The sequence below is a fragment of the Lycorma delicatula genome, chromosome 6, assembly GCF_047948215.1.
Source record: "Lycorma delicatula isolate Av1 chromosome 6, ASM4794821v1, whole genome shotgun sequence".
NCBI lineage: Eukaryota > Metazoa > Arthropoda > Insecta > Hemiptera > Fulgoridae > Lycorma > Lycorma delicatula.
In genome coordinates this window covers 103,836,385-104,124,742 of record NC_134460.1, presented here as the reverse complement: position 1 = coordinate 104,124,742, position 288,358 = coordinate 103,836,385, and the positions used below count along the sequence as shown (strand labels likewise).

Below are 288,358 nucleotides of genomic sequence, written 5' to 3'. Positions count from 1 at the left end.
TAATACTTTAAAATAAATATTAAACTCATTGCATTATAAAATGTGCAGGAAAATTTAAAACCCTGATGAAAAATTTATGGACACAAAAGTTGCCAACCCAAGCATAAAGTGAATAATGTGATTTGCGTTTTTTAAATTTATTTTAAAATAAATGTTAATTCTGATGTACAGGTGAATAAATTACATAAAATAGTTGGAAAAAATTAGTTTTTGGCAAACAGATTGAAAAATTTGTTTTTATTACTATAAAATTAGTTAAAAATTAATTTTTTAAATTTATTTATAACTGAACGTAAATGAAACTGTGATTTTACGATCAGGAAGTGAAAAGACCACCAAATTCTTCAGAAGGACGATATCGAAATGGCAGCTAACCAAGAGGTGAATGAGTATTTACTGCGTCATATTGAGTAAGTCGTGTATTTATTTGTGTTGTGATTTGATTCATTCGAATAAAGCAATCTCATATCCCATTTTGCAGATTACAAAGGTAAGCTGAATTTTTAAACATGCATTTCTATTTAAGTTATTTTAAATTTAATCGCAGCGTGCTTTGAACTGTACTATTGAACAAGCTACATTATTTAGCAAGGTTATGCGAATGAATTAGAAAATGAGCAAGGTCATCATCCTATATTTGAATTTCTATTTATTAAATATTCTTCATATTAATTTTTTTTGTAATCATTTATTTATAGTTTTAATCTTTGTTTTATTTGAAGTGGGTTGTGGCTTTGTTTGGGTTCCCGCTCATTGTTAGTATTCCAACAATACATATTACACATAGCAATTGGTTCTGTATTTTTATTAATTTACCCAGTTTATATTTTTGCGTCTTCTGTTTTACAGATCTGGAAAATCTGCATCCTTTACTTTCTTTTATATTTGCTGAATTGGGGAAAGGAGGAAGTTTGTTATTTGTGAAGCCTTGAATTAAATGGAGTTTTATGATGTCTGAAAAACAGAGTTTAACATTGCCAGCCAGTCTTGAGAGACTGGAGATTGACCCAGAAAGGTTAAGTATAGTTTTTTGTATAAATATTAAATTTTACATTCTCTGTGAGATAACAAACCGATTGTATGCACCATACATATTCATATAATATTCACTAGTGACAGTAGTACAATCAAATGAACTGTTTGCTATCCTTGCCAACAGTTTTTTTTAGACTAGTTCGGGCATTATGTACATTAAGATTAAAAAAAAAATATACTTGAATGAGTACATACATATTTAATGAGATTATTGTGTAATGTTCTGTGATTTTCAGTCATAGAATAATAGTTTCATAGATGAGATTCTCCTAAAGTTTACTTGTTTTTTTTTAAACATAAAAGGATAACATACTAAATGATGTTAAAGAAATGAAGGAAATTTGTATTTTCCTCAGTAAATTAGGGTGATAATTTAACTTACCTTGAATATTAGTATAAAACTAAGGTTTGTGAAGGGTAATGTATACTTTTTGTTTGACAGCTGTTTTTATATAATCAACTAATACTCAGTTCCCATATTTGATGCTGTTTGATAAGCTTTTTAAATGTAAAATTCATAAGTTCAAATACTGGGATACATGTTGATCTGGTGCATAAGTTGCTTTTCATTTTGGAAGTATGTAGTTGGTTTTATAAGAGATCCACTGTAGAACTCTTGTTAAATTTGCTGGTATGGCAAAATTTTAAATATCTCAAATTCTGTCACATTTAATATATGAAGAGTTAATATGAGCATTGAATGCTCATTTGAATTAAAATGCAATAGAATTAAAAAAGTTAACTATATTACTATTAGGAACAGATTTAATTTACCCTGAAAGCATCTTAGATGAAAAAGTCATTCTCTGACAAATTTTTTAATCTAACGATTGTCTTAAAGATTTGGGTAGGAATTCCATGAGAAAACAATTTTTTGTAGCATACAACCTGGTTTTTTGAAAAATAAATAAATTAAACTTTGTTTATGCACATTAATTAGAAAAATTTGTAACATTCTATTGGAGGAAAATTGTAGATACCAAGGTTATTGATGGATTACCTCGGTGCTTCCATTGTTTGATGTGAAAGTGGAGTAAATGAATGACTATTGAGGGGACTAGTTAGATCATTAAATTCATATTAAAAATATAGTATATCTATGCATAAGATTTTATATAAGAAGAAGAAATTGGTATAATTGTTGAAGGAAGTGACATTCACCTGTACTTTTTTCTTTACAATTATGACAAAAACATAACTTGAATTATTTGTGAATTTATATTAATAAATATTATATTCATAACAATTAAGTTGAACAAAAATTTCATTGATTATTCATGTTTTTTAAACTCTTTAAATAACTTAACTTCTTAACATGGAAATATTTTAATTTAACTACTTCTCAGTGTAAAAATTGATCCTGTGTTTGCAGTACTCTTGAAGCTCTACTCATACACCAGCTTTTGCAGTACTTTTTTCTTTACAAACATTATTGACCACATATACAAGGCCAGTTTTAAATCTTCCACAGACATACGTGTTGTGGTACCTACTACAGATAGCGGTTTTGTAGTTCAGTAGTTAAAATTATCAACTGTTACCAAAATAGTTCTGTTATTTTGTTGTTTATATTCATTCATTTAAAGTAAGTGCTACAATTCATGTTCCTGCCAAGTGAGAAGTATGAGGATTAATCCAATTTTTTATGGCAAAAACATTTTGCGTCTGAAATTCATAGGTAAATTTTTTGACATTTATGGGTCGAATATTACAAGTGATTCTTAAAGTAAGACAGCGGTGCTGTTGATGTTGAGCAGGGTGAAGGAGCATTCATAATGAAGAATCCAGGTAGTCAACCAACCTATTGGTGCTGAAGGATGATTTGATTGAAAAAGGTTGACAAAAAGATTTGGGAAAATTGCCAATTCCCTGTGTCAGAATTGTCTGATGTTTGATTTATGAAATTTTGACTGAAAAATTGGGCTGTAAAAATTATGAGCAAGATGTTAGTCAGCAGACACAAGGAGAAAAATGTTAATAGCACGTGGATTTTTGCAGCATTATGAAAATGAAGGTGATGAATAGTTTGATAACATTGTTACCGGAGATAAAACCTGGATTTATTTTTCGAATGTTGATACAAAGGAACGGTCAAGCAATAGCGGCATTCATCTCCTCCTAGACCAACAAGTTCAAACAAGAACGTTTGGTAAAGCTTATGGATTCTGATTTTTGGCACCAAATTTAGTGATTATGAAACTACTGTGAATGCCGATATGTATTGCGAAACTTTAAAAACCTTACAAGAACTATAAAAAACATGACATTGGATACTATCCCACGAGATTTTGTTTTTACTTGATAGTGCTCAGCCACACACGGGAAATCACAACAAGGCAATTAGAAAAATTTTGTTTGAAAATTTTTAATCATCCCCTACCTATAGGTCCTATCTTATTTCCCAGCAATTTTCTTTTTTTTTTCATCTTAACAGTGGCTTGGTATGACAATGACAACTGATTGAAAAATTGCATTACCGTGTGCTTGATTTAAGTTACTGGTAGCAGAATTTCTTAGAAGGAATGAAGAAGCTAGTGAAATGCTATGAAACTTGAAATTGAAGGCTTGTTTAAATCCTTGGCTTGTTTAAATTTAGGCATTGTAACAGTTTGTAGCATTTTTTAAATTTCATGAGAAGTTTGAAAGAAAAAAATGAACTGAAATCTAAGTTAGTGCCTTGAACTTTGTAGACCCATTTGAAAAAAATTTATAAACAGTTTTTGAAGTTCTCTAACTGTTATCTCTATCTAATAAGTAATCCAGTAATGATTATTAAAGTAATTCTATAAAACATTAAAAATAAAATTACTATTACAAGGGTCAAGATGAAATTGAAGTTAAAAGCATAAATAAGATAATTAACTGATTGGATAATAAAGAGCTGTTACTTTTACCTTTAAAGTATATAAAAAAAGTTTAAAAAAATAAGCCAATATTAAAATAAAAATGAATTCTTTAAAAAAAATGTAGGCTACTCATTGAAATCTTAGTTTGGGAAGTTTTACAAGCATTAATGTATCAAAATTGTATTAGGTTACTGATATTGGTTAAGTTATCATTGGATTACTGACAACCTATCATTAATTATGACCTATCATTAATAATTTAGAAAAAACTATTTTAAAAATATTGAGAACTTCAAATTCAACAACGTAAAGGCTAATTATAAAAAATGTAAAGTGCAAAGAAAACAAGAAAAAACCCTCTTGGAGCACTTACTTAGCAAGTCAAAGTGGTATCGCTTTTCACAGATTTTTCATGATTTTTGAGAGGTTATAACTTTTTTATTAGTACAATACACAATAAACTTTTTTGTTTCTACAAAAACACTAAGTTGAGCAAATTTGAGATTTTTTATCACCACAGCCTCATCAGAGTTATTTGAAGCTAAAAATTGAATTTTGAAAAAGTTTCAAAAATTCATAAAAATTTAGAAGTATGTCACCATTAATATTATTTGTGGTAAAATACTAACATATAGCTAAATATAAAAAAATAAATCAAACCCTGCCTCTTGAAAAATATTACCAAAAGTGAAAGTTCACAGTTTTTCATGTTCAACTTTATGATAACTTTCTCACAAAAGGAAGGGAAAGAGGTAAATAAACCATTGGACCAATCTTTTACCTTGAGAAAATATGATTAAATTGCTTTTTGTTTCATCCTTCCAGGACAAATAGGTTTTTAGTTATGATTTTTTCTGTAAACCCTTACAGTTACAAAAATAGGTGTGCGCACCATAACAAAAATGGCCTCCACAGGTAAACTGCTTAAATAAAGAATTAAAAAAAAATAGTTTTAAGGTCCTGAAACATGTAGGAAACAAGTGGGTAAGTTTCAATTTTTTTTTGAATTGGTCAAGCAACCAGTTTGTTATTTTGGAACATTTCAAATGGATTGATCTTTCAGATAGATAGAAGTTTGATCAAGGTCAGGTAGAATGCACTACTATAAGCAGAGTAATATTTTAGTGTTTTTTTTAATTTTTTCTATTAATTTTTTTGCAGACCTTTAACATATTATTTTCTGCTCAGGTTGGATAATGGCTCTCTAATTATGGAGAAGGTTAAGAGAAAAAAACAGGATGATGAGATTGATCCAGAAGCTGTACTAGAATCTCTTTCATTATCTGGTGAAAAATGTCCATCAGGAACTTGTCATTGCAACAAGAGACGTAATCAAGAAGGTAATATCTTGCATAGAACTACATTTAAAAGGCCAATACTGCAGCGTAGTCGATTAGGCTGTTTTTCACGTAAAGTATTAAGAGATCCTGTTTTAAGGCTAAAAGAAAATAAGCCTGTTGATGATAATAATTCTAGTGGTGTAAAAATAAACTGTCTCCAAAATGATATTACAAATAATTTGCCGACTGATCTAGGTAACAGCACAGGAAAAATATTAGGTGGTGATGCTGTTAATAAGCATACAGATTTTAAATGTCTTGTTAGTTGTCATTCATCTAATATAGGAAACTGTATTACCGATGTATATTCTGGTCCTTCGTATATTGAGCTCAGGACGAAGAAGGAAAGAAATATTACAGTTCCAGTGAAGAGGAGGGGTGCCAAAATGTGTGTTTCGTGTAGTAATGTAGGACTTACCTCTGATATAAAATTGCCTCCAAAAACACAATCATCATCATCGTGTTCACTTCAAGCTCGTTTAACATCTCAGCCTCTTCAGTGTGATGATACAACGATTGATGAGCTTGCTAGTTATTTTGATCTGTTTGTCCATATTCCAAAGAAGATGTCTCATATGGCTGAAATGATGTACATTTAATATATTTGTATATAGATTGTACCAAAAATGTTATAAATTTCCTTAAGAATACAATAGTAAATTATTTTTAATTATTGTTCTTAGAAACATCAATGTGAGACTGCAGAATTTCTACTTAGTAGTTTAAATATGTTAAATTGGAATGAATAAAAATACTCCACTGAAAGTGAAAATGATATTCTGTACCTTTGATTGCTAACTAACAATACCATATTATTTATTTTTCTTACCTTCTATTTAAATTCTGTAATTCAGATTTTTTTAACTTATTTTGCTGAGAATTGCTATAGAACATTATGAATAAGTATTCATAGCAGATGTATTAAGAAAACCTTATAAAATTTAATATTCTAACAGATGTACAAAAACATAAATTTCAAATAACTAGAATAGTATTGAATGATTTAAGTATCATTCTTTGATATTGAGGTTTGTTATTACTTAGTCGATATTGGTAAGGTTTTTTTTATAACTAATATAAAGGAAACAGATTTCTGCAGAGCCATCAAACAGATCTCAGAATTTTTTTTTCTTTAATCTTTTACCAGTAATTATTATTATTATTATTATTATTATTATTATTATTATTATTACAGTATTTAAAATCTGATTGTAGGTTTGTTTATTGCATACACCCACATAGCCAGCCAGCATTCCTTAAATAGTAATTTAATTTTGATGTGTCTATAATATAATATTGTTTTATTTATACATACATACTCTTCATGTAAATGATACATAATTTCATATCGTATAGATCTCACTTCAATGTATTAAATATGCATTTATCAACAGCATTTGATGTTGTAATTGATTTTTGGATAGAAATTTTCTGTTTACTTGAGAAAAAATTGACTGCTGTTGGTATTGGTTGTTTTATTATCTGTTCAGATTTAGTTTATAATTATGAGATTGATTCTTTAAATCATATTCTTTTATGAAGTGTACTGTAATTTAAATGATTTGTGTTAATATAATGTAAAAGAAGGATTGAAAAGATACTTTGTTAGATGAAAGAAATTGATATGCATATAATGTTGCCAAAAATATAGTGATAATTTTTTTCTTTTATTTATAAACTCAATTTTTAGGAAAAGTTTTTGTAAGTTAGTTTGAGGTAGTTATATTCGTTGTTCTTCCTTGCCCTAAACAGATGTAGAAAGTAGTTGTCTTTTATACATTAAGCCCTAATTAGTTAACACTACTTAACTATCTGAATTTTTGAAATATTTTATAATTCCTTTATTTTTCATATGCTAACATTCAGCAGTTATTTCTTTATTTATTATTTAATCATTCTTATTGGGTTCTTTTCTGTTATCTTCCTCCTACTAACTTTTTCTCGAATTGAACTTAGTTCTTGAAAATAAATTTTACAGCTGAATTTTCACAGCATTATAAATTTAAAGCTTATTTTGTTGGCTAACAGGCTGCAGTTGTGGGTTTCATACAATTCTTTTATGAGATACCATAAACTCACACTAGTAATTATTTATTAAACATTTTGCTGTGACACAGTTAAACATTTAATTTTACTTATGGAGCTTGAGTGTGAGACCCTACAGTGAACTTGTTGGGTAAAGTTAACAAAAAACACACAGCTAGTATTTGCCAAAAGAAATTGGACTTTATTGAAAGAGTACCGAATGAATTTATGTTATAATTATAATCTTAAAACATAACAGGAAATTATGAAATTAGCATGACTTAATACTACTTAATATATCAGCTGAATTAATAAATGAATAATGCTGTTAAATACAAAAATACATGAATAAACCTTTATAAATACACAGTGTAACAGAGTCGGAAAATAAGAGAGTTGTTTACAATAATTTCAGTATAGAAGGCGTTAAATCACAATATAAACACATTAAAATAAATAATAATATAAATAGAATTTATTCTAATAGTAAGTTTTCTTGAAAGTATTAAGTTACAAAGAAGCACAAAAACATAACTTCATATCCGGAGTAATTTTCTTTAGATTAATTTAAGAGAATGTGAATTCAGTGCATGAATAGATAAGAATTAATCTCGGCAATTAACAAGTTAAATTAGATTAAATGATAGAGTTGAATGCAATAAACCTTTCAAGTAAAGGTAATTTGCTCTGAGTAACTGACGTTTGAACACGAAATTTTGATGAACAACACGAAATATAATAATAGTTATCAATAATAATATATGAAATATGTCGCACATAAGTTTTATAATTCTGAAGTAGTGTTTAAATTAAAAGTAGATTTGATGAGAACGATAGTTTGCATTTAATAACCCATAAAATGGGCTACACATGAACAAGGATAACATAAACGTTTAATATGAATAATAATGAATAATTTGCACTTGCCTGTATCACACACAAATATTAGCAAGAGATGAACTCGTAAAAGCAAGTACAGATGAATACATATGTAATCCTGGGCGTAGTCCGCACTGGTGTATCAGGAATACAAAGGTGTGATGTGGTTTGGTGGTAGAATGATGCGTAGAATCTCAGATGTGTAGTGATGAGTTTTGAGATTCTGCTTGAATGAGAATGTTACCACAAAGTTTGCGGGAGAGTATGGCCATAGGCGACTGCACTGGTGAGATGTTGGATCTACTCTGCCGAAAAGATGGCGAAAGAAAAAGGGGGTAAACAGATCCAGGTAGTGGACAGGAGAGAGTGTGTGTAAAAGACAAGAGATGTGTGCATGTATTAGTAAGGGGACGAAAGAATAACGGGTGTATGAAAAGGGTAGTCAAAAAATAATTCGATAGAAGAATGGACGCGGTCACTAAGGATGACGGAGGGAGGGTCGAACACAAGAACAAATAATAAAAACAGGTAGTTTTGACAGACACAAAAATTCGAAACAAAGCGAAATTTAACATTCTAGTAATAAGACAACGGGACCCACCCTAGCTTGGAATTCGTAGAAAATAACGGAAAACTTTACGCTAGAATGGCGTAAACAGAACTTGTGAAATGTTTTGAATAATTACAAAATTCTGTTATGTACATCCCATTGATCGGATAAGATGATTAATCCTGGTGAAGTATAACCAAAGTTTTAGGCTATTAAGTGTTTCAGAAGCAAATATAAAACTAATATGTTACTCAGCAGTCCCTTCAAAAAAGTGTGAAGTTACTCTGCTGGAGCTTATGGCTAAAAAAGCAGTTTCAAATCAGGCCCTAGTTTCCAGTGACATGAGTTGAGTAATAGTTTTTTCACTTTGCCATGATATTATAATTATTTCCTTACTTCAGTTCACAGAATCTAACTGATGTTAGTTCAAACTCCATAAATAAATAATAATATTCTATCAAAATTCTGTTTACTACCTTGCAGGCATCATATTTGCACATCTACTTGACATTCTTATTATTTTTTTTTATTATATTCTCATTCTTTGTAATTTTCAAAAACATTTTGTGATCATTATATAATATATATATATATATATATATATTTTTTTTTTTTCAAATTATTGATTGGATATCTGGGAAAAACAACTTAAACAATTTTATCTTGTCTTAAATTCATTCACTTAAAATATACATTCTAGAAGCTTCATGATTGACTAAAATCTGATGACATTTCTTAATCATTAACTTGCATATATCTTTTGTTTAATTGTTTATTAACTTATTTTTTTAATAAGTGTATTTTGTAACTGTATTATTTGAATACTTGTATCAGTTTTGATATGTTGTAGTAAAGTTTACTGCTTTAGGTTTGTAGACAGTTGCAGAAGAGAACCCAATGTTGTTTATACACATGCATTTTTTATGATTAAATAAATTATAACTAATTTCTATAATTTTGTTAATTTTTATAAACTTATACACCAAGAATAAGTTGCAGACTTAATTGTGATTCTGACTAAATTTGTTTTCCACATTGTCAGCCTTAAAAGAAATTATGAGTTAGAAACTGCATTTTTGTTGTATAATGTAAAATTATTTTTTATAAACCACTTCACGATCTGTAAAAGTAAACTGAAATTAAGAGTGGAGCTGTTAATGTAAAGCAGTTAAATCGCTGATGTGCAAGATTAGTATTAGTCTGATAACTGGGAAGTGAAGTTTGTTATCTAAACTCTCTGGTGTAACTGTAAAATTAATAATAATCAGATGGTTAATCTCAATTTCAATGAAGGTAACATAGTGTTGGAATGCATACTTAAGAATGATATAAAGTTTACTGTAAAGTTGTATATTCACGGATGCATATACATCAACATATGTAAAAAATTTAGTCTAATTTTTGATGTCATATAAAGTGCCACACTTGTGATCGTTAGTTGCTATTATTTACATTTAATTTAAATTTACAACCTTTCAGTAATTGCAGATTATTTGGTTTTAGTTATTTCATTAATTTTAGGGTATTGTTTTTTTCAACCAAATATTGCATAGTTCTAAAAACTTATTACATCTTTAAGGTATAAAGATATATACCTCTGACATGTCAAGATTTCAGACCTTTCTATTGAATGGCAGCATTAGCATTTTTCTTGTAAGTAGTGTAAACTTGGTATAGGCTAGAATGACATCATTGTTGCATATTGCCAGCAACAAGATTGGCCCATTGGCTGTGACTCCGTGGCAGCAGATTGTCAGAGCAATAACGATTCAGTTGATTGATTACCATATTATTTCTTTCCAATTTTTAACTTTATTTAATAATCAACATACACTATACAAAAATAAACATGTGAATGAGAACAATGAATGAAGGATTCAACTTGCATGAATGATTTCTGAGGAATGGAATATTGTAAATAAAAATTAATTACAGCTTAGTGGTGGCAGTAATGATGCCATCTCATCCATATTGAGGGTTGTTTACACTATTTCCAACAAAATGGAAATTCTGCCATTTAACAGAAAAGATCCGAGAAATTTCCCTATCTTTTTTATGTAAATTTTGTTCATTTTCTCAGCTGAGATTACAATTTTAATAAAATTTTCATCACAGTTTATACCACTTAAACATAAATAAAATCAAAACAATATTTTTAATTTTTGGGGGAAAATTCGTTTTTAGTTTTTTATAATTTATCTTTGATGTATTCAATAAAATCAAACATTTTATATTTTTGGGGAAATAATTAGTTTTCTGCATTTTTTTATAATAATTTATAAAGTACAGTGAAAAAATAACAGAAGTTGAGAAAGAGCAGAATTTTTTTTAAATAGCAAATAAAAATGCATCTTTATTGTTATTGTTGCCACAGAATTAAATAATGCACCTAAACTAATGCTTTCAGGAAAACTACAGCTCCAGTACACATCAAATATTAAGGTAATTATTTTAAAACTGAGTGAATAATAAACGTTTAAAATTTGTAACAACAATGATACATACAAAAATGTAAAATAAATAGCTTAATTTTTAAAATAAAAAAGTAGTCAAAAATACTTTAGTAAAATGTAGTTTCAATAAAACTATGTATGTTGCGATCTAGTGTATATGATTTATACTAAATTGGAGCTGTAGTTTTCATGAAGGCATTAATTTAAGTACATGATTTAATTTAATGGTGATTGATAACAGAGAAGTTCAAAAAGAAGTATTTTGCGTATTTTATTATCATTGCATTTTCTTTTACTTGTAAAATGTATTTTGTCCAGATTAAATAACTGGATATTTACTCATACTGGATAAATAACTCATTTTATTTTTTTTAGATACATTTTTTTTTTTGTATTATAATAAAAAATAAACATGAGCCTTGTATAATGAGTACTTAACAATATTTGTATGTTATCTAATAAATATATATATATATCCACATTTCTGATTTTTACAAATCAATCTATTTTCTTTATCAGTTGTATAATTGTATTCTATATTATTTTTTATTCTCCAAAAAAGTTATCACCAACACGCTTCTAATTTTTGAGTATATTTTAATGCAGCAACAAATGAATTTGGATTATTACATATTCTAATAGTTATTTTCAATTAATTATAGATAGCAAATTATAATGGACATGCCTGATATATTGAATGCATTATTATTGAGAAAAACATTACCGTTCTTTAGTCTTTAGTCATTTCAGTGCATGGTTTTGAATCTAATTAATCCCTAATTTGAAATATTTATTTATTCGCTAAAAGTCTCCCATGAATATAGAAAATGTTCATATCTATTTGGATTACTTATTGCACTGGGTAAAAAAATGTAAGGGAATCTGAAAAAAACATTTTTTCCTCCATTAGATTGGTAACATGTAAATTATTTATACATGTCTTATTATCTAATATTCTTAAAGCAAAACAGTTTTATTTAAAATGAAATTGTGAAAATAATAAAAGGATATAATTATGTTGTTTCAGTCATGGTTGTACATGTGAACATCATTTTATATTTTTCTTTTGTAATTGGATTAAAATATAAAATATGTATTTTAGAATGGATTAAACAATCTTCTCATTTCTTTCATTAATTTAAGATTTTACTTAGCTCACATGCAGTGTTTTGATAGCTTCCAATTCTTGTCAGTCTATTATTAATCCAAAAGGAGGATTGTAAATAGAGGTTCGCAATATATTCGTAAAACACTAACAATTTCATCAAAAAATTATTTTTTATACTTTTTAAAAAAAATGTTATTAGCCTGGATTCTGTTGGAATAATTGAAATCCTCTCTATTAATTCTTAAACAGTGAACCTCTGTTCACCTGTTTATTTCTTTAATATTAATTCTACATGCACTAATGCATTCTTACACCAATCACTGTGATGTAAGTGACACACAGTCATGGAGGGGTCTAAATTGCAGTTTTGAACTGGTCTGATATAAGTTTTCAGCTGGATCACCTGATTGTATTGATGTTAACAAATTCCGTAAAGAATTTGAGATCATTGATTACATTTAAGAGTATCATTGTCTTATTAAGTGGGAGCACTGTCTATGAAGAAATGTTCTGGTTTCTGAGTCAAAGGCAAGCCCTACAGGTTGCTTCCAGTGCCCCCAGATCCTTAATATCTCAATGCCCCCAGATCCTTAATATCTCAAACAGGGTCATGCATCTGCTGAGTTATGATGTTTACCCCCAAAACTATGAACATGACTGTAGTCATGAAGACAAAGGTTGGGCAGTAGCTGAAAGATCTGAACTATTGTTAGAACATCAGTTAGACTTGGTCCCAGTCTTTTTCAGTGCTATAGGTAAGACATTCATTCTTGTTTTTTAATGTTACCATAGTTGAAGCCATTTGTTGTACTTTGATAGCCAATATGTTATGTTTCTGAATGTTATTTTCAGACATGTGTTGTACATGTTTTGTGTAATTTGGTTTAATGAATTAGCTAAATTCATAGTAGACTAGAAGCAGAAGTCTATAAATATTTTTTCTTTTTCATTAAAATTAATAGCATCTGGATTTTAAGTCTTAAAAATTTTGGTTAATGTTTTTGAAATGAATCAAATGATATATTCCTTAATATTCACTTTTCTGATGATAGTTGATATTTGTTTTATAATATCATCTTCACTATCTTTTTAATGATAGTTCACAAATTACTATTGCCTGGTTACTTGCAGTAGCAAAGTTGATATTGCTTGTATTCCTTCATCAGTGACAGATGGAAGCTCAACAGCTTGGTAGAACAGCAGGATACAAGTCCTGTTTGAATTATAGAATTCAAACATCAGATCAGTTCAAACTATCAGATTCACTTAGCCTTCTTTCTTGTATCTCACACACACACACACACATATATAATTTTAAATTTTCATGTTTATAATAGTAGCAGGGGAGCAGGCAATAGTGGCCTTCTTACTGATATTATTTTCAATGTAATATGCTTTATGTATACTAAGTATTTAAAAAAAATATATATATAGTTTAGTATCTAGATCAGACTATATTATTAAAAGTTTCATTTAAAAATTTGGGTCTACCCATGACAAAATTTTGACAATTCTTTAAATTTATTATTTTCATAACAGATTTTTTATTTGAATACTGATTGCCATTTGTTAAATATTAACACAATGTTTCACACCAAACAAAAGGTGTCTCATCAGTAAACAGTTTGTAACAATAATTTTTCCAAAAGCCTGTTCCATTCTAATATTAACCCATAGTAAGCCTGAGGCTCAGTTAGCCCTTTCCCACTTGACAAAATTACCTACTCCCCTTAATTTTATTTTAGAGATGAGTTTGCTCCCTAACCAATCTTGCACATGACCAAAGCAATTCAGGTTTTGCATTGGCTCCATGAGGCTTCTATATTGTAGAATCATTTGTGAATTGCAATCACAAAGATTGTACCACTTCTTCCATACCACTTAATTCCATTCCACTGAAGCATTCTCATATTAAATAAAATAATATGAGGATAACGTAATAAATAATATATACTAAAAAATTACAATTACCAAAAACACTGTTTGCACATTCTTTGTTCCAATGTTCAACTGTTTTCTTAGTGTTTGATACAGCTCTGACAAAACCAACAGTTTTAACTAGTGCTGCTGCGAGACACAGCTTTATTGATATTGTTTACATGCGATATTTTTAATCAACCTAAAATATATAATTCATCAAATAATAACAAATAGTTATAAAAAAATTAAATTATATTGAAATAGAAACTAGAGTTCATGCTAATCAGAAAAACTGAAAAAAATTATTATTTTCACAAGCTAAAGTTGTTTTTTTACTTCCTAAGGACACGCATGACTTTCATCACATACACTGAACAGCATTGAAATGTGCGCCAATATTGTACCATTAAGGTTTAAAATGAGGGATTACTGTGACCCATTTTTGATGCAGATTATTCTATGACTATTTATTATTCTATGATTATTTTTAGAGATTATTCTATGACCCAATTTTGGGTCATACAGCAGTCAACATGTTAACTGTAAATTTAGATCTGACATTAACGGAGAGCTCAAAGTGACATATTTACAAACTACTAAGATGTTACACTTCATGATTGCTGCCCAGTAATAGAAATGCAGGAGGAATACCTAGGATACATTATGTAACCACTGCCCCTTTGAGAGACAGATGAGTATTAAGCTAGTCTTAGTTTCAAAATGATAACAAGGATTTTTTGTTATTAAATATAGTCAGTGCTATTTGCAAATAAATAAATATCTAGTTTTTAATACTAAAAACAAGACCAGTTGACTGGAAGAGCATTCCCAGATGTAAACACAAACTGTTTTTTCCCAGCAAAATATGAATCAAACCTAAAAAATTATAAGATTTTTTTTCTTGTCTGTGTACTTAAGTCATGGTCTTCATGAAAAATGTAATTTTTTTATAAAAAATAAAAAAATGTGTACTCAGTTACTATATTACGGTAAAACTGTTAGTTCATTACTGAATGAAATAATAAATGAGTTTAATATAAAATATTTTTGTTGCAGTTAAATGTTAAAAAAAATCTCAGCTGTAGATTAAAATTAATAAAATCTAATACATCGTGATAATTATATTCATCCAACTTCAACTAAAAAATAAAGCCACTTTTTTTAAAGATTTTATGTTTTTTTTAGTTTACTTTTTTGTAACTTCAAAAAGACATTACTTATTAAATTAAATCAAGTTAATTATCTTGCAATATTTCCAAAAAAAAATTCATTCCTACATTTCCACGATGTCAACAAATTCTATAAGTAACTAGCCATTATTTTCATTAACGTAGATATTCATGATATTGTCGAACAATATAGTTTAGATTATTGACCTTGGGTCAAGTGTATCTTATAAAAGGTAGAATAATTTCAGACATTTTCATCTGTGCCCAGTAATGAGTGGGGAAACTTCTTTCTAGACCTGAAGCAGATGTCATTTTCAGCAATTTAGTGTTTAATTATTGAAAGTATTATTTTTTCTCTGCTTTATAGATCTTTATATCAATCAATTCACTGAAATAATTGTATAGTATTTATGTTGTAAATTTTTGTCACTTTGTGATGTTTATATTTGTATCTAAAAAATATACCGTTATAATTGTATTTGTTTTGTTTATAGAATAATTGAATTTCTCTCTAGTTCTTTTTTTAAATTCTATAATCAGATATTCACTAAATGGCAGTTTAGTCTTAAGATACATAATTTGTTGAATTTTTGTAAGCTTAGCTAATTTACGTAAATACTGTGCTATATACCTTTTTTATCATATTTATACAAATTATAAATATGATTTATTTATTTTGATTTAATCAACATAATAAACCTCTTCAAGTGGTTATAAACTGACAAAAAGTGCATTACATTTACCTCAGTTCAGTATTTAGCAGTTTTATATGTATGGTAAATTCATCTGTTTTCAAGATTTTGAAATTTAAATCCCTTTTGACATTGTCTTAATTATGACCAGTTGATTAAATATCATTTTGCACACATTTACAAAGATATGTTTGTACTATTCATTATTTATTTTATATTAAGTCCACATTCTACTCCAGAAAATTTGGAATGATGTAGTTATAAATAAACTGGTTAAAAAAAGCTGCTAGTTATAGTATCTGAATCAGACTGTGAAACCTAGTCTGTAATAAACTTTTTTTTTGTGGGTGGTTGGTTGATTGTAATAGCCAGGTTTTAGAACTAACTGTTCAGATATTTGAACACAACTCATTTCATTGATTTTACAAAAAAATAAAACTTAATTTTTGTATGCCTGTATTTCAAATTGCATGAAATACATCAGCAAGTTTAGGGTTCAATGTAATTGCCACAGGTTTCATTGAAGTTATTAATTCATAATTCAGGTTTTATTTAGGATTTTCAGTATTTTTGGTGATGTTACAGATTTTTTTTCTTGTTTAAAAAATTAAACATTATCATCTGTATTCTTGTTACACAACCAGTTTTGCTTTGCATTAAGATTACATAACAGAAATTATTAAACTGTGACTGCCTTTAATACTGTAACATACACCACAGTATAATATTGTTTGTATAATATCATTTAAAAATAAATTATCAGTTAAGTTTATTTTTACAGTGAGGATTTAAAATACTTACTTTTCTTAAGGAATTCAGTTATTTTCATGCTCTACTGATATTTATAATCTATTTTAAGCTTTTCAGTGCCAGGCATTTTGTCACACGTGTAGCAAGAAATGCCAGAGATTTTTCACTCTGCACTCTAATGAAATGCCAGGCTTATTTTTTTTCAATTTGTAACAGTTTATTATAATAACTGTAAAATAAAATAACAAAAATTATATTTTTGTTATTTATTCACCATATTACGTAATTGTTTTACCACTATTCAGAATTAACTACTCTACAACATGCATTAATTCTTATAACCATACATCAAAAACACTATCAGTTAGAAAAGGTTACTTACATAATAGTATTTTATTTAAAAATTCTTGAATTTGCAGGGAAAGATCACATGCCAACAAAATAGCCAGTAGGATACAAGTCATACCATGTTGAAGTCCATAAAATTTTGTTTACTTATAATGAAAAATAAACTTTATGGTACTTTTCCAATTAGTCTGTAATGCTGTTTTTCCCCTTTCCACATTATAAGACTAAATAAAAACTGTACAAATTTCTAAAAGTAAGTTACTTACTAACAAAAGTAAATATGCACACTTGGATGAAAAAAAAAATTAGTTGACAGGTAAGGATAAGGATACCCAAATTACATTGTGTGGCTTTTGCTAGCTTGGATGTGAAAAAAGGTTGTTTTTTTATACCCGTGCAGTATCAATACTGCAATAAATGCTTGTATTTCCATAAATATTGACTGGTTACCATTGCTTTGCATGGCTAATCTGTCCCGATTTTTATTGATAAATCGTTCAGCAAAATAACTCCTTCAGCATAAATATATTAATTTATCATAACAATAACGAGGGAAAGAACCACTAATCCAAAAAAAAAAAAATAAATCTACTTGTTAGTAAATTTTACAAACTTTTCAAGCACTGCTGTTGTAAAAACACAACCAAAAGTAGACAGTTGGTGTAAAGTTTTGTGGGGGACAGTGCTTGATGCCAGGTAACTCCATCAAGATTAAAATTGTGTACATGACCACTATTCTGGTCTTCTTGAACAGCATTCCAATCCATCCTGTCTTCACTTTCTGAATTAGCAGGGGTTTGTAAAGGTAGACAGATCAACCCGTAGGCCTAGGTATAGGACTGATTAGGCCTGGTAGGTCCTGTTCTCATTGATATCTGATGACGAAATATTTGTATCGTCCTCGAATGTATTAAAGAAGTTGCACTACTTTCTACATCATCGCTTAACGAAATTTGTCGCTCAAATATTCCAATTCTAGTTCCCTTCTCACTGCATTACCACTCAGAAGAGACTATGCAAGCTTTATTTTATAATAAAAAACATAAATATAAACAGAATGTATAGACTTTGCACTCGCTGCTTGTTGCTCACATGAATGACTGATTCTTGCAAATTTTATCCATTAAAAATCATATGGGAAAATGTTATATTTACAAACTTATGATTAATTGGAAGTTGGCATTTCTTGCACAATTTACCAACATCTGATTTTTCAGATGCTGGCATTTCTTGAAAATATGTGGACATCTGAAAAATCGGATGTTGGCACTGAAAGGGTTAAAAAGAGAAACTTCTTTAATAAAATATGTACTAATGTATTTTTATCAGTTAAAGCTGAGCATTCCAGTCTGATAAATGCTTGTAATGGTTTGGAAGGGGTTTATATTGTTGATGAGTTACTTAACCTTCTGAAATTTAAAAATACATGTTTCTCCAGTTGTAATTGTGATTGAATTAATTATTACTGATTTTTTTTTTCTTTATATAGACAAATATTTTATAATTATGTTCTTGAAATTGTTGTGTATTTATTATATTAAAATGTTATTGTGTATCTTATTTAGACTGGTTATCTCATATAGACTGGTTTTTTATTGCATAGGTAATAGTTATTTGTATTTGATTTTTGTTGTTGCAGCTTGTAATAAATAGTATTGATTATTTGGTCATAATTATTTATTTTATTTCAGTTTTGTTTTGGATCAAATGTTGAAATATATATTGTTAAAACTTCTAACTGGATTTTCATTGTTTGTCCTTTTTAATTTTATTATTCGTAATTTACTTGCATTGTGCCATTCTTGAAGCTTAAAGTTAACAGAATTAACCATGATAGTGGTAATTCACTGACTATGTTATCTTGCTGATCTCCGTGGTGCTTGTGGTAGCATCTTAGCCTTTCATCTGGAGATCCCAGTTAGGCATGCCTTTCACATGCTACAATTGTCATTTCATCTCATTCTCTGAAGCTAAAAAACAACCACATTCTCTTGTCTTTTAGACATCCCATTTTAGAGAAGCAAGTTGGGTGCATGAATGCAACAGACAGAATGAGTAACTTTTTAAATTCATTTACCACAGAGATACTCTCAATGAAAGCTTTGCTCTCACTTTCTACAAGAAAAACAGTTTTTATTCCTTAAAAATGCAAGTGTCAAACTGCATTTATATAAATTTAGAAAATTTGTGTAATAGTACACAAATAGTCATGTATCCACTACTGAAGTAGAAATTTACATAAACACAGTGTTTGGTTAGTTCAGGCTAAGCATGTTGGACACGCTTTTATTTTGTAAAGCGAAATTATTTAAACATTCATTCAAATCAAGAATCCAGCTTGTTAATAAACAAATTGGCTGATTGTTCCATTCTCAAGACAAAGATCTCTGACAATGACTCTGTCAGCTACCTTATTAAAATTTTGTGTAAAGCACTGAAATATGTAATAAAATTAAAGCATAGGAAGAAATATTTAAAATTTATTTATAAACTGTAAAGAAATATTCAGTATATATTTCAACTTAATGTATCTTGTATTCTATAAGGAGTAGCATTTAATAAAAAATTAGAATGAATTTTATATAACTTGCTTGTTACTATAGAAACATAGCAGACATGGGTGCTCATTTCTTCCAAGGCATTAAAGTAGGTTAAAATGATATTAAAATATAACAACCAAAAATTCAGTAATATTTGTTCAATAAATAACTTTTAGCATGAAAAGGACATATATATTAGTATTTCAAATTCTTTTTGGACTGTCAACTCATGAGCAAATAATTTTTGATGATACAGGTCTAGGATTATTGAGTTTACATCAAGCAGAAACTGCTTATGACATAGATAACCTGGTTAATCAATTAAATCTTCAACTTTGCTCCATTGTTGAAGTGGGTGAAGGTATTTGTAGTGTAAGTATGTGGTTATCTACATATTATTTAAATGCTAAGGCTTTGTTAAAGACCTTACTTATAGTACATTTGGCAGCTCTAATGGGTTGTAGTAAAGACTATTGAATTTGCTTTGTAATAACTACTGAATTTCAGTAGAAGGTAAGGTTTATTATTACCTGGAAAACCATTATTCAATCTGGTATTAAAACTAAGTAAAGTTTTGTTCATTAACTGGTTATAGAAGAGTTGATGTGTTATTTTTTCTTTGTGATAGTTTATCACGAGAAGATACAGTGAAGAATTAGCAAAGTAGAAAATTTTAAAATTTATCAATCTCAATTTACCAAATTTTTATAATAATTGTTATCTTTATGTACAATAAAGTTAAATTCTAAATATATTGGTTGGTAATTTGGTTTTTGAGAGACTATAAACCAAGTGAATGAATTTTTTCAATCCTCTTTCACTTACTAACTTCTGTTTATTTCAAACTGGTTAATGATGAATCTAAATCCAGTTGAATTATACAATATTTAATGGATTATACCATTTTTTTATATACATATTTTTTTTAATAAGAAACATATATAAAGTACAAGTTATACAGATACCTAAACAAAAGACATGACAACCAATAGGGCCAGACAATTCCTAAGTAGATTAGAATTAATAGTTCACTGGAATTCTTCAGTGTGAAGTCCATCGAAGTACCGAAGAATGTAGGTAAATTTAAAAATTGTGATGTAAGCAATTTTTATTGAGTACAGATTGCATTGTATAAAAATTATTTTCAGGCATTACAATATGGTGCAAATAATGAGAATTTATTATAAGTACATAAGCCTTAAGATCAGAAACCGGAATAGAGGGAGTGTTAATGGAATTGAGGAAGCAAAAATACAAAGGGCTGATGCTAAAACAGGAATTGTGTAAATAAATTGAAGTCCATATTCACCATCTAAGTGAAGACATAAAACTAAAGTCACATGATAAAGATTGTATTCAGGTATTGGAAAATACATACATCTCATGAAAAGTTTAAGTCACTCTGTCACTGACCTGAATAATAAACAGACTAAACTGTGAGACGCATGTGAAAATAAATTTGGCAAGACAATTATTTCTGTCCTATCCCTGAGATTTGGAATTTTAATAGATGAATAGCTGACTAAATAATACTTCCAAGACTTTTTTTGAGGCCTATTAAAAGGATGTTTAAAGGATTCCATACTTAAATAAGAAATTGAAAATTATCATTTTTTGGTAGTAGTAACACTGAACCTTAGAAACACTATAAAACATATATGAAACCAGCAAGCAGTTCATATCACCAAGCATTGATTAGCTGGGTCATGTGACACCACTATGTATTGAAAAAAGACAAAGCAGCAAATGTAAATAGCTCATAAGGAATAAACTATTGCAGCATGTAAATTAATGGAAACACATATGTTATTTAAAAAAAAATAACTTAAGAAAAAAAATCATACTTGTAAAATATGTGAATATCTTGTAATTAATATTTTATCTTTTATTCTTAATCATTTCTCATGCATGATTTGGCTTAGATTCAACAATTTTATTGAAAATATTTTTATGTTAACCACATTGATAACAGTTAACAGTTTTTTGATTATTGCTGAAGGATTATCAGTTTGGATTAAAAGTCTGGTAGTTGCCTGCCCACAGCAGCACACTGTTTCATTCTTCAAAAAAATGTTCCACTTTTTTGGCAGAGGTATGGCACCAAATCTTGTTTGTACACTCTGTTGTCTGTGGGAATTTGTTTTGAAGTTGTCTCTCAACCTTTTCCTTCAGAAAAATAACACTTTGTCTTCTTTGGTCCAGTTAGCATGTGCTTTTCCCCACACACATTGATGAAATGTTGCAAAAGCACCATTTTTACACATTGATGTGTTAAAAGCTGCTTTTCAGTCTGTGTCTTAACAATTGTCATGTATAAATCTGTTCTATTGGCTGCTAATTATCAATTTAAGTCCACAACAGATCAAGTTAACTTTTTCTCTCTAATAACCAATACTGTGTTATTATGCTGAATATTTTTTTTTACAGCAACATTTGCCTCTCCTTTGAGGTAAAAAGGAACCAGTTTTTTAAATTGTTTTAAAATAGCATTCAATGTCCCTAGTACACCACACTCAGAAGCTATTTATTGTTGTTGTCATACTGATTTAGAAAAAGAAACAATTTTTGAACGCTTTTTTGTAGTTACGTCCATTATTATATACTGAAGACTCGCAGAACAAAAATACAAAAAAAATTTGTAATAAAAATGAAATATAAATTAATAAAAACTAAAGATCAATATTTTCATATTACACGGACAACTAAAAAAATTGATTGTGGTCAATCACTGTAGCCACAGCATAGAAATAAACTACTGTATAGACTTAAATAAAAAAAAAATCTTTCTGCTGATAAGGAATTGTACTTTTATTAAGAGATAATAAATTGTTAACCGATTGAGGTTTACATTTTGAACATTAAAAATAAAGTGTTAAAAATATGCACTTTCAAGACAGTGTTTGGGAGGTCCATTCATTCATTTCTCTATGTAATTTGTGATCATTTTTCTTCTTATAGTTAACACATGTAAAGTAGCTGAAGTAGCTAGAGAATAATAATAATCACAAAACTATTAGTTCCTTAGGTGTACATTGAAAATTTCAGTTATAACCTAAATACTGCTTTTTAATGGGTTTGGCAATATGTAAAAATATTTTACACATTTTTTGTGTGGGAAATCACAGCTTGCTTTATGTAGTAAGCTTGAGATGGGGTTACTGGTTATGACTGATATCCAGCAGACATAAAATGAATGCTGATTATGAATGTAAGTGTGTATCAATAACAAATTACTATTCATTTTAGGTCTAAGAAAATTAGTAAACTCGTTTTTCTAATCTATTAAATGTTCTGGGTAGATATATAATTGTTTTATCTTGAAGGCATTATTTTTGTGCCTTCAGTTAGACTTTTTGTCTAACTTTTCAGTTAGGCATTTTTTTTTTATTCAAATGAGGAGCTCGGCTAACTATGAAATTTTAGCTATAACTTTGATCTTGACGATTACAGAAACTTGCTTGACTTATGAATATACAATTATGAAATATGCAGCCATATGTTAAGATATGAATAAAAGAAAATTAAACAATGACATTGTCTGGTTTGAGAATAAGGAACAAATATTCATGAAGTTTTGTCAAAAAAAAACTTTGAATTCAAAAGGAATCTGCTGTAAAGAAAGTCTACTTTAAAAAAAAACATCAATTTCGGTATGAAACTAAAATTATTTAGAAGGGCTATTCAGAATAATGCTCAAGATACTGTCCAGCAGGATTGTATTCACAAATTATAATCTAACGCTTCTGGCCCTGAAAAGGTTCTGGGTACAAATCCAAGACAAGTTTGGTATTTTTCATATGTTAAAATGTTTCACATCATATTCCCATGTACAATCCTTGAGGTTACGTAGTAAATTAATCAAACTAAAATCTTTTGATACCCTCCCAATTGTCCTTACCTCACATGACCTTTTTTTACTTCCTTGTATGAAGTACAAGGAATGTATCTCGCATGATTCAAAAACGATTAGCTGTAGAATGTTGAAATTTTGGATTTAGGACTGTTGTAACTTCTAGTTGTATACTACTTCCCTTTTTGATTGCAATCGACTGAACCAAAAGTGACAAAAAAGCCCAAAATAAAAAAAAAATGGGATTTTGGACTTTTTCTTAACTGCAGTAATAAGCCCTCATTGAGAGCTTTTCAATGATATATCAAAAGTGGTACTTATTTTCATTGATTCCAGAATTATAGCCATATAAAATTTTAATTAATGAAATATTTGAATCTTACAAGGAGAAGGTACATGGGTTCAAATCAGACTTAATTTCCTTTTTTTTTAAATTTAAATATATTGATTTATTAATTATCAACCCCTGAAGTTGTACAATCACAATAAAAAGTTATTAGAGAAATAAAATTTTACTCGTACGTACTTTTAATACGTGTATACGTGTGTATTTTATGTGTGTATATGTAATTTAATAGGCATATAAGGCATGTGGTATCCACATCAGATTTTTATTGTTTGATTTTAGTCGCTTACATCACAAGATGTTTGAAAATGAACTAAAAAAACTGCATTAAAGGATACTTTAAATTACTGACAAGAATTTTCACAAGACAATAAATAATCTGGTGAAACAGTACATTGAAATGATTACTGATCTAAATATAATGTACATATATTGATTCTTTTTTTCAAATAAATTCAATGATTTGTTTTTTAATTTTAAGTCATACATCATATTTTTTTAAAAATACTCCTTCGATGATAAGTTTAAAATAACTACTATAAAAATAATTTAAAACATAAAATTAAGAACTCTCTATTTAGATGTTTGTAGAGTTCCGTACAGACTTCAAATCAAGTGCAGTTAAATCAGAAGATGTAGCCGAAGTATTCCTTGGATTGTGTCCTTGTTCAACATTAAAAAATTGGCATTATTGTACTAATCATTTATATAGAGAGAGACCAGATGACTGTCAATTTATAGAAAATACAGCAAGTACAAGTGCTCGTGTTCATCGACGATTATGTGATATTACATCTATGCCACACTGGAATGCTCCATGCAACTGCAGCCAAGAATTTGCTGGGCAATATCTTTATCCTGTTAATGGTAAATATTTTTCAAAAATATATCTAACAACTTGACTCAGAGTGAGTGTGTGTGTGTACGCAAGTATATTTTTATAAAAAATAAAATAGTAGATATTGTTTAGGCTGTTCAAAAATGAAAATATCCAGCATAATGGTTTTATAATTAACATTCAGAAATAATTGTGCAAAATGTTCTCCTCCCTATTCATACCATAATAATGTTCTTAAAATTTGTGGGCAAATAATTTTATGGGTCTGCAATCATGAAATCCCTCAAATGCATACTTTCAAGTACTGAAGTTTTGTTTGATGATTATCACAATACCCTGTAGTTTTCTAGACAACTCATTCACAATTAATCAAGAGTTCTCCCAAATGTGAACACTAACATTTACCACCTTTGGCCAAAAATTTTATTTTCATCAAGGACTATTCCATGCAACCTTGCCTGAAACACACTTTTTCTTATATAATTTAGTTGCTTTGAATACAAACACTGCATCGAAGGGAAAAATCAGTAGACTCCACCCGAGTAACTCCTAAGTCATCTTTGTGCGAACAATCCTGACCAACATCTTCAACATCATGTGCCACGTCCATCTGATTTGCAACATAATACCCATGATATTATCTGCGGGTGTAAGCATGCCAAAATCTTTGAGGCATGCTTAATGTGCTGCAGAACCAATTGTACTCAAACTTTGTGTTTTATGATGTCCTCCCTTCTGCAATAGTCACACTTCCCAGAGGGTCTCAATGCTTATGTGAACAGGTAAGCATGCTTTAAAGCAACCACAACCAGTCCCTGGACTTACTGTCCAGCCACCTCTGGAGGTCCAAGATCAGTGTACATCCATCTAACCTTTATTGAGTGATCCCATGCTTCAATCATTTTGTTCAGTACTAACAACTGTATAGTGACAAAATGGAATTGGGGGTGAAGGTCCTTCATCTTCTCACCTATCCAAACGTCTCACACTTTCACTAGATCAGAATTTCTGTTGAACTTCAAAAAAAAAATTATAATTCATTCCCTCACCACATGTATAAAAGTACTCATATATTATGAAGATACTGAGATAACTTCAGAAAGACAATATAAAAATATTGGGACACTAATTAGGAGGAAATATTAACTTTTACCTGAAAAATAAAAAATTGGTACAGTAGAGTTTCTAAGAAAATCAAACTTAAACCGAAGTTGATAAGGCACATTTTTAGGCTTCTAGTAAATTTACTGACAAATAAATTAAACTTCATAAAAAATTTGAAGTAAATGGATGTAACAAAAAATCAAGTGAAAGTTAGAGTTTAATACATTCAACTTGTATTTAAAACAAAATTGGAAAAAAATATAATTTCACACAGAAGTCTTTGGTTATAACAAAAACAAAAAAAAAATACTATTTTTCAATTACAGATAAACTACCCAAATGTCCTCCATAACTGTATATTAAATGTCAACTCCCCAGTCAGTATAAAATTCCACTCTGTATTATATAAAGTATGTTCTGTGTAAATACAGTGGTGTAAATTCTCATCAGTAACTCTTCTTGCATTAACTTTTTGTTCATACATTAATGTTCTAATGTAACCCCACAAGTTAAGTAGCATTTAGATTTAATTAGATTAATAGGTTTCAGATTCCCAGCTTATTTAAATATATTAATTAACATTGGTTATATTCAACTAAAATTATATAAGGAGGTGACATAGTTATTACATTGTCAGATCGCATCCAAGTATTTTGTCATCCATGCTATCTACTTTAATCTTTATCTCTTTCTGTAATGCGTTTCCCAGTGGTATGTTTAAAATCTTTTTCATCTTACTTCTTAAATTATAACCCACAAACGTTTTTCAGATTTCCTGTAATTCCATATCCTTTGTTTAGTTTATGCTGAAATAATCCATTACACCTAACTAAAAATATCTCGATAAGCATTAATAATGCTTAAATAATATTAAATGGTTCACCATAAATAAAATTAGTTAATTTTGTTATTAGAAAGTAATTTTTTTCATAGTACAATAAGACATTAAATTCATCAATACTAATTATAATAGATATGAAAATATAATGTCATTACAGGGTTTGGTACCTGTTATAGAGCACCACTTCCTAATTCAATCTGTTCACCTCGTAGTGTTTGCGGTATTGCTTCATGTTACACAAAAACCTTAAATGGTGTACATATGGTGAAATGTGATGAAAAATGCCATGGGAGTCAGCCGGTAAATATATATTTTCAAATAATATAGCATTAATATTCAACACTGTATTAGTATTTAAAGTAATTTTGATAAATTTAAATAGCAAAACTGGCATAAGAAGTTAATTCAGTGACATTTTGAAAATTTGTTCTAATTTATATACAACTAGCCGTGGCCCGCGACTTCGTCCGCGTGGGATTTATTCACTCGTTACAAATAGTACTTCATTGTGAAAATTGATTCGCAAAAATTAACGACTACATAGCTGAAACCCGCGACTTCGTCCGCGTCGGAATCACTTAATTTATTGAATATAGCTGCCCGGCCCGGCTTCGCACGGTTGGTGACCCATTTAAAAAAATAAGATATTTGTTGCAGTCGTTCAGGGTTTTGGGCCACTTGTTCAGCCGTTTCTGCGGTAAAATACACCTTTTGGCCGTTTTCTAAGTGGACGACTAACTGCAAGACTGTAGGATGTCGCTCGTGAATGGGAAATTATAAAATTCGCCAAACAGCTTCGGATGTACTTATGTACCGGCCATTTACATAGTTTTCCACTTCATCGTTTGGGTTTTTGACGCTAAAAGTAGCTTGGTCAGATCCTTTATTGATATATTTACAAATGTATTTGATGGCTTGAACTGAGGGGCAGTACTCGATATTTATGTGTGCGTTAAACATCCTACATAATAATGGAGAATAAGAGACAATCCACCTATTATCTATATAGAAAGTACTTCCTCTGATATTTAGCGTAGCGCTCTGGCCTCCATTTTCGGCGTCACGACGACGATAAACTGGATATCCGTCCTCTCCGGTTTGGGTATCGCTGACGAAACGTCGAGGGTACTTTTTTGTGCAGATACCGTTTTTCATACATGGTGCTGTTAAGTTATGCTCTCCGCATGGACCGTGCACCATATTTTTAGTCATGATATCGTACAATATTAGGTCGTTTTGTTGGTTGGGCAGTTCCGCAACTATGGCACTATCAATTTCGTCAAAACAACAAATGACAGTGAGGTAAACCCCGCTTCTGCCACTCCACACTTGCCATGTAACATTTCACTTTGCCGAATATTTCATCTTTTGTGAATAATTTTATGAATTTTTTCATCTTTAAATGAAATACCCCTGAAATTATTTTTAATGCCTTAGCCTGTAAACTATTTCTAGAAAGTTGAGATCTTAATCTTTTGGGCATTTTGAAATGATAAAAAACTAAATACTACATCAACTAATACTAAATTATTTGCTTACATGTTGAACAGGAATTATATATGAAGTGGTGATAAAAAATTATAAAAAATTCAAAATATTTTCAATGATAAATATTCGATATCGCACACAACCGCTGCGTAGGAAGCCGACCGCGCGCGGCTCATGCGCGCGGTCGGCTTCCTACGCAGCGTTTATTTTGTGACATTGACGCCCCTCCCGCACCGCAGTGACGCTTAGGTCACATGCTGCTGCCTAGCTAGCCGAGCGAGGTGTGGGCGTGGCGAGGGAGCAGAGGCAGGCGGTGGTGGGCACGCGAGCGTCAAGAGAGACACGACGACGACGGACAGTTGCTAGTTACTGAATTAAAAAGATAAAAAAATAAAAATTTGTTGCTTAAATAACGCGGTAAAAAGTAGCCTATGTTCATCAGGGATAATGTCGGCTTCTAATGGAAAAAGAATTTTTCAAATCGGTCCAGTAGTTTCGGAGCCTATTCAATACAAACAAACAAAAAAATCTTTCCTCTATAATATTAGTGTAGATTCCAGCATACATGGATACGTTATTTGATTCTACAGTATCAAAAAATACTGATCTGAAATATTTTTTTAACAGAAAAAATGCTTACTTAATTTTATACAGTACAAAATTCTTAACCAGTAACCTAAATCCGTAAGAAAAAAATAAAAATATATAATACATAAAAGAAAAATGCACTGGACAATAATGTTCTTGAATAATACTGTTGACTAATATACTTGACTGTAATGGGTGCATTACATCTTATCCAATGAGTTTCCAAGCCCAATATTCACTGCTTCATATTATGAACACAACTTTAAAAATGTAGAAAATGAAGCACCATTAACTTGTTAAAACAAACATTGATCAAATCTGGTATGCTTCGAACTACAATATGAGTCATCCCAACTCAAGAAACCAACAGAAATAATTACAGTTGAATTTTCCCAACACTATAATACACAATTATATTATTAATTAGTCTGTTTATTATCATTCGTTCCATTTTATCTTGTTTAGGTGCCAGGAAAAGTATACAAACTGTCAAATCTGGCATCAACTGTGATATCATACTAGCACTGTTTAGCAGCTCTTGGGGTGACACTACTTTATGGTTTTTTGAGAATTCTGTTTCTGTCCAGAGGTAGTATGAAAAGCCAGAATTCATATTTCTTCTGAAGTGTTTAAGTTTGCTTGAAGATGATCAGTATATTTCAAATGGTTCATAAAGTACAATATTGGTTGCTTACTTGCTTGATTGACTGACCAATTAAAAAAAAAATTAATACAATTAATCTTACACAATGAAGGTTTCAGATGACTAATTTTTAATTTGATTGCGTTTGTTTTTATTTAGTGGATATGTTTATTTTGTAGACTGAAGCAAATTTTGCAAATTCAAAGATACACAAAAACACAAATTACTTAATTTTATTTGCCCTCTCAAGATGGAGTTGAGAAATTTAAGATAGTAAAAATGCAAAAAATTCACATTTTACTATAAGCTGAGATATAGTAAGGAACGCAGTAATGTAATTGTGCATCTCTGTATTTATAAATTTTGAATCAAATTTAATGATTTTTAAGCATGGTTTTGGATTCTAGATATGATAAATTTGCCAAATATTAAAATTTCAAACCTATAAATGTAAATTTTATAAGTTGAATTTAATTCATAATACCAATTTCTATAAAGAATATACTACCCAATTTCTTTCCAGTTAGTTTCTTTAGAATGTTTAATCTGTTTTCCACTTTTGTGGTTATATGCTGCAATATCACAACACCATAGCATTTCTTTTTACAAGTATGGAATGTAGGAAAAACTTCTTTTTTTGCCTAATATTTGAACCTGAAGCTTTTAAAAGATATTTTCTAATCTTTTAGTACTTGCACAAATAACAACCTTGCAAATAATTTTGATCTTAGATTAAAGGAACTTAGACATGTTACTTAAATTACACAAGAAGGTATATGATTTTCTAAATTATTTTATCTATTATACATTTTACTTACAGTTTTGTGAAGAAAATAAACATATAACCACTAAATTTCGAACTATTAATTCTGTCTGGACACCATGGAGCAAAAATACTTGTAATAATGTAACAAAACGTTTAGAATCAGAATCAATATGTTTGGATTCTAAGACGTATGTATTTATTACTACTATAGCTGATTTATTACTATTATTATTATTATTATTTATTTATTTATTTATTTATTATTGCTTACATGAATATATGCAGAACATTAATCTCGGAAAGGTTCTAGGTTTAAATCAGTCAGACTTGGCATTCTTCAAATGATACAAAGTTAATCTTTTATCAAAAAACATATTTAACTGTACTTTGGTATCTGCCTGTGGTTTAATTTTGAATAAATAAACAATAATTATTTATTTAAAATTACTATAAGTTAATAATACTGACACACAAACAATGACTGATTAATCATCATTTGGGTAAGTAAATGCTTTGCTTCAGATAAATTAAACGAACCTGGATTTAATAAGAATTAAAATTAAATATGTTTACTAAAACTCTGTGCTGCATGTAGTGATATTTATAAAATAAATCCTGATGACAACTCCAGTTAACGTTTGATAAGCTTTCAGCAGGCAAATCAAACAATACATTAGGAAAGAAAAAATCTTCCTCCACATTAAAGTCAATGATTTCATTTTTTAGATTTTGGTGGCTTGTAAAGTCCTAAGTATTTTTTAAATTGGAAATATATTTTTCAAGAACTACAAATATGTATGAATTAATATTATTAAGAACACTATTTCATTAATAAATATATTTAGTCATACTGCTATAGCGTTTGGGTCATTAGTGCACCAGAAACATATTTGAGGTGGTAGCGATTAGAAAACATAAAGCAATAAGTTTATTATTTATTTTACATAACATAAAACTTGCTCGGTACTAGAAGTAAAATTCTTCTCAAAGGGCATGGCAACAGTTATCAGACCTACAATACTGGTTATGTCACTGCTGAAAAAAAATTCTTTGTGCCTACTCAATAAGAAATAATTAACAAACAATATATTTCAAGATAATAGATTTTTTATTTGATTTTTAATCGATTGTATTTTTACAATGGAGTGAATTTAAATTGAGATATTGAGAAAAAACTGTCTTTAAGGTATAATTTTCCCATTAGGTTTGTTTGTTTCCAAACAAACTTGTCTTTTTAAATTCCCAAGACAAATTTCATTTCTGAATGAACTTATTGAAATTCAAACACATGTTTATTGTTTATTAGAAAAATTCATCATACTTCACTTGAGTAATGAGTTTAGGTAAGTGAACCACAAAACTGCTACTTTTTCCAGTTGAAAATATGTATAGAATAGTTTTAAAACTTGCATGGTTAGAAAATTAAATCTGTTAATACAAGTGAAATTATTTGCAGGAATTCACCAGCATTTGACTGCTTAGGCCCAGGAGTTTACTGGTGAGTACTTGTAATTAATTGCATGTAAATACTAGCTTGTAGAAAGGTGTAGGATAACTTTTCATTCCATTTAATTTGATTCAAATCAAATATAAAGACCCGTAATCATCAAATTGAAACTATCATATACAATATAAATTATTATATATATATATATTTTTTTTTTTAAAAGCAATTCTTTTAATAACCATACTCCTCTGTACAATACAAATTAATATAAATTATTTATTTAATATATCAACCCTAAATACAGAACAATTGAAATAGGATTACATATTTCATTAAGTAGCAGAAGCCTTTTGCGAATTTGATTCACATCATCAGCTGCATACATTATATATATATATATATATATATATATATATATATATATACAAAAACTTACGATCCATGACAACATTCACTTATAATTTTATGTTAAAAAATATTTTTAAACTAATTAAATGTTTAAATTAAATTTATTGTACTTTAAAACCATACAGAAATTTAAAATCTTTTATTTAAATTTAAAATTATAATCCCAACAGGAGGTAAAAACATAAAATATAAAAAATGGTTTAAAATTACAAAGATCAATTAATTAAAATTAAGTCAAAATTAAAATATTCTTATGTTTATATATATATATAATACCTTTCTAAAATGTCAAACCCCTTATTATTCCTATCCATATTGCATTTTTTAAGTTTGTCTAAATATCTGATATTGTGTATTTATTTTTAATCAAATGATCTGATACATTAAAAAAAACCAGTTTTATAGTTATTAAAGAATCTAGTTATTTTACCAGTATAAATACGGTCACAATGATTACATATGATTTTATAAAAACCACTCATTGTATACATCAGAAGTATATTATTACTTATATTACTCATTATGAGTTTTATTATTTGGTTATTCATCTGCTATGCAGGTTTGAACTTATTATTACCATAAACTTTTGTAATGTGTTCGATTATTTTGTCAGTATATACATATTTTAAATATACATTGTCAATTTTTTGTGTATTATTTATTGGTATTAAATTTGTGTTACTTTTAAATTTATTTTTTATCATTTGTTTATGTTATTTTCCATATAATTAATTGCTCTATTTACCATATTTGTGTAAGTACTAATTTTATGTGATCATGGGTGATTTGAAGTTCTATGTATAGAGGTTTTGTTACATGTTGGTTTCCTCCTATACACTGATTATTATACATTGATTATTTTTACTAAACTCAATACCAACATCTAAATAATTTATTTTTCTATTATTAATTTCAAATGTAAATTTCAAATCGCTACAGTATGAGATCAATTTATTCAAAATTATTAAATATTCATCATTTATCACCGGATTATAGGCCACAAAAACATCATCAACGTATCTAGTCCACATTAAAATATCATGTTGTGCTATCCCATATATATCTTTAATATATACTTTATCTTCAAACTCCTGTAAATAAATCTCAGACAATATGGATGACAACGGAAAACCCATCAGTAGCATACTTTCATGGGTGTAATATTTTTTATCAAAACTAAAATAATTTTGTTTGTATATATGTTCCTTATAATAACAATTATGTTTTCAACAAATAAGGGATCTTCATGATTTTGTACTAATTTTTTCTTTAATATATTAATAGTTACTTCCATAGGTATACTAGGATACATATTATAGATATCGTAACTAACCATCCTAGTTTTCTCATTTACAGTTAAGACCTTTAGTTTATTTAGTTCATTTTTTATATTATATTTATTCTCTAATGTTATTTTACTTTTGAGTATTTTATCTATTATTTTAGATGTAATGTAAGAAGGAGTGGTTTAGTAAGGACGCATAGGTATAACCTGTTTGTGTAACTTTGGTAAACCAGTTAATTTTTGTCCACTCGGTTCATAAGAGTACAATCTAGTATGATATGTTAAATTATTTTTAATAAAAATAATTTAAGAGATTCCAAAAATTTTAGTAATTAGTAATTCTCAATAATTTTTTAGCAGGATTAATTACTTCTTTTTAACTCATTATCTATAATATATTGTTATATTCTTTTATTATTATTAATAAAGGAAATTTTATTAGTAAAAGGTATTTTATAGAATACTATTACTAGTAACATTAGTGTTTGCTTGATTTATATTTACTTCAGAATCCATTACAATATTCTTAAAATATCTTTCTTATCATTTTTTGTTAGATTAAACTTATACACATTAACTGCAATAAGTTATTCATCCTTATTAAGTTCCATATTTATTAAATTAACCAAATCAATATTTTATCAGGAAAAGAACTTGATTTTGCAAGCATTTCTTATATTTGTAAATTATCTACTAACAAATTTTCTTGCAAAGTGAAATAACCCAATTCTATACTATTATTTATGTTAGAATCATAATTATGGTCATTATTGCTCTTATATAACTATTTTCATTTCATATTAAACTAATTTTATTATATTTATTCTTGTCTCTGATTATATTATATGCATAATCAAATACAAGGTTACCTAAAACTATCACCAACTATAAATGTGCATTGTAAAAGTTTATTTATTAAACTTTTTTTTAAATATGCATATTTAATTTATTGTTTTACTCTAAATTTTTCATCAAATTCCTTTATTAGTTTGGTAATTTTTTATATTTAACCTGGCATACTTCAGTGTCAAATTTAATTTGAGGCAGGTTTCGTTAAAATTTATTGACTGGATTATACTGCAAGGTTTAGCATATAAATTGTAATATTTGAACAATAATCTTGCCTGGCATTTATAATTATTTTTTAGAAGCAATTCTTTTAATAACCATACTCTGTACCAAGGTGTAATATACTAAGGTGTTATTAATAAACATAAGGATTAATTTAATATGATTAACCTTCAGACAGAATACAATGATTAGTATTATAAAGGCTGCAGTAGATAGTACCACTATCTATTTAGATAATAGTATTGAGTAATTGATCTTTCAATATGGTTAGTAAAGTAAAATCAGTGAAATGGCTAGCACATGTGAATGGGCAGTATGTTGTCATGGATCACAAGTTTTTGATTGTTTTGTATGCAGCTGATGATGCAAATCAGATTTGCAAAAGCACTTCTGTTATGTAAGGAATAAGTCATCTTATTTCGATTGTTCTGTACTTAGAGTTGATTTATTAAATATAAATTAATTTATATAATACACACACGCACACGCACGCACACACACGCACACACGCACGCACACGCGCACACACGCACGCACACGCGCACACGCACACACACACACACACACACCACACCACACACACACACACACACACACATATCTTTAACTGTTTTAAAATATTTTCTCTCTTACCTACATTATAGTTGCAGTAACAATATATTTGTTAGTTTCAAAAGTTATCGAACCAATGAAGATTTTAAAGCCAACTTTATATTCATATTCCTATGCATAAGCTTCAAGTACATTAAATGAATTAGTAATAAAAAAAATGATCATATTAATTCCAAATCCCATCAATATGTACGTTATGATTCAGTTTCTTTCTACAAAATAGAAATTTATTGATCCAATTTAAAGTGAAAATCTTTCGGTCAAAATGGTTATCATGAAGTGACATTCAAACTGTTCAGTAAAAGATAATGATGAGGGTTATCCCTTGCTATTTGAAATTGAGGAACAATAGGTTAACCGTTGCACGAGTTTCTGATGTCATTTGGTAAGGCTGCTGCTACATATCCTTAACTGCCATATAATAATAGTTCATCACGTTCTAGTGTGTGTTCATTATGTGGTATTGCACTGGCAATTCAAAGTAGCAAATATTTTTAAATGTTCTTGTGTAATAATGTTTTATATTTTTGTATATAAAAAAATTATTATTTAACAATAACAGCTTTTAAATCCTTTTATACTCAAAAATTTCAACTGATTTTATGCATAAATCTTATGGATACAATTGTTTTTTTTTTAATATATTTGTAGTAATTCAAATTATTTCTTTGATTAGTGAACAGTTTTGGAAGTGAGAAAGAAGTAAATCTTAGTATTACACTTAAGTTTCTTGAAACTTCAAAACTGTACCTTACTTTTTTGTTCTGCTTTCTATAATTATAATCATAATGTTGAATGCCATAATTAATAAATCTAAATTACCTGTGTTTTTCTCATGTAATCAGACTGTATATTTTTTTAGTTTTTAAGTATTTTACCAAACCTTCTTTACAACTTCATTTACCCTAGCAAATAATTTAATACAATTACTTCAATGTTTGTTTAATTATGGAATCACGTCTATATAATTAATGAAAAAGACAAATAGAAGTAAATAAAAAATAGCCTAAAATACACTTTACGAGCACTAGCTCTTTAATATTAATACACTAAAAATACTAAAAAGCACAAAAAAAAAAAAAAACAACAGTATTTTCACAGTATCACCACAAATCTTTATACAGTCGGATCTATTCATAAAATAATTCTTTAACCGTTTTAAAATATTTTCTCTCTTACCTACATTATAGTTGCAGTAACTATATATTTGTTAGTTTCAAAAGTTAACGAACCAATGAAGATTTTAAAGCTAACTTTACTGAAGATGTAGGTGGGTGGGGGGGGGGGTGTTAGTAAATTATTACAATAATATTAACACATCAGGAAAAATTCAGAAAAGAATGAATATAAATTGCATATTTAAAAGAGCTATGTGCATCTGAGGTGAAAAATATGTTAGCTAATTTGAAACTTGAATGATACGCCAGCCAAGTTACTTTCACAAAAAATAAATTGAAAAAAAAAACTATTTTTAATGTGAATTTTCTGTTTGCTTGCAGGTTGTTAGCTTTTGGCACATCAAAATAACAGAAAACGACTCTTTAAAACAAAGTACACTTAGTTTCACCGAGACAAAATCAGATGATTAAGTATAGTACATCAGAAGTAAATCTTCATATAACCACCACTTCATATAACTTAAATCTTCATATTACCACCACTCAGATTCAAGACGCAGAAGATATCATCACTGGGGTTTTTGTTAACTATCAGAGCTAAAATTCTGAAAAAAAATTATCAGATTACAATCAATCTCTATTTTATGTAAAAAAAATGTTTGAAAAAGGAGATTAGTGGGCTTAGTAAGAAAAACCTTTTTCATTTCAATTAAATGACTAGTGCTCATCTTCATTCAGAGTCTTTTGTGCTCAGCTAATGCTCACTAGGTCGCCAGCTTCTTTTTATTACAAATTAGTTCTACAAACTTCTTGTCCTGTTCAAAAGTTAGTTATTCTTTCACGTAGATTTCAAGAATTTTCTTTTTTAGTTAACCGAATTTAAACATCTGATTTTGTCTCTATCAACCACACGTATTCTAGAGTTTCTCTTAAAGATTTTCTGTTATTTTGATGCCAAAATTAAATTACCATTAAAAATATTTTTGTTGGATTTATAAAAAGCACCAATCAATTAATGTAAAAGTTTTTTCTAATTTGTTAAAGTGATCTTTAAAACACTCTTTATAATAAAAAATTACCAAGCTTGTGCTTAAGAAAGAAAAAAGGATACAAAAGACTGGTACTAACTCAGTTTCAATATATTAAACATATATTCATAATGCAATTTAGAATTTTTTTATGTATATGTTTAAGCGTGAAAATGTTCAAAATAAATTTATTTTACAGTAATTTATTTGTGAATTAGTTTTATGACTTCATTTAATCTGAATTGTATTATTATGTGTAATAATTATTGACTTAAAGTAGAAAAACTTTGCTAAAATAGCAAAAGTAAATAAATACATTTAAAAAGGAAATGTAAGAAATATACAAGGGGTGTTCACATCAATCTGGGTCTTTTGTCATCAATATGGCTCCAATTAAGTGAATGGATATGTGGAACAGTGGGTTGTAATGAAATTTCTCATGAATGAAGGTGTAAAACCTGGTGAGATTATTTGTGATGTGACTCCTTGCACAGTATGGTGATGAGACTCATAGTCGTAGTAAACATTTGAGTGGTGCAAATGTTTTAAAGAAGGGTGTTCATCAGTGAATGATAATCCTGGTTTAGGTGATTCGAAGCACCAAAGTTATGTATGGCCTCAGTTTTTTGGAATAAAAATGGCATCATTCATGTCGATTTTATACCCCATTAAGTCAATATTAACAAGAGAGTACTACTGCAATGGTCACAATACTCAAGAAAAAACAGCCTGGTGCGATCACTAAAGGCGTTCTGTTTCTCTAGGACAATGCACAATCGCATATAGCCCCATTCCATGCTACAAGATCTTAGCCGGGAGTTATTGCCACACCCCCGAGGCCAGAATTTCTACAGCAATGTTAAAGTGAAGCAGTCAGTCGTACCTTGGTTTCGATGTAACGACAAATTTTTCTGCACTGAAGGTATCCAGTAAATTTTAAATTGTCATGATAAAATTGACTTTTTTCAATATAAGATGTTCATCATTTATAACAGGTTCAAAGATAACCAAAATGTCATCTACATATCGAACCCATAATAGAATTTTGTGTATATGAGTAACCACAAAAACATAAACATGACTATTTAAAATTTACATTTGAAACAAGATAAGTGCAGAAAAATAAGTTTTTTAGATGTTAATATTGTAATCAAGTAAAATAACTATTATCTATGGTCACACAAAATTAATAAATTTACAAACATGTTGAACAGAGTGATACATTACACACAGAGTAACAAGGAAAAATTAGATACAGAAATAAATAAAGAGTAATGCAGTAAAAAATATATACAAAGCCCTTGTTATTTGATATTTATAAAAAAACAAAATTTAAAATCTAAAAACGTAACAATGAAACCTATAAATATTACACACAACACTGATAAAATCTATATAAAATATTCTTATTCTATTAATATTATTGAAAATTTAATTAATGTTTATAATGATGAAAAATAAAAAGCACATAAGAAATTTAAAAAATCATAATGATAACAATGATTTTAATATTGGGAAAACTAATAGATCATTTAAAGTGAAATTTGCAGAACATTTTAAATATTATATAAACAATAAATTGGGGTTTTCTAAAGTTGCTGACCATCTAATAGTGAAATAAACATTCTATTACTGACTTAGAAACTAATTTGAAAATAAGTGATGTTACAAAAGAAAATAGTAATAAAAAATTGGACATTTTAGAAAAATATATCATATACAAAAATTCAACATAATCAGTCTTCAGACAGAGTTCGATAATGATACTCTTATCAAAGCTACTATAAATAGAGCAGCTGTTGGGTAAAATTTATAATGTATATGTTAGGCAGACTTTTAATTAATTATTGACTGCATATATTATTGTTATATATGTAATAATATCAGTTAGTGTTTTATTAATGTTTTAATGTGTAATTTTTAATTTTAATCAACTGATGATGAGGAATTTTCTCAAAGAGGCTTTTGATATATAGAAAAGAAAAAGAAAAATAATAAGATAAGGTTAGAACTCTTATTGACTCTGTACTTTGGTGGATGGTGCTGAATTTTTTATGCTTTTGGAATTAATTAGTATAGAGGAATATGTGGACATATTCCTCTATATATTTACTACTTTATATATATATATATATATATACTACTTAAGCCATATATAAACAATACAAGATAGATAAATCCATATATGTATATTCAAACAAATAATGTAGACAGTATTAGCAAATCATTTGTTACATTTGTTTCACTTTAAATTGCTGAAACAAATAAATATATTTGATTTTTTTAAAAATCAAATGTTATAGTAACTAACACAATTATTTCTAACAAAATTTTTCTCTCCACATGAACTTAATATTTAGGATAAGTATATAAGAGTTCACAGTAAAAAATATTTTATGCACTAATTAGAAATAATTTTTAGAAAGTAGTTTTCCTTAGAATTGTACCACTAGAATAATCACGGCACTGTAAACTACTGTAACTCCTCATGTAACTAACACAATGAAACAGATCATAGTAATTAACCAATCAAAAAAATAAAATTGTTTACAATTTAGTATCACAATCACCATATCAGGGCAAAGTTTGATTTAATAATTCTAAATACACAAATGTAATTTATAATAAACTGTTGATTCTGTATTTAAATAAATAACAGTTTCACATGATTCATATATAAGCTTGAAGGTTGTGTGGAGGAATATGGTATGGAAATTTTGTTGTGTGAATTGGCATGCCTGATGGATTCAAAGTTCAACCTCTCTGAATGAAAGTGTAATAAAAATATCACTCCACGATAAAGATCAGAAGCCTTTTCCTCACTTAAATTATTTAACCATCTACCCCTCAATGAGACTAAAAGTAACCTCTGTATTTCTATTTTAGGAATTATACTTTAATGAAGTGGCTACAATCAGGGACAGGGGGTTTACACATGGTACAAACATTCTTTTTTTAAATGTGTGGATCCACCACAGGTCCAGTTTTACCAAGTAACCTAACTGGATCTCCTTCTTTTTCCTTGTGTGCTCCAGGTTCTCAGAGTTTCTTCTAATAGAAGATATTGTTAACCTTGTTACTTGTTCATTCTCAATTAAACTATCCATCAGCATATCTGATGCTACCTCATTTTTTTCAATCCTTGATACTATTAAGGAATTCATTTTACCTCATTACACTTAAGCAAATTTTTTTCCTCTAAGCAGTATATGTATGGATGGATGTGTATATATTTGTATATATGTATATATATAATTTGAGATAACTGGATTTGGTTTGTGGCAATCTTCCTTATACCAAGGGGCTAATTCAATGAATGTACATTTCATTTCACTCTTTTTTATTTTTGGTATTTGAGGTATACAGATTCTTTTTTTGAAAACTCTGATAAGAGAGTCAACTCAGTAAGTCCCAATTTTAAATATTCAGCCTTCAGGGTGGTCAGGAGGCAGGGGTGAATCAAAAACTTTAAATGAGACATATGGCTATGTAATGCCTTATTTGTTTTAAAGGTCTTTGTGAGACAAGCAATACAATATCAAAAAAATTAAATTCTGATTCTGACAATTCAAACCAAAATGTTGACATTAAGTTAATTAAAACATTTAAATTTTTTCTAACAGCCTTAAATTTAAAAATAATTACTTTACTCTTTTTTTAAACATTAAACATCAACATTTAACATTACATCAAGAATGTAATTTTTATTTCATAAATTGTCAATGTCAACAGCTGATCAACAATTAAACAAAGGTAAGTTACATTTTCAAAAAATATATTCATTGTTGACTTTGACCTTGCACTCTTTTTGGATGAAATTTTGTTTTATCATTAAATTTAAAAAAGTTAAAAATATAAAGGTCAAAAAAATAAAAAAGGTAAAAAAGATAAAATAATCAGGACTTAAAAAAGATTTATTCAGGATTTAAAAAAATCTTAATTTAAATTAAACTTTAACCTGACTTAGAAACCTTGATTTTAAAAATACCACAATATATGAAAAATGAACTTTGTGTAAAAAACAATGGTTTTTTTTAAATTCAAGAAAGAGTAGAAATGCTAAATAGAAACACTAGAAAGGCATCCTAATCATACAATTTCCAGAATCACAATCATTTAATAGAAAAATCAGCAACACACTGGTAGCATTTTAAATGATAAAATCCCTGGCTCATCCAGTACAGATGAAATTACTGAAGAAGGAATATTAGCAGAAATTTCTGGTATTAATCATAAATCAGCAAGAGCAAATGCAAGAAATAATTTATTTAGATATAGTCAGTGCAAAAAGTATTAAAAATACATAAATACCATCCATACAAGACTCAATTAGTACAAGAACTTATTGAAGATGATTTTGATAGAAGGTTGAATTCAGTAAAATTTTGACACAGATAAACAGCAAGAACTATTTCTTCCTTCAACGTACACATTAACTGATGAAGCCTCATTACTTATAACTGTATAATATTATATGTATAATAATATTATAAAACAAAAAAAAACCAACAATTACACTTCTTGGACCATTTTTCATTAATGCTAAATTGCATTGTGATACATACTATGTTTTACTGAACAAGAAGCTAATTCCAGCTCACATTTAATATGAGACAAGAAGCAATAATGTTTTTCAACTGAAATAATTTTATTAGGCAGTTTTTTTAATTCATGAGATTTAATTTATTTAAATTAAATAAAATTCCTCAAAACTGGAAGTTTCATTAAAAGCAGCAGTATTTGAAAAATTTTAATAATTAATTTTTTCAACCTTAACATAATGACATTTGTGGTTGCCATTTTGGTTAGTCAGAATTTAATTTTTTTAATACTGTTTTACAAAAGACCTTTAAAGCACTGTATCAAATTATCATATGTCCCATTCAAAATTTTTAAGTTATCCCTGTTCCCTGCCTCCCCCCTGTAAGCCGGGCTTACAGACTCTAAACGGACTCTAAACTGGGGCTTCCTGAGTTAGCTTCTCTTACCAGAGAAGATTTTCAAAGAGAGAATCTGTATACCTCAAATACCAAAAAAATTAAAAGGCAGCATACAACTGTTCTAGCTCACTGAGATAAACAACTTTGTTGGCTGCCATTTTGGATTGTCCATCAAAATTTAGTTTTAATTGTATCATCTTTCTCGTCTAATCTAGCTCTTTAAAATGACAGATCAAATTTTTAAGTTACTCCATACTCCATCAACTGCCACCCAAAAATCAAAAGACTGAAATAAGTAGTACAAACTACTTATTCATTTAAGTAGTTCCTCTATACAAGGAAGAATGTTGCAAACCAAACCCAGTTATCTCAATTATACAAAAGTTAGAGGGGGGGTGTATGTTACAGAAGATGTTGAAAATGATGTCCATCCACTTCTATGCTCCAGTCAACTTGTTTAATCATATTCCTGGCTACTCTCGTTAGCTGTATTATGTCTACTTCCTGGATGGCATTGGTAATATTTGTCAACAATTCCTGTAGGGTGTGTGGATTGCTCCTACACACAATTTTTATGTAACCCCACAAACGAAGTCTGGACTAGTCAGATCAGATGATCTTGGTGGCCACAATCTTTTAGAAATTATTCTTCTGCCAAAAAAAAAGCATCTCCATAGTAGAAAGAGCGGGTATGGGAAGTGGCACTGTCCTGTAGAGTAACCACTAGTCACTCTCACGTTCATCCTCTTGCATTAAGGATATGAACTGTTGGATGATTTCTTGATAGGCAACAGCATCCACAATTTAAAAAAAAAAAACAAGTATTCTAGTATTTGTTGCCTTGAAACCACACACTATATCCCTATTTTTTGTGGGTGTAGGAAAGATTCAAAGAAAATATGTGAGTTTTTCAGTACCACAGGTCTGGTAGTATTATTAACATACTCAACACAGTGAAATCACGCTTTTTCTGTGAAAAACACTTCATCTAAAATGCCAATGTTGCCTCTACAAGTTCTTGAACCATTGATAGTAGTGAACTCTTTTATCATAATCAGCATTAAGTTAGCTCATAGAAAACTGCGTTCAACACTGATAACATCAATTTTCTCCTCGCTGCAGTGTCGGCTGAACCTAATGAAATGTTTTTTTCCAGGCTTAGTCTCTGCAAACTGCCACTTTAATGTCCTGTACAACCTGCGTCATTACAACTGACCTAACACCAAACCTGTTTCATGAGATTTTTTAGCTAATTCTGAATAACACTTTTCACTACTACTGCTGCTGCTGCTGCTTTCTTTTAAAATTTCTCAATGAACTTTCGTTGACTCACAATATATTATTTCATTTCTGATAAGTTTCCATCACGATCAACAGTTAACTGAATTTTAACAAACACACAATTACGCAAACTTGTTCAAAAACTAATACTTGACTCAGACTGGCAATAGTCAAATGTGCACAATATACAGTTGTCTCTACTCATACCAACATCTTCCACATTATTTCACCCATTTCCATGAATATATGCATTTTAACAAAAATATTCATCTAATATAAACTAATGAGTGATGGGGCCTCTTTTAAGTTATATATACATATACTGTCCTTGGAGTTTGACGCTTCCATAGTAAAATTATTGATTCATATTGAAAATGTGTTTTCAAGTCAAGACACAAAGTTATAGAAGAAAAAGTTTGTGAAAAAAATCAAATTTTAAGAGTTTCTTTCTAGGAATCAAACAGAATTAAGATAGGGGTTGAATTAAAGTTATACCGGTTAAACAAACATATCAAATTGAAATATCAAAATATTTGAATATCATTTCAATGTGGTTTATCCTGATAGGAAAACAAACTAAAAATAAAAAACAATGGGTGTCTAGAGTTACAGAATTTAAGAAAATAATTTGAAGATCTATTACAAAACCACTCAGGATAAGGCAAAACAAATCAAAAATAAAAGCTTTGCAAATTCTCAACTTTATTAAGTTGAGAATATACCAACAGGTGGTAGGGAAATTAGCAACTTGTTAATAAATTTTTATAAAGCAAAATTAGTACAGATAAAATATAAACTAAAATAAGTATTCTTTTAGAGACAATTTTCCAAATGATTCTACATAATGTAAGAACTAACTTCAGTATTGCAATATTATATTCCCATTCCCCAAATACTTACTGAATCACCTGGAAACTTAAAAAAAAAAGAATATTTATGAATGATACAATAATCAGTTTACAAGCATACAGATTTCTAAAAGAAAGTTTGACCCAAGAAATGGAACAAGTATATTTTAAAACCCCACTATGATACATTATTTGAACATAAGCCACTTTTTATACTGAAGAGTTAAAAGGCTGAAGCAGCGTTAATTTTAAAATTGTTTTATTCAAAGAATTCCTTGCCCTCCTATAAAAAATAACCAGTTTTGTAGGTTCATGAGTACATTTAAGTTGCACTACTAATTTAACTGTTCGAGGTGCTTCCCAAAAGTTCGGGGAATTTGAATTTCGCGCGCGAACCATTGCTGGTACGACCTGCTGCCGCTAGATGTGGCTAACAGTACTCTTTGTGAATCAGTGTTCCAACAGCTGTGACGGTGAGAGGCTGCATTGTTGACTTTCGTACGGTTGTGTTTTACTGCTTCGGCGAAGTTCTAAATGGCAGATTTTAAAGAGCAAAGAACCTGCATCAAATTTTGCTTCACGCTTAAAAAAACTGGTGCAGAAGCCCATCGTATGCTTGTGGAAGTATTTAGTGTCAATACTATGAGTAAAAGTAAAACTTTTTGTGTTACAAACGATTCAAAGATGGACGAACGACAGTCGATGAGCGTTCAGGAAGACCATCAACAAGCGCAACACCGGAAAACATCGCGAAAGTGCGAGAGGCTGTTGTTGCAGATCGTAGACAAACAATCCATGATGTTTGTGCAATCGTACAAATGTCATATGGGTCCGTGCAACGGATCTTGTCGGACAATTTGAACATGAGACGCATTGCTGCAAAATTCCTACAGAAACGGTTGAACAGCGACCAGAAACAAAATCGCATAGCTGTTTGTAGTGAATTGAAAAAATAAACTTCCCTAACTTCATCATGGGTGTACGGGTATGACCCTGAAACTAAGCAGCAGTCGTCGCAGTGGAAGTCGCCAAGTTCGCAGCAACGTGAAGTCCATGATAATTTTTTTTCGACATCAAAGCATTATCCATAAGGAATTTGTTCCTCTTGGTCAAACTTGTCAATGGGATGTTCTATTGTGAAGTTTTGAAGCGGTTACGTGAAAGCATTAGGCGCAAACGTTCAGATCTGTGGGGTAACAACTGCTGGTTTCTGCACCATGACAACGCGCACACGTCGCTAGTCGTTCGGAATTTCTTTGCTTCCAAAAAGACAGTAGTGATTCTTCCCCACCCACCGTATTCGCATGACGTTGCCCCGTGTGACTTTTTTCTCTTTCCGAAAATAAAATTATAATTGAAAGGCCGTCGTTTTAACACAGTTTAGGAGATTCAGGAAGAAACGCAGAATGTGCTTCAAACACTTACACATGCAGACTTCCAGGGACGCATGGAATCGTGGGAAAAACGCTGGGATCACTATATCAATGCCCAAAGGGATTATTTTGAAGTAGACAGTGGAAACTATAAGTTATGGTAAGCTATTTTATTTTTATAGTAAAATTCCCCAAACTTTTGGGTAGCACCTCGTATAATAATGAATTAGGACCCAGTAAAATAAAATGTTTAAATATCTTTGCATCTAATGTTTCATGTTTTAATTCTAATTAGCTAAATAAATTTATATCTATAAAACGTCAATGCATTCATGACAGAGATTTTATATACACTACCTTGTCTGTACAGCTAACAAATCATTTATTTCCCCATGTTGACTTCTTTTTTAAAGGAGATTTACTTAGAATTTAGTTTATATTTTTTTTAAACTGATAATTCAAGTAAAAATAAATACATTAGTAAGTAAAAATAGTAAATATAAATCTTAAAAAAGACAAGGAGGTCAATTTTGAAATTTTTTATAAATTTTTTATATAACTGATTTTCATTAGTATATTATTAAACTTTTTGTCATAATCCAGTTAAATGACACAGTGTACTTGCAGATGTAAAAGAAAAACAAAAAAATTTTGATTTGGATCCCACATGTTCAGATTGAAAATGGTGTAAAAAAGAGGATTACAAGCTGTTATATGTAGCAAATAATAGATTTATCATTTTTCCCCATACATTATGGCAGTTTCAAAAGTAAACATTTTCTTTCAGTTACTTTAAATTTATTTTTCAAGTTAAAGTTTCACAGCAAAGTGATTATTCACAGTTTCTTTCCTATATTATGACATAATTATTAAATTTGTTTTCAAAGTAGTTGAATTAAATCTTCTGTTAGAAGTAACTTATTGGCAATTCTACTTTATGAAAGAGTACTTACTAATAAGTATGATTATCAGAAAACAACTTTTGATAATGGGAGCCACTCAATTTCTTCCTAACAGAATTATGATATACATGTCATTACATTAATTGCAATAGTCTTTAAAGATCCTGTTTACAAATAATCTTATGTATTGTGCTTATAATGTCCATATATTAAACTGTTGTGTACTTTGTAATTATACTAAGAAGGTAGATTGAGGAGATAATTGAGAAGGGCATGAGAGGGGTTTTCTCTAAATACGATGTTGAGGTGCAAATTTATTAGCAAGTATTGGGATTTAAAATTATTTTTGTAAAATGATGGTTGTTAACAGTGATCTCTTTTGTTTGTATTTTTATAAATCATTAATTTTTTTTTTCTTTAGTTGTCCTATAACCTTCCCTGAGTGCCGGTGTTTCACAACAATTTCTAATGATGTATTGAAAGTAAAAAGAATTTTGACTACTTGTGAAAATAAGCCATTCAAAATTAGCATGATCGGTTCTGAACTGAATAATTGTAAGTCTTGCTTTTTTTTTTACTATATTTTACTAATTTAAGGTGCTGAAATGTTTTGGATGATTATAATAATAAATTGTCCACACCCATTAGGGGCAAAGAGAGGTAACGCCTACTCTTACTTCATTTTCCAACAGACAGTAATCTAACAAAAGAAACTTCTAGAGCACTACTAGGGAACTTATCAAGAAGGGGGGTTAATTGCAAAATTAATCTGATAATTTATAAACTAAACATCAATGGGCAAATCCTCACTATCAAACAATACTGGTTTGAGCAGGAAAAGTATGTGGAATTGAAAAGCTGGAGATATATGATATGAAACTATCAGAATGGGCATGGCCTTCAAGGGGTGGAGGCAGAGGAAAAACATGCAAGAGCAAAAGGTTTGTTATGGTGTATAAGAAGATTAAGTTTGTTTAGAATGTAGCAAGTCTCATGGGAAAATTTTATAATCATAATTTTATTGCTTACCTCAAGTCTTAAGTTTTAAGACTAATTTAAGTTTTAAAGTTGTTATAACAGCTAATAGAAGAGTTATGTCATTATTATTTGGGATCAGCTGGTAATCATGACCCTTCTTATGTAAACAGTTTTAATGAAAGATGGGAAGAAGATTTTAAGATGAATATAAGATTCTGTTCTCATAAAATGGGGAGCAACAAATGGGTTGGATAGTAATTTTATTTTTACAAGGGATAGATAATGCTAGAATCAGGGAGCAACAGATATTGCCAGTTCAGTTAAACTCAAATGTAGAAGCAAGTTCCTCTAGGTGCTCAAAAATAAAATTATAAACAGTAGAGGTAAGACAGTATTGAGTATATGTGAAATGTTTGACTTTAATAATGAAGAATGGAAGAATCAAAACTGAGAGAGTGGGGCGTCCATTTTTATTGGCAGCATGGGTATATATATCTGTAATAGGTTTGTTATGTGTATGTGAGCATATTAAATCGAATAAGTAATTCTAAGTAAGGATAATAAATGTCTCTTGTCTACCTAAGGTTAAGCTAGTCTCATCAGTTTTGAGAAATGAGAATGGTAGTTCCATTACCAAAATTATAGTTTTCTAATTCTATAAGTAAGAGATAGAAAGCTAAGGTTAAGGAAAAATGAATAGCAATGACACTTAGGTTACACTGATGTGGAAGAGTAAACATCAGTTTATTAAAGGTGATCAAAGAAAAGAGGTGTTGGTAATAGATTTTTCAACATTTTATAGGGATGTAAAGAAAAAATTTGTCATATAAGGTGTTCAAAGGCCTTTTAAGAGTGTATTAGAATTTTCAAAAATAAGCCTTTAAGAGTATCAGCCGTCTTTTGCATCCAGAGGAACAGGCACCATTTTACTATGTCTAGTAAACAAGCCAGTGTAATTGCAAATGTAATAGCTCCAAATAAAAGAGAAAAATTATTGAATGAGGATATGATATTCAATAAGAAGGTACAACAATTGTGACCCTAATAATATTATGAGGTATAAAATGATGCCTAAATACTGATTGTAGAAAGTCCATGTTAATCCGAATATGTAAAAAAGGTGATGTGTCTGATGTGAAAAATAAGTTATTTTTTTTTATAAATACGTTAGCAAAGAATTGTTGGGAGGTTAGAAAGTTGGGTGTTTACAAATAAAGCACTTTGCAAGTCCTAGGTTGAGTTTAGAAAGGGCTACTTGACTATTGACAATAGACAATTTTAAATATATTTATTTCTGGCAATAATAAAGATATATAAAATATGATGTATCAGGAAGGTATGTAAGCATGTAAAATGATAAAGTATACGAGGTGTGTGAGAAAAGTAATGATATTTGTAACACTGCGAGCGATCTGGCAATGCTGTGTCTACCGGTCTGTGCTAGACCGGTTTGTTCATCCCTTCCACAGGCTCAGTATGAATTTCAACTCCGTTCAGCCAACACATTATTTTTGACAGCGCCGTCAGTCATGTTGTGTGTTATGAAAATGGAGCATCGGAATTTAGAGCGACGTTGTGCAATCAAGTTTTGTGTTAAACTTGGGGAATCCGCGAGTGTAACCTTTGAAAAGTTGAAACAGGCTTATGGGGAACATTGCCTATCAAGAGTACAAGTTTTCCACTGGCACAAATCATTTTTTGGAAGGATGAGAACACGTTGAAGATCAACCTCGCTCAGGTAGACTTTCAACTTCAAAATCTGATTTTGTGTGAAATTGTTGCCGAAAAACCTCACAAAGGATAATCAAAGAAACGTGTGCGTTGATCTTCTTGAGAGGATTGACAATGACCAAGAATTCTTCAATCGTGTGATCACAGGTGATGAATCCTGGATATTTGAGTACGATCCTGAAACAAAGCGGCAAAGCAAAGAGTAGCACACTCTGTCATCTCCTCGACTGAAAAAATGTCGAATGAGTAAATCAAAGATCAAAACTATGCTGATTTGCTATTTTGACAGTAGGGGTATCGTGCATAAAGAATTTGTTCCTCCAGGACAAACTGTCTACCAATTGTTCTACAAAGGTGTCCTTGAAAAGTTCACGAAAAGAGTGATTCACATGAGACCAGACATTGCAGACAAGTGGATACTTCAGCATGACAATGCCTCATGTCAAACGGCCATTTCAATCAGGGAATTTTTGACTCAAAAACGCATTCCTACGGTTCCTCAACCCCCCCTATTCACATGATTTGAGTCCCTGTGACTTTTTCATTTTCCTGAAATTGAAACATGTCTTAAAAGGACGTCATTTTGGAACTTTGGAGAACATTCAAAAGACTGTGGCCGACAAGTTAAAGGCCCTACCAGTTGAAGCCTTCCAGTGTTGTTACCAGGAGTGGGAACAACAACTCCGCGGTGTATAGCTGCCCAAGGGAACTACTTTGAAGGGGATAATGTTGTTTGAAAAAAATAAAAACTTTGGTTAGTAAAAAATCAATCTCATTACTTTTCTCGCACACTTCGTATTAATGATAATACTATGGTGAGCATGAGTAAGTTGTTAAATGTTTAAAAGTGATATATTTAATAAGAACATAGAATTTGTTAGTAATGATATTGACATTGGTAGTAAGAAAGATTATAGATATAGAAATGATATCATTTTAAATAATATATGAAGGGTCGGTAAAATATGTTAGGTTTGGTAATTGGTGTGAAGAGATCTCCTGTGAGACCTGATCATATTTATGTAGCATTGTGTATCACTGTCTTAGTTTGTTATTTTTTTCTTTATATGATTTTGTGAATTATCTGGGTTTGATTTAAGGATATTGTTATCAGGACATTTATTTAATTTATTATTAATATTTTAGGATATGTTACAATATAAGATTATGTATAGAATCTGATAGATGACACTGGTCCATCTATTTATGCAAGATGTACTAGAATATGTACTCTATTATTATGAATCAACAAAGGAATTTTTCTATCTATTTTATCATCCAGTTAAGATGATTTACTTTTACTTATTCAGATGATTGTAAATTTTTTTAAATTAAAGTATTAATATATGAAATATATTTACTTTTCAGCTGTACCAGATAAAAATGTGAAAAATTACATGAATTTAAGTGCATACAACCCTAACACGAGAGAGTTCTTTAAAAGAGCTGTTGATATAAAAGATTATAGTAGCCATTGGGATTCACCACAAGAATATTTTGCAAAAGACATTCCAAAAAAAGATAGACTGGGAAATAATTCATTAATTCAAAAACAACATAATTGGGATGACTTAGAGCCAAAAAATGCAGATCCTTGGGCTGATATACTTACACCAGATGGTTTACATTCTATAAATATATCGGTTCATAACAGACAGGAGTCATACATTGAAGACCATAAAGATTCACCGCTAATGAAAGATACTAACATACAAATACCTATTTCAATAATGGAGACACTCAATAATTCATTTCCAAACCCTCCAATCATACAAAAAAACTACATTTTTAACGACGATCAGCGTACACCTGTATCATTGATTTTTAGACACAATAATACAAAGGAATTACTCAATGACAAAGAAACAGGATCAGCAAAAAAAATTTATACAAGTGCTCCTTCTGTTCTTTATGAAAACAATCAAAGTGCTACTGCAATGGTAAAAAAAAAATTAACAAACATGACAAAAGGTACATTTGGGATACATAAAACAACTACAATAACCAATATGAATAAAATTTTTCTTGACGATTATAAAGATATAATACAAAAATTAATTGAAAATTTAACAGATTTAAAAAACGCAGTAACCAAGCCAGTAGCCAAATCTAATACATTTAATTTTAAAAAAATAGGCAATTACATGATTTCAACAGATAAACCAAAAAACTACACTCCAACTACTATAGAAATAACATCATTTCCCAATATACACATAATTGAAATAGATCCGTTTAATATAAATAAATTTTGTAAGAAAATAAAAAAAAATGGAAGTACTAATCTCAATTCACCAGATTCAATGACAACTGATGTCAACTTAAATAAATTTATTCAAGATTATAAAGACTTACTTGGAAACATGACAATCGACCTTAAAAATGGCAGTGAACGATATGCTTTTTTTTTACCAAAACTTTTAAGCTCACAAAATAGTAATTCCAACAATTCACAACATAGTAATAATAACAATATTAGTATGTCACATAAAAAAAAGATAACAATAAATCTCTTTTAAAATATATGATAGAACAAAATTAATATGCCTAAAGTTCAAGAAATGAACAAAATTAGATGAACAATTCTCTTATGTATGAATAATTTCCTGTTATTGATCTGAATCAACCTCAAAGATAAACTAATTAATGTGCTATTAATCAAAGATAATGATTTGTACCAAATAAACTTCTGATTAATATGTGAACACTTTTTATGGATTTATACAAGCTATGCAACAAGTTGTACTTGAGTGATATAAACTGAATACCATGAGTATCATTCAAATGCAAATCATTAATACAAAATAGTAATTCGCACCTGACAGATAATGCACTAACCTAAAGTAAGGTGATAAAAAAGCAAAGGTAATTTCTAGAAACCACATTTAACCAACAGTAAAAATAAAAGTATTTAGTTGTAACATAATAATGTAAACAAAGAAAAAGTTGACATTAAAAAACTAAAAATTTCTATTTTTTTTAAGTTTATTTTTTAAATACTTAGAAGGCAGCTTATATTAAATACTTTAATTGAATAATGTAAATAATTTATTATCAGTCACGACAATGAGAGTTGGTGGTCGCATGTAGCAGTTGGTCATATAAATAATTAATTTAAACAACTGTTAACAATTGCAAGATGTGCAGGATCTTCATTTATAAGTGGCACCAACAGAGCTATTAAATTTAAATAAATGTTTTACAATGTCTTAAACAAAACAAAGAGTATCTATTTCTCTTTATCTATTCTGCTGTTAGTAAAACAACATCTACCTCTTTACACTAATAAATATTTTGGAGTGATTTTTTTTTATAAGAACTTAAATTTTAGAAATCTCTAGACCAGTGATTCCCAAATTGTGCCTTTGTGCTCTGGGAAGCCATTACTTCCCTGCAGAGGTGCCACAAAATATTATACAATTTTCATACATTATTTCCATTCTCATTTCAATGGTCATAGGATCCACACCTAGCTGAACTGGTGCAAACCATTTACTCTGTGCGGAAGCCTTTGTAAATGATTATGACTAGAAAACATGGTACTATTCTCTAGATTGTTTTCAGTAGTTTCTTAAATGTTCTACTAGTATGTAAATAAATGATGACTTTGCATAGTTTCAGTGGTGAATTATTTTATGGAGATTGTAGCAACTGAGTATAACTGTGATCAAGTCGGTTGAAATTTTTGAAGTATTTTTTCTTGTATGAAATGAAATCAGTTTTTACTAAACAACAAATGTTGTGAGAGTGAAAATGAAGGGCATTTCTGAAAAAAAATATGATTTGCATTTAAAAAAGGTACTGATTTAAAAAAAAAAGATCTGCATTTAAATATAAATTATTAACATTCTAATTTTTGTAATTAAAAGGATGAATACAAAGAATGGAAATAAAATGAAATAAGATAGAAATGAAATAAGATAATGTAAATTATCACACTGAGGATGATGAATAAAAATCAGTTATTACTTTTGCAACTCTTTTCAGTAAATTATTTATTACTATTTCTGAATATAAAAATAACTATTATTTCAGTTATCTTCACTGGTAGATATTGAGATTACACTCATTTAATGATGCTAAAATTTAATAATAGTAAATTTAAATTAATTTAAATAATACTAAAATTTAGAATAAGTTTCCTTTTCTTGAATTTGTCATTAGTTACAAGGTCATTTCAGTTAAGCAGTAATTGTACTGAAAACATTTACAGATTACTAGAATTACAAATGCTACCTTTATCAGCATTTGTAATATAAAAAACTATAGGAGCCCCAAAAAGTCAGTGTTGAAAATATAAGAAACTTTTTCATTTTGAGAAAAAATTACTTGAGTTTGGACAAATTTGTTTTAAAAGTACAACAAAAAATATAGACTTTTCTCGGGTATTTTTCCCAGGATCTCAGTGTATGGAGAAGTACTGTTACAAAAACATTCATTTAGGTCACAGCGACTGAAAACTACTTCAATTTCTCTATCTGCTAGGTAAGTTGGTTATTTTACAGAATGGTAAAACAATTTTATGATGATTTTTTATTGTAGATCTTTGGATGTAACTAACACAAATGATCTCTGCATCTAATTAAGTCCACTAGCCATAGTAATAAAGAAAAATATTCAAATCTTGTAAAGAATGAGCCATGTTAGTTTTCCATGAAGTCTTCCAGCATAATAACAGTTGGTCTGACCAAATTAATATCATATATTTATTACTTAAATATAAGTTAAAAGGTTACATTAAAGAAGAAATTAATTTTTTTTATTCACTATGAATAATTCTATTAATTTATACCAGTTCTGTTCAAGGTAGAGAATTATAATGTGTATGCCAAGATACCATGTAATATTATTCACTTAAGTTCAACAGGTACTTATGTCCATGCTCATGATGTTCATTTACATTTACTTGTGATACCTCATACTCCCAGTTTGCTCGGGAATCCACATATTAGTAGAATGTAAGAGATATGCTTTATCTGGATGAGTACATCACTACCAGATTGAGCTTTTTATTTAATTAAAGTATTGTAAAAAGAAGTCCCCAGAAATGATTAATAGCCTTTCCCTTAAATCACACAAATATTAAGGTCGCAATAAATCTTCTGGTATTCACAATGAGGTATGTCCAAAATGAATCCAAACTTTTTGAAAATTATTTTTTATTTGGTTAATCGGACTTATATTCTCTCAAAGTAAATAACTATTCCCACCTTTTTTTTTGTAAGTTGCAATGCATTCTGGTAATTGTTTGATGAACAGCATGCAGAGCCCACAACAAAGTGTTCTTTAATCTCTTCTACCATCTCAAATTAATTACTTTCAGAGTGGCATTTATTTTTGGAGTTAGCAGGTCCTAAATTAAATGAACTGAGGGGCTGAGATACAACAACTTTGTTGTGCATTATCAAAAGTTCTTTAATTAAGGTCACTATAAGCAAGAGAGAATTATCATAGTGGAGACCCCTTACATCTTTCCTCTGCTACTTTTCATTTTCACAGTTTCCTTCAATTGCTGCAATACTTCCAGGTAAAACTGGTTTTATAAAGTTGTTACAAACTCATGGGATGTACTCATAATCACTGAAACAATCTCATTCAAACGGTTGGTTACATTTGAGTGAATTTGTTAAGATTGAGACATATCACTCTTAACATCATGTATGGTTCATACTATCTTATCCATAAGTCTCTTGCAATGAAAATAATTTTGCCTAGTTTAAAGAAAATGTTTACAAGTAGTTGCTCTTCAAAAATATACTTTTTTACACAAGAAAAAATCTGTACAACCTTATTCATATGTTTGCGGAATGGAAATGAAACAGACGTACATGAAAAACAAAATATTATTTCTTAAGAATCCTACTGGATTCCTTAAAAATAATATTTTATTTGTTTGTTACAACACAACACCAATGGTGGAATAATGAGTATCAATACAATGACATGGAATAACAAATGTTTGGTTTCTTTTCAGACGACCATGTAGTAATAATCAATGATCCAATGGACATCAAACTTAAAACCATTGAAATATTTTGGAAAATACAGATTTAAAGATAAAGGGATAATGAAATGAATGAGAAAGGGATTTGACAACAGACAATACTAAAAAATCTATCTAAAAACGTTCTTAAGTCATTTCTAGTTATTTTATCCAAGATAAAATAATGGAACTACAGAAGTAGTTCAAGGATGCCCACTCTATTTACAATTTGTCAGCATACTGAATTACGTTTATTGAGGATGACTGCAATGATTAATCAAACCGGCAAAAAAGAGTTGGAATTATTTATAATTCCTACTAATATTACAGAACCACCCCAAAACAGTAGATCCCTATGGAAAACCTTCACTCACCTGTTCCCAGAAACGTGTAATTTTAAAAGTATAAGATTGAAATATAAATTATTTATTCTATGTAGGATTTGTTATTAATTAGAAAAGTATAAAAAAAGTTTTTATCTGGAGAAAGAAGCAATAAATGATTCAATTATTAATGCTTCACCATAATTTTTTCATGAAAGCACAGTTTTGCACCAATGAGACACCATTTTTCAAAAAACTAATTCAGTTTGTTGCTTGTGTACTTCTATGCATACTTACACAAACACACAATAATAATTTTACATGTAAAATGTGTGTGTGTTGTTTTGTGTATGTTTAAATGCACAGATTCAAATTTTATCATTGTACAACTCTGGGCCTAGAACAAATCTTACTATACATTAGTATTTCAAAAACTCTTTTCCAGTATTGTTACATAAAATAATGTTATTAAAAACATACTAAGCAAGACTAATGTTCTTTACAATCTCTGTTATTTATAATAGTTATGCAAAATTCAAGTGTGAGTGAGAGAAATTTGAATATAAATAAAATATTACATTTCAGTAAGAACAGAATTTGGCAGAGACGGCTCTCATGTAATACAGCCAAAAGCCCTTGAATTTGCTGCCTTGTACACCTACAGAACTGCTGAATGTCGAATGCTGCCATTAATTTTATCACGTAATCAACTGTGCATAAAATGCAAGTCAGCACTGTAGATTAACCCATTTGGTTGGTCTAGTGGTGAATGCAACTTCCCAAATCAGCTGATTAGGAAGTCGAGATTCCAGCGCTCAAGTCCTAGTAAAGTCATTTATTTTTACACAGATTTGAATACTAGATCGTGGATGCTGGTGTTCTTTAGTAGTTAGGTTTCAATTAACCACATATCTCAGGAACGGTCAGACTGAGACTGTACAAGACTATACTTCATTTACACTCATACATATCATCCTCTGAAGTATTATCTGAAAGGTAATTTACGGAGGATAAACAGGAAAAAGAAAGAAGCACTGTACATTACGCAATTGTTTATCTGGGTCCAAAGCTCTTTCTTGAAGGTAAAACAAATGTCAGGCTTTGCTGAATTAGATCTCTTGATGGACTGAGGATCAAATAATTGGACAACTCCAAATTAAAACAGGAAGAAAACCTCGCAATAATGATGCATTGTCAGAGAGGGATCGAATGAGAAATCTTCTATAAAAACTCAAAAAAACATTTGTCGAAAATTGTGATGGTAAATTAAGTAAATGAAATAAAAACTTCACTATTTTGTTACTTTGTATAGTAAATGTTTGATTGAATATTTGTTTAATATTTTATAAATATACTTGCAGACCCAGCAATTCTTTGCTGTTGCTTAGATTTGAGTATATTAAATAAACACAATTGAAAGTTTGGTAAAACATTAACAAAATGAACATTACAAAACTTCACAAAATTTAACTTTTCACTTTTTCCCCGCACGTGAATCGGGCTGGGTTAAAAATGACATCCTGATGTATAAATCGTCACAACTATACTGTCAAAAAAATGCTCCTGTTAAAGCCCATCAGGGCTAAAAATGGGGAGGGATTGTGGCAACCGGAAGCGTAACAAGGCGGATCTCTTCCCCTATGGGGTTGGGATGTCCACAAAATGACAATAACCACTTTTAAAAAATTTCAAAAATTTGTTCAATATAATTATTTTAACTTTAATGAGCTTTTTAGCTTATAGACTTTTAATCAAATTTCCTGACATATCACACGATTTAAAATTATTTTAAAATAGCTGGTCCGTCTAGTCTGAATTTGAACCCTCAGGGCTGAGGTCAGCCCAGAGCCAACACACGGGCTCCTCGGAACCTACCTTATGGCCGCAGAGCACGCTTCGCTCACCATTCCCTTCTACCCAGACGGTACCATCCGCTGGACCCCCGCACGGTATGTTACTCTCATAGTTGTGAAAATAATACTGATAAATAATATATTCAGGCTTTATAGAAACCTGAAAAAGAAACCAAATTACGAAAGATAGAATAATAGTAACTATGATAACCAGAAATTTTAAGCCGAAAGCATATTGTTAACGTTTTGAATGTTATGTAATTAAGAAAATAAAATGTAATTTAATGGAATGTAAACAATATAGGTTAGTTATTATTAATATGTATTACCTCCTCTATGAATCATGAGACCTTGCCGTTGGTGAGGGGGCTTGAGTGCTCAGGGATACAGAGTAGCTGGACCGAAGGTGCAACCATATCGGAGAGGTGTCTGTTGAGAGCCAGACTAAGGAATGATTCCTGAAAGAGGGCAGCAGCTCTTTCAGTAGTTGTTAGGGGCGTGAGTCAGGACGACTTAAACGGCCGTATCAACATCACTCAGTCCTCTGAGTACTGCGCAGCTGAAAGCAATGGAAAACTACAGCTGCTTTTTTTCCAAGAAAATGTGGCTCTCTGCATTTTCACATAGCAATAATGGAGGCGCCTTCCTTGGTAAAATATTCCGGAGGTAAAATAGTCCCTCGTTCGGATCTCCGGGTGGGGACTACTAAGGAAGGGGTCACCAGAAAATTAAAAAATAACATTCTACGAGTCGGAGCGTGGAATGTTAGAAGCTTGAAAAAGGTTGGTAGGCTAGAAAATTTAAAAAGGGAAATGGGTAGGACAAATGTGGATGTAATAGGAATTAGTGAGGTTCGGTAGGAAGAGGAAGGCGACTTTTGGTCAGGTGATTTTATAATAATAAACTCGGCTTCAAATAATGGGAAGGAAGGAGTAGGTTTCATAATGAAACCTACTCATAGGGAAGAGAGTAGAGTATTTCAAAACGCATAGCGATAGAATCATTGTAATAACAATAAAATCAAAACCTAAACAGACAATGATTGTTAACGTCTATATGCCTACAAGCACCCATGATGATGATGAGGTAGAGTGTGTATACGAAGAGATTAGTGAAGCAATTAAACACGTAAAAGGAGATGAAAATTTAATAATAGTTGGAGATTAGAATGTAAGCATTGGAAAAGGTAAAAAAGGAAATATAAAGGGTGAATACGAGCTGGGCAAAAGGAATGAAAGAGGGGACAGACTTATAGAGCTTTGCACGAAGTATAATTTAGTAATTGCCAACACCCAATTTAAAAATCATAATAGAAGAATATACACTTGGAAAAAGCCAGGCGATACTGCAAGGTATCACATAGATTATATCATGGTTAAGCAAAGATTTAGAAATCAATTTGTTGACTGCAAAACTTACCCTGGAGCAGACATTGATAGCGACCATAATTTGGTGATATTGAAATGTAGATTGGGGTTTAAAAACCTGAAGAAAAGGTGTCAGATGAATCGGTGGAATTTAGAGAAGCTTGAGGAAGAGGAGGTAAAGAAGATTTTTGAGGAGGACATCGCAAGAGGTCTGAGTAAAAAAGATAAGGTAGAAAATGTAGAAGAAGAATGGGAGAATGTTAAAAAGGAAATTCTTAAATCAGCAGAAGCAAACTTAGGCGGAATAAAGAGAACCGGTAGAAAACCTTGGGTTTCAGACGATATATTGCAGCTGATGGATGAACGTAGAAAATATAAGAATGCTAGTGATGAAGAAAGTAAAAGGAACTATCGGAAATTAAGAAATGCTATAAACAGGAAGTGCAAACTGGTGAAAGAAGAGTGGATTAAAGAAAAGTGTTCAGAAGTGGAAAGAGAAATGAACATTGGTAAAATAGACGGAGCATACAGGAAAGTTAAGGAAAATTTTGGGGTACATAAATTAAAATCTAATAATGTGTTAAACAAAGATGGTACACCAATATATAATACGAAAGGTAAAGTCGATAGAGGGTGGAATATATTGAAGAGTTATACGGAGGAAATGAATTAGAAAATGGTGTTATAGAGGAAGAAGAGGAAGTTGAGGAGGATGAAATGGGACAAACAATACTGAGATCTGAATTTAAGAGAGCATTAAAAGATTTAAATGGCAGAAAGGCTCCTGGAATAGACGGAATACCTGTAGAATTACTGCGCAGTGCAGGTGAGGAAGCGATTGATAGATTATACAAACTGGTGTGTAATATTTATGAAAATGGGGAATTTCCATCAGACTTCAAAAAAAGTGTTGTAGTTATGATACCAAAGAAAGCAGGGGCAGATAAATGTGAAGAATACAGAACAATTAGTTTAACTAGTCATGCATCAAAAATCTTAACTAGAATTTTATACAGAAGAATTGAGAGGAGAGTGGAAGAAGTGTTAGGAGAAGACCAATTTGGTTTCAGGAGAAGTATAGGGACAAGGGAAGCAATTTTAGGCCTCAGATTAATAGTAGAAGGAAGATTAAAGAAAAACAAACCAACATACTTGGCGTTTATAGACCTAGAAAAGGCTTTCGATAACGTAGACTGGAATAAAATGTTCAGCATTTTAAAAAAATTAGGGTTCAAATACAGAGATAGAAGAACAATTGCTAACATGTACAGGAACCAAACGGCAACAATAATAATTGAAGAACATAAGAAAGAAGCCCTAATAAGAAAGGGAGTCCGACAAGGATGTTCCCTATCTCCGTTACTTTTTAATCTTTACATGGAACTAGCAGTTAATGATGTTAAAGAACAATTCAGTTTCGGAGTAACAGTACAAGGTGAAAAGATAAAGATGCTACGATTTGCTGATGATATAGTAATTCTAGCCGAGAGTAAAAAGGATTTAGAAGAAACAATGAACGGCATAGATGAAGTCCTACGCAAGAACTATCGCATGAAAATAAACAAGAACAAAACAAAAGTAATGAAATGTAGTAGAAATAACAAAGATGGACCACTGAATGTGAAAATAGGAGGAGAAAAGATTATGGAGGTAGAAGAATTTTGTTATTTGGGAAGTAAAATTACTAAAGATGGACGAAGCAGGAGCGATATAAAATGCCGAATAGCACAAGCTAAACGAGCCTTCAGTAAGAAATATAATTTGTTTACATCAAAAATTAATTTAAATGTCAGGAAAAGATTTTTGAAAGTGTATGTTTGGAGTGTCGCTTTATATGGAAGTGAAACTTGGACAATCGGAGTATCTGAGAAGAAAAGATTAGAAGCTTTTGAAATGTGGTGCTATAGGAGAATGTTAAAAATCAGATGGGTGGATAAAGTGACAAATGAAGAGGTATTGCGGCAAATAGATGAAGAAAGAAGCATTTGGAAAAATATAGTTAAAAGAAGAGACAGACTTATAGGCCACATACTAAGGCATCCTGGAATAGTCGCTTTAATATTGAAAGGACAGGTAGAAGGGAAAAATTGTGTAGGCAGGCCACGTTTGGAGTATGTAAAACAAATTGTTGGGGATGTAGGATGTAGAGGGTATACTGAAATGAAATGACTAGCACTAGATAGGGAATCTTGGAGAGCTGGATCAAACCAGTCAATGACTGAAGACAAAAAAAAAAAAAATTATGTATTAAGTGGTGGGGGGAGACTCTCCCTCTCATTGTGTCAGTCGACTAGGGACAGCGGCTCCGCACACGTGTGTGTAAACGTGCGTTAAACTTTATGTATGTTTAAGCTGTTAAACTTATACTTTATGTTAAACTTACACTTTATATTAAAGTCGACTAGTGACAGTTAAAATTTATGTTAACTTATACTTAATGTTAAGCTCATACTGTATGTTAAACTTATACTTTTAAACTCTATACTATGTCAACCTCAAATAAACTATGGAATTTAAACTGTGGATCTTATTCCATATTTGCCTATTTTTACTAACACATATATAATAAGTAAAATGAAAAAAATATGGTTTACAAGGTATTCCAAGTACACCTGCGAAATATATATATATATATATATATATATATATGTTATTCCATTTTTTATTTCATCTACAAAACTGAGCTGTTTGAAATAATATTTGAACTAATTTTTTTTTTTGCTTGATGAAATTCAGTACAGAAACTTTGCTTATGAATAAGAAATGTGTTTTTTGCAGCGAGTAAAAAAATTATCTGCCTGCCGGGGATTCAAACCCGGGACCTCCGAATGAAAGACAAAGACGTTACCACTACGCCACAGCACCCTGAATAATCTTTCTTAAGCTATAAAAGCTGTTTGTAAACTGTTCATTTTAACGCAGTTTTTTTTATTTGTAAAATATTTAAATTGACGAACAAATTTTCTGTTTTTGTTTTAATTCTTTAGAATTTTATTGACCTTGATAATTGGTTTTCATATTAAAAATGATACCAGTTATTTATAAATAAATCAGATGATTAGCGTACATTAATTTTAGAAGGTAAATCTATACTATTAAAATCCGCTTCTGCAGCCAACTTTTATTGATTCATATTGAATCGATAGTCAATATCAATCATGATCAATAGCTACATCTTAACGATTCAACTTCCATCCTCAAGATATTATCCATGCATTATATATGAATAGAAATATTCCACATATAAAATGAATATTTTTTTGTTTATTCTGTACGCTTTCTTATACCATTCATCCATTGCGATGAAACTTTGGTGAGTAGTTGCGCACACGTTCGCAAAGGTTTCTGAATTGATTTGGACCCGCTGGGTTCGAGACATTTCGAAAAATTGTATTTATAATCAGATTTGCGTCATATTTGTCGAAAACGACAAAATATTGGTTGACACACAATTAATCCTGTGTAACCGTATAAGTACGTGCGAAGACGACGGGAATGCTAATAAAAATATATGAAATTAAAACTGGAATATTGTATTGTCATCCGACTTACGTCGCTGCGTAAAATGTCACCGATGAATGACATCGGGAAATGAGTTTAAATGCAAAATTTGAGAACTCGGTTGAACAATTGGCAGTTTAAGAAAAGAACTTAATAAAAATAAGTTTTCTTTACTGATGTACTTATGGGAAGGTAATTTTTAATATTATTTCCAAAATTTTAATTATACGATTTGGAAAAACGAACTGGCAACACCGTAAGAATTATAGAAAAACAACATTTAACGTATAATTTTTATATATTAATGTATAAGTGAACAGTTCTGAAGCGATACTTGTCAAAGATCTGACCTAACGACAAAATAACGCAATTCAATATAATTGTGTCAAGAATGCAAAACTCTTGAGAAAATTTAAATAAAACCTCTTTCTGCAATTTCAAATTATTTTATCATATCACAAGGCATTTACTTTTCGCTGAACAAAACTAATAAAACAAACTGTAGTAAATCATAAATATACCCTAATGCCCTAGAAATAATAATATGATTCGACCTCCCCCCCCAAATTTATTTTGTATGTAATCGTATAATTGAGGGTACAAATTAAAATAAAGAACTATATAAATTTTATAACCGAATTTATTCGAAACGTATAAGAATTTTTACATTGCAATAATTCGCGTGCCGAGATCGAGCTCAGAGCGACACAAGCATGTATGGTGCTAAGGTTGTGGAGTCTTCAGAATAAGATGGTTTTCAGTGCGGAGAAAACCACTATGATGTTTTAAGTATGGAAACGGCTTTATACTGCATACCTGAGAGGGCTTTGGAGGGAGAAAAAAATGGGGTTCACCACAGTTAATAAAATCTGAATTATGGGGGGATTTAAATTTTTTTTCGCCATATTGAAACAAATTTAATTTTTTTAAACGTGAAGGTGGACGTATGACACATGATTTCGGTTTAAAATTTTCGAGTTATAAGCTATAAAAATTGGAACGATGGAAAAATCATGTTAACAATAAAACGCGCTGCATGATCCATTCATAATGCAGACAATAGCAATCCTGTAATATTAGTAATAATAAACAATAACATATAATTAACTATGAAACAACATTTTCTAAATAAAAATTAAGTTCCACTGCTAATATCAGCTGATATTTGTAAACTGAAACAAATCAGCTGGAAATACTTAATTAAAAAATCTGATGTGGACACCACATGAGTTCCTTGTACGCCTATTAAATTACATATACACATTTTTTTTAAATGAAAAGTACATAAAATTTTATTTTATTAATAATTTTTTATTTATTTATTTTTTTATTGAATTATTATTTGTTGTTACAATCAGAGGTTAATTATTAATAAATCAATATATTTAAATTGAAAAAAAAAAAGAAAATGAAGTCGGATTCGAACCGATGTGCCTTCCTCCTGTAAGATCCAAATATTTCATTAATTAAAATTTTATTTGGCTATAACTATGGAACCAATGAAAATACGTACCACTCATGATATATCGTTGAAAAGCTCTCAATCAGAGCTTATTACGGCAGTTAAGAAAAAGTCCAAATGTTTTAGATTTTGGGCTTTTTTAGACATTTTCATCAAGTCGATTGCAATCAAACAGGGAGGTGCACAACTAGATGTTACAGCAGTCCTAAATTTCAACATTCTACGGGTAATCATTTTTCATCAGTGGCGGCTCGTGTATAGGTACTGTGAAACTACAGCACCTGTATTTCCACTTGATATTATCGATAATATTTAATATAACGAGTCCTTTTTTGTTTAATTCTTTCTTTATACTTGTACAATATATAATCCAGTAATAGTTTAATGACTGAGCCATCCCCCACTTTATGAAAAATATACAAAAATGGAACTGTGCTCTTCACAGTTCCACCGGTGTGGTGTTTGGGTGTTGAGCGCATTCGCACACAGGAAGCTGCACGCAAGGCTATGACGTAGAGAGCAGTCTCTTTTGCAGTACCGACCCTGACGTGCTGGTGTAAGATAGCTTTTTCTTTTACTTCGTGTGTGTATGGAACGTTCCTTGTTCGTTCCCTTTTCTAGTTTAGTCGGTGGAGGGAATATGAAAGCGGTTTAATTGTTTTTTGAGTAGCGATCAGAAGATGGTGCAAAGCAAGAGCTCTTTGATCGCCAAATCTATCCAAAAACACGCTGGAAGGGGGAAAGAGAAGGTAATTAGTAAAAACTAATTATGTATTTGTTTCTGTGTACATAGAAATTTAAATTAACCACCGATGGGGTATAGTGTTTTTAAGCGGACATTTTGTTAAGTAATAAATACTAAAAAATATTACCTGTATTGACATTATATTATTTATTCGTACAATAATAAAGCCGACCCTCAGATTCGAGGATCGGCTTTTTATGAGGTTGAAGATGAAACAACTAAAATTATTAGCGGCATGTATGTTTATAAGAAATTATTACTTATCTGCATTTCGCATACATTAAAGAATGAAAAAAAAGACAACCAACTGGCTTTCGAACCAGTTGAATACGGGATGCGACTGTTTGTCTCCTTAATCACTTCGGCTACACCAACAACACAATATGTAAAGTGAAAATTGTATTACCTACGTTGCACGTTGTCTTTTACATGTAATGAATGTTAAAAATATGATCATTACAATTGTTCACCTTATTTATATTAGATATGTTTTCATGCCTCCAAAGCCCTCTCAGGTATGCAGTATAAAGCCGTTTCCATACTTAAATATAACTCTATATAACAGTTATAACTTCATTTCAAATGCTCTTTCAATCTTGTACAGGAACTGATATATCTTGTTTGAACCCTACTCTTTAGGTCATTCATCACGCATAAGAAAAAATTGTCAAAAAAATCATATTTTTAATTTGAAGCTACGACTTTCACATAATCTTACATATCACCATCAAAGCTTGTTGTCAAATCCATTCCGGGATACCGTCCTAAATTATTTTTTACATTGTAGTGCGTTTAATTTAAAAGTGGTGTTCTAAAATATTTTTTATTTTCTACATTTTAGTCTTTATAAGTTTATACTTTACAGCTTCACTAGCGCACAGGTTTGAGCATATTTAGCGAATGATCGGATCTGTACGTTTTACGTCGGGTGGAGTGCAATCAAAACATAGGGCTAAACTAATTAATTTCTGGATAACCAAGATCCGGTCGATCAAGAGTTTTCATGTCGTGATATGTTGCACGTTGTCTTTTACATGTAATGAATGTTACAAATATGATCATTACAATTGTTCACCTTATTTATATTAGATATGTTTTCATGTCGGTTCTAAGTACTCGTACCAAGTAAGCAAAAAAAGTACCTGTTTAACAATACTTTTTAAAAAATTACGGAAAAAATAAAACTTTTTGTTACTTCAACTAGATCTTATTTTATTTATTTTTTTCAATCATTTAATTCATTATCTAAATATGGAACATCAATAACTTTATATATGAATATACAGATCTTTAGATTGATTAATTTCATTCAAATCTGATTAACTACATAAATAAAATTTATTTTTATTTAAATACATTATTGGTTACAGTGGATCGACTTTTCAATGTTAATGATTCTTGAATGTATCGCTCATTTCATCAACTGAATAACAAACCTGTTACAGTTTAAATTCCCTCCTTTACATTATACACAGTACTCTGCCCAATGTAAAATATTTCCGGTGGCTTTCTGTATCATCTCAGGATTGTTTCGTACAAATTCAGTAACATTTTATATTTATATGAGCAATTATTCTTTAGTATTAACTTTATGTAGGTATTCTATCATTTACATATGGCCCCAAATGAAGTAATTTAGTAGTGTTAAGGCAGGTGATTGTAGTGGCCAATCAATTGGTCCAATTCAGTTTAAGAAATTAGCAGTCAAGTGATTTCTGGTTACTAAAGAAAAATGTGGTGTTGTACCATTGTGCTGGAAAATTATTTGCAATCTAGTTTGCAAAGGAACGTCCTCCAAAATAGCTGACAAATTACTTTTCAAGAAATGAATGTATACATCTCCAGTAAGGTTTTCATTTAAAACAAGTGGTCCCAGAATTTTGTCATAAATAAATGCCACACCAAGAATCAATTTGAAATCTATGTTGGAAACAAGTTTCGACAGTACCATGAGGATTTTATTCACTCTGTAAATGACTATTTTTAGAATTGAAGATTCTGTTTCTCGTAAAAGTGGCTTCATCAGTAATTAGAATTGAATTTACCTTATCAGCATTGTCTAGAAGCCAATGACACAAGTTTAACTGCTGGGGGTAATCTGTTGGGTCGCATGAAACTTTTGCAGGTGAAAATGGTAAAGGTTTTCTTTCCATAGTTTGCACCACACTTTGTTTTTTGACAAACCAGCGCAACATGAAATTCACCTAGTACTAGTGCCTGGCTTACACTGAATCACACGATTTTCATCATTAACACAATGATTTACTTGGCTTTCAACAGAGAATGAACATTTTGGAAATGACCCTTTCATTTGTAAATGTGATACACTGAAGAAAACGTTTTCATATTTGGAATACACCTTTCAGGAAACTTCTCCTGATATTCATGATGAACAGCTTCAGAATTTCCATTATAAAATCCATAAACAAAAATTATATTCGCATATATTCCTTGTAAGAAAATTGAAACAGTATTTTTACACTATGATATAACAGTACACTTCCATTATCTGTATGATAATTTATGACAACAGATTCAAATGTAGTACTCAATTTTCACTGTTAACCAGCTGTTGGTATTGCCAAACTATATAATAAATTTTTTTAAACTATTTCTGACGTACATTTCAATTTAGTTTTTTACATAATTATTTCATTTTACCTGTGCAAATTATTGAATATGCAAAGCAAAAATATTGTTTTATATATTTTGTATTTCTTTAAAAATTATTTTCCGTAATTTGGTCTTTGTTTTTAAAAAGAATGTTTATTAGGTACAGAAAGAATATGATTTTCTGTCCATTTTCTTTTAATAAAAACTGATTTTTAAGTTTTTATTTACTTTTTATTGGCTGTATTTACATTAATTATCTCAGAATTAAATTCTCTACAAGTTTTGTTATTAAATCTTCACCATTTATTAGTCATTTAACAAAACTACTGTACTACAAATCTAAAAAATAATAGTCTTTCTACACCGAATTTTGCATTTTATGTCGGATATCTTAAAAACTATTGGTGTTACAGTTCTGTTTTATCCTATTTCTCAGCTCAAATTACATAATAAACTACCAACTTTACTCCTTAATTTTGCTCCTAAAAATTACAGTAGAGCTTCTTTTTATCAGAAGAGTTGAAATCTGGGCAAAATCTTTTGCTAGCTGTAACTCAAAAACAAGTTTTTCCAGACCTATGTTTATGTGAATGTTTTTCATTATTTTCAACAGTAGAACATGTCCTAAAGTTTCTCTGTGGAACACTCTGTGTATGTATATATATACATAAATTAAACTACATTAAACACAAAGTGTTAGGAAGGAATAGTTCATTTTACTTAAAAATAAGCTTCAAATTAAAAAATAAAAATCATTTCTCATGTAACCTAAGTCTAAGTTTAAATTAAAAAATGCATGAGGGTGCATTTAAAACAAAATAATGAACAGGCTTGTTAATTAATACCAAAATTTTATTTGGCTTTAAATAAAAAAATATTCATGACAAATTATAAGTGTAAAGACAAATAGCATGATGTATGAGGTTAAAATCCTTTCCAAAAAAACAGGTGGCTCATGTCAGAAAAAGGTTTAGCAGTGTCAATAAGGTAGAGAATTTTTAGTAATTACTTGTCTGGTTTTCAGGAATATTATTGCACTACCGCTGCCATATTTTGTATCACAGATGATATCGATTGCACAATGGGCTACAATAATTTGTTAATTATTAATAGTTACATTATCTAAATGCTAAAAATGTACTCACTTATGGCTTATTTTGCATAATATCCATTGAGCAAGCCAAATGTTTACTCTTGCATCTGAAATTATAAGATCTTGTAATCTAATCTGATACAACTTGCTAATATCAATGCATTAAAGGTAATATATATATATATATATATATATATATATATATATATATATATCAACACACGTGTGTGCATTTTAATACCTCCTGAAACTGATTTCAATTAAGTAATTACTGAATTTAAGAACTACATAAGAGTGATTTCACAGAAATTTAAAAAAATATTAGTTTTTTCATTTCATAAATTAATAGTTAATAAATATTACAACCTTTATTCATCTACTAAATTGTGACATTTTACCATCCAAAATCACAATATCCTCAAGATTCACTTTCATCTAGTCCTTAATTCTAACATTACTGTTACTGGTGTAAGACTAGTGTATCTCTAGTGAGTGCCAGAAAATCAGGTTAGAACTGTCTATACCACCTGAAATATATGAAAATGATTTAGTCAAGGATGTTATGTTTTGTATTGCCTATAGACTGGTGATGGATATTACAAGGGATTAGAATCATAATACACAAGTGCCTTTAAACTGTGCCTCAACATCGTTGAATAATGAAGAATCGGACCATTCTCAATCCCCTACTCAGCATGATTAGGAAGTTCAGGAGGATTCTGTTGAGTTTATAAATGATTATCATCTACAAACAGTACTTGATACTTATGACAATTATTAGTATGCTCATTATAAGTTAATTAAACACTTCTGTTTTTACTGCAATTGAATCTGAATCACAAAGAGGCTCAATATCTACAAATGGAGTTGTATCTTTGATAGCAGCAAACACATTACCTCTATTTATGTCTTGGCAGCAGAACTTTATGACAGATAAAGTAGGGTCTGACAACTCCCATACTGACAAACAGGTGAAACAAGCCTAAGTGTTCCAACTGCCTAACTATAATAGTGTGTATGTAGATATACTTACCTCTGCTGTTGACTTCACTAACTGATTGACAAACTGTAAAGTAATGTAACTTATGACCTGAAAGACAGTGGCAAACTTGCCAAGACTACATTTAGAAGTAGTCCAGAAGATGCCATATTTTCATGGTCATTGATCAGATGTGAACTGGAGCCCTACATACCAGAGGTTAAATACAGTGAGGCACATACCAGTAAAGAAATATAGAAGAGCAATCTTTTAGTGATTCAAACACCTGCCATAAAGTCTGAATTACATCTGGTTAAAATATTGGGTTTATCATGCAACATGAAAGGTAACAATTAAAAAAAGTAGAGAATTTTGTGCTTATTATTATATTGTAACTAATAAAAAATAATTAAAAATATTTTACTCTATAAACACACAAATATAAATTTGTAACTATTTTATATTTTCAGTACTCAATGTGTTTACATAGTACAAGTAATAATTTATAAATCAGTGGTTTTAATCTATCATGATGGAATGATTAGGGTACATTTTGTTTTTTAAACATTCATCCTTAATTAACTAGGAATTCATAAAACTTTAAAAGTTATCAAATGCACAACTTTTCATACGGTAAACAAATATTTAAATTTGCTTCATGTAACTTGTGTTTTCAATTTTCAGCATATTATGAGTACAAATTTTGAGCGTCTAATCCTCAAACAGGTTTATAGAAAAAATCTTTAAAACATTAAAATCTTTTCTTATAAAGAAAGTAGTTAACCAAACGGTTTGTGTACCTATAAAATACACATTAACATAAAATGAAACCATAAAAGAAAAATGTGTAGTCAAATTGTAATGCCAAATTTAAACACAAAGTAAATTACACCACAAATCTATAGAATTTAAAAATTAATATAACACAAGTATTACATAACAAAAATATAAGTAAAAATAAACTTGTAACTTAGAAATATAAATCTAATCTGTACTACATGATACATATCTAAATATCAAATTTACAAATAAAAGATGGATAGAAATGTGGAATATATAGTTAGACAATTAAACATGAAAATGTATAACAGTTTTTTTGTTAATTTGTATCTACGTAAATGTTTTTTACAGTTCTGTTTAATGCCAGCATACATTTGACGAAAAAAATATTACTTATGTTTTTGGTAATTTATGCATGTAGTAGTATTTAATTTAATCACTGTATGTTTACAAATTATAATGTAGAAAAAAGAATAAAATTTTAAGTTAAGTGTATTCATAAAATTTCTAGGAAGCAATAAAATATTCCTGTTCTGTGAAACCTTGACATTAATAAAGATTTAATTAAAATCTCAGAATGCAAATTTTAAAGATAAACTCCATTCTTAAGAACTTACACTTTTCACATCACAGTTACATGATCTCAAATCTTTCTAAAGATTAACATTTAGTCTTCTTTTTATTAAGAAAATACATAATGCCTACTGGCTGTACCACTAGTAATAAAATAAGTAAAATGCGTTTATTATTAATAAATTAAATTAAAAACCACTGAAAAAAATTATCACTTTTCTAATCATTCATATCTGCATAATATATACACCAAAAAAAAAATGTAAAAAATAAATGAATGAATAAAAATTTTCAAAATATCACATAGCATATAATTTGTTAACCTACCTAAATAAATTTAATTATTTTATTTTTAATTCTTTAAATACAGTACATAATATACTATGAACTAACAGTATAGATTATATATGCATACATATCTTATATAAAACTACATTTTAAATCTCTAACCAAAAGACAATTCCAGTTGTAATGACCTAATTAATACAGAATCATCAATAATGTTTACAATTATGTTAATAATTATAGAAAATGAAGAACAAAAACTAATAATTAATTTATGAATTTAATACTATACTAATATACTGGTGTTTGTATACTTAGGATGTTTTTCTAACATAATTTCATACAAGGGCTAGCATACTCCCATACATTAATGTATGCTAAAATAGATAAGAAATTTTTTGATGTGTCCTTGACTTTTCTCAAACAAAAGGAGTTGAACAGTATATAGAGCTAAAAATATTCAACAGTATTCCACTCAAAAAATGTATATACTGTACTCTTCTACACCAATTTGTTTTTAGTTTCTTATACATTTATTTTGTATTCTTTAAGTGCACTTTCATCAAAAGATATGACCATATCAAGGTATTAAGAAATTTAAAGAATGATTACACTATAATAAAGTGAGGTAAGATAGATTAGATTTGATATAGGAGGCTTGGTTTTCCTAAACTCCTCAGTTACTAGTTTGGTTTTTTGCGTAAAAAGCATGTGGAAAGAAGATTCCTATCTCTATTTTTCTGTCTTCTATGATATCCCAAAGGCAGAAGGAAAGAAGTAGTTACTTTCCCATCTTACTAGTAAATGGGTGTCATCATTGGAGCCAGGACAGTAGCTAAGATAATTTTCACAATAGCTTCACAAGGAACAAAGACAAGTATAGAATGAGAACAGAAAAAGGGAAGATCAACCTACAGATTCTCCTGATTGGAAAATTTCTTCTTGAAGATATTACGATCTAATTTGAAATTAAGATAGTAAACTAATAAAAATTTAAAACACTAATTTTCTAATTAATATTTTGACTTTTAAATAATATGATCAAAAAAGTTTCGTTTCTGGCCTGCATCATCATAATAAATAGTTTAAATACAACTGTAATATAAGTGAGTTTTCTACTACACATTTTGTATAATTAACAATTTATATAAATGTTTAATAGAAAATGCATAAATTTTGCAGTACTAAAATATTTAAAGATCTTAATGAAAGTGCACTTAAAATTTAATAGTTACATGAATTTGAAATATTGTAACAGGAAATGTACACAATTAACATTCATTGTTTCTTAATTAAAATATTTAGGACTTATTAATTTTTTGTTAATCTTATCTTCACTGTACTTCCTTTACTTCTTCACACATATGTTTGTGGACAATGGCAGTTTGGGTATTTCTAGTGAAACAAGTGAACCAAAATGATCTTGAGCTAATATCCTAAAAAATTATTTTTTATAGATTTCATTCAAACCTATAACATATTGTTTGAATTTACAAATTAAAATTTTAAATACTATGATTTTAAATTGAAATTTTCAATTTCAAATGTAAAATACAACAAGAAACAATCTAGTTTATCACAATTGTTTGAATTAGCTGCCCACAAACATACAACACATCAACAAATTAATATAACTAAAGCTTTATCATATAATTATGTAATACGTATTTCATGTCAAAGATTACTAATTATAAAATAAATTTGTTAATGACTGCTATTTTTATTACAACTATAATTATTATTAGCTTTCAATGACACCCCATCCCCACTGTACGAATATGTACATCGTATTAAATTAGCACACATGAGGAAAATGAGCCAACAACGTCATACAAAACACATGGGTAAAATATTACTGTTCTCTTGTCACACCTTAAATAATTTTAATTTAAAAAAAAATTATAACAAAAAAAAACTAAATCTGATGAAAGACAAATTAACTTATAGCAACTGCCACTGACATAACTAAGAAAGTGACAATTAAAATATGCAAAATTAATACAAAGGAGGTGAAACTAATATATTTTTTGTAAAATGTAAGCATTACAATAATATTAATATTTTAGGAAAAGACTATCTAAACATTTTTGTTTTAGTCTGATACAGTAATAACAAATATTTTTGTTGGCTCAACCAAAAACCCGGTAAGAGCATTGTTACTTGTACATTAGATTCTTTATGCTTTTCTAAATTTCTATAAAACATAAAATTTATTTAAATATTAATTTTTATTACCCTGCTTAAAAATTTGTTAAAAATGACAATTATATAGAATAGTTTTATGAATAACAAAAAATAAAATTTGTCAATTTTAATTTTTATATTACATACTAAATCTCAATAAAATGTAGTATTAATTAATTATCAGTGTTAATTGAAAAATGTTAAAAAACTGTTCAATAAAAAAAAAATTTCATAAGATTATTATTGCAAAGACTGTTAAAATAGTTAAAAAAAATTATAATCATAAGTAACTTGCTAATCTAACACTAAATAGCTCATATAATATATAACACTGTCTCAAAGGGTATAGCACAAAGATACATGTAAGCTCTAATTTATAATTATAAGTTCAGAAGCAGTAACAATTACAAATATTTTAATTATTATTAGGAACTTACGGGTTGATTAAGTTAACTAATATTATATCAGTACACGCAAAAATAATGTACTTCAAAAGAGCAACAAAAAATAACATTTTAATTTGATGCACAATAAAATCAGTAATTCTTCTTTCACAAGATGTGTTTTTCATTAACAACAATATACATAAATTATGGATTATTTTCATATATGAATATAACAATAATTATTTAAAAAATATTTATAATGTAATCAGTTTTCTACGATATTATTCTTATATAAGAAAGGTAATAATTATACACCTATTATATTGTTATGCGTTTAAAATGTACTTTAAATAAGATCTTTTTTGATTTTTAAAAAAATGTTTACATGTACGTAAGGGCAGTCTTAAAGCAGTGGTATGGTAATTACTGTTAATACTCATTAATTAATAAAATTTTTCATTTATTGCTGTCAACAAAAAAAACCCCACTTGGTTGGTTTAGTGGTAAACTCGTCGTCAGAAATCAGCTTATTTCGAAGTCAAAGTTCTCAGGTTCAAAGGTATTAAATTTTATTCAGATTTGAATACTAGATCGTGGATACCAGTGTTCTTTGGTGGTTGTATTTTAATTACGCACACATCTCAGGAGTAGTCGACCTGAGTTTATTCAGGACTACAAATTTATTGGTGCAGTTACATTACACTGATAAGTTGCTAATGATTTAATTGTTGATGCGACTATAAATAGAAGTATTTTTTAAAAAATCTAAATAAAACGTTTCAAAAGTGAGAAAAATTATAGACTTTATAAACATCACTAGAAAATTTCCATTTTAATAAATCTATGTATTTTTTATATATTTTAACAAATATTTTAAGAGTACACGAAAATTTTCTTAATATTTTGAGGATCTTTTTTTTATTAATAAAAAATTATTTTGGGTGAAATAGAATGAGACCAGATTATACTCTTATTCAAACTGAGAATAATTTCAAATCAATAAATTAATTATAATTCAAAGTTAACATAAATTAAAATAAATATGTTGGCTGGACAAGAAATTACATTTTGGAAAAAATTCTGTATTTTATCATGTCTCTTTTAAAAATAAAATGAAATAAATTAAAGCAGTGAAACAGTATACATTCTATTTATACTGCGAGGTTTAAGAAATTCATATTTTCTTTAAGTTCATGGCTATATACATAATCCACATGCATTGTATTGTCACATCTTAAAAATGAAAATCAGGATATGTTTTACATATAAGGTAATTTAAACAAAAGATTGAATCAAAAAAATTTAAAAGTATGCAATCGATTATAAATAAATTTTATTTTAAAAATAAATTTACAAACACCTTAATGTCATGTAAATGTTAAACATGCTATTAAATTGAGTGTTTAGGACTGTATAACAAATTTTAAATGTATTTATTTAGTATAAAATATATCAGTCAGGTTTTAATTGTTTAAGAGTTTCTTACTTTTATTAACATTTACTCAGACGAATACCAGAGAGACTGGAAACTTAGGTAGGTAAACTCTCTTTACTACTCGGTTCATTCAAATATAAACCGAAATTATGCCATGCAGACTAAGGAAGAGCAGTAAATGTGATAAGATGATGCACTGGATGTGTGTGCAGGGAAGCAACCAGCCAGCCACGCCAGTAGGTCATGTTCTCACATCAGTAGTAGAATGACTGAGCAGGAGGTATCATTGTCTGTTGTGCAATGAGCTATAATCCAACTTCTTGCCAATGAAGGAATCAAATCCTCTGAAATTTTTACTAGAGTTCAGGCACAGTTAGGAGATGCTACCCTGACAAAAACTCAAGTGTTTGATTGGACCAAAAAATCTTGAAGTGGCCGTGATGCAGTGGACAATGAAAGTCACAAACATTGTTTGTGGACCGGCATCAATGATGACAACATTCAGGCTGTTCCTGATCTTGTGGAAGGTTCGTCTTCTCAAAGGTATCTGTCAGCAGCTTCTGAATCACTTTGAGGAAGAGGCAATTTTAGACCATACTTTGATCTGCGATGAAACATGGGACCATCACTACTCTCAGAAAACAAGAGAACATGTGGAGTGATGGAGTGGTGGTGAGGGGACACCGATCAAGGCCAAGAAACACTGTCAGCTGGAAAAGTTCTGGCAACTGTTTTGGAATTCAAAAGATCTTCCACAGATTGATTTCCTACATGAACAAAGGACAATAAATGTGGCATACTACTGCCAGTTGTTGGATGACATCAAGGCTGCTTATTGCAACAAAGATGCCAGCAATCTTCTTCACTAGACAATGCACAGCCGCATACAGCAGCTCAGACTCACAAAAATTCATAGGTAACCTCTTAAACACCCTCTGTACAGTCCAGACTTGTCACCATGTGATTTCCACAAGTTGGTTTATTGAAAGAAGCTTTAGGAGGGGAAAGATTAAAAAACAATGCCGCAATTGAGCAATATGTGTGCAATTGGTTTTTGGGACAGGTATCTTGTTTATTTTTCTTATATGATCAGGAAGTGTCCTATCTGGTGGAGAAAATGCATTTCTGTTGAAGGAAAGTATGTACAAAAATAAGGTTATTTCTTTGCAATTTTATCTAATATCAATAAAGCTATGTAAGCAAATTCTGGTTTATACTTGAAGTACCTTCATATTTAGTGTTAAATAATAAATGAGTTGCAAATACATTATACAAATGTATTCAACAATAAAATAATATTACTTTTTTTCTTCATCTCTACTTCTATTGTAAATTATGCCACATTTACATTTACATTCACATTCATGAGAAAATAATTTTTATTCACAAGATCCAAAATTCATTAAATTTAAGTATGCATTCCTCTTTGTTCAGGAAGCTTAAACAATGCATTAATTACCAACAAATATAATGGTAAAGAAGTATTTAAAAACCAAATATTATCATATTATCATAAGTATAGGGCCAAAACCTTATTTATTAACTTCAAGCTCACATTCACATAACCTGCTGTGCTGTCCTATTAATTTTTATTAAATCATCTATCTTTCTGCCATTATTTAGTAAAATTTTCTCCCTCACAGATGTTGAATACATCTAGAGTAATAAATAATTCAATACACTCCATAGTAAATAATTTCTGCAAGACAGCGGTGTGTTAAATACGATCATGGTTGATTCCAGCTGTTTGTGTGTTTTATTATATATTTTCTAATGTAATACAAAGTCTGTGAAGAAGATAAGTTAAAGACTTTTTATTGAAAAATCATAACAGAATTCATAAGTTCATACATATAACAAAACTCTTTGCTGTTAAGAGTTTTTATGAAAACAGTTTTTTATCTACATTTTTTTTCCAGCAACATGTAACTATCATCTTATACCAATATATTTGTTATAATTTTTTTGTATTTATTCTTTTCATTAGACTTATTAAAAACAATTTAAGTAATTACAATTAATATCGTTAAAAGTATGTTAGAATACCCAGGAAAACGTAAAAGAAACTATATCAATCTACATATTTAAAAAAAAAATCAATATTTATATATTAAGAAAAAGTTTTTTTTAAAAAGTAGGTTTTTATTCTTTTCTTAAATATTAATTTAGTATTCAGTAAATTAATTAAAGAATACAATAAAACAAGAATAGATTAAACATTATGAAAAGAAAAGAATACTACCTAAAAGAATATAAAGTACAGAAGAAAATCACATGTACCTAAGGTAAAAACTAGCAGCCAATTATTAGAGGAAAAAAAAAGGTAATAACAGAAACTGCAGAAATATTACTTAATTGGCATGAACAAAATGTATTACTTAAGAACTTGAATAGAAGAGGTAAAGAAAATGCATATGCATACGCATACAAGTAAAATGAAGATGAAATGGATAGATGGATTAATAATTAAAAATAGTGATAAACAATATCTCAGTTGATAAGTAACAGAAAAATATGAAAGGAAACAACTGAATGAGGTAAGAGGTATCAAGAGGCAAAATCGAAACAATAGAAGTCAAGATTTAAGAAGATAGACGAAAAAACGTCAAGAGCACATATACACATCATAAAGAATCCATTTTTTTTTTTTAAAGAATCATCAACCAAATTGAACTTATTTTTTCTTTTTGAAATAGTCTTTATTAAAATAATTAAAAAGTATCTTACACTTCACCAATAATATAGTTAAATGAATGACAATATTTAACATTATACAGTGCAGGCATGTAATAGCTTTTCTCTTACATGTATAAAAATAACAGTAAATAAATTAAAATAATAAAGGATTCAAAAGTATTATATAATTATTGTACTGAAATTACCTAACAAAGTGCTGTGAGATAAAGAAAGTGCATATTATGTTATGTTACAACTTAACAAGAAAATTATGTTATAACTGTATTTAATACCAATAATAACCAATGAATTGGAAGTACAGTATGAGAGGGGAAAAATAACAATAAGAAGCAGACTGTTGATGCAAATTTAAAATTTATATAGATACAAATAAAGATACAGGACAAGGAATGACAAGAGAATATCAGGATGTAATAACAATTAGAAATAGATACTGTAAATTGGTGGATGGACAAAACTATGATTTGATCATAACATCTAATAACAATAGAAAATTACCATATTATTAATAGTACAGGATAGAAATCATCTTACAAAATCTACATTTGAGGAAGACAACAAAAAATCAAGGGACAATCTGATAGTTAAGTGGATGAGAATGGAAAATTGGAAAAAGAAGTCAAATGATAAAATGAGAAATAAAGATTACAGATAAAAATAAATTTTTATGATAAAATTACTTTTAATTTCTTTATATCGTTTGGTAATTACACATTTATAGTGGATTATTACTTAACTAACCAATATCAGATATAAATTTTCATGTACTTCCAGTTTTTTGTTTGTCCACATTATGCTCTGAACATTAATTTAATTCACATGAACTGGTTTTACTTTAAAGAAACCTCTGATGACATCTTAAAAATAATTATCCTTTTAAAACAAAAGCCACAAAAACAAAAAAAATTTCTAAACAGTAATATCAAACAAAAAAAAAAAAACATACTAAACAGCGAAAATATATTTATGCTAAATAAAAACAATAGTGAGTATTTACTGTTAGATTATACTAATAATTATAAACCTCGTGATTTTATCTACATATCTACAATAATATAGATTTAAACTTTAAAAATGAATATAATATAATAATAATAAAAGTCAATAACCAACTTAAATGTGCTAAACAAATAGCAAAAGCATTTATTAAAAATAGTGAACATGAATAGAAGATAAGGAGTTTCAAAAGATTATTTAAAGGGAGAGAATTGGTGTGTTTTACAGTACCAATGCATCAAAAGTTACTTAATTCAATTATCATGCTAAATTTTTAATAAAATCAAAGCAACAACTTGAATATGGACTGAAAAAACATAACAGAAAACCACTATGCACCTGTGGTTCCAAACTGAACTTGCAATGATATACTTTATGTCCAATTTTAATTATTCTTTATTTTTATAATTACTTGATATATATATATAAAACAGATGTTTACAAATCTGAGTTCAGAAACTCAAATGCATAGATTGCAAGTAATCTAATAATAAAAAAGGAGTTCAGAATTAATAGCAAGCAAATGAAGAAAATATTGCAAAATGTTAAAATTGGCATTATAAACAATACTTAAACTATTTTCAGAGAAATATATATAATATACCACCAATCATTATGTTGGTAATGATTCATAATTTAACAACCATAAATAAAAAAAATTGTCCTATGACCTGAAACATGAACAAATCAATTAAACCTTCATTAGTTATAAATTTATACATATTATGAGTGTAATTATAAATCATGAACAGTTTAAACAAAGGTGACTACAAAGACAAATGTATCAATGCAATTAACAGCTCTAGTAGTATTTGGCTATAACAGATTACCATGGTTTGTGAAGATAAAAATCTAGTCATTATCTTTTTGAGTGACAATTATTTCTACCATATACTGACATGATATAATTACCCAAATGTTTATTATTTTTTTTAGTAGAGTATTATTTCAAGTGAAACACAAGTACACAATTTAATTTAAATTTATTGTCTGTATCCTGTAAATGAATACTGCATTTGACTAACAATAAATACAATATTCTTTATACAATATTGGGATGTACTTCATGAAATGTATCCTAGTTATACGGGGATACAATAGAATATAAACTTTTCTATCAGTAGAACTGTAAATGTGTTTGGTTTTATTTCAATTGTCATAATAGTTGATTGAAGTAGCTGAATATAACATTTATGGAATGTTTTGCAACAGTATGACAAAATTATATTAAATGCTATCATTAAATATTTATAATAAAACAAATTTTGAGATAAAACAGAGAAAAAAGAAGCCTGTGGTAAATTCTCACTAAAAGAACTACATTGTTGGATGTCTATTAAGGCACCTAAGGTAATTAATTCAGTAAGGTAAGGTGAAGACTATAGTGGGAAATTGTAAAATAAAACAATTGATAATTCAGCAATACAATCTCATATAGTAAACCCATTTTCTAGAACCATTTACTATAAAGGGTTTCTTAATTTAAAAGTGACTAACAGGTCTCAAAAAGAAGGGATATTCATTAAATCTTTTAATGAAACCTAACAAATACATGTTTTTATGATATTCAATAACACAAAACTCATCTCCTTCTTAAACCTGAATGCTTTTAACCAGTTCACTATTATTTTATTCTATACTCCAATACAATATTTTTATACGACTGTGGTTTTTCAATGAGAATTATCATTTTTTAAATACCAGCTTTTGTTAATTGACCTTACCAGAAAATCTGCTATTTGGTTCAACTCAACTTTTTGTGCAAAATTTCTGTTGCTGTGATTTTGTTAGGATCATTTTCTGGGAACCAAACAGGTTATTGGAGCAGGGGACTATTGTATTAAGATTACAGCAGACTAGTAAAAAATGAGAAGCATATTAAACCAATGCTTGTTGCATAAAATAGATTAGAGATAAATGTTATAGTTTAGCACTGATGATATGTTGGGGCTTGATGTCTACAGCTAAGGTTGTCTAAGATAATATTGTAAATTTATTATTCCTCACTGAAAACAATCTCATATTTAAAGCAAATCAAAACCTGAATTTTTCTGAACTCAGAATGTAATCAACTGTGCGTTTAAATCATCATGAAATATTAACATTTTTAATTAAAATAATTGAACAATTTTTCCTTTCTGACAAAAGTAACATAAAGTACAGATTCTGTAACACCTCACCTTAAAACAACTTAATAAAAAAATAAATAACATTAATATACAAATAATACATTTAAATAATTAAAACAATAAAAATATATAAACATAATAATAATAATAATAAAGTGATTTTCATTCTTTTACTATATTGCAAAACTATTACTTAAAACTTACATAATACTTAACAATTTACCATTAATGCTAAAAATCAATGCAATTTAATTCTATAAAAGAAAATTTTATAAATTTTTATTGAATTCATTACAGCTACAACAAACTAATTAAAATGCAATAACTATCATAGATCAGTATTCTTGATGCCAATAGACAAATTAAAATAAAATTGACTAAAAAATTTCGAAAAAATATATCTAGAAATAAACACAAAAAGATTTCAGCACTACACATTAATCATTTTGATTAATTTAAGAAACTTTAGCAACAGGACATACATTAATCATTTTGATTATTTTTTATACATAGGATAAGAAATAACATAAGATAATGTGATCAGTAGTTATTCATTATTAAAACATTTTAATAAAATAAATCAGAATAATTAATTAAAATTTTAATATAATACATATACTCTAAATATATATGAGGGTGAATTTCAACAAGAGGATACTGTAATTAATTACAATTTACAGCTGGCCGAACTGGAAGACAACGATTGGATAAGGAGCCTAACTGCATGCTTTGATGTACCAGCAGCAGCTGTGACACCATAACCACCATGGCCGTAATTATGGACAATCTGAAAGCATTTTGTTTCAATAATTATTATAAATAACAAATAATATTCTGATGAAATAGATTTATCTCCAACACAAGCATAAATCAAGAAAAAATTAGTTTAAATATACCTGTATTGCGTTAATCTGCAATATTATAATAAAGAATTTAATTTATTACATTTTAAGAGCAGCTTTTGAACCATTGTTGAACAAAACTTACTTTTTGTAACTTTGATGCAATCTTCTTTATAAATTTATGATTTAAATTATTGATTTTTGATTAGAAATTAGACCTCATCTTTAAATTTTTTTTATGCTACATTTTTTTTGATATGACAATTTTTACTAAAATCATTGACAATTTTATTAAAATTACTAAATTAATTGAGAATTTTTACAAAAATTGTAATTTTAATAAAACTTATTTTTAAAATATTTCAAAAGGCAAAAATTTCATATTTCCAATGATTCAAAATTTGGGTCCCAATCCCTTTAAGATTATCTGCAAACTTAGCATTAATGCCTCTTATACAGAATGAAGGAGAGAAACGGGAAATTTTGAATTTGATGTTGACAGCCCTGTAGGTGTACCATAAATGGTAAAAGATGTTCAACTGTAGAGCAGCAATGGATATTTAGTTGTGATGAAGCAGTGAAATAGTGTAGAGTGTGCAGTTGCTGAAAGGGTGTTTTACTAACATGGTGACAGTGTGATAGTTGCACAAAGTGTTTTGGCAACACTATGAGAACCCACCCTGTGGTCAAGTTCCTTCTTCACACGCAATCAAAATTTAGGTTCATAACTATGAAGAGACTGGTCGGCTTTGAAAAAAAAACCTAGTGAGCATGTATTTTCTGTACGTATGCCAGAAATCATTGATGCCGTAAAACCTGTAGCGGTAAGGAGTCCTCGTTGTTCAGTGCAGAAAATTGCTATCATTGAAGCTCAGATATCGGAGCATGCAAAGAATACTCCATAAACTGAAAAATCATCCTTTCAAGATTCAAATTCTCCAAGAACTAAAACCTAAACCTATAGTGCATTGCATCTGCAATTTTTTGAAAAACTGTGTCAAAAATCAGTGAGAATGCTAACTTTACTGAAAATCTTTGAATGTCAGATAAAGCCCATTTTCACTTAAGTGGATATGTGAATAAGTACAACTTATTTTACTGGGTACAAACACTTACTATATGGTGTGCAGTTTCATGTCATGGGGTGACGGGCCCTTACTTATTTAAAAATGAACAGGGCTCTGCTGTCACTATGATATCTCAACATTATGTCGACATGCTAGATATTTTTTGCTCCTAGGCTCCATTCTCTTCCAAATCTCGACCTTCAGGCAAATCTGGTTTCAACAAGAGGAAGCTGCTTCACACACTGCCCAAACAGCCAGGACAGCAGTGAAATGTTTGTTTGGGGATTGCATAATTTCAAGGACTGTTAACATCGCTCTGGTCTCCAGACCATTCAGTCTGCAACTTATGAGAACATCTAAAGAGTGTTGTGTACCAGACTAGACCAAGAAACTTTGCCCAATTCAAAACTGATTGAAGAGGAAATGCCCAATATCCCAGAGAACACATTGCACCGGCCTATGCAAAATTTGCAGAATCAACTTACTGAATGTTACACAAAAATAGACAGCACATGTCAAGTAATTTTTAAAAATTAATGTATATTGATATTTCTGCTCATATATAACATATTTTCTACATCAGATAAAGGTTAGTAACTTTACTTCATTATTTCTAATTATTTAGAATTTTTCAGTTTCTCTGCGCCACTTGTATAAAGCAGTCACTATGCCAAATTTTACAATTTTCGATCCAGCAAATCTCAATTTACACATGTTTGGATTATTTATTAACCCCGCACGCATGTGTGTGTGTGACACAATAATTTACTTCCACAGGACATAAAAGACAAAAACTAGACAAATTTTAGTTGAGGGCTTAAAGATTTTATGCTTACTATCTACCAGATGCTTATAAGGTTTTTGTAATAACTGTTTAACAGCTATGCTAAATGGTAACTGAAATAAGATCGCAGTAAAATGCTCAAAAACCATTACAAAAAAAAACCTTACTAACTGTAATTTATTTTAGAAGGAATGAAATATTTGGATAAGGATTGTAAAATCAATATTCATGCGGTTTAATATTCATGGTTTCATAAAATCTTACACAGAAACTCTTATTTTGGAATCTCCAAAACTTTATGACAGGAAAAATATGGGCAGATGCTCTTATGAAACAAATATATTTTTTCAGTTTAAAATGAATAAACTAGTAATGTTTAGAACAAACTGTTCTTAAAGCCTTTCTTTGAATATGAAGAATAAAGTCAGATGGCATCCATGAACATTTTTGATTTCTGTAATGTACTGGCAGCATGTATATACTGATTTAATGCAATACGCATAAGCACAAGAATGTGATCTCCAGATGCATTACTACGTAATGTAATAATACTATATAACTTCTTTACTTCTTTTAGTAACCAAGCAGATCTTTCTCATTTGGTAGCAATGCTCTTATAAGAAATATTTTTAAATTAAGGACCATCACATTGGTAAAATATAACTTGATCCCTGACAGCATTCTTTTATTACTTTTAAAAATATAAATTTCTGTTTCCTTTTAAATTAAATTGTCGTGTTTCTTAATCTGTGCAATATCAGCAGGCAAATGCTGCTTTGCCTTAACCTTAACCTTCTGGGTTGTGAAAAAACAAACTTGAAGTTTGATTTTAAATTCAAATGCACAATTATAATCATTAAATAATTTCTCTCTGATTACTCCTAACATACCAGCAACATTTTCATCCATTTAACCAATCAAAACTAACAAAGCTCAATTTTCTAGTGCAAACATTTTACAATTGTCAACTACAGAAAATAAAAGTCTTGTGTCATCCTATACAATATGCCTGACTATGTGTCATTGTTTTTCCTTTAAAGAAACAAGACACACACAACTTCATTTAACACTACACCTCATTATTTTACAATCCGTTTGACTGGTCTAAAATTTTCCAGAGAATCTTAATGATCTTTTTCCCTTCATCAAGTCAATTGTAACATTTAGTTGGCTGCAACAGTCCAAAAATTTAAAAGTTTTTTTTTTTGTTTTAATCATTACTCTTTTCCTTTTTGTTTATATCACTGATAATTTAATATATGAAGATAGTAGACTAAAAATAGTGAAATTAGTAATGTAAAAACAACTTAATTTTACTAAACAACTAAACCAAATGAACTTTGGTTTAAACAACAAAAACTTCCACTTACATTTTAATTCTATTATGCACTTGCAAACTGACACAATGCAATAATCTGCAACAAACTGGTCAATTTGATGAACAATCACATTCACATTCTATATATAATGTTAAATGGGATTTTTATGCTAGTCTAAAAATGCATTTGTATAGACAAAAAAGTAGAATTAAGTGAAGTGTTAAGTAATATATTTCTATTTTTAAATACAAGGAAAGAGATATAAAAAAATTGATGTTTTCCAATTAATTATTTTATGGAATCTGGATGCAAGAAGTTTAACCCACTGGGTTGATCTAGTGGTGAACATGTCTTCCCAGATCAGCTGATCTGGAAGTCAAAAGTTCCAGAGTTCAAGTCCTAGAAAAATCAGTTATTTTTACACGGATTTGAATACTAGATCTGGATACCGGTGTTCTTTGGTGGTTGGGTATCAATTAACCACACATCTCAGGAATGGTCAAACTGAGACTACACTTCATTTACACTCATGCATATCATCCTCAGAAGTATTATCTGAAAGGTAATTACCAGAGGCTAAACAGGAAAAAGGAAGGATGCAAGAAGTTTATGTATGTAAGGTTAGTTCATTAAACATACTTTAAGAGAGATTTTAAAAGAATTTACACAATCACAGCTAAAAAAAATAAATATTAAAAATACCTTATTTTTTCCCTTGACTTCAATTTCTACTCTAACAGGATCTCTATGTGGTCTTAAACCAACCCATTCACGAGTTATTGGTGCGTTTTTTAATCGTGGCACAAGTGAATGACATCGTTCCAAGATGGCTGCTCTGTCATAATGATTAATATCTGTACTGAAAGAATCAAACTGTCGACAGCCACCCAATGTTGCCACACCATTAAAGCCAGGTATAATGTATGTATCAAAATCACCATAGAAAAAATTATTTAACCATGGAGCACTAACCTGTTATATATAAATAAATTAATTCAATGTTTAATAACTTAGTTTTTATTTAAATACTGCTCAACAATTACTAAAAATCAATTGGTAGTTTTTCTAAAATATTGACATCTGATATTTCAGAATAATGTAAGAATGCTTGCCACATAAATAGGTAATGTAATATTAACATGATTTCTGAATTGCTAGCGTCAAGTTTAGCATAAACCAAGAATACATGCAAGTGCTTCTTGACTATATCATAAATGCATATTACCATTTTTCTTTTCAATAGCTGTGTTATCAGTCTGACATTCAAAAAATGTATCACCTACTGCACAGATAGACCTTAGCACTAATTTTTATCACATTGAATTAGGTTTGTTTTTCTTTGAACTAGTGTATTAATTCCAGAATGAAAATAATGTACCATATAATAACTAATATGTAAAAAAATGTAATTTTGCAAGCATAGCAAGTGATGAACCTTGCACTTTATGACAAGATTTCACACTATGCAGCTCAGTTATTTCTGGTCGATTCCTTCATTCTGCAACAAAAAAATGTATTAGTTTTATTATATTTACCCAATTATGTAAATGGATCGGTACATAATTTGTACAAACTTTATTCCTCATTTCTGTTACACTGTTTTTTTCTTTTTTGTTAAAAAAAAACATCAGCTACAGCTGTCCACTGTTTCTTTTTGCATGGATTCTTTATAGGACAGCTACAAATTTTGAAGTATTTTTGCTTGTAAGTTGCTTTGAGTTTGTTTAATAGTGAACTGTAAAATGTTTAAATTGTATTTCAATTATATAGTTCATGTATATATTTCTATGAGAATACACATATTTCATTCCATTAAAAAGGGCCCAATCAATGGGAGGGTAATTCTTTGAAATGATCATATTAATTACCTAACAAGGTGATAATTTTAGTTATAATAACAGTAATACTAAAATAACTGATCCTAATGTTACATAATATTACGAATCAGGAAACGGTGACAGGGAGAGCACAAAATTAGGATAAAAACTCATTAGGTCGTTGTGCATCTTGAATTAAATTCAAGGGCTTCTTTAATTACTGTATGTGGAAAGAGAAGGTAATAAGCAATTTTGAAAATTTTGTTCTGAGAAGATATACAAAAGAGGAAATTTTTGGAAAGCGTTACATAAAAAAGTAATTTTTTGAGTAAAAGAAAAGTTACATGACAGTGATCAGTTAATTTGGTAGAAGGGCAAGCTACAAACTTCTGCTTATCAGCTGAGTATCATTACCATTACTACTGTTATTATGAATTAGATGAAAATAATAGGATTATTTTTGTAGGGATATTGCATATTTTTACCTTCATCTGGGTTCACTGGGCTGGTCTAGTGGTTAACTCGTCATCGCAAATCAGTTGTTTAACAGCTGATTTCTGAAGTTGAAGGTTCTGAGGTTCAGAAGTAAAAGTTGCTTTTATATGATTTAAATACTAGGCAGTGAATACCAGTATACTTTGGTGGTTGGAGTTCAATTAACCACACGTCTCAAGAACATGGTTGACCCGAATCTGGACAAGACTGTACCTCATTTACATGTCATATATATCATTCTCATACTATTGGACTGTAGGGGGTTGCTTATAGTTCAATAGTTGAACAGATCGCAACATACACATTAGTAAAAATAAAATCTGGGTTCACGCTCAGCATGTTATTAGTAATAAACTTCCCCCTAATGCTAATGGCCAGCAGAACATACCAACAGCCTTGTAAAATAAATTGTAGTTTGTAATAGATTTAAATCTAGGCACACTTTTTAACTTTCATAGAGTTCATCAAATCTAAGGAATACACCAATTGACTGACCAGTTAAATTAATAACATACTGGAAATAATATATCAAAATTACTTACTTTTAAAACTTGACCACGTATTGGTACCAATTTATAATCATTACACAATAATTTAGCACCGAGTCCTGTACAGTTAAAAACTACGTCATATGTTTGAAATAAATCATCAAAGGATGAAATATTGCCCTTCTCAACTTTACCACCTCCTTTTTTAAATCTGTAACATTAAATTAAAACATTTAATATAACATTGTTATATTGTTACAGTAAAGTCATCAAAACATTTTAAGAAAGAAGGAAAAAAAAGAGATTAAATTACCTACCTACTAACTGCCCATGGTAGAAACTGTCTGCATTCAATAAGCAATGTTGAAAAATAAGCTCCATATTTCCAATCTCCAGGACAAAGTTTTAATTCACTTCTGGTAGCTGGTCTGTACACAGGTACAAGTTTTTCAAGATAATGATTCTGTAAACAAACAAATTAGATATAAATCGCTTTTAATAATCCTAATAATTATAGTTATTGTTTTCAGTAACTTTTGATGAGAATTCATCTACATGTATGTTTTATATCATTAAGTATTTACAAAAAATAAAACGCACCTACATTCTGTCTGCCAAATCGCAGAGGAAATGAGGAAAGTGTTCATTATGTACATGATATTTAGCCTATAATATTGAGATAAACTTTATTATATAACCATAAAAATAAAATAAACAAAAATTCTGTTCACTTTCTCAATTTTAATAGAAACTGATCAAAGGAGAACTACTAGACTGATTTTACATTACAACTGAAAATTTTTGAAAACGGTGACTGAATTTTCCTTTTTGAATTCTGTATAAGTATTAGAGTGATAATAGTATGAATTATGTTGCAGCAATTGATAAAAACAAAAAAAAAAATCACAATTACTGTCAAACGAATTTTCAGTTTTTATCAAAAATATCACCGTTAATAATAATTACTGATTCACAATCCATAACTTCAACTGTTAAAAAACAACCTCATAGTACTGAAGTCCCTGCCAAGTCATCATGCAAAAGTTATGGAATTAAATTTTAACATCTGCTCAGAAACGTTTGATTTTAATTGGCTGATTATATGTAAAGAACTGTTTTTCTAATAAACACCTTTTTTATGACTTCAGAAATGTTAAACATGTATTTTAATGTGGAAGGTGAAATGTTAGGTGAAAAAATACCATACAGTGATGAGAATTAAACCAGACACGACCAATCTAGAAGAGTTTCAGGTTTGCTTTCATAATCTTTGAAAATCATTTGGTGAAAAGTTTACATATCATGAAGATAAATTTTTATAAGATAAAAAATACATTAACTCATATAAGATTTATTATTACAGGGTAACCTTATAATCCACTATTATACTCTACAGCTAGATTTTTCTTTCACATCAAGCCATATTAGAAAATTTACTTATTGTATATATACTCCTCCATGATTAATTAAGCTGTGCAGGGGTTTCTTAATCCTTTCAAAGGAAATAAATCTGGAAATAAGAACTATTAAATAAATAAGAAGTTTAACTGTTTAATATTAATGTATTTACCTGAACATTTGATTGGCTGATGCTAGAAAAAATGTAACCTCCCACTTCTTTTATCCCACATCTTTCAGGAATTAAATCACTGTAATGCCTATAAGCATCCTCAATCCACTTTCTACACAGAATAACAGATGTAAAAGGCACAATAAATCAAATTAATAAAATCCTACCATATTAAATTACTATAATTAATTTAATAACTGCATTCTTTCAGAATAACCAAAATAAACAATGCAACACACTGTATTAATGCACACACAGCATCGCACTGTAACTAATTATCTGGAATGAGCTTTACTAACCCCTAATGTTCAATAATGAAAGTATTGTTTTGATAACATAATTACTTTTATGCCATACTATTATTTTTATGCATCACACAACAAATTCATTGCTCTTGTAAGTTTTTATGGACGAAAAATCAAGAATATCATGATTGTGAAACTACAAACAAATAATAACATTGTAAATAAAATAAAAAACAATCATACAACATAATTAAAAGGCAAATGCCATGAAAGTACACAAAAGAATTTTGCTATATTGTGGGCATATGGAAATAACATATGAAGACAAAAATAAAAATACAAATGGAGTAAAGTAAGATTAAAATAAAAATATAGGAGAACACCAATACGGATATGTTGTTCAATGTGTAACTTTGCGTAAAATTAAATCTATATGTATGTATCACTTGTTTATTTTCTCTGTTTTTTTGGAGGAAAATAACCAGAGATGAAAATTTGTTAGGATTTAATTTTTCTAAAGTCAATCTTTTCAAGACCCATATCCTTCTGTACTAATATATATTGTATATAATCCAACTTGAGCCACCTAAGTACAGAAATTATAAATTAAATGACACTTATCTTATTTTTTCATATGTTTACAAGAGTGCTTTCATGATAACCCACATCTTCAGTTGTAATTTACTTTTTAAGTGTTTATATCAAACTACATATATTTTGTTATTACTAAAAAAATGATTCTTCACAATAAACATAAAAAAAAAGAATAAATAAATTTAAAAAAATATATATATATATATATAAATTGAAAATGATAAGATTATACTCAAATACAATTAAATATAAAATTGTTTATATATATATATACATGAACAATTTTTTATAAATTAAAATTGAAAAGAAAATGTTTATATATATTTAATTGTATTTAATATGTAGTTTGATATAAAAACTTAAAACGTAAATTACAACTGAAGATGTGGGTTATCATGAAACCATCTAGTAATTATATGAAAAAATAAGGTGTAATCTACTTAATTTAAAATTTCTGAATTTATGTGGATCAACTTGGATTATATATACAATGGTACTCATATATATATATATATATATATATATATATATATATATATACAAAACACTATTTCTGTAACTTATAAAAAATAATTAAAAATTAGTTGTATCTTCAGACTTTTAATATGATTACGTCAAAAAATATGAATATAATTATTTCTGTAGAATAACAAGTATTAAAACACGTAATAAACGAAACTGAAATTATAATCTAATCACCTAGTAATATCGATAGAAGGACCACAAAAACTTGTTCCTGGACGGAAGAGTCCAGCAGCTCCATCACTAGTAGTATCTTGGTTAAATTCATTAGCAATTACAGTAATATCAGCAGAAGGTAAAATGTTCTGTAACTCTAAAGCTGATGTCAAACCAACTATACCAGCTCCAGCAATACCAACTTTTAAAATACCCATCTACAAAATAAAAATACTAATTATGTAAATACAAAAGTGTAGTGAATACATAATCATAATGCTTGGAGAAAGCAACCCAATTAGTCTCTCTTGTTGTCAGATACTTAACATATAGATAGATAATATAAAATAAATTAATGTACCACTTCCTTTTAAGAAAAAAATTATTATGTATATGCCTATAATCAGTCAGGGAGAGTAAAAAATTAAATTGAATGTTTAATTAAAAATATACAATTTCGCTACCTTTTATTATAAAATTTTAGTTGTTCATTAATTACATTATTATTAGTTTTTTCTTTTACTAAATTTTAAGTAATAACAGCTAGATTCATTATGCATAAATAAAATCCCAATATAAGAATACACTAAAATTACAACCATGTAACCTTCAACGATCTACAAATTTAGTTTATTAAACTTGGCTTCTACTATTGCTGTTTAATTTAACACTACACTTCAATTTCCAGGATATTATTTCATGAGATCTTTTAAAATCACCAGGTTGTAAAATTACAGTTTATTATTAATGCCCTTAACCAGGGCAAATTATTATTAGTATTTATTTATTATTATATGTAAATTTTCCAGTAAGTGACATAACTTTATTTTGATTTATTTCTAAAATTGACATATCTTGTATCTTTGAAATGATTTATTATTATTGTTACGTTATTTCCATGGTTTAACTCTTTCCGTATGTATTTGAGTCTCATGCAATCTTGAAAACATTTTTAAAACTTTGGCTTAAATAAATAAAATTTATAATGTTATATAAAATAACAGAGCTTTAAATTATATAAACAATAACAATGAATTTACAAAGAATAGTAAAGTTTTGATTAAAAAAATTGTGCCATACTTTCTAAGTGCTTTTTTATTTTTATTCCAGTTCCATATGATTTAAATTCAATTGAATTTAAATTCAATAAATGTATAATTTTGATATAGTTCTTCTTTTAATACATGAACTTTGCAAAGAAAAAAGAATACAAATTCTTAAATGTAGTTTGTTTAATCTATATGAAGTGAACCACCCAAAATATTTTTGGTTGTTTCACCATTTTTAATTTTTTTATGTTATTCCCATACATATTGACAATTCAAAACAGATATTTTTCTATTTTTATCCCAGCCAGCTTGTGAGTCACGACCAGTTGCTAGGATTTGACTTAGTAGACATTAGCATAAACTTCAATATCTTTGGAATGGATTATGCTACAACATTGCAACATACACCATTTTTTTATCAGATTTTTCTCTGCAATTTGGATGTTTTACATTAAATGCCTTAATAAGTTCTAATAAAAAAATAACCTTCAAAGACTGATATCGAAATTTAATAAATTCAACTTTTTAGAGCTTACATTTGCAATGAAGGGGGAAATATCCAAGTTGATGTTTTTTATTATTATTGCATATACTACCACATTCACTTTTGCTATAGTAAGAACACTGCTAAATGTTACTTTTTTTACAAACTTTTTAAAGTTTGAAGTTGGATATCTCTGGTTATTAATTCAAGTCATGAATTTTCAAAAACAGAACATGATCAGTCAGTGCTGTTAACCTCTTACAGTGTGGATGTATTACTATTTTCCAATGAAAAATAGCCTTATGATGTGATTAATTAATTTTTTTATTATTAGATCTCCTGCTCTCATTTATTATTTGTTTTTTAAATTAAAATGGATGACTATTGTTCCACTGAACAAATAGTAAGTGAAGTGTGCCATAAAGCCTTTTATGCACCAATCTAAAAACAACTGAAAACAGTCAGGTGATTTTTTATGAAAATTTAGAAAAATTAATTAAATTGAGAGTGAAAGATTAAGTTTCTTTAGTCTGTGAGTACATGAAAAAATATATTTAAGCACAACCTTCTTTTTGGAAAATACAGTTCTGATCCACTTAACAGCTATAAGAAACCAATCAATAAGGACTTAAGAGAAATAAAGCTTCAATACCTTTCTTTGTTAAGTAGCACCGATGAATCTCTTGTGGGTATAACTCCTGGAAAATCCCACTGCTCAAATTGTTATTAAAAATGTCTATTTTACATACAAAATCAATAGAAGTATATGATAGCATGTGATGAGAAAACTATTGATTAAGTTAAACAATAGTTTGAAAATGATAAACACAGTAAAATTTGTCCAGGTAAAAAAGATTAAGTGATTATAAGTGGAATAAAATAAAAGTAGCAAATCTTAAAGGACTCTTAATTAGTTTTTAAAAATGCTCATCCAGAATGTACAATAGATAGATCTTAGTTTGTGAATTAATATCATACTATTTTTTAAATTATACAAGTGGTGTATTTTAGCTGGGTCAACAGGTACTCATGTGTGTTTGCATTTATCATCAAAACATCAAACTGATGACTGCTGACACAAAACTCAATGTTAATCATAAGGATTTACTTGATGTAATAGTGTGTGTCAGTAATAATTATAGTTGTATGATGAGTTTGTGTAAAAAAGTCCTGTTAAACAAACTGCTCTTGAAATGTTTAAAAATTGATAAACAGGACGGGGCTGAAATGGTGATATAGTTATACAATCTCAAGATGAATATTTTGAATTGTTGATTGAAAAATGAGAAAAACTGAAAAGTCATCATTACATTTCCAAAATTCAAGTTTTCAAAAGATAAGAAAGTTTTTCTGAAACTGATTTCATAACTTTGGCTGACTTTGTAGAGAATTTCACATATGTAATCCAGGATAAAATTCAAAGGTACGATTGGGTATATCCAATTGTTTTGAAATTTAAAGATGAAAAGAGTAAAATCCAAATTTGTAACCACAAAATGGATTTGGATTAGAAGCCAATTGGTATTTTTTGTACCTTATCATGAGTAAAATACCTGCAATGTAGTAGGAGGCACAACAAAGTGCAAAGAAAGTAAAGCTAGCTTACAAGCACAACAGCAGATCAAATCTTCACTTTCATAAATTTCAGAGTTGTAGAGAACATAATTAGGTGCTACACAACATCAAAAATGGACACTGACGAAGATCATAAAATTATGTTCTTAAATTGGAGATAAATGACAGCGACAGCATGATGGACAGTGGTGGTTCACAAATATTGTGCAAATAGGTTAAAAATACAATGATGTGTATGTACACTTTTATCATGCTGCAGGACCTAGAACTTATTTCACAAATTTGCTTGGGATCGAGTTTTAGTTCTAACTAAAAATATTTTAAGGAAACTATGTGTTTGAACTTACCGGAGTGGCAGGGAAATCTCATTCAATTTTATATAAACTGTCAGAAGAAATAACAATATTCCTGATTAGTCATTAAAATTATAAAAAACAAAAAAAGTAACTTTATTTTAGTTTTGTGATTTTGACATAATTTCAACAAAATAAATTTCTGATAAAGTTTATGTTAGTTTTATTAGACTAAATCATTTCAAAATACACCTTTAAGGTGTACCTTTAATTTCTGTATAATGTAAATACAAATCATGAAAATTAGTACTGTCTTAAAATTTCACATATTAATACCTAAATCATAAATTTAATTTTTAAGTCATGAAAAGTTTTTTTGGCCTGCATGTTAAGATTAAGGTAATATTTTTTATGAATTATAAATAATGAATTGTGTTTTTTTTCCAATTTAAAGAGGGTTTTCATGAAAACTTGTACAACTGTATTGTTAGGCCTAATAATGGGTATAATGGGCAAATTTAAGGTTAGTTACACAAATATGCATTAATTGTAAACTTGGTTCAGAATCAAATAACAAAGTTGAAATTTTAATTGAGGTTGCTCTTCTATATATGTATAAGGGCTGTCCAGAAAGTAACTTACATTTTAGATAAAAAAATCAACCAAATAAAAAAAAAGAAATTTTATTATATACATTTGAAAGGAACAATCTTAAACTATTTTTCTACACAGTTGCCATTTAAATTGAGACACTTACAATGATACACAAACTTTTCAATTCCTTCTCTGTAGAAATCTGCTTACTTACATTTTTGGCACCCAACTTGCAGAAAACTTGTGATAACCAAGCTTCCCCAATACAATTTCATGCAGTAAACTTTGTGAAATTTGGGGGAAATGAATTGAGTTTTTGTGAGAAATAATGCGGCGTTTTTCAGAAATTTTATTGTTGATTTTCATCGTCAGTTCATCAGTCACAAGGCTAGGCCACCACTGTGGTCCTCATCATGAACACTGGTGCAGCCATTTTTAAACTGAATGCACCACTGCCTCGCTCCACCTTCACTCATTACTCCATCTCCATACACCTCTCAAAGTTGCCGATGAATTTCAGTTGGTTTGAGGTTTTTTGTCAGTATAAACCTATCACTGAAAGTACCTCACAAAGTTCCTCACGGGATTTTCTATTGAAGCGCATCAATAATTCATAATGAGCAAAGTAGAAAAATCACAGACCACATGCTATGACAGCTTGATGCGTACTGAATGTAGAAATGTTTTGACACCAAGTTGGTGGATCTATCCCCTTTCATTTTTCTGTTTAGCCTCCAGGAATTGCCGTTCAGGGATTACTTCAGAGGATGATATGTATGAGTGTAAATGTAAGTGTAGTCTTGTACAGTCTTAGTTCGACCATTCCTAAGATGTGTGGTTAATTGAAACCCAACTACCAAAGAACACCGTTATTCACTGTTATTCATCTAGTATTCATATCCACATAAAAGTAACTATGTTTACTAGGACTTGAACGCTGGAACTCTTGACTTCCAAATCAGCTGATTTAGGAAGCAGTCACCACTAGACTAACCCAGTGGGTTTGGATCTATCCCCACCCATCTCCACACTAGGCACAAACATAAGTTACTTTCTGGACCGTCCTTGCGTATTATGTGGAAAAATTAAATTTTTTTTCTCAAGCCATACTAGAGATATCAAGCCTCAAACTTTCAAAAATTCATAAAAAAAGAAAGGAAACACTGATCAATGTTAATACTCGAGCTATGGCAAGTATGGTACCATACCTAATAATAAAAAACTGACTAATATTTCACCCCTTAACTGCAAATGTAAGCTATAAAAGGTGGAATTTGTTAAATTTTGATATCAACTCAGGAGATAACTTTATAGACTCAAATTAAAAAAAAGAATTTGATGAAAAAAATGGTGATGTCGCAATATTTTATCATAATTCAGCCAAAGATAATTAATTTTTTGCTAATGGCTGCAAAGTCAAAAATTAGCATGTGTTGGGAATGGCCACCATTCACAAACAAGCATAATTAATTAATATTGCTAGAAAAATTATTACTTTATGGTAATTCTTTAATGTGTCTATTTTTATTTATTAGCTTAGGTGTTCTTATTAGAAAGAGTCTATGTAATACTTCAGATTCTGGAAATCATTACTTAAAATTTAGTTTACACTAAATTATTTAAACAATTAATAAAGTTATGATTATACGTGTACTACTGTTATCTGGTCAATATATGATTCTTCTATCTGGGTTTGGTTAATTGCAGTGAATTATTAGAAATGCATAATATTGCCAAACCATAAGGGTTACCGATCAACAATTAACGAAATGGTGATGCAAGCAAACATCAATCTTGTAAAAACATATAACACTGTGAAAATTCTGAAAAACATATTATACAAAACAAATAATACTTTCATTTCTAAAGAAAACAAATTTCTGTACTTCTCTAAAATTCTTAGGAAAAGAGATTACTGGTTAAAAAAATACATTTTTATTTTAGAATATTGTAAAATGTAACCAACACTCAGAATCTTACAATTTAACAGTAAAAGTTGTAAACAATGTATAGTTTAAAAACATACCCACTATCTGAAATGGATTTAATTAAAACACCTGGTTCTTTAACAACATTTAAAAAGAAGCACTGAAAATGGATAATAAAAGTTACATCTGTAAATTCATTAACAAAATAGTCTTAAGTAGAATAAATCACTTAAACAATAAGCACAAATTTATATACATATTCAAGAATCTAATTCACATACAGTCAAAGTAAGAATACTTTACTAATTACAACCGATAATATATAAAATATCATTGTAATAAAAATGCTAATGCAAATGCTGTATTTTATTTCAATACTCTTAACAGAACAAAAGAATATTTCGTAACAGGTATAGAAATCATACCAGCATACAAGAATTAGGATAAAAATAATTACATTGTTAGATTGCTATACATACTTAACATAACACATATTCCAGACTAAACACAAATTATTAAAAGGTGAGCATTAAAAAATAAATATTTGATTATTTATTATAACATTAATCTTTACTTTATGGGGCAGTAATATTATATTTCTATTTATAAAAATATAATAAATATTCATTAAGATTTTTATCTCACTCTTTAAATATTATCGGCAATGAATAAAGCATTTAAATTACAACTTATCTTTATTAAAAAGATAACTTTATGGTTTAACTGGCAAAGTTTTAGAAATAAATAACGCAATTTAATTCTCAGTCATGCTGTACAAACATGCATAATTTTATTAATTTTAACTTTTTTTTTAAATGTAGTTCCTCTGATTGTCTTGTAATTTTTTCCAGAAAACTCTAGTAGATATTTTTTAAAACAAAAATGTTACATTATCTACCTAGACAATTAAAAATAATTTTCTTTTTTTTGTCATCATTGCTTAATATTAGACATTATGATATAACAATATCATAATGAAATATAGCCTGATGTCATTCTTATATCCAAAGTATTTTTATGTAAAGATTTAAGAAAATCAATTTTAAAACTTAAAATTGAAAAAATTATACATAGCTCACTCATCTCTTTTTTATAGTTAAGCGAGTCAGTTATTGATGCAGAAACATTTGACAGTTTATTGGTAACTTGCTCACTTCTTCTCTAAATAAAAGTAATTCACACTAAACTTTGAAAACCCAGTCAACTTAAACAAAATCTGTAATAAGATTTATTTCTCTGATCAAACTACAATCTCTGAATAAAGTTGATCAAAATTTTTTTTTTTGAAAACAATAAAACAGTTATTCCTGTCAATGCAAAAAACCTCTTAACTTTAAATAACTGCAACAATATAAGTAACTGAGATAATAGACAACTGGAAATTACTTTATCCCTGATATCCCCTATTAAGCTTGGCAAGAGCGCTTTTTATTCTTGAGAATGGCGTTGTATTTTCAGAGAGAGTTACGTTTCACATCAGGTTACCTTTACTGCTCAGTATTTATTTATTTATTTATTTATTCACATGGGTGTAACTACCATACAATTACAGTCATAAACTTATTTTTTATAATGTCTTATATACTCATTACCTTTAATGTTATTCTTCTAATTTTAAAATATTATAAGTTATTCTAATCAAGTCTAACAAATTTTTCCGAATCTTATCGAGCAAATACCAGAATTAAAATTATAAAACTTTAAAATAAAAATCAATATGTTTGCTACTGTGGCTTTTATATACGTAAAAACAAGTTTTGTATGTATTACAAATAAGTTAAAAAATATTTTCAAATTTTCTACTGGGTAAACCACAAAACTTTTGATTTCAAAAATATTTTTGTAGTTTACATCTAAGGGATCTGGAAGAAATTTACTGAAAGGAGACCATCACAGAAGACTTCTACAAAACAAAAAACTGATCATTGAATTCATGGTGAATTTATAGTGAAAAGGAGACCTTGAACATGCATATAATAAGTACATAGATACTACACTTTCATACAACAAACATACGAGGTTAATAAAAAATATATGTGGAATTTAGTTTTTCAAAAAATCTTTATTCATAAATATTGATTTTGTCACTTTCAAAGCTCCTCTTCAGATATAATATATTTGTGCCAATTATTTTTCCAATTGAAGGACTTCTGGAATGCAATTTCCAACATGGCGTTTAGCTCCTTCAGCAATTCTGTCTTTATCTCGTCAATGCAGGCAAAACATTTGTCTTTCATGGTTTTTTTTTTGGCTTGGGGAATAGGAAGAAGTCACTGTTGTTTTTGACTAAAAATTTACAAACAAGCAGTAAAATGTGAGCAGATGCATTATTGTGGTGCAATTGTCATGAATTGTTTTGCTACAAATCTGAGCTTTCTTTTTATTGCGTCATGAAAACGACATAGAAGTTCTGGGTAGTAAATCCTTATTGACTCTCTGATAGTGATTCAGCAATTGTCCATAACCATTTTCTTCCCTTTTTTGATGCCATCAGTTGTTGATGTGCTAGGATGTCCAGGAGCTCATCATCTTCAATGCCTTCACAACCATCTTGTAAATGTTTGTACCACTTGTAAATGTTTGCTTTATACATAGAATTGGCAAAAGCAACATTCAACATTACCAATGTGGTGCTGCACTTTATTCCAATCTTAAAGCAAATTTAATGCAAATTCTTTGTTCCACTTTTTCCATAAGTTGAAAATCGCTGACCATAAATAAATAATATATATAAAAATATATATATATATTATAAATAATATATAAATATATATATATATATATATATATATATATATATATATATATATATATATATTTATATGAAATTAATCTTTTTAAGATTCACATTATTTCTCAGTACTGTTATATAACAATTCATAAAAAATCAAATCACCCTTGTTTTCACAAAGCTATCACATATACAAATATGATTAATACAGCAATCAAATAGACAAATAATAACAAAGAAAAGTTTAATAATGAAATAAACATATAGCAGTCGAAAAAGGTTATGATACTACTCGTACTTTTTAATAATATCTATAAAAAACAACTATGAAACACAATAACAACCTTACAACCAATACCATAATAAGACAAAAGAGTGAAAAATATACATAAAAGTATTAATACACTAATACTATCATTAAAAACATGAAAATTCACAAAAAAGAAATATTTAAACTAGCATACAAAACCACATAATAAAATACTTAAAGAACAACTAATAATAATAATAAAACAGACAACCTGTGTGGAATTTATAAAATTAAATGTAATGATTGTCATTATATTTATACCAGAAAAATAAATAGATCCTTTAAAACTAGATTTCTTGAACATTATAGAAACTACAAAAATAATATATTAGATTTATCTTTATGGCAGACCATCTAATAAACAATAAACATTCTATTTCTGATATTAACACAAATTTAGATATATTAGAAATATAAAAGATGACAAAAAATTAAATACATTAGAAACAAAATTTCAATTTGATAAACCGTCAAACCGTGTCTGAGGGAGATTGTTTTATAAAAATTGCACAGATAGTAGCACTCATTTAAATTAATACACAATTTTCATTATTTTAGTATTTTTATTTTTAATTTTATATTATGCAATAAGGGAATTATTTCAATCATAATTGAGAATGCAAGATCCTGGGACAGTACTTTCATGAAAAATTAAAGTAAGATATGTCTTACCTCAATATTCTGTATTAGGTGGTTTTTATCTAATATATGAGAGCAAGTGAGTGAGAGATTTACAACCTCCCATAAAAAAATAAATAGCAATAGTTTTATTCTCATCTCTTATAAAGTACGTATTTCTAACAAAATTTTGTTGTAATTTGGTACTTAAAATTTTGTTGTAATTCTTGCAAACTTAAAATAAAATATACACATACATATATATATATATATATATATATATATTATATTGATGTAATAACAATGAAAGGAAATTACCTAACATATTCTTGATATATTATGATTTTTAGATCATAAAAGAATATGAATTAGGTACTCTTGAGGAAATCCTGTATGGGAATTACCATCTTTATGTGAAAATTGGAATTATAATAAAAGGGAATTGTTTACACTGGGTGTTATATTAATATGTAATTTTTCAAGAGAGAAAAAATACATTTAATTCTGAGATAAATTACTTATTTTTGGAAACTTTTGATATAATCCTCTTTGAGTAGACACTTTTTTAATGCCGATTTATACCTGGTAATTAATTTTACTTGTTTTATGTCTGCAGGAATTTTATTGAAAATCAGAAGTATGATAAAAATCACATAAAATCTCTTTGGTTTGATGTTGCGTGTTTGCATGTTGTAAGCAATGCAAATGAAGTTCTGTTCCTGCTTACCACTTTTTAAATAAAACATTACAAGGATCTTAAAAAATATAAATATCGAAGAAGTTCCATTTATCTTAAAGAAGAGCTACATTTAGTTCTTCTAATTTCTAAAACTTTCTGTTACAGCAATTAAGAAAATTACTTATCTAATTAATATTGAAGCACTAAGATGACTTCCCAAAGAATGAGACTAATATTTTACTTAATATAAAAAGTTAATTAGCATAAAGTCAGTACACTAAGCTGTGCTAAAAAGTGTTTTTTATTCAGTAATAAAATAATAATAATGTTATGTTAGATGTTACCATGTAAAAAAATCTCAAATATAAATAATATGTACACAATTGTATGCATTTAGTTTGTTTTCTATCTGTACATTATGCATTTAAGATTGTGTTTAACTTTGTTCTCATAACTTCATTAATATTCACTCCAGTTTTAAGGTCAACTAATGTAGGGTTTCAATCTCTATGGTTTAGGATGGAGTTTGGTTTTACTTTTTATAATAAAAATATATTTAATAATAATAATATATGTGCACTTTCAAGTTCAAACAATATAATTCACTTTTTTTCTGTTTCTTTTAGAAAAATTTTCGATACTCCAACTTGTTAGTTATAAATCAAAGGAAAGTGTTGCACTCCTTTAAGAAACTGAGAGTAATTAACAATTGTCTCCAAGATGTTTTTTTTTTGCTGAGGGTAACTGAAATTTTAATTGATAACTAATAAGGAAACATTCTAAACATTCTTGGAAATACACTCATACAATACCATGGATCTCAAGTACTCATATAATAACTACGAGGTGTGATAAAAAAATACGGTGAATGAATTTTTAAAGCGGCAACTGCCGACGCTACATCCATATGCTGTAATTTGTCCAATAGCATGATCAACTGAGACAGGCAGGGACAAGTTGTAACACGTTCGAGCTTGCCAGTCAGCTGCCAGAGCCGCTGAAGTGAGGTCATGGATTTTGAAAATCGTGTGTCAATTTGCACGGAGTTGAAGGGTCATCTTCATGCAGATCCGGACTTCATGGCCAAAATTGTAACTGGAGATGAAAGTTGGGTCTATGGCTATGACCCTGAGACCAAAATGCAGAGTTCCCAATGGAAAACCAGTTCATCTCCTCGCCCTAAAAAGGCACGTCAGTCAAAATCCAACATCAAGGTCATCCTCGTTTTTTTCGATAGTGAGGGCATAGTGCGATCAGAGTTCATTCAAAGGGGAACAAGTGTAAACTCTGAATTTTATAAGGGTGTACTGCAACGTTTGCGAAATGATGTACAAAGAAAGCGACCAGAAAAATGAACCAATGGCTTCCTTCTTCACCATGACAATGCGCTGTGTCACATCTCCCTTCTCATTCCTGAGTTTTTGGCCGAAAAAAGTGTTCCTGTCTGTCCACATCCGCCATACTCACCGGATTTAGCACCATACGACTTTTAGCTCTTCCCAAAAATTAAAACTGTGCTTAAAGGAAAACGTTTTGACACCATTGCTGACATTGAGAGGGCCACGACCGAGCAGCTGAAAGCCCTTCCGAAAGATGCCTTCCAGAAATGCCTCCAGTCATGGCGTCAACGTTGGGATAAGTGCATTGCTAGCCAAGAATAGTACTTTGAAGAAGATTAAATCGAATTCTATGTAACCTTTAAAAAATTATTTACCGTATTTTTTGATCACACCTCGTATATAAAATATAAACCTGAAGATGTACAGACTGGAAAAACAAGTACTGTGAAGTAGATCAGGATATTAGTATCATACTTGATGGCAGCTAGATAGATGGAAATACTCTGATTACAGCCAATACACTTTACAGGCTGTACAGAAAGATTCCAAATTGCATGACAATCTTGGGAGATAATGCTCCCAAAACCAAAAATACTAAAATGAGATAAATAAAGAAAAAAAGTAAAAATCTTCAGCAAGTTTTGGCCAGTGATACATTCAGTCCTGCTTCTGCTCCCTCTATGAAATTAAACCATATTAAAATTTCTTGGGGTACAAATCGAGGGGTAAATTTGATGTTTCTGTAATGAATAAATGGTCCCTGACCTCTATTCACTTAGGTTTTAAGAATAACAAGGTAAAACACAAACTTTTTTTGTCAGCATCATTATTATTCCAAACAGTAGCTCCAGCTTCTATTATATGATGTCTCAATTTTTCTTGTGTGCCAGTACAAGCTGAATAAACACTTTTACAAGGAAAAATTCCACTGGTGTGAGATTGGGAAATTGAGGTGGCCATTTTACTGGTCTGTTTCGACCAATCCATTGCCTATTAAATGTGCTATTTAAATGATTCACCACATTACAATAATAATGAAAAGGTGAACTATCATTGAAAAACCACATCTGCACTTTATTTGCAAGTTAAATATCTTCCAAGAATTCTATCAATATCTGCAAGATTTGTTTGCAAAAAATGCAAGTTCCGCTCTCCATTGAGCCTTGGCGATATGAAAAAGGAGCCTATGAGATTATCACAAAGAAGATCACATCACACATTAAATGAAAAAAATGCATTGGAAATGACTTGAAGCAGTCTCATGTAGATTTTCTTCTCCCCAAGGGTAAGCGTTTCGATAATTTACAATGCCATTTCTTATAAGACAGGATTCATTAGTAATTAGAATATTACTTAGGAAATCAGGATCATGTTTACATTTTCTAATTAACCATCAACAGAATTTCATCAGCTTTTCAAAATCAGGTGACAATAACTCTTGTAAACGTGATATATGGAATAGGTATAATTGTTGCTCCTGTAACATTTGATACACACTTGATTGCAAAACATGAAAGCAATCTGACAACCTTCTGGTGTGTGAGGTGGAATATGCTTGTACCACATTCAATGTTGCTTCTTCAGTGTTGGCATTTCTCACAAAATGTTCACGACCAGCATTGAATCATTGTGGTTTAAGCATACCTGCCTCTAGAACTCGCCTCTCCAAAAGCCTCAAATGTTTTACCATCTGGTACTCTTTGATCTGGATAAATTTCCCGATATCCACGCACAGCAGCCAAATAATTTTTATTTAGTTTATCATAAATTAACAACATATTCATCAACTCTTCAAATGAAAACAAATTTATGGTATCACAAATTGTGAATGACTGACAGAACAATAACAGCACAAACACTGCTCAAATGAATATTCAAATGATAGACACTTAATTGTTTCAGCTGTTATTGTCAAACTATGAAACACTACAGAAAATTTTAATATGTTTTAAAATGATGTCTTTGAAATTTATTTTTATAATTTTTAGCATTTGTATGTATATTTTTTGTTTTATAATTGTATCACTTTTCTGATTCAGTTTGGGTGTTTTGTTTCTAATTAAAGTTGAACTTCTCAAATTTGTGTTTAATTTTAATAGATGTTATTTACATCAAGTTTCTCAGAATTAGATACTCTACAACAAAAGTAAAAAATGACTTAATTTTAACCTAAAAAAGTGTATTTTCTGACAAAACCTTTTCGTGTTTTACTCTGTTTTTCTTAAAGCCTAAATAGGTCTAAGACCACATTTATTAAAATTCTTAGATAAAAAATAGAGGGAAGCACTAAATTTTTACCTCAATTAGTACCCAAAAAAGTTTAGTATGGTTTAATCTCAGAGAGGGAGCAGAATGCAGGGCTAAATGTTTCGCAAGCTGAGACTCGTTAATGAACCATTTTCTAGCTATAGAATCATTTTTAATCATTTTTTTCTTAATTTTGGTTATAGAATTATTTCCCAGAGATTACCATGCAATTTGGAATCACCTATATATATTAATTAAAAATAATATAACCTAATAAAAAATGTTAAATTAAATAAATTGTTAAAGTGCAAGACTGTATGTGTGTGTGTGTGTGCATGCGCATGTGATCTGAGTAGTCGCTTTTTCAAAACAAGTTTACTAAACCAAGCTATACAAATATAATGACATTTTTCCCTTAAAAATAAATATTATTGTTTCTTATGTAATATATATAATGTATTAAAAAGAATAAGGCACAGTTTTACCCACTAACCACAATAATACCAAGGATTACCAAACCTACACAGGTCCTACTACCATTAACGGGTAGGTGGCTAGCTAAAAATCAACAGAACACCACCATGAAAAAAGGATTCAATTATAAGATGAATAAATAGTGAGAACAGAACAATTTACCCACAGACCAACTATAAAACATGAAAAACAAGGGTTTTAAAGCCCATACAGATATTGATCCAAATTACAATTCCTGGAAGATAGAATGGAAGCACCACAGTACTTATTAATTTAAATCAACCAGCTCAAGTATATCCTACAAGAAATTGATTTATTCCTTCAAACACCAGAGAGCAGCTTGAGAATGTTTTCTTAATTATTGATGGCATATGGAAGAATACTGTTTAACTAAAAACCATTTTTCTTCAAACCCTACATGAAAGTTAATAAAATAAAATTTAAAAAATCTAAACTGTCAATAACACAATATTAAAACTACAAACTAAATGTTAAACTACAAATGTTAACTATGTTAACTACAAATTAAATGTTAAAACATTTATTAATCTATTTTAATCAGACAATGAAGCAAGTACAATGAAGCAGGTACAAATTAGCGATCAGTTCATGACTGAAAAAAAATCATTAAATAAGGAAGTTGCTAATTGTTTTTTCTATTGACTAAGAAAATTTTAATTTAGCACTGTATTTAAGATATATATTGCTTACACTATGAAAAATTATTTTAAATTCACAGAAGTTACACATAAAACACAGTTCACATCAGGCATGTAGCCAGAAAACTGACAGTTCATCCAAGGTTAAACTGTAATATAACAAGACCTACAGTTAAATTAACTGTAATTTATATCAAACAGTGAATTAAGATAAAAATTAATATACAAACAATTTCAATAGTAGAGTAAGAAAAAAACACATATTAATGAAGCAAGATAATAAATTACTCTATAAACAATATGACAATATTACTAATACATACGTATATCATTTTATTACCTCATGGATTAATATACTTCAAAATAAACAAGTAATAAACAAATTATTAAAATAATTATAGAAGAATTTTAAGCAAATAAAATAAAATTGAGTACACAGTACTGTTTTTTAATTAATTACAAACTAAGTCAAAAGATAATTTCATTTTTTTACATTTTGCCTACACGAAATTAAAAAGGCTTCTTTTGTGCACTAATATAACATCATAAATGAGGATAGAATTGGAGACTAATATTGACAAAATTATTAATCTGCCTGTACAATGCTATTTAGGCCGATCATAAAAACTGACAATGGACAGAGCTGAAAGCGAAATTCATATAACAGTTCAACAGACAATATATGTAATTTACCCAATGAATATCTTGATAATCTCTTAATCAATTAACACCTGAATTAGCAACAGATTAGGTGTAGTAGTTTTAAACTGGTATGCTGAAAGCTAATTTAACATACGATTGGTAAAACCACTTCCTACAACACCAATAATATAAATAAACTGATTAGAATTTTACAAACTACTAGAACAAACAGAGAAAGGGTGCTCTCTCAAGAAGTAAATGTAAAATGTTAAGTTTTAAACAATAAATATCCTTTCTTGAAGATGAAATATTCCTTTCATATTTGTATGCTAACCTATATCACACAACAAACATTCTTAATTCAAACTTGCTTTTGCTTTATAGTTTATCTTCATCAAAGAGATCAAAGGGTTAATCTTCATTAAAGGTATGATTCTTTTATTTCATCTTCCTTTAACGGTTCTTTTGTAAATTTCTCCAGATTATTACAGTGGAAGATTTCTAATATCACAGACACAAATGCTCTGGAAGTAATTCAAGCTTTCTTGTCATTATAAGTTGGTATTTGACTAAAAATAGCAACCCATACATAGTGTAATTATAAATAATCTGATTCCATATTAATATTAAAAGTGTTTTTCATGAGACCAACTAAAATATTAGGTCCTTAGGGGAGAAAAACAGACATTCAGTAATTTCAGAGCCTTGCTTCCTTATACTTAGCAAAAAAATACTGTTATTTTTTAAGATCTTATTTTCTTATTTTTAACAAAATGTTTCTTGCTTTTACATTTCTTTTTAAGTTTTTTTTTTTTACATAGTGCTATTTTTTTTAAGACCCATATTGTGTTTTAATCAGACTTTTTAACAAAATGTAAAGTAAAATTTAAAAATAAAAAATGCTCAAAAAAATCGAAGATTTTTAAAGAGTTTTAGAAGTAAGCCTCAAATTTAAAATTACAATATACTACTCCTTAATTTGGCATTGGTTTCAGAAAATCAAAATTGAATTTTGATTTTCTATTTTTATTTTTAAAAAAAGATTTAAATTACATATGAAAAATATTTCAAATATTTTCATAATATTTGCTCAACAAATCAGAACAGACTAATCCACACTTCTCTTTAAGAAGTTCATAAAATTAGTGCAAACCAACCGCAAGTAAATCCTGGATCCTCTCAAATCGGTTCTGAAAGTCCCCTTCAAATCTGAAAATAATCTCATAAATTTCCAAAATATAATAACTATGAAAATTCTTGATAACTGTTGATTGTATTTTTTAATTTTTTAGCTGTACTTAATTGATACTAGTGATAATGTCACGTTTATTTAATGTGATTATCTTCAGTGTTAAGCTTTTTTGTTTATTTCTTTATATTTATTATATCATTACAAACACTAGATTAATAATATACACATCTAGACAATATTAATATCCTTAACAAGTCTGAGTACTAATAAAATGTTTTAGGTACTTCATAGATTACTAATTTTAATTAGTCAAAAATATTGATAATGAAAATATACAAGATATGAATAAAAAATTATGTTTCACACGTGGCACAAAAAAAAATTAACAGATGTAATGCTTATGTGTTAACTATGATGAGTAAGCTGCAACTTGTAATGGAAGACAAAACTAAAAGCTACTTAGGAAGTAAAAAAAAATCATTTAAAATAAATGTAATGAAAAAATAACAATGAAATAATAGTAATATATGGAGCAAGGTTAAGATAAGCAATTAAGAAGTGGAGGTGTAAAAAATAAAAGCAATAAATGTTGAGAAGATGGTTGTTATAAAACCAGATTAATGGCAAGAGGTTTTGTGTAGAAAATTGGATTGTATCTCAAATGGAGAAATAGTCCTATTAAAGTAAGGCAAGTAATTGGCTATATGAATTGCAGTAAACATCAAATTATGAGATTTGAAATAGAACAAATAAGAAAACTTATTTTTTCAATGGAAATTTTCTGAAAATAAAAGCAGGAGAAATTACATAAGGCTTACACACAATTACAAAAAATTATATAAGGCTTAAAACAAGATATATGGTTTATATCTTGGTAAAAAAACCTTTGTCAATTTGAAGGATCTTTTGGATGAATAGATTCACCCAGCACAGCCACAGAGGCTTTCAGAGGAGACCTTGAGCTTCCCTCTAAGTGGAGGTACTTATTTTATACAAAGTAAGTACAAAGAGTTGCTTTGAGGATAGATCATCCTTTCTTATCATCTACTTTATTTTCTGGTACCCAATTTTTGGTTCTAGATATATTGTAACTCTTATGTCTGTACTCAGACAAATTTAAGTAGTCTTTATTGCAATAAAGTCTACTTAATACTTCTTTATTTCTTGAGTGTACTCACCAAACATGAGACCAGATTTATATTGGCAGGATAAATATCACAATACTAAAAGTATAATATAAAATACACTTAAGGATCAATCGATAAATATAATATTACACTAAACATCAAGACAAACAAGACAAAAATTAAATTATTATTAAATTATTTAATTAGATTAAGTGGCATTGGTTTAAAAAAACTTATAAATATACTATTTATTTAGATTAAAAACACTAAATAAAAACCATGTCTATGTAATAGTTATCTTTGCAATTTTTCAACAACTATCTCTGCTAGTTACAACCAACAATGATTTTAGAAGTTTTTGTTAAATTTGACTGTTGCAACTACTTTCAATAAAATGACCAGTACTTTTAATTGTATAAACAGATAGGTTAATGGTAATCAGTATAAAAGAAGAAAAAATGCTTGGATATTACTTTTAAAAGGAACAAGTATATAATAACTATTTAACAGAATCTAATGATTCTAACTGAAGAAACAAGGGTCACAAACATCTATAAGCTTCTAATACATTTCTAGCTTCATAGACCAACATTTTGATAACTTGAATTGATGGTGTTTAAGTCTTAAAAGACATCAGTTAAAGTTAATATCGTAAACACTTAAATTAGAATTTGCAAGTGATCTTGAACTATTATCCTGTTTAAAATAAATACTAACTAATGGCATATAAATAAAAATAAAAAGGATTCATTTTAGCTGTCGTTCAGCATAATGATTCTGTATATGTAGATTGTTTCGGCTTATTAAAAGATTACTGATATTGTATACACATAACTCAACTAAAGTTCAGCATACAAATTAAATATTTATGTCCTCACTTTTTGAATACTATTAATCCCATAATTTCATTTTTCAGATACTCATCTAACACCATAAAAGAAAAAAATCAAGGTACCACTGCTAGCAGTAATTTGGCATAAGCTGCAGTGGTTGAAGTAAAATAAGGAAAACAATCTAAAATCTAAGCAAATCTAAAAATGAACTCAAGTTATATCTCTTCAGCAAATATCACACAGCAGAACTACATGCAAGGTTTATACCCTGAGAAAGCAACTTCTTAAAAAACTTTTAATGAGAGGAAATGAAACTTCCTAAGAATTTTTTTTTTTAATTCCTGGATTAAGAGGATGTAAATTTTTTCCCTGTTTCACTGATATTCTTTGCTGGACTGCAATCTCTTAGAGCACATCATAAAAAAATTGATTCTACAAGAGGATGTCAAACCTTCCTTTGGGGTCTATAAGCCTTATACCCCAAGAATTCCAACTTTTCCTGCGATGAAACCGTTTTAGCTTTCTTTGGCGCACTTTCATCTGCTGTTTGGCTAACTGTTTAGTCTCAGATGAGCAATGGTGAATGCATATTTCTTCTACTGTTATAAAATGCTTAAGAATCATGTTCAAATGCAATTTTGGTCGGTATTATCAAACATAGTAGCCATCAAGCAAAAGCCATTTTCATACAAAAAACATTATGTAATCTTTTATTACAGAATTATGGAAAACTTTTTACGATTTCATCAGTCATAGCAGTTTTTTGGTGTCCCGAGGATGTACATGTTTAAATTCAGCAGCCTAATTTTTTACTGTTGAAAACAAAAGGGAAGAATCATTTAAAAGTGGAATCTAATCCTTTTTGTATATCTCTCGAACAGCTCAAACTTCAGAATTATCTATTTTCCAGATTAACTTCAAAATCCCTTGTTTGCTTTACTCAATCACCACAATCAAACAATTAAACATATTTGTCTGAAACTTTGCAGCATCATCTAAAGGATCATACCTGACAAATGCTAGTTATTTGGTTATACTTGTGCCATCTCTCTGTTAGACAAAGAACTTTCCAGACAACCCTAGTAAGGTCAATTAACAACTAGAACCTGATAAAATTTTAAAAGTTAAAAGTTATGATAGCAAAATCAAGAGAATTTCCATTTGTTAGAATGGACGCTTGGTATAATTAACAATGCAATGAAATTAATCCGAATCCAAATTGGTTAATATTTAGTTCATGCTGATACTAATTTGCTCATTTACACCAACGCGCAATGTATAAAAGTCAATTTAAAACATAGAGCTTTTACTTTGCTGTCTTAATATACACGATATGTTATCAATAATTTTATAATATAACCTAAATTATAAACAAGAAAACACAGTCATCCTACAACAATTCTCCTAAATTGTTAAAACAATCACCAAAATACAATTTTTAACATGCTACTTATGCCACTAAACCAATGAAACATGAACTAAAGAAATATAATTAAAAACCCATCAATAGATGAATGAACATCATTATTAATTAGATGTTATTACACGTGATCCAAATGGTACTACAGATTCAACATTTTAAATAACATGCACTGTTGCAAATACAGTTTAAACCATCGTTACTTTAACTGGGTTGAATATCTATTTTTCCACTGAATTTTGAATATTGAAATTCAACTCTAGTGGTAGTGTTTATCTTAAGACTGAAAAGGATTGACTGCTAACTCTAATATGGCTCAGCCCATCACATTGTATAAAAAAAGTTCTATAATTCAGTAAACTCCATTTATTAAATCTTAACAATTAGATTCTAGTTTATCTGAAATAAGCAATACACTCTGGCAATACACTAAATACAATTTAACTGTATAAATTTGTATGTAGAATTAAACAATTTAGTTTAATTTAATTTACTTTACTTACTTTTGGTGCTCTACAACTACAAGTTTATTGGTCTTTGTTTTCATCATTAGAATTTCATGCCTTTTAACTAAGTAGCAGGGTTGTACTGAGAATTGCACAGATTCGACCATCCAGATGTTAAAGAATAATCAGGATGCAAGTAAAGAGGAAAAACAGTTTAAAATGACATTAAAGTCATGTATCTAAAATTGCATTTAGGTTCAGCTGACATTTAGTAACTACATTAAGAACTTGATAAATGACATGTATTTTTATAAAAACATGGATATATTTATTTTCTACACAAAATTATAAATGTAATTACAGCCCAAGCAAACATACACAGTTATCTGTTGAATATAATCCAAAACTGAGAAAAATATATATTACCCATCTAAGACAATGCACTACTTTTGTTTTTTGATTAAAAAATGACCAGCTTAAGGACACATCCAGCAATTGAAAAAATAATCAACAGAATAAGATTCCCAACCACATAACTGATCTGCAAGAAAATGTTTTGGCTGTTAATAATAATTGCTACTCAAATAAAGGTAGCCGTTTTAAATGCATTCATACTGCTTTGTCAATGGGGGCAAGTGATTATTAAACATGTCATAATTGTGTATATTATCACAGAATCTAAATGGTTAACTCTTTGAATGTCCAGTCTTAATTAGTATGGCACAAATTATATTTTGACACTATTAAGATATAACAAGCAGCAGCAACTCATAAACAAGGAATGCAGCTGCCAAAAGCTCCAATTCAATAAAGCTACACAAGATGACAAGAACTACAAGCTGGTGATACAACAGAGTGGGTTAGTTTTTACACTCTAATAAATCCCCTCGACGAGTATCTAAGTCTTCCCATTTAATAAATTAATGAAATACATTTCTTATTTGGAAAATATAAAACACTCATTTTAAATTTCAGCAGTAGTTCGCAGTAAATTAACAGACTCATCAAATAATCAAATTTTGAATCTTTATATTTATACTAAAAAAAAGAAAAAACACAAAGGCTGTACTATCAACAGATAAAATGGTATGGTTTTTATTGGTATTAGGCATTTATTGTACAGTAAAAGTTTTCAGTTTCACTACAACTTCAATCATGGATCTTGTGTAAACATGTCTGGGCAAATGTTTCTCATCAATCATTTTCCCCTCATTATCTCTAAACTTCATTAAGCTTCATTAAGTGCAATGAAGCTTTTAGGATTCTCCTGTACTTATATGAAAACTTTTTTTCGGTTTTCTAATTGAAGAAAAAAGTATTAATCTTTCAGTTATCATTATTACATGCAATTTAATAACAGGCTAGTCATTAATCTTTTAAGTTTGAAATAGTAACACAAACTTACACAAATTGAAATAAATACTGCAATTTTGAATACTCCTTCAAATCACAAAGTTTAATTTAATTCCTCTGTATCATGATTGTTGGATTTATAAATTTTGCTAAACACTGAAATAAAAAAATAAGTAACAAATTTTACAAAAAAAATGCGCATGAATTTGCTCTAACACTTTTAGCCATAATTTCAAAATTTGTGAAGATTAAGGTTAAATTCTAGACTTTAGTTTCTTGCTTCTTCCTTATTAAAAAGAAGAAAGGTGTGTATGAGCAAATATGAGCAAACATGCTGACTCCTCAGTAGTTGCTACTGTATCTTATTCATATCTAATTATATTAATTTGAATAACACAAGTTCAAAAGAAAATAAATCAAAATAATAAGGTTAACAAAAAGTAATTGAATATCAATGTGTGATAATATCATTACAAAATAAATAAATTTATGCAAGTAGTAACTGATTTATTTATTTAAATAATTTTCTAATTAGTCACAATTTATGGCGATTTATACTTAATAAACATCATCATATCACGACAATATGTGTAATACATTTTCACACAATACATACTAAATGATAAGAATCACTGATTTATACAATGTTTAAAAAGAAAAATAGTGCCTGAAATTGGTTTATTCATACTACTGAAATACTAGCTTATCCATAGTTATTGTCCACAACTCAATAAAAATATCTGAATTTACTTTATGAAACAGGTTATTCCAGAAATACTATCATGTTAATTCCTTTTATGTTTATTTAGATGGACCAGAATTCATAATATTTTAAGGGTTAAAGTAAAAAATTATAAAACTTACCTTTTATGAAAAAACTGAATTCCTCTTGTATTTCCCTCATATAATTATCACACAACAGTTTTATAACTAGTTTTTTTTTTTTTTTTTTTTTTTTTTTTTTTAATTGCTTCGGTTTACAATAAATATTAATTACTTGCTACACAAATGTTTATAATTGTCTTGCATAAAGTGTCATCAAAAAATACTACAGGTTCATTATATAATTTTAACTAACAACCAAACAAACACTGAATTTAGGATAAAAGATGAAGTCACATTCCAGATCACTGACGTCTTAATAAATTAACTTAAAAAAAAAATTAAATACAAACAAATACATATGTGAATAAAAGAAAAATAAAACAGTCAGAAACATAAACATGAAATGCACAAACAATTTAGCAAATGAATCTGGCCCCTTTATTTATTAAAATATACTTTTAAGTACAAAGTAATTTAATAATTAAGCCATGGATGAGTAAGACATTCTGCAGCAGTTGCTCTTCGATTTTGATCAAAATCTAACATAGGACGTAAAAATGAAGTAAATTCTCTAGCTTCCTTTGGATCCCAATGATATTTTTCAGTCAACACATCATAGAGATCCCATGGTTTTAGGCCTGTAATGTGGCGTAATTCTCCTTTTCTATTAAAAAACTGCCTTGATTGTTTTCCAGAATTTATTATACGTTTTGGAATTTCACCTAACAACTCTATTATATGGGCTAATTGATCTTCATCCCTAGTATAATCTTCACCAGAATGCGGTTCAAATAAATAATCACCAGTAGCTAACTCAAATGCGACACATGCCGTACTCCATATATCAGCTGATGTGTTATAACCAGCACCAATAAGCACTTCAAGGGAACGATATTGCCGTGTTTGAATATCTTCAGTAAAATGATTGTTTACCCAACAAGCATTGCCTAAATCAGCAATTTTTACTTCAACATCACACACCCAATGAGAAGGATCTAAATCGTACCCATAATATGATCCAGAATTTTGTGAAGTTTTTTCTGAATTCTGAGGTGAAGACTGAGGTGTATCTTCTTCATTACATGTTTGAGGTCTATTATTTAATGAGATATCTTCCCCAGCTCCTGTGTTATCAAAATTATTCTCATCATTTTCTTCACAATCAACATAATTTTCATCTTGAATATTCATTTCCTCAATACCACCAGTTTCTCCACCACCAGCCATGTTCAGATTATTTAACGCTGGATCAATAAATTTACATCCATTCTGGTAAGTGGATTCAATATTTTCATCAATATTCAGTTCTTTAGCAATAATCTCTATGTTTGTATTTTCATCATCTTCAATTACAGATTCTTCAATTTCTTTAATTTCAACCTGCTCTTTCAAAATAGTTTTTTTCTGTTCTTCTAACTCTTCAATCTGCTGCATTTGTTTTTTTAAGAGTTCTGAATGTCGTTTAGCTTTTCGCTTCAGTTTTTTCTTTTTACTTTTAGACATCTTTGAGTTAGGTACAGGTTCTTGAAATTCTTTTGGTGCTGTACTTACAAGAGATGTCGGCAATTTAAGTCCCATTGAATGCAGTTCAGTTGCTTCACAAGCTAATTTTCTAATATAATTTTCACTTACACACAATAAAACATTTTCAGGTTTTATGTCTGTGTGGATGATTTTACATTTTGTGTGAAGATAATCTAATCCTTCCAGAACTTGTCGGATAATACATTTTACATTTCTGAGTGGAATGCCTCTATAATTACTTTTAATGATAAGTTTTAATAAATTATGTCCAAGAACTTCAAACACCATACACACATGTGTTCCGTTTACACCGGTGATCTTAAAATCGTTAAGTAACTGCACAACCTTTTCTCTCTTTTTATCATTCACATCACTATCACGAACTACTTTTAAAAGCTTTATTTCATCTAATGCTGTTTCAGTAAAATGTGGAGCACTTTTGACAACTTTTAAAGCAACAAACCTTTTATCCACCAAATCCCAACACAGCCAGACAGTAGAGAAGTGGCCCCAACCTAACTTTCTAGTAACGTGATATCTTCCTTGAAATAAATCACCAATTTTGACGGGATGATATCCACCCTTACAATAATCCATTGAGTCTTCTTGCTCCTCCTCTTCTGAAGAAAACGCTTCTTCTTCGTCGTCCTCGATAGTTTCATTTGAAGACGAGTTGCTGGGATCAGTTCTACTGTTCGTATTCATGTATTTTTCTTTAGGTGTGTCTTCATTCTTGGGCTTTCTTTTCCCAGGTTTGTGACGTTTCTTTTTGGCTTGAATAGCAAGAACTCTACGATTTGCATCTTTATGAGTATTCATAGCAATTAAAACATAAATCCCCACTTATTGAAAATTAAGACAAAACAAACAAAAATTCAATCTAACCTGTTTCCAAAATATGGTTCCTCATTTAAGCATGGCGACTGCTGGTACAACAAACATATGTCCAGCTGATTGTAATTTTTAGTAATGAATTTAAAGCACGATAGTTGTCTTACGACATTAGGTCTTGCACATTTTATTTCAATTTTTTACACAATGTAAGTACAAGAAACGCAACGCTTATTTTTAAATAATGCCATTTTAACATAGTTAGTATTACCAGTCAGCCTAAAGTGTCCACCTTTATTAATTATTCTGGAGATAAAATTTACACAGTTTTCATTGTTTATCTCATTTCTCTTAAAACTACATCAACTAACTTGATTTATCCATCATACGTCACAGTGCTACTACAATAATTATACAAACCTTCTATGTTTTAGTTTTCCTTATCGTAATTGGCAACGTAATCATGTTATAAACAGAGAGCGCGAAATTATGTTGTGACGAAAACAATCATTGTTTTTATTTGATTAATCTTTAATTTTTCATAAAATCTCGTAACGTAATTAATAAAACATCTTAATAAATTTTTATAACAAATATATATATTTTTTCATTATCACAATTTTTTTTATTTTTATAAGTCTTCTTTGTATAAAAAGTAGATTGAAAAGTGATATTTAAACTTCTATAATAAAATTGAAATGTTATTCACTAAAGCAATTGTTTATTTTTTTATTACCAAAGAAACCTTGAGTGAAAGTGCATTCAACAAACTGTGAATATAATTAATTGAAGCATCTTATTTTCAGCTCTTATACAATTTATGGTGTGCTAATCTAGCAACTATTAGTACTAGTTAGTAGTATTGAATTAAACAAAAAAGAATAAGTAAGAAAAAAACTACAAGTGATTATTTAAGTAGCAAAGTATTACATTCATAGATTACTGGAAAAATTTTATTTTTATTCAAAAGAAAATTAGAGAAACAGCTTGATTTTGTAAACACTAACCGAATTAGAAATATTAATAAATACTGTATATAATACATTCAACATAGAACTACAAATTTTAAATGACTATATTTGGAATGGAAGAATAATAGTAATTGAAACTACATTTAAAATGTGTATAGTGGTAATTCCACATTTTAACAATTAAAATGCCATTACATATGGATTAACACAACTGTGCAAAAATTTATGATTATTCTACAGATTAATAGTAAACTGTATAAAAAATAAAATGAGCTTACATTACTGACTGTATGGTGGGGAAAATAGGTTTATCTAAAAAACCTATCTATGAATATGTTTAATCATAGCTTTATTAATATGAATAATAATCATATTCATGACCAATATGATTATTGGTTACCAAAATAATAAATATGAATATCTATCAAAGTTCATGATATTTAGTTTTTTTTATACTATTTTATAAATGCTATAAATGAAATGTCCACTATTTTAACTAAACACAAAGTACAAATTCACAATATTTTATTTCAATTAAAATTTTTTATTGGCCTTTATTTGCTTTTCATTATTAAAATCTTTGTTACATATATAATATATTTCTGTTTTCATAACTGAGATGTCAAAGGTCTTCTGGTATTATGTAATGTTACTTTGCAGATCCACTGATGTATTAACTTTTCAAATAAACATCTGTATATTATTTAATATTTTTACCTCATTTCATATTTTTAGTCAATGCTACTTTGCATGTTTTAAAAATGTTGATTCTGTAATGTCCCCTTACTTTCCTTTCTCCCTTACATTTTGTCCATTCTACTGTAATCTTTCAGCTAGAAGTTACTTATCTCTCTTCATTATATTGTTATACCTTATGTTACATTACATATACTAATCTTTCTTTTTCCTGTTTAGCCTCCAGTAACTACCGTTTAGATAATTCTTCAGAGGATGATATGTATGAGTGTAAATGAAGTGTAGTCTTGTACATTCTCAGTTCGACCGTACCTGAGATGTGTGGTTAATTGAAACCCAACCACCAAAGAACACCGGTATCCACGATCTAGTATTCAAATCCATGTAAAAATATCTGGCTTTACTAGGACTTTAACGCTGTAACTCTCGACTTCCAAATCAGCTGATTTGGGAAGACGCGTTAACCACTAGACCAACCCGGTGGGTTTACATATACTAATCTGGTTAATATAAAGTTTACTTAAGCAATTTCTGTCAGTTTTCGAATGCAAATGCAACCTCAAAAATAACAGAAAAAGCATGTAACTCTTTCAATCCCTAATTGTCTATGTTACTGGTAATTTGTACACCTCATGACCATACAGAAATTATTGACTTCACACCTACTATAGGTTATACCTGAATTTCTTGTTATTTCTTTAGTTATCACTCCTCTCAGCTGCAAACAGTGACCCAATATTTTAAAGGATATTGAGATGTTTATTTTTTCTCTGAAAAGTTTAATATTCTTTTACAACACATATTTTAAAGTAATTTTTTTAATGTCAAAGTTTAGACAGTTACAATTGTTGGAGTATAAAAAAAAAAAAATAGGGTGTTTCATTAAAGACTAGGATGTTAACGCTTAAAGGATTAGTGGGAAGCTACCAATACCTTTTGGTGAAATTTGTTTTTAGAGTTAGTAGTAGTTTTCTTTGGCAGTTGAAATCTTTTTATTGCTCAAAAATTTTATTTATAAAAGGGCCCCTTTTGTTAAACTTAAAAAACTTACTTGCTCAATAATTTATTTCCTTTTAATTAATTTTATCTTAACAATAGTTACACATCCAAATATTTTCTTATCTAAAGCAATTAAATTTGTGATGTTCCCTTTACTTTCCCACTATGTACTTTGTTTTAAATATACCTCAGAGATGCGAGATATATACAAACAAAAACTATTAATAACAAATTTTCCATAGTTCATTCAAAATGAACAAATACCATTAAATCACATAATTTTTATAACTTTTACCTCAAAATAAAGTGTGCTGTGACTGTAATGTAGAAGAAATATCAAATTTTATTTTGGTTTTTGATTCATAAAATTATGCTTTCAATTTTTAAAAAAAATCTTTAGTAGTTCATTGACAAACAAGTTTCTATTAGTTACTTTGGTTTGCTTTGCTATGAATTAAAAACTATAAGAAAACTAATTACTTAAGTAGCAAATAGCTATAAACATTTTTTGATATAATATTAGTTGTTATAAAAACTTGATTTCTGCAGTGTTAAGAATTCTGAGTAGTTAAGTTTCTTCTAGGAAAAAGGATGCAAATGTTGTTGGTCTGCAGTATTCCACACTCAATATGTCACTACAAATATTAATATGCTAAAGGTATGATATAAAAACTCTGAACAAATATGTAGACTGATTAAATAAATTTAACCAATATAATTTAAAATTATTATCATCAGTGTTAATAGCTCATCTTGAGGATCAATTATATAAGTTCTACATTAACCACTTTTATTTCTTGAAATTACAACTGTTAGTAACAATAATTTAAAACATTAAAAAATGTTGTAACATCTAAACATTCAAAAACTGTTTTCCAAGTTAATTTGTATGTGACACATGATATTAACCTGCAGAAACAGGATCAATCGTATATTAATAAAAATTTTTATCAGTCTTATAATGTCATTAAAATGACTGCAGGAAATTAGCAGCTAATGTCAACTGGCAATTTCTCTTGGGTACTTTTCCTTGTGCTAAAACTACATCCTTAAAGATCTTAAAATGAGAGATGGAAATATTGTTTGTATTATTTTTGATAATTCATTACTAAAATCTACATTCTTTTTAATATTAGCAGCAGAATCATAATATATTCAGCATATATGGCAAAAAAAAGTTGTTCTTGATAATAACTCATTTATGGAGTTAAATTTATTAATGTAGTTAGGCATTCATTCAGCTATAAAAATTTCTGTTTTGGAATATTTAAGTCTTTGACAAAATTAAGTTTTAAATGATGGCCAACTATTTCTGTGTCTTTGACTGATGTGTAGAGAAAAGGTCAGATTTTGACTCGATTTTAGTTCTTTTTTTGTATTTCAATTCTGCTTTGCTGTAAATTAAAAACTATAATAAAAAAGGAAAAAATAGCAAATAATCATCATCATCTTTTGAGAAAATACAAGTTCTTGTAATGAAACTTGATATTTGCAGAATCAAAGCAAGGTGTGAAAATTTTCTTTTTTAATGCATGGCATCCATTTGCAGGAGGAATTGTACATTGAAAGTAGTCTGGGAGAGAAGGGTGAATATAGATAAATTATGGTTGTGAATTGTGTATGTTAAGAAAATTATGCCTGGTGTATCACAAAGTTCTTCTGGGACTTTCATATTCTACTCATGAAAATAATGGAAAAAAATCATAAAATCATATGTCCTAAAATGCTTCGTTTGCGAGTTACAGCTAGTGAAATATTTTGCTCAGATTTCAGCTGAAATAAAGCCATACTGAAATTTTTATGATGTTAATTAAGGGATAGAATTAGTGATTTCTCATGTTTGATCTGAAAAATCGAATAAAATAGTTAAAATAATAAAGTATATCGGATACTGTGAACTGTGCTGTTGTTAGTAAAGGTTTCCTGTGAATTTTAGTTTGAATGTGATCGGTTTGCCATTGAAGTAATACCGTACTTATTTACCACAGAGGAATATGCTAATATGGTATCGGGTTTATGTAATGGTAATGCTACTGCAGTAGAATATGAAATACGTTTTCCAAATCCTAAAACAAGTAGTGCAACATTTCACAATCTTCAGGAAACATGTTCACTATCTAGTATTCGTATCAGCTACAAACGATCTGTCCAACACGACGCTGTTATTGATGAAATTATTATTGATGCAGTTCAGCACAGTCATGACGTCTTTCTAAGCATTCAACTGTGTTTTGCATTCGATTGTTTGCAGGACATTTAAACAAAACAAGTTTTATCCTTGTCATCAACAGCCAGTTTAACATCTACACCCAATATCACTTCGCTTGGAATTCCATAACTGCTAAATACAAATTGACAACTCTACAAGTATGTTTTGTTAAGAGACGAGGCAAATGTCACTTGGGATGTGTAGTCAAATACAATGAGCAGAAATAAATCCTTATGAAAAAGTGGAAGGCAACTTTCAACACCGAATTAATGTCAATGTTTGGTGCTTGCTTCTTCACAATCAGCCCATTCCTATTACTTGGCCACACACTGCTGATGGTCGTCTACATGCACTTTCTTCAAGAAGAATTAATTACAGCAGCTGCTTGAAGATGTTCCTCTAGCATTACACTTCCAGAACAATGGTACATCTCCCCACTTCTCTTGTGCAGTTTCCACCAATTAAATCATTTTCCTGAGAAATGGTTGTAGAATCTACATTTCTGACCACCAAGATCACCTAATTTTAAAGACCATCTTATTTTTAATCTAAATGGTCCATCTGTATGTCGTTCATGTTATCTTTTTGGAAATTTGTTGGTTGCCTTGTCCATGTGCACATACACTCATGTTAACCTTTGAGTTTAATAGTTACCATCAATTTGTTCACTGAGCTGATTGCCTAGTGTACAAGCCTATGTATTCAACTATAACTCCTATTGGAAGTTATTGTAACTGTAAGGAAAGAATGACATTGATGTTTTCCATGAGATTTACTATTATTTTAATTAGATTGTACTTTGATAGTTGTTATGCATTGAAAATATTAATAAATCTGAGATTATTTGTTAAATATAATTAATATTTATTTGCACCTTTATTATACTATAAATCTAAGTACATCTGATAAAATTGTGTATAATCATCTGTGAATAATAAATACACATTTCAAAAAATATAAAAACTTATTAACTCTCCAAAAGCTATTAACTAGTATAAATGTATACAAATTAATATAAATATATATATATATATATTTTTTTTTTTTATACAGAAATAAATAACCGATTAGCATTGGCACTTATATACAAATTTTTTAATAGTAATTTTTAAATAAGTAAATAAAATTTACTGAACTGAAGAAAGAAAAATTAATACAGATTTTTTTTTTTTTTTAGTAAATCTAATAGATTATAAGTATGAAATATCTAAAACAATATAGACTTAAATTATGAGTGCAAAATATAATTTTATAAAATATCACAAAATTTTATTTTAACAAAATAAGAAATCTAAATTATTCAATTGTTATATAAATAATGCTTATCAACAAAAAAAATTAAATACTACAAAATATAAAAATAAAAAAAAATATCAAATTAAAATATCATGAATGAAATTTAAAAAACAAAAAATAAGTAAGTTAGTCTGTTCCACGTTTATGCAATTCCAAATTATTTATGTCTTATGTGTGTGTACATAAGACATAAATATTATTTGCTACATATGTAGCTAAATAATGTAGTATGTGTCAGTAAATTCTTTGGGTTAATTTTATTGTCTGTAAAAAAAAAAAAAACTTTTTAATCATTAAATACAATAAAATTAAATAAAAAATAGCAATATTTAAAACTAATAAAAAGACAAATAGTTTATCATCAAATTCGTATCTGAAATAATAAACATGGTGGACAACTTGTAAGTAAAAGTAATTCAATTTGTCATAAAGAGATTTTTCATGAAGTTGAATTAAGAGCTGTGTTAAACAATTTTTTCAAATTTAAAAAAAATGCATTTAAGAGAAAATGGCGGAGAAGATTAAAGCTAACGTTTGTATAAAAAGACAGTTTGAGACCCAGTTATAACTTTATGCTAACAGCTCCTCAAAATGATCTCCCAGCCACCATTCTGGTATTATAATTAATAATACATCCTGATGCAGCAATCCAGGGATTCAACCACAGATAGGTTACTTAAGACAAGGAATGCTAAAACAGTCTTTGGCCCTGAAATAACAAATCTGTATTAGATATTTGGAGATTATTTTCTCGAATATCTTTTAAAATAACTCAAAGAAAAATTTAACATTACATCATTTAATTTATGTTTTTTTGTACCACATAAAAAACAGTTTTTAAAAAGAGAGATGGACTCAAATTTTCCTGGATGGGCCAGCAGCAGCACATTATACATTAACATTTTACTTTAATTAAACTGCATAATTTAATTTATATTACCACCACAGTAAGTTTTTATTTATACATGAGAAAGTGAATTTCATAATTTTTATTACAAATGCAAATTTTAATTAAATTACATAACTATTTAATAATTTAATTAGTACTTAAATGAAATAAAAAAATAATTTATATAACTTTTCATATTAAAAACTTTGTCATATATATTATACAGCAGAACCACAACAATATATAAATCTAAGAACCAAAATAAGTAAATTACAATATTAGCTATTGAACACAAATCTTTTGAAAACTTGGTTTTATTCAAACAAGTCCATATTAAAACCACACAAGATTATTTATTTTTACAAGGGAGCTTATGACTATTTTGTTCATGATGGTTCAATAGTCTGAAACATGTCAGGTGAAGCACATAGCACTCCCATAACAACAGATAGCTGAAAACAACTAAACTGACTAAACAAAACATTTAATATAGTGCGTTGGCAGCCTTATAAAGTAATTAATAATTCTAAAATAAAAATAACACCCTAATATCATAATTTTAAATATCAATAGATAGATTACTAGAAAACTACATTATATATTAAAATGTAATTCTTATCCATTTAAATAAATACATGAAAAAATAATAACCTTGTATACTAAAGCTTGTTTTTATATTTTATTATAATTTTTTTTAAATGTGCAAATTATTGATAAAACTGCATCAAATTAACTAAACAATACTATCAAATACTATCAATTTGGTTAAAATATTACATCAGTATTTCTGAATATTCATTACTTCACCTCATTTATTTTCTAAAACAAAGTGGAATAAATTTCACATATTTATACTTTTATAGAAAACTTATTAATTAAAAATATAAAACTCTATCTAACTTTTCTGCTTTTATATCCAAAGCAATTAATAGTAAATAAAAAAAGATAGTGTAGTACATCCCTTATAGACTGATGGTTCTGAATACCTGGAACATCTAACAGACCAGATTATCAGAAGTAGTAAAGAAGATGCACAAAAAATGCCAATGGCTGAAGCCATGTTTAATAAACTTTTCCCATAATCAAGGTTCAACAGTTTCATTCCTTATGTTTATTGTTTACTTTTTTTGTATTTATTAATAGCTAATAAAAATCACTCAAAAATTTATAAAAAAAAAGGACTGCCTTAGAAAGTTATTGATTAATATTGTAAATTTTAGTGGTCTCATATATTTATATAGTAAATAATACATTTCTACAGTAAATAACTTATGCAAGTTAGTTTCCTTTCTGTACGTATCTACAATGGGGTTCATTAGAAGCTCTTTAACTAGTTGCTACTAACAACAGCTTCATAAAATTTCTTGATAATCTAATTGATTAAAATCTAATTGCTCAAAATAACCTATAATTACATTTGTAGAAATTTAAATGTTCTTTCAAGATATCCAAAATACAGTTTCAGCCAGAAGAAATAATGAAGACAACCAACCAATTCTGTTTTACTGGTTAACTGAAAAAAAAATTCACTAATTTTTTATATATTAATTTTTCTCTGAAGAAGAAAACTTTTCAAAACCAACCAAACATACACAAATAAAAAACCCAATGCAATGTAAGACATCATCCTGAAAGTAAAAATACTGTAACTACTCTGCAAACTACAAAACACAAAAGCAGTAGGAGTTGCAAACCAATATGTGTGTGATGTTTATTTTTACCTGTTCACAGATATAGTAGTAGACCAGTATCAAAAGGAATAGGTCTCCTATTACCTTAGAGTAAGCCTTTAATTCCTTGATGCATTTTTAAAATTTTGAATGGAGTGAAAGTCCACTTCAGAAACCCTTGTACCATACTCTTTTTTACTTTACCCCTACTTTTTCATAAAATTCATTAACTATGTATGTTAATAATGATTTGGAAAAAGTAGCTCATAAATTTAAAAACTCTAGATACAGTGATCTTCAAAACTTCAAAACAAAACAAATCATAATGCACAGAACGAACACAATGGCCCTGGAATATGTAAAATGAAAATATAAAATTACGCACCATAATAAATTAAAACATATAGTTAAAAATACAGTTAAAATTTAAAATAAATTATAGTTTGTTTTATATTAGTGTTACAGTTAAAACCTCGTACATCTACTGTGGTAAGGTAATGAATAGTATTCATCAAAGAAAATATGAAATTGTTAGTTTAACATTGTTTTATCACATTCAGTTGGTTTAGTTAGTCTGTATTTATTTTTATATTTATTAATATAATATTTCTCTAATATATCAATTTCTTTATTATTATTATTTATATCTAATATTTCTAAATTATTATTAATGACAGTAATTTTATATTTATTTTTTAATGGATCTTCAGTAACATTTGAAAATGTAATATTTCCTTTTTTATTATCTAATTTGAAAATTTTATTGAACTTGAAAAATGAATATAAAATTACTGACAATAATAATAATAATTTAGAAACATTAGATATTATAATAACCATTATACCTCAATAGATATAACTGATACCTTGGGCTGAGGCAGTCAGCCTCAGGGCAAGTCCTCTAGGTGAAAGATGGAGGAAAGTTTTCCACGCGCTCATGGCTCTGGGGCTGGTGCCTGCAGGTGGTTGGAGTGAAATAAAATGGCTCCCATAGACCAAAACACTGGGGGAAAAACCCTGATATCATATCTGTTACTGCCGAGCTGATTGTAATGAATGAATTGAAAGCCGGAGTGGTGATGATGTCCCTAATAAAGCAAGAAGTAGACTTCTCCGGAAGTGGTAACAGAGATGGAATGAAGAGTTGTCCAATCGTTGGGACACATTGATTGATTCACAATCTAGAGAAATGGGTGAGTGGGGATATGGCGAGTTAAGCTATTACCTGACACAAGCATTGACAGGGCATGTAAGCTTACGGGCACCAAAAGCAGGATCATGCCCAAAAAATGATCAAACACAGATTATAAAAAAAAAATAAGAAGACAGCAGTTATTTCTCGCCTTTCTGATATCTCCATCAATTTTGACGATCAGATAAGGCATGTTGTCTGGATTATGAGGTGGAAGATGATGCAGAACACAAAATCTTCCACTGCAGAAGATGGATTTCAGAGAGGGAGGTTCTAGAAGCCCAGCTTGGATCACTAATTTTGCCGCATAACCTAGTAGATCTTATGGTTACAGAAGAGGCAAAGTAGAAGGCAATTGAGAGATTCATCCAGAAGGTGAAGAGGAAGGAAAAACAGCTGAAAAAAAAGCAACAAAGAACAGCTGAGATGAGCTGAACACAGACCCCCTGACTGGTTGCAAAGTTATGCTGTGAGGTGATCCCGCTGCCTGTCATTGTGGGGTGGAGTAGGAGTTTTTGGCAGATATGGGAACATTATCCTTTGAGTTTTGCATAACCCAAGAGATAAAGAATCTTACCCTGACGTACTTATAAAAGGTTTTCTCCTTGATAAAAAAAAATAATGATGATAATAATAACAGGCTGAAGCATCTTGCTGACCAGGAAGTAGGAGGGAACGAGGCCAACATGGAATCCCAGAAAAAACCTGAGAATGTTGGCAGCAGAGATTGGAAGAGGACTGAGAGGGCAAATGGGCCATGCAACTAATAAAGAAAGTCAAGCAATGTGTTGAGCAACAGCATGGAGAGGTGGACTTCTACCTCACCTAATTTCTGTCAAATCATAGCTACTTCCAGCGCCTACCTACATAAGATGGGAAAACTTCATTGCCATGCTGCAAATACTGCAGGGACAAGAAAGATGATGAAGAAAACTCGTTCTTCACATGCAACTGATGGCAGGACGAAAGATGAGATCTTGAAAACACAAGAGGAAGCTTCAGTCCTGATAACGTTTTCAAGAAGATGCTACATAACAGAGAAAACTGGAGGGGGGAACTGGACTGCAGTTGCAAGCCATACACACACTGTTTTTTGAACGAAGAAGGAGGTGTAAGCTTGGAAGACTGATGGGAGGAGCAAGGCCAATTCCCCATAAGACACAATGTAGAAGACAGACAGAAGGAGACCCACATCAAGAGCCAAGTCTCAGCAGCCCCGGTTTGAGTTTTTTATGCGAGAATGGATACCAAGCCGGGTGTTCCCTGGATCTTGCCAGTTTGGTGTGGTAGTACAGCCCGCACCCCCGGATTCTGTAAAAAACAGGTGAGGGTCCGCTTACTCTCTTATCATGCGTAAATGTGTTCTGGATGACCATGGATAAAGAAAAAAAATTATTATCAATAATAATAATAAATAAATTGATATAATAGAGAAACATTATATTAGTATATATAAAAATAAATACAGACTTATTATTAATAAACAGACTGAATATTTTGATAAATGCTATTCATTATCTTACCATGGTAGATACAAGAAATTTTAACAATGAACTATGACATTTGTATATATATATATATTCTTTTTTTAAATTTTAACTATATATTTTAATTTATAATTGTATGTAATTTATAAAATTTGTCTACTGATAATGGAGTAAAACTCCATTAAGTGCTACAGATAGATGAGTGTTCTTACTTTTTATTTAACCATATTTGGTGGATTTAAATATTTAATTTTAAAATAATTACTATGATACAATGATATATAATGTTTGAAAAAATAATTATTAGAAAACTAACAGATTGCTACTGCAAGTAACATCTGGTTTTGCGAACAGCTCTGTAGTAACTGTAAGAAAGAAACTGCAATCATATTTTCAAAAAATATGATTATGAATCAGAAAAAGTATATCTTTACTGACATAAATATAGTATATCTTTTATGACTGCTTGACTGACATTTTATAACTATTTCCAAAAACAGAAAAAACTGGCAATATTTAGATGAGAGGTATAAATGGGTGTAAAATGTGTTCATCTTAAGGTAGGAAATAGTCAATGAGTATTCAGTCTACTTTGATGATAGATTAACAAACGAGGGCAGTCCGGAAAGTAACTTATGTTTGGGCCTAGCATGGAGATGAGTGGGGAGTTGCCATCTTGGCGTCAAAACATTTTTACACTCAGTATGCATTAAGTTGTAGTGTGTGGACTGTGATTTTTCTACTTTGTTTGTTGTGAATTATTGAATGTGCGCTTCAACAGAAAATTTTGTGACTTGTGTTCAGTGATTAGGTTTTTACTGGCAAAAAACCTCAAACCAACTGAAATTCATCGGCAACTTTGTGAGTTGTACGGAGATGGAGTAATGAGTGAAGGTGGAGTGAGGCAGTAGTGCATTCAGTTTAACTGCACCAATGTTCATGATGAGGACTGTAGTGGTCGGCTTAGCTTTGTGACTAATGAAGAAAATCAACGATAAAATTCCCACATTACGATTACGGAACTCTTGCTTCATTTCTCCTAAATTTCACAAAGTTTACTGCATGAAATTGTGTCGGAGAAGCTTGGTAATTAAATTTAAAAAAAAAAATAAACCAACCACATAAGAAAATCACAAGTTATGTACAAGATGGGTGCCAAAAATCTAAGGTGGCAAATTTCTACAGAGAAGGAATTGAAAAGCTTGTGCATCGTTATGATAAGTGCCTCAATTTAAATGGCCACTATGTAGAAAAATAGTTTAAGATTGTCCCTTTCAAATGTATAAAATAAAATTTCTTTTTTTTTATTTGGTTGGTTACTTTCTGTTACAGCCCTCACACATTACTCAAAATTGGAAGTGCATTATTCAGTACTGAAAGAAATTTAACATTTTTTGAAATTTAATGGTAATTAGAAACCTTCAATTTAAGACTGTATTTATCTGTTAGATAAACCACATGTTAAAAGATGAGGAACCACCAGTTTAACACAAAATATACCCATTACTAAAGAGAATTCCTTTGGTTTTAGGTTAAATAAACATTTAATACAAAACAATGATTTCATTTAATTAAACAATTATTGATTTTAATATAAACTGTAAATTTAAAGATTTCTTAAGAATTATTATATAAATAAATTAACAATGTATATTACTTTATTTACTTAACAGTTAATGATTTTTAACCTGTACAATAAGAAATATTTTCTCATAGAACTCATATCAAATACACTGGCTGATGGAGATAAGAAAACTGTTAGCCAAAATTGATTAAACTTAAGGGTGAAATAATCATAACATGTCAAGAAAGAAGCAAAGAACCTGAAATTTTAACATAAATATTGACAAATATGTAGATGTGCCTACTGCAGCTTCAGCTTTATAGTAAACTTTCTGTACATTTTCTAATATTGAAGTATAATTCAAAGAGTTTTCATACAATGGACTGTTAGAAAGAATTCTAATTGGCAGTTAAATTGTACAAAATATTCTAATGAATATAAGGGCAAACACCTCATAAAACAAATTATTACAACTAACTGAAACAAAAAGAAATTATCAATGTCTGGGGACAAATTATTCAAAATTAAATGTTTTGAAGCATTAAAACGTAACAGTTAATATGTATTTATAAGCTTATCAGTATTTAAAAATTTCAGTGTTTAGTAAATAAAATCTAACAGGTAGATTTTATTTACTAAACACTGAAATTTTTAATTAAAGTAAATTAAGCTTTAGAATGCTTCTTTAGAGATTAAAAGATACAATTACTAACAATATTATACTAAACATCAAAAACAATTAAAAAAACCAAAACATTTACCCCTTCCTGCAATAAAATAAATTTAGCTAAAACAGGTGTGTTTGGCAAGTCTAAATTGATCACTTAGTTAATGATCAAAACATATTTCTACTAATTTGAAAGTGTATTATCAACTATACTTCGACATAAGATCTACCGGTAAATCTGAAATAAATTCAATGATGTTTTAAATAATAGCAATTTGATGCAAAATTATTCAAAAATGATTATCTATATAATATTTTATACTATTTCTCAAATCTTAAAGAATAATAATACAAAATACAAATATTACATTTTTATAAAAATTATCAATAATTGAAATTTACTATATACAAACTATGAAAGAGGAACTTTTAAGCAAAGTAGTGTAGCAAAACCCTGCATAACAATGAAAGTATGTAACAATTTTAAAATAACTATAAAAAATATAACAATATTATAAAATAAATATAAAATCATTAACTACAGAACAGTGAGATCTAAACACAATGTAAATGAACTAATACCAATTTAATATGATTAATATAAAAAAAACACTGGATAAAATGATTTTGCATAATTTCAGTTCCAATACGAATTACATTACAAAAAGTTTATTTTTTAAATTTAACAGTTTTAATAAATATACAGACAACACTCTATATATATATATATATATATATATATATATATATATAATTATTATTACCATATTCTATAAACCACAACAAAAATATATCTTATTTGGCACCAAAACAATAAGAGCGTTACTTGTAAATTACAAGACAAGTTTGTGATACTCTTTATACTTGCTGTGAAACACAAGACTAATCATTTAATAAAGAAATACAAGATACTGATGGAAAAAATATAAAGAAAATTATTACGTAATACTGGCAACTAATAACAAATTTTAACTGATATATGTTAAATAAATAATAACACGTTATAAAAAAGTAACATTAAATATTATTTAATTTTTAAATGTTTGGGAGCTAGATATGATGGTAAACTCTTACAGCCTTACTGTTCCATTATAAATAGAAACATGTAGGTCAACAGTTTATTTTGAGATAAAAAACTTAGGTCTAATAATTGTGTTTTTATCTTTCTAACCTTCTGACCCAATAAGATCCAGTATGGTACGATAAACTGGGAATGCAATTTCCATTTGGGTGGGTGGCGATTACATGGTATTACCAGATACAAAGGCTAAAGGCTACATAGTCAAAGCTACTGTACATGATTTAAGAAAAAATATATATATTTTAACTTAGCAAAAACAGTTCTTTTGTTATTGGTTTTTGTCCATATTCCCTCTGATATCTCAAAGAAATAAGTATAAAAACCGTTCATTACCAAGAGTACAGAATTCAATAATGCTTCTTACCTTATGCTTATTATTTTGTTCTAATAGAGCTTTCGAGGTTTTTCATCATCATCAGTTAAACTTTTTCTTTCAAATCACACATTAAATTCAAACCATTAAAATTATAACATATAAAAATATGTAGTCATAAATATTAACAAATATAAAATAAAAAAAATGTATGTATAACTAGCCACATAAAAAAAAAATTACTTTTTTAATATTTATAACTATATATTTTTATATGTTATAATTTTAATGTTTTAAATTTAACGAGTGATTTGAAAGAAAAAGTTTAACTGATGATGAGGGAATACCTTGAAACCTTGAAAGCACGCTATTAGAAAAAAATAATAAGCATAAGGTAAGAAACATTACTCTGTACTCTCAGTGGTAAACAGTTTTTATACTTTTGTCTTTGATATACATATATATAGAGCAAAAAAAAGAATAAATTAATTAATTGAGAAAGAGTCTATCTATTTCATGTAAACCAGTGATCACCTTATCATGTATATGGTTACAACAGATCTAAAATAGTTTACTTGAAAGTTATTATAGTATGTGGTGTACTTTGGATTTAGTCAACAGCAAAACTGAATCTTTAAAATCTAACTCTATGATGTAACTGGTTCTAGTTGATTTTGTTCCACAAAATCTGTAACATCTCTGAACCATCTCAGAAAATACAAAGTGTGAAGGAAGGACAAAATGCCAATAATAAGTTACATTTAATGAATAAGCTCCCATAACATTAAATGTTATAGCACTGAAGTGAACAAATTTAGTTGTCACTTGCTGTTGGAAATAGTTAATGATAAGACAGTTATAGAAGAATAAGGAATGATGATGTATTATCAAGGATCAAGGAAGAGAGGAAGCTTAACAGCAACAATAAGAAATAGGAAAGGTTGGTTGGGACATAAATTGCAAACAGACTGCCTGCTAAGAATGATAATCAAAGGGAAGATAGAAGGTAAATGAGGAAGGGAAAGAAGACAGATGGAATGCTGGAGGATATCAAGAACGGGAGAAGTTATACAGAAATGAAGGATGATGCTCAGGACTGAGAGAAGTAAAGACAGTTAATACAGCTATTGATTATTAAAAAAATTATAATCAATAAGGATAAAGTAAATAAACACCTCTGCACAAATACTATTACTACTAGTAAAGTTATGCCTAGTGAAAGCATAAATTTAAGAAGGATTCAGTTTAGTAAACAAGAAATAGAGCAAGTACAAAAGCTGTCATATCATGACTATTTAGTCAGACCAAAAAGAGAAACTAAGTTTTATAACTTACAAAAAATTAAACCTATTTTTGTTTCACAAATACTTTTTACTTCTAGTTTACTGTGAAATACATTTTTAAGAAAATTAATAAATAAAATTCAAAAAATATCAAAATTATTCATTTATTTAATAATATAGTGCATTGTAAACATTCACTCTGACTTAATTCCAAAAGGCCAAGCAAGAAACAAGGAAATATGCATCAATACTTTTTGTCACCTACAGAATGAAATCACAATCAAAATGTCCTGAAAATGGAAACAAGTGGGTGTTTTTTTCATGGAATGCACCAAATTTGATCCACACTGATCAAGGAGTGTCTTGTACTGCACAATGTAACATCTCTGTAACATTCACTACACTCTCTTGAGTTTGCATCCACTGATGTTTATTCTGTTCTTTCGTGAAATTGACTGAATGCATAGAGATACAAGGATTCTAAAGACATCATTGCCGATGAGATGAATCAGCTATAGATTTCAAAAAATATATTCCAGGAATATTCACAAAAATTTTATGACTGTTGGACAAAGTAAGTAGCTATCTAAGGAAATTTATTTGAAATAAATATAATGCTAGGCTTTTTAATATACAGTTTCTTTTAAGTAAATGTATTGCAGGAACATTTTTTCTACCTTGTACATTTTTAATACTTATTAACAAGTACAAAAGAAACATTTTGTTAACAAGTAACAAAGAGAATATCGAAAATCTTAAGTAGAAAAATCATAGTAACAGAATTAATTCACTCATATATTACAAAAGAAAATATGTTTCTCTTAGAAAGGTTTAAAAAAAATGTAAACTGTTTGTAAGAGAATGGATACACATTTTTATGAAACAGAATGACAATAAATAAATTTATTAATAATTTGTTTCCAATCTTCTTTAATAATCAATTCACATCATCACAATTTATGTTTAAAGTCCAGATATAAATATCCATTTCAAGTCTACTATAAAAACAACTGCATTTTTAGTGAAATAAAATTACATAAAACATAAGAACTGATCTTCCTTATACTTTATAATGTAAGTATATTAAACTTGTATAAGCTATAAAATAATAATAAAACAGTAATATACTGTTAAAAAATTTATTAACTGGATTTATTTACATTATTTGATAGCATTAGTGTCACAATATAAATTAAAGAATTCCACGCAAAAATTTTACAATTCCTTACAAAAATATTTTAAGTGTTACCTAGAACAAATCCGAGATAAAAATGCATTATTTTTTGGCAATGTAGAATATAAATTGTCTGTGGAGAATTGCTTAAATTACAATTTTTATATCTTCATGTTTTATATAAATGTGAAGTAAATTAACTGATTATTCTGATTTGTAAGTCAGTTTCGCTACTGGTGCATTATTCAAAAACAGGAAATCAATTTCAGTAAAATGTAGAAAAAAATTCTCTTAATACTCTACAGTATGTAAATAACTGTATCATAGAAACGAGCTAAGAATTTTTCTAATATCCAGTTAATATTACAATTTTATGTACCCTAAAAAATACTACATTCTTTAATAACCTTCCTGATATATATATATATATATATATATATATATATATATATATATATAAAATTATATGAAATATAAACCAACAAAACACAGTAATTACATAAGTTAAACTTATATTAATTTTGAAATATTTATAAACTTTATTTCAATATTATTTAACTGCTGTACATATTGGTGTTTTAGTTGTAAATAGAACTTCTAATACAGAAAAATTCTGGTTTTCTCTGATTTGATAAAGCATACGATGTTAGCTATAATTAAGAACATCTCTAACAGAGTTTATTATTCTGAGCTGCCTCAATTAAAGTGAAAATATAAAACAGCAATATATCAAATAAAAATTAAAATAATGATGAAGACTTACCAATAAATGCAAACAAATCCGATCAGTAACATTACAAATTTGCTCCTATGTAACAGTATAATAAACCAGATCATGTGATCCTGTTGTAAGTTGATTGTTTATCTCCTACACTCCCCTTTTCTGATCCTTCATTCTTACTGCCTTGAAAAGATAACAAAAGAAATTCTGGCATGCAATCATTCATCTATATTTATAGATTCTGGCATGCTGATCTCTTTGAATAGTTAGAAGGGACATAACCACCTTATTAGATCTCAAAGGATGGTGAGCGTCAGTGGAATTCCAAGTTTCTGCCAAGGGAAGTTTATCAATATAAAGTACTCATTAAAAAAAATTCACGATTCTTCATTTAATATTATCAGGGTTTGCTGTTTTCTTTTTTGCAAGATATTGACCTACTGAGTGAAAAAATTAATGCATTTAATAATATTAATTTCATTATTAAACATGTGGAAAAGACGGATGTTCATTCTTATGAAACCAGAAAACATTTACAATCTTTTGTTGCTAACTTTGGGTGAATTTGACATTTTTAATGGATGATAATATAAGTTTGACAATCTTTGGAAGGATTTATATCACAGAATTTTATTAATACTAATTTAACAAAACTAAGGGACTGTCATAAAGTTATTTTTTTATAGAGAAAAAAAATAAAATTTCCTAAAATATATATGTTTTATTATTAGGCATTATTTATTATTTATTGTTAAAAGAAAAAAAAATGTTTGTTCATTTTATTTTTAACATGTTTCAACATTATTTTGTTTTTGGGAGAAACTTTATGGATTTTGCTGAACATAAAACAGTGGGAAAAACTCTTCAATTTATAAATAAAAGATAACATTACCTTTTAAAATAAAAAAATATTATAGTTATTTAATCAGTATAATTAAATAGTATTTAAAAAAAAAAAATATATATATATAAAACAGAGCGTATCACTTAATTATAATTAAAAATGAAACAAATAAAACCTGAATTGATAAATACACCACCAAGTAGTTCAACGAAAATATGACTACAATGTACACCGTACTCATACAATCATCGTTGAACATTTTAAAAGACTAGGATTTTGTAAATTAACATAAATTTGTAAACTAACAACTCTAGAAACATAAACCAATACGCAAATTTAATTATAGAACAACTAACAAAATTAAAAGCAGAATTAATTAAAAACTTATATTAATTAACCTAAAAAGAATAATAAATTATGACAAAATAAAAAAAATTACCCAATAACTTTGGTGTTTTGTAACATAATTAACATTAAACTTAATTATCTAACTTAAAATACTGATTATTTTTTCAGTAAATATTTAAAAAATTACAGCTAAAATTCCGTTTATTGTACTTCATATTAACTTAATTGAACATGTAATAAAAATAAAATTGTACTGGAATATATAAAATTTAAAACAATAAAGATCTTGAATTTTTTTTTGTTATGAAAGGGCAGTCATCAACAGCTATAGGGACATTAGTTGCCTGTGGAAATTGGTAGCATGTGAAAAGAGGCCAAGCCTCACCAGAATTTGAAACTGGGATCTTTGTACAAAACCACTGGGTTGGACTAGTGGTCATTGTCATAAATCAACTATTTTTGAAGTCAAGAGTTCTCAGGTTCAAATCCTAATAAAGATAGTTGCTTTTTATTACTTTCTTTGGTGGTTGGGTTTCAATTAATTACACAAGTCTCAGAAATGATCAGCCTGTTTTTAAGACAATACGTTTACCAGTACAGTTACATTACAATAAGTTGCTAATGATTTTAATTGTTATGCGACTATAAAAGTTTGGTTTCCATATAATTTAAAAGAGCCTTTCTTTTTTTTCTAGAAATAAATCTAAAAATACAGAAAATCTTCAATAAAAACAGTATTTGTGTTTTTTTGAGGATACCATAAAATAATATATTTATTACTCAACACTAAGAGTTACGTAATAAGTCTTAATTTATTAATCCTCTAACTTAAGCAGTTTTTTAACTCTATATTTATCATTGACATTTTTAATGAATAATATAAGTTTGACAATTTATGAAAAGATCTATATCACAGAATTTTACTAATATTATTTTTACAAAGCTAGGGGAGTGTCATAAAACCATTCTTGGATTTTTAGTTGAAATGGGTCTGCATAATTTCAGTTAAACACATTATTACAAAGAGAACAAAAATATTAGAAGGGTTTAACCATAGGTTTTTAGGAAAAATAAAATTTTTCCTAATTTTTGTGATATAGAAATTGCACATATGTAAAACATAGCTTTCCATTTTATTCCAGTTAGGTCTGAAGAGGAGTTATTTTTATCAACATTATTTTATAAATTTATGAACATAAATTATTAAAATAAAGATGTGCAAATCTATCAATCTATCAATAGATCTTTCATATCTAAGGCTTTGGGTTTAGAATTCTTATCAGTACAGCAGCTATCACCAACAAGCTACAACTTATAGCTAAAAATTGTAATACATATTTTCACTGATTTATGATATTATTATAAGCTGACTATGGTTAAAATAACAATATATCTAATAAAAAATAATCTTTAAAAAATTGTCTACTTTTTGAACTTATAAATATGCTTCCAGAACTTTCCATTTTTATGATAAGGTTCTTTATTAATGGAATTGCAAATAAAGTAATTAGTAATAGAGCTTGTTCTGAAGTGATAAGGAATTATGTTATTAAATATGAGGTCAAGTAATGTATTTGATCTGCCTAATGTTAATTCAGCCTGCCCTAAGGATTGGGAGCCTAGCTGAATAAGAGGTGTCCCAAATAAGCAGTCGTGGACAAGCAGTGGCAGGACCTGGGGTGTGATGGGTACTACCAAGGGGAAGGGTCAGTGCACCTAAAAAATACTACTAAGCCGGTAATGGTCTTGTAATATGGCAAGATTTGACCACCAAGTCAACATTTCCCTCAAGTGCAGTGACCCATATTAAATCAGGAGCAGTGCATAAAAGGAGGGAACTGATAGACATTAGGGTGGTGAGTGAAGAAACAGTGGTTGGAGACCATAGGTTGGTAATAGCTAAGCTTAGATTTGGGAAAATTTGTAGTATGAAGGTTATGAGGGAAAGAAAAATTAAAATGTGGAAGTCGAAAGAAAACAAAATAAGGGAAGAATTTGAAGGAGGGATAAAGGAATGCTTACCTAATGAAGAAATAAAAGAGGTGGGGGTAAGAGTGGGAGTACTTCAAGAAGGCTATGGTGGGTATAGAAGACAAGGTATGAGGTAGAACCAGTGAGAAAAAAGAAAAGGAACCAAAGTGGTGGAATGTTGATATAAGGATGGCAGTTGAAAAGAAGAAGATGTTGATATAAGGATGGCAGTTGAAAAGAAGAAGATAGCATTAAGATATGGAGGAGACAAAACCATAACAACGAAGACAGAAATAAATATAGGGAAGAAAAAGGGGAATGTAAGAAAATTGTAAGCAGAGAAATGAGCAAATGTTGGAATGAGTTCATAGAGGAGGTGGAAAGGGACTCATAAGGGAATAAGAAAATGCTGTTTAGTGTTCATTAAAAGTAAAAGAAAAGAGAGAGAGGAGACAGACAAAAGGGGTAAAGTTTATTAAGAATAATCTAGGACATATGATAATACCCACCGGGTTGGTCTAGTGGTGAACGCGTCTTCCCAAATCAGCTGATTTGGAAGTTGAGAGTTCCAGCGTTCAAGTCCTAGTAAAGCCAGTTATTTTTACACGGACTTGAATACTAGATCGTGGATACCGGTGTTCTTTGGTGGTTGGGTTTCAATTAACCACACATCTCAGGTATGGTCGAACTGAGAATGTACAAGACTACACTTCATTCACATTCATACATATCATCCTCACTCATCCTCTGAAGTATTATCTAAACGGTAGTTACCGGAGGCTAAACAGGAAAAAAGTAGTAGGACATATGATAGTAAAGGAGGAAGAAATATTTTGTAGATTGAAAGAAGATTTTAGTAAACTCCTTAATTCAAATCGATTGGGACTAAGACGGGAGGAAATGGACAGGACATAGGTGAGGGAAATGGGGATAGAAGGATGATGTTAGGTAATGATGAAGGAGATAGAGGATGCTTTAAGAAAAATGAAAGCAGGCAAAGCACCAGAAGGAATTGATGAGGTCAGCACCGAGAATGTGAAGCATGCAGGAGTTTGTTGTTTACAGTGGCTAAAGAGACTGTTCATAAGTACAAAAAAAATGAAGATGGTTCCTAAAGACTGGAAAAGGGAATAATAATCCCCATATTTAAAACAGGGACAAGATGTTATGTAGTAATACAGAGTTTTTATATTACTTCCACACATAGCAAAGCTGTTAGAACGGGTATTGAAAAACCACATCTGAAGGAAGACTGAGCAGGGTTGGAAGAACAGATGGGATCCAGATATTATAGATCTACTGTAGATACAATATTTTCACTTAGAAGAGTGATAAGAAATTAGTAACTGCTTTTCTGGACAGAGTAAAGGCATTTGATAGCGTAGAATAGGGAAATTGTGTGGCAGGTGTTAGAAGAAAGAAATGTAGTATGTAGTTTAGTGTTGAGAAGAGTACAATAATTGTGCAAGACACATCATCTGTGCAAGACAGAAAAAAGGGAAATTCAGTGGACATAGCTATGAATGATAGAAAAATAGAAAATGTAAGAGTTTACTTATCTAGGAACAGTTTCTCTAAAGACAGGAGAATGGTTAAAGAAATAGGTATAAGAGTACAAAAGGTAAGTGGATTTTATCGAGTATAACAAGTCAAGTCTGAAACAAGGAGTTACCTTTATAATGTACAAGTTATGTATAAAGCCTACTTTGTGTCAATTCATCCCTATACAGCAGAAAGCTGGACAGGAGGTAGAAATATGGAGGGTCAAGTACAGGCAGCAGAAATGAAATTTAAAAGAAGCATAGTAGGGAAGACAAGAAGGGAAAGGGTAAGGGCAGTATGAGTAGAGAGAAACTGAGATTGGGAAGCCTTGTTGAGACAACTGGAAAATCAAAGCTCAAATGGTTTGGGCATATTGAAAGGATGGATAAGAAAACATTATCAAACAGGATGCTACATGCAAAGGAAAAAGTAGAAAAAAGACCAAGTGTGCTAGAGAGGGGATTTAGTGAAAGTAATGGAAGAAGGATGGTTCGTGGATTGAGAAAGGTGGAGAAATTTTGTAGATGGCACAACCTTCTACAAGAATTAAAGCGAACTAAAAATGATAATGAATGTTAATTCATTTAATACATTTTTTTTTGTCAAAACCTTAGTAAATTTCATATCTTTCAGGTGTATAGAGTTTATAGCATAAGTATACAATTTGCATGTTGTTATAAATATCTTTTTGTTTATGACCTGCTTTAATATGGAAATGTGCAAAGATTGATTTTTATGATGTGTGTAGTTCTATTATTTTCTTTAAATCTAAAGATGAATGTGTTCAGTTTACCTAGCGTAGTTTATAACAATTACAGCAGTTTTTGAACATATCTGGGATGCTGTGTACATTAGTACATCAGGTAATCTTGGATATTTTAATTTTTGTTTTGAAAGCAATAAAAACCTTCCGTGAAAGTACTAATATTGTCAATTATATTATATCGGTGTTGGTTGATGAATAACACAATACTTTTCGGTAGCACATGACGTTTTTGCTACAAGATTTTTTTAATTTTCTACAGTACTTTAACATGATTTCTATAAGTACTGATTTGTATCCTTGTATGTTAGCTACATTTTATAGTGTTGAATTCTTGATTCAAGTTTTCAGCTGACACAGGTATGTTATAGGTGAGTAACACAGAAAAAAAGCTACACTTCAGATGAAGCTGATCTGTGAAATATCTCGATAAAAGTATTTATTTTTCATGTTAAGCAACAAATTAATGTAGCGTTTCTGTGAAAAACAATATGTCATATACTGTATACCGTTTTCATTCAGTAGGGAAACAGAGTAACACTTTATGATACTGTCATATTTTTCTAATATTAGACTGCTGATTTTATAGAAAGGGTAAGAGCTGATTAATAAGTATCCCACCACAAGTTGACAGATACTTTTACCAGACTTGTTAGTAAGGAAGGTTAGACTTGTTTAGTAGGATTGGGGCTTACTAGAATAAATTATTTCTTTATCATAATACAAAACTTGTAATAATATAAAACAGGCATTTAAAATTAGACAACGGTAGAATGGTGTATTTCATATCAATTCAGAATACTGTTTTGAAAGTAAATTATGATATAATGTGTCACTGATAAAAATGGCAGAAGGAAATGGATACTGGAATGAAATGAAGAGATAAGAGAGGCCTACACTAAGAAACGAGGCTTGGTTTCAATGGTACTATTTAGCTTATTTGTAGAACTTTTAACTGATTTTTGTGATATGATTATACATAGGAACCTATAAAAATATATACTATATTATTGGATTTAGAAACTAGTAAAGGCTTATTATTATTACTACAAGGAAACTTAAGGACTTTGGTTAACTTCCTTTATTAATTTTTCATTTCTTTCCATAAAACATTATCCTCCCAGTGCCACCCACTGTTTAAATAAAATGTGAATGAGTAGAAAAACTAATTCACACTTAATGTAAGTAATAAATTACTTAACCTAATGTAAGTAAATAATTAAAGGAAAAATAGTAATACTAATAAAAAAAGAAAATTTTGTAACTTTGTTATAACTTTCTTCCTAGATCCTAGTAAATATCTGCCCTAATTTTAACATGTTTATTTATCTAAAACTTAACTGAATCTGAACAAAACAACATGTATTATACAAAATGATCTTATTTATATACATTTTAATAAGATTTCTGCAGAAATTGGACTAGCATAATTAAAGATTACAAACAAGCATTTTATCTCATTAAAACTAATAAAAAAATATTCATAATTTCTATTAATATTAGATATACTCTAAAATACCTGTAGTTATTTAAAAATGAAAATAATATAATAGAGAGATAACATTAATTCAAAGCTATGCTTAAGTAACAAAATACAGTACATAAAAATATTTACAACAAAAAAACTACTTTCTATTTATAAAATAGCTAATTGATTTTCAAAACTGATTTTTTGTAATTAAGAAGGTAAAATTTTGTTAAATTTGTAAGTTAAAATAACTCAGTTCCCTTTTGTTTTCTTCTGATTATGACAATTTGTTGAAACCTTTGTGATGATGTAACACCATAGAAAAAATATAAATGAGTCAAATTTTGTAGAAATGGAAAATGTATGTGTGCATGTGTAGGTTTAAGATGGTGTGAATAATGTATTATGTTGATAAAATTGAAGTTAGGATTTTGATCCAAACTGCTTTCAATTTGATAAGTAAACATTTTTAAACAAAACATTTAAAAAGTTTTTACAATTGTTTTATAATTCAGAATATTAGGCACACTTAACATTCTAAAACTTACTGCTGAAAGGACTAAAAAAAAAATTAAATTTTTTAATATTTTAAAAACAATAATACAATTTTTCGTTGTGAAATACTAATCTATTTTCACATAATTTTATCATCTAAAGCCAACATATTCATATAATTTAAAAAATGTTTTCAGAATTTAGCACTTCATTCACATAATTGGCTACTATTTTAGAACAGGCATAGGGATTCCATATTAATTTGTACACTAAACATCACTTCAAAAGGATAAAAAGAGGTATAAAAGCATCAATATACAAGAGTATACTTACACATAACACAGTTATTGATAAATAGACTCCACAGATTACACAAGGGAGGATCACCCAAAACTACTTTTTTTTTTTTTTTTAATTGATAATTTTCAACAAACTTTCTGTTATTGGTGATCCTAAGATTATAAGGCACTCAACTTTCTATAAATAACGGTAGTGCCTAAAAAATCATTAATACAGTATGGCCAACATAAACAATGCTTTACAATCTCAGAATACCTATCTATGAGAAGGATAAAAATCTTATTCAGCTAACACATACTTTAAATTATTGTAAGTTACTTACAAATACATTGCTTTTTGTTGAGTCTATTATCCGGAATTCTGAAAATGAATTCTATTTATAACTATTGTCATGATGAACATCTATAAAGAAATAAAACAAATAATAAATAAAGACATCCTCAAAAATTCTGGGAAAACAAACACGAAAATAAAATGGAAAGAATTAGTCTTTTAATACAATATAATTACTTGCTTGAAACTTAAGATATAATAAAAATGTATAACAATAATATTAGGGTTTTCAAAATCATAATCACAACTTTCATAATTCATAATTCCAGTCACAAAACTCAGTCCTAACTCATTTAAGTACTACAAAACTTTTAAAAGATAAATATAAATTTAAAAGTAAATAATTTAACTTACACAAATAAACGTTTTAAATAAAAATTAAAACAATAAAATATCTGTCATAATATTAATGTCTAATATTAACATATTGTATCAATACAATGCAAATAATACATTTAAACAATAAATTTGTTTGTATAATAATAACAATAAATATAGTAATAAAATTACAAATCTAAAACTAAATAAAAATTATTATTTATTAAAATAACAAATAAACTAATTAATAATTATTAAAATTTAAAATATTTAACACTTATTATAACTTTATAAACAACAACACTGAACTATTTATCTATCTATGTCATATATATTTAATAAAGAATATTATTTATTACTAACTAACTATCTGATCAACACAATATATTACTATGTTTGTTTTGTACCACGTTAATGGGTAACTTCATTCAAGTATATGGTTCTAGTTAATCATTCAATAATAAAAATTTATTTATTTTGGTTGGTTTAATACGGTACAGGTTACAGATAAACAATTTATAATATTATTTACATATTATAATTACATAACAGATTAAATTATAGTACTCACTATATTATAAATATATACAAATATATAACATATAAGCTCAGCTATATTGAGTGATGAACGCAGTAGTGTTTTCAATAACAATACGACGAACACCAGGCCATAACCAATGAACAGCAGCACGAATACGCCCATACAACCACGAGAATATATCCAGTTTATATACCAGGCCACAGCAATGCTTCACATAATCGGTTAACATAACAGTCAAGGAAAATAATAAATAAAAAATAAACAATTGAAATAATTATGTTATGGAATTTTCATGTTAAGTAGCCTTTAATGATTAAAATATTACTTACACAGATTGCCCAGAAATATCTATAAATAGTGCTTCCAAACTACAATTATCAATAATCCAATGAATCTGTATAAAAACATTACATCATTATATAACAATTACATGCATCTCTAATTAACTGTTGTATCATTTTGAAAACGTGAAAAACCAATATAGAAGAAATTAGGCATGATTCTCATGCAAGAGAATCATCATATAATCATATCATGTTATACCAGTGTTCAAAGGCAATTAAGAGAATATTACTGATGTAAATCTGTGAACTGTGGTGCAAAGACATTTGGGTGCTCCATCACAGTAATGCTCTCACCCAGTTTAAAATCATATGTGGGTTTTTCTATTGTAACAAGATGATCATCTCTCCACATTGCACCCTCATAGAGTTTGGTGAACAGCAACTTGTTCCTTTTCCTCAATATGAAGGTCTACTTTTTGCCATCATATATGAGAACCACCATGAGTTGGGTAAGGTGATAGTCATTTAAAGAACATTTTAACAGTACAAGAAATACTGAAGTGGAATACTATGACTACTAAGAGCTGCAAAAAGGAATTATTTTTAAGAGAATTATAACTGCTAGAATAGAAAAAATAGTGATAAAAATATATAATTCAATTTAAACCCATATCTTATTACACAAATTAGTTTATAAATAACAGATACGAAAAATAAATTGACTTTCCGGAAAGTTATTAGAATTTTATCAGCACTATTACAGTTGCAAAACAGCCAGTACCTGCAAAAAAGTAAATATGATAAATAGAACTTTTATTTTTTTATGGTTGTTTATTTTTATTTTACTTTGCTTCTGTAACTATTCTGTGGATTTAATATTCTTTTACTTAGTCATTAATGTGATCTGTTGTGCAACATTTGATTTTTGTTCAAAAGGTGTTGGATTTCTTGTTTACTGCTTTATATTCTTACTAAAGTAGTGGAACAGTCGATTTACAGAAGTCAGATTTTAGTTTCAGCAGTAAGTTTATTTTTTATGGAATTTTATAATTTTTAAAAGGTTTCACATTTATGGAAATCTCATTTTCTAAATGAGATTTTTAACATTTATCTCATTTTCTAACATTTTTAATTTTCTCCACTTATTTCTCTTGAAATATATTAAAATTATTTTAAAATACTAATATAAAGAGTTCTTTTTTTATCACTCTCTCTGGTTTTTTCTATTTATTCAGTGTTCTTATTTCATATTTATTACAATTATTGTAAGCTTGTATAATAAAAATTACTGACCTTTTATATTATGATAAATCACTCTCAATATCTACTCAATGTATATTTTATATATATATATATATATATATATATATATATATATATACACAGATTTTATTTGTTGTAGAACACTACAGTATTCAAACAGATTAATTATAAACTGCCCACCTATTTCACAAAGGAAATAATCAAATGTGACTTTTGTTAGTCTGTAATCTGAATCTTTGAATTTCATATAACTTAGAAGCAAACTCTATAAGGTGATTTAGGAATAAAGGACTGTTTTTCCTAAAGATTATCATAGCAGGAAGACATGTTACATAACAGAAACATTGATGATATCTTGACTAGCTTTGTTCACACTAATAGTCATCTACAGTAGTAGGATTCATTCTAGAAATTATGATGAAGACCTGAAAAATATTTTAAATGTTCATGTAACTTTCAAACGTTGTACATGGGTTTTTGTGCCATAAACAGACTATCAGATGTGGTATTTAAAGTCAGTGACACTGTATATAAATGCAGTTTTAATATACAGAGTGTATCAGGAATTTCTCCCATGACTTTCATAACCTATTCTACTCATGAAAATAATGGAAAAAGTTCATATAACATATTTCCTAAAATGCTATGTTTGTGAGTTAAGGTGCTAGTGAAAGATTTCACTTTGTTTCAGCTCCCCATGAAATGAGGTTGTACTAAAATTTTTAGGATGTTAATTAAGGGAAATGATTTCCTATGGTTTTTGACCTGAAAAACCAAATAAAATAAGTACCCAGAACCTCTGAAGTAGTTTTTGAGAAATCTGGGATGAAAACCAATTAATTGGGGTAAAAAACCCTCTTTTTTATGTTTTATATACAATAACTTTGCTAAAAGGGTAATAAAGACAAAACTTTTACACAAACCTTGTAGAGAATTTAATTCTTAACAAAATTGTGTAAGAAAGTTGAATAAAACAAAAAGTTGAAAAAATTCAAATTTTATCAACAACTTATACAATGAGCATACATGGTGGGAAAAAGCACCATGGTGGTGATAATCATGAGCATACAAATTGTGAAAGGAATTTTCAACACTGATTTAGGGTCAATGTATGGTGTGGCCTTTTTCACAGTCGGCTGTTTGGTCAATTTCTATTACTTGGTCACGTAAATGTGAGGTCTACTTGCACTTTCTTCAAGAAGAATTACTGCAGCTACTTGAAGATGTTCCTGTAGTGCAAAGTATACTTCCAGCATGATGACGCACCTCCCCACTTCTCTTGTGATATTTCCACTTACTTAAATCATAATTTTCCAGAGAATGGATTGGTCATGGAGGTCCACATTATTGGCCACCGAGATGGCATGATCTAATACCTTTAGACTTTTGCATCTGGGGATGGATGAAAAACATTAGATACAAAAGAGAATACATTCTTGTGAGGAATTAATTATTCGCATTATGGATGCAGCTGAGCAACTTAAGGAGAGCCTTGAAGAACTAAAATGAGCAACAAAAGCATGCTAAGAAATGCACTGAAAATGGCAGGCTCATTTTTGAACATTGATTATAAACTGGTACATATAATGCATTTTGGCCTAGTGTACATTTCTAAATAAAATTAAAATGTTTCTAACTTTTCTATGTTTTATTCAACTTATCTTAACCACTTCAGAATTAAATTCTCTGTTTTGTTCAAAAGTTTTAAGTGCTTATTACCCATTTAACAAAGTTATTGAACGCCAAATACAGAAAACAGGGTTTTGTAACCCAATTTATTGGTTTTCACTCGATTTCTCAAAAACTACTGCAGATACAACCCTGGGATCTATTTTATTCGATTTTTCAGGTAAGAAATCACTAATACTGCCCCTTAATTAATGTCCTAAAAATTTCAGTACTATCTCATTTCACCGGGGCAGCTGAAATCTGAGCGAAATATTTCACTAGCGATAACTTGCAAATGAAGCATTTTTGGACACATGTTTAGATGAACTTTCTCCATTACTTTCATGAGTAGAATAGGTTATGAAAGTCCTGGAAGAACTTTAAGAAACACTCTGTATATTAAAACTGCATTTATATACAGTATCACTGACTTTAAATACCATATCTGATAGTCCGTTTATGGCACAAAAACCCTTGTACAATGTTTGAAAGTTATATGAACATTTAAAATATTTTTAAGTCTTCATTATAATTTCTATTATGATTAATATAAATATTAAAACTAATATAAATAAAATTTCACCAATATAATTTTTCTAGGTAACTTAGTTCACTAAATTTCTAGAAAAAATGTAAAACCTAAATAAAATAAAAACCATAAATCACTTTCATATACTTTTATCATCCTGCATATTAAAATTATATTTAAATAAAATAAATAATAAAAAGGATATTAAACTCCCCAAGGAGGATGTCCACCATTGATGTAAAGTACATATGTGAAGCCGTCCTTACATCTTCCTTTTATTGAATAGTAATAAGGCAAAAAGGAATGTAACCTGAAAAATAATAAATGCAGCAAATTAAACTAACAAATATAAACAACAAATTTTAAAACAGAATTTCTTACATGCCTTAAAAAATTAAAATGCTAATGTCACTTAAAAGAAATCAGCAAGATATTTCACACCAACCATACACTCAGTTCCACCTTAAAAAAATTAAAAAGTAAATGCCACTAAAAAAAGTCATCAAAATATTTCACACCAGGCATGCACTGAGTTCCATCAAAATAATGTAATAATAGATTTTTCTGATGAATCCTAATTAAAGTTTAACCCAAAATCATAGTAACCTCTTCTGAGAACTTACCCAATAATTTGAGCACACCGACAAACATTCAATCATACATTACATAATATTCATTAAGGACTGCATTACTGGCTTCCCACATTTGTATACTGATCACCTACTAAGAACGTATTTTATCAAAAAATAGACACAGGATAACTATTTGGCATTCTTATATGTATGTTTGTAATAGTGTAATTCCAGAATACCTGCCCTAATTTTCATGAAAGATATCAAATGACTTCTGAATTTGCAAAAATGTAGCAGAACAATTACTTACGAGAGATTAAAATAATTTCCCTCTCAAAAAAAAAAAGTTTGAAATTCATCAAGCGAAGTATAAATAACAGAACTTAAAAAATGAGTAATATATGTGTGTGTTTTGAGTGTAAATATATTTATATATATTTTTATTATATATAAAAATTAAAAATACTAAAACTATGTACATGGTGTAATATTTGTTACATAACTGCAATATTACAATGAAAATTGTGTATTAATTTTTTACAAGAGTGCGTATATAAATACAAATAAAATTTCAATTTGATAAATCATCAGATAGTGTTTTAGGGAGACAGTCTTACAAAAACTGCAACAGATAGCAGCACTTATGAAAATTAATACGCGATTTTCATTATTTAAAGTATTTTTATTTTAAAATTTTTATTATGCAATAGTGGAATTATTTCAATCATGACAGATGTTAAATTTAAAATTTTAATTAAACATTTTAATATATTTATTGAATATGCAGTTTAATTAAATATACCCGGTCAAGGCATGGCCATTATTCATATGCTACAAATTTCCATTTTCACATTCCCACATACAAGCTTCTTTGTAAGCTTCTGTGGTGAATTAATTCATCAGTCAGTCGGTTGTCAATGAAAAAGAATAAAAGAAAATGATTAATTCTGGGTATTTGATTAGAAATTCTTACACATTACAAAATCTTGTCATATTCTCAATCACAAATTTCCAAGATAATAGTAAAAATAAATACAATTTATATTAGAAGAATGTTTATTTTTGCACATTACGGGATGAAACAGGTCAGTATAATTACTTTAAGATCATCATTACATAGATGTAACATAATTTAAACATGCAAAAACCTTTTTTTCTGAGAAAACTGGTAAAATTCTTAAACAACCGCTTTTTGTAATTACAAGACAAAAAACAACTGAATGCAACTTGACTGGCAAAATATGATAATTAATTGATCAGAAGAATGTTCAGGAAAGAAAATCTGATCTAATTTCAAAAAAAAATATGGTCAAAGGTAAATTTACATTTATGGATGACAAGACTAATATATTTTTACATAAAATCTATACATCTATTTTAATATATGTTTTCAAATGAAAAACCCCAGTAGTAATTATAACAAAAAAAGACTAATGAACAATCCTCTATCAAGAGCATAGTGATCTCTAGTAAGAGTGACTTTACAAAATATAATAAAAATTTAAACATTTTTACAGCACACACTGCAGTTAAAGACTTACTATAGATAAATTACTTAAGAATATAACAGATAAGGTTAAAAAAAATGTGTAATAATTTACGTAGAAATACATGCAAAAATGCAGGAAAAAATTTGTGGAAGAAAATTTTGGAAAAACGAACAAAAATTTGTTTTCAAAAAACTTTGAAAACCAGAGAATCTGACAGTTTGCATGAGGTAGTAGAATTAATGATCACTACAATTTGGTTCTAAACCTGCTAACTATTAAAAAAAATCATCTTCTGTAAACTAAGAACATACCAGGATGAAGGTTCACTTTTTTGAATAAAGAGACAAAATTTTTAAATACTGTCAAAGAAATATGTCATCTGATTATGAAGATATATAGGCAAATTTTTAATCAAATACTTTTCCCTTCATCGATTTCTTTACTGTTAATTTATCTGTCACTTTTGTTGTTTTTTCAACAGCTTTCCAATTTTTTAATTATACCAGTACACAAAAAAGACAATAAACAAAATTTAAATAGTTTTACGCAACTTTTTTTTTTTTTAATTTTCCTAAAAATTTTAGAACACCTAGTTTACGGATGGTTCAGCTTCTAGAGAGATTTTAATATTCTTTATAATAACCAGTTTGGTTTTAACTGAAGTATTCATTAATAAATGTTTAACAATAAAAGAACTGGCAAAAGGATTATTTGGTGATGAAAAGGTTTCTGTTTGGTTGATCATAATTTCCAAATGAAAACATGTGGGTAAGAGGTATTAGTAAAAACAGGTTTCCTCTTAACCTAATGCAGAACTAGGTTCACTGAATTTGATGGGATCAGCTGTAAAGAAGTTATAATTACAACTACAATTCCCCATGGATATTTGTCAGACCTTTTGTTATTTCTAACTTTCAATAATGATTTCTGTTTCTCTTTTTTGCATCATTTTATGTTATTTGGTAATGACACAATAATTCTCAATTGTACACAAGATACAGATATCCTTCAAGTTGTTGAATAATTTTACTCTACCTATTTAGTTTTCATTTTTCTTGACTATGAACAAAAAATTCAGCGTCAATGACAAATGTTGAAAAATAGCTGTTACTGTGTTTTTTCTATTAGGTTAAAAACAGTATTATACAGAAGACCTCATTACAGAAGTGAAGTTTAAACATTGTTCTTACTGGATTTTTTCCAGACAGGAAAAAATCTTACTGCAAGTGGGAAATTGTTAAACCAGTAATGCTAAAAATATGTTTTGCTGTGCTTATAGTTTTAATAACAATTATTTTTTTCCCAGTTATAATATACTTTATTATGGCTACAATAGACTTATACAAAGTTTAAAATGTTGGAAAATAAAGTGTATATAACAGAAGTATGTTCAATTGTATAATAAATAAATATTATTTTATTTTATTCAGTACAAATAAAAGTAATAAATATATAAAATTACCTGAAACGTCTATGCTCATAAAAATGAATAGCTGCAGAATTTGTAGTGAGTACATGAAGGAAAATTGCTTTACAATCAGAATTTTCACTGACTGTAAGATGCGATATTAAATTATCAAGTAACAATGATGCGATTCCATTGCGCCTGTGTTTCTCACTCACCCCCAGGCTCAAGATGTAACCAACACACGTTGATTTTCCAAACGAAGGGGATAGAATATCTTGATCCTACATAAAAAATTCATATTTTAATATAAATAATAAATAAATGTAGCAAATATAAAGCATTTAAAATTCTGAATTTTACTGGTGTGCTAGTCAGCAGTATTTTGGAAAAAAAATTAAATATTATATATATATATATATATATATATAATAAAGAATTAATAAAAATTTTATAAGATGATGGCTTTATACAAAATTCTTCATGGATAAGTGTTGGAAAACTTCACTGAGTCACTGGAGAGTGGTACAATCTGTAAAAATTAATTTTTAAAGAGTATAACTGGGTATTCTTGACTTGACCAACAGAATAAATCTATTCAGAAAGAATTAAAAATTTTAAGAATAAATTAACTCAATTATGAATACAAAAATGATTGCGGAGGACATTGGTTGAGTGCTACACTATATGCTATTAAAGAAAATATTGGATAGCCAGGCATTTTGGAGATGAGATATTGACTGTACAAAAAAAGCAGAGGAAAGATCAATTAATGCTATGTACTGTAGAATCTCTGTAGTCATATAACATGTCTGTAGGTCTAATGCAGTTATGGTAATTATAAATAAGTATAAATAAAATATATAGCCCGATAACTAATCTGAAATCAAAGATATAACATTCTTTATAACTGCTGTTTAAAGCAATATGACTAAACATAGTCCACCAACTAACAGGAAGAGATTAAAAAAAATGCAATCATAATGAACTTATTTTAGTTAACTTATTTTAGTGAACAATTTTAGTTAAAAATTTTCAATTTTTAAGACAGTATAACATCAAAATAATAAATTTTACCTCTCGATTGAGCTTTACATATGTCTTTATTTCTGCAATAATAAGACCAATTATGATTCCATCTAGAACAGCAGCTAGCGAATAGAAGCGTGGATTTGAAGTTATATCTTTGTACCATGCGTATGGATAATCTATTGGAAACCAATCCTGGCATAATGAACGAACCTGAAAGAAAAATTAAACTATCAAAAAGTTAAATTACATTTTTTTTACTAATTTCAACTTCAGGTAAATACTGTGCTCCATTAAATTAATGGTTGTACTAGGAATTTATATGGACTGACAGCAATGGGAAATCAAGTATGTAATGATCTCATTCATAGCTATCAAACAATTTACCAATCTGTGAAATATTTTCCTGAAAGCTTTGAACAAGAGAATTTGAAAAATAAGATCTGTCTGTTAACTGTGACAAGTTACAATTATTCAATAACTTTAAGAAAAATTTTCATTCATCATATCTTACACTTGTATTTAGCTTTCCTTACGCATCCAATAAACAACTTTTTGTAACAATTCCACAAAATGTACAGAATAAAATAAATCTGAGGATATATGAATATGGAATTATGGGATAAACATTGAAGATCGAATAAATATTTTCATGGAGAATTAAAAAAATTCTTTACTTTTTTATCAAATTTTGTAAGTAAATACAAATAAAAGAAACAAAAGTGAACTCCACTATCAGGTATTTCAGGTAAGTTAAATAAAAGAATACACACAAGAAGAAACTAAAAAAAAGTATTTTTATAATATATCATTTACAAATATTTTAAGTTTAACAATGGTAATAATTTTTAAAAAAATCAGGTTCATGCAGCCTTTTTGAATAACCTACAGAAAATATATAGCAATCTTTTTGGTCTCTGATGTTTAATTAAATAAATAAACTTTTTGACTTCTTATATTTAATGTATCTCAATACTTAAATTGAATAAAATTATCTTTTTCTATTCTTTCTCAAACTTTCATTTAGAACTGCTCCCTTGTTGAGCAGCCATTGATAAAAACACTATAATTTTCTTAAAATACTATCTTCATCACTTCCATATTCAACTGCAAACAAATCATATTTGATTTTATCAACTTCTGCATCCATTCCTTTCTATAATTTCCTCAGTTTCTTGACAAGCTCTTTTAATTTTCTCCTTTGCAGGAAACAGTAAATCACATGGATTTGTTTTAATTCTTTTTCAACAAACTCCTATGAACAAATTAAAATAACAAATCATATTATCAGGGGGAATAACTTTGCTAATACATTTTAAGTATCTAACATACATTTGCAAATGTCTTAGTGAACACTTTTTTTTTATTCATGATCAAATGTACTCCATAATTCTAATTTTATAAAGCTAATATTTTCTATCTCAATGTAAATTTGATGTTTTTATTATGTATTTTTAAGCAAAAATGGTTATATTGCAATTATATGTTGCCAAACTATAGATTATAGTAAAAAGGTTTTATTCAACAACAATGAATAATTATTTTAATGTTATCATAAATTTTCACTATCAATATAGAATAAAAATGCTGTATTTCGGTACTACAAAAAGAATGTCAAAGATTTAAAAAAGCAGCTTATTTTCAAATAGTTATAAGGCATATTCCATAAACTTTGCATAGCTAAATTAACATGACGGTAATATAATTTAAGGAAGTAAATTTTATTTTTAGAAATACTTTAAGCAAAATTTTTTAGTTTTTAATCTTGATTTGTCCTGTCTGGTGTGCCCAAATTCTAAATTAATGTAAATGGCTATTTCATTACTTCATAAGGAAGAAATAAACTATCAGACTGTTAACAATCAAATTTTGTATTTTATTTAATTACAAGAAAATTCAGAATGGTTATTTTCATCTCTTTGAACAAAAAAAAGAGCAGATTGTAGGGCTTTCCCATCATGCGGATTTTTTCTGATGCACAGCTTATAAACACATACATACACAACTCAATTTAAAATAATTAACATTTTATTTAAATATAATATTTGTTGTTTATTTAATTTAATGATTCTAACTAAAGCGTGCAAGCATATCCTACTTCATTTGCATGGATGTGACAGTACAAGCAGCCACTTTAAATATTACGCATTTATTTAATTCTACTTGATCACCTGTGACGTCACAACATACACGACTACAACAGCTGTATGTCAGTGCTACACTAGCACTCCTTGTGGTTGCTCTCTTTTTTCTGTTTAGCCACTGGCACCACTGTAAGATATTACTTTGAGGATGGTATGTATGAATGATGTGTAGTCTTGTACAGTCTCAGGTCAACCATTCCTGAGTTATGTGGTTGAAACTCAACCACCAAAGAACACCAGTATCTGTGATAGTATTCAAAATCATTTATTCAAAATCTATTCTAGTATTCAAAATAAAAGTAACTGCCTTTACTATGATTTGAAACTTAGAATTCTTGTTTTTGAAATCAGCTGATCTGCAATGACACGTTCACCATTAGACTAACCTGGTGGATTTGAATACTAGATTGTGGATACTGGTGTTCTTTGGTGGTTGGGGTTTAATTAACCACACATCTTACAAATGGTCGATCTGAGACTGTACAAGACTATAGTTCATTTATAATCGTATACAACATCCTCATTTATCCTCTGAAGTAATACCATATGGTGGTACTGGAGGCTAAACAGAAAAAGAGAGAGCACTCCTTGTGGTGAGAAGGGGTACTTATTGATGGTATACCCACTTAGCTACTAGTTTATTTAGCACATATTTTGGGGTCAGGGTGTGATTTTGCAAAAATTATTTTTTAATTCTTAACAAATGTGCCTAAAACAAAATAGACCTTAATTAGACTAAATCTCGAGATACTGAGGGTGAGCTTGCTCTACAGCCTCACCCCATTGACCTTTTAAGTTGAAATTTTAATTGCATCAATGCCCCACATATAGAAATAATCTGATCAAGTTTGTTCAAAATTGGTCAAGTAGTTCTGCAGATATAAGGTAATTTAGAGTGCAACATCGAACACACACACACATACACACACATGCAATGTCAAGATCCCCCCTTGACCTTTTAAGTTGAAAATTTAATTGCATCAATGCCCCACATATAGAAATAATTTGATCAAGTTTGTTAAAAATTGGTCAAGTAGTTCTGCAGATATAAGGTAATTTAGAGTGCAACATCGAACACACACACACACACATACAATGTCAAGATCCAGTAAAAATTGCATATGCTCAAATTGGATCGATTGTAATACTTTCCCTTCTAAAGCTATAAATATACGGGAAATTTATATCAATAAAAGTTTGTGATATTATTTAAATTTATGGACACTATGTAAAGCTTATATAGTATATAAGCTTATATACACTATTAAAACTAATCTGGAACATAAATCAAAAATCAATTGCATAATAAAATCATTCTTTTCTTTCAAATTCTGTGAAATGAATATATTTCTATAAATCTACTGAAGCTAACTTAAGTTGGCTTTAAAATCCAATATCCTTTACATAATTGTTTGAATAATAATGCCTTATTGCACCTTTAATTATTCTGAAGCTTTATGGCGCTGGATCATTTATATCTCTAAATAAATTCATTGTTCAATATATGTTTATTTATATATAGATTATCACATCTATTAGATATGATATCCTTTATATTTTATAAGTATTAATAGTGTACCAGGTGTATAAATATGAAACTGGAATTTGCCCATAGATGGCCCTAGCTGTCAATGTAGTTACTGTCAACTGCATCATTGGCGCTATTTTCTTTCTTTGAAAGCTGACAAAGATTTTCAACTCACAACAATACAACAGCATAGTTTTAATTAGCGTTGAACATGTTGAGTTTTGTACCTACAAACTACAATTTGTGGACAGCATTGATTTTCTGTTACCATTTAAAGAAAACTGCTGCAGAATCGCATCAAATGCTTGTTGAAACTTATGGTGAGCATGCTCTTGATAAATCACAGTGCTTTGAGTGCTTTAAAAAATTCAAAAGTGGAGATTTTGATTGAGAAATGAAGAACGTAGAAGACCACCAAAAAAGTTTGAAGTCAGCGAATTGCAAGCATTGTTGGATTTAGGATGACCCTCAAACGCAACATCAACTTGTGGATCAATTAAATGTAACACGAGAAGCCGTCTCCATATGTTTGAAAGCCATGAGAAAGATCCAGAAGATGGGAAAATGCGTTCCACATGAACTGAATGAAAGACAGCAAGAAAACTGAAAAACCACTTGCAAAATGCTGCTCGCCAGGTACAAAAGAAAGTCATTTCTCCATCGAACTGAATGAAAGACAGCAAGAAAACTGAAAAACCACTTGCAAAATGCTGCTCGCCAGGTACAAAAGAAAGTCATTTCTCCATCGGTTTTGTGACAAGTGATGAAAAGTGGATATATTTCAAGAATCCTAAGTGTAAAAGATCATGGGTAACTCCAGGTGAACCATCTACACTGATTTCAAGGCCAAATCGCTATGGAAAGAAAACAATATTCTGTGTTTGATGGGATCAGAAGAGCGTGATCTATTATGAGCTGCTAACAGTTGGCGAAACTGTTAATACTGAATGGTACCAACAACAAATGATTGATTTGAATTAAATATTGCTTGAAAAACGACCAGAATATCAAAAAAGGCAACACAAAGTGATTTTGCTTTATGATAATGCACCATCACACACAGCAAAACTGGTCAAGGGAATGATTGAGGCGTTCAGTTGGGAAATACTTTTGCATGCAGCTTAATCAACAGACTTGACTCTGTACGACTACTATTTATTTGCATTGATCAGACATGCACTTGCTGAGCAGCGCTTCACTTCTTAAGAAAATGTACGAAAATGCCTCAAAAAAGCAACAGAGTTTTTGGCGTGGCATTCATAAATTGTCAGATAGATGGGAAATGCATAGCTAGCAATGGATAATATTAACAATAAAATAATTTTTCATTAAATAAACGTGTATTTTCTATACAAAAATTCTGGTTTCATATTACACACCTGGTACATATTAGTTTAATTAGTGTTTTCATTAGAATCATAATTAATATTTATTAATAGTTAAGTTACACGTATGAAAAAATGATTTAGACTAGCAATACAATAAATATAAAGTAATATATCACAAAAATCAGCTGGTGAATTTGTAAACAGGAATAACAAATTTATATGATTTTATGAAATAAGAAGAGACAGCTAGTTTGTTTAACACCAATAAGGAGAAAACGAAACATGAAACTGAATATAACTGCCCATTAAAAATCCGAGGATTTTTTCCTTTATAATATTGTAATGAAATATTACAAGTGATAACATGAAATAATATGTCATTTTAGTTTGTAATCCCAATAGGTTTTATGACAATACAATTGTAAACATGTATTACACAACAAAAAGATAAATAGATAATAAATATAATCTATGATGCTGTATGTTAATATGAATACCAAACAAACGTTACAGCTAATAACATGAAAATAATATAAACAATCTTTATTTTGTAAACTCAATAAAACTTATAACAATATAATTATAAATTTATATTATATAATTTAACATGAATATCAGACAAAATTTAAGTGTACGTATCACACTAAATACGTACATAGTTGAATTATTGAATCAATACATAATTTTAAATTATATTCACACTCGTTTGCATATAATATAATAATAAAGAGTAATAATAAATAATAATCATAGAGCTTGGATATATATTAAGTTACTTTATCAACCATATTTTTCTTGTAACCTGTAAGTGCACATATAACTTTCATACAAATCAGGTAATATATACTGCTTGCTTTTTGTATCTAAAATCATACATATTTAAGATTTCTTTAGAATGTTGTTTAGAAGTCTTTATGATGTGTAGGTGTATTCATCATTCCAATGAAGATTTACATGCACATCAGGGTAACCTGTACCACTTACTTATTGTACCTAAACTCATATAGATTTAGGATTTCTTTAGAATATTGTTCGTGATTCCTTATGACGTGTAGGTATATTTGTTAGCAAGCATCTCATACCAATGAAAATTTACACATGTAAATCTTCATTGGTATGAGATGCTCAAAATGGATAAATATCGCATATAATAAATAAACAATGGGAAATTCAGTCTGTAAATTGTTTAGGAGTGTAGAGCAACCTGAATGTGATGCAATAATTACATTAACATGCATTTTAGCTTGTAACAATACAGATTAAGAGTCATATCATGAGATTACAATTATAAATCAAATTACATAAATAATATAGTGTGTAAAGTCAGTAATATAGTATATTAATTAAAGATATCTTAAAAATATCATTTAAATTATTTATTTAAATAATATGATTTATGTTAATCTTTAGAAATCGGTAAAAAACAAAATTTATGTACAGGTCTTTTTTAGTGAACCAAAGTTGTCAAAATCCGGATAAACCTGTTTACAACTCCATGCTTCCATATGACATTTTTCATTGGTGATCAGAACTAAATCTCTAACAGAAAGGTTATGTGAAGGGAAACACCATTTGTTGAATTGTTGTAGATACAATGTAGATAGTCCTTTGACCATTGTCTCCAAATGGATTGCATATATTTTTGGAGTATTTGCCAATAGCCTAAGTGCATAATTTAAACCTTTTGATAACTGGGTTCAAGCAAAGATGTGAAAGGACATCCAATAAGAAAGTGTCTTGGTGAAAGTGGTAGTGGATCTCTATGGTCTGTGGAAACAGCAAAAATAGGGCGAGTTGAGACACCTCAATTTATGTCAACACTGTATAAAAAAGTTGAGGATTGTTTTTCCTGTTACACAAAGAATATGATATTTGACACCTTTGACTGCGCTTTCCCATAAACCTCCAAAATGAGGAGATGAAGGAGGAGTAAATGACTTAGTAATCCCTTGTGTAGTGGAAAAAGCTTGAATGTTTGTTTTAAATTTGTTTGAATTTAAAAGTTGGTACAAGTTGTAAAGAATATTTTTAGCAGAATGAAAGTTAGCACCGTTGTCAGAAAAGATTTGAGCAGATATACCGCTCCGTGAAATAAATCTTTTGAAGGTGGAAATAAACGACTGTGAAGTCAAATCAGAAACTAGTTTCGTAAATGTTTGTAAAATTAGTTTTGTAATGTTTGCACTTGGGTGTAATATAATAGGATGTTTAACATGGTATTGTAGGAGAGAGAGTTGAAGTCTATCTCCTACATGAAGTAGACCCAAATCGTCCAAAAAGGGATCTAGAGAACTGAGCTTACTTTAACGATAACTTGATTATTTTTAAGATTCTTTATCTCATTATTGAAATGCATGAATTGTGATTGACATATAAAAAACTGAAGAGTATGGTCTAATTCCTTTGTAGTTAAGAGTATCAAAGATACGTTCAGACTGTTTTGATTTAATATTGTGAAAGAATCTGAAACAGAAGTTAAATGTTCGTAGTAAAGTATACACAGATGAGAATTTCTGTGTATAATCAAATACAAAATTAGATACACATGAAATTAACATAGTTTTGCGCCTTTCTAATGAACATTCAGAATTCAATTACCTCATTAAATATAATATTACGATCCTTTGGCCAATGAGAAGATTGTAACAGCCAAAGAGGACCATGCCACCGCTGTGACATATCAAGTAATTTACCTGGTGAGCAACCTCTAGACAGTATGTCTGCTGGATTACCAGAGGATTTGATGTAATGCCAATTGGTAATTGAAGTATTTTGGTGAATTTCAGAAACTCTGTTACCTATAAATACCTTCCAATTCAAAGAATGCCTGTGAATCGAGCAAAGTGCTATTGTGGAATCCATTAACAAATGTATCTCGTCAAATTGTATCTTTAACGCATTAGATACCTTTTGGTATAAATTTTAGAATTATTGGAATGAGTAATTTGGAAATTTAGTGTGTCTGAATTGTTGTTCCATAGAACAACAAGTACGTATGTTATATTCTTGCTTATGGTATGGATGAACTATGATTAGACATAGAAATGATAAACCACACTGAGGTAGAAAAATGTAGATGTGAAAAACCATACTGTTGAAATTATTTGGAGATTATAGTTTTAGTTAAATAACTTCATTTAGGTTATCTGAACCTGTAACGAGATCAATATAGAAATCATTTTTAATGGCTAGAAACTTGTGGAAAATTATTTTCATTTTCAATTTATATTTGAATGAGACATCTTGTGACTAAATATGGTGCACATGAGGTTCCATAAGGTCAGCAATTTTAGCTGAACCATCGAAAACAAACCATTCAAATTTTAGTTGTAAGAATAGTTTTTAAATACTGGATAGTGGGGTTAAGTAACACACATTTGATCTGTCTATTAACAAATCATTGGAGTTAAGTAATGACATGTGACCCAAATCTAAATATTCTTATATGAAAGTGGACTGACTAGTCACGTTTAAGATTAGTATTATTGTTTAGCCTTCTTTTCAACAAAAAAATCTATCCTTTGCATTTATGAAGGAATCTGCCTTGACTATTACGAGTAAAATTGAGTAGAAAATGTTTTTTTTTTTTGGACAGAGAACTTTCATTAAATGGTATATCAGAATTTCTGCGACCTTCCAAAAGTTTTCAAGTACAGCTCAAAGATTTGTAGAATATTTACGAAAAATAAAAGATGCAATGGTATTATTGCACTTAGAGTTAATAGGAAAGCAACCTCTGAGAAAATATCCCAATTCGGTTTTTTGGAAAACAGGATATTCAAAGTTTAAAATAAATTTGTTAGGAAAAATAAAATTCAAATAAAATTGAGCTCAAATGAGGATGTCAATTTCATTTATGTTAAATTCCGGATCTGCAAAAAATAGATTATGAGGTAAATCAAGATGTGAAATATCATAGGATATGTTTGTAGGCTATTTGTTATTTTTCTTAAAATAGCACATTGCAATTGGAATGAAAAGTTCACGTATAAAGAATGCTTTGTCAATACAACACTGTATTCATAATGAGAAAGTATATTATTTATTCCTAAAGTGGGAAAATCATTTTTTATAAATGAAAGTACTAACCTTAGTATAAACTTATGGGCATAAAAATTTGCTTGAATGCCAGAATATAATGATACTAGACATGTATGAGTATTATCCATGTACATCATTGGTAATACATACTTTGGTAGATAAAATTATATTTTTGTTTGACTGCAATTTAAATGACGAATGATTATTATTTTTAGACTTACTGTCTTTTAATTTAGAATTAATATTATTTATATGAAAAAGAGTATTATGTTTCTGAGAAAAAATCTTACATACACTACTAGAATAACATTTGTTAACAGAATGACCCTTACTTAAACAATTCTTGTTCTAAAATTTTTTTCCGTTCATAAACAAATAAATTAAAAAATTTCTTACAACAATGTAAATAATAATAAGAATTACAAATCAGACACTGCTTATAATTAAATTTTGAAAACAGCTAAAATTATTTGCCTTATACTGCTTGTTAGCATTTACGTTAAAACATCTAGTATAAGATTTAGTTCCATTGTTGTACAGTTGTCCTTTGGAGTTATTTCTTAAGATGTTTTTATGGTTTGACTTTCATTAATATTTTTAAAGGTGGAAAACTTTTGATTTGAAAGTTTATCCTTCATAATCTGGAGGTATTGTAGTCTAACTTTGATGTTAACAACTAAACAACAATAAATTCATATGTATCAATCAGAATATGCATTGTTACAACAGCATTCACATATAAAGATACTTTGATAATAAATTTGGATAAATTATCCAAAGATTCTCCTTTTATAGAATTTAATTTTAAAATACAATCTGCATTATGAGATGCAAAAAGATACTTATTGTCAAATCGTCTTTAATAGATCTAATGCAATTATATAATTTTCATTCGTGATTGGTCAATTTTTAATAACAGCTAAGGCTTTGTCCTTCAAGGAAGAATGTAGATAATGTAGTTTTTGTAAATTACTAGTCGTTTCTATTATGTACTTTTGCTAAATAGATTATAATAATGTTGCCAATCAATAACATTACTTCTGAAGAATAGTAAATGAATCGGTTGTGGTTGTTTGCTTAGTTGCTGTAACTACATTGACTTCTTCATTAATTGCTGTTTGGTTAATATATTATCTATCAAACATTGCAACTTACATTCAATACTGCTTAAATTGTCTTCATTTTGTACACGGTCAAAACAAATATACTCATTTTCTTCCATTTCAAGTTGCATTTGAATGGTGTCATATTTGCCTTGCAACTCAAGAAGGTTTCTTAGTTTAATTCGTTAGACATGACTATCAACTTGAGACATACTTTTCAATGAATGTACTGATTCTTAGAAGATTTAATTGATCCTCTCTGTCTTATTAATTGTTCTTTATTCATTATAAAATTAATAATCTTAATTAACAATGTGAAATATAAAGTATGAATTACATGAGAAATAATTAAATGAAATTTCTTAACCGTAACGAAGAAATAAGTTGTAGGCTGTTTTCCATTTGAATAGTTGGCAACTTTAATAAATCCTTTTTTATTAACCATAAATTAACATATTGAAGGTTTGTAAAATATAATCTGGATTGTCTTTCAATTGAAGAATGACACAATAAACCAAACCGTCACATGACTGTGGCACGGAGGACCAAAAAGAATGTTCGAATAACTATGCCTTATTGCACCTTTATTTATTCAGAACCTTTATGGCACTGGATCATTTATATCTTTAAATAAATTGATTGCTAGTCTGTTCAATATACGTTTATATAGTACATAGATTGTCACATATTTATATTTTATATCACATAATAAAAAGTTTTAATAGTGTATATCTAAATTAATTAGTGTTTCCATTAAAATCATGATTAATATATTTACATTTGTTAATAGTTAAGTTACACATATGAAAGAATGATTTTGACAAACAATACAATACATAAAAAGTAATATATCATACAATACATAAAAAGTAATATATCATACAAATCAGCTGGTGAACTCGTCAACTGGAATAACAGACTTATTTGCTTTTATGAACTAAGAAGAAGAAGAGACAGTTAGTTTGTTTACCATCAATAAGTTGGAAACAAAACATGAAACTGAACAATAATGTTGTATATCACTAGTAAGGAAAACTACTAGTTTCAGGACTAATAAATTTTCTCAACTTCGCGGGAACCTGTCATGAAGTATGTCATAATCATAAATATCCAGTGGAAAACATCCTACTGTAATCAAATTAGTTTAATTTATACACAAACAAGTATTTCAGGGTTACAAGCATAAAAGTAAGAAAAATCTAGGAAAAAATTAAGAAAAACCTGTCCATGTCTTAAAAAATCATCTTCATGCTTAGTATTGTAAACTCAGTAAAAGGTGTGGTCTTGAATGTTTCCATAATGTCAATGCACATTAACAAATAAAAAACTTTTAAAAACTACATAGGTATAATAATTTTAAATATTCATAGAATAATATATTAAACAGAATATATCTTTTTAATATGTAAAATGTTTTCAGGATCACAATTTATAACAAATGATGTCTCAAAAGACAATAATGAGCAAAAAACACTGGATATTTTGAATTGTACAGAATTTTTTTAACCATCAGCACTAAAAGTCTAATATACTACCTTAGAAAATAACACTGTAAAATTCTGACCGAGGTAAACATTATGTATTGTTAATAAGCGTCGTTCTATTTTGAAGCAGATTTATCTTATCTAATAATACAGAAAACAAACCATATTTTGATTATCAAATTTATTATTGCTGTCATGGTACAACTAAAAATTTAAAACATATATAAAGTTTAAATTCACTAACCTTTAAAAATGTTCATGAAGGGTATTAATTTTTCTAAATAATTTTTTATAATGAATCATTGAAGAAGAATGGCTGAAGAAATACTGAAACAAATATGATAGGGGCAAATTTATGCTTAGTTCAATATCATGATAATCATCCTCTTCTTAAAAGCATGAACTGCAAAGAAGGCTACACATAGTTTTACATTACTCCTGGCGTTCATCTTTAATGAAGGATCAATAGGATAAACTGAAAATATAATGACAAATTAATTGATGTAAACTACTGTGAGAATAAAAGATATAGAAAATTGCCATCACAGTAATTTGTTAAACTAAAATTGATGTTCTTTTTCATAGTGAACATTTAAAAATTTCTGCTTAAATTTTTTTGGTAAATAAAATAAATACTAAAAGTATAAAAAATGAAATAATAATTTATACTTACTGATGAAATGTAAACAACCAGTGTGCTTAATTTGTCCCATCTGAATCTGATATTATTTTTCTCTTTAGTAGATTTATGTTGCCTTACTACAAGTATACTAAAAATAGCAAAGTAGAATAACTGCTTTTAAAAATTTTACATTTAAGTTTTACTTTTAACATTTCCCTTGTTCTATTTTTGGACCATCAAAACATATTCTGACTTGGTCAACACACTTTACAGCAGCTTCATGTGAACGAATTACTTCAAAAGCAAGGAATGCAGATACATGAGGTTTCCAACTAAATTAAGGACAGACTTTCAGATCATCACTCCACTTACACACTCATAACAGGTTATCAAAGTGCAGTTTGGTCTTGTACAGGCTCTGGTGAAACACTGTTGAGCCACTAAGAAAGTATAGAAAGAAGACAAAGTTTGAATTCAAACTCAAACAAAATAAATTAACTTCTACTAGACCCTGGATCCTACCCACCGGGTTGGTCTAGTGGTGAACGCGTCTTCCCAAATCAGCTGATTTGGAAGGCGAGAGTTCCAGCATTCAAGTCCTAGTAAAGCCAGTTATTTTTACACGGATTTGAATACTGGATCGTGGATACCGGTGTTCTTTGGTGGTTGGGTTTTCAATTAACCACACATCTCAGGAATGGTCGAACTGAGAATGTACAAGATTACACTTCATTTACACTCATACATATCATCCTCTGAAGTATTATCTATATGGTAGTTACTGGAGGCTAAACAGGAAAAGAAAGGGAAAAAGACCCTGGATCCTATAATATAAAATAACAAAGGTTGGTGATGGTGAAAACACCAACTGACCTAAGTTAGCTTTAAGGTAAAAATTATTATTTTTTTTTTTTTTTGAGATAGAGAGAGATATGACATTAATTTGATTTGCTCATATATCCACAGATTAAATTTTTGTATCGCTTCTACTATTAAAACAAATTAATAAAATGTGTGGTAGTTTTAATAATGCTTAATTTAAGTTTCATAAAAATTAAATTGCTTAGAATACTTAAAACTTTTAGTGTTAATTTTTAACTTCTGTTAAGAGTTGTTCAATTTAATTAGTGTCCCACATGCCAAGAATCAGTGAATTGTAGCATCTAATCATTTCTAGTAAAATTTAAAAAAATCTTTATTAATTTTCCAACCATCCTAGTACCATAACCTTTACAATTACAAGTCAATAACTAAAACCACCGGTTTTCTTCCAGTTTCTATTACTGCAAAATAAGATTTATCATGATTAATTTATAAATAAGAAATAATAATGAATGGACAAACCTCGATGAGATCAGAAGGACAAAGAAACCTTAATTGTAAATTCGGAAGGCTACAAAGTGGTACTGATGTTGTCATACATGGTTTTATGGACTGATTATCTGTTGCATACCTATAAAAAAAGAAGTAAATAAATGGGACGTACTTTTTAGTTCAATAAATTAAAATTTAAAAAATAAAATTTCTTAACATCTAACAATAAAGAACAAGTTTCAATATATAAACTAACTTTCATATTCATTACTTGAACATTAAAAAGTAGCATATCTGCACCTTTTTTTAAATGAATACATTAAAAAAACCAAGAGTGCTTCTTAAAAAAAAAAAATACTGTTTAATTTAAGTCGCCTATGGGAATGAAGCCACCATGCATAATAAAAGCTGCAAGTTGTCTGGTTTTGAGTAAATAGCTTTGTCAGTAAATATAGTAACCTGTGCTGCTTATCATGTTAACTTCATTCTATACGACAGATTTTTGTAGCAATTTTTCTTTAATGCATGAAATTATTTACTCAGTTGTTGAAAGAAAGCTGTGGTCAATGTAGAAATATCCAGAAATAAAAATAGTCAAATTAGATAACCTAAAAATTTAAAATTAGCTTAAGTAGTAAGGGGAAAGTTACAACCATTTCTTTATTCTAGCTCTGAATATTACTCTTTACACTGATTTAATTAATACATTCAGCGTTTAACATACATCCTCATTTTAAACAAAGCTTTCCTTGTTTCTCTCTTTCTGTTAATTATTTAAAAATAAAATATAATGTTTAAGAATTAAGAATAAAAGTATGTCTCGTAAATTACTTGCTTAATATATAAAATGTTATGGAAGGTCACTGCACATTTTAACTGTTACATTGAAAACAAAAAAAAGCAGCTGAATTCAAATGAAATTTGATATTTATACGAAATTCATATTACTTAAATTAAGAGATAATGCTGAGGAATTACTTGATCAGCTTCAATTTTGTTTATAATACAATTAATATACGATAGTAGAAGTGCTTAGGATCAGGAAAACACAAGACAAGATCTAAATGTCGAAAAGCTGGTTTGGATAGTGGGTGATTCATATAAGGTCTAAGTCCGCACCATATAATCAGTAATCTAGTCAATTAGCGGAGCAGTTTGTGCATTATCAAGACCTGTTCAGATGCTAATTTGTTCTGTGAAGAGAGAGTAGGGTTAAGTTTAGATTTATATGGAAGTTAGGATAAATTATAAAGGTATGGCAATACTTTACACCATCTTGTAGGGCACTGACCGAATTTATGTTTTAACAAAAATATACTCACTACAGAGTCAGACTACACCACATGTCTGTACTATTAATCGTGTGAATGACAGATAATCAGTCATCTTCAAAGGTGAATGAGTCCGACTCTTTACAACTATTAAGGTAAACTGTAAGAAACTCTTTAACTTTAACCCTACCTCTTCACAAACTGGATTAGCATTTGAACAAGTCACCATAACTCACAGAACTGACTGCTGATTGATTAGGGTACTGATACTGATGTGGTGCGGACTTTGACCTTGCACAGGTCACCTGCTTTTTGACATTTAGAGTTTGTGTTTTCCTGATCTTAAGCATATCTCTATGGTAAATTAGAATTTGAAGAAAACTAAACATGTTCAAGTAACTGCTCAGAATTACCATCTAATGTTTAACCTAATCTAGTTACAAAACAGTAGGCATAGTTAAAAGAAAGCTATCCTTTAAATAATAATAATGTTAATAAGTTTGGGTGGCAGTGCTATAATTTTCTATGGTGTTGTTTGGTGGAAAAGCCAATTAAAAAGAAAACGGTTTCTAAAATATTTTTAATTTTAAGAAATGAACTTCTTGTTTCTGGATTATTAATTTAGAATAAAACTGTCAAATACACAGAATAAACATATAAATAAACAGTTTAAATACTTATGAGGATTTACTCCAGGACAAAACACATAGAACCATTTTCATTATTACAATATAAGTTTTATTTGAAAAGTCACATGTAATAAAATGCAAACTGTTTAACTATTTCTCTAAATATATGCCACTTCATTCAATCTTCAATAAATAAATTATTAAAACATATTTGTACTTTAAAAGCTCTAATATAATCTTTACACAGAATAAAGTATTAAAATTTTATATTATTTACACAGAAACTTTTAATAGAACAAAATTTTCTGTAAGCAAACCATAAACCAAAACCTTAAAAAATGATACGACATGAAGAAAGAATGATTTGGGGTTGCTTGTATCACTGCTATACAAATACAAATCTAAAACATTATATATTTTGTAACTGAAAATTAATCTACACATATGAACACACATTGGTCAGAAACTTCATTATAAACAAAAATTGGTTAACGCAGCTTAGTACAATTAATGATACTACGAATAAATAGTTTTTAGAAAGTTTCATCACTGCTTTAAAAAGTCAGCCAAGCATACAGTTTTTGAGATAAACCTGCTCTGTCCAACAAAAAAATATAAAAAATGCAACACATTGAAATGCTTTAACTGAAAAGTTAATACTAATACAAAGATTAATACAAAATAAGTGAATAAGTTAACAAATAAATAATGGCCTAAGCAAGTTTCTAACAAAGATTATACGCAATATAGCATTAATATGGCTGTAAATTTATTCTCTATATTTTAAATTAACAAAAACAAAATAAATGTTACAGCAAACTGTTAAGTAAGTAATAAAAACAATTAAATTACAAACCAGCTAAATGCATCCATTTAACGAAAATTATAAGTCATTAAAGATCACATAGTTACAACCTTCGTGTTGGTATAGTGTGATACACACACTTTCTATAAACAATACATTCATTCATGAATTATTATAAAGCAACTGAGTTAAACTCAACACATTCAGAAACTACGAAAACTCACACAGGGTTAAATGCCTAATTCTGCACCTCCCACTATTTACAGTGTCATTCATTTATCATCAGCTGATTACGTCTTTGTTTCTGTTGTAAAGATAGCCAAACTCTAGATAGTAACATCTTAACGACGTACTTGAAAGCATTTTGTTGAATAAAACACACTTTAAGATATTTTTATTACAATGTAATACATATATAATTAAATTAAATGATTGAAAGTAATGAGTATCATTATTTAAAAATAATACCCATAATTTTAATTCATATGAATAAAAAGTAAAGTATAAGAACTTATTTTACTTTCTTCTGATTATTGTTATTCTCGTACCAAATACTTTCTTTGATTTTTTGGAGATTATTATATTATTTATTTCTAATCGCAGATATTTCGCTTTCAATTTGGTTTTCACCGCCATCCAACAGATAGCGTTTAATTTTTGTTATAACCGGCAGGCAGAAACAAGTTTAGCATTACTGTAGTTTGATAAAGTTGCAGGTCTACTTATTTGAAGATACAATCTTGAAATATTAGATACAAATGTTTTAATTTCTAAATTAAAGATTCTTAGAAAAGAAATTAAAATTAAACAACTTTTACTTATATACTAATTATTGTATAGTCATGATAGATAAATTTTAAGATGACAATATTTTGGTTTTTTTTCAAATAACAACTGAATGAATATGATACTCTGAAAAAAATTGTATTACTTGTACTGTCACAATAATCTAATGGCTTTGTTATGGAAGCCTAACTGGAGGAGTTGGCATTATATGGTTAATTTCATGTTAGGGCGAAGTAGCTTTATATTATTAAATAATTCATTTTAATTTTATTTGTCCAAATAAATTAAACTTTCGAAATGGATGATGCTACCCCATTAAGTTGTCTATATGGCTTAGAATTCCCGGTATAGTATTAACATTTTTGTACATGTGTATGTTATGGCATTTATAGGTTATGTTTTTATTCTCTAATAAACATTTTGGTAATTCATTTTTTTGTTAGTATAAGTTCATTGCAATTTATACCGTTGTATTAAGTGACTGAAACTATGGTTTTTCACTTATATTTTTTGTAGTTGGTAATTCGTCACGTTGTCATCATCCCTGTGGTTACCTTGCTAATAAAATCCTTACCACAATGCTAAATTTTTTGAAAATTGTAATTTCCTTTACAATGTTTATGTTATAGTTTACACCATAAGAATGATGAACAAGGTTAAAGTTCATTTTTTTAAAGTTTAATTTACTGAAAAAGAAAAATGAGTAAGCCTAGTTATTAGAACTGTACACATATTCAAGTTTACTTTATGAACTCTGGTAATAATTACTTTATAATAAACTGCAGTCCTTATAAAATATATGTTTCCTCTTAAAGAACAATTGATAGAGCTTCTAGATAACAGCTATTAAAAAAACCCCGTGGCATGTAACTGTTAATTTATATTGTAATATTTTATTTATTACTTTTTGAGTTGAAATGAACTTAAGCTAATTATATTAAGTTACTCTATATTTTGTGATACTGCCTTGATAAACGTGATAGTGGTTTTCCTTGATCCACCTAGGCAAATGTTAGTGCAGTTACTTTTTTAATCTAGCTTTAGCAGACCTATCTAGTCCAGAATTATTTAATAACATACCGAGTTGGATTACCTTTTTTATTCATTTTTATATTCTTCATTCAAATGCATTTTTGATCAGCAGAACTTTTAATTTTTAGTTTTGTAACAGCATGTCGCATTTTATTTTCCTAATATCTGAATTATATTTTAATAATTTATTTCTACAAATTAATACTTCTTTACACATTACCTTGCTACCGTCTGTGATAGTTTTGTGTTTTATGTATCCTGTATATTTAATCACTGCTTATTATATCCATTCTGGACACCCTACACAAATAATCTATTTCTAACAATCTATACTTTTTTCACCCAACTGACCACATTTGTATGTCATCAGCTAATACTACGACCACAATCACCTTTGCAGTACTTCATTGAATGGGAAAGCTAATGATTAATTTATTCGTTATTGTGGTTAAAAAGAATGAGTTTAAACTTTTCATTGCTACATGGCTCTTAACTGGTATCAAACATCATTGTTGTATTTCCTTTGGTAACATTTTTGTATTTCTGGATGAGAATTCCTATTTTCCTTCTATCCTATGACAACAGGAATAAATTTAAAGATTAGATTTATGCCTAGGAGCATGAAACCTTTTTCTTTCAAACTTTTATCAACAAGAACTCATTGTTTCATAATTATGTTATGTAACTGAAAATAGAAAATTTAAGCTCATAACAATAATAAAGAATTACAATAATTTTAATAATAAGATTTTTCAACAAAGAATTGTTGAAAGTGATTTGTTCATGATTGAACTGTATGATTAGTTTTAAATTACTAAACAATTTTTTTTTTTACACCTGACAAAATGTTGTCAACATTTTTTTCATTATCAGTGACATACTAATCACAGTGAAATTATATGGCTGTTGTAACAGCAGGAATTTCAAGTTTGCTTGTTTTACTTTACTGGCGTATTAAAGATAAAGTATGGTGCATGTCAAAAATGGGTATCAGATTTTTTTGCAAATCTATGTTTTACAGTTCAACTGGTTAATCTAGACAAACTAAACACATGTATATATGCACACATACATATGTGTATCAAACTGCTTTTGGCCTTATATCTCAGGATTGAGCAAACCGATTTTCTTCAGATTTGGCTTAAACATTTCTGTACATGGGGAATTTATAATATTAATTTTTTTAATTTGTTAAGGGGGTGGGAAATATAGCGAAAAATCAATTAAAATTTTCTTTAGATTCATTTAAGAAAAAACTGTATTAAAGGCAAATTTGTTACCTATAATGCATATATATTAAAAAAAATTTCAAAAAATAAACCCCAAACTCTTAAAATTGAAATATATATTTTTTTGTTCGTTTACTCATTCCCTTTGGTTAAAATACTTTTAAAAATTTTTTTGAAAGTTTATACTTCATATACACTGCTATCAAGAAATATAAACATTTTTTAAAATTATAGACCTTGGACCTAAAATGCACAAAGTCTTTCAAAAATGTTCTTTTTCTTATTTTAGCCTTTATTGAAAGGAGTCTTAAGATTTAGAGAACCTAAATATATGAATATTTTTATTATATAAAATATAATAATATAAATAATTATTAGTGGTTTCATTTCAGTATACCCCTTCATCCCTAACAATTTGTTTTACATACTCCTGCCTGCACAATTTTTCCCATCTACCTGCCCCTCCAATATCAAAGTGATTATTCCAAGATGCCTTAAGATGAGGCCTATAAGTCTGTATCTCTTTTAGCTGTATTTTTCCAAATACTTCTTTTTTCATCAGTTTGCCGCAACACTAGTTCATTTATCACTTTATCCACCCATCTGATTTTTAACATTTTCTATAGCACCACATTTCAAAAGTTCTCTCAGGTTCTTCGATCTTCCAAGTTTCACTTCCATATATAAAGCTACATTCCAGACATATATTTTCAAAAATGTTTTTCTGATGTTTAAATTAATTTTTGATGTAAGTAAATTATATTTCTGACTTAAATCTCATTTTGCCTGTACTATTTGGCATTTTATATCACATCTCCTTTGTCCATTTATAGTAATTCTACTTCCCAAATAACAAAATTGTTCTACCTCCATGGTCTTTTCTCATCCTATTTTTATATTCAGTGGCCCATCTACTTTCTACTACATTTCATTACTTTTGTTTTGTTATTTATTTTTGCATAGGAATTCATCCATGCCTTTCATTTATTCTTTTTTACTTTCACCTAGAATTACTATACCATCAGCAAATCATAGCATCTTTATCTTTTCACCTTGCACTATTACTTCAGATCTAAACTGTTCTTTAAAATCATTAACTGCTAAATCTCTTCGATTATTAATGTTGCAGTTTGGTTCCTGTAAATGTTAGTAATTGTTCTATCTCTATACTTGAACCCTAAATTTTTTAAAATGTTGAACATTTTATTCCACTCTACGTTATAAAATGCCTTTTCTAAGTCTATAAATGCCATATATGTTGGTTTGTTTTTCTTTAATCTTCATTCTACTATTAATCTGAGCGCTAAAATTGCTTCCCTTGTCCATATACTTTTCCTGAAACCAAATTGGTCTTCTATATAATAATAATAAAAGCTGTGCAAAGTATTGTATGACTTGACTGGTGTAGCCAAAAAGTCATACAATACTTTGGCTGCTTTATTTTTTTTAATATTATGATGGCACATAAGCTATGTAGTCAAAAAATATATTAGATTTGAGCTTTGTCTGTTTATTTACTTGATTACTTTTGTGCATTTTGAATTCTAGAAGTATTAAATTTTGAGATGTATTCCATAAAATTATGGTTTTTTTATAAGAATGCTCATTAACATTATGTACACTAAGCATCAGAATAACAACTGCTTTCTAATCCATTTAGTGTTACAGTTGAAAATTGTGTAGTATGCTTCGACCAATATAACCTCAGGATAGAATCTATAAGAACTACATTTGTTAATTTTTAAATAAAATATTAGTAACTTTAGTACTGGGAAACTCATAAATCTTTATTAAGACAAATTTATGAATCTTGTTAAAAATAAAACAAATTCTTTATCAGTGAACATCACATATGACTGTACCCAGCTATAAAATGGTGTATTAATAGCAACAACATACTTATGTATGTAGCTTTAGTCTCATGACTTCAGTTTTTAAAGCCACCACTCGGTGGTTTTTGAGAAATTATAGTTAAAAGTTTTCACGTTAATATTGTAATTCTAAATCTAAAATTAATTTTTTTTAGGCCCGGTCACTTGCCCCACAACTAGCTGAAACAGATGTTGTAAGATTTTTAGTGGGAACTCAGTCACTAAAAATGACAAATAATCAAGTACATCTTGTAGAACTAAGTGAAGAAACTGGTGCACTGTATAGTAAGGTAAGTTGTGATAGAATTGACAAAAAAATTGTTTAAGGACTAAGTCCCTTAAAAAATGAAAAGCAGCATATTCTATCAGAAGAGGCTTTTGCAAAAAATTATGGTCATGCACTGATGTTTTTAAATAGTACTTGAGAGTGTAAACAATATTTCTTGCTTTGTCAGTTTAAAAAAAAAATTGTATATATAAACATTCAATTAGACGAGTAAATAGAGCTGACTTTTTGTTTAGAACTAGAAAAGTTTCTCTCTTATGGATAGAATCACATAAGCTCATAGAGTATTATGGATGGTTGGATAATTAATTTCCCAGTAATATATTATTCTGCAGAAACTTTTATTTATTTTTGACACTGTAGAGTGTTATATTTACTGATATATATATATATATATATATATATATAAGGCATTACTTCACCAGCCTCAGCCGCAAGTTGAGCTTTTTGTATAGTCACAGAGTCCCCTAACAGATTTATACTATAATAATTTATAAAAACCACTTGCCAACAACTTTTTTTTATATATGTTTTATTACCTTCTGAAACCAAATCCATCTTCAGGAACTCAAAAAACTTTTATATTATTCTTAAAATAAAAAAACTAAAACTCATTCATTGTATGTAAAATGTACAACAGTGGTTGCCATGTTTTAAAAAGTTGTCAACTTAGCATCCAGTTACATTAATAATTTACACCATTATGGTAAAATTGAAAGCAAACTGTGTGTATAGTTATAGTTCAGAACTTGCCTATATAATATATCACTGTTGAATCTTGTTTGTTCATTCATTAATTTATTATTATTAAGATAACAAGTATATGGTATTTTTCCAAGTTATTAGTACCTTGTTTATTATTTGGAAAATCAAGAATTTCAGTAAAATTTTCCAGATTATAATTATGGTTATTATTGATAATGTGTTTAACAAAATTAGACCTTTTATTATACTATTGATATGTTCTCGTATTCTAACTGAAAAAGATAGATTGGTCTTACCAATGTACAGGGTTATCATAAAAGAATGGTGCGGTTTCAGTTATTCATAGGAAGATTGTAGGGAAATTTCTAGTTGTTTTATTGGTATCCCTGAAGGCCTCCAACCCAAAAGTTTGTTTATCAGCAGTTGTAACCACAACATCAGTTCTTGTATTGTTGTTGCGGTGAGTTTGGTGAGTTACTATGTTCTCGGATAAAGAGAAAGCAAAGTGTGTTTTATTGATACCTGAATTAAAATCCGTAATTTTAGTTCAACGTGAATTCGGAAGAGATCCACCACACAAAAATAACATAACACGTTGGTTCAAATAATTAGAAGTAACTGGATCAGTTAAGAAACAGAAATCAACCGGCAGACCAAGTGTACCAGACGAAACGGTTGAACTAATTAGACAATCGGCAATTAGAAGTCCTGGGAAGTCCATCTCCCGTCGAATTAGGTATTCCAAAATCAACAGTTCACAAAGTTTTACATAAAAAACTGAAATTACATGCTTATAAAATTCATATACTGCAGGAATTGAAACCCGATGATTGTGTAAAACGTTACAATTTTGCTGTTGAAATGTTGGACAGAATAAGTGAAAACGAATCATTTTTAGATATAATTTTTACAGACGAAGCTACATTCCATGTGAATGGATGTGTTAACAGACACAATTCACGAATATGGGGCTCTTTAAACCCACACGCAATTATTGAGAAACAATGCGATTCGCCTAAAGTTAATGTTTGGTGTGGCGTGATGAAAAATCGTGTAATAGGGCCTTTCTTTGCTGAAAAAACAATTAATGGAGTTGTGTATCTTGACATGTTAACCAATTATTGCTTTCCTCAGCTGGATGAACAAGAAAAAATTCTTCAACTTCATTTCCAACAAGGTGCTCCCCCCGCACTTCAATGCAGTGGTCACGGAAGCTTTGAACGAAAAATTTGGAGATCGATGGATAGGCTGGCAAGGATCCGTACTTTCGCCTCCAAGGAGTCCAGACATGACACCTTGCGACTTTTTTCTTGTGAGAGTACATCAAAAACGTTGTTTATACACAAAAAATTCGCGACCTAAACCACTTAAAAAACAGGATTAAAAAATTGAGCCTCCTGTTGTATCTCTTAATACTGACAGCACTAGGTTTTTCTCCCAATCAGATTATGAAAACTGATTGAATTTATTTGTTTATTATCATAGAAATTTAATCTGAGAGATTAGTGAACTTTTCTATTTGTGGACAACTGACAAGGGGCATTGTCTAAGACAATAGCCGAATTATCTTCCCAGAGGAAGTTACTCACCACTAAACCATTACTTAATAAATAAAATTCATGTACTTTTTTACGAATTGTGTTTTTATTAGGATCTTCTACATTTTCCTCAATTGAATTCCAGGGTTTTTTTTTGGGAAACCGTAATTCATTAGTAGATACATACTCTCGAAACACTTTGAACACTGAATGCAGCGTAATTTCCACTTATATTAGCATTTTATTAACGACATCCAAAATCAGTGCCATTGGATTAATCTGCAATTCGCTTTTTAAACATTTAAAATGTGTTTTTCCGCACAACCTAAGGTCTTTTTCGTGGTCCTTTTTTCAAAGGGAATATCAATAATCATGCACTATTATCAGCTGAATCAGTATCATACATGGTGTCAAAATAATGGTATAACTCAGTTTGTACAGACACAAATGTAGGAATATGCTGCACTCACATTCCAGTAAAAAAATTGCATTATATTAATTTTAAATAACAGAGTAAATAAATAAGAGAAACACAAAAACTGAACAAGAGAACAAAAGAGTGATCATATGAAAAGATTGAGAATTTTAATAGAACTGAAAAAGTCATAAAATTATATAAACTTTTATATAATGACATTTATATGACAAATTAATTATTCAGTGACTAATGATTATAGTGTTGTGTACAGATATATATGGCCATGTTGTAAATCAGCACTGATACAAAGGACATGCATATGGCCCCATCGTGTATTTGCACTGATACAAATGATGTGACCTTTGGCCAAAGGACATGGTCAGAATCATGACTAATTCACTAACACAAATGTAACGTTTGTTTATTCTTCACTCTAAAGTTAACTGAATATGGTAAAAGTATTTTTGGTTTCTGTGATTTATTCATTAAGTATGAAATGTGATCTTATAATTTTTAGATAAAATATTTGTATTTATTGGTTAGGTTTCTGCATTACAAAGCAGTGTTACATACATTGTCTATCACAGCTAATTGTGTGGGTTCATTTTACATATTTTTTAATGTGTTATATGCAGATAAATTATAAGAAAGATTTTGTTAAAAAATGTTCACTTAAAATGAAAACCTAGATTGCCATTTTGATTGTTAAAGTTATCAGTAGACATTGTGGAAAAGGCATAAACGAAACAAATTATTAAATTAATAAATAACAAAATATCAGGTTGTTTAAAAAATATTAATATATAATATAATATTAAGTTCTTGGAGGCCAAAATTGAGAATAAATTTATTGTTATTGGAAAATAACATTATGAGACTATGTATGCACCATTTTTTTCAATGACTTCTGCCATTTTTCTGGCAACACCATAATCCCATTGCTATAGAATGTCTGTCTGTGGTTTCTGGTCAAAAAACTATGACACAAGGTTTTCACAGGCCTCTTCTGAAACTAACTTAACACTATTCAGGGAGTTCTGCAAAACCAAAACAAATGATGCTCTGATGGTGCCAGGTCCGGACCATTAAAACCACCCAGTCAAGTTCTCTCAATTTGTGCTGGGTTATTAAAAATGTATGCAGACTGGTGTTGTCAGTGTGGTATACCACACTTTTGACTAGTCCAGGCCATTTTTTTTTAATTGCTTGGTGCAATCGCACTATTTGTTGACAATACAGGTCTGAGTCTATTGTTCTGCCTGGTGGCAGCAGCTCATGATGCACGATGCCCTTCCAATCTTTTAAATGCAAAGCAGAACCTTCATAGGCATCAGTGTGAGCTTTGCCATACACTGTGCAGCTTCTCCTTGCTTCGACCACTATCTTTTTTGCACATTGTTATCATAGGTTATCTACTTTTCATCACTTGTGATCAACTTATTCAGAAATGGCTCGATTTCATTGTTTCAGTAAAGATTTGCAGGCAGAAATTCAATTGAGTAAATTTTTCTGTCAGATCATGGCACACAAATGTTGAGCTTCTTTTTGTAGCCGGCTTTCTCCAAATGGTTTAACACTGGTGATGGATGTTTTGGTCATTGGCGATGTCATGGCTACTTACATGCTGGTCTTCCTTGACTTTTGCCAGAATATTCACCTTTTCTGTGATTGGTCGCCCATTGTGAGGATCACCTTGGACATCAAAATTTTTAGAATGAAAGCGAGTTAACCATTTTTTGGCTGTTGCTTTTGATGACATCTTGCCCATAAACAGCAAAAATTTCTTCATGGCCTGTGCAGCATTTGTTTTTATCAGAATAAAATTGTAAAATGGAGGGCAGCTTTGCGGAAAGTTCACTTATCTTCATGATGCAGAACCTTAATGTCCGAGTATAAGAATTCTAACACTTTTTGCACATCTACTAGTTTCAACTGCCAGCTGTCAAATGATGTTTGGACTGACCCACTGCAACTCACATACTTGGATATTAATTTGCTCATGAACAAAAGGCTCATTACATTTTAAACTCCCTGTCAAGTTTTAAAACTTTGTTAATTTTCAGGTATATCAACATGAAGTTGGTGAAGTATGGTCATTAACTTCATCACCAAAAGATGCAGACATATTTGCAACTTGTTATAACACTTTACGACCAGAAGAAAATGACTGTATCATGCGTTCAGCATTATGGAGAATGCCAGAAATAACTGGTGAAGAAGACACAGTTGTACCATTAAAACATATTTGTACATTTGATACAGAGTCTCATGGTGTACAAGTGAAAGTAAGTTAGTGTTTTATTAAAACACTTGCAAACAAAAATAAAAACTTCAGAAGTGAAGTTGATATTTCTATTTTTAAGATAATGAGAACATGTTATTTCAGAAAATAAAGCATTTAAAAAGAACCTAGTTTTTCCAGCAAAACCATATTTACTTTTTTAATAAATTCATCAGGATTTGAAAAATTATATTTTTTTTTAAGTACTCAAAACTTTCGTGTTGATCAAAATTATTATTTTTATTATAATAGAGACTCATAATCTCAATCATCACGGTTAAATTATGCAAAAAAAAAACAAGCAAATTAACTGTAGTTCAAAACTTTTATGCAGCTGTAATTGTTATTAATATACCAAAAAATAACTGAGAATTTTTATTTTTAAATCTGTTGGGGAACAGCTATATCAGTTCCAGCTTTAGCTATGTTCAATATTCCTACAGAATATTGAGATAAGACTTATCTTACCTAATTTTACCAAGAAAGTATTTTCACAGGATCCCACATAATCAGTCAAGATTGAAATATTTAATTAAACTGCATATTAAAAATACTAAAATTGGGTTTTATTTATTATGTGAGTGCTGCTATCTGTTGCAGTTTTTATAAGATTGAGCCCCTCAAACAGAGTCTGATTGTTTATCAAATTGAAATTTTGTAATATTTTTCTAATATATTTAATTTTGTCAAAATTAAGGTAAGATATATTTTATCTTAATATTCTGTTAAAGGTGGTTTATAATAACAGAATTTAAAATATAATTTATCAGTACAGAGGAATAGATCTTATAAAAAGTGTAATTTCAGTAAAATAATATATATATATGAATAACTCAACTTGATCCACTCAATTATAGAATTAAATAAAGTAAAATGACACCTTATTTTTTCATAATGTCTACAATAGTACTTTTGTGGCAACCCATATCATCAATTGTAATTCTTCTTCATAAAATGTTTAGTACCAAATTACTTATTAAACTCAAAATGATAATTAAAATAAAATATAAAATATTTATTATTTAAGAATTAAAAAATTAAATTAACATTAAACATTTTCAAATTTATAATTTTTAAAAAGAAATTAAAAGTTAGATTTATAAAATATGACATCAATTATGATAAAATAAATTAAATTGTAAAAAACAAAATATACTACTTGTTTGGCCAGCCAATAATATAGTACTATTTACTGTTTTGGTGGTTTAAATTTCATGTAATGTTAAATTTTATTAGCACAGTGGTCAGTAAAATTAATTAATTTTTTGAATTTTCAAAAAAAAAAATACATTTATTTATAAATATTATAATAATTGTTGTAGAAATTATTGCAATGAATTTTGTGAAACTATTCACAGTTAGGAAACAATAAAGTTGTTTTGTTTACTAACAGTGAAAAAGGTCTTGATAATATAATACAGGTAATTGATTGTATCATGGTTATTGTACTATGAAGCCACTAATTTTTCACTGATGTTTTTTCTTACAGCAATTTTATGTTTAAAAGAAATTATTCCTTTCACATAAGTTAAAATGCTGTTTTTTAATTCATTTTTTAAATTTGTTACATATTTATTAGGTAACAGCATTTCACCCAAGTGAAAGTACTCAACTTTCCACAGTTGTAGATAATAAGGTTCTTATTTGGGACATGGGAGAAGCAGAAGCAAGACTGAACACAAGCATTTTATTGGAAGGAAAAGGTTAGCTATTTAGTGATAATTAAAAAAAAAATTAGCTTTAATTTCAATATTCTTACTATGGTCATGTTTCTTTTTTGTTTTAGTAAACTATTCATTAAAAATTATGTTACTTTAGGAAATGGCAAAAAATAGTAGTAATACATAGCACGATGTCATTTTAATCTGTTTTTGAAGCCTAAGCAGAAGTATTTCCATGAACAGAATTCATCAATGGTTGAAGTATTAAGAGAATGGTGGACACCTATGTAAAATCTCATGGTTATAATAATTTGTTCCTTTTTATTAAAGAGATTTATGCTATTAGACTAAATGATGTGTAAGTATGTATACATCTCTCTACGATGCATTTTAATATATATATGCAGAAGAAAAAAGATGTTGTGTAACAATTAATACAGACACTCAAAACATTATTATAGTTCAAGATCCGGCAGCTGATTTTTGCAGTTATCTGTTTTTTTAATGAAACTCAATTTAAATGAATGATAAATGATAATTTATTACATTACTGCCGGGTTGCCTAACAAAAATTAGCCGCAATTACCTTTAATTAAATATATTGTAAATAATTAATTTTAACAAATTGCAACTATATTTTTTTTAAGTGAATTAATGTAATTTGAAAGAAAATGATGTGAAGAATGAAAAAAAAAATGGTTGCCAGCTTTCAGTCAGCCACAACCTCTAAGTTGTCAGGTATAAACAGGAATGTTATTGTTAATTATTTACGCGTATCATGTTTTTAAAAAAAATTATATACTAAATTTCTCAAACTAAAGTTTAATTTCTTCTGCGCATAACACATGGTTGCCTGTAAAAAAAATGGCCGCAAGTAGTGGTTGTCATTATTTGAACTAATTACGTTCTCTCTGGACGAGTGTGAACAAGAGAAAAGGAATGCTTATGCTGCATGTTGTAAACAAGAACGCAGCATGACTATCATGTACAGAAAAAATTAAACTTGAATTTTGTTTATAATTTTTTTGAAAAACACAGTGAGCGTAAATAATTAACAATAACGTACCTGTTTACACCTGACAACTTAGAGGTTGCTGCTGACTGAGAGCTGGCAACTATTTTTTTACATTTTTCACATAATTTTCTTTCAAATGACATTAATTCATGTAAAAAAAATATAGTTGCAGTTTGTTAAAATGAATTATTTACAATATATTTAATTAAAGATAATTGCGGCTAATTTTTGTTAGGCAACCGGGCAGTAATGTATTAAATTATCATTAATCATTCATTTAAATTGAATTTCATTAAAAAAACAGATACCTGCAGAAATCAGCTGCCAGATCTTGATATATTATATTCTCTTTCATGTACTTAAAAATGTATAATAATTCTATTTTCATTGTAATTGATGTAAACAGGTCATCCTAAATTTACAACAGGCAAGTGGAATCATCAACAAGTAGGATCTCAATTTGCAACTGCAAATGACACTACAGTACGTGGTTGGGACATAAGGGCTGGAAATAAACAAGTTTGGGCGATTGAAAATGCTCACACACAACTTGTTCGGTAATATAATCATATTTGTGTTTTTTCAATTTCATAATTTTAAGCAACTTTAATTTTTGTCTTTGTAATGGCAACGGTATACATATTTGAAATAAAGAAGGATTTATGGTATTTATTTTATTTTAATGTACATTTATTATTTTCAAAAGAGTACAGTACAATTATCAACTTTTTGCAAAACCTAATTAAATTTTATTGTCATTGAAAAATTAATGATAAAATCCAGAGACCTCTTTTTACAATTTACTATATTGTGGCAAATTTTTATTGATTGATTATTCAGTGTCTCAAATATCATTACTGGACTTATCATTTGGTAAAAAATGAAGTGGCACTTTTGTACCAGTTGAAACTGGCTATATTAAGATAGACTGACGACAGATATTTATTTATATCATATATTTTTATAGGTTTAGATGCTATTTCATTATCTTGTGCATTTTTTAATAGGAAAATGTTAAAATTTGATTTTTGTTTTGAACCGAGATGACTTTAATAAACAAATAATTAATCAAATAATAATGTTTAAAAAAATAATTATTTTTGCAGTTTATAATTAAATGTAAGCCCAATTATTTATTATGGCCAAGAGTGAATGCTTGACAATGGTTAAACTACTAACCATTGATAATGATTATATTGGTAATGATCCTAAATAACATAAATATAAGAGTACAAATGTTTTACCATCACAATTGGTGAAATGTTTTATTAACATAATGTGAATACAAAAATGACTTCTTCAGACATTCAATGAAACTTATGCAATAACACATTTAGCCAGAAACATACGACAGTATAAAAATAAAAAAAGAAGTATGCAATATATTTTTCAATATTTTTACAATAAACACCTCTTAATTTTATAATTTGTTACTAATTATTTAACTTAATGTTCTATTTTATTACTTACAGAGATCTTGATTTTAATCCAAATCGATTGTTCTTTGTTGCAACATGTGGTGATGATGCAAGCTGTAAATTTTGGGACATAAGACAACCAGCCGCACCAGTAATTACTAGATCTGATCATTCTCATTGGATATGGGTTGTCCGTTATAATCAATTACGTGATCAACTAGTATTATCTGCATCAAGTGATGGAGTATTATTGCTTACGAGTGTTGCATCTATTGCATCTGATACACTTGATACATCTGATACATCTAATTCATCATTCCTTCCTGATACAGTTCTTGCTACACATGATCAACATGAAGATTCTGTATACTGCGCAGAATGGTCTTCAGCTGATCCTTGGTGTTTTGCATCACTCAGTTATGATGGACGTTTGCTTCTAAATAAAGTATCAAAGAGTCTTATGTACAAGTATCTGTGAAATGTATATATATATTTAAAAGGCTGTAATAATTAAGAATAATTTCAATATTTGTATAATATAATTCAGTGATGATGAATCTGTTTGTTATCACATACCTCGCTGATTATAGTTAATAATTTACTAATAGTTGCATATTATCATCATCCATTTTCATTTACACTAAGGTTTAACAATTTAAAATTTTCTAAATTATAAAAATAATAGAGTATCGTGCTTTTTTATAAAAAATTACTACTGAAGATATGCAGTATGTAAAACATGAGGGATATGACTATGCTCTGAAAGAGTTATGCATACATTCCAAACTGGTATAAAAATGTTATGTATTATAATAATAAAATAACATGGCTGTAATAAGTATAAGTTTATAATCAGTATTATTTTATAGTGATTTATCTTTCATGGTGAATTTAAAAAAATATTATTTTTTTTGTGTTTATTAAATCATCACACAAGTTTGAAGATTACGTGTAGGAATAAAAAAATTATAGTGTAGGAAAAATATCAAGTCTTAGAATTTAAACAAAACATTTCAGAGACACTACCATCAGTCAAAAATAAAAAAAAAAAATTTTTAAAAGCAGATATAACAAAATAAATCCCACATTAGTCTTATTAGCTACAAACTATATAAAATATCTAATTACAAAGAAAAGAGAAAAATGAATAAATTGTTTTTATAGAAAATGAACAGCTAAGATTTTTCCCTTCAATTTTTAAAAAGGTCTACTAAAAAACCAGTGAACTTACTAATCAGCACTAATATTCAATGAAAAAATGAACTTGTCTAAATGAAATGATGAGTGCGTATAATGATGGTTCTTCTATTAGCTTATAGAACACATTTACTTTACCACAGATACGAATATCAAATAATTTATTATTAAATTTTTCATGAATCCTTTACAGCTTAATTCAAATGTAGGCTATAGGTAGATTCATCTTGTTTATAGTGAGTCTATCCATATCTTGTTAAAGTTTGATGACTGAACCAGAATTTGATAAAACTATAACTGGTCTGGCGTAGTCTGAAGAACAAACTTTCACTCATGACATATTTCACTATTTCTAACCTATTTTACTCATGAAAATAATGGAAAAAGTTCATATAAATATATGTCCTTAAAATGCTTTTGTGAATTACAGCTAATGAAAGATTTCTCTCAGATTTCAGCTACCCTGGTAAAATGAGGTCATATTGAAATTTTTAGGATGTTAAAAAGGAACAGAAATAGTGATTCTTATGGTTTTTGATCTGAAAAATTGAATAAAATTGCTCCCATTACCATATTTGGTAGGTTTAGAGAAATTTGTAGTAAAAACCAATAAATTAGGATAAAAAACCCTGTTTTTTATGTTTGTTGTACAATAACTTTGTTAAATGTATAATAAACAGATAAAGCTTTTAAACAGAAATTGTAGAGAATTTAATTCTGAACAAAATTATATAAGATAAGTTGTGTAAAACAAAAAAAGTTAGAAAAATTTGAATTTTATTTAGAAATGTACACTAGGCCAAAATGCATTATATGTACCAGTTAATAAATAGTGTTAAAAAATGAGCCTGCCATTTTCACCACATTTCTTGGCATACTATTGCACTGCTTTTGTTGCTCTTTTTATTTTCAGGGTTTTCCTTAAATTGCTCAGCTGCATTCATAATGTAGACAATTAAATTCCTCACAAGAATGTATTTTTGTTTTGTATACAATATTTTTCATCCATCCCAGATGCAAGACACAAAAATCAAAAGTTGTTAGATCCAGATGATCTTAGTGGCCAGGAATGTGGATTTACATTTCATGAGATTTACTTCTGCCCATGTATGCTCATTGTGTAATTAAATGTAAGTTGTTGATGCCATCTAGAGTAAAATTTGCCTCATCGGTACATAAAACAATTGACAGAGTTGTCAATTTGAATTCTACCAGTTGCAGAACTTAAAGCGAAGTGGACCATCTCCTGGGTATAGATATTCAACTGGCTGTTTATGGTAACAATAAAACTTGATTTGTTTAAGTGTCCTCTAAACCATCAAATGTGAAACTCCGATCCGCTTAGAAAGATGTCATATACTGACCGACGCCTGGACTGCGCTGAATTGCATCGCTAATAATTTCATCAACAACAGCATAGTGTTGGGCAGATTATTTATAGCTGGTAAGAATACTAGCTAGTGAACCTCTTTCCTGAAGATTATGAAAAGTCATGCTAATTGTTTTGAGATCAGGAATCCTGCGAATCAGAAAACATATTTCATATTCTACTGCAACTGCTGTAGCATTACCACTACATATACCCAAAATGAATATCATTTTCAGAGTTCCTCTGTTGTAAATGGCAAGCCTATCATGTTCAAACTAAAATTCACAGGAAACCATCGCTAATGACAATACAATTCACAGTACCCAATATTCTTTATGTACCTAACAGAATGATTTAAATACTAATACCACATTGCGCATTCTTGATCAGATGATGTTATTTTATTGCAAACTTTGGAATAATAATTTTTCAAATAATTTATCCGTCATTAATAAAAAAATTATTGTCTAAGTAATTTTTATATATTTATTTTAATTTACAATTGTGGAGTAATTTATCAGTTATTTAAATATGTTTTATAGCAATATTTTAAATTTTGTTTTTAAAAATTTTTTAAGTTACCAAAAAAGGATTTGATTTTTGTTTACATTAATATATACTTTTTCTGACATATCTTGTAATGTACTGTTTCTAAATAAAATTAAAATTTTTCTAACTTTTCTTTGTTTCATTCAACTTATAACAGTTAGTTTAGAATTAAATTCTCTATGAGTTTTGTTTAAAAATATTACCCATTTAACATTTTATTATATATCAAACATAAGAAAACAGGGTTTTTTACTTCAATTTATTAGTTTTCACCAAAGATTTCTCAAAAACTACTCCAGATATGGGTCTGGAACCTATTTTATTCAATATTTCAGGTAAAATACCATAAAAAAATCACTAGTCTTCTGTAATTAATGTCCCAAAAATTTCAGTGCAACCTCATTTCACTGGGGTAGCTGAAATCCAAGCAAAATTTCCACCAGCTGTAACTCACAAATAAAGCATTTTAGGGCATGTTTATATGAAATTTTTCCATTACTTTCATGAGTATAATAGGTTACAAAACTCCCAGAGAACTTAACTTTGTGATACAGCCTGTATTTTTTTTTTTTTTTTTGTCTTCAGTCATTTGACTGGTTTGATGCAGCTCTCCAAGATTCCCTATCTAGTGCTAGTCGTTTCATTTCAGTATACCCTCTACATCCTACATCCCCAACAATTTGTTTTACATACTCCAAACGTGGCCTGCCTACACAATTTTTCCCTTCTACCTGTCCTTCCAATATTAAAGCGACTATTCCAGGATGCCTTAGTATGTGGCCTATAAGTCTGTCTCTTCTTTTAACTATATTCTTCCAAATGCTTCTTTCTTCATCTATTTGCCGCAATACCTCTTCATTTGTCACTTTATCCACCCATCTGATTTTTAACATTCTCCTATAGCACCACATTTCAAAAGCTTCTAATCTTTTCTTCTCAGATACTCCGATTGTCCAAGTTTCACTTCCATATAAAGCGACACTCCAAACATACACTTTCAAAAATCTTTTCCTGACATTTAAATTCATTTTTGATGTAAACAAATTATATTTCTTACTGAAGGCTCGTTTAGCTTGTGCTATTCGGCATTTTATATCGCTCCTGCTTCGTCCATCTTTAGTAATTTTACTTCCCAAATAACAAAATTCTTCTACCTCCATAATCTTTTCTCCTCCTATTTTCACATTCAGGGGTCCATCTTTGTTATTTCTACTACATTTCATTACTTTTGTTTTGTTCTTGTTTATTTTCATGCGATAGTTCTTGCGTAGGACTTCATCTATGCCATTCATTGTTTCTTCTAAATCCTTTTTACTCTCGGCTAGAATTACTATATCATCAGCAAATCGTAGCATCTTTATCTTTTCACCTTGTACTGTTACTCCGAATCTAAATTGTTCTTTAATATCATTAACTGCTAGTTCCATGTAAAGATTAAAAAGTAACGGAGATAGGGAACATCCTTGTCGGACTCCCTTTCTTATTAGGGCTTCTTTCTTATGTTCTTCAATTGTTATTGTTGCTGTTTGGTTCCTGTACATGTTAGCAATTGTTCTTCTATCTCTGTATTTGAACCCTAATTTTTTTAAAATGCTGAACATTTTATTCCAATCTACGTTATCGAAAGCCTTTTCTAGGTCTATAAACGCCAAGTATGTTGGTTTGTTTTTCTTTAATCTTCCTTCTACTATTAATCTGAGGCCTAAAATTGCTTCCCTTGTCCCTATACTTTTCCTGAAACCAAATTGGTCTTCTCCTAACACTTCTTCCACTCTCCTCTCAATTCTTCTGTATAAAATTCTAGTTAAGATTTTTGATGCATGACTAGTTAAACTAATTGTTCTGTATTCTTCACATTTATCTGCCCCTGCTTTCTTTGGTATCATAACTATAACACTTTTTTTGAAGTCTGACGGAAATTCCCCTTTTTCATAAATATTACACACCAGTTTGTATAATCTATCAATCGCTTCCTCACCTGCACTGCGCAGTAATTCTACAGGTATTCCGTCTATTCCAGGAGCCTTTCTGCCATTTAAATCTTTTAATGCTCTCTTAAATTCAGATCTCAGTATTGTTTCTCCCATTTCATCCTCCTCAACTTCCTCTTCTTCCTCTATAACACCATTTTCTAATTCATTTCCTCCGTATAACTCTTCAATATATTCCACCCATCTATCGACTTTACCTTTCGTATTATATATTGGTGTACCATCTTTGTTTAACACATTATTAGATTTTAATTTATGTACCCCAAAATTTTCCTTAACTTTCCTGTATGCTCCGTCAATTTTACCAATGTTCATTTCTCTTTCCACTTCTGAACACTTTTCTTTAATCCACTCTTCTTTCGCCAGTTTGCATTTCCTATTTATAGCATTTCTTAATTGCCGATAGTTCCTTTTACTTTCTTCATCATTAGCATTCTTATATTTTCTACGTTCATCCATCAGCTGCAATATATCGTCTGAAACCCAAGGTTTTCTACCAGTTCTCTTTATTCCGCCTAAGTTTGCTTCAGCTGATTTAAGAATTTCCTTTTTAACATTCTCCCATTCTTCTTCTACATTTTCTACCATATCTTTTTTACTGAGACCTCTTGCGATGTCCTCCTCAAAAATCTTCTTTACCTCCTCTTCCTCAAGCTTCTCTAAATTCCACCGATTCATCTGACAACTTTTCTTCAGGTTTTTAAACCCCAATCTACATTTCATTATCACCAAATTATGGTCGCTATCAATGTCTGCTCCAGGGTAAGTTTTGCAGTCAACGAGTTGATTTCTAAATCTTTGCTTAACCATGATATAATCTATCTGATACCTTCCAGTATCGCCTGGCTTTTTCCAAGTGTATATTCTTCTATTATGATTTTTAAATTGGGTGTTGGCAATTACTAAATTATACTTCGTGCAAAATTCTATAAGTCGGTCCCCTCTTTCATTCCTTTTGCCCAGCCCATATCCACCCACTATATTTCCTTCCTTGCCTTTTCCAATGCTTGCATTCCAATCTCCAACTATTATTAAATTTTCATCTCCCTTTACGTGTTTAATTGCTTCATCAATCTCTTCGTATACACACTCTACCTCATCATCATCATGGGCGCTTGTAGGCATATAAACGTTAACAATCGTTGTCGGTTTAGGTTTTGATTTTATCCTTATTACAATGATTCTATCGCTATGCGTTTTGAAATACTCCACTCTCCTCCCTATCTTCTTGTTCATCACGAAACCTACTCCTGCCTGCCCATTATTTGACGCTGAGTTAATTACTCTAAAATCACCTGACCAAAAGTCGCCTTCCTCTTCCCACCGAACCTCACTAATTCCTACTATATCCACATTCACCCTATCCATTTCCCTTTTTAAATTTTCTAGCCTACCAACCTTTTTTAAGCTTCTAACATTCCACGCTCCGACTCGTAGAATGTTATTTTTTAATTTTCTGGTGACCCCTTCCTTAGTAGTCCCCACCCGGAGATCCGAACGGGGGACTATTTTACCTCCGGAATATTTTACCAAGGAAGGCGCCTCCATTGTTGCTATGTGAAAATGCAGAGAGCCACATTTTCTTGGAAAAAAAGCAGCTGTAGTTTTCCATTGCTTTCAGCTGCGCAGTACTCAGAGGACTGAGTGATGTTGATACGGCCGTTTAAGTCATTGTGACTCACGCCCCTAACAACTACTGAAAGAGCTGCTGCCCTCTTTCAGGAATCATTCCTTAGTCTGGCTCTCAACAGATACCTCTCCGATATGGTTGCACCTTCGGTCCAGCTACTCTGTATCCCTGAGCACTCAAGCCCCCTCACCAACGGCAAGGTCTCATGATTCATAGAGGAGGACACAGCCTGTATAAATAATAATAATTATTTATATGTAAATCAGTGTTACTTAAAGAGAACATTGAGAAATGACTTATACTCTAGATTATTTTGGGCTTGAATTTTGATTACAACAATGTCTGTAATTATAAAGCAACTTGTCTTGAATGACTGATTCATTAATGTCCAGCAAAAACTACTAAAGATAAATTAATCAAAATTTGTATTCATTCTTTATATGGCGTAAGTGCACACTAATAAAGAATTTTTTGAAATTCATAGTTAGAGTTAAAATGTAGTAACAGTGACATTTACTATTTTTTTAATTTCTCGGTAAGAAATGAAGATTTTTGGTGTGTAATTTTAATATAAATATCTAAAACAAATTTTTAGATTTTTCAAAATTCAATCTTGAAGGGGTGAAGAAAGTTAAAAAATTTTGAACAATGATTGCAAATTTTTCCCATATTTGATTATACTAAACGAGATATTAACTAGATTGGGATTTGCAAATACTCATGAGATAAATATTTAAATTTTTTCACATTTGTTTGAATTTCGACTTTTTAAGGGGTAAGACGGTATATGGCACAGCAGCTCAATCAATATAGCCACTGTAACTATATGTGCGACGCAACTGGCTGCACCTGCCTCCAGTTATCTGACTACAAAAACATAAACATAATTTAAACATTTAAAACAAAAAGAAGAGAACAAAGTATGGTCACCTAATAGTGGTGTTTGTCATGTAACTCTACGAACCAGGAAAAAAATATTTTTACCTGTACTTTGAACAGGTAACCAGTTATAATAAATATTTTTAAGATGGAGGCCGACTGTTATGAAACCCACATTTTTAGATCACTCAAAGTTTTGGGTCCTGTACTGACCAAACTGTTACTTTGGAGAAATTTAATACATGGATATTTTTTTATAAATTGAGTAGGTTTTAATCTTTATTTATTGATCATTATTATTCTCACAAGCATGAGTTTAATGAACAAAGCAGTCTAGACAGAGAGAGCCCTCTGTCTAGACAGTAACGACAAGCGAAGTAGGCCATTACTGGCTACATATCCCCTGATTATGATGCGAAATGCAAGTAACCATATAGCACAGGCAAAGTTACAAGAGGGTGAAAGGGGGTAAATTGTTTTTCTTTTACATTTTTGTGCATTTCTCAGCAACAATTGAAATATCAATTTGATTTTTAGAGTGAATGTTCTTCATATTAATATTTAAAAACAAATTTCTGGGTTTCCCACAATTCAACCACTAATGGGGTCAACAATACCAAGAAAACTATACGTTGAGCAACTCACTGACAGATGTGCATCAACAGCAACAACAGTTTAGATGAGCAAGCATCACCAGCTTCAGCATTACGCCAGTGACTAATGCAGCAGCAACAATTAATACTTTCCTCCACTCAGCACTTGAAGGTGAAATTTTGTGGGTGAAGCCGTGATGGGAGAACGCTGGTACATTTATATTATTAATGCAATAATAATCTCGACAATATAAAAGAAACAAACCTGATGAAACAGTTTTTAAATTTCTCTTAATAATGTACCAACTTAAATAAGCTATCCATTGATTTCAGAAATCATTTTATTTTTGAATTTAGTTATATTATATAACATCTTTTCAATTATAACTATTTTTAATAAAAATCTCAATTGTTAAAATTTATAACCTATATTTATTAATTTTTATTTTAAGTATATAATTAATTAATTAATTATACATTAATTAATTCGCTGTATAAATTTTAAGCTTGTGCATTGGCAATTTTTAACAAATGAAAAATTCCATCCATCATCAGAATTCAAATCAGGACCTTTCAGATGAAAGGCTAAGATGACAATTTGTGCTTTTTAAAAGCTTTGCAACATATTTAATTTCTATTTTTTGTAGGCTTTAATATACTGAAAGAAATATTGTTTGAATGGCTGAGTAACACATTCAGTCATCACATTTTATTTTCTACGTTTAATTTGAACTGCATTTATTTATATAATAATATTCATGATATTAATAAATTTACATGCTAAAAATTTAATTAAGAAACTAAAGTATAATAATTATATTTCAACAACAAGAAATGTAAAATAAATATGACTGTGATTAATGTATGCACTGGTAAAATAAAAGATTCATTCCAACAATATTCTTTCAACATCTTACAGACTAAGATAAATGGAAATTCAACATTATCCAATGTTAAACAAGAACAAACCATCAAACAGAAAATAACTAGCTAGTCGGGCCTAGCTTTGATTGCCCGACCAGATGGCAGATGGTCGGGATGTGTTATCCTCTTCCCTGGGATAACACAAATGTATACTGAAAATCTGAAACCAACTGGTCAGTTGGTTCTCACAGGATGCTTTTGCAAACAGAAAAACTCGAATTTATATATGATTAAGAAATATCTAAGATTACTGAAATAATAATTAGGGAAATATTATATTTACAGCAGAAGTCAAACATAAAATATGTCATTGAATAGTTTACAAGAAATTTATTTAAATTCGTACCATATTAAGAAAACCTTTATGTTGGTTAACCAACATAACAGTTAAAGGTGATTTAACATTCTCTGGACTCTCCAAAATTCCCTAACTAGTGCCAGTTGTTTCATTTCAGTATACATCCTACATCCCTGACAATTTATTTTACATATTCCAAACATTGCCTGCCTGCACAATCTTTCCTATCTACCTGTCCCTCCAATATCAAAACGAATATTCCAGGATGCCTTAATATTTGACGTATAAGTCTGTCTCTTCTTTTAACGATATTTTTTCGAATGCTTCTTTCTTCATCAATTTGTTTCAACGCCATTTCATTTGTCACCTTATGCACCCATCTGATTTTTAACATTCTCCTATAGCACCACATCTCAAAAACTTCTAATCTTTTCTTCTTTGGTATTGCAATCATCCAAGTTTCACTTCCATATAAAACTACGCTCCAAACATATACTTTCAGAAATGTTCTCCTGATGTTTAAATTAATTTTTGATGTAAGCAAATTATATTTCCGACTGAAAGCTCGTTTTGTTGTTGCTGTTTGGCATTTTACATTGCTCCTGCCTTCATCTGCCTTTAGTAATCCTACTTCCCAAATAGCAAAATTCTTCTACCTCCATAATCTTTTCTCTTCCTATTTTTATATTCAGTAGTTCATCTACATTTCATTACTTTCATTTTGTTCTTTTTATTTTCATGCGGTAGTTTTTGCATAGGACTTCATCCATATCATTCATTGTTTCTTCTAAATCTTTTTACTTTCAGTTAGAATTGCTGTATCAGCAAATTGTAGCATCTTTATCTTTTCATCTTGCACTGTTACTCCAGATCTAAATTGTTCTTTAACATCATTAACTGCTAGTTCTATGTAACGATTAAAAAAAACTGGGATGGGGAACATCCTGGTCAGACTCCCTTTTTTATTACGGCTTCTTTCTTATGTTCTTTGATTATTATTATTATTATAGTTTGGTTCCTGTAAATGTTAGCAATTGTTCTATCTCTATACTTGAACCCTAAAATTTAAAAAATGTTGAACATTTTATTCCAGTCGGCATTATCAAACGCCTTTTCTAAGTGTATAAATGCCAATATGTTGGTTTGTTTTTCTTTAATCTTCCTTCTACTATTAATCTGAGTGCTAAAATTGCTTCCCTTGTCTCTACACTTTTCCTGAAACCAAACTGATCTTCTCCTAACACTTTTTCCACTCTTCTCCCAATTCTTCTGTATAGAACTCTAGTTAAGATATTTGATGTGTGAGTTGTTAAGCTAACTGTTCTGCATTCTTCACATTTATCTGCTCCTGCTTTCTTTGGTATCATGACACTCAGGGGAAGTCTGATGGAATTCCCATTTTTTGTAAATATTACACACCAGTTTGTATAATCTGCCAGCCTCCGTGGCGCAAGTGGTAGCGTCTCACTCAGCCTTTCATCTGGAAATTTTGGGTTCGAATCTAGATCAGGCATGGCATTTTCAAATGCTACAAAAACTGTCATTCATCTCATCCTCTGAAGTAATACCTAACGGTGATCCCGGAGGTTAAAAAAAAAAAAATGTATACTCTATCTATCGCTTCCTCACCTGCACTGTGCAGTAATTCTGCAGATATCCTGTCTATCCCAGGAGCCTTTCTGCCATTCAAATCTTTAAATGCTATATTAAATTCAGATCTCTGTATTATATCTCCCTTTTCATCTTCTTCGACTTCTCTTCTTGAGTTTTTTTAAGGGTGTCTGAGCATGTTTTCATACAGTTCCTATAGAAACAGAACTGAAAAATTGCTGATAGAATTTTCATTCAAGGTAAAGAACCCAGATTGTAGGAACTGAAGGCAAGGTAGATGCCTAGAGGTATTCACTCTTCAAAGAAGTAAAGCATTCATTTTGGTGGGGTATCATAGTTACAGTTGTCTCTCTGTGGGCTGATTTTATTTTTCACTACCCACTCCTATTACCTTATCTGTGATCTCCTCTTCAGTAGAAGCATAATGTAGATTTTGGTTAGATACCTGCTGGATTCACAGTTAAGTTGAAGGATCTGTTTGTATCTCAAAACAGATCCTATTAACTTAACATGAATCTTGATTTAATTTAAAATTACAGCCAAAATTATTATAATGTTAAACACATTTTAAGTTTCTGAAAAACTGCTTTTAGTTAGTTTTAGTTTTACAGAATTTAAATTAAAAAAGTAGATACAGATTAGGAGAGGTGATAAACAATACAAGCCATGTAAATAAAAAAAGATAATAAAATTTATTTCAAAATTCATTTCAATTTTGGGAACAATGAGTCCTGAGTCTCAAAAAGGTGTTTCTAAAAATTTAAAAGAAAAAACTCTTAATAAGTGTTAATAGCATTTAGTTTTAACAAACAAAAAATACATATCTTAAATGTTGTACAATAAGCAGTTTAGAAGCAATTTAATTATATTTATTTACCCTCACCAATTCTTAACTATGACCTCAGATGATTTGGTAATGGTAGACCTTGTTGTATGGTTTTAATTCCTTAATCTTATCATATTTTCCCTCCTCCAATATTGATATGCTGTTCTTCAGGATTAATTTCCTTTAGATCTCATTTCCCAGACTTATCTAATTTATTTTCCACTTCACATTCTAGCCAAGCACCCAAACGTATCAATCTGTAAATTTACTTGGATCAGACTAAATGTAATGAATGTAAACTATAAAGTTTTTACCGATGCATATCCTAATCATTAAATTAACTAGACCATACAGTTCATCTCTTAATGAAATTCTGCAACAAAATTTTCTTTTCTACTCATCTTAAGATTAATCGATTGTGAAATTTAATCATATATTCATTGATATATAATGAAAATTATCAGCCCACTTAATTTCCAACATCCAACTGATGCAAGAGACTTCAAAATCATATACTCTTTTCCTTTTTCAACTGCTATTGTCCATATTTCAATATTATATAACAAGTAATTCCTTAGAAAATATTTTAAACATTGTTTTTTCCTAATTCCTCTTCTCTCAAATAGAAGCTCTCCTTTTGTCAATTAGCTTTTAATGATTTCCTTCAGCCATCTTTTGTAATTTTTTCTATGGATAACAGGATTCTGAAATGCGTAATATATTCCATTACCTATTTTAAGATTTAATTATCCAATTATCCTTTCTGCCAAATTCATATATATTTAAACTGAACGTTTTACCAAGCAATCAATCAATCCATATGCTATTCAATATCTTCTGCACTTTTTTCCTGAGAAAAAACAAATCAATAATTCTTAATATCTTTACTTTCTTTTCTAGGATTATAACTACATGTTTCTAATATCTCTTGCAATTTGTGTTTTGCTTCTAATAAACAAGTTTACAACCTTGAATCACTTCTTTCTGAAAAAGAGCTGACTCTTTTATCATCATCATAACCTGATTCTAGTGAGACAGCATTATAAATATTTCTTCTTACCGCAAACAAATTTTCCTTAAATGTTTAAACATTCTGGTCCATTTTTCATCACCAAATTCTTCTCCAAATTATATACAGTGTGATCATTTGAAAAGTTACCACATTTTTTATTGAACACCAGCTATCAGTACCATCATATTTCTTTTTGCAGGCATGTCTACCATTCTTGGGGGAACTTTTTTAAAATTATTTTCATAATTTTAAAAACGTTCCCCCATACCTGCTGTTCAATAATAAATGTGGTAACTTTTCAAATGATTACCTTGTATACGAAGTGTGGCTATTAAATAACAACGAGACTAATGCTGCTACAGAACTGTGAATGTGCCAAATTCATATGACCAACAGCTTTATAGCGTGAAGCCTTCTCTTTCGGCTGTTACCACTCCAGTTTCTGTAGACATATTAGTCTGGCCATGGCATTTGTTTGGAAAACATCTGTTTTTTATTTTGGTGAAAAAATTATAAGTGTTTTAATAGAGCAAAGAATTGTCATGAAATTTCATATGAAACTTGGAAAAATCGCTACTGAAACTTATCTTTTATTAAAATATGTATACAGCAATGAATGTTTATCACGTGCGCGGGTTTTTGAGTGGTTTAAGTGTTTCCACGATGGCCGAGATGAAATTGTAGATGATGTTTACCTGGGTCGCCCTTCCATGTCAAAAACTGTTAAAAATATTGAAAATTTGGTAATCTGATCTGATCTGACTGTTGATTAACTATTCTCGTCTTTATTCAAGGTCCTTGCTCAACTATGTGAAAAAATACGAAAAAAAACGACCCGAATTGTGGAAAAACAAGTCATGGGTTCTTCATCAGGACAATGCACTGGCTCACACTGCATTATCTGTTAAGATGTTTCCAGCCAAGTATAACAACTCAGTATTAGACCATCACCTTATTCACCTGATCTGGCACCATGTGACTTTTATCTTTTCCCGCAAGGTCAAGTCTGCATTAAAAGGAACAAGATTTCAGACCTTTGAAGCTGTGAAAAAAAAGTGGCACACGTCATGAAAGAGCTTACAGAAAACTTTCAGCAGTTTCGAACAATGAAAAATTTGCATGGAGAGTTGTAGGGATAGAGGACGAGTGTATATTGAAGGGGGTAATAACTAAATATGTATAAATTTAAAATAAAATATTTTACAGCATTAGTCTTGTTATTTAATAGCCACAACTTTAATGCTTGTTATTTAATAGCCACAACTTGTATATATTTTAAATTAAATTATATTTAAGTAAAAACATCACTTCTACAAATTGAAAGCTTTAGGAGAAAAGTAGTTTATTTTTTGGTAAAAACATGAGATTTGACAGAACAGATAGGCACATCTATATTAAGATATCTGTAAGATTAAGCATATCTATAACCTTCATCCACAAGTTCTTAAATCTAAAATTATGGCCAGAATTAATATAAATTAATAAAAATGAACTGTAAATTAGTTTGCTTAAGCTCATAAAATAAAATTTAATAATACTTCATAAGTTGTCCATGCAAGGTGGAGGTTTTATCACAATTTGTCCATTTTGTTATGATAACAACTGTAACATTGAAACATGCAAACTTGCTACAGCTTTTAGTACACTATTATACATCTATTGAGAAACGTCAACCCTCTTTCAATGACTTTTATTTTATACAATTGATCATCTTTAAAAGTCTGTTTTTTTGTTGATAAAATTAACTGAAAATTAATTTTGGTCTAATTTGACTAGAAATAAATTTTTTACCATTTACATCGTCAATTACCTGAATTCATTCCTCCAAATGTCAAGTAACTTAACAAACTAGACTGCTTTGGTTGTTTCAGTTCTAGAAGCCATGACTTAAAGTAACTATCCATTTCTTTTCTAGATGATACACTCCCAACATTTACAGTCGGAATAATCTCATCAGGCCTTGTAAATTGTACAAATCTACGAAGTTCAGCAAAACTAGAATGTTCACTGTATGGGACATCTGTAAAAAATAAAATCGCTATGATAATGGCTTAAATTTATAAATACTAGTTAAAGTGAAGGTGTTTGAACTTTCAATTTACTTAGTTTATTCAATTTACTATTCAAATGTATATAACTGAAAATGAGCAGAATTGAACAGTGATAATTTTTTAATATTCAGTCTGTGTTTTGCATGTGGTTGAATGTAATTTTATTAATTTAAGGACATTCACACCAAATAACATAAAGAAAAGCTGCTAAGAATTAAACAGTTCTACAGCTATCCTATTAACCAAAACTGAATTACAATGAATGAAAAACAAGGAAAAAAGTTATAGCCAAAACTGTATAAATAATGTTGTCAGATTTTATCTAAACATAACATACCTATTGAAGAACTTAATTCATTTTTTTTTTAAATTTAGATAGCCATTTTGTACACTCACTATGTCTGTTGTAATATACAATTTTAAAAATGTTAACTAATAAAGAGATGATTTATAATTTCCCACCATCTCTTGACTCCTCAGTGTGCTAGCCTAAACATGTATATAAAAAAAAGAAGTTAACCTCGTGAGTGCACCTGCTGGACGTGCACTCATTTGTCTGGTGAGAGAAAAACAGAGTAGTGGGAGTGTACTGTGTATTAGGGAGATAATCACGTAGTATAACTGACTGTGGTTAATGTTTAATATAGTTAGGTTGAGGAACTCTTGATATAAATTAATAGTATCTTATTTCTTACATTAAACAGTATTTTTCAATACTATATTTTCACAATATTTTTTAATACTATGGTTTTAAACAGTATTTTTTAATGCTGTGTTTTAAAAAGTACTTTAGAAATGCCTCAACCAAGATCTGTTCATTGACTAGGGCCAGGTATAGCTATAAGAAGTCAGAGAAGGTTCTTAATAATGATGTGTTAAAAACATATTTCATTAGAAAATCCAACTATGCCATTGTCAGAAGTTCAGATTCATGTCACCAATCTGTGCAGAATATCAGTTGACTCAATAAAAGAAGTTTTGACAGAATTAAATAAAGTAAGAGAAAACGAAATTTTCAGTGTGCCCGGTAAAACTTGCAGATGAGTGCAAAAAACTGAACATAGACAATTCTCAAAAAAGCTATTACGGAACATAATTTATAATTTTCATAAAAATCACAATACATTGCCAACATTAAACAAATTCTGAATATTTTGAAAGAATACCCAGAATTAGGCTTCAATTTTAGTAATGAGACATTGAGAAAACTTTTGTTGAATATGGATTTCAAGTGGAAAGTGACAGATGACAGCAGACACAACTTTTAATAGAAAGTCATGATATACACTTTAAACATATTATCTGTTTTAAAAAAATATGCAAGAGTACAGAGAGGAAGAAAGGCCAATTGTTTTTTTTTTCTGATGAATAATACATTCATTCCACACATGCAAAGCCTGACTGATGGCTCCTGCAACGGTCATAAAAAAAAAAAAAATAACCTACCCTACTAAATGGCACTTATATGTGTCGTGTGTGCGTCCCCCTTAACTTAGCATCGGAATGTACCCATCACTATCAGAAAATCCTGATTCGTTAGTATCAATTTCTATAGTTAAATTTCAAATTTAACTATTGTTATATCAATTTTCATCATTCAAAAAAAAATATTTTTACACAAGAGGTATCAATTTTGGACAACTAATAATCCCGTTCTGAGATATTGCCCACCAGGGTGACCCACCTGGAGGCCTAGCTGTGGAGACGTGCCATAGACACGCCTTGTAGCTAGTTAATAATAAAGGGAAGAGATTAAAATCATTCACGCAGGCAATGAGACTAGTGGTATTCCTAACGCGCTTTTAATTTTTAAATCGGGCACCAAGTCGAGGGATTACAAAAACGAAATAAACACCAAAAATTACAAAAAATGGGAGGAAAATCAATTGATACCAAATCTTTCAGAACATTCAATGTTAGTAATTGATAATGTGTCTTATAATAAAAAGTTGTACCCAACTCCAAATTCTAATTGTAGAAAGGCAGTTTTGTTGAAGTGGTTACAAAAATGAAACATTCCTTGTAATGTAACTATGTTCAATTCTGAATTGTATCAGCTCGTAAAACTGAACAAGCCACAATACAAAGAGTTTACTCAGGATAATATGCTTGGAAAATACAGACAGTGCGTTGGAATTGCCACCCTACCATCCAGAGTTAAATTCAATCAACTTAATGTTGTCAAAGAAATGATTTAACAGAAATTTTACGAGGTGTGGGCAGTATATTGGAAGAAATGCTGTGATCACTCATGCAATTTAAAAAAAAATACTTTGAGGATGACACAGTAGTGGACATACAGGTAGAGAAAATAATATTAATGGGTGATAACAGTGACAACTAAAACAAGGATGTAAAAGTGTGCAATGAGAGCGATGACACCGCTGAGTATCCAGACGATAACATGGATGGAACTGAACTGTTAAAATAGTTAACATTTTTTTATCTTACAATTGTAAATAAATGTTTTTACGTGCAATAATGTAAATTATAAAAATTAATATAAACTTATGATATATCCCCCCCAAAAAAATAATAAACCTATTTATACTAAATAAATGAAAAATAAACAAAATTTTAAATAAGTTGTCACTCATTGGCAATGGCTACATATACTGTAAATGCATTTGTTCGTGTCAGTCAAGATTATTCAGTATTAGCTGGAGTTTTTTAAAAATCAAGCTGATTCCATGGCGCAGTGGGGAATCACCCACCACCTGCTGTGCATGCACTATGTAAAGAAAACTTTGAACTTTCCTACAGTTGGGAAAAAATTAGTCTATATACAATATGGACAATAAATCTTGGCAGATGAAGTTGTCCCCATCATTCCAAAGCAATGAATGTGAAAACTCAACTTTTCAGGAGAGCAGAAAAAAGTTTCAATGATACATTTTAAATAGGCCCATCATTTTATTCAAGATTGGTCTGATTGCTTACCTCATTTTGGCACCTAAGTTTATTCTGTTTAGTAGGAAGTATTGATAAAGGATTGCAGGAATCATTAAATAATTTGAAGTTATCAAGGGGTATTGATAAATTTATTACAATATTTGAAAAATATGACAATTTAAATAAAGGTACAAAACATTACAGCAGTTAACAAGAAAGTGTAAACCGACACTAAAATAACCAAAAAGTACATTAAAGTTACAAAAAATAATATTATTTATCCTTTCGTGACAGAAATCTACGTATAACAACGCAACATTTCTGTTACCTCAATATTTTTCTACAATATTTAAAAAATGTATGAATGTTGAAATACAGTTCAAGACAATATAAGAAAGTATAAACTAAGATAACAAAATATCAAAAAGTACAAAAATTATAAAAATGTCAGAAAAAATAAAATTGTAAAAATTACAGTTACACAATTTTACTTATAAAAAATTATTACCATGTAGGGTAACTACATTTCTGTTTGTGACTTAATAAAGTTTAAAGTATAACATATTTTCCACTTTTGTTTTATTAATATAGTTTAGTATTGATAAATTTATTAAAAAATAAAATATAAGGCAATAAAAAATTAAAAATTTGTATATAGAATTAATAAAAGTACAAAATAACATGATTAAGAATGATAGTTAAAACATTTATATAAAAACCATTGTTTTTCTTGTTTTATCTTTTTATTTTTTGGTTTCATCTGGCTTGAGTAACGTGTCTTTTTTATCTTCCGACGGTGGCAGGTTTTCATAAAACTCATGATATGAACTGGGAATTAAATATTGTTTCATAGGTGAAACAAATATATATTTTTTTCAATTGAAACAGCAAGCCTATTTCTAAATGCAACAACAACTTTGATTTCTTGTCTTTGTCCTCTTTTAAGGTTCAAAATTAGTGTTTTGAATTCGACTTCATTGTAACTTGTTTTTTCAAAATTTTATTCTGAACCAATTTCTGGTACTGAAACCAAACAATCGTTAAAAGTAAATTGAGCTTCAGAGTTTGCTTCATCCTCTGTTTTCTTGAAGTTATTTTTTTACCATCTTCTTCACTTTTTTTTTCATTGGTTATTTGGAAATTTTTATGATTAAAATTTAAGAAATAATCATGTAATAATTTGGTAACAATAAATGGATGAAGCTTGGCTCACGCCAATCTCATTATCTGTACCCAATCTTCTGAAATATAAACAGGTACTTGCTTTGATCTTAATTCTCTAAATGGAGTATGACTAGTTGTACTCCATTTGACTGTGTCCGAGTTCAAAATAAAGATGATCTATTGTTTGTAGTTTTTTATGAGTGTTTACAGCGTGTAAATGCACTGCACTAAAATTATAATTATGTTGACCACCACAACTGGTGGACATCATTCTGACGTGAAAAATATCAGTTTCGATATGTATTTGAAAGCATAAAAAAATTTTGTTACAGCCTCAATTCTCTTCAGTTTCATCTTAAGTGTAGTAGCAGACGTTCACATTTCCTAAATTTTAAAATGTTAAATTGTAGACTGCCAGTTTTTAAACAAAAGAACGGCCCAGCAGCACCTTTTGGTGTGTACAAGACAGCCTGAAGGTCAAAACTGAATGCCAGAACATCACTATATTTTTCTGCTGCCAGTGCTTCATCTTAATCCTTTTGATTTTTGGTGGCTTCTTTTCTATTTATATGCTTCTCGTAGGTTTGTTGTGTTCATTTTTTCAGACTTGGTGCTCTCATTGAATTTTAAGTATGTTTTGGATAAGTCTTTTCTAGGCTTATGAAATTTGAGTTTGTAAGTTCTAACTAAACTTAATTCATAGTAAACTTAATTCTAATTCACAGTAAGTTTCAAACAATAAACTTTCTCCCTTTTTCCTTACATTTATCTGCATACATATTATACATTAATCTTACGTTAAGAAATGCATCTAAATGCATAAATCCACTTTTTCACTGACAATAGTGGGATTCTAGGGCCGGAAAAGAAAGAATGTGTTCTTTAATAAAATTTATATCATCATCACTATACAAGAGAAGTTTGTGCCCCTTTTCTCAGATTCTAAAACTCCTGTACGAGACAACTTTTTAAACGCCTTCTTATTATTCCTTCAATGTGTTCAAAAAGAATTCCCTGTACACAGTGTGTTTTCATTTTGATATAGAAAAGAGTATTTTTTTCTCAATGATTTTCTAGAATTACCAGTAACAACTTCCTTGAAAGACAACTATTTCTAATGAGTGGAAATGTTTGTGTATTTCTTGACTCAGTTCTTCTGGAATAGAATCGGAGCATTTGTGATTTGGACAGTTAAGACATGCCAAAGGTTTCGTAGCAATGACTTTCCCTGTAGTTGTTTCATATGATTATCCTCTTAACCAAAGAATCTTATTTTAATAACTTTTCCAGTTAGCAGGATCGCCTATGTGTTGTTTTCTTGGTTTCTGACTTTGATTTAGATTGATTAAGAGAGGTACTTACAATATTAGTAGTATTTTTTCTATCAAAGAATGCAGCAACTGAAGATGGTGGTGGAATTTCCTTAGAAACTGTAGCCCCTCTTCTTCAGATTCTTTTCCCACTGAAACCGAAATCATCAGAATCGTCACTACTGTCATCATCAGGATTAATTGTAGGATCATTGTCGGTATCATCTGTACTCAGGAAGAAATATGTATAACAAAAAAAGTTAGTTCTATAATATACAGAAATAATAATAATAAAAAACAATTAAATCTGATATTGTTATCTATTAAATACCAAAAATTTTATATATTTCTTTTATTTGATAATTATTTCAATGTGAGATTTATTAAAACAGAAGTATTATAATTTACACAATGTATTAAAACATTATTTTGTGATGTTTACTTACCTTCATGCAGAACAATGGAAGTCATCGTGACTAAAGGTTGATTGAAGTTGAAGGCAACCCAAAGGCAGCATCTCTTGTACTTTTCAAAAATAATACCCGATTTGACATTACTAATTACAACAGATAAAAACTGTCTGGAATATTGCAAGGGAATGATTTGCAATGAAGATGTAACACTGACTATAATACTAAACAAGTAAATTAACGACACATAATCTAAAGTGAATGAGACAATTATGATGTCATCACAAGGTTGATTAACTGTATAAGAGAGACAATAAATGCTGAGCTTTAAATAATGATTACAGCATTATTTGAAAATGTAAACAAACTATGGTTAATATATTTATTATGTTAAAGATTATAAATATAAATTCGCTTACCAACAAAATAGAGTGGTAAATGCAACAAATTTTATTGTTGGTAAGCGGATTTATAATATATATATATATATATATATATATATACCAATGGGCCATGTTAAATAAAATTAACAGATTTATTGTTTATTTAAAGAGATGTGTGTTATGGCTATAAAAAACATACAGACTTGTGAAAAGAAAAGTATTTATCAATATTTTTACCCTTAGTTTGAACTACTGAAATATTATAGTTGTACGCTTAAAACAAACCACAACATGTACCTATGTGTTTAGCCAATGCGTAAAGCGGTTTTGGGTTGATTCGACTGGTTTGGTATTTGACTTGTTTTCGTCTGAAGTTTTACAGTATTTCAATCTAATGAATATTTCAATTATAAATAAGAAATTTTTCATACGTTGAAATTTATGCATTCCATTCAATGTACATATAAATATATGTTCAGTTGATTTTTATTTATGACTTTTGAATTGATTATTTATTAAGATTTAACTCTGTATTATTTCATGTGTATAATGTTTAAAAAAAAGAAAATAAAAAAAGAAGAAGAACAAAACATAAACATGTTACATTCACTTGGCTCCTGATGACTCACTCTGCTCCTTTCGGATGCACTCGGCTCCTGACGATTTAGCAGCTCTTCACAGTTCACAGTTCCTTTCAGATGCACTCAGCTTCTATCGACATCACTCAGCTCTTTACAGTTCACTCGGCTCCACCACCTACACTATATAAGCCGGCTCCCCACTAGTCAGGTCATTCTTTGGCAGCCTCTCGTTGTGTGTTTTTCTCTCTCGCAGTGTCATCTGGCAGTCTCTCATCAGTGTCTCTCTCAGTCTCCAACCATCATTCGAAGAATCATTAGAGCGTCTTACAATTCTAATATTGTTTAGTCAAAGTTTAAACTTCATGCCGTTAACAAGTAAATTACACATATTCTTCAACAATAAATCTTTTTATTGCATGTTAAAGATCCTTTAAACATTATGTTTGTGCTCTTTCTTCTCTATAATTGTATGATAAAATATTAACTTAAAGGAACTTATGTAGACATATATAAAATCCACGATATATTTTGTTCAAGTGAATATCAAGATATTAGTGTTTTTCGTCCGTTAAACTCTCTGTTATTATAATCCAGATTACATCCTGCGTAAGTGAATATGAATATATTAATGTTTTTTCATTCTACAATAATCGTCTGTTGAACTTTCTATTATGCTAATCCAGATTACATTCTGTGCCAGTGAGTATCAAGATATTGTTTTTCATTAACAAAAAACCATAATCGTCTATTAAATATTAGGTAATCCTCTGTTAAACAATAAGATACTATTATTATACTCTGTATTGTTATTATACACTGTATTTACGTAAAAGAAATATTTAAGGTAATAAGTTTACCTATACTTTACTTAACGATTGTTGTATATAAATATCGCACAAGAAGATTTTGTCTTAACAAAACAATAATACATAAAAATACATTTATGCATTTTTTTATTTTTATGAACATGGTTATATAATTCTGATTTTCATTCTGTTAAAAATAAAGTCCAATTTTCTTTTGGCAAAAACAAGCTATTTGTAATTTTATTTTTGTAACTTTCCCCAACACTATGTAAAAAATGAATGTGGGGCGGACGTTTGTGACTCTGCAAATAATTACATACAAGAAAAACAAAATAAGTAGTGTACATTGTGTGAGTTATTCGTTAAAATGCAGTTTAAAGATTGCACCGAGGCGATTTTTGTAATACTGTAGACTATTGAATAATTTATTTGTTAGTCATACATTATTAATGGCAAAAAATTGACATATTCATAAAAGTTATAAGGTTTAAACTCTTCCTAAAAGAGATATGCATTCAATAATTCACCATAAGTTGCAGAACGTTCATTTTAGAAGTAAACTGATGAATCTGAAAAATGCGATTTTTCACATTTGTTACTTTAGCAAGGTGGTGACAAAGTGATCTGTCTAATGATCTTTGGAATAACTTTCACAAAACATATATTATGTAGCAGCAGAATGAATATTTGTAATTATTTTTCTAAAGATCTTTGCTTTTAAAAACAGTTAAATTTTATAGTGCAGATTCTAGCATGCAAGTCCAGGGTAATGTTTAGATTGACGTATAATTATTTAAAAGTTTCTTATATAAGTTTGTTTTTAAAAGTATTTAACAATAAATATTTTTGTTTATTTTTTGCAGTTTATTTTAAAAAATTTTTTTCAATTCTAAATTATTAATGTAAATCTATTCTACCATTAGAAGAAATAAATTATAAATTATAGTTATGTGTGATTCAATGATTGAAAAACTACTATAACTATGAAGTATAAAGCGAAAACAGTAAAAACCGAGAATTAATATACAGGGTATCCCATATAAAACGCAACCCATCAATCACTCATCCATGAAATTTCAAAAGTCAAGTTTACTCCCCTACTCGTTACTGAAATGGACTCGTCCAACATCTGAACATCGCGGCGACGCAGTAGAACACTACCGATAGTAACAACAATGCAATCATAATGTTGAGTGTATTGCTAGAGACAAGATGGTGTTTTCCCTAGATGAACGTGTTTTCATTGTTGAGTCGTACTTTAGTACGAAATCAGTGGTTGCAGTGCAAGATTTGTTTCGCCATAAGTACCCAGATAAACCAGCTCCTAACAAAACATCAGTATTAAGGTTAGTTGCAAAATTTAGAGACTGGTTCTGTTAATAACAAGGAACACAAAAGATCTGCGTCAGTGTTGAATACAGATACAGTCACTGAAATCAAAAACCGATTACTTGCCTCGCCAAATAAATCGATTAGACAAAATTAATTTGTCTAAATCAACTGTTCATCGGGCGACCAAACAATTACAATTACGACCTTATCGCATTCAAACGGTTCATCAACTTCTTGAGCCTGACAAAGAAAAACGGCTACAATATTGTCAATGGTTCCGTAGATTTCTGGATGAGGGAATTTATGTTATGGATTCGTTATTTTTCACAGATGAAGCACGGTTTCATTTGGATGGCTAGGTAAACAGCCAAAACAGTAGAATTTGGAGTGCTGAAAATCCCCACGTTTATCACGAAAAACAATTACACCTGCAGAAGTTGGGCGTGTGGTGCGCGATATCGCAGAAGAAAATAATTTGTCCTATTTTTTCGAGTACACCATTAATGCATAACGATATCAGGACATTTTATTTCAGTTCGTTGCACTCTTGGAAGAGGAGGACAGACACTGCTCGGGCTACAACATGACGGTGCGACATCACACTACGCAGGTTCAACTTCTGATTTCGTTGAGGAATTCTTTGGTAATCGTGTTATCGGTCGAGGCTTGTGGTCACCAAGATCTCCAGATTTGACTGCGGTGGATTTTTTTCTATGGGGTTACCTCAAAGAAAAAGCCTACAGCAACAAACCACGAACACTTGAAAGTCAATATTGAACAAGCTGTATTAAATATCCAGCCACAAACTTTGAAAAAAGTTGCAAGAAACGCTGTAAAAAAAATTGAACATTTATTGAAGAAGATGCCAACTTCCAACATTTACTCTAAATGCAAGGTAATGGATGGTAATAATAAAAATTACATTTACATATGCCTTTTTATTATTTCAATACCTACCAATATAAGGGTGGGTTGCGTTTTATATGGGACACCCTGTATAAATTTATATGCTACATATATGAGGGTTATTTTTTTCAAGGTCCAATCGGTCACAAAATTAAAACCAGTGAAAATAAAAAAAATTTTATTTGTAACACGTACTTACATAGTTACGCTATTTCTCTACATAGTCGCCACTCCAATTTAAACATTTGTCGTAGCGTGGTACCAACTTTCCAATACTGTTGTCATAGAACGGAGCAGCCTGTGTTTTCAGCCATGTTTCTACGCTGGTCTGCAGCTCAATGTCTGTGCCAAAATGTTGTCCTCCTAGCCAGCGTTTCATGTGGCAAAGAGGTGAAAATCGGATGGAGCCAAGTCCAGGCTGCATGATGGGTGATCAAACACTTCCCAACGAAAACACTGCAGGAGCTTCTTTGTTACAGCTGCAGTGTGCGGCCGAGCATTGTCATGGAGAAAGACAATGCCTGATGACAACATTCCTCTCCCCTTATTCTGAATTGCCCTTCACAGACGTTGAAGAGTCACGCACGTATGAGGCTGCAGTGACGGTCGTGCCACATTCCACGAATTCCACCAAGAGAACTCCATACCGGTCCCAGAACACAGCAGCTATACACTTTCTGTTAGAGAAGGTTCGCTTGAACTTCTTTGGTTTACTGGGAGAATGAGAATGCATCCACTGTTTGGATTGTTCTTTTGTTTCTTCAGTTTCGAAATGGACCCATGTCTCGACCCCTGTGACAATTTTGTTCAAAAAATCTTCTCCTTCATTGTGGTAGCGCTGGAGAAACGTTAGGGAGGCGTCCATTCTCATTGTTTTGTGATGGTCGGACAGCATCATTGTTTTGTAATGGTCAGACAGCATCTTGGGAACCCATCTTGCACACAGTTTGTGATACTGAAGTCTCTCACTCACAATGGTTAGAGAGCTGACCTTGAAATTTCAGGAAACAAATCACTCAATACAGAAATTGTAAACCGATGATTTTCTCGAATTGCCTCATCCGAAGGCTCAACGATCAACGAGATCATCGGTTGACACTCGCTTCCTTCTCTGACCGCCTGCATCATGAACATCTGTACGTCCTGCTTTAAAGTTCCTGCACCATTGTCGCACTTTGCTGTCACTCATTGAAGTTTCACCATACACATTACTTATTCGTCTATGAATTTCAGCTGCATTACACCCCTCAGCCTGAAGAAATTGAATTACCGCATGCACTTCACACTTGGCGGGAGATGCTATTGTTGTAGACATGTTTACATGCTAGCTGTGTGTTCAGAACTAAACGAAGTAACGCAGTGTGATTGAAGGCCATACTACAGATGCGGCGCAACACATATGCGCAAAGGTTCATCTGATTTTTATTTCACAACCGATTGGACCTTGAAAAAAAATAACCCTCATATATATATATATATATATATATATATATATGAGGGAGATATATATTAACACTTTTCAGCAGTTCATATATATATATATATATATATATATATGAACTTAGCAAAAACAATTCTTTTGTTATTGCACTGGTCCATATTCCCCTCTGTACTAATATCTCAAAGACAAAAATATAAAAACCATTACCACCAAGAGTACGGAATTTAATAATGCTTCTTACCTTATGCTTATTATTTTTTAATAGCACTTTCAAAGTTTTCCTTCATCATCAGTTATCTGAAATCATACATTAAATTCAAACATTAAAATTACAACATATAATTATATAGTCAAAATATTAAAAAATATAAAGTTAAAAAATTAATTAATAAAAAATTTTATTATGTGGCTATCCACACATACAGTATTGTACTCTAATTCTGTAACTTTATATTTTTAATATTTTGACTACATATTTTTATACGTTGTAATTTTAATATGTGACTTGAGAAAAGTTTAACTGATGATGAGGAAAAACCTCAAAAGTGCTATTAAAAAATAAGCATAAGGTAAAAAGCATTATTAAGTTCTGTAATTTTGGTGGTAAACGGTTTTTATACTTTTGTCTTTGATATATATATATGTAATCTTATAATTGCAGTTTTAAAATAAATTCTAAAATGGCAGACCCTAATAAAATTACTTAAGACAGAACTTGGCCATCTTCAGAATTATGATTTATGAAGATGATTGCTTTTCCTCTTCATGACTATTAAAACTTTGAAGCAAAAAATGATTAAGACCAAATGGAACTCAAAAATAAATGTAAATGTGTTTATAAAAACTAAAATAACAGTGCATGAATGCAGATAATGCTAAATGTATAATTAACTTAAAAATTCACACAAGGGTTAAAACTCTTCTGTATAGTCAAGTGTGGAAAGGTTTAATTAAAATAAATAAACAATATTGAACCTCACCATAAATTCGGATTTTACGTTCACCCCTAGGAATAATCATACCACCACTTAATTTGTGGGACCATCCTGTCGGCCTGAATGCGACAATATTCGTATATACATGATTATACTTTTCAAAATACTTCTCTAACTTCTGAAAAGAAAAATGGAAAATATATAAGTTGATTACAAGAAATATTTACAAACTTAAAGAGAAGTGTATTTCTATAAATACCTATTAATGTGGAAAACCATTAAGGAAAAATGCAGTGTCTTACACCTGCGCCAATGTATAAACGAAAAAAAAATAAAAGTCACACAATGCCAGGATATTAATGAATATTTACCCTATAGTAGAAACATCTGGCTTCATAAGATTGATTTCTCATTCATTTTGTATTTATTTCTTCCACCAGGAAACAATCTTCTAGACTTAATGGAACTATGGTTTTCCAAAACGTAACAAAGTTGATCATGACTTTTCATCTAATCAAATACTGAGCCTATAAATCTATCAAAGCATTCTACAAAAGATACTTATAGAAAAATTTAATTTAGTTCAAAATTCAACTTTCATTACAGATTTCATAAAAAAATTGTTTTTCTTAAAAAAAAAAAAAAGTCAAATCAGTTCAACAATATATTTGTCAATAGCAGTTCTGATTTAATTTTGGAAGAAAAGCTGTAAAAGAACAAAATTTTAATAGAAAGAAAAAATGAACAAATATCTATCTCATATATCAAAGCAGTTTTTTATTTTTATTATTTTTTTTTTAATTTAAAAGATAGAGTGATCTTACAAACAAATTACAGCTTTATTTAAAATTATTAATGGATATAAAATATTTATTTAAAAACACAAAAGATATTCTCGGTAGCATGCTATTATTAAATTAAAACAGCCATGTTCTAGAAAAAAAAAATTTATAGAAGTTTACAAATAATTACATAACAGAAAGGCTGTTAAATCAATTGACAAGATTTTACTAGCTAAGGTACATCCTTACTTCTCAGCTAAGGGTACCTTATCCTGTTATTTTACCTATTGAGGACTAAAGGGTGAACCTTACCTTTAGCCATTGGCTGATTGGTAGTGGTAACAGTATTCTGTAAATAACACAGGACTTACAATAACCTGTTAAAACAAATGTTGTAACTGCATGAGTAGTTAAAATACTCTTTGTTGTACAACTCTAATTCAGTTTCAATTTAGTTTTACCAACTGCAATTGCACATCTCTATTTACTTGCAGTCATACAAATAATATATTTATTTTAATGAATGTTGTAAATTTAAAGAGCTAAATCTCAATATTATTAAGACACTATTAATTCTAATGTAGCTTAACCCAAAGGATTCTGATTAATGTTGATAAAAACTATCTATCTAAAAAAAATAAACTATATGGAAATGAAGTAGGCAAAATTTAAAAACTACTTTCTTACATCAAAAGTTATGTTAAACATAGAGAGTACATGAACTTGAGCTTCTGCCGAATTATTAGTCAACCTTCTAATAAGTTGGGGCTCATTAAGGCAATGGAGTATTTTTACTTTTTGTGGCTCAGCCCAAATATTACAGTTACATGCATCAGCAATATTACTAAAAACCTTTTCTTTTCCTGCAACATAAATAATAAAAGATCATTAGGCTTATTATAGTCTTACATTCTTCAACAGAATTTAGATTAACCCAATGATATTAAATTTAAATACCTACACAGCTGACTTAGAAATCCTATTTAAATCAGCAGTATGCTGAGGAACATGGTAGTACATAAAAAAATCATATAAAATCAACCAATAATGATTTTTCACTGAAAATTTGCATGTATATTACTGAAACAATAAACTCACCCCCAATGATCCCTTAGTATGTTTGCTGAGTGGTACACCTCAAAATATTCTTCTATATGAAGAGCAACACACTTTTTGCCCTGCCATACAGCTTCACTTCTTTTTCCCCTAGAATAGCATACAACACACCATTTTGTCACTTTTTTCTCTTCTGTACAGGGAATGTGAACTGTTCACATGGAAAGTGGGCCTACCTTTTGCCTGCAGTCTCATGGGGGTGGTGCTGGTTGAAGTTCACCCTCGAACCAAGTATTCTGGCAACTGTACAATCCAACAACTGCTGTGCAATATTTATTTTGAAGTCAGAATAACTTTTCTTCTTCTTTCCAGTTATCTTGTGATACAGTGAAGGAATTGAAAATATACACATCTAACATAGGAAAATATTTTCTATACTGCTTCACTGTGTGTCGCATGATGGGAAACCGAGCTATAACCTGGTCCTGTAAATCAACACCTCCCATCCCCTTCTGATACTCAAGGGCACATTTTAGTTTCTTGACCTCCTCTCTTGGTGTCTGACCTTGTTTTCTTCACAGCTTCCCTGTTGCTGTGATGTCAGCTGATTTGTGTTGAGAAGAGAGAAAATAAACATCCTTGTCCTCCGCTTCACACATAAGATATTGTTCACACTCCATATTTCATGTTCCTCCTTTTTCAACTTACTCTTGCTGATATCAGGAGGCATATCTTTTCTATTATGTCTCACAGTTCCAATTACATTTGTTTTTCTCTCTGTTAGCCTTTTATATAAATCTGGAGACGAATACCAATTTTCTAAAAATAACGTGTAGCCTCAGTCCAACAATGGTTCACATATGTTGATCACAACATTAGTACTGGATGGAAGAGTAGGATTTGTCACATCATCACCTACATAAATTTTGAAATATAAATAATAATCTGAACTAGATTCACAAATTTTGTAACATTTTATTCCAAATCTTGATCGTTTAAGATCTATTACATTGCACAAATGAACGGCGACCTCTGAATTTCATTAGACTTTCATCCAAAGCTATGTTCTGAGAAGGGAGATGTAATTCACAAAATTCTGTATAAAAATGTTGTAAGATAGGCCTGATTTTTCTTAGTTTATCGTTTTCATTGTTTCTAGTAGTAAAATGAAGAAATGTGAAATTAACTTGAATCATTCTCTGCTCATTGTTTCGCAAAATACGGGTGTGTCAGTGCATCTATTTTTACTCCAATACAATTGGATGTGTGATTTTTGCACCTGCGACATCAAAATTACTAAAGCAAAATAAGTCCTAATTTCACCTGCAGTTGTTTGAAACCATTTGTCGTAATTTTTCAACTTTTTTCTAACGGGATTGTTCAGCTTCTTTGTAGTGTATGCATTAGTTTCATCAAATTTTATCAAACAAAGGTTCCATATATTCCAAAAAATTTGAAGTTCTGAAGGTGGATCTTAACACGAATATTAAAAAAAATAATTATATTCAATTTTATGAAAATAAACGTGAAAAGCAAAACTTAAGGAAATTGCTATAATTCATTTAAAAATTAGATTAGGTAGCATAACACCAAAATATCATTATTTTATTTCTATACTATTTATTCTAATAAGTACAATCCAGTGAAATTACACGCTAATGCATTTTCATAAGGGACAGAAATGATAAATTTGTTTTACAAACAGATTTTTATTTTCACTGATTCAATACGAATAATATTCAACATCATTTTCAACTACTTCCACATACTTCCTAAAATTATAACTAGAGATACTGTTTGATAATGTTGCAAAATATGTAAATGCATAGTGTTTACTTACAAGAGAGAATAATGGAACACGAATACATAGTCTGTAATAGACTGAATACACATATTAGAAAGTTTAAAAATAAGTCATTTGCAGAGTATTCATTTTATCTTCAACAGATTCTACAAGTAGAATGGGCTACAGGAGAGGAATACAACTCAGATTTCTTGTTTTAATTTATCAGACTGAAAAAAAAAATTGCAATTTTACAAATTATTCATTTGAAAATACTCTTCTTAACAATCAAGGGCTGCATTAACACTTACTTCAGCAGTCCAAATCTCTCGTAATAGATGTAAAAAAATAATTTCATGTCTTTTTTCTAAAAAAAAAAAAGAAATAAACAAAATATTTATTCTTACCAATAAGATATGCTCCACACACAATTAATGTTTTGGGATTTTTCTGTAGCTCATCTTTTACTATACTAACAATTTCTTCTATAATAGTATTTTGAGTAGGAAAGTCATACTCTGGCTTGCAGTACCTGAAGGAAATTAAAGATCTTTAACACAAATATTAATAAAAATAATTATATTCAATTTTATGAAAATAAATGTGAAAAGCAAAACTTAAGGAAATTGCTATTATTGATTTAAAAATGTAAAGAGAATGACAACTAGACATACACCCAACTTTTTCATGTTTAAGTTTAAATTTTCACCGAATGGACTGATTTGGATATTTTTCTATTTTGTAGAGGAAGTTTTTAAAGTGGACTCCTTGTTAATATTTCCAATAATTAAATGGATTATTTTCAAAATTAAAATATGGTATATAAGCAAATAACCTAAAACTACTTTATATTCTAAATTTAAAATAATTTCTACTTTAATAAATTCTACATTCTATATATATATATGTATATGCAGGATCTCATGAAAGTACTTTCATGGTAAAATCAAGGTAAGATATGTCTTATCTCAATAGCATAGCTTTATAATATAGCAAGATTTTATTTTCATCATATGCACTATACAAGAGCTGTTCAAAAAGTAATAATAATAGTGGCCCTGCAGGAAAATGTGTTGCGAAGGGTGATAATCGTGTAGCCCATCCTTTTAGCCATATATAACAATCAGTTTCAAGTCGAGTGGTGCAGTGAATGAATGCATGTGACAATTCACGTAATGTGTGTTGGGTATTCGCCTACCATGTCCAGCACGGGTAAAAAATTAGAGCAATGTTATAATGGGAAATTTTTAGTGAAACTCGGGAAGAACCAAGAAGACATGTATGAGTTATTAACTATAGTGTACGGTGAAGATGTTATGAACCAGGTAACCTTAGAAAATTATGTGAATTCACATGTTTGTTTTATCAGACCTTAGTCTACACGAATGGTAAACCAAAAACAATTAACTCAACACTAGATGCACAAATACCGTTCGATTCCGGGAGTACTCAACAGAGACTGCTTTTCATTACTTAACAAAAAAATATATACAAGTATTTTCTTGTTAAGTGATGAAAAGCAGTCTCTGTGAGTACTCCAGGAACTGAAGTGTTTTGTCCATCTAGTGTAGAGTTAGTGTTTTTGGTTTACCATTCGTGTAGACTAAGGTTTGATAAACAAACGTGCAAGTTTGCATAATTTTCTCTTGAGCAGTTAACTTTTTATAGTGTTTTTTGTGTGTCGACCACGTAGACTGCTGAACGACCACGTTCAGCAGAAGTGCACTGAGGTTAGTTTGGTCTGCCAGAATAGGCGGCTAACCTAACTATAAACAGCTCTTCAGTGAGAGGTAAGTTGACTGTAGTATTCCCGCCAGAAAACTTCAAGAATTTTAGTGGTGAATAGCTGAGAACTTCATAATTTTTCTAAGTGCTACATACAGTTTATAGGGCAAATTTTCCCATTTAATAACTCCCGATCCCTTCTTTCCTGGTTCCCTGGATCTTTCCCGAACCCAACCTCCCCCCTAGAAAAAATTTATTTTTGGGGATACATCTTACCTTCCTCCCGACCCCTCCCCCTTATAAAAACTAGTCGTGTGGGGTATCGATCAATGTGGAATCAGACGGTGATCATCATAGTAGTGTTGTTTATGAGGTTACATAGAACCCAAGCCCAAGAAGGTAAAAGATGTTGGAATCAGCGTTGGAAGAGGTCCAGCAGCAGGCGAGCCTTCGATCTCCAGTCCTTCACGTTGTACTAGGGTCACGATAACTGAGTGTCCTCTGTCGTTGCCGTCATCGGCTTCTAATAGTGATGGGGGTGACTTGCAGTGGACGGTTTTGCTGATGATAACAGAGCAAAAGTAAGAGAAAAAATTAAAGCACTCCAGGCAGATTTCATCAGAGGAAGAAGAATTGCCTCTAGATGCCCTGGAAGCTCAAATCTCACAGTTGGGACGTGATATGGAGAAGTACATTATAGAACATTTAAAGGAGCTGTGCAAGGTGCACAGAAAGTTTGTGCTGTTGGGTGAGATTTCGCCTCCAACAGGCGGTATTAGTCAGGCAAATCAAACAGAGGAATCCGGGGTACTTGAGACAATGTATATCAAGGAGACCCTTGCTAGGAATCAGACTCTGATCTGATTAACTTGATTACGAGGATGGCCTGTGGATACTTTTTCGCATATTCTATGGTGCCCACAGAAGGAAATGTGATCTACTTCCAGGCAGTTGCTAGATAGGCTATAATGGACCCTTCTCAACCCAGGACACAGAAATTGCAAGCTGGGAATGTTAAGAGGAATTGACGCTCTGGGACATGGACTCCCCTTCCAGCCGTAATAGAAAATACATGGCATACTATAACTCATCTCAGGAGGTACAAACACTGCAGGTGATGATAATTGCAATTCGTAAGATAACTGAAAAAACGAAATCCCCTATTTTTGTTTTGCCACAGGATAGGCTTAGCACTTTTGTGATGAAAATTGTCACATATGTGTTCAGGGGAAAGGAGGAACTGATTGTGGTGCTACTGACACCCTCCGATGCTAAACTGCAGGCTGATTCGAACGTCAGTATCAGAAGAGCAACCCCTCCTGTTAAGGAAAGCGGGATAGTAATTGTAAAGGCCGATGAGAAATCCTACACAGACCTCCTTAAACACATAAGGAATCTGTATCAAGAGACAAGGTTGGCGAGGTTCTGTTCCTGCATCAGGGTTCAAAAGAGGAGCTTTTATTCATGCGAGTGGCGCTAAGAGGGCTGAGGAGCTTATAACACTTCTACGCAATAAAGCTGCTGACCTTCAGGTCGACCTTAAAATGAGGAGTGGTAGGCGAGAGACAGTTCATACCAAGGACATTGACTTAGACACTGCAGAAAAGAGATTATGGATGAGGTGATCCAGACAATAGGGGTGTCTGAGGAGTGTAAGAATTCCTCAATCAGGCAGATCATCTTTATTCATATCTAATATTTCTAAATTTTTGTTAATATCAGAAATAGAATGTTTATTATTAGATGGTCTGCCATATTAGATAAACCAATTTATTATTTGTGTAATAATCTATAATGTTCAAGAAATCTAGTTTTAAAGGATCTGTTTGTTTTTCTTATATAAATACAATCACAATATTTACATTTAATTTTATAAATTCCACAGAGACTTTTATTATTATTACTATTATTTTTGTGTTGTAAATATTTTATTATGCAGTTATTAGATGTATATGCTGGTTTAAATATTTAATATTATTAATGTATAAATATGTATATATTATCACTTTTTTGTGTCTTATTAAGTATTGGTTGAAGGTAGTTATTTTGTTATTGCGTTTTGATAGTCATTTTTTTTTTTTTAATAAATACTAATTAATGTAATATCATATCCATTTTCATTGCTAAATGTTTTATGATGTTTATTTCATTACTAGCAGAACATTCACAAAAAAAAGGAACTTCACAAAATTTAATCTTTTCCCTCTCTCCCTTTCCTTTTTCCCCGTTTTCAGCTTTACCATATTCCCCTTCCCTTTTCTGCATTTTTTCTTTTCTCCCCCTTTCCCTTTCCATCCCCTTCCTTCTCTTTCACTTGTTTCCCATTCCTCCCTTTTTCTCTTTCCATTTTCCCCTTCTTATCTTTTACTTTTTTGATTTTTCCTTTCTCCCTTTTTCCCCACGTGTAAATCGGTGCAGTAGTTTTTTAGTCTATAGTGGACACACATATCGAAAACATTGTTGGAATCGTAAAATATTTAGTATAGCATGTGTTGCTTTTACATCCAACAGATAGCACTGTTTTAAAAAAAAAATGTTTTAATCTGTAACAGGTATGACATCTTAGGTATATAAAAACACACGTGGTATTTGAATGCAACGTTATGTCAAAATTTCAAAGCCATCGATAAAGAACTTTCGGAGATTTAAGATTTTGAACTAACGAATATTTACATTTTTATTTATATAAATTTAACTTTTCTTTGTTATTATGTGTGTATTTACCTGCTCTATACTTATATAAGTGCTAATTTTATGAGACCAAGGGTGATTTGATTTTTTATGAATTGTTATATTAGATGTAGGTTTTCTTTATATTGATGTTTTCAATTTCATTGTCATGATTATTTCAATATTAATTTAATATTCTATTATTACCTATTTCAAATGTGAATTTTAAAATGTTTTTCAAAGAAAAACTTACACAGAATTGATATTGCTGTTAGCGTATTAAAAGATTAAAACCTGAACTAAAAGTAAAGTGTTTATATGGTATCTTTTGTATTCTTGGATGTACAGCATAATACCAGAAGCTTAATATTTTTACTTGAAGTTAGAATAAACAAGTTTGAAGGCATTTAAGTTAACATATGAAGTTATATAAAAAAATAAGTGGAAGTTTCTATGCTGTACAAGTCCAACTGTCACAATTTTTTTTTTGCTGTGCTGGTAATACTTGTCCGTAATGAATATTTAAATTGGTAACCACACTGGATGCTTAGTTTATTGCTGGCTTTCAAAAAGACTAAATATGTTTTTGTATGGTCGGTGATTTTTGACTTGTAGAAAAAATGGAACAAAGAATTTGCATTAAATTTTATTTTAACCCTTACAACTCTCTTGTTGGCTGACAGCCAACGAATCATTCCTATTGCATGTTGGCTGGAAGCCAACATCGAACCAGTTCAGATAAAATGCATTTTTGACATATTTTACAATAAAAATCGTAAAATTTTGTAAGTGGGTTCTTCTACACATTCTATATAATATATGGAATTGGTGTCAATAAATTTTAAATGATTTTATATCGATTACTCAAGAGTTGTAACTCAGCTGGTTTTAGTGAGGTTATTGTGTTCAATGTTTACTTTGCATTCAAGTATCAATATTTTTTCGTGCTTTATTTAAAGTTATTGTTAAAATTTTTAACATCATATCCGGTAAAAATAACTTGTAAGATGATGATATAGACTTTTTTTTAAACGATATTTTAGATATTGAATCTATATTTAGTGATGAAAATAACCATAATTCATCAAGTGATGAATTGGACGAAATTTGTGTGTGAAGAGAATGAAAGTGATACTGATTGTGATGAAGGAAACATGTTTAATTGATAGTGATGTAAATATAACAGTAAATAGGGTGAATAATCCTAACCCACCAGGTTGGTCTAGTGGTTAACGCGTCTTCCCAAATCAGCTGATTTGGAAGTCGAGAGTTACAGCGTTCAAGTTGAAGCCAGTTATTTTTACACGGATTTGAATACTAGATCGTGGATACCGGTGTTCTTTGGTGGTTGGGTTTCAATTAACCACACATCTCAGGAATGGTCGAATTGAGAATGTACAAGACTACACTTCATTTACACTCATACATATCATCCTCATTCATCCTCTGAAGAATTATCTAAACGGTAGTTACCAGAGGCTAAACAGGAAAAAGAAAGAAGAAAGGGTGAATAATCCTGTAAATAATGTAAATTAGTAATATAATTTAGTAATGTAAATTTAGTATATACCAAGCACAAGCGAGGTTACAGGTACAAATATTTCATTATCTGCTTGACCTAACCTATTTCCAACTATTGATGACTCTGATGTTCAAAATAAAATAAATGTAACTAAAAGGTGAGGAGTCAGCCAAAATATTGTAAATACAGTTAAAAGGCATAGAGTTACTGATAATGTTAGTAATAACCCCAATCAACATAACTAGATTGTGACTGTAAACATGAAGAAAGAAGTTCCAAATTATAAACCCTTTATGTTTACTAAAAAATCAGGTTTTACTTCTCCTACTGTAGGTCCTAAACCTGTTAGTGAGCTAGACTTTTTTCAGATGTTCATGTCTGATGAATTATTTGAAGTCACCAATGAGACTAATAGGTATGCAGCTAAAAAAACACAAAAGAATACATCACTTCAACAGCGGTCAATCTGGCATAACTGGTCTGTTGTAACATTAGATGAAATAAAAGCTTTTTTAGAGTACTTTTAAATACAGGTTTGCATGAAAAAAGTTCACACCAGCATTATTTTTCTGAAGAATGGAAGCTTCCTGAAGATCCAAGACTGAAAAAAGCTCATTAAGTTCAATAAAATATGAAGATTTTGATCATTGTCCTTTGAGTTCAATGGCTTACTGTATCATGAGTTCTTGCCACCAGATCGTACAATCAATAAGTAGTACTACCTGGAAGTTCTATGCCATTTGCATGAAGCAATCTGAAGAAAATACTCAAGATTTGTGGTGAAACAATTTATAGCGATTGAATAATGATAATGTACTTGCTAACCATTCACTACTTGTTTGTGAATTTTTGGACAAAAACAACACCACTATGATGCCTCAGCCTCTGTATTCACCAGACATGGCTTCCTGTGACTTCTTCCTATTTCCCAAGCTGAAAAAGAACCTGAAGGGACAACATTCTGCCAACATGCCAAGAGATAAATACAAACTCAGTGAAGGAGCTAAATACCATACCAAAAATTGTGTTTAAGAGGTGCTTTGAAGATTGGAAAAAGTGCTAGCACAAATGTATTACAACTGAAGGGGAGTACTATGAAGGTAAAAAAATCAATATTGATGAATAAATAAAATTTTTTTAAGAAACTAAAATCCACAAATTTTTTGACCAAACCTCGTAAAATGGTTCATTAGCTGGAAACAAATGATGCCAATTATGTGTGATGCATTTGTGATCTGACAGCATGTAAATGTAGTATTTTTCCATCAACTGATAAGATTAAGCAGACAGAAACAAAAATCAGTCTTAACATAAACAGAATTAGCACAGTAACTGTAGCAAACCCACATAAAAATTCAGGGAAGAGACAAAAGATAACAAAAAGGAAATAACATAGATAAGGACAGTCAAATCATAAAGAAATCAAACTGAAAATAAGGATGGTTTACTACTTATCCAATATGATAAAAATAGATAGGAGAAATGTTTTCATAAAAAGTATAATTACACATAAGAAAGTAAATTAATCACAAACTTGAATCAACTGACGTTGTATCCAAGAAGAGTTTATGTATATGAAGCTGTTTTAACTCTGGATAAGATTCCATTTGAGGTCCTGCTCTAAAATCACCAACGTGTAAATAGTTCTGTCCAGTTCTCAACTGAAAGAGAAACATTACAGCTCCTGGGCAGCTAGAAACAAAACACAATATATATTAATTACATTAATATTGTTAAATAATAACAAAAATTTATTGTTTCACATTATAGTTTCTTTTTCAATAATATTTAACTAAATATTCTATTGAGATTGAATGCAAAGATCTGATTTTTTTATTACGAGACAACAATCTAGTTTTACAACGGAAAGAAATAAAAAATTATTTTTGAAGATTATATGCATCAGTTAGCCAAATATTTGGATATATTTGTTTTTGGTTTATGTAGTCTGACATTCATCCTTTGTTGATCAATTTATCAAAAAAGCTAATATAATGAGACTGCGGATCATTCCACATCAAATCACTGAAAATAAATGCACTTCAGATTCATGCCCAGTAATTCAAATAAAATTTACAGGTTTGGATCTACCCAAGCAGTTATACGAAAAGATATTTTTTCAAATTTTTCAGTCACTTAGTTTTGAGGATTCCTACTAAAAAAAAAAAATTGCAAAAAGCAAGGTTTGGGTAATTACAGAAGAATAAATTTCTCAGCTCCTGCAAGAGGAAACTCATTTTGGTGTCATCTTAAAGCTATCAGAATGGGCTTTCATATGACATTTCACTTAGCAAGGTTTTGCGATATTAATATGGCTAAATAAATGCTAATTAGTTTCATGGAAAGAATGCGGTTGGTTAACTTTAAAGATATTGTGTCTTTATTAAGGATGCTCTAATTATGAACCAAAAAAAATTTTTCAGCTTATTTTGGAGCATCTTATTGATAAAGCTCGGCCTATTGCGTTATGAAGAACTTATCCTTCATAACACAATATAGTGATAATATTACTACAGACTACTGTTTACATTACTAAGCACATTTCATTTGTTTTGAAGTAGTTTTATCAGAAATTAGTAAACTTATTATGATGACTTATTATTCAAAAATCTAATCGGGCAAAATGTATTGACAAGTAAATAAATAAATAAATAAATATTGATTTCTAAACTTCAAATTTTCTTTTATATATAATTCATCATTAAGAGCTAGCTATACAATATAAAATATAAATATAAATATAAAATATAAATATAAACTATAAATTATATATATATATATATAATTTAAGATAACTATATATTACTAATATTCTGTACCTAAGATCTAAAGAAGGTACTGTGTGTATAGAAACTGTTATAATGTTTAAATCAATCTTGTAAAAATAAAAAAAATAAAAAACATATTTTGTTTTCATTTATCAATTTTTGATTATGGATTTTCACCATGTAAAGGCATAATCCATCGATAATTTGCTACATATTTGGTTTTTTGGGAATATTTTAGTAAGTTGGGAATAACATTGACTCATAAAATGCTAAGTAAGAAAGCCCAGTTGTAGAGGTTATATAAAATTTAGCATTTATCATTCACTTACAGAACTACAATATTTTTAATGTCTTTTGTTTTTTAGGCAAACAACGCTTCAGCGTTATCACCCCAACATGATGTATGTGTTTTAAAAACTAAATGTTAATTCACAATTCAAAATTAATTAAAAACAAAAACAATTAGAATACATATTAAAATGAAAAAACTTTAGTGTATGCTAAGAACAAAATAAAAATACCAAGATATATCATTCTATACCTCTGATTAAGATAATAAAATTACGATCTGCTTTATAGCAGATGGCATAAACAGCTGAAATACAGTAATTCAAATATTAACAGATGGCCCTAAGGAATCGTAAAACATAAATAACTTTGTATCATCATCCCTTAGATTAGTTTGATTGTTAGCCCCCAGCTTAAACTTGCGACAAAATGCTGCGTAACAGATAAAATCTACAATTGACTTTCTGATGTCAATAAATAATTAATTAATTATAAATGAGGAAATTTAAATAAGAAAAGTGTAATACATAATACATACTGATTAGCATCCATAGCAACAACTTCAACTCCTTGTACCACACGACGTTCACCACAATTGATAACATTTAATCTTTTTTCATCAACACCAATTTTCAATTTAATCAATTCCGCTGAAAAAAGAAATTATCCAATCAATTATTTTTTAAATACACAAATTATTGTGTACTTCTCTTTTTTTATTCTAAAGATAATAATATTCAGAATAATTAATAAAAAACAACTTATTTTTGTCAAATATTTTCTGAGAACATTTTGCTAACCTAAACATATAAAAATATATTACACATGATCATAATGTATAAATTTTATTACTTACAAATAAATGGTAGGATTAAATCTCATTCAACCTATTTGCTCTTTTTATTATTGTTTAAACCCTAATTTTTTGTGTTCATTTTTTTATGGTAGTGGCTGACTAAGCATGAAAATTGGTATTGATAAAATTAGATGTGTATGTCAAATTAGACCTCCAACAGCAAGATAAATATTTATACCCACAAATCAGCAAAGAGGTGTTACTGATCCCTAAAAAAAGAAATGTCTTACACATATGGGTATACCAGAATCAAAAAATGTTTCAGTGTCCTGTTTAAGCCTGCTTTAAAAGTAACACAAGCCTGCAAAATTTGGGTTGAGGAACGTTTTTTTTTACTTTTGATAGTTGATTCCTATGTATTTTTAGCACTGAATCTGAAAATAACCTTCATTTTTTTCCATCACATCAGGATTTTTCACAAATCGAACATTTCAAAATTTGTAAAAAGTTGAAAAAACTGCAAAAAAAGGTGATATAAAATAAATATATATATATATTTTTTTAATATATTTACTTTTTTAGCTTACTATGCATTCTTATAGTTAAACAGCTGAGTGGTCTGAAGAGAAGGGTGGGGGGATGGATTGAAGATAACAAGATAGTGGAAGGGTTGGCTTTCCATTGCTCATTGAATGCATGGAGTCGACATCTTGCGACAAGACTTAATAAGATGTAACACGTTTATTAGCAGCTATAAGCGCCACTCATGCATAGTACAACTACTGTCACTATTGTTTCAACCATCAATGTGCGTAAATCAAGTTTTTTTCATCTCTGTAATCAAACACGTTTTTGTCTGTGGATAATATATTTTTCACCCATAAGGCAAACTTTCCGTTTTCAAAATGGCTTCTAGAGGCTGCAAAAATGAAATATAACAAGTTTCATTCAAAAAGTGTACTTCACGTATTTCAGAGTGAAAATAGAAGATCAAGACAAAACTTAGGGCACCCAACTACTTTTGCTACACACATGTTGAAGGACTTAGATGGTGGTCAAAGGGTGAACAAGAAGCGTTCAGATTTGGAGTTCCAATGATGTGGCAAGAGCCACAAAATCACACCAATGATTGTTTCTTTTATTCGATTGGTGCTCAAGGTTTCAATTTGAAGAATAAAAAAAGAATCTCTATCCAAATATGCCATCCGCTTTACGCCTGGTTCCTCATGGTCCAGACATACCAGTGCCAAATCCATCAGAAAATTTACCTGAAATAGACAGTTCCACAAGTGATTTAAATGAAGATAACATCGACAAGTACAAACTCATAAACTTGGAGACAGCTGTGCATGAGAGCTTTATTCACAGTCTGAACTAAACGATTTGGTTGGAGACTTACATCTGACCAAAGAAAATCCAGAATTTCTTAGTTCAAGGCTTAAAGAGAAGAACCTGCTAGCAGCTGGCACCTCATTTTCCTGGTTCAGGTACAAAGAAAAGGATTATTGGTCACAAAGAAGAGAATTATTAGTCATACAAAGAAGGAGAATTAGTCTTCTTCAATGATGTACATGGAATTTTGAGCAGGTTTAACATTTTGTACAAGAGTAATGATTGGAGACAGTTGATAGATTTGTACAAAAGAAGTCACAAAGTTGTCCTTCACAATGGGAATACGTATCCGTCAATACCCACTGAATATTCTGTCCATTTAAAAGAGGGTTATGATAATCTGGAATTCATTCTTGATAAAATTAAATATAACAATCATAAGTAGATAACATGTGATGATCTCAAAATAACATCAATGCTCCTAGGACAGCAAGGAGGATACTCAAAGTTTCCTTGTTTTCTGTGTGAATGGGATAAAGTACTCCGTCCACCTCTGCATATCAAGTTAGACTTGATGAAGCAATTTGTCAAAGCCTTACCAAAAGAAGGTAAATATTTTAAATACATCTGCGATAAATTTCCAGTCTTATCAACCACTAAACTAAAACAAAAGAGGGTGTCTTTACTGGTCCTCACATCAGAAGTATAAGTCCTCAAAGATGGTATAATCTTGAGAAACAACTGGAAGTTGTAGAAAAAGAAGCCTTCTCTTTCTTGTTTAGCCTCTGGAAATTACTGTTCAGGTATTACTTCATAGGATGAAATGAATGAGTGTAAATGAAGTGAAGTCTTGTGTAGTCTCAGTTCGACCATTCCTGAGATGTGTGATTAATTGAAAGCCCATCAAAAAACATCACTATCCACTATCTAGTAGAAAAAGAAGCCTGGGAACCCTTTAAAGATATGCTAACCTAGTTTCTGAGCAATAAGAAGGATCCTAACTTCAAAACAATTGAGAACTTGCTGCAGAAGTACAAAAATTTAGGTTGTTCCAAGAGTTTAAAGGTTCACCTCCTAAATTCACATGTGGACTATATTCCTAAAAATCTGGGTGTCATTAGTGTCTTCACTAAGAAAGAAGACACCCATCAAGAGATGGGTGTCTCTCACCCATCTCTTGAGATTTCATCAGGACATGAAAAAATGGAAAGGATGTATCAAGGAAAATGGACTACTATGATGATGGCAGACTACTGCTGGATGTTGCACCGAAATAAACCTATAGTGAACATAGAATGAAAAGCGCAAAGCAGAGTATAATCCAAAGAAACTTCGACACATGGAATAAAATGGTAAGTATTTTACAAACTTTGACATTAAGGGTGGGTGAAGAGAGGGGGGGGGAATGGTTTCCAAAGGCATTACATATCTCATAAAAAAAATTAATTAAATAAATAAAAATAAAGTGATTTAAAAAAGCACTATAATAGAAATGAAGCTTATTTTGTGGCAATTTTCATTAGAAATTAGGGGGTCAATGACCCTCCTCTTTAGACCACTCAACTGCTTAGCTGTAACAATGCATAGTATAAGCCAAGGAAGTGAATATATTATATTAATTTACTACAAAAAAAATGTTTTATATCTATTTTATTGTATCACATTTTTGCAATTTTTCAACTTTTTACAAATTTAAAATTTGTGATTTGCGAAAAATCCTGAAAATGGAAAAAATGAAGGTTATTTTGGATTCAGTGCTAAAAAATACAAAAGAATTGATTATCAAAAACTAAAAAACACAACCATCGGAGGTGTAATTAAAGAATGGAAGAACTGGAAAATATCTTAATTATATATTATATTATACTATGAGAAAAACCAATTATTAGTTGATCAATCATGTAACGAGTAAATACTGTAAATCTTTGTTTCAAGTATTGCACTGAATTTCATGTTTTCTAATACTAAGATGTTTGCATATATTTGTTCTAATCTGTGTATTGCTATGAAGCAAATCTGATCTTAAATATTACACAAAAAAAATCTGATGTGGACAACACATGACTTATTTGAATGCCTATTAAATTATATATACACATTTCTTTTAAATTAAAAGTACATAAAATTTTATTTCATTAATAACTTCTGATATTTTTTTATATATATTTTTTTTATTGTTATTATTGAATGATTACTTAATGTAAATTTTTTTTTACAATCAGAGATTAATAATTATTAATAAATCAATACATTTAAATTGAAAAAAAAAGTTAAAAAAAGGGAAAAGAAGTCAGATTCAAACAGATGTGCCTTCCACTTAAAAGATTCAAATATTTCATTAATTAAAATTTTATTTGACTATAACTCTGAAACCAATGAAAATAAGTACCACTTATGATATATCACTGAAAAGCTCTCAATGAGGACTTATAATTAAGAAAAAGTCTAAAATCCCACTTTTTTTGGACACTTTTGGTCCAGTCGATTGCAATCAAAAGGGTAGGTGCACAACTAGATGTTACAACAGTCCTAAATCCAAAATTTCAACATCCTACGGCTAATCATTTTTGAGTTATGTGAGGTACCTACATACATACATACAGACATCACACTGAAACTAGTCAAAATGGATTCAGGGATGGTCAAAATGGATATGTCCATTGAAATCTGAATACTGTAATTTTTCATGATCACAATACTTCCTTAAAAGAACAAAAATAATAATGACACTTCGAAGCATTTTACTTGTAGCTTCTTATTCCATTTAAAACTAACTAATAGTTTACAATGAGAGACTTTCTGTAAAATAAAATTAAAAAATACCTACCAGTAACTTTACTACAAAAAATAGGTTGATCAAACGATTTTCTAAGTCCACAATAATGATCAGAATGAAAATGCGTTAAAAAATATGCTTTAATTCCTGGTATAACTCCATAACTGAATGCATCAACAACAATTGGGGTGTCTGTAAAATATAAGTTAATCTTAATATATCATCTTATATTAGTATATCATCATATTATGAAATTGAAAAAACTTAAAACAAAATTTATTAAATTTAATTACCTTAGATATATTGTTAATGTATAAAAATAAAAATAATTGGTTCTGACCAAAAAATTACAGACATTAATATCTGACATATAGAAAAACTAAATATTAAAAATATCCATTTAATTATTATTTGAGCAAGAACACTTTTTTCCTTTTTTTTATATCTATACATCTTTTAACCAACAAAATATGTACATGTACCTACATATCTTATCAGATACAGAATGATATTCTATCATTCCAAATCTATTATTAGATTTAGGAAATGCAGGTTATATTAGCTACTTTTTCTTTTTTGGAAAATTAATTCACTGTATAAGCTCGAAGCTTGTGCAAGGGAATATGAAATGGAAATTTTGTAGCCTATGAAAAATGCCATACCTGACCAGGATTCGAACTTGGGACCTCTGAACAAAAGGCTGAAATGTTACCATTGCACCACGGAGGTCAGCAACTCATTTTCTTACATTCTAAAACAATTTAATAACATATTTGTATGAAGATTTAGGATTGGGAAAACGTCTTACTTGTATTGTTAAGTTTCATGTCCCCCTTATTAATGATAAACTAGGTAACTCTTTTCTTTTTATTTATGTAAAGAATATAAATTTGTTAATCTAATTAAGTTCAACAGCTGTTTATATTACATATTTTGTCTTCTTAATATTATTGTTAGTGTAAATCAAACAGTAAAAGATGTAACTTAAAATGTGAAACTAAATATGAATACATTAATTACAAAACTCTTTAAACATAAATATTGTACATGTGCACCATTTTTAAACTCAATGTGATATTCTAAATGTGTTATAAATTAAACATAAATAAAATATATATTGATCACACTAACAAGCAGTTTATTTAAAGATATTAATGATCCAGCGGCATAAGTTCTGAATAATGGGAGGTGCACTTAAGACATAGTTATTTGAACCATGTATTACACTTCTATTATACTCATAGAAAGTATATGTAAGGAACCACAACAGTATATGCAACCTGACACAAAATCTAATTATTTCTGAAAATGCCACAGCTATTCTCAAGATTAACAAGCATCTCATGCTAGCCTTGGTAAAGAAATAATGTGTGAAGTGTAAACCATTGGTTTCTTAATTGAATCAAACCAGCTGTTGCACATTAGTATTCAATCCCAAAATATAATATTCACTGAAACATATAACAATAACCTACAACATTTTACAACTTGGATTAACTGTATAGTGAACATCATTACTGCCAAAGAAGTAACCTTAACAGATCCCACCTGAACTTCAGGAACTTTACATGTTTTACAGTCAAATGAAATCCTGGAACAGACAGGATAAACGAATAACGTATCCGTTTCTGTTATAAAGCAGAACATTGAAACAAAATAAAACAGATTCAAATAGTGTGAATACAGGTTATGTGGAAATGTAAACTAACCTAAGATAAGAAATTGTGAAAGTAATACTAAGGGTCCATGGTAAGACAAGAAATTACTGTACAAAATATGCTACTAAAAATGTATGATTTATGCAATACCAGTGTAATCAACATTTCAAGCCCATTTCAAACTATTTACAATACTTTAAAATTAACATTTACATTTATTAATCTTATCTGCAATAAATATTTATATTTTGTGTTTATCTTTGATGAGTGAAAACAAATATCAGTATAATTTTTTAAATTTTATGTAAATATTATACATCACATCTCCAATCTTTTTTCTATATCTAAATACACACAAATTTGTTTTGAAAGATATAATACTATGCCTTCATACAATATGATATTGCTTTTCCGTTTCTCTGTTACTTAGGCTAGAAAATTAAATTATTAATTAATGTACTGGTTTATGAAATGATATAAAAACATGTTAAAGCCAATTGTGAATATGTACATTTTCCCCCCTTGATTTTTATTGAGCTAAAATTATATTTCTTTACTTCACCTCATTTCAAAACAGACCTTATTTAATTATTACTATTTTTTAACTTCATGCTTAAATGACATAAAAGAAGATCTAACACACAGAGCATTCTTATTAACCTTAGAACTAACAACCTTTTATTTCAGTGGCGACATTTTGATATATTATTTAAATATTTTAATGATTTAAATATTTTTTAAATAACAGCATCATATTACCAATCATTTTTGGATATATGCAAAGAAAATTATTCTCCTTAAAAAATTATTTTTTCAGTGAAATGTACAACTTTAGGTTCTTTTAAAATATTATTTTATTTTCCTCCAGTATGATTCAACTATTTTCAAAATACTGAAAAGCCAAAATGTACAAAATCAGCTGACTTCCAGCCGCTGCAACAATTTTCAAAACCGTAACATCAAAAATTTATCAAAACATAATACAAAATTTCACTTGGTACCAAAATCAAGACAATCCAAGGTGAATTAGCAATTGAAATGTTATTTATGGTAATATAACTTCCATTTTTCAAACACAGCCACTTAAGGAAAAACTCCAGAAATTATCAGTAGTTGGGAACAAAAAAAGTTTTTTGTCTCAGGAAGAATAATTAGTGATTCTGATAGTATTTTTTCTGCTAAATTCAAATATGATATTGGTTTTTCCCATCAAGCAAAGTTTCCAAGAGATGTATTTATAATTCCAAACGTTTTAATACTTTCTGCATTGTTAACTATACAATATTTAAACATTTGACTTGCCTAGAAAGTAAGAAATGACGTTTTTCTGTTATATTTCGCCTGTCGAGCATCCCTCTTGATAGTCTAACAATATCAGTCAGCAGCATATTAGGATTCAATTTGCCTTGATTTTCTATAGTTGAAATCTCCTGATGAGTGTTCCCCATGCTCATCGCTCACTGCACCAAGATTTTCCAGGAAGAAATCTAGGTGTGATTGCAGGAAGAATACTTTTAAGGACATATTACAACTCAAATTTTTATAATATGTTATAAGATCGTTAACAATATCATGGTAATTTTCTGCCTTTCAATTTCCCAAAAAACTCTGAGTAACATTTTTGACTGCTTGCCAAGCTGCTTTCTCCAGTGGATTCAATAGTTCCTCAAACTTTTAATCACACATTAGTAATTGTATTTGTGGACCCACAAATATTCCTTCTTTAATTTTTGCATCACTAATTTTAGGAAATTGCTGTTTTAAGTACATGAAACCAAGAGTATTTCCATGGCCTTGATGAAATTCTTCATTAATCCTAGTTTGATATGTAATGGAGGTAGAAACACACTTTTTAGGATTATACAATGGATCATGTTTCACATTTTTCGGTTCAGGAATGAATGATTCACATTTAAGCCATTCTTTTCTAATGAAATGGTTTTTTTCTGTTCCTACTATCTCATTCACACAAAAAAAAAACAGTACTTAGTGTAACCAAGCAGAAGACCTAGAATAAGTGCAATTACCTTCAAATCACCACAAATATTTCATTCATACACTTCATATTGAAGCTTTTCCAATATAAATCTAAAGTTTTCATATGTTTCTTTCATACTAGCAGAGTTAGCCACAGGTACTGATGGGAATTTATTGCCATTATGCAGAAGCACAGCTTTTAAACTGACTTTAGAGGAATCGATGAACAAGCGCCATTCTGTTAGGTTATATAAGTGTCTCCATAAGAGAAGAAATGTCATTATAGAACACTAAGCCATTTTCTTCAGAAAAAGTCTTTAAATTCAAAAGGACTCTTACGATAAGGACATATTTTTGTATTATTTTGAAGATTCCATCCTTTTAGCTGGAAAGCAAGCATTTCAGACTGTTTTTTTTTTTTTTTTGATAACTTTAAATCTCGTATGAGATTGTTAAGATTTTTTTGAGTCAGTAAATGAGGCTCGAATTGCTTTGTTCAAAAGTTGTATCACCAGAATCTGTTCCTTTTCTTCCTTATTTCCATCAGACTTTGAGGTCTCTTCATGTAATGTCACATGTTTTGGAGGCTTCGGTATCGGCAATTCTTCACAGTGTGGAACTGGTCTCATTGCAGATTGCAAGTTAGGGTACACCACTGTATATTTTGATTTTGACGTAAACTCTTTAATGTTTGTTAAGTAGAAGTAACAGTAAGAAGGGTGATCTTTGGGTTCCCTCCAAATCATAGGGATAGCAAATGGCATGTGCCTTTTTTCCATGTAATGAGAAGCCTAGAACACGATAAACAACAGATATGTGGGACCCAAGCCTTTATTTGGTTCCCTACTTTAAACCCAAAATAAAGTTCATAACAGTTTTTTATTAATGGAGTAAGGTTTTGCCTTTGGGACTTGAGCATCACTTCGCCACAAATATAACAAAAATTGTTAGAATGATTTAAACAAACTCTAGGCATTTTGTAACTAACAACTACTTAAAGGAAATAAAGTTGTAAATATGTAATATACAATAATTCAGACAAACAAAGCACTCACAATGACATGTTTAATGGTTCACTACTATCTCACAACTGGCATGTGCTACACTAGATCATGTTTATACATGTCTATACACATCTGAACCTGCACAACAGTAGCAATGTTACCCTTTGAGTTAGCTCATTTGTTTCCATCATATTTACAATGCTCTAGGAGCTTATATTTGACAATAGACAAACGGATGAAAAAACATTTTAAAATATTTAAAATAAAATAACAAATAACGTGTTGGTGATGGAGAAATTCCAAATACATATTTGAAAACAGGATAAAAAACTGCATTAAGTACACTTATTGGTACTCATGAGACAAAAATCATGTTGACCAGTGAATTATAAGAACAGTATCATGAGAAATTCATTTAACTTTATTAAATTCTAGCAGTTTATATCCGCTAAGTGTAGAACCTTAGAAGCTAATAACAAGAATTTGTTACATGCACAAGACCATACACATACTACAATTTTGATACAACTTAAAATTTAATATGTAAATATAAATTTGTATTTTTAATCTATTTAAAACATCACCAAAACTACTCCACAGTTATCGCTCAGAACTAATCTAGAGAGAGGTTTCCAAGTAGTAAGATTTTCTAATTTCACATAAACTTAAGAAAAGTTGTTTAACCCTTTTAGGATCGAGCAGGTTATTTATTGCCCACACATGCAATGCAAGAAAGACCAAGAGGGTGATCTATCACCCGCTAGAGTTTTTGTGAAACAGACAGAGTGAGCAATCTACCGTCCGCTTTGTTTTTCTAGTTATTTAAGCTGATTTTTGTACAAAAAGTGATTATGCTTAGATTCTGTGTAATGTTAATGCACAGAAACAACTGAAACAATGAAAAAACTATTATGATAATTTAAGTTAATGGGAAGATATTTCAGAGTCAAGCCCACCAAAATTTGAACTCAATTTTGGCTTTCACGAAAATCCTGACCCAAAATACATTCCTTCAACAGCTAGAAATCCAATAGATTTTTTCAAATTATTTTTCACTGAAATGCTGCTAAACATATTTTTAAGATAAACAAACAGGTATGCTAACAATCCCTTTCTAACATGAATAGGGCTACTAGAATTTCACCTATCAGCCGTCAACTGTCTTGGGTACCAGTTACAACATTTAAAATATTTGCTTTTGTTATTGTTATCTTTAACATGGGACTAAATAGAAAACCAACAATAAAATCATACTGAGTAAGAATGACTTCCAATTTATTCCATGGTTTGGCAAAATTTTACCTGGACTAGATTTGAAAATATCTTTGCGTTCTTTCATATGGTTGACAATTCTAAGTTGCCTAAATCAAATGAACATGGTTATGACCAATCTCAGAGATTTCAACCTCTGGTAGATTACTGGAATATATTTCAACTTTACTATACAACCAACCAACAAATTTTGATTGATGAAAGCTTAAGAGGTACCAAGAACCAAACAATTTTTATGCAGCACCTGCCTAATGAACACAATCATCATTGGGGGATCAAGTTTTGGGTTTTATGCAATACTGTTTAAAAACTTTGTTTGAAATTATTTTGCTATAAGATGCAAAGTCAACTGTAGACAATGACAAAAAATTTTGGTCTAGCCTATACTGTTGTAAAAAAAACTATTTTGGCTTGTAATTATTTGATAAAGAAGTATAATATTTTTATTAATAACTTTTTTACTAGTATTCATTTGATAAAATGACTTTATTCAGGACAAACATTTGTAACAGGAACTGTCAGGCAAAATAAAAAGGGTGTTCCAGAAGCTATAAAAAAAAATTTAAAGTAGGAGAAAAAGTTTATAAAAAAACATAATATAACATTTAAAAAAACACAAACTAAACCAGTTACTAATTTCTAACAAAAATAAAATAAGAAAAAACATACCTGTAACTATTAAATGGCGCGGTGGATTTGTAACAAAGGAGACACCTGCTGTCATTGTAGACTATAAGACCTACACGGGTGGATTGATGCATTTGATAAGATGCTCTATTCATATCTAGACGAGTGACGTACAGTCAATATTCAAGTCAGAAAATTCAATAAATATTCAGTCAGTAAATATATAAAAGAAAGTAACCTTCAATTTTTTTCTCTAGAATGCTGTTAAATGCATATATTTTATACCAATTAACATACAGACAAAAATGCAACTAAGCCTCTTGATAGATACCAGTTTATCATCATTCAAGAGATTGGTAATGCTTGAGTGAAGCAATGGCGTGGCGAGAGCAGTGACAGTAATAGTGCAGTGTCTTCTCAACAATTGGAAAACTTCCAGGAAAAAAAGAAAAAAACTTGCTGAGTCTGTTTGAAGAAAGGAGGACATTCAGAAGCTGCAAGAAAAAGGAAAAGATAAAGGACAACATGCTCCAAGTGCAAGGAAAGCTGTTATTCTCTTTGTTTCTCCAAAGCACACATGCAAATAAAACATTTTAAAAAGTGTAAATAGGTGTTTTAAACTTTTATTATCAGTGCCTTGGAGACTGAATATAAAACTGGAAAAATGTAAGTAGCTTAATTATTAGAATGTAACATTTTACATTATGAGGTTTAATTAATGATTTTACAGAAAAAACTAATTTTATGATTTATTCATTATTTTTCATGCAAATGAGTTGAAATTTACACTTTATTAGAGAAATATATTCTAAAAATAATTATTAGGTTTCCCATTGCAAATAAATTTCTTGTTTTGAAACTACATCATACCAAACTTGAAAATTATTAGAAAAAAATCTGGCAACTTTTGTTATTGAATTATTTTTTGTTATTTAAATAGCACTTTAAAATACAAAAACATTAAAACCAAGATCATATCAATAACTTATTTTAAAGTAATTTTGCAGTGTTTTTACAAAAAGTTTGCAAAATACACTGTTTATCCTCAGAACTTCATTTCTCAACCCCTCCAAAAATAAGTCTCTAAATTGGGCAAAAATTGTCTGGTCCTAAAAAGGTTAATTTAAGTCTATTTCAAAGTATACAAGTAAGCTATATAAGTTTTATTTTTAAAAAAGTAAAAGGTCTTTACTTGGTCAGGAATTGTACAACTAAAAATAAAATCCATTATGCCCTCCTGAAGACTTGCAATGAAGCTGCTTCTAGTAGGAATGGAAGATTATAAAAAACGGGATTATGTATACAAAGTTATAGAGACTAGGTCAGCAGACTAAACCCATGTAACAGAAGAAAGCAAAACATTTAAAGTGAAGTTGAAAATAAAATTTGTTACAAGTTTATAGTAATATAATATTTTATTTACCTGGAATAAATTTATAAAACGGACAAACTTTTTTAACACTTCTTCGCGGTATGCTTGCAGTTCTTTGTACTCGTCCCTTAGTAAATGCATTACTTCTTTCTAATTTTGGTATTTCTTTATCCTTTTTATTTAACTTGGATGATATACCATCATTTATCTTTTTTCCAGGAGAGCCTTCAACTAACACTAAAAGATACATAAATGACTGTAATAAAAATATTAATACTAAAGTTACATAATAATTTTGTTTTTGCATTTTCTATTGAAACAAAACTTATAGTTCTGTTATTTGAAATCTCTTTTCAGTAGCACAGTAAAATAATTAATTAAAAATGTCTCCATTGTTTAAGAATTAAATAAAATAACGATAAGCCTATTTTAAATCACAAATAAATAATCTGAACACTGCATTTTAATTACATAAATTAACCAAACTAAAATCCTAAAAATATAGAATATTAATATAAACTTTAATATGTAATTAAATGAAAAAAAAAAAAAAAATTATTTCATTCATAAGATTAGCTACTACTAAGATTAATATAAGTGATAAGATAACAAAATAGTTTCTCTTAAGAACTTCTAACAATGTCCATGTAAGCAAATAATTAGCATTAAAAACAAATAATATTAAATCTATATAATTGCAATACTACTATTACTTTATTCAACGAAATGCCCATCATCATATCTTCCGAACAGTATACTCTCCTTTTAAATTATAGAAACCAACTCTAAGAAATTAACAAATTAATTAAGATATTAACAAAATATCACAGATTTTTTACAATTGGAAAAACGTTTGGTAGCTTATTTAACTCTATTAACATTTTTAACACAGTCATTGTTAAAAATCACTTATTACATTCACTGTAAGAAGATCCTGTATTGGATCCTACTGAATTTACAATGGATCCACTAACTTTAGCATGTCCCAAGAGTAGCATATTGGAAAATAACAAAATATTAAAAAGAATATGTCATAAGGAGAAACCATATTTAATGAATTAATTCTTTTTAAACATCAATATAAGGAATACTGAATCTTCACAATGAATCTGCTAGTAATGATAAAAGTAGTAAGTTATGAAATTAAAGAAAATTTTTACCAGTCTTTATTTAAGATGTAGTACAATTATCATACTTCTTTTGGAGTATCCAAAAACTCTAAAATCAACAAATAATTTACAAAATTATAAGCAACTGGATTTTTATATGGAAAATAAATAAAAATAAAAATACTTAGAAATTACAACAAAAAAAAAACCACTGCTATGGTGGCTGAATTCAGACTCAAGACATATAAACTTACTTTGAAAGCATCTTCACATAACTGAAAGACATGAAAGGCGTGTATTGCAATTAAGTAAAAAACACTTTAGGGATTTTAACCTTCTGTTAATGACATTTTTTCAATTTGTCATATTCAAACCTTTGCATTGTAAACAATCATTACAATGCAAAAAAAAGGTTGGATAAGCTTTAATAACAAATCAATCATATTTTGCAACAAAATGTTATAAATTCAGTTCCAGTATTTGCAGAGATAAATCTTGGAATTTTTGATTTACTGAATGAGATCAAGCATTATTTACAAATATTATGCAGCCACCAAATTCTGCTGAATAGCATTCTGTAGCTTTTATTTTGAATAAGTCTAATAACATTTCACTTCAGAACATCTCAATATATACCCTGGTTGATAAGGATTCCACCAACAAAAAATTTGATAAGCAGGTCTTTTACAGAGTAGTGTTAAGATTTTTAGCAGAATATAATGAATTATTTCTTTATCTTTCTTGAAACCATCATTATTTTTTAACTTTACAATCACTCACAAAATCTGGGCCATAAATTAGGCTTAAATTTCATCAGGAGAATTTTTTTAAAGGTAATTAATTCACTACATAAGCTAAAAGTTATGCATAGAAATATGGGTGAAAATTTTAAATAGTGTGTGAAAAATATAATTCTTTCAGTCACTTTTGTAGTTGTCTTTATCAGGTGATACTATTCCTATTCTGATGTGAGCTGGTGTTATTGCTAATATGTCTGAGTAAACAAAATAGATCACAAATTAACTGTTATAGCTGAGTAAGATTACAGTAAATAAAAATATTTTAGTGAACTCATCATCAAAAAAGCAATTATCAAACTCAAACTAACAATTTTAACACTAAATCCCATCAAAAAATTATAATTCACTGTACCTTAAACTACTTGATTTCACGTAAATGATCTTTTAGAAGTACTAGGTACAGACTACTCAACATACCCATCTGAAAAATTATCATACACTTTATAACTGTCATCTGAAAATTATACAAAATACAACACTGTAAAATACTCTGCACAGAAAGATGTAACAGAACACTCGCTGAACAAAGAGAAATTAGCTCATAAATTTAATATAACTGGATATAATGCAGTGTTCAGGGAAAAAAAACAACTGAGTACATGCAATACACATTTACCAAACAAATATATTGCCCCTGAAAAATCTAAAGAAAACTGCACATTCTACATCAGACAAACAGCTCAAATAAAGATGTAATGAACATTAAAAATCTTTTGTAAATCAGATTCATCTTAATAACTTTGATTTTGTATATAAAATTCTACGCATCACAAAAAACCAACCTTAACACATTCAAACATCATGAAATATACAAACAACACACAACAATAAAATACTAAATGAACACACACACACACACACATATATATATATATATATATATAATGCTACTATTTAAATAAATATATGAATGTCACAAATAAAATCAAATACAAATAATTCTTCCTCACAAGTTTTTAGGCAGTAGAAAATAAGACTATATTTTAAAAAAAGAAAAGAAGACCTTTTTTTACAAGAAGTAATTTAATCCAGTCAACTTTATTTATTCATTGGTGTAAAATAAGTTCAAATAAACACCTCATTAACATAGAAACTGTTAAGTAAAAAAATGCCATAAATGATAAAAAAAATGTAAAATTTAATAATAGATAACATTCATTGAATGCTGTAACAAAAACATACAGCACTTTAAAATTAAAAACAACTCACTTTCATATTAGACAGAAATTGTTTTTCAAGAGTTGTTTGTGCAATTTCTTCTACACACTGAAAAATTTCCATGCAATTTGAAAGAAAGTCATTTCCATTACTATTTTAGTAGATAAGTTAGTGAATGGAGTTGCATATTAATTCAAAAATGTAATTTAACATACTAAGAAATCTATCTGGCTGTGCAAATTTCTCAGTGAAAATGAAAGCATCTCTCCCATTAAGTAAGGCTTAATAACTGTTCTGAGGACTTGATGTGACAGTTGATTATAGCAGTGGAATAAGTCAAACCAGCCTTTAAAGTGATAACTTATTTCTACAAATTCAACTATATATATATATATATATATATATCATAAAAATAATTTATTTAAGCACAAACCTTTATTATAAGCATTATCTACAATATATTGTAACTTCTTTGAGTTACTGATCCCTGATTTTGATAAAACATTTGTATTTACATCAGAAAAGATATTAAACTCTTCAGAACACTTGCTTGATTCAACTTTATGTGAGATACTATCTGAATTAGAAATTTTATGAGTTCTGTCTTCATTAATTAAAGAATAATTTATAAAATAATTACTTTTTGCTACTTTATGTTGCTTATAATTGCTAACTTTTTGTTTATCACAGATAATTTTGTGTACATTATTCCATCGATATCTACTATCATCACATTTCAAGTTAAATTTAGTACTATTATCCTCCCTTTTTAATTTACATCTACTTTCAATTTTAGGAATAAAAACACCAGGAATAGGTTTTTGATTTTTAATTCTATTATCTTCAGGTTTTATTCTATCTGAACTTTCTTCAGTAATACTGACTGTACAAAAATTTGTATCCAAATACTTGGATTTATGTAATTTACCATACAGTGAAGAACTTGATTTTGATAACAACGCAGAATCAGATTCAGGATTAAAATTAATTTCTTCACCATCAGATAAATTATGACACTGCATACTAGTCTGACTACTATTACTTTTAATATCAACATATCTAATTTTATCTAGAACATTATTATTTAAAAGTACATCTTTATCAGTATTTCTAATACTGATACTGTCATTACTACTTTGAAATTTACTTTCTTTTAAATTAATACTGTGACTAAATTTCATTTCATTTTCTTCAATATAAGATAAACTCTTATTAATAATAATGCCTTCATTTTCGCTACTTAACACCATTTCCATCCCTAATTTTGAAATATTGGTTTCAATTTTATCAAATGAATTAACTTTAGTTTTGTTATTTATTTTTGCTTTTTTTGCCAGAATTTTATTTCCTTTATCACACTTAGATTTAGCTGGTCTTTTAGAAGGCACTTTAATGTCTTTAAATATATCACATTCTTCCTCATCATCATTTAATGAACAGTCTAATTTAAATATTTCTTCGTTAGAATCATGTTTTAACACATTGGAAGAATTTGCTTTATTAAATTTGTATTTTTTGTAATTTTTATTTTTCAGTGATTTATTAATATTATTAGTGATATCATCATTACTGTGCACGTCTTTAATTTCACAGTCTTCTTTTATCAATTTATGTTTGGAGGCATTTAACTTTCTAGGTGATTTAACAGGGCTTCTCTTTCTTCCTGAAGTATAAAATTTATCACCAAGAGATGGAGTAATATAGTAACTAGAACTTCGATAAGCTGCCAATTTAGAATGAGCAAAATCTCGATAATGAAAAACGCTAGTATTTAAACAATCTTGACCATCTGGGCATTCTGAAACATTACCAAATATACAGAACTCATTTCTTGAGAGAAAAAACAACAAATTAAATTTAAAAAAAAAACATAGAAAATGTTAAATATTACCAAAAAATCTGGCCTTGAAACTAGATGTACAATATAAGTTAAATACATAACAGTACCTTCATCTTTATCGAATAATAATAACAATAGTAGTTGAGAAAAGCACATTTCAATGAGATTTTAAACAACTAATAGAAACAAAAATATAAAACTTAGAGAAATCTATATTTATATAGTATGATAAATAAAACATTTTCCTTTATATATTAATGAAAATAAAAAAATTTGCTAATAGGAAACAGGTTGAGAAAAGCTAAATTTTTGGGAAAATAATACATTTGCTAATTTACATACACACACATAATAGTTAAATTTTTTTTCAAGTTAAATTTTAACATATTTTTGTGAAAAAAAAAACAATTATCAAACATATTCATTCATTCTCTGTGATTCCTACTCATATTTATAAAAGAAATCCATTTATCTAAAAAAGATTGTCACAGACTGTACTAATCAATTTAAGTTTCACCAATTTCAATAGGATTACAACCAAAAATATATGCAGTTATTAACAGAAAAAAATAAAAAATGAATTGAAGCACTTAACACCTTATAGCAGTAAATTTTTCCCTATTGAAAAGAGATAGTTTATATATTACTTAGTTTCAACAAGAAAGGTTATATTGGTGACTTTTTAACCAAGAACCAAGAAAGAATTGGTAACTTCTTAACCAAGAAAGGTTATAACTGATATTTTACAGTATATGTCTTAGTTTTCAACATAGCTGTGACATATGTAAAGCAACAAAGGTACACCAATTTCTTAGAGTTGGCTTACTAAGAATTTAGAATCAAATTTATTTCCAAAACAAAATACAGTTTGTTAATTTTCTTATAAATAATAAAATATATACAAATACCAAGTAAGAATAAGTACTCCTTACTTTTCCTATTAACTCAGATATGGGATGCTTGACAAGTCACTATTCTGGCAATGATTTAATCTTGTGTCAGACAATTTAGTTATGCTACTAACAAAAAAATCAATAAGTTACTTTTTTAAACTGCATTAAAACTTATACAAAAAATTTCTTATCATAATTGTATAACTGCACCAAGGAAACAACAGAAATTTCAAATGAAATTTAAAAAAAAAATTACATTAAAATTATATATAATATTTTAACAGTAATATAAATATCTGTTTTTAAAATATATCCACAAACAACTATTAATGACACCAATAAGACTATTAAACCAACAATATATAAAATAAAAAATATGATACCTCAATAACCTATAGCTTTATTAGTAAACAGTTCATTTTTATAGCCATTCTTTATGTAATGAAAAATTGTAAACCCTAGTTCCATCCTTTCACACTTACCCACATCTAACAAAAAGTTTACTGAAACCAAGCCGTACACAGTTTTTTTCTGAACAAACATTTTGTGCATATACATTATGTTTCCTCTCTTCTAAATCAATATTTAGAAGTTTTAATTAAGTTAATTATAAACGTTTCCATCAGAATGAATTGGTAGAAAAGATGTGTACACATTGTAGATATTCAAATGAGTGCACGGGCAACAATCAAGAATATTTTACATACAACATAAAAACATACTGAACATAAAAGAATACTGAAACACAAAAAGGAATAAATCAGGCACAGACAATTTTAGGGAAAAATTTCTTCAATAAAAAATTATTAGTGGCGATTTAAAAAGAACTTCACAACTTTAAAAATATACAAGAATTTACTTAGATAACTACAGATTCAGTTGGTCTCATTTCATGGTAAACACACCTAGTTTTGACATACACACAGTACTGAATTCAGCCACCAGTGCTGTCACCAATGTTGTTAAAAATGGATTAATTTACTGGTGTGGAATGTGCTTGCTATGTGTTTTGTCTTCACAATTTGCAATCAGCAACTGCAATTCAATGTAATTTTCATAGAGTCTCCTAGTAGGCGTACAATTTACTCTTGGCACTAAACCTTCATTGAGGCAGGTTGTTCTGTTAAACATACAAAATCACCAGGATTCTAGCACATCCCTGAAGCTGCTGTGGAGCAATTCAACTTGCCTTGCGTCACATGAGACGCACTCCACAAACAACCGTTTGATGCGTATAACAAAAACAACTGCAATTGAAGCCACACAAATAACATGGTTCAACACATTACAGATGATGACAAAGTTGCTTGGCTGTAGTTTTGTGTGGAAATGATGGTTAGAATTGCAGACAACACATTTTTAGACATTGTAACATTTAGTGATGAGTTAATGTTTCACATTAGCAGCAAGGTGAATACCCATAACTGCCAAATATGGGGTAGCGAAGAATCACATGAAATTTTGCAGCACATTCGTAACAGCCCTTAGGTCTTTTGTGCCCAGCAAACAAAGACTGTATGACCTGTTTTTCTTCCAGGTGGCAACCATAAATGTTATCGTTTATCTGGACGTGCTTCAAAATTTTCTAATTCCTGAGTTAGACAAAGATAACAAAATAGATGCCATTACTATCAGCAAGACGTGACACCACCTCACTACCAGCTAGAAGTCCAAGATTTTCTTGATGCTAGATTCCCAGGTCAGTGAATTGGTCATGAAGGTCCAGTCGCATGGCTACCTCGCTCTCCAGATTTGACCCCACTAGATTTTTTTTTATGTTGTTTCATTAAAGATTGGGTTTATGTACAATTTTTGCCTGCTAATCTTGTTTGAGCTAAGATGTCAAATTAACACTGCGACTAAAAAGCTAACACCCAACTTGCTCAATTCCCAAATAGGAATGCAAAATAAATTCCTTTTTTTTTTTTTTGTCTTCAGTCATTTGACTGGTTTGATGCAGCTCTCCAAGATTCCCTATCTAGTGCTAGTCGTTTCATTTCAGTATACCCTCTACATCCTACATCCCCAACAATTTGTTTTACATACTCCAAACGTGGCCTGCCTACACAATTTTTCCCTTCTACCTGTCCTTCCAATATTAAAGCGACTATTCCAGGATGCCTTAGTATGTGGCCTATAAGTCTGTCTCTTCTTTTAACTATATTCTTCCAAATGCTTCTTTCTTCATCTATTTGCCGCAATACCTCTTCATTTGTCACTTTATCCACCCATCTGATTTTTAACATTCTCCTATAGCACCACATTTCAAAAGCTTCTAATCTTTTCTTCTCAGATACTCCGATTGTCCAAGTTTCACTTCCATATAAAGCGACACTCCAAACATACACTTTCAAAAATCTTTTCCTGACATTTAAATTCATTTTTGATGTAAACAAATTATATTTCTTACTGAAGGCTCGTTTAGCTTGTGCTATTCGGCATTTTATATCGCTCCTGCTTCGTCCATCTTTAGTAATTTTACTTCCCAAATAACAAAATTCTTCTACCTCCATAATCTTTTCTCCTCCTATTTTCACATTCAGGGGTCCATCTTTGTTATTTCTACTACATTTCATTACTTTTGTTTTGTTCTTGTTTATTTTCATGCGATAGTTCTTGCGTAGGACTTCATCTATGCCATTCATTGTTTCTTCTAAATCCTTTTTACTCTCGGCTAGAATTACTATATCATCAGCAAATCGTAGCATCTTTATCTTTTCACCTTGTACTGTTACTCCGAATCTAAATTGTTCTTTACATACATACATTCCTAATACATTCCTATACAACTAAAAGCCAACAATGTATCAGTAATACTGATTGTAAGCTCTATTTCATACATGCAATTTCTTAAGTTTATATACTTAGAATTATCTAAAAAGCATAGAATGAATCTAAGATTCTTTTTGGAGCTTAAATTTTTTATGTTTTAAATTACTCTTTGTAACTGTGATTATTATCACTCATTTCTAATAAATTGAAAAAGCTCACAATATTAAATAAAATTGTCACCTGAAAGATTATCCCAATCAACAGAACAATTAGAAACATGTGCAGATGGGTTTATTTTTAAAAAATGTATAGGAGCTTGACATAGTGGACAGAAATTAAATTTCGTTTTACTGCTAGCATCTTCTATACAACTTTCTAAGAAGTTAGACATTAAAAACTAAAATTATGAAATCAATTAGATTTAACTGTAATCTGCAACAAAAACACAAACACAAAATGATTAATTTACTATGATAATAAGCAACTACAAAATAAAAAATTTAAATTAAAAGAAAGGTAGGTTAGTAACAGCAACAGATGATAGTCATTTATCAGCTGTAATTGTTGTAATTAACCTATTATGGTTGACTTGAGATACTACAGGAATTCAGCTGAAATCCACTATAACAGTTTCCACTCTAACAAACACATTTGTGCGGGTTAGTAAAAATATTTACTCAAACACTTATTTTTCAACAGTCATAGTTCCAAACGGCTCACAATGATCATGCAGGTTGTTCTTTCCATAACCAATGTGTCAATAGTTTAACTATTTGTCACTAGAGTTAAGTATCTTAGTTTGTTGTCACGTCAGAACACGCCTTGTTAACAGCCTACAGTGTTACATAATTTAAAAATATTTAATATGTTTTAAATGTTTATAATAATATTTTTAGGTTAAAAGAACCTTACTTAAACTATACAAAGTAATATCAAACTGATTTCTTGCATTTGGATGAAATTATTTCACTTGAAATTATGACCAGCATTTTCGTGCTGGTTAGGACTATATTGTCATAGAAGTAGGATTATGTTTACATCATACCTTTTGAGGTTAGAGCTACAGATTATGCTTGTAAAGTTAATGGAAAGCATTAATTTGTAAATATATACTCTTAATAATGAAAAGAATTCATAATTTAATTGACAATACTTTATAAATCACTAAATACATGTAATTATTTATTTATTTATCTGAGAGTTTAGTTTAGATTATCTGTAGTAGTTACTTACCTAACCAAATTTCAGTTATAGTTAATTGTTATGTCTTTATGCAATGGCAAGCAGTGTATTTTACTGAAACATTGAAATACTTATTCTTAACATGTTCTGAAAAATATATATGCAGTAATTTAGTAAAATTTATAGATAAGTTCGGAGTTAGATAAATATTTTATTAGTTTTTGTGTGTAAAAATTATTTTTACATACACTAAAATATTTTTACTGGACTATAGAATGTGTGTTTTTTCCCATTTGGCTACTTCATTCGGTGTGATTTCAGATGCACTTCTCCAAATATTGGAACACAGTTCTGATGTAAGTGATTTATCTGATGGCGATGACATAGACAGAACTTTCACACCACCTCCTCAGATTCAATTTGGTACTGACAAATCCCAGAGATGACCAAAAAAAGAAAAAATATATTACTATTAATTCCCCATTCATTGTATTGTATTACAATTGATGCATGGGTAGGGTTGACTTACGTAACCAATTGACAGAGTTGTACAGGATATGGTTCCACACAGGAAAATGGAGCTTAAAGTTATTTCATTGATTTGGCAACTGTTAATAGCTGGTTGCAGTACAAAGAATCTTGCCAAGAAAAATAAACTTCGATGTAAAAATACAATGGATCTTTTAAAGTTTTGATTTCAGCTTGCTGAGGCACTGCTGGCAAGCCCTGATCTGCTTAGAAGAAATACTGAAGATTCAGGCACTGATGAAGCTAGTGAAAAACAGTCTAAATATTACAACCCACCTACTCCAGTTCCCTGTAATGACAAAAGGTATGATAGGTACAACCACTTCCCAACTGTAGATGATATTACATTTACAAGAATTTGCTGGAAAATTGCAAAAGCAGAACAAAAACTTGGGCTTGAGAAGTCAATGTATACCTGTCTTCTTAAAAACCAAAACAGTTTTAAAACTTTCGATAAAAAGTGAAAATGTGTTTTATTTGTGTTATATGATCTACTTTCTTGGGCTATCATTTACAATTTTTGATTTTCAAAACAAGGTTTTTTGTTTTCAAATAAAATAAATGACAATCAATGATAATTTTCATTATTAATTGGCTTTATGCGAGAATGTTATTTTACACTTAATTTTTTTATAAATTTGTATTCCATGTGAACTGAATTTTAATTTCTGATTAATATTTTGTTCTGAAAGGTAATCTTTGTTAGACTATTTTTTATCAATATTAATTTTTATATGTAATATATTATTGAATATCCAGTAATGCATTACTACTAAATTTTTGTATATAATCGTTTTTTATTTCAGTGTGGGACTGTTTTATAAATTAAAGTACAGTATAATTTTTTTATTTATTTTTTAACACATGCTCATTTTACTCAATATAACCCTAACCAGCACAATCACACTGGTTAGAATTTTTCCTTATTTTGTAAATAAAATCTAATCAGCACGGTTGTGCTGGTCGCTTTTCATGTAAAATAATTTTCTATTATTTTTCTGTTTTTCAGAGCTAGACATAGGATAAAGAACATGTGAAGAAATTAATAAAAATGTTTTCAGGGTGGAAAGGGATAAAGCAACGGTCATTAACTTGGTTAAATTCACATGTTATAAGAATACTTGATCAAGAGGTATAATGTTAGATTGATAAATAAATGTGTACTTTATACTTAAAAAAGTCATCTTACAATGAAATCCCAGGGTTGGTTAGAAGCAAGGCTATTAAAATAATTATACATATTATGAAGTAAATGGTTTGCAGTGTTCTACAAAATTCGTATCACAAGCTATTCTTCCATTAATGAGTACTAAACTAACAAAATTTAAGAAATTGTGAATAACTTAAATATTTCTATAAAAGTGAACCATTAAGAAAAACTGTTAACAAGCTAATTTGAGAATAGTTTGTAAGTGCTAGCTCACAGTAAAATGGCACAGCCATACAGTATATATACTTCAGATTACATGGTAATAGAGAAATATGATTTTTCATATACATTTGATTTCGTGTCCAATGCATTCTTTCATAAATAGTTGTGATTCATTTACTACATTTGTCAGTCTCAAGGTATCAGGATTCACTCAATAATGAATGGAAAAACATTTCAAGTAGACAAAAATTATTCATAAAAAAAATCATAGCTTGAAACTGACTTGAAGACTGAGACATATAGAATTACATTCAAAATATTTTTTTAAAAATCTTTATCAAATTTTTTAAGTGAATTAGGGTAACTAATCACTCAAAACCAGTAACAGGTAAATTTAAACAAAACAATTTTACACTAATTACGGGTGAATGTCTAGCATGGTTCATTTTATAAGTATTTCACAATAAATGAAAATTTTTTAATTATTTCCATTCAAACTTAAATTCGCTGTTTTTTATGTAAAAAAAAAACATTCTCCAATCAGAAATACAGTTTAATAGATCTACTTGAAGTTACTTACCAGTTATCTCTATTTTCAGACAGGAAACCATAAACACGTACAACTTCACTTAAAATAGCCGAATTCAAAACGAAGTTCACAATTTAATTTTGTATATTATAAGTATTTACTTTTATGACATTTTATTATCATTTTTAAATCATTAGCTTTGCTGTAATTATTACACGAAACACAATCAACTAACTGTATTTAGTTTTTAAGAACTAGACAATGTACAGGTTTACCCCCGCAAAACACTTTTAACCGTTAATTGCACGCTTAACCTCAATGACATCCAACTCTGCAGATGAGTCGTGAAGAACGACTCTGCAGTATTCACTAAAATGTAAATAGACAATTTCATACTATTTATTTTCCCAAATATACAAAAACTGAAGCCCAATTACAGTAAAGTGGAAAGATTTATAACGTTAATTAATTTGTTGTTCGTGCGATGGCTGTGCGGTTTCTCTCATGTATGAGTTGTAGAGGTTGGTAGTCCTTGTACTAAAATTTAAATAGTTGTAACTTCTACAATTGCTGTGGCCTCCTTGGATACCATGCAGGATTAGTTAATTAGAACCAGAAAGATTAGTTCTTTGGATAATAGTTGCAAATGAAATCCAAGTTGTCTATTTATTTAAAAAATATATATTTCTAAACAATTTGAAGGCCTATCTTTATACACCACTAAATAATTCAAGCAATGTTTTCTGCAGCCGACACTCAGTAGAGAACCATGAGTAGTTGTGTAACTGTCCAATTACAGGAATTGCTGTCCTAACAGGTTACAATAAGAATGTTGTTCTGTTTCTGCAAATCTTAGTATTTGCAGTGTGGTTCTATCAGAGTCCAACCTACACCTACAGAACCAAAAAAGGAAGAAGAGATCAAAGATAAAAAAGGGATCAACTGTTTGAAGTGTAATTTATTACTAAGAGACCATAAAATGAGAAAAACCAAGTACAGGTTCACACTCCTCTCCAGTCAAAGGATGTGTATTTTTAAAATAACCTCTTCAAAGATGAGAATCATATAACCCCTTACCACAGATGAGAGTAGCAAATTACTAATTGAGAAATTCAGGCGTGATTTTCATTTTTCAATAAACAATATTTTTTTTAACACTTAAAGTGAAACATTTTCTGAATGCAATTATGAACTTAAATCCTATTTTCACAGTTTAAATTGCAGTAGAAAATAATAAAACATTACTTATACTATTGAGATGAACAGGCAAAGGTACATCTACGTTAAAATATACTATAGGTGTACAAAATATTTAACTGCTCACTATAAAGTGAGTTGCTTGTAATGTTATCCCTAGTTAAATATCAATATTAAATATCCCATTAGTTTGTTCCAACAAACATATCTCATTTTTCATCAAATGAAAAATTAGTAAGGCTGTAGCCAAAATTTAAATAAAAACCACAAAAATCAATTTATTTTAGTTTATCTTATATACTTTGAAAGTCTTTAGTAGAGTAAATTTAATTCAATGATACAATTTTTTTGTTTTCTTTGCTTGATGATATTGCCACATAAGCTTGTGCATGGAATATAGAAATGGAATTTTGTAGCATATGAAAAGTGCTATGCCTGACCAGGATTCAAAATTGGTATCACCGGTGAAAGGCCAAGATGCTACCACTCCACCATGGAGATTTATTTTCTTTCATTTTTTACTGACTTTAACTCTCTTCTTCATGATTTATCAACTACCATCAACCTGATGGTAGTTGATAAATCATTAGTGTTAGAATTTAACCAGTATGGATTTTATTTTTTTTAAAAGCAGCAGAAAGAGAATTTAAGAGACTACAGAGAAAAAATCAATTAGACTAACACAATTTATGTTTTCCAGTAAATTACTTAAAAATGATAAGTCATTAAAAAATGTAGTAAATTAGCATATTTGTTCATGTTTGTTCAAGAACAGTTGACCTTACTGAAACGATGCTTGAAAACAAAATTTCTCAACCCTGATCTTTGCTTTGTCTCGACTGAAAATTTCTTCATTTGAAATATATTGACATTTAATTGGTTCAAATGAAATTTACAAAAAAAAAAATAAAAAATAAATCAAATAAGAAATCTAAAGCCTTAATTTAAAAAAAAAACTTATGCAATGGATTTAAACTTTGCCTGAAAAAAATATTTATGACTTCTTTTCCAAGAAAACATTAAAAAAAAAAATATTAAGGAATGAACTAAATTTAATCATGAAGTGGGTTATGAAATGTCACAAAAGAACAAAATTTAAGAACATATTCATGACAACACTATCTTTGTTGTTGAAAAAAAGTTCCACTTACAGAATTTTCATTTTCATTTCTATTATACCAGAGAACAAAACTATCTTTGCATTACACAGCATTACTTTGCATTAATACTTCGGTTTTTAACAAAAAGCCATACTGCTATATTTAAATTAATTACTTAATCATTAAAAGTACATCCTGAATATAAAATTAAATTAAAATGTTTTATTTAAAAAAAATATATATATTATCCAGTTCTTATGCACTTAAATATAACTTTTTATGTACTGTAATTCTGATTCAATAAACCAAACTGAATTTTCTGTATTCTTCTTTCTAAAATGCAAACCTATATAATAAAAAAATTTTGTAAACAAACTAAAAAAAAAAAAAAAAAACTAGTTTTTCTACAATTACTCAGTAACTAATTAAGTGTCAACTTTTTTGGGGGTCCTAAAACACTCATTACATCAGGTCACAGAAAACCAGCTAGCTCTGACTATGCTCATTCAATTATGAGAGAGTTTTAAAGGACCATAGGTTTTCTCATATTCAAAACCTAACCTCAATGGTATTCAGATCAAGATATCTCAGCAGCTAATTAAGATACATAAATCATTTGGGTCTTAAAACACTCACCACATCAAACGCCATTAAAAGAGACCACATTGACATCCATCACTCAATTCAGATAAAAGTTTTGTGGGAACATACACATTTCCTCACACTTAAAAATACATTCAAACTGCCATATTATCCAGTGAAAGGATTATTGAATGAAATGAGACTGATAGTTAGAAAAATGTATGACAACAGTTTTGAAATGGAAATTATAACAAACGTGAATGTTGGATAATGGGTACTTCTGCCCCAAATTGATTTGATGCCATCTGACAATACCATCCCATTTTCTTTTAAACAAAGACAATTTCCTACATCAACAAGGCACAAGGATAAATTCTAGACAAAGTAGGATCTACCTTCTAGGTAGAATCTACCTACCTGAACCAGTTTTTAGCTATGGACAATTGTATATTAGCCGATCACATGCAAAACCTTTTAAAAATGTGTAAGTGGAGATGAGACCTAAAAGTTGACCCACAGAAAATGTTGTCTGGAAGTCTTATGAACTACAAAGTACATTATTAATTATAACTTAAGTACTTTATTTATTGATGCTGTGGAGCAGAATAGGTCCCCTAATATTATTTATTTACATGTAAATATGTAATTTTACATATTTACTGTGTAAATTAAATAGTAAAATTTCACATACTTTTTATTTTCATGTATTATCTTTTTAGTGATTAATTATATATTTTATATTACTGCTCTGATCATTGTTTTCCCACAGTTTTCCTTGATTCTTCCAGGAATATTCTGAAGCTTTTCCTTTAGTTAAATAGCATCAAAACGGAATTATCTTTAAAATATCTGAATAAAAACTGATCGGAATAAAATATATTAGTCTCAAAAGATTTTTTCCATGCAAAAGTACACAATCTCTTTATCCGAGTGGATGGCTAAAAAGAGGATAGCTAAAGTAAAGTTTAAACATTAATAAAATAAATTTAATTACTGCTTACTTTTTAAACATTTGGAAATATCCTTTTAAAGATGTTTCTGGAATTATAATCCAGCCCTTTTCTTCAATAATATTGTGAAATGGCCTTTTCTTAAAGTGGTTACAAGACTTTTAGTAAGTTGTCAGATAGCATAGTTGATGTATGCCACAATTGTCCTGCAGTATGTTGTTTTTTTACAAATTTAGTGGTTAGTAAATCTTGGATTAGTTAAGGGTGTTGAGTTCATGATTTTTACCAGATATATGTAAAGGTTTTGTGGTTTATATATTTATTTATGTATCTTGTTTTTATTTAATGATTTGAAAAAGTTGATTCTGATATTGTATGTGTTCTTTGTATTTGTGGATGAATGTGCATCCAATCAATTTTGTCCAATATATTACTTAACAATAGAAGTTTAATTCATCTCCTAATAAGTTACAATGTTTATCAGTGTGATTTAAATTATGCTGTTAATATTGCATATTTAGTTTGTGGTTTTGAAAGAGCAAAATTACTTTCTTTTTTGAAATGAATTCAGCACAATAAAATGTTAATGGCTATGCATTTAGGTCTTCGCTACCAAGACGTGAATGTAGAAACATGACATCTCATCAGCCCCTTGCTTTTCTTATTGTTTATTAATGACTTCCCTTAAAAGCTTGAGCCATTCATTGCAACCCTTTTGACAGATGACACAACTGCTTTTATGTATGAAAATAATTATTTAAAAGGACTGAAAATTCTATTATAGCAGTTCAACAAATTATTCACTGGATGAATTTTAACTATCTAACTTTAAGTATGGATAAAAGATATCCATGTTGCATTAAGGTTCTGTTAGATATGACATTGTTGAATTGCTTGAGTAGAATTCTCATTAATGATAATGGTAGTATTTTTGTTTCCCGTAAAGCAAAATTTCTGTCTGTTTTGTTAAAAAAACACATTCTCTTGGAATGTTCACATTGATTTCATTTTAAACAAAAACAATCTGTAAGTTTTGCTTTAAAGTGCCTTAACAAATCACTAAATTTATCATAATAATTAAATATTTATTATGTAAGTCTAAAGTATCATGTCATCTTTTAGGGGTTTCCTAAAAAATGCCAGTTTTTAAGATAAAAAATAAGCTGTCAGATCATTAATTAGTGCCTGTAAGTTTGAATTTGGTAGACCAATATTTAGAAAATGAAATCTGTTAATTTACCCTTGTGTTTATATTTATGAATTCACAATCTTTGCTAAAAAAAAAAAAAAATAGTCACTTAATCTTAAAAAAAATAATCCACTGCTACCAAACCAAACAGTGATGCTTTCATATAACTCAACAAAATACATCAGATTATGAGAAAGGGGCTTAATAATAATACATCTATTGTCATTTTTAATAAATTGCCAAACTATTAGAAAAATCTTCTCACTAATTTATCTAAAAAATAATCAAAAGATTTTCTTTTATGGAAATTATTACTCTGTCAAATTTCTAAATAATGCTAATTTAAAAAAAAAAAACAATTTTTCTGCATCCTCCCATATAACGATGTACATAAATATTTGTTCAAAATCATTTTAATTTGGGCTTTCTGAATTGTGAATTATTTTTGTAACATTTTTTTATATTTAATGCTTATACTTTAACATTATTTCATGTATTTATATTTAAATAAATAATATGTACTTTAATTACACATATTCTTTACCTTATAATTTATATTATAATAATATGATCCATGTCCTATTGATGTGATTTAATATACTATTATGTATCAAACAGAATAAAAGATTTACTTATTTATCTACTTCTATACTTAAAGACAAAAAAGCAGACTTAATCCAAAAATATTTCAGAATTATTCAAACTTTTTGTTTTTTTTTGACTGTCTATGATTCAAATCCATTTTATAACACGCTTCACACAAGGCACTTGACAAATCTCTTCTGCAGTCCAATCAGGTTCCTTCTTGCTATCAGCAATCCTTCATTAAATACTGAAATGACATCTGTTCATTCAACCTTCTCAACACTGAATTTTCAATTCTTCCTCTTATTCTGCCAACACTGCTTGGTCATCTGTAGATATAATTATAGTGGAATTCCTATAACTTGAACATTCAAGGGAATAAAGACAAAATTTGACTTAATGGAAAATTTGAGTTAGAGAAACATACATGTTACAAAATTACTGCCTGCTGTAGATTCACTCACATTAAATGTACAGCATTATTAAAAAAAATATTGCATTTTTTCCATATACAGTCTTATTATTTAACAGAAATAATATTACATGACATGATTCAGCATTATAAGTGCAGTATACACTACGTACTATTGGTTAGCATGTAAATATATGTACGTAATTAGTTAGTTAACTTAACTTACCTGAAGAGTAGTCTATTACCATGGATGGCACTAAAAAAAATGTAGGCTAATAAATGCACATGAAAATACTGTACACATTTACTGTATCACAATTTTTCTCACTGATAATTTATTGCACAAAAACCTAAATGAATGAAAAATACAAAAGGCTACACTTATTATGAATAGTAAAAAATATCATTGTTGTATTGTATATAAAAAAAACGGTTCAGTTTTAAATTCAAGAACTGTGTTTTAAAAGTTTTTCAAATAAAATAAAAAGTGAAGAATAATTGGATCTTTCATAAAAAAAATTAATTTAACTAAAATCGATTAAAAAATTGTTGATAGTTGTCTAACGTTTCTTCTGATGTAGTATAGTCCATCACTTTTCTATATCTGCCACGCGGGGAAAACCTATTCTGGTACATCATTTTTGAGTCAACGAATCGTTGAACAGACTCAACGTTATCGTAACTTCCATTAAAGTTTCATGAACTAAGCAGGGTAGTTCATCATTGTCGTTATCCGAATCAGTCCCTATAGTGTCACTCTCACTTGCCTTTGCATTAATTGTATTGATTACAGTATCTTCGTTAGTAGGGTTAGTAGGGTTTGGCTACTACCAAATCTTCGTCTATAGAAACATAATCCCAAAAAGTTACGTCATTGGGTACTTGAAAAACATCGGTAACTGACTGCCATTAATTATCATTACTATTACTAGAACAAAGGTTTTCACTGCTAGTTTGTTGACATTCCAACAAAATAACAGGTTGTTGTGGGTTTTTAATCCAGTTTTTTAAAACAATTAAAAATTGTTAGTGCTCAGTCACATTATTCCAAGATTTGTTAACTTCCCATACACAATGAAGAAGATTAATTTCTGTTTTTTGTTTCTTTTCAATTATCTCTAACGTTTTCATTATAATCCTTTTCCTGTACATTTGCTTAAAATTTTGTATAATGCCCTGATCCATTGGTTGGAGTTTAGAGGTAACACTTGGTGGAAAGAAATTTTATCAACAACAATCCCTGAGGAAACGGTTTTGGATGTGCCGTGCAGTTGTCAATAAATAGAACAATCTTTCTATTTTTCGAATGATAATAATGATTCAATTTGAATAACCATTGTTCAAAATTTCACTATTAATCCACGCTTTTCTAATAGGCTTCATACTGAATAGGCAAAGATTTAACGTTAGCGAAAAAACGTTTTTTTTTTTTTTTTATTTACCAATTAAGAGAGGTTTTAACTTTTCTGTCCCCGACATGTTCACATTTAAAAGAACTGTGTCGTGGTCTTTACTTTGTTTCCCACAATGGCATTTAACACCTTTAAAAGTTAAAGTTTTGTCAAATAAACATTTGTAAAACAGTCTCGTTTCGTCAGCGTTAAAAATGTGAGATTCGTTGTACGTGCTAATAATTTCTTTTAGTGTATGTTTATCCACGTATTACAAATTGATTTTTTACCACAAACATTTTAAAAAATTTTTCCATCCCTATCTCTAAACTTATTAAGCCAACCCAAAAGATTAACTTATATACTCATAATGCAAACCCAAAACACTAGCTTTGAAATCCGTACAATTGAACTATCTCGCAAAACATGTAAAATTGGTCTAAATTTTGATCGCGACTCTTGTTAAACCTCTCTAAAACGATTTTTTTAACATCAGTATACTTGACAGACTTTACCCTTTTGATAACGGATGAATTACTTAGGTTACACGATCTTTCAGAATTTTTCACGGTTTTGTGTTGGTTGGTATACAGAATTCCGATGCGATCACGTTTTTCTTCTTTTCCCACTTATCTACTTCCATTATGAGCCTTCTTTTAATCATATAATGACGTGTTTTTAAATTTCTATTCGACATTTAAAAAAAAGAACAGAAAGAGTGTAAAAACAACTAACCAAACGGAATAAAAACTGAACCTAATTATACAAAAACTAAACACATAAAAATCGTTGTAAGGAAAGAATAAGAACATCCTTGTTTACAGTATCACAGAAACCCAATAAGACATACGAAAACTATGCATACGAGCTAAGACGGTTATAAAGATATATTGACCGACACTTCTTACGATAAACGAGTTCCGGTGAATACTGACGATTGATGTATAAGATTTCGCTTCCCTTTTTTGTTATCGCAAAGTACAAGAAGTGAATCATGCTCGTTTCATATTTCTGAACTGAAAATAAGATAGGTATTACAGGTCTAATGTTAAACTTGTTTTTTTTTAGTTTTTTTTTGTAATAAATTAATCAGATTTTTAATTCGACTTATAGGATTTTTGTTTGAGTTAAAGGAATTATATTTCCGTATAACGTAATACAATACGGCCGGGAATTAGAATAAATTTCGAGTTGTAGAAATTTTCGAGTTATAGGTATTCCAGTTACAGGGATATGACTGTAATTTTTATTATTTGCCCTACTTCTATAATGTTTCTGCTTATTCAGAATCTTCTCAGTGAATTTTTCAGCATATTGTTGAAAAGTGTTGGTGATGTAAAGCATACTTGTCTCATTCCTCTTTCAGTGCTTACCTCTTCTGTTTACTATTTCCTATGGTAACTAAACCCTTCTTATGTATAATTTTCTTACATAAACCTGTTCCTCTTCTATAAGTTACAGAACAGAAAACAAAAATCACCTAGTGAAAAAGAACATGTACTAACATAAAACAAATATTTACTAACACTGTCAACAGCAAATAAGGAAATAAGTAATAGCTCTTAAATATATTATTTGTCCACATACTTAAAGTTGAATTATGCCTACTAATCACATTAAGGTGTGCGCCATTAACAATAATACTACAGAGAAAAGAATTATAGACCTGAAAAACTTTCAAGATTTGTATTTTTAGGTATTTAGAAAGTGAGTTTTATTAATTTATTTTTAATTATTAATATTAAAATTCTATTATTGTTATTATTTTAAAATACACAGTCTCTTTAATAACCATTTACCAATAAATGTCAACAGTATGCAGTTGCACAAAAAAATTAATTAAAATTCATTTCAATCAAAAAACTAAATTAAATTATACAAGGATTTTTTGATTTCAATAGTTTGGAATAACAGTTTTTGTAAAACTCCTGATGTAAGTCTGAGTCTGACATAATCTGTGCTAATAGTTTTGTTTTAACTATGTCCTTTTTTGTCTTTAACTTTCCAGGCGTTACAAACAATTACTTATAAAGAGGTGCAGTTCACCAATTTGCCTTTGTCATCCTCATTGGAACAATATATTGTAACATTATTACGTAATCATGTTATTTGAAGGAGATTCCAATATATTACTGTTTTCTCACTAGACTGGTTGTCATTAATGATGCTAGTCCATTAATGGATGAACTGGTATCTCTTAAAATGGCCAGTTTCTTACAGCAGTCATCTGCCAGTACTGAACTAAAGGAATAACAAGACAGTTCCAAAAGAAACTTTGTTTAGTTAAAGGAAAGTTTATTTTTCGTAAAACAGAACATAGAAAATAATTATATAATTTTCTTTAATATGTTATATAATTCATTATTACATAAATTTTTATTTAATTATATAACATAATATATAATTGATTTATAAAATCATCCTATTATAAGTCAAGAAAAATTGTTTTCTGTTTGTTATAACTTGAACCAAGGTGTGATAAATGACTTTCAGTTAGGAAATGGAAGAAAATATTATACAAGAATACTCATCTTTAAGTTTTTATACTAATACACAAAACAATTTTTTTAAGTTGCTTGGAAACAAATTCAGAAACCTACATCTGGTTTTATATTTAATGATTTTTTAAAGTAATATTTGTAAAAGAATAAAGAACATTTTAAAATAAAATTTTAGTTTAAACCATTTTAAAGTCCAAAATCATTAAAAATGGCTAACCCAACAATTGCAAAAAAATCACCATCACATACATGTGATGTATTTGAACAAGGATGTATGTTCTGTGCTAATAAAGACCTTACAATATTTAATCCAGAAAATTACCCGCAAAAGGTTCATGTTGCAGAAATGACTTATCATTCGCATCCTGGAACACTGTATATTCGAGAGACTACAGCTGAGGTACTGTAATATTAACTAATTTCCCTCGCCTTAGTGTAAGCCTAACTTGGAAACAACTTTTCAACTTTACCTCTAAAACCCTTCTTTACCTCATAAAAAAATATGTTTGTGGTGAAATGTATACTACAGACATTTTTTAATCATTTATCTTCAGGGATAATTCAAAAACTATTGTTTTATTCTAATATTTAATATTTCAGCCCCTGATATACTATAAGCATATTTTAGTGAGCAGGATGAGATGGATGAAATTATAAGTGAAAAAATGCCAGATCTTTGCTGAAAATTGAATCCAAGATCATCAAATCTAGAAGCCATCAAATCACGTACACTGACACTGAATGACTGACTAGTCAGTATTTGCACCAGTTTTGATGTTAAACTTTCAATCATATATATCTCTAATTTTTAAGTGATACATCAGCAGTAATCATTGTGAAGACAAAACATGTTTTAATTTTTTAGCATTTTAGAAATTTTCTTGAGTACCGTACATTTCATATTTTTTATTTTGACATTGGACATATTTTCTCACAAGTATTTTAATAGGAAAGATGAGATGGATAAAGTGATAAAAGAAATAGTAAATAATGCTAGGAATGTAGGTCAAAAGCAATTATGTTTGACAAAAAAATCAATTATGCATATGAATATTAACTTAAATATAATTTATTTAAGTTTATTTTTCTCTTGATTGGATAAAATTAAATATAATAACAAGACATATTTTACTTAAAAATATTATCTTTATTAATCTCTTGGGTTAACCAATTGACTATACAAACTTATACATTAAGCCAGGATTTGTTGATAACAAGAAATTAAATAAGAAATGTGGTCTTTTGACCACATTTGTTCAGGAGCAATAAAATAACATATTAGGAGCAACAAAATGTAATTGATTTGTCTTCTTATCAGAATTACAAATTTTTTATGGTAATATAATTTCATAATTTACCAGATTATAACAAATATATCTCTTCTTTTGCATTATTCGACAATGAGTATATTTTTGAAGTGCTATGCTTCTTATGGTCTATTCCCAAATATATTAAAATGAAATGCACCAAATGTCTGATTACATTGTTCTATTCAGCTTTTTCATTATACTGAATTCTTGTTATGAGCACTACATTTTTTATTAGATAAACGAAATGAAATGAGGTATGAAGTGGTATTTTTTGTGGTTAAAGATGCCATACCTTTAATAACTACTGCATTGAATAGTCAGGAAATAAATTGATACAAAAATAAATATAATAAATATTACCCCCAAAAATAATTCACCTTTGAAAGCCAATTAATTGAAATTATAAATTATATTTAATATAAATATAATATATAAATATAATATTTAATATATTATATTTATAATATAATATATTAAATATTTATATATTTAATTTAATTTAAATATAAATATTTAATATAAATTATAATATTTTTTATCTATATTGTTATTTCATGTCATTTTAATAAAAAAAAATAAAAAATTAATATGGAAAAATGAAATTTTCGTAGCATTTTAAACAAATTTTGTCTAAAATATTTAACATTAATTTCTGGTACTTATTCTACTTATTATAGCATAGTGCATTTACACTTTCACAGATATCAACAATTCTTCATTTAGGTACCATTCTGATATATCTCTAGCATTTCTTTAAGTTTATTTAAGTTTAGAGGTGTAATTCTATTTTTATTTAGTTATTTTCTTTAAACAGATAGAAAAGCAAGTGGTAGATAGACCCCTAGTTTCAACTGTAGGAGGAACAGGTGTACCAGAAACAGTATCATCAACCGATGAAGTAATACAATTTAGAGGGTTGAAACAATCATGTTCTGGAATAACATTTATAGAAGAAAAGGAAGAAGAAAAGAGAGAAGCTTTGTATAAAGAAAGAATTCAAAGTTCAATAGCAAAGAGAAGGCTATGGAAAGCTTATTGCAAACATGTAGGTTAGTTGTTTCTCTTACTTTTAATAACAAATACATTGTTACTTTCCTTATTAAATAAGGTCTATTCGCAAAGTGATGTTATACATTTTATTGAAGCGACTGTACATTGCAGCACGCTCTATCATCCGTTGGGATCGATGGTGGTGTAAGTCAACTAGCTAACGAGTGCTTGCTAAGTTGTCTCCGAGTTCTTGGAGGTGAAGGACAGGTGATTTCATAAACCTCTGTTTTGTCTCTTGTACAAGTCGCTATGCAGGACTCACTGGAACAAAGATACGCAATCAAGTTTTGTGTGAAACTCGGCAAGTCTGCAGCAGAAACTTTTTCATTGCTTTAGCAGGCCTTCGTGGGATGACTGTTTATCACAAAGGCAAGTCTACAGATGGCACAAGGTGTTTTTGGAAGGCCGGGAAGAGGTTGATGACGAAGCCCGAGCTGGATGTCAATCTCCTCAAACATGACTCGTGTGAAAGAACTTTTGCAAATAGAATTTTAATGTACAGGTATATTATTACCATCAAGCGAGACTACTTTGGGCCACTTTTTCATGTTTTCACTAACTTTTTCCTTATTAAAAAATATAATATATGGATTTTCAACATCCAAATTGAGTTTTAACCAGTTAACATAAATAACTGTCCATTTTATCAAACAATTTTGAAGAGACAGCTGGCACATACAATTTCTTTCGTTTCTTACTAGGCCCTTTTTTGGTCAAATCCTGCATTTTTTCTATAAGGTTTTCTAAGAAACTGTCTCCTATCAGTTTTTTAGAGGACTGCTTACGTCCTTTTGAGCCAAGCACTCCAGAACTTTAGTCTGTCAAGGTGTATGATACCTGTTTTTTTGAACACAGATATCATATTTATCTTCTTGTCTGCATACAAATAATCAACCAGCTGTTTAGGAAACTGATCCTTGGGCAAGTTTGTATTAACTTGCTTTTTCTTTCCACAAAGTCAATATTTTACGGCACTCTCTTTCCATAGGACCATATTAGGCAACATCCCACGGCTGGGTGAAGTTACTAAAGTTTGGGGGTAGGCACGCAAACCTTATATTGTTTTCCTCACACACTTTTAAAACTTCTAGGTTGATATAGAAGATTAAATTATCTCCAATCACAACCTTGACTACGGGCAGCTTTTCGAATCAAGAAAGCAGGGTTGAGATAAACCAATCTTTGAACGTCCCCATATCAAACCAATCACTTTTGGTTCTATTATACCTACATCTCGCAGGTCCACCCTCTGTCCATGTAGACCACAAGTTTTCAAACTTGTACACCACATAAGGTGGTAACATGTTTTACAGTTCCATTCCACAAAACATTAGTGAGGTAGAAGGTTTCGTAGAATCCATAATGCGTTCTACATACTTTAGTCCTCTTTTACAAGTAACCTTACTTAACCATGGGTCATCTCGTAGATTTGTCTCATCATAGTTCCAGATATTTTCATGTGGCACATCACTGAGGACAGTTACTAAGTTGTCAAAATAACCATTGGCTATTTTTTCATCAATAGCAGCTCTTACTCGTTTTTTGTTGCTTGCTGTGTGCACTGTTAAGTTTGGGTGGGGTTTCCTAAACAGTGCTGCCCAATCGGGTCCTGGGAAATTGTTTTTAAAGTTATTTACTGTATATGCATGTTTGTCAAGAAAGCATTTAATGGAATATCTCAAATCGAGATCAGTAATTGGAAAACCAAATTCAGCCAATTTGTTGATTTGAACCTCAAATGAACGTTCTTCTTGTTGAGAAAACAATGTGGGATGGCCCTGTTTTTTTACCTCATTTGTTTAAGTTTATTTATTATTGTGCTTCTCTCTCTCTATTGACTTTCATCTCTTTGTGTACTTACTCCACTTTTTATGTCCATCAAACAAGCTTGCAAGGTCTCAGCATTGCAATCGGCATAATTTCTCGAGCCTGCCTTTCTTTTGTAATTTCTTGTCATGATGCCCTCAGCAACTGGAAGAAACACAACTACAATAACATTTTACAACAGTAACATTTGAAAAAAATGTTATTAAAAACATTTTTTTTTAAATTTGGTGGCAAAAAAGGTATTTGTAAGTACAGAGTGTCCCATATAAAACGCAACCCATCAATCACTTATCCATGAAATTTCAAAAGTCAAGTTTACTCCCCTACTCGTTACTGAAATGGACTCATCCAACATCTGAACATCGCGGCGACGCAGTAGAACACTACCGATAGTAACAACAATGCAATCATAACGTTCAGTGTATTGCTAGAGATAAGATGGTGTTTTCGCTAGATGAACGTGTTTTCATTGTTGAGTCGTACTTTAGTACGAAATCAGTGGTTGCAGTGCAAGATTTGTTTCGCCATAAGTACCCAGATAAACCTGCTCCTAACAAAACATCAGTATTAAGGTTAGTTGCAAAATTTAGAGAGACTGGTTCTGTTAATAACAAGGAACACAAAAGATCTGCGTCAGTGTTGAATACAGATAAATTCACAGAAATCAAAAACCGTTACTCACCTCGCCAAATAAATCGATCAGACGTTTGTCTGCTGAAATTAATTTGTCTAAATGAACTGTTCATCGGGCGATCAAACAGTTACAATTACTACCTTATCTCATTCAAACGGTTCATCAACTTCTTGAGCCCGACAAAGAAAAACGGCTACAATATTTTTAATGGTTCCGTCGATTTCTGCGTGAGGGAATTAATGTTATGGATTCGTTATTTTTCACAGATGAAGCACGGTTTCATTTGGATTGCAACGTAAACAGCCAAAACAGTAGAATTTGGAGTGCTGAAAATCCCCACGTTTATCACGAAAAACAATTATACCCGCAGAAGTCGGGCGTGTGGTGCGCGATATCGCGGAAGAAAATAATCGGTCCTATTTTTTTCGAGTACACCATTAATGCAGAACGATAACAGGATATTTTATTTCAGTTCATTGCACTCTTGGAAGAGGAAGACAGACACTGCTCTGGCTACAACATGACGGTGCGACATCGCACTACGCAGGTTCAACTTCTGATTTCGTTGAGGAATTCTTTGGTAATCGTGTTATCGGTCGAGGCTTGTGGTCACCAAGATCTCCAGATTTGACTGCGGTTGATTTTTTTCTATGGGGTTACCTCAAAGAAAAAGCCTACAACAACAAACCACGAACACTTGAACAAGCTGTATTAAATATCCAGCCACAAACTTTGAAAAAAGTTGCAAGAAACGCTGTAAAAAGAATTGAAGCTTGTATTCAAGAAGATGGCGGCCACTTCCAACATTTACTCTAAATGTAAGGTAATGGATGGTAATAATAAAAATTAGTTTACAGATGCCTATTTATTATTTCAATACCTCCCAATATAAGGTTGGGTTGCGTTTTATATGGGACACTCTGTAGCTGTAGTAAGGCCTACTTTGGTCCTGGCACGGGCAGCCCTGAAAACTAGTTTTTAGGTTATGTTTTTATGAAAACTTAAAAATTCACTGTCAAAACAAAAAAATTATGGAAAAACTACACACACTTGTAATATGTTACTGAAGGTAATATTTTGACACCTTATTTTTAACTCTTTTCCAGATTGCTTCACAGGGGAAAGTTTTGAGTAAAAACTTTCACATATGAACAATTGTCTGCGAAAACTCCAGTGTTGCCACTAACAAAAAATTTAATTTACCCCAAACTAAATAAAATTACCTTCAAATAGGTTACTAACCATTTTTTAAGTCCAAAAATTCCCATTTATCTTGTATTGTTCATTCAGTACAAAAATTAATAACTTCTTTTTCATGTTGGATCAAAGTAGCCCCATTTATGGCATGTAAGTAAATGTTTTTTTTCCATACTTGTAGACTTGGTGACATTACTTTCCTTATTACAGCGTTACACTAATCTAATAAATTTAGATTTTAAGACAGTTGTCAAGAAACTGTTTCCTCCATGTACATTAGTGTAACTAGCTTTCTCATTATAGTATTTTTTATAGTTAAAAATTAAAAGATTCTGCTTCTAATTTATAAAATGGTTTGATTTTAACGGACAATTCAGCATTTCTGGGTCACTTTAGATGATTTCAAGAATTGCCAATACTTATTTCTAAACCTTTAAATCACCTGAAAACTTAAAAATTGATAATGATTATAACCACTAATTAAAGGTCAGTTATTCTGAACAATTCTTTTTACTAGTTTTGACAAAAGAAGCTCTATAAAATCTCAGAACTCAAAAAAAATTAGTAAAATACAAACACCTATTATTTTATTTATGAAAATTGATATTTTTTATTGAACATAAATAAAATATTAAAAAATCAGTCGAACACAAGAAATTAAAAGTATAAAACAATAAAAAATTACTTTTTATTAAAGTATCTTGTTTACTGTTATAATTGAAACTAAACATTATCATTTTTATTTTTGTAGAGAATTACAGGAAAATGAAGCAATTGGAGGGGGTTGGTCCACGCTGGTTTCAAGAATTGTCAACAACCCAGGTAATTTAATTAAAATCGTTCTAACCAATGTAACTTCACGATTATAGTATAATTTTCAATTTTTTGTGAGAACTTACAGAATATTGATGCTAGATCCCACCAGCAGCAAAATATTTTGAAAGAGTTCTGGAGAAAAAGACAATAATAAAGATATAATCAAGTGGAGGAAAAATAACATAGTCTTTGTGGGAAAATATCAGTATAAGAATTCTATTATTTACCATAAGGGAGCTGACTAAAATAAAAAAAATTGCTCAAAACTTTGATAAGATTTAGTAATAATTAATAAAGATTTAACCTTCACTGATATAATATAGAACTTATGACACCATTTAAATAGTATATGCATTTAGATAAAAAGATCCCTTTATAATCATGAGGAAACAGTTGGATAAATATCCAAACAGGATCTCATGTAGTGAAGGAATTCTCATATTTAGTACGCAAGACAACAGAGGAATAAGAAAATAAAAAGATATATCGAAGGAAAGAGACATAAGAGTTTTTAAATTTGAAAAGAACATGAAAAGATATAAAACTAGAATTGCAGTAGAAAGCTACTCATATTTTTCAAACAATACTTCACTTGTTTTGGTGGAAGCTACTTATATTTTTCAAACAATACTTCACTTGTTTTTGTCATAATTTTCAGAGTTTAACACTTATTCATTCCATCATCACAGGCGTGCAATTTTTTGTCGTGTTATATTAATAATATTACACAATAATACTACCTAACAACAGGTAAAGAAAATATACTTAACTGATCTTGCAGTAAGAAACACAAATAAAACAAGAACTAGATTGTTGTCAGTAAGATATTAGAATCTGCAGAACTTGAAAGAAACTGGGATGTGAATAAAACGCTTATAGTAATGATGATTATGTAATTCAAAAGTTATTCTTAACTTTTTTTTACAACAGCTTGTGGTGGACTCGAACTGGATTCCACTTTCTAGAGTGCTGGAGTTGGAAACAATAATCAAGAAATTCAACAATAATCAGAAATTTCTTATGTTAGACTCAGGAATGTTTTTAGCTTCTTATTAGGAATGCCTATTAGGAGGAGCTTAGTGCACCTACCTCTCTGTAGAATAATCTGTACTTAGAAAGTTGTCAGAATAAACACAACTGATAATATTAGGTATATGAGGTGTGTGAGAAAAGTAATGAGACTTTACTTACCAAAGTTTTTATTTTTTCAAACAACAATATTATCCCCTTCAAAGTAGTTCCCTTGGGCAGCTATACACTGGCGGAGTCGTTGTTCCCACTCCTGGTAGCAGCACTGGAAGGCTTCAACTGGTAGGGCTTTTAACTGGTCAGTCACAGTCTTTTGAATGTTCTCCAGAGTTCCAAAATGATGTCCTTTTAAGACATGTTTCACTTTCGGGGAAAAACGTTACAAGGACTCAAATCAGGTGAATAGGGGGGTTGAGGAACCGTAGGAATGTGTTTTGAGGTCAAAAATTCCGTGATGGAAATGGCCATGTGACATGGGACATTGTCATGATGAAGCATCCTCTTGTCTGCAATGTCTGGTCTCACGCGAAACACTCTTTTCCTGAGCCTTTGTAAAACACTTGGTTGAAAGTTTGTCCTGGAGAAACAAATTCTTTTTGCATGATATCCCTACTGTCAAAAAAACAAATCAGCATGGTTTTGATCTTTGATTTGCTCATTCAACATTTTTTCGGTCGAGGAGATGATGGAGTGTGCCACTCTTTGCTTTGCCGCTTTGTTTCAGGATCGTACTCAAATATCCAGGATTCATCACCTCGAATCATGATCACATGATTGAAGAATTCTTGGTCATTGTCAATCTTCTCACAAAGATCAACGCACATGTTTCTTCGATTGTCCTTCTGTTCTGTTATGAGGTTTTTTGGCACCAATTTGGTACAAACCTTTCACATGTCCAAATCATCTGTCAAAATTTGATGTATGGTGAAAGTGTTTAAATTTATCTGTTCGCTCATCAACCTTATTGTTAAACGATGGTCTGATCTCACAAGAACCCTCACACACTCACTGTTTTCGTCAGATTTTGAAGTTGAAGGTCTCCCTGAGCGAGGTTGATCTTGATGGTCGTTCTTGATGAACGTGTCTCGGCCTTCCAAAAATGATTTGTGCCTGCAGAAAACTTGTGCTCTTGATAAGCAATGTTCCCCGTAGGCCTGTTTCAACTTTTCAAAGGTCACACTCGCAGATTCCCAAGTTTAACACAAAACTTGATTGCACAACGTTGCTCTAAATTCCGATCATACATTTTCGTAACACACAACAAAAACACTACTTCACTGATTGCGTTGTCAAAAATAATGTGTTGGCCGAACAGAGTTGAAACTCATATTTGCACTCATTGCACAACATAAGCTATTGTACAAGTGCAAACTTGTACAATAGCTTCTGTTGGCCATATTTTCAATAGACTGATTTAATTTGCATTTCTGTGCTAATGAGTAATGATAGAAAAATTTGTTATTTATAAAGTCCCGTCTGATTTAGTTTCTCTATACTGAAGATTTTAATGATTTTTAAAAAGTTTACAACTGTTATGATGAAGAGACAAGTGCTCAGAGAGTGATTGCGGTAAATGTGAATCATAAGTTTGGGAAAAGTTAAAGATATGGTTCTAGCCACAGAATTTTCTAATATTTTACCAAGTAAAATGTGAAAAATTATTGATATAGACTAGACTGTGTGCAAGATGAGATCTTAAAATGTTGACTGACATGCACAAAGATCAAAAGATGACAGTTTAGTTTTTTTTTCACAAACTACAATGATAAAAAGAGAATTTTTTCCAAAATGATGAATATCAATGAAACATTGATGTTTTTATATTAATGAAAACCAAAACAACATAAATCCATTTGGTGGTATCATTCAAATTTAGTAAATACAATCCTTTTGGTGTTTTTTATAGAGCTGGAATCAACATTTGCAGTAGAGGTGTACTGTGAAATCCTTTGAAAGTAAATTGTGCCATTCAGAACCAACATAGAATACTGATTTCAGGAATTATTTTCGCTCTACAGAGTACACACATGGTTGGTACACAGCATAATTCAAAAGATTTAACTCTTCCAAAATGAGCTTTATGACAACCTCTCTTTAAATCCCAGAGTTCACACCATATAATCTCCACATAATCTTTTATCTCAAAAAGTTGCTTAATATTGAACAATTTGATTGGAATGAGAACTTAAAAATGGCAATGTTGAAAGAATTGACATTACACATAACAGTTGTTACCCCAGGAAATAAAAAAAGCTGACTAAGTATTGCATAACTTTTCTGGCTACTGGTATAGTCATGCAATACTTTTTTCATTGGAAAATGAAATTTAATGGCAGTTCACTTGTTAAAAAGCATTACTGTTATCTTTTTAATGAAATATCATCTTGTTATGAAACTATTACCAACAGAATTAGATAGCTTATTTGACAAATAAACTCTTTATTTATAGATTTTTTTTTAATGTTCTAAATTACAGATCATACATAATTTTATAAAATTTAATAAAAAATAAAATAATTATTGTAAAAATCTCCTTTGAGCATTAGTAAATTACAAAACTGGTAATATTTTTTTTAATAGTATTAAAACTAAAAAAAAAAAAAAAAAAATTTTTTTTTTTAATTTTCTAAAATTGGGGCCCACACTAAATGGGACTTATTTTTTGTTACTTTTATGCTTACAAAAATAAGTTTTAGGCATTGATAATTCCGAATTGCAAAAAAAAAAATATTTTGTGGGGTTCCTTACTCCATGGGGAATAATTACTGGAAAATTAAAAAAATACAGCCCTAGTTTAAAATAAATTTAGTGTGATTCTTTAGGAAGGGATGGAATTTTTTTTGCCAATTTCTTTTCATAAACATACTAAACATTTCGGATAATGAAACTTATATACTTTTACATCTTAAACTCAATGGGTATTATACATTAAGCTTTTAAACTTTTAAAAAATTCAAAAAATGATTTTTTGTTGCCACAGACAATACGAATGGAATGGGAGAAAACTTTTTATAATCATTTTAAAGTCCATTGATATAGAAAATTGCCATTTTAAGGCCTATTAATGTACAAAATTCTCATGCAAAAATCTCCCTTTTAAATCCTTTTCTGAAGCAAGAAATAGGTAAAAAAGAAAAAAATTTCATTTTTTTTTTTTTGCGGGCAGGGATGAATATTAAAAAATAGGGCAATTTGTTATCCCGATAAAGGCTTCAACTTTTATAAGAAAAATCTTTTGATAAAATGTTCCAGTAAAATTATTAAAATTTATTCTGGTCAAAACACTCCCACCTTAAGCTTATTAAGCTTCAAACAGGCCAACATACATTCAAGTAAGTATATAAAAATTCTTTATAAAAATTAATATTTTGAGTTTAGGAATAATGTTACTTTTTTTGGAATTCTAATAAAAAATTTAGGATCTATTTTTTTTCTAAAATATCCCCTTGAGACACAATTTAAAAAAAAGAGTGATTTAATCTCTTTATCATCTTTTGAAATTTATTTTCTCTTTTAGTATAGCCAAACCAGCTTCATCAGCCAGGAATAAAAGCTTGTTTCTTGGACCAAGGAGTATTTAGGATGAGTGATAATCATACAAAAAAGTAAAGTGGCTTGTACAAATATTGAATAAGATGTCATTTTTTTCTCTAGATTTACTTTTTATTTCTGACATACATTTCAAAATAAGAACACTAATCGGTTAGTTGACTTTATAAATTCATAACTATGTCAATATTAATTTTACAGACTACACTGCTGGAATCACTTCCTTACATTCTGAAATCAGATACGGATGAAAAAACTATTACTTCCTCTAAGAGATTTCTTAGTGAAATGGGCATTGTTCCAGAAATTGAACCAAGATATCTTGAAAAAGCAGTAATTGACTGTGAAATGGATCCACTATATTTTCTTGCTCGCATCCAAAGAGAAATCAGATGTCTTATTGATAAAAAATTAGACCCAGCATCACAAATATGTAAGTCATATGTACAAATTAGGATGAAATTTAGCCAGATATTATATATCAATTACTCAGATCTAGAATTAAAACAAAGTACGATTACTGTTATATCTTATTTGAACCTGCATATTCTGCTTGATGTAATTTGACTGATAATTTTGACTTTGTTTTTAAAGTTTTATTTTCATCTTCTGAATGAACTAAAGTGTAGTTTGTAAGACATATTCAGCACATATTATTCTTGAAATATACAATTTTCAATTGTGCATTCTGTCAATTGACATAATGTAGAAAATATGTTACTGAAGTGAATGTAGAAAATATGTTAAATATATTTACTGAAGTGAAATGTTCTATCTTGTTTTATTTTTTAATAATAGCTTTGTTGATTAAAAAACAAAAGGTTGATGTACCCCTTTTGAAAGTATTTATTAAAAACTGATAACTGAAACTAATATTAAATACCTTGCCAGTTATTAAAAACAAAAACTTTAAGAAAAAAGGTGTAGATTTAATAATGAAGGATTTTTATGAAAATCTATTTTTATGATTACAGTATAGCTTATAGATAAAATACATCTAAGTTATTAAACAATTATAATTTACTCGTATTTGTCTGAAATTATTAATAATTTATCATAACCACATGCCTTATTTTATTTTTAATTAAATTCGTGTAAAGGAGATGGAATACTAATTTCAATCAAAAATTTTCACTTTGAGTCAAATAATATGCAGATCCAGAAAACTTTCTCAAACAAGTATCATCAGGTTTTTAGCAAATCTTTACATTTTAGGGTTCAATTAGTTCATCTAGACAAAAAATCATCTATGTGCATATGTGCGCATGTATGTGAGTCATACTGGTTTTGCCTTTTATCTCAGGATTAATTAAACTGATTTTCTTCAAATCTGGCTCAAGTATTTCTGTATATCATATTATTTTCTCAAAATTCATTAAAACCAATTTTAATGTTTTTCAGAGACATTTTAGAGAAAATTTTATTAAAGCAAATTTGTTACCTACAATGCAGGTACAAATAATTCAAAAAAATGTTTTCAAAAAATCAATCCCACTTATTAAAATTGAAATATATGGTTTTTGTTCTTTGCCCTATTTCCCTTTGGTTTAAATATTTTTCAAAAAATTTTGAAAGTTTATACTTCATACATAGAGCTATCAAGATTTGTCTAGAATTTAAAAAAAATTATAATCCTGGAGGTAAAATGCAGAAAAGTTTTTTGAAAATTCTTATTTTAGCTTTATTGAAAAGGGTGTTAGATTTAAAGAAAACTTTACTTAATCAAATTTGTTAAGCTACATATGAATATTTTTAGAAAACCTTTTTTTTTAAATTTGTTCCCCACCTCTAGAAAACATATATTGTTTTTTTTTTTGCCTTTAACTATTTTAATTTTTGTTATTAATAGCAGGTAAAGTCATGCAATACTTGGCCAACATTTTTTAAAGATGTTATACTTCTGATCATGTTTCCACTTAATACATAATGGTCTTATATCCCAATTTTATATTACTGTAGATTGCCATAATCTAATAATTAAGGATGACCTGACATAAGATATAAATCAGTCATTGAAATGGGTATACCACTCTCATGAATAAGAAACTTTCAATGCCAAACTTCCTAGGGGAAGTGAGTAGCAAGTGGTCTTCTGTTCTATCTTCACTGAGCCAAATATAATTTCAGTCTTTCAAGCCTTCTGAAACTGGTAATAAAAGGAAAATCGTCATAAATGAAAATAGTTTTTGCAATATCTGAATAACAATCACAATAACAAAATTAATAATTTTACAACAATAATTTGTAATAATAATTTTAAAGTTCTGTAATATTCTATTACCGTTATTCTAAATATTCTAATACATACCTAAATTATTTTATCACATATTTTACAAAATAAACTAATTATAAACCATTACAAAATAAACTAATGTACTTTTCAATACATAAATACCATTCAGTCATTAACTTTTAATAATTTTCAGCAAATTTTAAAATGAAAAAAAGGAAATATACTGTAAGTGAAAGAATAATACTTTCCTCAATTGCTCACCTTCACATGCCAGTTTTTCTTTTCAAGTTGCATTTAATTTTGCCACCTCCAGCACTACATAAATCAGGTAATATGGTAATATATTACTAAGTTTAAAGAGAAAAACAAATTTACTAAATAACAAAAACACCAAACTATTGTTTAATATAATTTAAACATCACAAATTATTTATGTTGAATATTTGAAAGAGATTATAATTTTTTTTATAAAAAAGGTTTTATAGTTCTGCAAAATAAAAATCCATAAATTAAAAATATTTTTTTAAAAGGCAATGAAAAACAAAACAAAACAAAAGACCAAATACTTTAATCTTAAGTATGTTCAATTGACCTTGCTGTAATATAGGTAATTAGTTTTACATAAGAACATTCTGTTTTGTTTGCCTTACTATTACAAATGACAAAACTAACCAGACATTCAATCTTCTCTAAAATATTATCCACAACAATTTCTTATACAACTAAATACAATAAAACAGATTATACTTCATTCATGTCATCTTGGCCAAAATTAAAACTAATTAAACAATTCTAAATGAATTCTATTAGTATAACTCGTATCATTTGTAAACAGACAACCAACAAATTTGTACATATATAATCATCATTTTAAAGTTAAGTAGGTAACTTACAATGAATTTTTTTGTTGCATCAACAACTAAAGTCATTAGCAACTATCAGTGAAATGTAACTGTACTGGTAAATGTGTAGTCTTGAACAAACTCAGGCCAACCATTCCTGAGATGAGGGAGATGCAGTTAAATTCGCTGCAGTTAAACATAACTATACTCTTCACTTCAATTCCTAGAAAACTACTATTTGTTTATTCATGAGTCTTGTCTGTCATTTCATCTACCCTAATAACATAGATATTAAATACTTGTCTGAGATTATCAAATATAAGCAAAATTTTATAAGAATTCATGCAAATTTGTTGGCATTGATATTAATTTGTGTTATTTATTTCAGTTCCTTAGTTTTAAAATATTTTAAAATTGTACAAAATATTTATACTTTACACAATATGACTTATTCAGTCTGTGAGTTAAATACATAATTTATACAGCTATAATGTCACAACAACACCTTATGTTGGGTAAAATAAGACAATGCTAGATTTATTGTGACCCATCTAGGAGAATGTGTTTACCTAGTCCTTAGTCCTTATTTGGCACTACATCAAATACAATTATTTATTTTTGTTGGGTATACAGCTGAATGAAGTAAACCAAGTTTATAGAATGATTCCTCCAGCAATAACTATTAAGAAGAATATACAAATCAGTTGACCCTTCAAATCTGTCAGTTCGCAGTGAAAATTCAAACTTGAATAAACACTGTTTTAGGTAGTCATTTACACGAGTGTGCAAGTTAATCTAAACACAGGGAATTTTTTGTTTATTTCTATGTTGTGGCTATACTGCTTGACCCCACCCATTATTTAAGTTGTCTGTGTAATGTGAGGTTATTGATTTTTGATTATTTAGTAATCTTCACGTTATAAATAGGGTTTTGTGAAAGTTTATTTCATTTTTTATTACAAAATCACATTTTTGTATTTTTTATTCTATGTCTTGAACAAGTATTAATGGACATAGCTCCAAGAAAGCATTCAAAAATTATTTCTATCTAATCATACTATTATGACAAACAAGAAGTAGCATCTGAGTGTGGTGTTAGGCTAGGATCAGAGAATGCTATGTTAAAACAATTTAAAGAAACTGGCTCTTTTTCACCTGAAAGGAAAGGCAAATGTGATTATAAAAGAAAAGCTACTCCAAAACAGGATTGGTTGTTAGTAAGAGAAAGGTTTGATGCAAAATTATCTGCATGGACTTAATTGAAAATTATCAGCCAGTGGAACAGATTTACATGTGACAACTGTTAGACACTGACTTCTTGCAGCTGGATGGAAAACATGTTGGCCAACTAAAAAGCAGCTTTTAACATCAGAAATGTGGAAAAAAAGGCTTTTGTAGGCCAAAGCATAGGCAAACTAGACCAAAGAAGACAGGAAAAATGTTATGTTTTCCAATGAGTCATATTTTTATGTTCAGGGGCAAAGGGTTTCATATGCTAGAAAAGCATCAGATGAAAGTACATTACTGGCTCATATCCACCAAACAGTTGAAGATCCCCAGGAAAACATTTGTTTGATACTTGAAGGCAGTGGCTCATTACTTTCAGTATATGTTGAAAAGCGATGGATATATCAAGATTCTGAAGGAAAGGGTTGTGACACAACTTCTAAACAAATTACCACAAGGCAATGGAGTGTTCCAACAAGATCTGGCACCATGCCGTACTGCCAAAAAGTGGAAAAATTTTTCAAAGAATGAAACATTAAAGTGCTTCCGTGGCAGGTAACATAAACCCAATTGAACATATTTGGGAAATAGTCAGAATTGACTCTCAAAAATGAATTTTATCACAAAAATTGACCTCATTAAAGCAGTATGATTTTATAATGAAGAAAAATGTGTAATACACTTATTGAATCGATGCCAAATTGTGTATGTGAAGTGATTAAAAATAAAGGAGGGCATATTAATTACTAGATATTCAAAAATTGTACAGGTGTTTTTCTCTAAATAAAGTTACTTTTATAAAATAACATCTGTGTTCAGATTAATTTACATGTTACTGTAAACATTGACAATTTTATAGATATGTCCAAATTTTTAAATTAAGTATTTAAATAATTACATTTATAATAATTTTTAATATTGACTTTCAGAAACGTATAATGTATTGGCTCCTTTATCAGAATCTGTAAAGTTACCAAAACCAAAAAAAGAATGGTACAAGTTTGACAAATCAGTAAGTTTTTCTTTTAAAGATTAATTAATAATTTCCATTAACAAGTATTTTGAATATTATTTTTGCATCATTTATAAACAATTGAAATAAATTTCATTGCAGAAGGACATTACCTCACCTCATATTTAAAAAAAATAATAATTTAATCATCTACAATACATTTAAAGAAAGAATAATAAAACAAAATAATGAAATAATAAAAACAAAAAGAGTTTCAGACTGGGTATGAATATTGAAGGATATTGCATGCAAAAAAAAATAAAGGAAAGATAGGAGAAGCAAAGAATAACAATGTTGACTAATACAGGGTCATTCACGGGAACCGGATGTTTTTAAAATAATCATAAAAATTGAATATTTACTTTAAAAAAGTTTTATTGGTACTGAAACACTTGTTAAATCAAAGCATTTGTTACTTACTCATGAACGAAAAATTATGTCCGGCAAGTGATGTCCACTTTGGGCATTATGTTGTTGTAGCCTTTCACGGTAACTGGCCTCAATTCTTTGCAGCATGTCTACATCAATCTGGGTGACGTGATGACGAATTGCGATCTTTAGGTCCTCCAATGTACGCGTTTTATTGCCGTACACACGCGATTTCAGAAACCCCCACAGAAAAAAATCACAACTACTCAAGTCAGGGGACCGAAGGGGGCGAAGGAATGTCGCCGAATCTGGAAACGTTCCGTCCCGGAAACAAGTTACGGAGAACAGCCATCGTTGCCCTCGCTGTGTGCGCTGTAGCTCCATCCTGCTGGAATAACACATTTTGAAAATCGCTTCCCCGGTTTCGTAACTCAGGGATGAAAAACGTATTCAACATCGCAATGTAACGATCAGCTGTTACAGTTACGGCAGCGTCATTTTCTTCAAAAAAATATGGTCCAATAACAACGACGTTTCCTATTGCACACCAGACCTTTGGTGTGCTAGTCACCTTTGGGCTATGAAGTGGTCTCTCGTGAAGCTGATGTGGGTTTCTTTCTGCCCAATACCGGCAATTCTGTTTGTTGACGAAGCCATTCAGATGAAAATGGGCTTCGTCACTCATTAACAATAACAAATTTTCATTTTCTTCAAAAATGTTAAGCATTTGTCGACAAAATTGTAATCTCTACGTGAAATCTTGCTCGTTTAACTGCTGCACAACGGCTGTCTTGTAAGGATGGAAATGCAGGTCTGTATGTAGAATTCGTCTTACCGTACTTGTGTTCATTTGAAGCGCTGCTGAATGCCTCTGAATAGAGCGGTGTGGGCTTCTGACAATGGCTTCCTTTACTCGTTCGATGTTGTCCGGAGTGCTAGCAGTTCGTCGGGGACCCGGTGGTTTTTTCTTCAATATTGAACCACTTGTTCGAAGGTTGTTTACCCATCGCAATATTGTGTTACGGGAAGGGACACTTGCATTACGATGGATATTAAACTGATGGCGGAAATCTCGCTGAACAGCAGTTACGGATTCGTCATTTCGCACAAAACTGTCATACGCGTACAGGCGTTGGTCTAGCGTCCACGGATCCATCTCAACGACTAAAATGTAAATGCTATGAACAAAGGAAACGTCAGATACCAGCCACGTGCCCCTCCCACCACGAACGCCCGAGTACAACCCACTTCATAAACATCCGGTTCCCGTGAATGACCTGTAAAATAAAGGAAATTTCCTTCCTCTATTATAACTACAGGCAGATGAAGAATGATACAAAAAGCACAGCAAGAAAAATTTGTAGATTTTTTTCTTTTGATAGTTTCTCTTCATTCTTTCCATGAGCCCAACTACTTTAAAAACACGTGGTTCAGTGCTTCATATTTCTGTACTGTACCCACTTACTATTCAAACTTTAAATTTAATTGTAGGTGCGAAATTTATACACATGAACTGATTTTTTGTTCTATTAGTCCATTACCTGTGGAGTAATTTATAAATATACATTTTTATCATTAAATGTTTGTGATATTTTTAATTCAATTAATTATTGATTTTATTTCAGTAGAGTCTTTTAGTATCATCTTTACATTCGTTCAACCTTGTAAAAACTCATGTTTTATATTATTGCACAGTATTACTGGAGTTTACCATCTCTTGATATCTTCCTAAATGCAATACATCTCAGTTTGAAAAACCTACCATTAATAACCTTTATTAACCATTAATATACAATTAATAGCCTTTATATAGTATATACCATAATGCAATAATATTAAAATTAACAACAAAATAATCCATAATGTGATTTGCATATACCACTATTTATTCTCAGTAGTTTTCATAACAATAATTATAAAATTGTGTCATACAGTTCATAATTTTGATGAAGATTAATAAATAGCTCTTTCAGCAATAATTAGTGTGTTATAAATTATTGGTTGAAAAGCTAGAATAGGGCTTACAGCTAGCTAGTTAGTGGATCAAGTAAAAAAAAAATTGCATTTATTTTAAAGGAAATATCGTTACAGGAAAATGCTGAAATAATAGATGAACAAGAGTCTTCAAAAAGTACAACAAACACAGTAGATTCCAAAGCTACAATAAGTAAAGTTCAAGAATCACCTTCGACGGCGACTTCAGGCAGTATAGCTCCTCCATACAGAGAACGTGAGAAAATTTCAGTTCTTTATCGTGTTTGCATAAGCAAATTATTTGCATTTTATTGAAAATGTAATAGACTATATTATGTGTTTTTTCTGTTATAAAATATCATTGAATCAAGAGAATCAAGGTTTTTTTTTTAGACACCATATGTACAGATTTTTAATAAGTTAAATCACAAATTACAAGTTATCTATTGTTCTACTTAAAAAAAAATTGCAAAATTTCTTTATCTTTCTTATTCACTGTGCCAGTGACTGTGACCCAAATAGTGCCTATTTGGGTCTTTTTTCAGACTAAAAAATTGACTAATGAATTTTAAACAATTATTCTGTTTTTTAACTTACCAAGAAAGAAAGAGGCTCTCAATTCAACTAGGGTATGTTTTTCTTGACTTAATACTAATGACCAAATCTGCTGTTTTTGATTATTCTTTTTTATTTTATAGAAAAAATTATTTTAGTGGTCCCAAGTTCTATCTGATAACCTTATGTGATTATATTTAAAATGAATTATTTAATTTACATAATGAAAATTTAAAAAGTAAGGTAACTGATATGAAAATAGTTTTGATTTCGTTGCACAACATGATGAACTTTGTAACATTTTAGAATTAAAAATTACAAACTATTCACACTCAAATCAGGAAATTATTCTTCTACAGGCTCTTAATCAGTTAATTAGCAGAACCTTTTTTAATAGTTACTATTTTTAATGATGCCTATCTTATGAGGTTCAGGTTTTTAGTATGTAACCGAGTAACATAATTTATCTATGTTGTGTTTGTTCATTTGTAATGCTGTTTTTAACAGATTTAGTGTACTTTTAAGTTTCATACTGTACGAATATTTTAAGATCTTGGGTTTAACGTCATATGTATAAACATGTTTATTGTGGTTAATATCTTTGAACGTGATTTTTGTATGCTTATGTGTAAAATTTCTGCGTGTTGATTAATGCCTTCATATGTTTGTTCTGTTTCCATTTTAAAAAGTTGATTCTATTCTTTGTAGTAGTACCTATGTGTGTTATATACAGTAATATTTATTCAATTTTCATTCATTTGAAACAGAATCGTTTGTAATTTTTAATAATTAAAATATAATTTTTATTTTTATTGGTCATTATTAGATTGTTTAAAGTCATCCTGATGTTGAAGTACTTTCAGGTGAAAGTTTAAGAAAATTAGGCTGAAAACTTCAAATAGTATATATTCCTGAATCTCGGACAGCTACGACCCTAGTTCACCCTCAGCAACACTTCTAATTTCTTTGCATTCCTTTCTACTTCCAAGTACGAAGTAAAGGAAGTATTGTGATCGGAAAAAAAATTTCAGTTTTCAAATTTCAACGAAAATATTCATTTTGACCATCCCTGAATTAATTTTGACTAGTTTTGGCGTGACGTATGTACGAGGTGCGACAATAAAGTAATGAGACTGATGTGAAAAAAAATGTTGCTTACCGTTTTAGTCATGTTTAGTGTTGTCTACTTCAAAGTAGTTCCCCTCTGATTGCACACATTTATTCCAGCGCTTCTGCCATTCATGGTAACATTTCTGGAACTCATCTTCTGTAATATCCTCCAAGACCCTCGTCACAGCTTTTTGGACATCTTGTGTTGTTTGAAAATGGTATCCCTTGACCGCCATTTTGACTCTTGGAAATAGAAAAAAGTCGCACGGAGTGATATCTGGTGAATAAGGTAGCTGTGGTAGTACTGAAATTTGTTTTGAGGTTAAAAATTGCTGTACTGACAGAGCAGTATGGGATGGCGCATTATCGTGATGCAGAATCCAATTATCAGCAGTGTTGGCACGGACACGAACTCGTTTACGAAGTCTTTCTAAAATTTCTTTGTAGAAATATTGGTTAACTGTTTGTCCAGGAGGCACCCACTCTTTATGAACAATTCCCTTGGAATCGAAGAAGCACACAAGCATGCATTTCACTTTTGACTTTGACATGCGAGCCTTTTTTTGGTCTGGGTGATCCCTTTGAGCACCATTGCCAACTTTGTCGTTTTGTCTCTGGATCGTATTGAAAAAACCAACCTTCATCACCAGTGATAACACGGCTCAACAAATCTGGATTAATTTCCGTTTGCTCTAACACATTTTTCCGTGTTTCTCGCCGTTGTTGTGTGAGATTTTTGGGGACCATTTTTGTACAAATCTTTCTCATACCAAGATCTTCAGTTAATATTAGACGAACCGTTTCTCGATTGATGTTGAGTTCTTCTGCAAGTATTTTCGATCAGATCGTACGATTTCACACACCCTGGTCAAGTTGACATCTGTCCGCGAGGTTGATGGTGGTCCACTGCGGTCTTCATCTTCAACATTCGTTCTGCCTTCGCTAAAAATTTTATGCCACCGAAAAACTTGAGCTCTTGACATAACCTCTTCTCCAAAAGCCTTATGAAGCTGACCATAAGTTGTCGTCGCGTTTTCACCCAATTTAACGCAAAAAGAAATGGCATACCGTTGAGCAATATTTTGCGGTTCCATTTCTGTGACGAGAAACACAAACACGTGGTCACTTATTACAGCACAACTCACGACTGAGCAGTTGCATCAATGTGCCGCTTGGACTAGAAGTAGCTTATAGACCAAGGTCAAAGATGGTGTGCCTACGTAAGCTGCACACATCTTGCAAAGATGTGGCAACCCTGCAGACCCAGGGTGTGAAAAAGTAATGAAACCCACAAGATGTGTCTCATTACTTTATTGTCACACCTCGTATGTATGTACGTATGTATTTAGCGTAATTCAAAAACGATTAGCCGTAGTAGATTGAAATTTTGGATTTAGAACTGTTGTAACATCTAGTTGTGCACCTCCTTTTGATTGCAATCGACTGAACAAAAGTGTCCAAAAAGCCCAAAATCCCAAAAATATGGATTTTGGACTTTCTCTTAACCGTAGTAATAAGCCCTCATTGAGAGCTTTTCAATGACATATAAATAATATGTCATTATTTTCATTGGTTCCAGATTTATAGACAAATACAATTTTAATTAATGAAATATTTGGCTCTTGCCAGAGAAGGCACTTAAGTTCGAAGCAGATTTATTTGCTTTTTTAACTTAAAAAAAAAATTTTTTGAAATTTTTTTAATTTAAATATATTTATTTATTAATAATTTTATTAATCCGTGATTGTAAAAAAAATTACAATAAATAATTATTTATAACAATAAAAAAATTATGAAAAAAATCAGAAGTTATTATTAAAATAAAATGTTACGTATTTTAAAAATGTGTACATGTAATTTAATAAGCATATATGTAATAGTTTGGGTGAAGCATCTGATTATTTAATATTGATTGAAAATTACAATTTAAAATCGTATTATTTTTGAGTTTTCTAGTTTAATTATTCGGAAATTTCTATTTAATTTTATGTACATTAAAGTTAACTGGTACACAATAATTGAAAAATAGACCTTCACAAGAACAACATATACACTTAGGCATACATGCCCGATCTTTAATAAATTGCAAAAAAATTTATCTTTTAGTTCATAACTCCTCTAATATTGTCGGACAACATCTCCTAAGTTGGAGTTGATCACCATTTCGTCTATAGGTTTTGGTTGACATCATTTAATAGCTCTGTGGTTTGATATAATACTTCTGATCTTAATTTGTGTACACGTTCTCAAGTTTTCAAATTTTCTCTCTCTTTATATTCATCATCCTCTCTTAATCTTTTTATTCTTTCCTTGCTTTTAACGTTTTCTTCCTCTTTATATTTATCATCTTCTCTTAATCTTTGTAACCATTATAAATTTGATCAAAAATAGGCTCATAGGGCTTAATTAAGTTGGTTACTTCGTTTGTGTTATATACTTTTTATTTTATAAATTGTATTACGTCGACGGACGATTTTAAAAATGCCAGGTTAAATGGATTTATTCAGAGAAGACTGATTGTGGATAATCACGGTATAATTAGATAAGAATAAATGATGATTCAATTCTTATCGCGTATTATTGCTAAAAATAAACTTTATCATAGTATGACATCAGGCTCAGGAATGGTGGTGGGGTTAGACTGGTAAACCATCGATCATCGGTAGGACGCAGTTTATGTTCGGATTTGTCGATGTGAGCTTCAGTGCACTGATTTTGTTCGTCGTAAAATGTTAGGAAACTGTTCATAAAATTTATAGTTTGTTTCATTCTGAACAGATATGAGAAACTTTATTATTAAAGGCCTCAATAATATTTCAATGGATCCATTACAATAATACTAATCCGTCGACTATTTAATAAAGAACTAAAAAAAATGATACTTGTTATAATGATAAATTATATTCAAAATTACAACTAGCTAAGTTTCAGTTTTATGTTAGAACTAGCCGTGGCCCGAGACTTCGTCCGCGTGGGATTTATTCACTCGTTACAAATAGTACTTCATTGTGAAAATTGATTCGCAAAAATTAACGACTATATGATACATGGCTGAAACCCGCAACTTCGTCCGCGTCGGAATCACTTAATTTATTGAATATAGCTGCCCGGCCCGGCTTCGCACGGTTGGTGTACCCATTTAAAAAAATAAGATATTTGTTGCAGTCGTTCAGGGTTTTGGGTCACTTGTTCAGCCGTTTCTGCGGTAAAATACACCCTTTGGCCGTTTTCTAAGTGGACGGCTAACTGCAAGACTGTAGGATATCGCTCGTGAATGGGAAATTCTAAAATTCGCCAAACAGCTTCGGATGTACTTATGTACCGGCCATTTACATAGTTTTCCACTTCATCGTTTGGGTTTTTGACGCTAAAAGTAGCTTGGTCAGATCCTTTATTGATATATTTACAAATGTATTTGATGGCTTGAACTGAGGGGCAGTACTCGATATTTATGTGTGCGTTAAACATCCTACATAATAATGGAGAATAAGGGACAATCCACCTATTATCTATATAGAAAGTACTTCCTCTGATATTTAGCGTAGCGCTCTGGCCTCCATTTTCGGCGTCACGACGACGATAAACTGGATATCCGTCCTCTCCGGTTTGGGTATCGTTAACGGAACGTCGAGGGTACTTTTTTGTGCAGATACCGTTTTGCATACATGGTGCTGTTAAGTTATGCTCTCCGCATGGACCGTGCACCATATTTTTAGTCACTATATCGTACAATATCGGGTCGTTTTGTTAGTTGGGCAGTTCCGCAACTATGACACTATCAATTTCGTCTGGCTGGATTTTTCTTTCTAGTCAAAACAGCAAATGACAGTGAGGTAAACCCCGCTTCTGCCACTCCACACTTGCCATGTAACATTTCACTTTGCCGAATATTTCATCTTTTGTGAATAATTTTATGAACTTTTTCATCTTAAATGAAATACCCTTGAAATTATTTTTATTGCTCTAGCCTGTAAACTATTTCTAGAAAGTTGAGATCTTAATCTTTTGGGCATTTTGAAAAAAACTAAATACTACATCAACTAATTATCGAAAAATATTCGAAATCGCACAACCGCTGCGTAGGAAGTCGACCGCGCGGCACTTTATTTTGTAACATTGACTCCCCTCCCGCACCGCAGTGACGCTTAGGTCACATGCTGCTGCCTAGCTAGATGAGCGGGGTGTGGGCGTGGTGATGGTGCAGAGGCAGGCGGTGGTGGGGACGCGAGCGTCAAGAGAGACACGACGACGACGGACAGTTGCTAGTTACTGAATTACAAAGATAGAAAAATAAAAATATGTTGCTTAAATAACGCGGTAAAAAGTAGCCTATGTTCATCATGGATAATGTCGGCTTCTAATGGAAAAAGAATTTTTCAAATCGGTCCAGTAGTTTCGGAGCCTATTCAATACAAACAAACAAACAAATCTTTCCTCTTTATAATATTAGTGTAGATTTTCAATTTTTCAAAATCCCAAAATTACTAAATTTATTTATTCTTTTAAACAAATATTTTAAAAATTAGTATTTTATTTTTGTAAATTTTTTTGGTGTAGTATAGAAGCTTACATTTTTTTATTCTTTCTTTGTTTGCAACATTTTCTTTCTTTTTTTTTATTTAAATATATTGATTTATTAATAAGTATTAACATCTGACTGTAAAAAAATAAATCATTCAGTAACACAAAAAAAAATGAAAAAAATCAGAAGTTATTAGTGAAATAACATTTTATGCACTTTTAAAAATGTGTATATGTAATTTAATAATGTACAAGGAAGTCATGTGGTGTCCACATTTGATTTTTTAATTTTTATCAAGGAGCAGGTCTCTTGTTTTTGTGTTTATTGTTTTAACAATCTTGCTTTTGATATGTACAACCTGAATATGTTACAGCAGTCTTTTGCTTGATCTATGTTTTCTTTGGAGCTGTTTGTTAGACTCTCCAATGGGTGGGTCGTTCATGTCAGAGGAGTTTGTATGGTAGTCGGTTTCCACTTATTCTGCAGGTATGGATGGCCATACCATCAACATTTTTGTTTTTGAATATGTTTCTTGATTGTTTGTTGTTCGCAGCGATGATGGATATTTTCATTTTGGATGTGATCACGAAGTGAGACTCTGATGATCTGGCATAGGCATCACATTTGGAACATGTCTTAAGTAATGTTCACGTTTCTGCTCTATACAATAAAATTGGCAGGATCAGGGCTTGGTAAAGACGAACTTTGGTCTTCAGTGAAATGTTAATTTTTCACAAACACCACTTCAAGGAAGCAAATGCTGCGGTTGTGTGACCAATTCAATTGTGGATTTCCGCTGTAGCTGCTACTTTCTTCTGTACCAGTGAGCTCAAATATTTGAATTCTTGCACTTGTTCAATTTGGACACCATTCAGTTGGACAATTGACTCTTGTCAATTGACAATTGAAACTTGTTGGCACTTGAGCGATCTGTTGTTAGTACATGAGTCTTATCTGCATTTATTTTCTGGCCATAAGATTGGGCAATGGAGGAGATATCATAGAAAATATCAGTGGTCTCAGCATCATGTCAGTGAATACACTAATGTCATTGGCAAACATCAAGACAGTCAGTAAGCTATTTTCTCCAAACAGAATTCCTCTTCTACCCTGGAAAACTTGTCGCAGTAGTAAAAACAGAAAATTTTAATTTTTCATCTTAAATCTCAACTGCTGATTTCTGAGAATTCTCTCCTCTTTAGAGTGAACATATTTGTATGCCACACCTAAGATAACATTTAAAGTGATTTATTGCTAGCTTTTTGAAATTCAGAAGTAAAAGACTTTAAATTCAGAAGCAGAATAAAATTTCTATTCCTCTTAACTCTCCATTAGTATTTTTCCTATAATCCTGATTCATTTAAACCTGATGTGTATATGTTGAGTGATATAGTGTTAAATGGGTGATTTGACAAATGTCATACCTAAATATTATCAAAGCTACTTTTAAGAATAAAAAGCAAGGTTACTTGATAAAGTTAGGAGTAAAGTGGTTTCTTATTGCTTTCTTTACTGAGCCAAATGTATGATTGCTTATCAATATGCCATCACCACTGAAAAGCTGGTGATATACAGCCAAGATATGACAACTTGCTCTGTGAAGGTCAACCATAAGAAATACTGGGAAAGGCACTGTAAAGCAATGAATGAATGAGCCCTTTTCTGTTATGAAATAATGTACTACTTGCATTTGCTTTAGCTCTACAAAGAAAGTATTACCTTTATTTTATTTTAGATACATAAATCTAAAATTAAATGTAAAATCAGTATTGTTTTGTAATTCTCATTTCCTTGAGATTAATAGTGTAGACAAATAAGATGTGTGATATCAAACCTCTCAAATAATGTAAAATTTATTTTGAGTTGAAAAAATTAACTACACTGCTAACTGAAAATGAGTCATTCACAAAAACATACTGATTAAAAGGCTATATAAGTACATAAAAATAATCTTTTAAAAATAAAATCAACTTCATATCATTAAAAATGTAAAATTGTAGTTTTACATTTTTATCTTTATTTTCCACTAATAATAAAAATTTATCTACATCTTCAATGTAATATGTTGGAAAATAGATTACATTCAATTTTTTTGAAAAAAAAAAAGAATGGTTTTGATGTTAAAGAGAAGGAAATCTTAGAAAAAATTGTTATCTACCAGATTGGGTTTTCTGCAAAAAGGCTTGCAACCTCTTAAAAATTTTAAGTTGGAACATTTTGAAGGTACAATATGAAGTTTCATCTAAAGTAAGAGTGGTAAAGTAGAAATGTAAATTACTGGCAAATACTTAATAGAAAAAGCTAGTAAGTAAATAATTTTTTTTGTATGAGGGCTATTTTTTAAGTAAGGTCTGTTTTTTTAGTACAAACAAAACTAGTAAAGATATTGTCAAAAACCTTTTTTTTCACTCTACACTTTATGCATTAGATAGGGAATCTTGGAGAGCTGCATCAAACCAGTCAAATGACTGAAGACAAAAAAAAAACTTTATGCTACTTTTTTACATAGTTATCTTGTTTGTTTGAACATTAATAGCATTTTACTAAACTGTTTATGTCCAGTCATAGAAATCAACTTCCTGTGAAGACAACCAGTCTTCAACTGTTGTTTTCACTTCTTCATTGTTGTCAAACTGCTGACCGTTGAGAAACGCCTTCAGGTAGCACAACAGATGGTAGTTGCTCAGCACAAGGTCTGGGCTGTATGGAGGATGGTCCATTTGTTCTCATCAAAAGATCTGTTCTCATGAAACGCTAGAGTTGAGTTTGAGCAGCAGAATGAGGATGAATTGTATGCAGCAAGAAAACTCTAGGTGACAGTGGACCACATCACTTGTTTTATATGGGATGTCGAAGTTTCATCAAGGTCTCGCATTAAGAGCTGAGTTTATTGTTGTTCCTTTGGAAATAAAATTGTCTAACAGGACACTATGTCTATCCCAAAACACAGTTGCCATAATCTTTCGTGTTGACATTGTTGTTTGGCTTTTACTTTGACTGGAGATGTGTGTCACCACTCCATTAACTGCTGTTTTGATGCAAGAACCCATGTCTTGTCTCCTGTGACAATGTGATCAAAAATTTGTCTCCTTCCTCGCTGCATCAGGTCAAAATTTTAAAGCAAAAGCCATTCTCTTTCTTTTGTATTCTTCAGAAAGGAAACGGGAACTCTTTTGGACTTCAAGATTTCAGAAACGATTTTGTAAAAGTACTGACATTGAAACTTGTGGAACTACCAGTGACAAAGTGGACAACGTGAATTGCCGGTCTTCACAAATTTTTACGTTGATTTCACGCACCAAATCGTCTGTGATTACAGAAGGTAAAACTCGATCGCGGTTCATCATGAACATTGTTCCCCCTGTTCTTGAACAGTCTAACCCATTTACGCATTTTGCTATCACTTACTGAATTAGGCTCGTAAACAACACATATCTGGCGATGAATGTCTGCTGTTGACATGTTCCTTCCGTTCAAAAATTGAATCACATACTGTATTTCACAATCGGCGGGTCGCTCAATTATTTAAAACACTTCAATTTCATGCAGTGCGCATGCGTGTTTTGAGAGTCGCACAAAATTTACATAGCTACAGCCAGTAAGACCTTAATTAAAAAAAGAAACTCTCATAATAACTTTACTGGTAATTCAGCATTGACTGCAGGGAGATCAAAAGTTACATTTAAATGTAATCCTAAGCCTACAATTATCTATGAATAATTTGGGAGGAAATGAATTGTTTGAAGTAAAAGAACTTTTCATTTAAAAACTATTTTAACAAGCCAGTTTATAAAATCATTTAATTATTAATGTAGCAATATCATATGGTAATTTCTCCCTGAACTTTGGCCATACATGAGATGGCTTACTAGTACATTCAAAAAACAAACGTATATGGACCTCCACAAACCTAATTTCATTTTTTGAACTGTAACTGAGTATCTAAATTTATTTTCAAATCTATCTGCCTACATCTGATTTTTTATATTTGCTGCTTCATAAAAAAAAATAAAACAAAGTAATGTAGGAGCTGCCGTTAATTGTATAAGTTTTTTTTAAGTAACATAATATTAGCATTAATTTGTATACAAGTGCCATATTAGTAGTCCAGAAAATGTTCTTTATAGGCAAATGTAGGGTAACTGAAGAAATAAAGTTTTTTTTTTGCTTCTGTAGTACACAACTAATACATTATTTTTTAATGCATTTTTATCTCTTACCTTATGTATAATAATAAGAATATAAATGTGTACATTAATGATAAAAATTATTTTTTAAAGGGAAAAGTCAATACTACGGTATAGATAAAAACAAGACAAAACATATACAGTCTATTGTACGTGAGCAGTCATCATTTCAACTGTATGTGGAACACAATCAATATTATCAGAAGGCAGATAATGGTGAGTACACATAATAATAAAATATGATAACTTCAAAAAAATTGAATCATCTTATAAAAAAAAATCTATGAAACTGAGATGATTTTTGGCCTATCGGAGTATTCATTATTTTTTAAATTTCACAATTTTTAAAAAATGCATAAACTAGAATAATAAAACTAGGAGTCTAAATGATTAAAAGATAGTTAAAATTTCTAAATAAAAATTAATATTGTAATTCTAACTACTACTAATTTTACTATTATTAATAATATTTAACTACTGATAAAGTATTCCTACTATAGGAGAATGTTAAAAATCAGATGGGTGGATAAAGTGACAAATGAAGAGGTATTGCGGCAAATAGATGAAGAAAGAAGCATTTGGAAAAATATAGTTAAAAGAAGAGACAGACTTATAGGCCACATACTAAGGTATCCTGGAATAGTCGCTTTAATATTGGAAGGACAGGTAGAAGGAAAAAATTGTGTAGGCAGGCCACGTTTGGAATATGTAAAACAAACTGTTAGGGATGTAGGATGTAGAGGGTATACTGAAATGAAACGACTAGCACTAGATAGGGAATCTTGGAGAGCTGCACCAAACCAGTCAAATGACTGAAGACAAAAAAAAAGAAAGATAAAGTACTTGGTAGTTTAACACTAATTAAATCTATGGACAAGTAATGGCTTAATTGAATTGTCTTCATGAATTAGTTCTTTTGTGTGAATGTCTATCAGTAACTTCTAAGTCTTCATTAAATAACACAAAACAAAATTTTTGCTCATAGAAGTTTTATTTTGTTCTTAAGTTGAATGAATCCTTTATAATGAATTCAAAAATGCAATCAGAATTTTTCTGCCACCATATTTCTGAAGTATTTCTTTTGTGGAATTTTATGTGTTTCTTTTTTAGGGATAACTTATATACATAAAAGGATATTTTAAATGATTTCTAACAGAGGGTGAGGTATAAACATAGCATTATGAAGGCAATAACTGTATATGCATGATGATTCATTTACTTTAGATTCTGACATGTCAGCATAGATAAGTAGTCTGAATCATATAATAACATAATATTGTTTAAACATTCATTGTATATGCATGCACTGTGATTTTATTCTGTTTTGTGATTTACAGTTATTGTTTCAAGTGTATTTTGTTATTGAATTGTGTAAATGATTCAGATAACTTCTGTTACATGTGTAGAGATTTGATTAATATATTTTTATATATGAAATTACAAGCTCAATTGCTATGTTCATTAGTCCAAATGGAAATTTGTAGCATATGAAAAATGGCATGCCTAATCAGGGGATTTGAACCCAGAACTTCTGGATGAAAGGCCAAGGTGCTACCATAATGATAACGTTTGACTCCACTAGTTAAAAATGCTGTGAATTATATTTTGGCTGTAAAGTTTGTGTTCAAGATAAGAACTGGGCTCTTCACATCTGTTCAACCTTTGCAAAATGTCTGACAGACTGGGCTAGAGGTAATCAGTACATGAGATTTTCATATTGGTGGTGTGGAGTGAATCACAAGACCATTTGTTGGACTGTTTTACAAAATAAAATGTATTTCTGTATTACAAAGATAAAAGGAATCAGTAGTAAATATAATTTCACAGTGCAGTATCTGAAATTACCATCTGCTAGAATAGACTGTCTGAGAATCATGGTAAGGACTTAACCTGTAATGCATTCTAAATACATAAGAAGAAGAACATCTTAAGAATATGAATCAGAATATAAGGTAGCCATTGAAGTTTCCACATGAGGAGCAAGATGATCCTACTTTTGAAGCAGAATCCTTTTACCGTAAACCTCATCTGATAACTCAGGGTAAATTAACAACCTTGCTGGGGATTTGAACTTGTCAAAAAAACAAGCTGAATTTATGGGATTTAGATTGAAAGGCTGAATCTTCTCCATACTGACACTAAATGTGTTTCTTTCATAATTGTCAGGAATACTTTAAGATTATATTCTGAAGAACGTAGTTTAGTGTACTGCAAAAAAATCAGTGCTGTCATGGATGCATTCTGTCAGAAACAAAAATCTACAGAATGAAGATTATTCATTGATTCTTCAAAAACTAATTTAAAGGGAGTCCTTTAGCACAAAGCCAACAAATTTACTTTTGTGCTGTTAGGTTATGCAACTAAAATGAAAGAAATATATGACAATTGAAAATTCTGTTAGAAAGAATGCAGTTTAAATACCAGTGGATTATATGTTGTATGACTCAGATATACTAAATTTTGTAGCATTTTGTGCGAATGGGGTAGCTGGGGTAAGACAGATCATTGTATCATCACAAATCATTGTGTCAAGAAGAGCCAAAAATGAATCAATTTCTCCTGGATAGAAAAATGTTGTACATACCACACTAGTTAACTCAGCTTCTGCTCCACTCCAGAGCTTTCAAAACTTTATTAAGGCAATTGATAAAAATGTGAAAATTTCCTCGTATTAGTGACACTAAATCAAGGAAGGAATTTTTTAGGTCCCTAAATAAAAATTTTGATTAGAGATGGTCAACTCAAAGAACTGCTAAGCCAAGTCGAAAAGTAAGGATGGAGGTTATTAAAAAACGTGTTGTGCAAAATGTTTTAGGAAATCAAAAATCCTGACTATCATGACATT

At 29.5% G+C, this 288,358-nt stretch overlaps 6 protein-coding genes and 1 pseudogene across 24 annotated transcripts; 3 read left to right on the top strand and 4 right to left on the bottom strand.

Moving 5' to 3' along the window:
• The first annotated feature begins 350 nt into the window (after positions 1 to 350).
• LOC142326094 (uncharacterized) lies at positions 351 to 9,229 on the top strand. 2 transcript variants are annotated; one of them, XM_075368274.1, is made up of 3 exons: positions 351 to 490; positions 850 to 1,015; positions 5,070 to 6,622. In XM_075368274.1, exons 2-3 carry the CDS (start codon positions 948 to 950, stop codon positions 5,818 to 5,820), a joined length of 819 nt encoding a protein of 272 aa, XP_075224389.1. In that variant the 5' UTR covers positions 351 to 490; positions 850 to 947; the 3' UTR covers positions 5,821 to 6,622. The 2 variants fall into 2 exon arrangements, with proteins under 2 accessions (XP_075224389.1, XP_075224390.1); XM_075368275.1 differs by lacking the exon at positions 850 to 1,015 and having other exon boundaries at positions 364 to 490; positions 5,070 to 9,229.
• An 89-nt stretch (positions 9,230 to 9,318) lies between these two features.
• On the top strand, positions 9,319 to 52,030 carry LOC142326907 (uncharacterized). The gene is made up of 7 exons (XM_075369638.1): positions 9,319 to 20,027; positions 24,433 to 24,718; positions 26,792 to 26,926; positions 30,184 to 30,307; positions 31,576 to 31,617; positions 46,854 to 46,987; positions 50,510 to 52,030. Exons 1-7 carry the CDS (start codon positions 19,833 to 19,835, stop codon positions 51,658 to 51,660), a joined length of 2,067 nt encoding a protein of 688 aa, XP_075225753.1. The 5' UTR covers positions 9,319 to 19,832; the 3' UTR covers positions 51,661 to 52,030.
• Positions 52,031 to 78,058: 26,028 nt separating this feature from the next.
• Daao1 (D-amino acid oxidase 1) lies at positions 78,059 to 116,012 on the bottom strand. 6 transcript variants are annotated; one of them, XM_075368270.1, is made up of 9 exons: positions 115,653 to 116,012; positions 113,283 to 113,568; positions 112,471 to 112,574; positions 90,446 to 90,642; positions 88,908 to 89,019; positions 87,655 to 87,800; positions 87,392 to 87,548; positions 85,240 to 85,509; positions 78,059 to 81,312 (listed from the first exon to the last, which is right to left on the bottom strand). In XM_075368270.1, exons 4-9 carry the CDS (start codon positions 90,640 to 90,642, stop codon positions 81,193 to 81,195), a joined length of 1,002 nt encoding a protein of 333 aa, XP_075224385.1. In that variant the 5' UTR covers positions 112,471 to 112,574; positions 113,283 to 113,568; positions 115,653 to 116,012; the 3' UTR covers positions 78,059 to 81,192. The 6 variants fall into 6 exon arrangements, with proteins under 6 accessions (XP_075224385.1, XP_075224387.1, XP_075224383.1 ...); XM_075368272.1 differs by lacking the exon at positions 113,283 to 113,568; XM_075368268.1 differs by lacking the exons at positions 112,471 to 112,574; positions 115,653 to 116,012 and having other exon boundaries at positions 113,283 to 113,407.
• LOC142326092 (SRSF protein kinase 3 pseudogene) lies at positions 113,353 to 115,658 on the bottom strand (annotated as a pseudogene).
• A 5,307-nt stretch (positions 116,013 to 121,319) lies between the features above and the next one.
• Naa60 (N-alpha-acetyltransferase 60) lies at positions 121,320 to 167,555 on the bottom strand. Of its 3 annotated transcripts, XM_075368265.1 has the most exons (7): positions 167,294 to 167,460; positions 164,568 to 164,676; positions 151,022 to 151,186; positions 150,002 to 150,228; positions 146,683 to 146,787; positions 142,764 to 142,954; positions 121,320 to 122,033 (listed from the first exon to the last, which is right to left on the bottom strand). In XM_075368265.1, the coding sequence occupies exons 1-6, from the start codon at positions 167,308 to 167,310 to the stop codon at positions 142,801 to 142,803; spliced, it is 777 nt and encodes a 258-aa protein (XP_075224380.1). In that variant the 5' UTR covers positions 167,311 to 167,460; the 3' UTR covers positions 121,320 to 122,033; positions 142,764 to 142,800. The 3 variants fall into 3 exon arrangements, with proteins under 3 accessions (XP_075224380.1, XP_075224381.1, XP_075224379.1); XM_075368266.1 differs by lacking the exons at positions 121,320 to 122,033; positions 167,294 to 167,460 and adding an exon at positions 167,467 to 167,555 and having other exon boundaries at positions 134,630 to 142,954; XM_075368264.1 differs by lacking the exon at positions 121,320 to 122,033 and having other exon boundaries at positions 134,630 to 142,954.
• Positions 167,556 to 168,194: 639 nt separating this feature from the next.
• LOC142326089 (EARP-interacting protein homolog) lies at positions 168,195 to 184,725 on the top strand. Its single transcript, XM_075368263.1, has 6 exons — positions 168,195 to 168,373; positions 172,316 to 172,450; positions 177,171 to 177,392; positions 178,968 to 179,091; positions 180,471 to 180,621; positions 181,537 to 184,725. Exons 1-6 carry the CDS (start codon positions 168,326 to 168,328, stop codon positions 181,958 to 181,960), a joined length of 1,104 nt encoding a protein of 367 aa, XP_075224378.1. The 5' UTR covers positions 168,195 to 168,325; the 3' UTR covers positions 181,961 to 184,725.
• Positions 181,781 to 246,464, bottom strand: LOC142326088 (uncharacterized). Of its 11 annotated transcripts, none has more exons than XR_012756687.1 (13): positions 246,215 to 246,464; positions 242,793 to 242,984; positions 237,481 to 238,845; positions 234,032 to 234,217; positions 226,122 to 226,262; positions 221,705 to 221,816; positions 219,659 to 219,802; positions 212,601 to 212,725; positions 210,042 to 210,217; positions 208,618 to 208,750; positions 196,172 to 196,381; positions 193,407 to 194,199; positions 181,781 to 181,918 (listed from the first exon to the last, which is right to left on the bottom strand). XR_012756687.1 is itself a non-coding variant. In XM_075368257.1 (12 exons), the coding sequence occupies exons 2-12, from the start codon at positions 242,941 to 242,943 to the stop codon at positions 181,896 to 181,898; spliced, it is 2,766 nt and encodes a 921-aa protein (XP_075224372.1). In that variant the 5' UTR covers positions 242,944 to 242,984; positions 246,215 to 246,464; the 3' UTR covers positions 181,786 to 181,895. The 11 variants fall into 11 exon arrangements, 5 of the variants coding, with proteins under 5 accessions (XP_075224372.1, XP_075224374.1, XP_075224375.1 ...); XR_012756686.1 differs by having other exon boundaries at positions 181,816 to 181,954; XR_012756689.1 differs by having other exon boundaries at positions 181,816 to 181,954; positions 193,407 to 193,606.
• Positions 246,465 to 288,358: the final 41,894 nt, after the last annotated feature.

Coding starts and splice junctions, on each gene's coding strand:
- Daao1 (XM_075368267.1), bottom strand. CDS start 105,496: ATGTGTAACTTCTGTGAATTTAAAATAATTTTTCATAGT. Junction 89,020..90,445: donor CCTTCTATCGATATTACTAG/GTGATTAGATTA, acceptor TATTCTGTGTAG/AAAGTGGATTGAGGATGCTT. Junction 87,801..88,907: donor TCAGCCAATCAAATGTTCAG/GTAAATACATTA, acceptor GTTTGTTTACAG/AATCATTATCTTGAAAAACT.
- LOC142326094 (XM_075368274.1), top strand. CDS start 948: ATGATGTCTGAAAAACAGAGTTTAACATTGCCAGCCAGTCTTGAGAGA. Junction 1,016..5,069: donor CTGGAGATTGACCCAGAAAG/GTTAAGTATAGT, acceptor TTTTCTGCTCAG/GTTGGATAATGGCTCTCTAA.
- LOC142326907 (XM_075369638.1), top strand. CDS start 19,833: ATGAAAAGGACATATATATTAGTATTTCAAATTCTTTTTGGACTGTCA. Junction 20,028..24,432: donor TGGGTGAAGGTATTTGTAGT/GTAAGTATGTGG, acceptor CTCTCTATTTAG/ATGTTTGTAGAGTTCCGTAC. Junction 26,927..30,183: donor TGATGAAAAATGCCATGGGA/GTCAGCCGGTAA, acceptor AGTTTTGTGAAG/AAAATAAACATATAACCACT.
- Naa60 (XM_075368265.1), bottom strand. Junction 150,229..151,021: donor ATGTAAAGCTCAATCGAGAG/GTAAAATTTATT, acceptor TTTTTTATGTAG/GATCAAGATATTCTATCCCC. Junction 142,955..146,682: donor CATCCTCCTTGGGGAGTTTA/ATATCCTTTTTA, acceptor TGTTATGTTAAC/CGATTATGTGAAGCATTGCT.
- LOC142326088 (XM_075368257.1), bottom strand. CDS start 242,943: ATGTCTAACTTCTTAGAAAGTTGTATAGAAGATGCTAGCAGTAAAACG. Junction 212,726..219,658: donor AAACTCTTCTTGGATACAAC/GTCAGTTGATTC, acceptor AATTTCCTTCAG/GTACTGCAAGCCAGAGTATG. Junction 181,919..196,171: donor ATTTGGAGGAATGAATTCAG/GTAATTGACGAT, acceptor TACTTTATTTAG/AAGCAAACGTCCATCATAAC.
- LOC142326089 (XM_075368263.1), top strand. CDS start 168,326: ATGGATGATGCTACCCCATTAAGTTGTCTATATGGCTTAGAATTCCCG. Junction 177,393..178,967: donor CTCATGGTGTACAAGTGAAA/GTAAGTTAGTGT, acceptor CATATTTATTAG/GTAACAGCATTTCACCCAAG. Junction 180,622..181,536: donor GCTCACACACAACTTGTTCG/GTAATATAATCA, acceptor TATTACTTACAG/AGATCTTGATTTTAATCCAA.